The sequence below is a fragment of the Lissotriton vulgaris genome, chromosome 8 (genome assembly GCF_964263255.1).
Source record: "Lissotriton vulgaris chromosome 8, aLisVul1.2, whole genome shotgun sequence".
Taxonomy (NCBI): Eukaryota; Metazoa; Chordata; class Amphibia; order Caudata; family Salamandridae; genus Lissotriton; species Lissotriton vulgaris.
The window spans coordinates 97,842,710-98,131,067 of NC_141696.1; the positions used below are offsets into that span (position 1 = coordinate 97,842,710).

The 288,358-nt window shown below is 44.6% G+C and overlaps 1 protein-coding gene across 1 annotated transcript; it reads right to left on the reverse strand.

Annotated features, from left to right (window-relative positions):
• Positions 1-8,889: 8,889 nt before the first annotated feature.
• Positions 8,890-133,044, reverse strand: LOC147693517 (ecto-ADP-ribosyltransferase 5-like). Its single transcript, XM_086933745.1, has 5 exons — positions 132,899-133,044; positions 98,585-98,676; positions 32,055-32,778; positions 20,166-20,198; positions 8,890-11,051 (listed from the first exon to the last, which is right to left on the reverse strand). The coding sequence occupies exons 2-5, from the start codon at positions 98,645-98,647 to the stop codon at positions 10,954-10,956; spliced, it is 918 nt and encodes a 305-aa protein (XP_086789871.1). The 5' UTR covers positions 98,648-98,676; positions 132,899-133,044; the 3' UTR covers positions 8,890-10,953.
• Between the last annotated feature and the right edge of the window lie 155,314 nt (positions 133,045-288,358).

Sequence of the window (288,358 nt, forward strand, 5' to 3'; positions counted from 1 at the left end):
GTCCGGGGTAAGTGCATTGAGTTGGCCACTACATTAAGATCCCAGCAACACGAGGAACGTCTCCAGTTAGAACGAAACTTAGTGTCGGCAGAGCAGGCCCATAAAGCCAGCACCTCTGTTCAGACATTGCGGAAAGTCACGGCCCTGGAGGGGAAACTAAAAGCTATTTACTCTAATAGAGTGGAAAAAACCATCTTGCGCCTCCAAACCAGGGGATATGGAGTGGGAACTAAGTAGGGTCCTTGTTGGCCAGGAAAGAGTATAGCAAACTCATTTTAGATGAGGAGGGCGTTTCCCACAAGACAGAGGAGGGGAAGGTGCAGGCCTTTGAGACATTTTACAGAACTCTTTATACTTCAGAACTCCCAAGAGTGCAGGACCAAACATGATATTTGGATCCCCTGGACCTCCCTCAAGTTGAGGCAAGATCCAACGAAGAATTGGTGAAACCCATGACTGCTGAGGAAGTACAGAAGGAGATGGACTCCCTTAAACTCCAGAAAGCATCAGGGCGGATGGCTTCTCAGCCCATTTCTATTGTACCTTTTCACCGGAGCTCTTGCCCTTCTTAACTACTCTATTTAATGTCATAGCCCTACGCAACAAGTCACTCCCTCCATGGGTGAAGCGATAGCAGCAGTGATCCCTAAACCTGGTAAGGACCCCACAGCTTGATCTTCCTACCACCCGATACCACTGACCCTAGACGCAAAAATGTACTCTAAAATCCCGACCACTTGTCTCGAATCAGTACTTACCCGTCTTATAGATCCATACCATTTAATAAGGGATGACAGACCCATGATAATATGCTACGCATCACCCATACCATTGAAAAGGCCTGCAAGAAAAACATTCCAATGGCGCTTCTCTCGCTAGAAACTGAGAAAGCATTTGATTGCGTGGAATGGCGTTTTTTATTTGGAGTGCTCCTGCGCTTCTGCTTTAACTAGACCTTTATAGGGATGATTCGCTCCAATTATCACTCTTCCAGCTCTCGGGTCCTTTTTAATGGAGTTGCTGCTTCCCCCTTTGGCCTGGCTCGCGGGAGGAGACAGAGATGCCCTTTAACCCCCTCCTATTCGCCTTGATCATAGAACCCCTAGCCCATAGGATTAGAGGGAACCCAGAGATTCGGGGGATACGTTTTGGCACGGACGACCGTAAGATTTTGCTATTTGCCGATGACGTGCTTCTGCCAATCTCAGATCTTATTGTCTCTCTACCGGCTATCCACGACGAGCTGGTGAAGTTTGAACAGGTGGCGGGTTTTAAGATTCATTTGGCCAAATCCTTCTTACTGAATCTAACAGTATCAAAAGAAGAGGGGAGTCCGGTAGAAGGGGCGTCACCTTCTCGCTGCACTACTAAGGATATCACCTATTTAGGTGTTAAGCTCACCCCTCGTATACAAGATCTGCGACCCCCTTCTTCGCCAAATGAAGACTGAACTGGGTAAAAGGAGTGGCGTACATCACATGGCTGGACAGGATTAATGCCATCAAGATGAATGTTCTCCCTCGCTTGCTTTACCTCCCTCAAGGGTTGCCTAATCCGGTAGAGGGTGGAATTTTTAGGGAGGTTCGACATGCTTATCAAATGTATTTGGCAGGGACAGAGGGCTATAATTTGCTCACAGGACCTCACAAAGAGGGCTGCTTGGCGTTACCGGACTTTCAGTCCTATTATCGAGCAGCACAACTGCGGGTAATCACGGAATGGTCGATGCGGGCTTCGGAGAAGCATTGGCTTTTAACAGCTCGGCAGATAAGAGGGCGCATCATCTGGGATCTTTTATGGAAACCAAAGCAGGACAGACCACCTAACGCTAAAGCACGCCTACATCCACCACCCTAAAGGTCTGGGATATCCTCACTAAGACTGCATCCTATGACCTTCCCCTCTCCCTACACGACTATACATTTTAATGCTGTGTTCCCCCCTGCGCTACAAGAGGGTCCCTTTGAGGCCTGGAGGGAGGCGGTCACATGATCTCTCACCTGTTTGACAGGTGAATTTGTCACCTTTTAGGAATGCAAGAAACAATTCACATCGACTGTCAAGGAAGAATACCACTACTTGCAGTTGAAGCACTGGGTGCAGCAACCCCTGATGCCGCTGGCCGCTACCAGGCAGCTGCTTCCTATCGAAAAGTTTGCTCAATCGGGGTTCACCTCCGGAGGAAGTATTTCCTTTTTATATGCCCTTATACAAGTGGTGAGCCCTAGATCGAATCTGTTTCAAACGCTTTTGGGACAAGCTTTTGGTTACTCCCCCCCACCTAGAAGATAATCATTGGGAACATTTAGGAAGGGATATAGTGAAATTCAACCGCTCAATGTACCTCAGGGAGGCTCACTATAAAATTATGTACGATTGGTAACTATACCTCAGAAACTTCATACGATTTTTCCCAATTCGTCGGACAGGTGCTGGAGGGGATGTGGTATGTTCGGCAACTTCCGACATGTATGGTGGGACTGCCGCTCCATATAGCCTTTCTGGAAGGAGATTTTGTCCCACATCAAGCTTATCCTAGGCTATCCTATTTCAGCTCTTTGGAACATGTTTTGTTGGGGGGGGTAAGAGTCCCACACTTGAAACGCCAAACAATGTCAAATCTGTTTTGTGGCTTTGTCTGGGGGCAGCCAAGATGGCAGTTGCCGCTGCGTGGAAAAAACAAGAGGCTCCATCCTTAACCCAATGGCATGCAAGATTGTGGAGAGCTTTGGCGTTGGAGCTTTGGCTGATCTAGTAGATGACACCAGAAAAGGCTTCGACTATATTTGGTCTCCGCTGGTGGGCTATTTATCAGAGGGGCTCCCGTTGATGGCATACGTCCCAGGGCTTCGGGCACTCAACCTGCTCCATACCTCATCACTCTACAGCTACGTGGGCTCCCAGCAGAGTGATGGACACCTGAGCAGAGGCCCCAGTAACCAAATCCACACGATCACCTTATTTTAATTTGCACCATGACATCACAGTTCTGTTCGTTTTTAGGTATGTTTAAGTTTTCTTTCTATGTCACTCTTGGGAGGGTAGATTGATGCTCACAAGCATTGGTTTGAAAGCAACATTGTATGCATTCGCCACGGACCTGGTGGAAAAGCTGTAACCTTCATTTGCGAACTGTTACTCTGGGCTGAATTTTCTTATGACTAACTTTGCTTATGTAATGCTTTTTGTCTCAGAAAAATTTCAAGTAACAGATTTTGAAGAAAAAATGCTTTTCCCCTGGACCACTATAAATGATAGAGCAACTGAACCTCACCCGCCTTCTCATGTATTACTTCTAAAGGAGAAAAATTCATCTTTCATCTTGGTTGCTTTTCAATTTCTTCCCGACACTTGCTACCTTGGATTTCAGATTCTTCACCCATCACCCCTCCCTAGAACTCATGCATCCAAAAGTGACACCTCTTGAAATCTCTAGCCGAAAACCTCAGCTCCTCTCCCAGCCAGATAACATGCTATTTACCATTTAGTCTTCCACAGTAACAGGCACATCAACCTTTTCCCAAGCCCATTGGAACCATCTGTAGTTTTAATATCGCTATTTTTGGCTGTTTTCTTCCCATTATCACCTACACCATGTGCCACTTCTTCAGACCCTACACCCTTATTCACTGACCCCTGATTTCTACTGAGCCTGCTCCTTCATCTACACCCACAGACCATTCCTACTTTACCTTACCCCCAAATACAGGGCCCCCTGTCCCTCTGCAATGGGACCTGAGGAGCACCTATGGTGCCTCCCGTAACATCCCCGCACCGTGTGGCAGGCATCACATAGTGCCTGTCATTCGGTGCAGGGATGTTTGCAATCCTCCATTCCGCGGGGGGCCTATTCTGCCCGCTGAACAAGCTTCTATTGTAGAATGGATGTTTTGGACCGCCCTATAGGCTTTTGCATCCAAATCAGGCGGACGGAACTGCAGACCTAAGGTCAGGCGGTTCCAGCCCGATACGGTGCCACCTGCCATCATAATTAGGCCTTCAGTTGTGTTTTGCCACCTTCCATTTTTGCATCACACCCACATATATCAATTTCCTTCTTTTCTGGTTTCGGTTTTTGTGTTTTGCCACCTTCCATTTTTTGCATCACACCCACATATATCAATTTCCTTCTTTTCTGTTTTCGGTTTTCTCCACGTGACCGCCTACGTTTCGCCCACCTCCCCCTTCCTCCACATCCTCCTCAGATACCCCAGCTCTACCAGGCATCAATCACCAGTAATGTGTTCTTATACCCTTTGCTAGTTCCCAGCAACTCCCTATTGCCTACACAGACATCAGATAGAACCGTATGCCTAGTTATGATTGTAGTTGTCAGGAGGGTCGCCAGAGCTTCTCTTCAGGCTGAAGGTATACACCCACTCTGGACTCTACCCAGTAGCAGCTGGCAGGCAATAATGGTCTGAGGGTAGGGTGGGAGTGACGGGAGAGTGCGGCACAGTATAAAATAGGAAGAAATAAAACACTCCTCTCACAATCTGTGCTTCTCCTCTGCTTCTGTGAGTCCTGGATCCAGGAAGCACCCAGGCTTCCCACAGCCAATCACAGCGCTGCATTGCAGTGCTGTTATTGGCTCGCCTAAGCCGATCACAACGCTGCAATGCAGCGTTGGGATAGGTCTGAACACCGCAGATCGGTGCTCCAATAGGAACTGGGGGCCTTTGTATGTTCCCCACCAGGCTGTGCAATGCACCCTGGTGGGGAATATACAAAGTGCGCATGACTGTTTGGCCAGCCCAAGATGGCTGGCCAAACAGTTCTGCACACTTTGAGTGTGCAACCACTCCTCCCCCTGTGTCTTCAGCCCCGTACCGCCCTATTCCAGACCCAAACCTGAGGAAATGAAATAACTATGTTATCGTTTTATTTTTTTCGTGGGCAACGCTCCTTCGCCTTAGCGGAGGAGCCGCCACAGACTCTACCAGAGACTGGAATGTTTCATTGACCCCTTCTGCCAGCATTGTAGGCATCCTCACCTTCTGGCCACCTGAACATGTAGGTTGTTGAATTGCGATCTTTACTGGCTAGGTCATGATCTTCCTCCTGTACCCAAAACCCTTTCGCGCACCGATAACTCCGCAAGTGCACCTGCCTGCTTACCATTAGCCCCACACACCCAGCAGTTTGCACTGCCATGCTGTCCGTGGGGAAAAAAATATGTCTTCCCCATTAATCAACCCTTTGACAGCTCATCATGTGCTCTCCACATTTACAGTACATTCAACACCATCTCCATTTTTCCTTTGACAGCTTGTTCTCCTCCTGCCCCCTCCCTCTGAAGCTGCCCTTCTCTGATCTTGCTTTAGATTGCTCTCTGGTGCCCCCTTCTGGACCTGACAAGTCAGAGTCAGAAGCTGCTCTGGCCCCCCGGGACACTCCACAGCCCATCCTATGCCAGCCATGGCCATTGACAGCTCTCCACCCCCCATGCTGATCCTGTTCATGATTCTCAACTCTACCCTCCACGGGTTGTGTTTTCACCATGCAATCCTGCCTAAACTCCACTGCAGCCGTGTTCATCACCTCAACCCTCTCATGGTGGTCAGATGTGGGGCATCTTCTCCACTGCAGTGCCATCTTTTGTCATTACCACTGCTCCCTGTACCTTTGCACCAGTCACTGGTACTGAAACTGCCCCAATCCACCTGGTCCCAGCTTGCTTAAATCCCCCACATGTTTTTTGCATGACAGCAGCAGCCATTACTGCAATTAGCATCCCCTTCACTTAACACCCGATAGGCTAAGCCATATAATCTACCAATAGCACAAAGAGGTCCTCTCTCCTCACATCATGGAGCACCGAGCACTTTCAATGCTCCCCTAGTTTGCCTCTTAGCTATTGCAGCCAATAGTCACCGCTAAACCTCCTGTCACTACTCCCTGCCACCAACCACTGACCCTCCTTCAGTAACACCATTGTCACTTTACCTGGTCCTGCAAGGTCTGAACTGAAACTACTGTACAGCCTCAGGGGGCCCAGGAAGAAAACCAAGGTTCCACCTCTAACCTGAACCTAAACCTAAACTATATTTATCTCCCACATCAGGCAGGAGGCCCGCCTCAGAGACCTTGTCCCCCAACCTCGCACCCCTTTCCCACAAGGCATCATCGCGGTCAGCCTGTGACATGCACACTTTAATATCTACCTGAGCAAGATGGAAGACTGCAAAGCTTGATCACATAGGCAAAGTTACTACAAAAAGTTTCTATCATGCAAAGAATTTCAGAAAGGAATGGATGAAACACTTCCAGGTGCCCCCGAATTCATATGCATAATTACAACTAGCCACCGGCTTCAGCACATTTAATGTTATATCTGGAACCAAATGCAACGCCGAAAACTGATTGAAACTCACTTTGGGCTCGTCATTGGGATGTCAATAAATAGTGTTTTTACCCTCCGAGAGGGAGTGATTCAGTGCTTTTAATACTCTGTGCCAGTAATCCCCCACCCTATTCAATGTTTGCTGTCATGCCCCTTTCGATGCAAAAAAATGCCCCAGGAGCAGATATCAAATTGCAGGGCTTTATCTGCCCTGTTAAAATAAAAATAATTTCTATATCGTCTGGAATTTGACAGTAAATGTGTATCGCCTGCAGGTCGCTTTTATACCGTGCTTTAACCCGTGTTGTAAAGAGACCGAAGGTTCCTACTGAAGAACGTATTCTGATTGGCTGAGGACTAGGACCGGTCAGAGCAATAAAGCTCACATGAAGGGACATGTTGAAGTGGACCTCGATATTGAGCTCAGAGTTGCTTTTGATATTCTCTGTGCTAAAGGAGTGGCGTTTTGAACAGAGCTGGAATAAATTATTACCAACACTGGGGGTGTAATTTTCCTAGGGCAGAGGAGTAGTGATGTTAACCCTACATTGTAATAAGAACACTAGACATCGGTTTTAATTGGGAATCTCAGGATTCCCCTCTTTTACTGTAGAATTGCTCCTTCCTAGACTCCATCTCCTTTATAATAGGTGGTACATGGGCTAAAAATGAACATCAGCACCACAGAAGACTGGTGCAACACTATGTAAACTTGCAAACATTGCTCAACTGCCAGCTTTCTGCAGAGTTCAGGCTGTGCGCCAAAGTCTTTCTTCAGTGTCACCAGGATAGACATAGAAGTTTATTGGAGGACTGGGATACCCGCTTTGGCATCTCTTTCACTGTTGCATGCATTCTGCTATCATTTCAGAATCTTTAGCTCACAATGCGTGAAGACACTCATGGACATGGGGAATAGATTGAGGGGAGTCTTTATTAATTTCCAAAAGACAAGAAAGATATGGGAGCAGGAGACATAACAATGCTCAATGGCAAAAAGTTACACGTAGAGCTAAAGTTGGTCTTAAAATGCTTCTATCTAAAGCAAGGGAGCTGTGGCAAGTGGTCTGTGAGGACAACGAACAATGAATGGTCAGATGAAGATTTGTGTATGTTTGACTGTCAGAGTTGTGTAGCCCAAAACTGTTCAAAAGGTAGAGGGCAGGGTTGAAGGCAGAGATACAATCAGAGTGTAACTATGGTTGATGGGTTCTCATAGGAGAATTAGCATATGTGCTGTGTCTCAATGTAGTGCTCTTTTCCGCCCAGTTTGATATTCCTAGCTGCCCTCTCCTGCTCCGCACCTTGTCATTTGGTCCTGCATTCCACCAAGTGCAGTTATTGTCTTCCTGACCCTATGATGTTAATGACTGATGTGATGTTTTAATTACGCCTGTACTATTTGATTACCTTGTAACCTGATGTGCACGATTTTCAATAAAGTTCTTTGAAAAATCAAAAAAAAAAAAATTAAGTGCTCTTTAAAGAGGTGGGTGTCCAGTAATTGCAGTATTTTGCAGTTCTGGACTCGGTAAGGTAGAAAGAGAAATTGTTACTTTATTTACTTGACTAGATTTACAAGTTGCAGGTTACATATCTTACACTATACGATACTCCATATACCCCCTCTGCCAGCTCACACAATTCCTCATATACGAGTGTGTATCAGCCCCCGGAACATGTGCTTCCAGCTCCTGTGTGGAGGGTGCGCACAGCTGATGTCCATCAGGGTTTGCAGCCTCACCAGGATATTAGCATCAACCTCAGAAGCTTATGTTTGTGTTTTGTGGTGGAGAGGCAGAAGAGGATCACGTCTCCACCTGGTCACCATCAACCCGCGCTTGAGAATCCCTCTGTTTGCTGGTGAGAGTAATGCATGAGTCTGCTGCCTCCTCAGACCTCTACCCTCCCCTCATGTAATGATATTTTTTTCAAAGTTGGTAGGTTTGAGGCCCATGAGAAAAATATTTAACAGTTTCCAAATCACTTAAATTTGGTATTAGCAAGTTTTACATAAAATAAAGTATAAACAGCAATCCAAAACCAAATTCATAATGATGGATTCAGAAAAATCATAATTTGGAATCAATTGAAGTGGATGTGAAAAAGATGGGTCTTCCAAGAGAGATCATGTTGAATTTGCCATCAGACAATGTGCGATTTACCATTGTTGACTTAAGTCTGTTTCCAGGTGTAGTGAATTCTTACTACTGAGTTCTTGTTATCTGCCTAAGGTGCTTAGCAAGTTGGCTAGATAAAATGGTTTGATTGAAACGATAGATTTGTATGTGATGCAGCAGATTTTATCTTTGATATTTGGCTGAATGGGAAGCCACAGTAGCGCTCAGTTTTGTTTATGGAAAAAATTTTTGGGGAAATGAAGTGTATTACTGCTTTGAGTTATCACAGCTTTGTTACCAATGGACATCAACTTCCGGAGGCTGGACCTCAGAGCAAACACACAGTACACCTACACATAACATCAATCACATACCGAGAGGCCTCAATAGCCATAACTTTCACAAAATACATATCACACAAAGGAATCCTTCAAGGTGTTTTATTGCATAGAAGTTGAAGTGATATTTTATCAGCAAACACCTTTATATGTATCACAATCCTCAATAAATACATTGAATAGTAACAAAATGTAAAAAAATGAATGTTGATTCAGATTTTAAAAACTTATCAGCCTTTTTCTCAAAAGTAAGCAATCATAAGTCCAGCTCATGTGGTCCCTTTCTTGAGGGCTGCAATCATTGCAAAGTTCCTAAAGCATACGAGTCCATAAGTGTTTGTTATTTTAAAATGAGGGAATTTCAAACAATGGGAGTACCTTCCTCAAAGTAATATGTCCCCAACATGTTTCGACCTTTGCAGTAAGGGATGTGATTTCTCAGGGTGGTATCCAGCTTTCACACTTGGACACTAAATAAAAACAATGCAGTAATCAATACTGATAATCCATACCTTGGGTGTGATAAATAGGAATCAGGAGCCAGGACATCACCAGATTAAAGTTGAAAAAAAGTAAGAAGTAAATAGTCTAAAGATGTTGAACAATATTCCTTCATCACAAACACTAACCATCCTTCAATGGAAAAAGGAATTGAAGACCCATCTCTTGGGAGGGTACTACATCCCCACACAGTAGGAACTCAGATGTAACCTACTTTATGTAAGAAATCAGGAAATGTATGCTCGGGCTGCAACCCGATGTTCATTGATCCATTGCTCTCTTGCTAGTTTCATGCTATATTAGTAGCAAAATACACCCACATTGATACATATATAAACAATAACCATTCAGTGCATTTGCAGGAATCTGGGCAGTTGCTGATCACCCCTTCCTGTTCTTATGTATTCCTGTACATGGATCGGTTCTGTATTCAGAAGGGAATAAGTGATAAGGCGCACCGTGAAGCACTTCACCTCCATACTGACTTTGGAGTTTCAGGATACTTCTGGCTTACTCTGGGTAATTTTTAAAAAAAAGACCTTGTCCCTGTCGTTTCTTATTCTACAATCGATTGATCGCTTTAGAAAGCAAGGATAACCCGTTTTGTATTTCACCAGGTTAACTAGCATTTGGTCAGAAAAAGGCAGACAAAATTAAACATCAAAAACTTATGGTCACTATATATAGTACAATCACTTCAAGAGCTATATATAAAAACTTTGTTTTCATAAAAATCAATCTTTAACCTGGGGCCTCACTAATGGTTACAATCTAAATCACAATTGAAAATACTTGAGTACAGTTAATACAAAAAATCCTTTCGGTCATTTTAAAAACAGTCTGGTTAATGTCAGTGCTAGAGATCTCCAAGTTAGTAAAGTTCTGCACCTCCTTGAAAGGTGAGGTTCCCAGATTACTAAACCCCCAAAGCCATCCAACCATGCTCGTCTCTGACCCTAGGTGGGCATGGTACCTGGCTTGCCAATGCTGTGTGGCAAACACAAGACCTTGACCTTCACTTAGACCAACTAGGTGACGGCTCACAGTACCACAGTCCCCTACATCAGTGTCTGGCTACAAACAGCATCTAGACAACAGGTATGCGAGATGGGTTTATACTATGTGGCCAGCCATTTCAGACCACCACATGTGGGAAAATGGCACCCAAAAATATTAAAATATTAAAATTGTACCTCCGGGAGAGGAATAGCATAAGCTGCACCTCATTAGTGGCACCCCCAAGCAACTCCATTCTATTTAGGACTCCGTTTTGGTGCATATTTGAAGTATCGTCGCTTATAGCTAATTCCTATGCAGTATTAGTAATTTCTTGCTTAACACCATGTTTGTTTCAATTGATAAACCACATGAAACATTAACTAAAGAAAGAATCCTAAGTGGGTTCAGCAGATTCTCTACTGCTGGGATCAGGTGCATTAGAGATGAAGTGCATGTTGTCTAATTAAAAAAAAAAAGTGCATTAAATCCACCAGTACCAGTCTCCAGCTTTCTGAACCTTTGCACTAGAGTGGATGTTTCCCTGCCTGGCACAATCCTATGATTACAACATATGCATGATTTTAGATCTGTTTAGATCATTAATGCCCAGCCAATAATCATGGTCCACGCTAAAGAGTCATACTATCTACAGTCACAGGTTCACAAAGAACCGCAGAACAGCAGCGCTGATCACAAATTCTTGAAAGAGGTGAACATGTCGGGTGCTGGCGATCGCTGCAATGCTTGAAGCTGTGGGTACACAATAACAAACAAATGCTGTGAGTAGATGTACAACACAAAGTATGGAACATGCAGTCACATGCACAGCATATCTTTAAAACATAGCTCTCATTAATTGGTGAAACATATAGAAGATTGGCAGCTGTCAACAAGGGGAGTTTGAAGCGTGACAATAGAGAACAGGGACAGAGACTGAGTGGAGTATGATGTTATTCAAAATACTCCGGTGCAATTGAAGCTCCCGTGTAGACCGCTATCTATCAACAAATGTAGGATGTTCATGACTCCCATGCACTGTTATTATCAACTCATCTCACTATGTTGTCACTCAGCCTATTCATCAAATCTGTGCTATAGTATAGTATTTCTGGAATCTAAAGAAGAAAGTTGTTTGCACAGAGCTGCACTCTGAATTCCTATTAGAATATTGTAGGAAAGGTATCATCCCTATTGGCCTACAGGTGAAAAACGAGCCTGGCCTGTTTGTAACAGATGAAAAATTCATTGAACGTTGGACCCTAATAGCTAATAGGTGCAGTAGGGATTGGATGCTTTTAATTATCGAAACAGCACAAGAATTCATTTTAGTTGAAAGAAAAGATCTTGATAAAATGGAGATAGAGCTAAAAAATAGCTATAGTAATGCCCTTGATGAAGCTAAGAAAAAATTAAGCGAGATAGCAGAAGATGTTGATAGCTATAGGGACTATCTGATAGGAAAAAAAACCAATAAGTTACAAAAAGATCTAAATAGGTATAGTGTGGAATTAGTTTACCCCTATACCAAAAAAGATTATTACGACACACCAGCACAAGAAACCAATCAGAAAAAGACCTGGTACCCATACAGACCAAGGGGACAAAAGAAAAATGTGAGTTTCTCGGAATCCTCTTATACTAGTACTGAATCTGATGAGGATACTCGTAGTGACATACGAGGTAGAAAGGACACAAATCAAGGTCAGAACAGAGATCAAAGGCCTTTTTTAGGGCAACATCAACAGAGGAAATCATGCACCGAGAGGGAGAGGGAGGGGGAACTACCCTCGACAAGCACCACAATACAGACCTATGTATATGAAAACCCGCAGTCAAAAAGTGTGGGACTAGATGCTAAGGAAGCTGCCCCAATAATAAATCTATCTAAAAAAGTACTTAGTAGAGAGGAAGAGAAGGTGTTGAGTTTAGGCCTAGGATATGCCCCTATAGCTAAACCTAATAATTATGAGATCCAAAAAGATTTAAAAAGTCTATTTAGAAAAGTAAGGCTCAAACAATTTTTTCTTAATACTGAACCAACTGTAAAAGAAAACCTGTCAGACTTGAAGCCTATGTCAATTTGGACCCCATCCAGAGCTATGGTAAACAAGAATGTAGAACTTTGAGAGAGCAGTGGAAAAAGATATCGAGACCCTGCTTAAAAAAGAGACAAAAATATATAATAATAATTTGTCGAAAGATTGTAGGGATGCCCTTAACAACCTAGAGAAATGTGAGAATATAACGGTAAAACCCGGGGACAATGGCGGAAGTATTGTTATCCTAGAGACTGAGGACTATAGAGAGAGAATGCAGTCACTACTATCAGTGAAGGAACACTATAGACGATCAACACAGAGAGAGTGGGACAACTTACAGCTAAGCATAAAAAGAACACTGGACCTAGCAAGAGAAGATGAAATTATTTGTGCCGATGAATACGGTTTTTTATTAAATACAAATCCGGTTATTCCGGCGATTTATGGTTTACCAAAAGTGCACAAGAGCTTGGACAATCCCCCCATGAGACCTATTGTTTCTAGTTTAAACTCCATGACCGAACCACTGAGCATTTATGTGGACAGGTTTTTAAGGCCTTTGGTATCAAAACAAAGATCGTATATCAAAGATACCACTGAAATGATCAAAAAAGTAGAGGGTATTAGATTTGACAAAGAAAGACAATGGTTGGTATCGCTTGATATCGAATCATTGTATACCAACATACCCCAATCAGCCACAGTGGAAACTATAAGAGATCTACTCAGAGATGAGAATGGAGACTTATCAGAACACTCAGTCTTCTTAGTAGAACTGACAGAGATAATTCTCAAAAACAATATTTTTCTATTTGAAGAAGATTTGTACTGTCAGATCAAGGGTACCAGCATGGGGGCTACCTGTGCACCGAGTCTGGCTTGCCTCTATGTTGGTACCTTTGAGGACAGGCACATTTATAATGAAGCCTGTCCTTTCTATGAGAATATAGAGAACTATTCAAGGTTCATAGATGACATATTCTTCACTTGGAATGGAGAGAAGGGCGAACTGCTGGAATTTATTGAGTGGCTAAACTGTGGGGACCCCAACTTGAGGTTTACCTCAACCATGAGTCAGGAGGAATGTGCTTTTTTGGACATTATAATCAAGAGTAAAGAAGGTGTTCTTGTTGTGGATTTGTATGTGAAGCCCACAGACCGCAACACCATGCTCCACTATAATAGCGATCATCCGCGGTGTCAAAAGGACAATATTCCCTTCGGCCAGTTTCTGCGACTTCGCAGAAACTGTACGGATAGACAAGACTTTGAGACACACGCGGAGAAACTCAAGATCAAATTGCAGAATAGAGGCTACCCCAAGGGGATCATTAAAAAGGCTTACAAAAGAGCTAAATTTTATAATAGGGATGCACTTTTTGAAAACAATGATCGAAAGAAAGGAGAAATGGACAAGATAGTGTTTGTCTCAAATTATTCTGTGATTAGCAATAAAATCAAAAACATAATCAACAGGAACTGGAGCTACTTGCAGATCCCAGCACAGGAACTATAGAAAAACCTCTCTATTCATATAGGAGGAATAGAACAATTAGGAACATGTTGGTAAAAACATACAGAGAGAAACCAGAAAACAAGCAAGTGAGCATCACGACAGGAACCAAAATAATAGGAACCCACCCATGTAGCTCGTGTGTCAACTGTAAATTAATAATGTCAAGCCAGGAAATTATTTTGAATGAGGGAAAACATACCCCAAAAGAGATGTATAATTGCAAGAGCAAAAATGTAATTTATCTAATTACATGTCCGTGTGGCTTAGGCTACATCGGTGAAACCGGAAGGGAAGTAAGGGTCCGGTTGAATGAACATCGCTCAGCTATCAGGACCAATAATTGCAATGCTCCATTGACAGAGCATTGGTTGCAGAAAAAACATAAAGTAGAGGACCTAAGGTGGTGCGTGGTGGAAAAAATCACGATGTCCAGAAGAGGGGGTAACTGGGAGAAAAAACGAAAAATGAGAGAACAGTTTTTTATGTGCAAATTTAAAACACACATTGAGGGCCTGAATAACCGGGAGGAATGGGAAAGGCTGTATCGATAATCCATTCCCTATGAAAAAGCAGGGACATTCACTAACAAGACTGGGAAATATAAATAATGAACAAGGTGCTAATATCCACTATTTAACAGTGTTGGGTATACGTAACAGTTTTTCTAAAAAAAGAACTCATTAAGTAGGGTTATTACAAGTTTAAATAAATATTAATGTAAAGGAATCCAGATTGTGAACTAACATAATGAAATAACCTTACAAGAATCACGTTGAAAATAGAGTCTAACCCATGAGTTATACACTTTAGAAGCCACTCATAGATGGCGCTGATTTCCGAGCGCCACGATAACCTTGTCTATGTCTAATGTAGAGAGGGGTCACATGTGTAGAAATTGGGGAGGTGAGCTAATCTCAACTCGCTTTAAAAGAAGCCGGCAAGATCAGTGTGCTCTTCCGGTAATTAAGATTTGGATTCACATCGGTGGAGGCGTGAGATAACCAGCAACACGGTAAGAACATACTTCGGTAACGTTTGCCAAATGTCACTTAACGTTACTAGCTAAGCGCTAGGCAAAACCGTAAACGGACTCATAAACAGCTGACTCTAGCCCGTTATCCCACAGCAGAGTGCATGCATAGACTTAAATGGAAAAAGAAAACGTGGGAGAAATGCATTTTGGAAAAAAACGCCTGGTTAAGTGTTGAAGTTTTCAACGTGGGTGAAAACAATTTATCTATCGTGTTTCAATAATATAAAAAAACACCGAGTAGCGGTTATGTACAAAATCGTAAGGGAGAGGGTTAGTGAAATAAGGAGCGAGCCCTAAGTGCACGATTTTATAAATGAGGCACTATCAACGCACAAATGTGTAAGTAAACCCTCGAATCAGAATAGTGATAATAAGGAGGTCGAGCGGGGAGCATGTCATTTCATAAAGGAATACTAATCAAAATCATGCTAGCCGACCAAACAGGCTTTGTATTATCGGAGTAATAAGAGAACATTCATTAAAGTAGAAGACGCTTAAAACTGCAACAGTTTTCTTTAATAATAATCACTGTGAAAACACGCAGCGCTGGGAATAATCATTGCTTATAAGAATATCAGCCTGTAATATGCAGACCTAAGCGATGAAGGGTAAAGACATTTATACAGCCTACACGAATATAATGGCAAATAGGGAATTACTCACAGATAGTCTCTGTAATGTGTGGGGAAATAAATGTAGATAAATTTAGAAAAATGTCACCAAACCAGCAGCGCTGGGGAGAGTTATGGCCTATGTGATTACTTAGCTGTATATAAATTCATGCTCAAGCACTTTCAGATGAGAAGACAAACAAAGCGGGTGTAAAATAAACAGCATGTAAAAATATATCACAAAACTGTAACACAGAGTTCCCTATGTGGATAATAAGAAAAAATAAATGTATGCCCAAATACTGGTCAGGGAAACATAGAAACTAAAATATATCCCCAATTCTGTTATTATAAGGAGATGGGGGGAGTATATTTATATAACACAATGTAATCCATGGACAAATGAAAGGAAAAACACTGATTCATTTTGAATAAGGAATGCTGTACGTAACGCACATAGGGGGTAACATCACGATATTCTCTCATAGAACCCCTGCAAGAAGGACAAACGAAGGAAGTCCAACTTGAAGCAGAAACATCGTGGGTTTATCCACATCAGGATCTCAGACTTGACACTAAAAGGTGAGAGTCAGAACGAATATGGAAGTGTAAAAAAACTGTTAAAAAGTAGAAAGGGAAGTAACTAATGTATAATAATGCTTTCTCTAAAGTTGGAATCAACAACATTTTAAAACAAAAAACGGTTAACTGAGAAAACCAATTCCTGAAAGAACTCAAGAAAAAATAGGTGAGCGAGGTTTTTCTTGGGACTGGGGAGTTGCAAAAAAGGATGTAATCATGTAACTAAAAGGAATCATTCTAATTTTTCAGAATAAATAAATTCAAACTCATTGAGACAACTGAATAGAAGACTACACCGATGTAAACGTCTGATTACCCTAACTAAGGTGTGTAACATGATAGGACAACCCAGTCATTAGTTTCTTAATAACAATGTAGGGGGGAATTTAATGTGACTCACTACTTCCCTATAGGGCAGAATTGAACGTAACTGCCAGCAATGAAAAAGGATATACACCGGGAGCAAAATTAAGTACCTTGCCTAAAGAATAAAAGGTAGGAGTTTGAGGGATTTTAGTAAGCTCAACTTGATAGCTAGATCAATGATCCAGCTAATAATAATAAAAAATATTTCTCTTGTTGGTAGAGCGAGACTTCAATAAGCCGCCAAAGAAGCTTTACTTCTCATAGATGTCCTGAACAGAAAGGGATATTTTAAGAGGTATGCAATCTTATTGATTGCGGATGTTGTAGTCGAGGGAAATGAATGTATGCATGGTGATATGAGCCTATATGCCCAAGTCCATATTGATCCTTAAGGGGGTTGGTTCTATAGGGCCATTAAAGTGGTATAAGTGCATAGTGGGACCACAAAACAAAGATGTACAAGTACAAAAAAGAGTGATAAAGAAAAGATAAAGTTGGTTATTATATTATGAATGTACTCTTACATTGGTATTTTCTGTTCACAGATATAGGTGTACATCAGAATTGTCCTGAGGAAGGTGGGGCGTATTGCCATAACCACCGAAACGCGTCGACTACCCCGTTGGGGATGTATTAATTGTGTATATTTTATTATCATTTTTATTGCAATTGAGGTCTTGGAAAATGTGTTGATCTGTGTATCTTTTTGCCTATGAATTTGACCAAAAAAACACCGAAATCTAGGCATCACTGAAATAGACGGATTTTGTTTTTAACCTTTTGTTCTTAACCTATTTGTGATGAATCCATGTCTTATAATGTATCGAATAATTTTTTAAAACAACATTTTTTTTTATAATAAAGTTTCTGAAGTGTCTGTACACATAATTTATGTCCTTGTGGTTCTACTATAGCACAGATTTGATGAATAGGCTGAGTGACAACATAGTGAGATGAGTGAATGACGTGGTTCCCCATTTGAAGCAAAAACCCAGGGAACACTCTATTCCTTTTTTGCATTATTACCCTGTTCCTGCGGGTGTGACCATAAGGGTACTCTCTTTCTTTTTTAATCATCTGTTATTATCAACAACAGTTTGACTAATGTCAAGTGTCACATCTGTAATGGTGTTAACTTGTATAGGAGAGGTCTAGAAACCCAGAGTCTGCTGAAACAAATAACTGAGATAATTGTGATGTGTGCCTTCTCAGGGCTCATTCTCCTCTCCCCAATATACTCAAAATGTCTTAGCTCACCCCCTCAGCCAAACAGTACATTGTACAACTACGCAACAGGAAAGACTCTCGAATAAAGCCCCAGATAAAGAAGGGGAGACTCTGGTTGTTCTGCTAGATACAGAGAACTTAACATATTATAGAGCATGTATAGTATAGCCATCGGGAGAGCCATTTTAGGACCACAGAATTTACTTGCATCAAGTGCATCACTCCAACAATGTTCAAGTTGTGTTTTACTCGATTTACCCTTGAAGAGGGCACCTTGACTCCCCTTCTAAAACCTAAAGGCCTCTCTTGCACTCCCTACTGCCAGGCAAGTAAGTATATGAAGCATGATCAGCCTGTGGACCTGGCGACTAACTTTCCACCACTCTTCAACTGTAATATTCTCACCTTCGAAGGCTTCCTGTTGCATACTAAGGACAATGGTTCGCCCATTTAAAACTATACCCACTTGCTGTGTTATCGGGAGCCTACAGGGAAGGGACTTATTTGACCAGGTACTTCCAACAGCTTGGGCTTACTAGGTGTAGAGAAAGGTTATATGTGATTTCACAGAAAAACGATTTCATGGAATACCTTTACTAAGGAAATATTCAGAATGAAAGTCAATTACCTTTTGGTAGAAATTAATTCATAGTAGGTCTTTGTGGTCAAACTTTTTGAATGTATATTGTATAAGTGGAAATGCAAAGGTTACAGGTCTTACTTTCAGAAACAGTTTTGTAGGTGACATTTCTTTCATTACTTTAGGGACATAAATCCATATTTATATCTTTTATATTGTTAAACACTTTAAAATTCTATTATGGGTAGCGGCTGGGGTTGTAAAAACCCTCACCAGCCCTAAACCCCACCCATCTTACTTACGCCTACTACACCTTCTGGGGTACAGGCTATTAACCAGAACTGTCCAGGCATCTGTCCTGGAGCTTTCTTTCTGTCTGACTCCAGGTGTAACCCATTTACTTGCAGTCAGCCTTGAGGCCTTGACTCTAGGTGTTTTGTGGCCTTCCTCTTTTCTTTTTCCTTTCAGGGTTCAAGATGAGGACTGTCCTGGGGTAAACAGCGTTTACAACTAATCTTTTACCCTGCAGGGAATCCCAACACGGTTACAACGACTGCGTTGTGATTCCGTATACCATTACTTCACAAGTCGGAACAACGACTGGGGGGGGGGGGGGGGTGTTGGATTTAAAATGCAACACCTTCCCTAGTGTCCGCACAGACTGGAGTTGGAATAGTAAATTATACTATTCCAATTTCCAGCGCCCCCCCTCCGCAAGTCGCTGTTACGACTTGCGGAGAAATGGTATGCGGAATCACAACGCGGCCGTTGTATCGAACACGTTGTGATTCCCTGCGGGGTAAAAGAATTCAGGATTTAAAAGGTATATTCCTTTCCTGGTTGTGTTTGATACAGGTTTGCAGAGGGTGTGACATCCTTTACACTCCACCCATCCCTTAAACCTAAAAGCAACTCACACACCTAACACCACACATCCCGACCCATAATAAGCCCTTACCACCCCTACACTACCACATCGCTCGACCCTAAAAACACCTTTCTATTCCCAAACTCAAGGTATTCCTGACCCCTAGAAGCCCCTCATCACCCTAAACATTACCCATCCCTGAACCCTCCCAAAGTAGTCCTAACCCCCACCTAAGATTGATGTAATTTTGGATTTTTCTTAAAATGGTCTTGCCTTTAAAATGTTTCCTTAAATTCTCTTTTTTGTATTTCCTTAAAATTGCGTTTCCTTAAAATTGGGTTCCAATGTAGTTTCTCAGTTTCCGTTTTCCATTAATTCACAAACCTCAGTCAAGAAAGCCAAAGTGCCAGGGTTGTCCGAATAATCAGCCTACCAGAGACTTGAACTACAGGATGTTTAACCAACAACTCTATCTCTAGAATGTTCTAATGTCGGACAAGTCGGCACTCAAAATCTGGATCTGAATCTATCTTTGTGGGCAACCCATTCTAGCCCCACTGAAGGATTGCAAAAATACAGAGACATACACACCACACACAGAGGTCCTTACATGCACCATGTTTATTTTGAGTGTTATGAATTAGAGGTTTATTTTCCTCACAATTTTTCTATTTACAAAAACAAGTATGTTCATTTAAGTGTGTACTCTTTTGGTTGTAAGTCACTTGTGTTTCCTTGAAGCACAGGTTTGTGTAGGGGTTTTCATTGGGACTATTGTGACATCGAAGCAGTAACTACATTTTAAAAGTGCATTGTTGAGTGACCATGACTAAGGCAACACTTAACAGAATTAATCCAAAACAGATTGAAAGTTTTACATGACAACTACACTGCCTTAATAAACGCAATCTTGTGACAAATAAGTACATTTGCAAGTATATTTGTCACTGTCTTCTCCATTGCATGCAGTATCAAGTGACACTATGTGCTTCAACATCTCATGTCATGAACTAGAAGTAAACAAAAGTAAAGTCATTCTTACCAGAGCTGTAGATGCAAGTGTGGGATTTTTCCCCTAGAAAGAGAAGGATAGCATGTTTATTTGATAAATATGGTTCTTTTTTATTTGATTGGCATTTGAATTCTGAAAGAGTAGTTTGAACGCATTGGTATATTCATAGAACTGCAGCTCATTGGTGCTTTCCCTCAGTCTCATTTAGAGCTGGGAAAATATGTTCTGTATTCCACAGTAAAACCCAAAATGGAAAAAGCAAGCATATTTCACAGCAATACATGAACCACAGGATAACTATCAAGCCTCCTTTGAACTGCCTGTCATGGATTAGTCCATGATGTGGATCACATATATAGGACAATTGGTGAATGGGCTTCCATTAGCCAAGCAGAAAGGTCTAATCACAGACTCCTTTCTCTCAACCCTTCTTACCTGGGCCACGGCATTTGCGGTGGAATATCATAAGATAGGCCCCTGGTGGCTAAATCGGTCTTTCCTTTTCGTATCGTATTCTTGTTTTCCTTATTCCGTTCAGGTTCTTTTCTTCTCTATCACTGTTTCTATCATTGTTCCTCCCCATTCGTAAATGTATCTACTCTGTCTGTCCACCCCATTCTTCTCTTTTCCCATTTCCCCTCATCTCTCCCTTCCATTGCTCATATCTGTAGATTAGTCCATCTTTGCATCTTTCTACCTTTACCACCTTTCCCTTCCCCTAAGCTGGCCCTTGCCTTCATGGGAAAGTAGCCCCCTTCCAATTCCTAGCTCCAACTTTTCTCACTCCTTGTCCCTAAACATGATGTCCTTCCTATAGTGAGAGAAAACAATTGCATTAAAGACAGAATCACTGAGGTTCAGAGCTCCAAAATCAAAAGTTCTTGGATCATGCACCTCCGTGTTCCAAGGGAGTGCACATTTCTCCTGCTGGAGGGAGGAATACACTTATCAATCCCCCTCAATGGCTCTCGATCAACATCCAGCTTCACTGATACCTGAAAACACTCCTCACTTATTTCCTTCAAAGACGACCACAAAGCGAGTACAAACTCCTTCTCCACAATTAAGAATTTTAGGCCAGATGTACAAAACATTCGCTGTGACAAACCCTACGATTCGCTACATCTGTAGGTTTGCGATTGCCAAAATGTTTTTCCATGCATACTAAATCCATTTTAGGAGTCAGTAAAGTTTTACCGGCTCCTAAAATGGGTTTAGAAAAGCTTGACATTTTGCTATCGGGGAAAGGGTGTGTTGCAGGTATCTCTCCTAAACAACCAAAAAGACAAAAATCCAATTTGTGGAACTGAAGATATTGAATATCTAAGTTTTTAGGTAAAGTAGCCAAGAATCAAAAAGTCCTATTGTGGGATATCTGGTTGCGCTGGACTGGGACAAAGTCACAAATTCAAGCCGACCGTGACGCGACACAGTTGAGTCAGGCTGAACAATGTACCTTAAATTCTGTATGCTGAGCGTTGCGAGGATCCGCGTCCAAGATGCATCTCAGAGCAGAGGTGATGCAGCGGTTCCGAGATGGGGCGAGGCTGTAGTGCATGGTCTTGATGTGTCGACGTGGAGGATGCTGATGTGGCTTGCGATGCGAAATCCTTTCCTTTGTCAAGGATGCGAAGCACAGCACAGGCAATGCAACAATTCAGATTAGCGGTGAAGCTGCAATGCGGAATTTCGTCATTGCCATCAATGCTGCAGTCGACGAGGGATGAGAGTAGCTTGCGCCAGGAAAAGCAGGACGCAGTGGCAGTTCCGAAGGTGATGCATCAGTCCCAGATGCGGGAGGCTGTGGCAATGCGGGCATTTTTGGCAATGAGTCTAATCCAGGCAACAGTGGTGTTGCATCGGTTCGGCTTTGGAATGTGCCAATCCGCCGAAAGGGATGCGTTGGTTCTGCTCAGTGATTCATTGCTAAGCAGAGAAGATGCATGGGTTCTGCGGGCAAGCACCTTTGGCCCACTTCCAAGGGTTCAGGACTTGGGTAGCAGCACTTTGCAGGGTAGACTCACAGATGTCAGAGTCCAGGTGCAGGGATTGGAAGTCTTTTACGTCCCTGAGACTTCAGATCAGGTGGTCAACCGGCTAGCCCTTGGAGTCACTCTGGGTTCTCAGGTCAAGTGATGGAGGTCCAGTCCTTACCCAGACAGAGGGCAGCAGGGCACCACATCAAAGCATTAGTCCAGCAGAGTGGCAGGCCTTCAGCAGCACAGCAGTCCTTCATTGCAGAGTATCTATAGGTCCAGAAGAGTACTGACGTGTTGGGGTCTAAGATCCAGGACTTTTACCCAGTAGTGCCTTTGAAGCGGGGGAGACTTCAAAGACAGGCCTTTGAAGTGCACAGAGGCCCTCTCATTATGCCTTGGCTCCAGACTCACTATAGGGGCTTATGCAACAATTTGTGGGGACAGGATACAGCCTATTCAGGTGAAAATGAGGCTGGGTCCAACTTCTCCCTACCATTCTGCCAGGAAAGCCTATCAAGTCACACCTATGCTTCCACTGTGTGTTGCTGTCTATGGGAAATACACAAAGCCTATCTGTCCCCCACACCTGACATGTGATTAGAGACAAGCAGCAGGAACAAAGAGCCGAATGTACAACACATTTTAACATTTGCAAACGACCCATCTGGCCTCTATGACCAGTACATTGTATTATCCCAACCCTATTTTGCAAGTTGGTAACCTATTAACAATTCACTATTCGGAAGGGGCGTGTAAAGGGTATCCCTTTCTAATAGCGAGTCGCACTGGTATGAATAAATGTTTTGCAACAGACTGCGATAGCAAAACATTTGCAAATTACCACCAATATCAAATTGGTGGTAAGCCAATTGCAAACATGAAGTGGTCCCAAGGGACCACTTCCCTACGTGAATTGTGGCTTCAACATTTTTTCAGAGCAGGCAGTGGTCCCACGGACCACTCCCAACTCTATAGAAAAGAAAACTTCATTTTTATTTTTAAAATGCAGTCCATTTTCCTTAAGTGAAAACGGGCTGTATTTAATAAAAAATATAACTGCTTTATTTAACCCTTTGGGTGCTCATGACGGAACTATTCTGTCATGAGAACAGGCACTGAAAATCCCTCCGCTGCAGACAGCAGAGGGATTTCCTTTTTTTTGTCGTTCTCTGTAAGTGGGGAAGAGCTTCCCTAACCTCTTGAGGCAGATTTACATGGCGCGGATTACAGGCGGATCCACACGCAGGACGTACAGAAACAAGACACAGAAGGGCCTCCAGAGAGGGAATTTCCTCGGTAAACGCATATCAAGCGAGTAACCTGGGATTGATATCGTAACCCCTCTGTGCATGGCTACTAATTCTTGAAAACGTGGTTATATGAAGCGGAAATTGGAACGGTAACAATAACTACCGCGTGTGTATGAGGCAGCTGTGCTATCTATTTCTTCCAGATATCTAGCTGGATGTGTTTTCGATACTTCATGTAAATTATATAAGCGGTTTCTTTGAAACTTTTAAGTATTCTGAACACAAACGAAGGACTATTCGCTGGACGAAAAACCTCAACGTATAGATAAGGAGGCGGAATACCCCTTTTGACACATTGTTATATCCATCGTCTGTTTGAGAATTTGTTTGGGAAACATTATTTATACACTGTCCTGATGAAGGCGGATTTGATTGATTGCACCGCCGAAACGCGTCGACGCCCTAGGAGCTAATCAGGGATTATAAATCAAGGAGAAATTCAAAATTAAAGCTTGTGTTTAGGTTCTATCCTTTTCCCTGTGAACTCCTTTGTAATTGGAATGTTGTTTTTATTGTTTATTGTACCGTCCTATATATGTTTCCCAATTTTTAGTTTTTAATTGATGTAATGTTTGCTTAATAAATTGTTTTATACTTTATTTCTTTGCCAGAGTGTTTTCACAGACATTGTGATTTTCACGTGTCTACATTGCTTCCATGTGATATGTGAGATGTCAGCAGTTTAATGTATGTTTTGTGAGTATTTATGTACTTTTGCAAATTCGCCCAAAGGGAATTTCTTTTTGACTTAAGCCAATTGCAAACATGAAGTGGTCCCAAGGGACCACTTCCCTACGTGAATTGTGGCTTCAACATTTTTTCAGAGCAGGTAGTGGTCCCACGGACCACTCCCAACTCTATAAAAATGAAAAGAAAACTTCATTTTTATTTTTAAAATGCAGTCCATTTTCCTTAAGTGAAAACGGGCTGTATTTAATAAAAAATATAACTGCTTTATTTAACCCTTTGGGTGCTCATGACGGAACTATTCTGTCATGAGAACAGGCACTGAAAATCCCTCCGCTGCAGACAGCAGAGGGATTTCCTTTTTTTTGTCGTTCTCTGTAAGTGGGGAAGAGCTTCCCTAACCTCTTGAGGCAGATTTACATGGCGCGCTGACATCCTTGCATTGAAACTGAAACTTAGTTTAACACCATCACTGCTGATGGTATTCTCCCTCTAAGCGGACAATCATCGATTCCCATTGTTCATGACGAGCTCAGCTTGTCATGAGCACACGAGAGGTGTACCTCATGACGAGCTGAGCCCGTCATGAGCATCGAAGGGGTTAAGTTTCATTGTTTTGGTGCTCGAGGGGCTATATCAGCCCCCTGAACACCAAAACACTTGGGAGAGGTATCGTTGGAAAGGGAGGGTGAAGCGACCCCTTGGGCAAGGGCCTTCGCTCCCCTATTTAATTTTGCCACAGCTAGTCTTTCTGCCCCCAGGGGGGGCAGAAAGCAACCTAGACACCAGGGATTCTTTTTTTCTGGGACCAGGGGTGGGGGCTGCCCACAATGGGCATACCAATGCCCCCACCCTGCCTTCCCAAAAGAGGCAAAATACTTTCTGCCCACTCAGGAGGTAGATGGGGCAATAGCCCCTAGGTACCAGGGATTATTATACGTTGGGGTGGGGCTTCCCAGAATAGGCATGCCAATGCCCTCCACCCCAAATGAAATGCTACAGTCTCTCCCCTTCCTGTGGGGCAGATGGGGCAATGGCTCACTAGGCACCAGGGATTTCTTTTTAAACGATCGGGCACCAGGGATTATTAAAAAAAATTGCCAGTCTTTCTGCCCTCCCGGGAGGGAGATGTGGCAATAAACCCTTATCTGCACCGGGGGGGGGGGGGGCAGAAAGCGAACTACACACAAGGATTCGTTTTTTTTCCCCAACGTTCAGGTGTGGGCATGTCAACTAACTCCCTCACCCCCAAAAATTGCCACAGCCTTTCTGCCTGACCCCTAGGTGGCAGATGGAGGCAATAGCTTCTGATTCTCTCTTCCTTTCCCCCCCCACCCCCGGGGCAGAGAGCCCACTAGGTGCCAGGACTTACAATGGCATTTTTATACATAGAGGTGGGGGGCTTCCCCTAACCCCGCCCCCCCCCCTAAGAAATAGCCAGTCTTTTTGTCACACTAGGCACTGGCATTTTTCAGCAAGGTGCCTAGATGTGGATTTTTGGGTCCTAGCGTAGCCGGCACCTACGGGAAACCTAGTGAACCTTTTACATTTTTAACTAGACATGAAGGAGAATCCAGGATGGGGTGCCTTGTGTGCCTCTCACCAGGTTGTGTTACCCAGAATACCTCGCAAACTTCAAACTTAAAATTTAAAAAAAACTAATTGTCATCAAGTTTGTGATAGAGCGTTCTGGAATCTAAGGGGAGCAATAAACTTCCACTAGCCCAGCATTCTTCTAAGCCTCCTGATAAAAATGGTCCTTTACTTGTATGGGTAGGCCTAGTGCCAGTGACAGAAAACGTCCCAAAACGCAACATGGACACATCACATTTTTTCCAGTGAAAACTGACCCTTTCTTGGCAATGTGCCTAGCTGTGGATTTTGTACCCTAGCTCAGCCGGCACCTAAGGAAACCTAGCACACCTGTACATTTTTTTTAACTAAACACCCGGGGGAATTTGGGATATGGTGACTTGTGTGGTTCCCACCAGGTTCTGTTACCCAGAATCCCTTGCAAACCTCAAACTTTGTAAAAGGAAAACACATTTTCCTCAAATTTCTGTGATGAAAAGTTCTAAAATCTGCGTGGATCGACAAAATTCCACATAGCCAGCATTTCCCAAAGTCTCCCGATACAAATGGTACCTCACTTGTGTGAGTAGGCCTGGTACCTGAAGCAGGGAAGGGCACAAAACGTATGGCGCAGACATCAAAATGATCTAGCACAAAATGACCTGGCTTTGCAAGGGGCACCTGCGTTTTTTGCCCTGCTTCCGGCCATCTAGTGAAACCTATCAAACCCACACATTTCTGAAAACTAGGCACCCAGAGGAGTCCAGGGGAAGTATGGCTTGTGTAGATTCCCCCAACGCTTTCCTACCTAGAATCCCCTGAAAACATCAAATTTAGCTGAAAAAATAAAATATTTCTCCCGTTTGTGTGATAAAGTTGTGGGATCACCGGGCTGACACAACTTTCCTACTACCCAGTGTTCCCCCAGGTCTCCCGATAAAAATGGTACCTCACTTGTGTGGATGGGCCAAGCGCCCGCATCAGGCCAGGACCCAGAACATAATTTCAAGACATCAAAATACCGATCACAAAACAACCTGGTTTTTCAAGGGGGTCACCTGGGTTTTTGGTGCGTGCTCTGCGGCTATCTAGGAAAACCCACCAAACCCACACATTCCAAAAAATAGACACCCATTGAAGTCCAGAAGGGTATGGCTTACATGGATCCCCCATCGTTTTCCAACCCAACATGAGGTACCATTTTCCTTGGGAGAACAAGGGGAACGCTGGGTGGTAGGATATTTGTGCTGGCACAGAGATCCCACACAAAAGTGTGAAAAAGTGAATTTATTCAGCTAAATGTGAGGTTTTCAGGAGCTTCTGGGTAGGAAAACGTTGGGGCTCCCTGCAAGCCATACCTCCATGGACTCCCTAAGTCTCTAGTTTTAAGAAATGTGTGGGTTTGGTATGTTAGCCTAGACCTGGTTTTGCAAGGGGGGCACCTGCGTTTTTGGCCACAGGCTTGCGGCCATCTAGGGAAACCTATCAAACCCACACATTTGAAAGCTATACACCCGGAGGAGTCCAGAGAGGTATGGCTTGCGTAGATCTCCAAACGCTTTCTTCTGTCTGTTAACAGGCCAAGACACTGTTTGATATGCGTTCTGTCAAGGACTACTACTCCACCACCCTTGTCCGCTTGTTTAATTAGAATGTCTCTGCCCTTTCAGTTCTTCCAAGGCTAGTCTCGGTTCTGCTCATATTGCAGAAGGCTTTCTTTTCTTCCATTCTCTTAATGTTGTATATAGCCTGTTCAAATGTCACTTCCACTGGGATCCATCAATCAATCATTACATTTCTAAAGCGCGCTATATACCCGTTAGGGTCTCAAGGCGATTGCATGAGGTGGTGGTACAAATGTGGTTTCAGTACGTGAACCTGTCCCCTCTTGGGTGTGGAGTGTTTGGGTGTCCCCTTCCTTTTCAAAAAAATCCTTAAGCTTTGGTTTCCTAAAGATGCCTGCTAGTTCGCAATGGAGACAGAGGAAACTACTACCCCCTGAACTATGAACTGAAACAGGAAATAAAATCCCTGTTGGACACAGCTGAATCATGAAATCTTATTACCAAACATGAGGCAGTCTTTCTCACTACCAGTGAAGGAAAGGTTCCCTACTTCTATATACTGCCTAAAAAGCATAAAAACAAGACACCGCCACCGGGAAGGCCAATCGTTTCTAAAATTGGTTCCCTCGAGCCACTGTCGAAATACTGTGACTTCTTCCTCAAAACCATTGTGCAAAAACTGACACCTACTAACATGACATCAAAAGCCTACCGGTTCTTTTGAAAGATCCAGGTAGATGAGAGCACCATTCTGGTAAGCTTCAACATCGAAAGCCTCTACACTAGTCTCCCGCAAGACTAAACCCCGAAAGTTCTTAGTAGAGCTCTCAATGACACTGAATGGACACAAAACACCCCTAAACATTTCATCCTGGAATGTGCCACCCTAGCACTCAAAAGGAACTAGTTTGAGTGCCAGGGGTACCTTCACTCAGGCGGCACTTCCATGGGGAGCACTTTCACTCCAAGTTTGGCTGGCTGTACATCTTCGACTGAGAAGAAATTAATTCTGGGTGAAGGCAACCCATTCGCACCCTACATGGTATTTTGGAAGAGATACATTGACGACATCCTTGCCATCTGGTAGAGACCAGAAAATACGTTAATGGAATTTATAACCTGGATCAACACATGTGAAAACAATTTAAGGTTCACCCACTCAACGAGTAGTGAGACTGATATTTCTAGACATAGTCATCACTAAACAAGATGGGAGGTTTGGTGACCAGGACCCACCACAAGCCCACGGCTAAGAATAATCTGCTAAGATTTGAAAGCTTTCACCAGAGCCCTCAAAGAAAATCTACCATACGGACAGTTCCTTAGACTGAGGAGGAACTGCAGTAAACTACAAGACTATCGGGACCAGGCAGCTGACCTGACCAAAAAGCTTTCAAACAGGGGTTACCCTGACCATATATTATGTAAATGCCAGAAACCAACCACGAGAGGCCCTGCTGGAGGAACATGTCAAAGCTAAGAAGGAATCACCACTTAACTGTGTAACATAACACTACCTAATCAAGTGAGAAGATCTATTTACAAACATTGGAGTATCTTAGAGACTGGGCACTTAAAATGGGAAACCCCTTGTTTTCCTACAAAAGAGCCAGGAGTAATAAAGACACTAGTTAATACTAGCCCAAGACCAGAGGAACAAGAACAAAACAGTACTTAGCGCATGGGGCCTCCCCAGTGTCACTATCCATGTGGCAGCGGTAGCGTTTTCCATTGAACCACTGCTGCCAAAACACTCCATCTTAATTCAGGCAAAGTGTGGACACAAAGGGCTCACACAAACTGCAATAGCAGTAACGTTGTGTGTCTGATAACCTGCCCATGCGGCTTGCGTCATGTGGGTATGATGGGGAGAAAAGTGAAACAAAGGATCTGCGAACATCGCAGCACAATCAGGTGCAAAAAAATCACAACGAAACTGAGAACACTTCCTCCAAAACAACCACACCACTAATGACATGAGATGGACAGTGATAGTAGTGAAACCAGGCCAGGGAACGACAACGATTGTTTGAAAAGGAACAGCTTTGGGTTTATAGATTAGCCACCAACACCATTGGCTTGAATGATAATATTTCATGGAACACTTAAACATAGATGATCTAGATAACTCAACACCCAACTCTCCAGCTCTGTCCACTACCCCTGTGACTGATCAAGATGAACCTTAACAAGTATTGTCACATGGATACTGTGGTGGTGATTCATTAAAACTCAGAATCAATGTCTTTGACTATAGGCATTTCCAATAAAAACTATTACAGACATATGAGGGTGGTATCAACCAACATCTGACCCCCTTTTTTGTTAAAAAACTTCTATGCAATGGATTGAGTGATATCCCTCCTCTGTTTTAAGTCATAAGGATCATGTAACTACCTATGAGTGTATGCCTCGTAATATACTATCTGTCCTTCGTAAATAAACTTATTCATCAAATATAAGCCTTTTTAGTCCCACTCCCCAACTTACTTTTTGTGCCACTAGCACTTTATTGTAGACCCCTGACAACATTGCGGGATTCACTCCGTTGCCGCAAAATTCACTGCCCCCTTTCCTAACGCATGTGAGGTCACATGACTTGATCGCGGACCACGTGTGCAGATACAGTCAGGAAGTACATTTTGTATTTAAGACACCGGCAGCTAACTGCTCTCATCCCGGGATTCCGTGAGGCCGCATTATAGGTCTTCGGGCAGACACCAAGGTTGCAGGCTGTGAGTATTATCTTGTGCTGCAGTTGGGCACCGCTTTTCATGTTTTTTCCCCCCTGGTTACGACAGTACTCTGCTCTCAGCAAGGGCGTGAGGACTTCGTTCATTTCCTCATGTATTGATCGTATGGTGTAATGAATATATGTATATACCTTTAAGTCTTGCCTTTTTGTAAAGCCACAGAATACACCTACGCCATGGGGCGAAACCATAAATAGTTTCTAGTGAGTTTATTTTTAGTCCATTTTAAAACCTTGGTTCCTCTGACTGTGGCTTTGTATATTTTTTTATTTCACTGGCACTAATGGCTGAAGTATAGGCACACAGGTGATGGATGGTTAAAAAAAGACTCATTCAGTCACTATAGTACGCTCCTGAACTTAGGGAGCCGCATGACACCCACGTACAAACATGAATGATTGTGGGTAGGTTATGGCTGTTAGGAGTGCGCACAAGACTCCTAAGAAAACGCATCACGAATATAGTGCATGATAACTATGTCATAATAAAATGACATGCATAAATTGCTGCTCTTGAACAGTGGAGAGTTAAGATAAGGCGGATGGAGTAACACTCACAGTAGAATTGTGTACATATGTTTTGCTCCGTCTTTCAGAATTATTTTTTTCCCCTACACTGAAGGTGGAAAGATGGCCTAACCGTAAGTGCAGGGTCTGGGGAATTGCTGAACCAGGGAAGGGTGCATCTTAGCGTGCGCAGACCTCCCGGTTCACACATTTGGTCCTGACCAAAACCTGTAATATCATTTAAAGGTTGAAACATGTTGACCGACAACTTTTACTTGTTCACTGATACTTTTTGGTCATTAACGCCATTTTAAGTATCTCACTTGGTTTTTAACCTTTTCTTGTTGCTCCAAATATATTTTTTTTAAAGGAGTACAACAAAGATATTTTTAATCCACTCACCTACACCATTTTTTCACATTGTCAAAAACCCAGCTCCGCTGTAGTTCAGGCGTCGAAGCAGACCCAAGTGGCATTCGGTTACTTGGGTGGGCCCAAATGATGAAGCATGTCACCAACTAGGTTGGTGAGTGAGGGGTTTCTTAAATAAAGAAATATTGTTTCTTATCTATTACTCTCCATTTCTCCAAACCACTAGGACGCGGTGTCCCAGGAAGCTCCCTCTTCTTGTTTTTGATACAAAGGATTATATTGCCAGGTCAAAATGGCAGTTCCCATTGCACACACAGACTCCGCAATGGCGGGCCTGTGACATGTTTAAAGTCCTACTTAAGTGGGTGGCACAAACAGTGCTGCAGGCCCACTGGTAGCATTTAATTTAGAGCCTGGGCACATGTAGGGCAATTTCCTAGGGATTTAGATGTAAATTTAACAACTCTGTGCTTTATTTTTTTCAGACACAAGGAACAGAATCTTCTTTATTAATCTCTGCACAGGAGCATACAATAGTTATATTATTAGTTAAATGTACCATGAATGACATCTGCTATTGATTGTTTGGGAGTCATTTCATTTAGGCCAAGTAAATGCCTTTGGGATCCTATGCCCATTTCTTTAATAGTATGCCCTAAAAACCTGCAATTTCCTTTCAAATAGATTACCAGTCTCAAGGTTTAAAGTCGTCTTTTCACCATTTGCATGCTTAGTGCCATACCCTTTTATATTAACTTATTTCTAGAGGGAATGCAAGAATATAATCTTAATACTTAACAAAATTTCCCAAATCCTCAAAGACAAAACATTGCCTGGAGGAAAGCCAAAGCATCTGAAGAAATCATATTGACTGGTACAATCCTTCTATTCTAATGAAAGTCATGAGTACCCAATGCCGAAATCCATAGTTGGAAACATAGTTGCTCTACTCAAAATGCTCAAACAGAGCTTGTTGATATTAAGTAATTGATATGTAGCTATAAGAATATTTGCATTAAGTTGAAAATCAGATCACAGATTTAGACGTATGGATGTAGGCATGCATGGATGAAAAGACAGAAGTATTAACATGTACAGATGAACCCCCCCAAGTGCACCATCACACCTCCATTAAATCACTCAATTTACAAAGGCAAATAGAGCGTAATACCTACACTTGATGTATGCACAGTTGTGATAGTAACATCTCTTCGTTGTGCTTACTAGGACAAACCGGTGTCCCTCTTTTTTAAAATCTGTCACGTTGAATACTTCATTGGTTGGGATCAATACTTCTTTCTCACTGGGATCATACGAGAATTCTTCAATGTTCACTCCATAGCAAGTCCTTATTTTGAGGTAGGAATCTTGCCCGAAACGCCCTGCGGCTGCTGGGCTGACGGAGGAAGAGGTGAACTGCCCAAATCTCATGCCCTTATCAGATCCACTGGGAGGAACAAAGTTTACGCCCTTGATCCCCCTGTGCACATCTCTGCAGCTTGTCTTGAAGAGCCGTAATCCTGTTGTCAGATAGAAATGTAGAGACTTGAAATGAAAGTCTCTCATGTAACGGTCTTGCGAGGTGACAGACAATCTAACAGCCTCATTAAACCTGCTGGGAAGAGATTTACCTCTGGATAGGTAGTTTTTGTCGGTATAGACTAGGATAGCAATTGCATGGTTATCTTGGAAGTAACGGGGCAGAGATGGGAGATTTTTCTTTTTCTTCCTCTCGTTCCATTCTAGTGCAGCTTTATCCCATGCTCCTCCAAAGTCCTTATCCTTAGCTTTTTCTTCCTCTAGTAGTTTTGTAGAAATGATCTTTTCCATTTTTTCTTCACAGTTGATGTACTGATCATCGTAAGCCATTGGTGTCAGGTCTAACATCTGCGATGCTCCCTGAAAAGTAAGCATACAAGTCCTGTTAGTTTAAATAATGCTACAAATTAAGTCAATAAGGCCTCTTTGTTCATCACACTGATGGGTCCTCCTGAAGACAAACAAATGCCTCACAAGCATGTAAGGAGTTGATAAATTAAGCTCCAAATAAACTGATAAAGGTGGTAGGGTTTAATCTACTAAGGATAGATCTTGTTGACCATGATTTGTAAGGGCCTCAGATCAGCCCAGTTGTAGAGTAATTATCCACAGCAGTTGATGGAAATAAGTAAGTTTATTCGTATAAAGGAAGCACTCCCTGCATACAGCTTCAGTCTCCAAGCGTTCAGTGGTAACTGACTTACAATACAGTTTGTGGTACAGTAGGCGTTAATAACAAACTGTACATAGTCTCGAGTGATGCACAATTAAACCATAATAACACTCGAGACATGTACTGGAATAACAACACTGGCACGAGTCGGCACGAGTGCAAGTGGAAGAATGCACGAGGAAATACTCGCGCCGGGCATGCACTCGCGCTGACTCGTGCACGGAGTACACAACACACCTTCCCTCCTTATAAAAGAGAAAAAACAAAAAAAACAAGTAATAATGAAAAAAGAAAAAAAAAAAAAAAAAAATTACATTTTTCTTGTCACATAAGCAACAAAGTCAGACAACCATTTGGGTTTCTTAGACACTCTTTTGGATAAAGATACACCGCTTAGGACATCAACCTCCTGACTGGAGGTATTATTATTAGAGCAGGAAGGTACAATACATGTAGAATTCTGATTGGTATAACCAGTTCTAGAACAACAAGGCAAAGCATCTGAGTTAACACGAATTACACCTTCCCCGGAATCCTCATCCAAAAAAGAAAGATCAGGATGTACAGAAACAGGTTCTTTGCAATAAACATCCTTGTCAGCTTTTAGAATAGCAATCCTACTCAGGTTCCAAACTTTATTGTTGGACAATCTAACAGAGTTTTTTAATACTTCTAAAACCTCAAAAGGGCCCATAAATGAACTTTCACCCTTCTTGACCTTCCATGGTTTTTTAACTTTAACCAACATACCCACTTCCACTTTCGGATCCTTCTTTGAACCACACTTATCATCAAAGTACTTTTTGTTAGAGCAATGAGTGCGAATGAGGTTTTCCTTAACTATACACAGATCTACGCTTGTAGAAGTAGACTTGACTAACCACGAAGGATTCGCCTTAGTTCTAGGAATTCTTCCCCTCATCACCTCAAAAGGAGAATATCCAGTCATAGAATTCTTGGTTGTCCTGTACATCCATACTTTTTTAAAAATTTCAATTTCCCATTTTTTGTCATCATTACCATTAAACAGTATAGCACTCTTCAAAACCCTATTGAACCTTTCTATTACTCCATTCCCACTAGGATTATATAAGGAAGTAGTGGAATGAACAATGCCAAGTCTTGAAAAATAATCATGAGCCTTCTTTGAATTGAACTGCACCCCATTGTCTGAAATAATTCTCACAGGAAGACCTTCTTCAATAAAAACTTTATCTAAAAAACAAAGGACCGAATCTGTATCTATTTTCTGAACAATTTTGATAATAGGCCATTTAGAAAAAATGTCAATGGCTGCAATGACATACTTAGCTTCATGACCAATAGGACCCATGATGTCTATGGCAATGGTTTCCCAAGGATTGTCCGGAATGGTATGCGCACCCATATTGGGTTTTAAAGTAACCAGAGACTTATCTGAATTAGCACACACTACGCAATTCCTAACTAACCGTTCAATAAACATATCCATCCCTGGCCACCAAAATAAATGTTTAACTTGTTGCTTAGTCCTAACCATGCCACTATGACCTTCATGACCCTGTAACACTATAACCTTCCTCACACCCACGGGTGGAACAATACGCTCGCCTCTTTTGACTATGTTCTCACAACATGAGAGTTCAGACCTCACTTCCCAGAAACTTTTCAATTCAGAGTTCAAACACTTTTTGTCAGGCCAAGTACCAGTAATGTAACTAGCAACATCCTTTAAATTTTCATCAACTTCAAATTTCTCTCTCCACAGAGTTTGATCAATAGCAATAGGACCCTCATCATGAATCATGGCAATCTGAAAATCGTCCCATTCATTATGTAAATCTTCCTGAATAGGTAAAGGCATCCTAGACAAAAAATCAGCAGAAACATTCTCTTTGCCAGGTAAGTACTGTATATTATAAATAAAGTCTTGTAAACGCATGGACATGCGAGCAATACGGGCTGAAGCTCTCAACATGCCTTCCGTGGTGAGGAGACGTACAAGCGGTTTGTGATCACTCCTCAGAGTACATTCCTTTCCCCATACAAATACTCTAAAATGTTCTAAAGCCCAAATGCACGCTAATGTTTCTCTTTCTATTGTGGAGTACTTTTCCTCAGCAGGAGTAAGAGCTCTGGACGCATGTGCAATAATTACTTCTTTACCCTCCTTAGTTTTCTGGGTAAACACAGCACCCAAACCTTTAGCGCTAGCATCAGTAGTCAGAATATTCTGCAGAGAAGGATCAAAACAAGAAAGAGCACTAGCAGAACAAATAGCACTTTTAACATCACAAAATTCCTTCTCACATTCACTTGTCCACTCGAAGACAACTCTATTCTTGATCAACTGCCTAATATTATATGTTCTGCATGAGAAATCAGGCACATATCTAGCATAGAATTCAACTAAGCCCAAAAAGGATCTTACATCATCTTTAGATTGAGGATGAGGAGCAGACTTAATTGCTTCTAAAAGTGAAGGTTTTGGTTTGACACCATCTGCACACAGTTCATGACCTAAGTAATTTACAGAATGGACCCCAAATTTACATTTCTCATGCTTAATGGTAAGACCATGTGTGTTAAGAGCATTCAAAACTTCCTCTAAAGCTGCAATGTGTTTGTCTTTGTCATCATTGAATACCAAGATGTCATCTTGAAAGCAGATTGCACTTTTACAGTCTTTTAAAATGTCTTGCATAACTCTTTGAAAAATTGCTGCTGCAGACGCCAAACCAAAAGGCATCCTGTTGAATCTGAAACACCCAAAAGGTGTGATAAATGCAGTTAGGTCTTTACTCTTTTCATTCAACTCTATCTGATGGTAGGCAGCAGATAGGTCGATAGTTGAAAAAATATTTGACCCCCCAACAACAGACAACATTTCAGAAATACGAGGAAGAGGGAATTGGTCTACAACAATATTGTTGTTAAGGTGGCGAAGGTCAATGCATAGTCTCACCTTGCCATTAGCTCGTCTGGCAACCACTATGGGCGAAACCCACTCAGATGATTCAATTCTATCTATTATGCCACCTTCTACCAAACCATCTAATTCATTTTTAACTTCCTCTCTGACAGCAAATGGAATATTCCTGGCTTTATGTATTTTAGGACAAGCATTATCCTTTAGGCGAATCTCATGTTTAAAATTGGTTAATTTCCCAATACCTTTAGAGAAAACATTAGGGAATTTTTTTAACATTAATGAAGAAATACCATTTTGCTCATCAATTAACATCACTGGATTAGGACTATTCGGATCCAAAACTATGTCAAGTTTGCCAAAGTCAAACCAGCTGAGAACTGACGGACCCTTTTTTGAAACATATAATTTTGCTATGCATTTTCTGTTTTTAAACCTGAAAACTAAGGTCCTAAACCCTAAAATATCTATCCTTCCTCCTGAGTATCCCTCGGGATTGATATCACTGTCCTCTAAGTGACTGCCTAGTCTAGGTACAAATAATTTTTTCCAAACAGATTCACACACTATAGAGTAGGGTGAACCTGAATCTGCGTACATGTTGATTTTCACTCCTCCAATAACCATATCACATAAAGGTTTCTTCTTAATGGTTTTGTCATTCACATTCAAAATTACAGAATCTCTAATGTTCAAAACAAAGGAACCATTAATAGAGTCACTAGTGAAATCCTCATCATCACTGTTTTCGCTAAGTTCAATACACTTAACCTTTTGATTAACTTTACCTTTTCTACAAGCAGATGTAAAGTGGCCCTTTAAGCCACAAATGGAACATTTCTGTTTTAAACCTGGGCAAGATTTGTTATTTGCCAAATGAGACTTACTGTTACACCTAAAGCACTTTAGATTACTTCTTGAATCTTCAAGATTTTCTTTATGAGAAAATACTTGTTTCTTTTTAAAAGAATCCTTATTTCTACCATCATATTTGTGATTGATTTTAGCAACCACATCCTTACTAATGGAAGCCTCTTTACCTTTGACTTGCAAGGCACTCCTGCAAGAAAGTTCAGCTTTCCTTACAATAGCTACCACAAAGTCTAAGTTTTCATCACCATTTATCCAAAGTCTTTCCTGTATAGTTTCATTACTGGAATGCATAACTACTTGATCTCTGATGAGATCTTCTTGTAAATTACCAAATTTGCAATCAAGTGCTAACGTTTTAAGACAAGAAACAAAATTATCTACAGATTCTTCGCTTAACTGTTTTCTTTGAAAAAACTTAAATCTGGAAATTCCTATGCATACTTTAGGAGAACAGTATTTATCAAAGTCATAAATTGCTTTATCAAAAACATTCATGTCACCACTAGCTTGTGAAGCGGGGAGTTGATTGAAGGCTTTTAATCCTTCAGGTCCCAAGGAGTGTAAAAAAATACCTTTCTTTTCTGGTGCTTTCATTTTACCACTGGCATCTAATGTCTCAATATAGTTTAAGAAATAAGCTTTCCATTCGATCCAAGGCATACAAGGAGAGCTACCAGCTGACCAATAACTTTGAGGAGGAGCAAGAGTATAACCTTGAGCACACATAATGAAAAGAATTAATGAATAGATTTATCCCATCCTCGTCGCCAAATTGTAGAGTAATTATCCACAGCAGTTGATGGAAATAAGTAAGTTTATTCGTATAAAGGAAGCACTCCCTGCATACAGCTTCAGTCTCCAAGCGTTCAGTGGTAACTGACTTACAATACAGTTTGTGGTACAGTAGGCGTTAATAACAAACTGTACATAGTCTCGAGTGATGCACAATTAAACCATAATAACACTCGAGACATGTACTGGAATAACAACACTGGCACGAGTCGGCACGAGTGCAAGTGGAAGAATGCACGAGGAAATACTCGCGCCGGGCATGCACTCGCGCTGACTCGTGCACGGAGTACACAACACCAGTGTTTAAGGAAAGCCATGAAAACAGTGTGACGTTCATGCTAAAGGAAGTATCTGCATTGATACCCTGAGGCATCAGGGAGGGCAGAAATGAAAGTTCAAGTACAAATTATTTTTTAAATGAGCTGGTCCCTTGATGGGTAAGAGGTATTTTCGAGTGGTTTATGTTGTGCCTTATGTTATACCTTCAAGCAATACAGACCTAAAGAGAAGAATTCAATTAAGGTAAAGGACTTTTAAATTATTAATATTTTCTTCATGCTACCTGGCACTCCGAAACCCCACCAGTGACCCCGAAATCGGTCGCCCTAAACTCTCATATGTGCCAGATCTAGCTCAAGTACTGTACTGTTTACAAAATTCCTAACTAGTAAACTTTAAAAGATTATTGAAAGCCAAGTACTGTTATGACTCGCTTTCTGGCTACCAAGCAGAGGGGAAAACGTGTGCTGCAAAGGGAAAAGAAATACAAGTGAATTCCATCAAAATTCGGTTGCGTGGAAATACAGTGATTTGATACTGTGATCTACTGAGTCTGACAACCTTTCTTGCTACAAAAGAGAGAAGGAAAACAAGTTGCTTTCATTTAAAATTCTCTTGTATGGAAGTTTGAGAGCAAGGAATTTATATAAAACTGTCCTATGAGTACAATACTGTTTGCTGCATAGAGGGAAAAGGAGTCATTTCTATTTAAAAAACGAGTGATTTCCATTATAATTCTATCGTGTGAAAGTCTGAACTTCAGTAACAAGTGATGAGGCATCTTACGTTTTTCCAACTGCCAACTGCCTTTCACACGGAGAGCTCCTTCCTCGGTGAAGCCATCCTGCTTATGATGACGTTTGAGAATCTTTGCAGGAGTGCGTGTCACGTCATGACGATCTTTGCCAGCCATCTTCATTTTCGTTTCCGTGGTAACAGGAAACAATGCTACGCCACCCATCTTGCGGAGCGCATTTCTCTGACACTCTCCCAGCGCTGGTATTTCACACGTCGCAATTCTCTAGCGCGCTTCTCCTTGTTGCGTGTCAGCACGCGACGCCAAGCCATGAGGTATACTTTCCCATTTCATTGCAAGCTTGCTCTGAGACGGTGAGTTAAATTGGAGAGAACGACTTTACATTGCCGGTTTCAGTTACTTCGTGCACAGTGATTTCTTTGTACATGGATCTCTTCGGCCTTGAGAAGTCACAGGGAGGTGCAGACGTGGCAAATCCTTCCTTCATTTACAATGGAACAATAATATCAGAGAAATAGTTATTCTATGACTCCGCTAGAATGTATGTTCTTCGTGCTGTTTGATTAGTTGTGGGATGCCTTAGTTATGGTCTTACTGCCATCTGCTGGATTAAATCGGTACTTTACTTGTCATTCCTTCATGGAGCTCATATTTATACATGGGGGCTCATTTTCTGATACAGTTATATCACTAAGAATGCAATGTTTTATTATCCATACAGCAATTCATTTTGAGCTGCTTTTCTGTTAATAAGGTTGCAGTGATGTTCAAATAATTTATACAGCTATTTATGTAGGTGTTTTATTTAAAGTAATTCTTACAGCAATCTAGTAGGTCTGCTGTTCTGCATTTTTTTATTGTTGCAAGGTGTTTTTACAGCTATTCTTATAAGTCTGTGTTACTTCCTATGCTAATTCAGTAATTCAAATAGTCCGTATTACGTTCGATGCTTCATACAGTAATTCAGCTGTGTGTGTTACTTTCAATGCTTTTTACACTAATTCATATAAGTCTGTTATATGTTTATGCTTCATACAGCAATTCAAGTATGCCTATGTTTCCTTCAATGCTTTGTACAGTTATTCAAGCCGGTATTACTTTCAATGCTTGGTACAGCAATTCTGTATTACTTTCAATGCTTGATACAGCAGTTAGTCTGTATTACCTTTATGATGTAATTAATTGTTGTTATTTACATGGTACGAATTTAGTGGTGCAAATTTACCTTCATGATTGATGCTTCTTGTGACTGCTGGTACTGTAAGTTTAAGGTTATTTTTTTCGTAGGATTGTTCAGAGCTGGTCTCTATACATATTCAGTGTGGGTGTGCGCGCGCCCTTTCTACTGTTTTTACCCTACGTAATCTTTGTACCTTTCTTCTATTGTGCCTTCTTTGCAGTTATTCTATACATACATTGGTGTTATTGCATTTTTACAATTTCAATGTTCCCAAGGGAAGGGGATGCGTTTAGCTATATTTGCTTAGGATGTGCTTAGCTATATTTGCTTAGATTGTGTTTAGCTATATTTGCTTAGGTTGTGTTTAGCTATATTTGCTTAGTCTATTTTATTCTAGTCTTATTTTGTAAATACATATATATTGCTAGTTTTATCTTTTGCTTCCTCTCGTATTGCTATGTATTATATTATTGTGTTTAATTTCCGTTGAAGAAAAGGGGATATGTTGTGCCTTATGTTATCTCCTTGCTTGCTGCTCAGCCAGTATGTATGTGATGTCTGTGTGGAATGTTGAATGTTGGATGACAGAGTGAATAGAATGTTAGTGTGCTTGGTGTGGATGTGGAATGACAGTTGATGAGAGAGGGCTGAGCAGTGACCATCCTGCTCCTGGTGGGGTTTTCCTCCTGTACATCTTACTTCAAATAAAGAGCTTCAAGAAACTACCTGACCATTCATCATTTCATTCACTACAGTTTACATGTTAGTTAAACATACAGCAGGTGGCTACAGCACTAGATAATCCAGCAGAACTTTGATGAAACAGATAGGTTTACCAGCCTCAATGCCTACGAGAGAGCCGGGGCCACATACGTTCAGGGCGAGAGTGACCAGAACAAAGGAAGGGACTTACTCAAAGATTAATGTTAAGTCCCTCCGTGTCAGAAATATTGCATGGGTTAGCTGTAAGGTTCGGGATACTGAGTCCATTCATTCAAAAGGGAGTTGTAGTCCAACCCAAATAAAACACAAGACTGCTGCAGAGCAGAACATTTATTTAGTAGTTCAAATCTAGTAAATATTGGTACTCAAATAATAATTGGAGCACTCAATAAATCCATATTTGTATTACTTTCACTTAAATCCAAAGGAAAGTGCAGGAAGAAGAGCAAGGGGGCAGGGCATGTAGGGAGAAAACACCTTACCGCACACAATTAAACATAAAAAATAGGTCAATAAACACTTGCAAATAAGACAAAGGTATGACAAAAGCCCGCAAAGATCATATCTATCAAAAACCAATCATTCCATTTCACATTTGTGGGATTTTTAAATTTCCATATAGCATAAAGATAGTATCTGATTGTGTAGGATTATTGAGAAAGGTTCTTGTATTCCTATTTTACATTACCTAGTTAATTATCCCATCCTATCATTAATACCCAAGCAGAGGTAACACCTAGGTTGTTTCTTGCTTACTGGCAATGCTGCTGCGCCGGCCCTATAGATACAAGTATTAGGGAGCTACCTTTCAGACCACTCCCCTGTGTTATTGGAATGGGGGACAAGGAGCGGCCGGCCAAAGGTTCCTCTTTGGCGCCTGCAACCTGAGGCCCTGAAAGATGACATCTTTTGAGGAACTCAGAGGTGACTTGCGGCTCTTTTCGCACCAACTGGTTGTCCTCTGCTGCCAGGGGGACAAAGTGGAATGCGTTGAAGGTGGTGATGCGTGGTGAATGCATGTCAAAGGTGGGCGGCATGCAGAAACGGTTAGAGAGGGACCTTACCGAGGTGGAGAGCACATTGGCCAAGCTACAAAATAAAGGTCCTGTTGTCGAGCCAGGCAGTGAGGCTTTGCTGTGTGCCCAGCGTACAGAAGGATACATGTGTACTCACTTGGTAACAGTGTATAGAGAGGTCAAGATGGTTGACAGATTGGAAATAGGGTGATTCATTGACAATATAACAGGCGATGAGCTAGGGGGAGAGATTGCACTTTCTCCCAGAGGTCTTCAAGTCTAGAGTATGGCGTGCTGTAGGGCCCCAGGTCCAGATGGCCTCCCAGTGGAGTACTTTCAGATGTTTGAAGACATATTACTCCCTAGGTTGTTAGAGACCCTGTATGAGGCCAAGCGAGTAAGGATTCTCTTCTTCCATGCGGAAGGCCCGGATAGTCCTGCTCCCCAAACTAGGCAAGGATCCAACCCTGCCCGGCTCATACCGACCCCTGTCCATGTTAGGGGTAGATGCTAAAATGCTGGCTAAAGTAATAGCACTACCCCTAGGTAGGGTGGTTACGCAGATGTTGCACGAAGATTAATGTGGGTTTATGCCTGGCCGGGTGAACTCACCTTAATTTGCGCAGATTCTCTTATATATTGCACTCTATGGCCAACATGGATATGCAGGTAGCTGCAGTCACCTTGGATCTCGAGAAAGCCTACGATACCCTACAGGGGGACGCTCTGTTGAAGGTTTTGGCTAGAATGGGTCTCGGACCAGATTTTATCCCTTGGGTTCATCTACTACGCAGTGGCGGAGTGGTTTCTGCACGCATCACTATAGAGAGGGGTACAAGACAGGGATGCCCATTGTCTCCCCGCTCCTTTTCGCACTGGCTATGGAGCCGCTGGCGATCCAGCTGAGGCAGGACATAGGCCGTGGGGCGTAGTTGTAGTCGAGCGTACCCATGTCATATAATTATATGTGGATGATTAACTGCTTTGTATTAGTCACCCAACAGTAGCAGTGCCTGCTCTCCTAGCTGTATTGTCAGAGTTTGGGATAGTGTCAAGTTTGGTTACCAATAGCCCGAAATCAGTTCTGTTCCCCCTGTCGGCTCTAGTTGGGAGAGGAATCACGGATCCCCCTGCCTCAGCATTTACATGGGAATGTGATCATTTCTGTTATTTACGTATCCAAGTTGCTCATACAGCAGAAGCCCAATATGCCTTGAATGTGGGAGCAGTTCTCAGAGGCCTAGAGGCATCAATATATTTCTAGAATCACTTCCCACTGTCTATTATGGGGTGCGTGGCCCTGGCGAAAATGGTCTTACAGTTGCAATGCCTCAATGTGCTGCAGAACTCCTGCTGCCGAATCCCCAATGCCACATTTACCACCCTGACAGCCTTTTGGTTTCCCTAGTGCAGGCTAGGAAATGCAGTAGTTTGAAGCTGGAAATATTAAAGCTGGATATGGACCAAGGGGAAAAAAAAACAAAGTTAGGGTAGGGTCATAGGCAGAGTTTAAAGACTCAACAGGATATTTAGCCCCTTCAGAAACCATATAAACAATGTATATCCCGGGGTCTATCCAAACAGGACAACGATACTGTAGCCTTCCAAAACTCTAGAAAGAAATATACAAAAATTGTATGGATTCTCATCACTCACCATTCCAGGTGACATGCTTCATCATCTGGGTCTCCTTTAATAGGGCTTCAACTCCACCCTAATGATGGAAGAGCCCAAGGATGTTTTACAAAATTTATAAGACTTTACAGATGTAAGCTAACGTGTTATAGAGTGTATGGGAATAGTGTAGTGCAAAAAAGTGAATGTGAAAATAAAATTGAAGCGTGATTAGACCACACTTTATTTACTCGTGAGTCTTTACCGCCACTCATACCTGCAAAGATAGGAATGCTGACATTTTGGGATTTCTGACATACTGTTTACAAAAGGGCATTTCGGACGGCATTATTTATTGGTGCCTCCTTTTGTTACTTTTGAAATATGTTAAGCAGACATTGAGGAGGTCTCCCCGACGGCTTAGATGACCGTCCGAGGTACTGACACACCATTAATTCGACTTGGCAAATAGCGCTTTGAGTAATACATATTGGTTTGAGTTTTATAAAGTTTCATAAACTCTTTTTGCCATGAGGACTTAATATCAGTTTGACATAACCGCCCCACTTTTGGCTTTGAATGAATACCCTGAGTATCTGTTTACAGTTGAAATCTCAGTGTCATGAGATACTGTTTGCGAATGTATTTTCACATCTCAGCAATGGAGCTCTTGTTTTGTTGAACAAGAGTCACAAAAATATTACATGTTATATGTCTTTTGTTGAAAGTTTAGTCTGTGCTATGTGTGTTGGACAACTGTTTTTTAAGAAACGTTTGAGGGGGAACAGGGCACTATAATGACAGTTGGTGTATTCTGTTTTCCCCTTTTTTTAGAGCGGTGCCTCATTTGTCCTGAGCTGTTACCAGGTGGGGTGAGGTAATTTCTCCATACTCTTGAGGTAAGGCTTGATGGATTAGAGCCCACCATGAGGGCATACCGGATAACCAGTTACGGTTACATAGGTTAAACATTGACATACTTACTGTCCTCCAATACTGTTTGTTGCTCTCTCTGTACAATCACTTGTATTTATTTCTTATAGGTTTCCGAGAGATACAAGAATTGTGATTTTGGGAAACAAACAAGGTTGTATTGGTCTACATTGTATTTTCCATATAAGATTTTTCCCATAGTTCTTATTCACTTTTGCAGTAGCATGGATATTCGATAGGTCCTGATGAAAGCACTGGGTGTATGTTTACCCAATAGTGCTGAAACATGTTGACCAATTAATATTTTGAACAGCTATCTGTTGAAACTGTTCTTTTTGCACTGTTTTTAACGATTGATCGTGATAGACAAGAATAAATTGTGGTCTAATCATGCTTCATTTTTAACTTCACATTCACTATTTTGCACTGCACTATTCCCAAACACTAACACATTCGCGCACATCTGGAAAGTCTTATAAATTTTGTAAAACATCCTTGGGCTCCATCATTAGGGTGGAGTTGAAGCCCTATTAAAGGAGACCCAGATGATGAATGGTGAGTGATGGGAATCCGTATAATTTTTGTATATTTTTTCTAGAGAGAGTTTTGGAAGGCTACAGTATCGTTGTCCTGTTTGGATAGACCCCGGGATATACATTGTGTTTATATGGACCAAGGGGGCCCAGGCCTTCCAGACCATTGAACCGTGGTGTGCTGAGGGGCCAAATACAGAGAAGAAACTATTGGCGGGCTGGAGCACAAAAGCAGACCTTCCACGAGATCTTATGATCGGCTCGCAGAACCCCCAGAATTGTCCATTTGTGGTCCATCAAGTTGCCTCAGCATGGGAACGTGCAGTCAATCTTGTACTGCAAAGGGCCCCATATGCCCGGTCACTCCTCTCAAAATGAATTCACGGAGTCGGCCACATACAGCCGGTGCTGGATCTGACTAGATGGTTTGATGGCGGCTGTGTAACAGCAGGTGACCTATATTTTAATGGAACTTTTCTCTCCTTTACAGGCACGAGAGAACGTTATGTCCCGGAGGGTCACTTTCTTCAGTACGCTAAACTAACACGCACTGCGTGTGAAATATGGATCACATTCCCTGAGGAACTTGTGGAGTCCCACACCCTGATGATGATCATGGACCTGGGATCCTTCATGGGATTGATCTCTTGGCTGTATAAAGTCCTGAAGTCGGACTGCAGGGTAGTTTTATCGAGGGTCCAGAGTAGATGGTTGGAGGACTTACCAACACCTCTAACGGAGGGGGAGTGGAACAGGGCGGTCGAGCAGATACAGGAAGGGGCCAGCAACGCTCGTTTTAAACTCATCCAATTTTATTACCTGCACCGTACCTACCTACCCTCGTCCGATTATCGCGAGCATTGACATGTCCCCAATGCTGAGCAGAGCCAGCCTATTTCAAACATATGACTTAGGACTGTCCTCACCTTTGCCCTTACTGGACGGAGATCCTAGAATTGTTGCGAGACATGACAAGACTCCCCATTGAGATGTCCATCAAGCACTGCCTTTTAGGAGTTTTACCGCCCTCCAAATCAAAGACCCATATGCAGTGCAAATTTGCTATACTGGGATTGGTGTTGGTGAGGCGACATATTGCTATACACTGGAAACAGTCTGCAGCCCCACTTGTTTGGTTAAATGGAAGGCGGTCATGTGTTGGCGCCACCTGCTTTCTGTTCGCATAGAAGAAAATGCTGATCGAGACTTGGAGTATTATGCTAGAGAGATTACAGATGACTGATCAGCCCAGTGGAGACATAGTAGACCTGCAGCAGATAAGCGGATAGTGACCACTTCCCAGCAGGGGCCGTCATCGGAGACTCCTCCATTGTCTGATGAGGATCTTTGCTAATGGATGAGCCCCAGGAGTAAAGAGTCATTCTGGCTGCATTCCCATCTTGTGGGTTCGCGGTGGGACAAAGTTGGTGTACCCTTGGATTCCATACCTAATCAATTGGGTTGTATAAGATCCATGTTGCCTGATCATGGATTTTTTAATACAGACCCTTACGACATGCCCCCCTTACTCAGAAACTAGAGGGGCCACACCTATCTGGAAGCGGATAGGGGGAACAGATGTTACCAATTGCACAAGTCCGTCTAAATGTTGAAATACTATTGTATCTTACCACCAGTGGCGTAACAAAAGATGAGGGGGCCCCCCTGCAAGGGACAATGGAGGGGCCCCCTCTCCAGATTTAAACCGGAGCTCTCAGGCCTGAGTACTGTGCTGAGGAGGCCCCCTGCAGCTCGGGGGTCTCCTGCAGCTCGGGGGCCCGCACTGAGGGGGCTGCGGGGGCCTGTGTTACGCCACTAGGGTAAGCCTGTTTTTACTGCTTTTATCAACTTCTCAACAGCTTGTGGTCATGTCGACAAACCAACTCTTTTGGATAAACGATCTGCCCTCGAGATACCCTTCTAAAATTAATAACTGCTGTAGGCTCTTCCATGTGGTGTACAGTAGTTATGCGCGGAGGTAGTGGAATCTCTGTATACATAGAAACTCTGAATTGTCTAAGATAGAGATATCTATTAGCTCCCCTTCTATTTTCACTATACCTACATGATTTACCTGGAATATTTACTAATCTAATGGGATCTCATTCCACTCACCGTGATACATGCTGATTAGGTGATTTTGTTAGACCTTATTCCTCTTGGTCGGAGACATCATTTGTTAAAATGCACATATTGCAACTAAACATTTCCTTAAGATCAACAAGCAAAAAAAGAAGGTTGGGACAGTTAATGGCAGAAAGTAAAATAGCCCATATAATTGGGTGTTAAATGAGGACAAAAGCAACAGCCTCAATCTTTGTCCGGGCGAACCACAAAAGTCAATCAATTAACCTGTGCTTAATCCTCCGGTAGCTTGGAACAAAAGCAGTCAGGCTTAACGTAGAGGAAATGTGTAAAGTATTTATACAGCGCTTAAACAGTAAAGTGTGGACAGAACACAAGAAAAATACCTCACGCATTTAGAAAGTGATATATAGAAATGTAATATTATTTGACACCAAAATGACTAAAATCCGATCAGTAGAACGGACATGCAATATTGAATATTTAAGATTAAGCATTGAGCTTGAAAGCAAAAAGCAAAAAGCGACTCTTGCAGGTATCTGGTTGTGCAAGACTGGGTGAAAGTCCAAGTTCAGGCAGACCCTGCTGGGGCGCACACCGGATGCAGTGACCACGGTAGCCCCGTTGAAAAAGTTACCTTCTAAAGTCTAGCATAAATAGTCCAGTTTGCGGTGGAAGAGGTCGTGAGGAGTAAGGACAGTGTCTGGGATGGTCATCGCTGGAGTGCGAAGAGCAGGTCAGGCGTCGTAGTCAGTCATCACTGGCGCGAAGGTCCTGTGGGAGTCATGGACGGTCGTCACTCGCGCTTTGTTTTAGCTGCCACTGCGGGCTGTCGATACTGTTGCGCTAAGTACAGATCGCGCGTAGACAACTGTTGCTGTAGAGCGAAAACATCTGGTTCACCAGAGCTTCACTTTGGCAGTTGGCAAGGGCGTCAAGATCTTGGCACAAACTGACCCATTAACAGTCACAAAGAGCCCAAAACTTCAAGATTTCTCATTTTCTTCTAGGAATAGCTCAACTGATACCACGCCAAGGGTCGGGGAACTAGGTGTCAGGACCTCACTCCAGCAGAGACCAGGCAGGTCCACTTGCAGGTCCAGTGTAGCAGGTCAGCTAGTCCGTTGCAGTGAAGCCTTTGGAGCTTGTTGTATCCTGGTAGCTCAGAACAGGAGGGCAGTCAGCTGACCCTTGGAGTCACTTCAGCCTGGGATGAAGGGTACAGACCCAATTCTTCTTTCTCAGACAGCAGGACAGCCCTCAAGCAGCAGGGCAGTCCCATAGCAGGAGGGCAGTCCTTCTGTAGTATACACAGGTCCAGAGTGGTCCTTTTTATACCTGTGTCCACTTTGAAGTGAAAAAAAAACTTCTGGAGTCCTCCCTCCACAGAAATGTCTGGAATTTCCTGCCTTGGTTCTAGGCTGTCTGCAGGCAAAACTGGCTAGAGAAGAGTCCTTTGTGTGCGAGCTAAGGCAGTCTGTGAAGTGCAAGTATGACAGGTGACTGCTCTGCACCTCTCATCAAGTCAGGATGGCCCATCCTAACCAGACCCTCTATTCTGTGGATGTCTGGGAGGAATACACAAAAGCCAACTACACTAGTCATGAGACCGAGGAAACAGTCTGCAAGCACCAAATGGTTAGGAATAGAAAATGGCAACTTTCTAAAAGTGACATTTTCAGAATTGTGACTGAAATATGACTTTACTATTGAAGAGTTTTAAATTACAATTCCTCAGTCTCCAAACATAACATTCTTACCTGCTCTCAAACAAACGTTATCACTTATTAAATGTAATAAGGTATCCCAATGTAATCCTATGGGAAGGGTAGGCCTTGCAATAGAAAAAAACAAACTTGAGAGACATGTAAAAGTTCAAAGTACATATCCAACTTTTTAAATACAACGCACCCAGCCCTATGGGTTTATAGGGCTTACCCTATAAGGGGACTTATATGTAATAAAAAGGGAGGCTTTGGCAAAAGGTTTATATTGTCAGGCTGAAATGGGAGTTTACAACTGCACAAACTGGCTGCTATGGCGGACTGGAGATGGGGTTTAAAAAGGCTACTTGAGTGGGTTGCACAATAAGCGCCGCAGGCCCACTAGTAAGAATTTAATATACAGGCCCTGGCTACATGTAGTACCAATTTACTAGGACTTAAAAGTAAAGTAAATGTTGTATTGGGTGTAAGCCAATTTTACCATTCTTAGAGGAGAGAGCACAAACACTTTATCACAGTATGGCAGTGGTAAAAAGCGTCAGAGTCCTAAAAGGCAACAAAAATCTGGTTCAGATAACAGATGGGGTGAAGGCAAAAATATTGGGGGTGACCCTACACAAAGGGCTAAGTCCAACAATCCTGTACTCACTTTGCTCGGTGGGTATCTCTTTCCTAGTGCAATCTCTGCAGATCGATTTTGGTTAATCAGGCATCTACACCTAGCCCTGGCTGCGGTTATCCACTGCAGACACCTACAGAGCACTCAAAGGAGGGCTCGCTGAAGTTGGTTTTAAAACGAGACTTAACTTAAAATCATTTGTAACATTGTGCTTTTTCTAGGCATGAAGCACTACTGAGTTTAATTGCCTTGGAAGAATGTAACAGATAGTTCACCAGCCAATTAAAATTGTCCTTGAAAAGGGCCATCCCACAGGCTATTTACATTTTAGATAGTGAACACTGCATGAAATTTAGGTGAAAAAAGTTCTTAGCTTACTCAGCCTCGGTCAATATGCAGCAATCCTATGTAAATTTCTCTTGAACACAAGGGTAGAATGACATTTTGTTGAGAACAGATAGATTATCATTGCAAGCTTCAATAGTGGTCTGGTGGCCCAAACCCAAGACTAGCTGATTTGTCACCGCTGCAAGGCAGGTGTGTATAAACTTCGTGTATTATTTACCTGATATTAAAAACACAGCCATGTAGGTTTTTATATCCACAGTTTATGAAATGTGCAATAAAATCATCAAGTGATGTCTACACAGAAATATGGTCTCCTCTCAATCAACATATCTGTTACTAAATATTTACATTTTTATAAAGCTTCTTAAATATATATTAATGTATCGTATAACAATCTTTATTTCTCATGTTACTAATGTATTTTTAACGTCCTTGAAGGCTCTTATACATTTATAATTTTAACCTGAATATAATTTTCATAAAGTGCACTATTACCAAAACAAAGTGTAGGTCCTAGGTCTGGCCAAACACCAGCGTCACCAAAAAATACCCAAAGTGTCGGTCCTAGGTCTGGCCAAACACCAGCGTCACCAAAAATACCCAATGTGTTGGTCCTAGGTCTGGCCAAACACCAGCGTCACCAAAAATACGGAAATTGTCGGTCCTAGGTCTGGCCAAACACCAGCGTCACCAAAAAATACCCAATGTGTTGGTCCCCAGTTTAGACAAACTAAAACAAACACACAGCTCAAAAAGAGTCCAGCACTCCTTAAAAAGTCTAAAGAGATCTATAATTACTACAATGAATTACAATAGGTTGCATGTACATAGTCATTGTGTACTGCTGCCATTTGTGCATGCTGTAACTAACAGATATTATTTTTACCCAGTTTATAGCCCTCATTTTACCAAACTCGGGGGCATGGAAGTCTGAGCCTCCCTTACCAGAATCCGAACTTCAGACATTCAGGTCACTAAGCAGTGAACCTTCCTGTTCATGGAGGCCCATGGCGGCTTACCTGGTTGGAAAATATACCCATGATGAGATATTACACCGTCAAAAGTATTAACTCCGAACGCAGGGCTTTCAATACTGATCTTGTATTTGGACAGGTTCAATTAACTTTCATATTAAGTTAATTAATCATTTTCTAGAAATTACCAGATATTCAAGTTACGGGCCTGTGGCTAGTGCTGTGCATAGCTATGCTGTCAGATTGCCCTAAATGTTTTCACAACTCACCTCTCTTCACTGCATCATAGGGCCTAAATACCAGCGCTCAATGTGTTGCTTAAAATATTGATTTATTTAAAAAAAAATATTTAAGAATTTGTGCTTCAAGACTGTGGGTCTGGTTGTTCAGTGGATAATTGCATCCGCTAAAGTGAACTACGGTTGAGCCCATGTTTATAGGTTCAATCCCTGCTGGGTCCACACAGGCTTTCATCTTGGAGGATGATAAACTGAGTATCATTGGGCTGGGTAACAATAAACATCTGTTAACTGTCAATAGCGCCAAGAGTCCCTTCGGAGTGCTCTCCACAAATATGACAGTCATTAGGAGTGACCTGCTATGCTTATTGCCGCAGAACCTGAGCAACCACAACATTAGTGACTAACAAGTTTTTAAAAAAGCAAGTTACACACTTACACGTTCACAGACAACCACGTGTCTCTCCCTGGCTAGCTCCCTTGCACCAGGACGCAACTCAACAAATACCAAACAAAGCCTCATGGATGGATTAAAACAGGAAGAAACAAGGAAAAAAAGAACTTAGGAAGGTAAGGAAATGAACTACCGACTGCTTACCTTGCAGAGCTGTAATATATTGCAAGACAACAGTGTTTTGATTAATTTGTAAATATTTCACATCTGTGTAACATCAGGATTAGATTAGGAGGGCTGCTAATTTCAGATCATGATGGAAACTGCAGCGCTCAAAAAAATGCTAGTAGTGGAAAGTATTGGCGGCCTCAGTTCAACACTCAATAAATATTCAGCGCCGCCCATACGCTTTTGAGGCTCCCTCCAGAAAGATCTCGGCATGGTGGCAGTTACCGAGTGTGGTGAACTGATGTGACGGTTACTAGGGAAAAGCGGGATGGAATAACGAATGATGGGTTGCTTGACGTCATGAGGGCCACGTAGAATGGAAAGGGGCGACCACTCGGTCCCCCCGAACGTATGGCGGAGTGCCTCGATCCCCCCGGGAAGCCATTTTAGGGCGGGAGGCGCGTCTCGGCTGGTATGCCCGAAGCGGCGTAGCAGGGGCGCGCTTTTTCCCGCCCTAGAGTGGGCTGGCCTAGACACTGACGCAGCCAGCCACGCCCTCGGGGCAGGCAGGGGCGGGTTTACGCCCGCCCTGAAGACGGATAAAAAGGGACGCAAGACCAGAAGACATCCTCTTGTTCTTGTGCTCTGAAGCTGCACCTCCTCGCTGCACCTGAGCTCGAGACAGAACGAAGAGCCAATTTTGAGCGTTTTGATCTTTCTTTTTGTCTTCCAGATACTTTGCCGGAAAGATGCCCAAGAAAGGCGCGAAGAAAATGACGACTGACCAGATGGTTCGGGTCCTCATGAAGGAGATGTTCGAACTAAAGAAGCGGGTGGCGGAGCGAGACGGGGAGGGGGATCGGGGCGTCCATCGGCTGGAGCAGCTCCTGGAGGAAAAGCCAAGAGGCCAAGAAGGGGACCAGCCGGGGGAGACGTCCCGGTTCCCTATACCCCGCTCGAGGCGCCAACCCCGGTACCGGTGGAGGGAAATCCGATTCCCGTCGTGGTCACCCCGACATCCACTGAGGATATGCCCCCCGAGCTGGCGGCACAGCTAGCAGCGTGGTTGGGCGACAGTAGCGAGGGCGCCACGGCTGCCGAGGCACAGGCGCTGATGAAACAGTTGCGCGAGAAACGAGAGGCAGCCAAGGTGCCCGCGCCGGCTGCGGTGATAGACAAGCCGCAAGTGGCGGAAGCAGCGTCCGGTGCAGGTAAGCGGCCATTGCCGATCGCGAGGGATGAGTCAGCACCCTCTCGTAGAGAAAAATTGGGGCAACATGTTCCTTTGGCAATAAAGGAAAAGATTTGGGCGGGGGAGTATGTGAACATTTTCTCCTTGCTTGTCGATCATTATGAGGTGGAGCATGTTAAGGGTCAGAAGGATCTAATGCATCCGAGTGTTTGGCGCGCAAAAATGGCCGCCTTTAAAGTGAATGAGAATATTGGCAATTGGGGCAATGCATGGGGAATTTTTACGTCAATTTTGGGGGAACGTAGGCCTGAGTTGCTTCCTGAGTTTCCAATCTATCAGTCACGAATTATGGGGTACTCGACATCGCACCAAGGTAACCATTGGTTCTGTTATGATAACCTCTTCAGGAAGGCGAAGGAGCATAACAAAAGTTTAACCTGGGACTGTTATGATTCTTTGACATGGGATAAGATGAAAGAGTCAGGAATGTTGAAAATGCCGTTGGTGGGGAGCAATGTTGGCGAGTCCTCCCGCCAATATGCGGGGACGCCCTTTCGGTCAGGTACGGGTACCGACGATTACTCGAGACCTGCCGGCAATACAGGGAAAAGGGGTTTCTGCTTCAATTTCAACAAAGGTAAATGCACTAGGCCCCAGGGATCGTGTAAGTTCAAGCACGAATGTAGTGGTTGCGGGTCGCCCCATCCTGAGTCCTCGTGCAGAGCCAGAACGGGTGAGAATGGGGGTAGAGGAGGCGCCAAACAGGTCTAATGTAGTCCGAGGGGCGCCTTTACCAACCCCGATTGATACCTTGGTGATGATTCCCTGGCTCAGTGAATACCCAGATCGTACTTCTGCTGGGGTGCTGCGGAACGGTTTTTCATTTGGTTTCCGCATCCCGGTAGGGGACTTTCAGGGTGTCGGGACGTGCAAAAATCAACTTTCCGTCTTGCAGCATTCGACCGTAGTGCAGGATAAGATACGGAAAGAGGTTGTCCGAGGTCGGGTCGCCGGCCCGTTTAGTGTACCCCCAGTACAGAATTTTGTCTGTTCTCCTTTAGGGGTGGTCCCCAAGAAGGACCCAGGTGAGTTTCGATTGATTCATAATTTGTCAGCTCCACATGGTCTTTCTGTAAACGATGCAATTGATCCAGAGGTATGTTCGGTGCGGTACGCATCATTTGATGAAGCCGTAGCCATTTTGAATCGCCTGGGGCCCGGGACGCTGATGGCGAAATCAGATATCGAGTCAGCGTTCCGATTGCTCCCGGTACACCCAGACGACCAGCGTCTTCTGGGATTCATGTTTCAAGGTTCGTATTACATGGATAGGTGTATGCCGATGGGGTGCTCTATATCTTGTGCATATTTCGAGAAATTCAGTAGTTTTCTACAATGGGTCTTCACGAAGAAAACGGGTTTCCGAAATGTAATGCATTACCTTGATGACTTTCTGTTCCTTGGGGCCGCCGGGGATCACGAATGCGGCCGGGCCTTGGCTGAATTTTGTGTGTTAATGGGTCAATTTGGCGTGCCATTGGCACCAGGTAAAACTGCGGGTCCCACGACTTGCCTCGAGTTTCTGGGGATCGAGTTGGACTCTAGTGAGGGTTGTTTTCGTTTACCAGCTGCCAAAGTGTCGAAATTCAGGGCAGCCCTGCAAGTATGTATAAATGCATCTAAAGTTACGCTGCATCAATTGCAGCAATTGGTGGGGAAGTTGAATTTCGCCCTGAGGGTGATCCCAATGGCCCGCCCCTTTTCCCGTTCAATTGCCCAAGCGATGGTTGGCCTAAAGGAGGGTCATCATCGCACGAGACTATCGGCTGAGGTCCGCCAGGACATGCGTATTTGGTTGGCATTTTTGGCGGACTTCAATGGTCGAGTCGTCTGGAACAAACCAGCCGTGTCCTCTGAAGAGCTTGGTCTATGGACAGATTCAGCGGGAAGCATGGGCTTTGGCGTCATCTTCGGCACAAAATGGTCGGCACAAAGGTGGCCAACATGGTGGCATGAAGAGGGGCTGACGAGTAATATTGCTTTCCTGGAACTGTTTCCCATTTTGGTGGCCCTCAGAACCTGGCCCGAAGGGTTCAAAGATCATTCTGTCATATTTTGGTCTGACAATATGACCGTTGTAGAATGCATCAATAGTCAGGCAGCACGTTGTAAACTGATTTTAAGGCTGCTCAAAGAAATTGTCTTACTGTGTATGCAACTGAACGTGATATTCAGAGCAAAACATGTCCCAGGGGTGATGAATCAGGCGGCTGATGCACTGTCTCGTTTTCAAATGCAGGCTTTCTCGGGTTTCCTTCCCTCAGCGGACCCAGAGCCGGCACCCTTTCCCGAAGCTCTCTGGTCTCTCGGTGCCCCGAACTCCGTCACCTCGTGGGAGAGAGTCTAGCACCAAGGACGAGGAAGGCATATGAAGGGGCGTTTCGGGCCTATTTAGCCTTTTTGGGGACTGAGAGAGAGGGGCTTTGGGGCCATGAGGAATGGGTAGTACATTTTCTGATGTCCTTGCGTAGGGCTGGGAAGTCGGTGGCTACGGCCCAGAGGCATCGTGCTGCCATTTCCTTTGTTGCCAGGGCTCATAATATCCAGGACCCGACAGCGTCTTTCGTGGTACAGAAAGCGCTGCGTGGGTGGCAACGCCTTGAGGGTCGCAGAGTAGATGAGAGGCGCCCGATAGGTCTGGATAGGTTGTCCCAGTTGCTGGCCACACTCCCTGCCACATGCTCGTCTCAGTTCGAGACGTGTTTGTTCCGAGCTGCTTTTACGCTTGCATTTCACGGGGCGATGAGGATAAGTGAGCTGGTGGCAAGGAACAAACAGGATGTGGTGGGGGGTTTGTGCCAGGAACACGTTCAGATCAGGGGTGAGACGATGACTGTCTCCTTTGTCAGGTCCAAGACCGATCAAGATGGGATGGGTGACTGCATAATCATTCGCAGGATTCCCGGGTCCTCCATGTGTCCGGTAAAGTGTTTAGAAGATTACCTAGCCCGAAGGGTGGCATCATGGGGAGGGACATTGTTGAGACACGCGGACGCCACCCCACTGACGAAATTTCAGTTTCAGCGGGTGCTTGCGATGTCAATTGCCGCAGCGGGCTTGGACCCGGGCGAGTTTGGGACCCATTCCTTTCGGATAGGGGCTGCCACTGAAGCTACAGCCAGGGGTCTTAATGTTGAACAAGTAAAACGAGTGGGGCGTTGGTCCTCCAATTGTTATAAGAGATATGTGCGGTTGCACATGTTGTGAAGCTGTAATAATATACTCACGCTTCTTGTCTTTTGTTTGGTTTTCAGTTGCGCAAGCCTACGAGGCGGGGCGGACTACGCAGTCGACCCAACACCGGGCCAGCGGTCAGACATCACCGGCTGTGAGAAAAGAGGTGTGGGTCGTGGGCCACTCATACGTGAGGCGTGCCGCAGACGTATTCGAAGCAGGTGACATGATTCACGTAGCTGGGGAATACGGGTACAGGGTGTCCTTCTACGGAAGAGGCGGTCTCTGTATTGACCAGTTGCAAGCATTCTTTGAGGGTTTGTTAGGGCGGACGAGGTCACCGCCGTCTATAGTCATAGTACATTTAGGGGGCAATGATTTGGTCACCACCGGTAGACGACTTCTCCTAGAGGCAATGCTTTCCACTGTAAGTTGGTTGGCGAGGAAAGTTCCGGGGTGCATAATTGCGTGGTCTCATATGATCCCACGAAAAGTGTGGCGGGGGGCTATCTCGATTCCTGCTTTGAACCATTCTGTTAGAAAACTTAATAACAAAGTGAGTAGGTTGTTCCGTTCCAGGACATTGCATTCTATCTCGCATGGTTGTATCAATGATGACAGTATGTATTTGGGGGATGGTGTACATTTGTCTCGGGTGGGAAACGAGTTACTCATAGGAGACTTCTTAGCATGGTTAAAAACGTTGAAACATGACCTTTAGGTAGGAGTTTTGTGGGGGGTCCGGATAGCCGGTCAACTATCCGGCCTGTGGCGGTAAGGTCATGATCGGTGAGCACTAATTAGAAGATCCCTATGAGTGGGCGTCACCCAACACGGATGGGAGCGCTCGGGAGAGGTGGCCATTGGCCCCTCAATGGGGAGGCGGTCCCTTCTAAGGATGGGTCGCCGGAAGTAAAGGAAAGGCGGTCAAGGCCCCTTCCTTTGTAGGAGGGGTTACAGCCCCCTCCTGGGGAATTTCCCGGGGCCAGTGACATCTGCGACGGCAGATGCGGTAAGTTGTGTGGGGTTGGGGGGGAGGTCTACGATACCTTCTAGATACCTCACACGAGTCTTCGAACGACCTTTAACTGGCGTCGAGTTTTTAGGTGCCCCCGTCAAGTCAAGGGAAATTGGTAGTAGTTGCACTTGAGGTACGCCTCCGTGCTGTCGCCCCTCCCAAGTGGGAGGGGTAAGTCTGGTTAGGGATCTTGACACCGGTTATGACCTTGCCGTTGGCCCTTAAACGTTAGGATGTACAATTTCAATATTTCAAGAAAATGTTTTTGTAGGATGTTAGATCGGCTAGGAGAACCTCTGTATTAGAGAATCTGTTAAGGTTAGCCAAACATCGCAATGTGGTAATGAAATTGTACATAACATGAAACGTTTAATGTTTTTAATTTTGTTTTAATAAATACGGCCGGGAGGGTCACTCCCTCCCACTTCCAAAAACTTCAAGAACTGTTTCCGGTTTCCCTCCTTTTGGGGATTGTGTTGAGAGGGGGTGGCGGGTATCTCAGCCATATTGTCATGGTGGAAGAAAGACAGACAAACCTTTGGGCCTATATTACCTTTTACTTTTAATCGGGCCGCCCGCGCCACGATGCAGCTCATTCCACCCCGGGCCACCCTCTGACACGGACTGACGTGGACGGACAGACTCGCCTGCGGGTAGTAGAAGACAGGGCAACACTGCAGTGCAAAGCTAGCCAGGAGCTACAAATTATTAAATTATGGCCTGCGGCCTCACGGTCCCCCTCCGTCATCTTTGGCCTCTGTGACACCTTGCCTCACAAGCGCACTTTTAATTGCGCATGAAAATGGTCCCTGATCCCAGACCAGCCAAAGAAGAACGCGCAGCCTTTCTGCACACCTTGCACTAATATGCAGAGGCCACGGCGAGGTGCTGGTGCAATGAACGAAGGCAATGCTGTAACCATTTAATCACCAAATATACATGACGGATGTGTAGTCCTTGCTGGCTCGGCTGAGGGGCCCCTGGAGCGTGCCCCCCCCCCCCCCAATGCGTGGGCTGCGAGGGCCTGTGTTACGCCCCTGCTTACCTCTACCACCATGGTTGCCGAAGGTTCTGTATAATTCGGTTATTGTTAAAATAGTTAGTTGAGCCACGAGTCAATGCAATTTGTCTGAGAGAGTAATGTCTACTTTGATAGTGACCAAGGACATATTCTCGGTTGTTATGGGCTAGATCATTCATGTCAATATGCGATCTGTAATATGTATTATAAATGTAGCGATCTGACACACTTTAAATGAAACACCTATGTAAATGCGCAGGAAGCGATGGCATGTACCACAAATTTACTAATTTCCCCGGGCAAATGCCCAGTATACCTACTGTATATGTACTTGCGTAATTGTCCTTAGGATCAAATGTTAATAAAAACATGGTCACAAAATAAAATTGAAAGTGCTACTTCGCTGGGTAAATGTCTTGCAGCTGCATAAAGGACCACAGGGTAATGTCTCCAGTGACCTTGCGTTCATGTAATTTCGATAATGTGATTTTTCCTCAAGCGTCTTCATCCATAAATCTGTGATAACGTGAATCCTTGTTAAGATAAGACAAAGAGACTACAAAGAGGTGGATCTCCACCAAACAGATATACTTTCTCTTGACTAAATGAAGTAAGAGCTTCTTTATCTGGTGGAGATTTCCTCCTATTCCTCTGCATCAATAACACTTCAACACAATCAGCTGGAAACGCGCTATGGGGCCTTTTGGTAAGCTGTCCATCTACGTGGGAAAAGTCGGGCAGACCTTTGCATACTACTAAAGAAAACAGGGAGGCGGGGGTCAAGGGGCGACCTATCCTCCAGGGCCCAGCCACTAATCAATGGGGGGAGCCACACTGCCCCCCTCTCTGGGCCTATTTTGGCACTGGGGTGCCCTGGCCCCACCAGAGCACCCAGTGTGCATGTGGCTTGAGGCTCAAGGTCCCCATGGTCCCAGGCCAGCCGGCTCCCTGCATTACTCTTGCACACAGGGAGCAGCTGGAAAAGCAGCTACTTCACTCCGCTTCCAGGGAGTGGGAGTGGTTTGACAGCTCCAGATTGCTGGAAGTGGAGTGTTTGCTTTTGTTTGCTGGGAGCAGTCATTTTTTGCTTATAGCCTCAGGGAGGTGGTTGTCCCTGGGGCCTGGAGGGATCTGAGCGGCCCCCTGCTTAAGACTGCAATAGCCCTGGGGAGGTGGTGTTCCCCTGGGTATTATTAAGCCTTTGGAGGGGTGCCCCATGCACCCCCGTATTTTTTACAAACTCTGCATCCCCTTGGGATCTAGCCCACCGGGTGCTACAATTATGTCCTGGGAGACCACGCTTGCTTTTTTTTAAAAAGTCATGGCAATCTTAATTTTCACAAAGATTTGCAAATTTCACAGTGAAAAAATGTTTTGCCCAGAGAGTTATTTGTGTCAACCCAGGACCAAAGCTATGTGGTTAGTGTTATACCCTGTACCCTTTTCTTATTTGCATTTTGTTTTGGGACTTGGCTGAAAGCGAGTCCAAGAAGAATGCCAATGAATATGCCTTGTTACCTTGCATGCTTTCTTAACACAAGCAATTACAATACGGTCATTACAATGACCACGTTGTAACAACGCATGCCATTACTCCGCAAGTCGGAACAACGACTTGCTCTAGGGGAGTGTAGCGGCAGGATAATTTGTTCTATTTTAGACTGGTGGTGACTATGATCCACTGCCATCTTAGTTTTAGTCGCATTTGCGCTTGTTTGTAGGGTTTACCTATGTACTTTGACAGGGTTTAGTACCTTCTCTACCTCTTTTCGGGCCTAAAGGCCTAAAAGCTAGAGAGAAGCCATTTTTGATTCTGCCTAGTCTGTCTGAGGCGCTTGTAGGGTAGAGGTAATGTTTAGAGTTTAGCATGTTATTTGCTAGTAAGAAACCGGTCTTATCGAAGGAATGAGTTTGTCTCCCCGGCTCTAGACGCAATATGCAGGTGGCCACTGGATGCGCAGGGAGCCTGGGGACTGGTACAGAAATTCGGTGGGAGTCTGCCTGTTACTGGAAATTTCCATGAAGAGAGCTCTATATTATCAAGGAGCGAGAGGGCAGAAGGTGGAAAGAGAAGACGTGTGGAGTGGATAGAAGTTGTTGGTCAGAAGGCTGGTGCAGAGAGTGTGGTGTCATCAGCGAGTTAAAATCCTGAGATGAAGGAAAGTGATTGAAGGTCCTGTAGTGACATACAGGAGTTGTAGAGACTGAAACCAGAAAAGTTAGTGTTTTTTAACCTTGGCAGTCTAGACGAGGGAAAGCGGTGCAGACGTGCATTCGTGGGTGCAGAGCAGAGTCCCGAACAGATTGAAGACAGAGAGAGAGGGACCGACTCAACTGCCAAGAAGGAAAGACGCACGCCTAAGGTGAGGCGTTCTAAGCTAGTGTAGTATATAGAATATATATATATATATATATATATATATATATATATATATACATACTCATCTATTTGCTCCCCTTTTAGGTCATAGGTAGTGACTAAGTTAAATTATGTTTCTTTTGTTCATTCTGCTATGCTTAACTGTAGAATAAAGAGATCTTAGTAATGAATATCTTTGAATGTTTTTATGAATGAGATTAACCTTTCCTTTTAACCAGGTGCTGACGTACAGAAGGGTGGGATATTCCCTTCTGAGAAGGTAACTGATAATGGGGAGGGGGGGGGGGGGAAGAGTGTGGACTTCATTTATTTTTATTTATTTATTTATTTTTAACATTTCTAAAGCGCTGCTTATACCCGTGGGCGTCTTGGCGCTGTAAACCAATTATTTGTAAATGCCTCTGAGCTGATTGATTATTGAGTGAACAGCCAGGTTTTCAAAAGCTTACGGAATTGAAGGAGGGTGGGACTTCGCTTGATGTTGAGAGGCAGAGTATTCCAAAGCCTGGGGGCGGCCACCAGAAAGCGGCGATCGCCCCAGGTGACAGTTTTGGTACGGGGGGTAACTAATTGGTTTAGGGTGGCTGACCTTAAGGCTCTGGAAGGTTTGTGCAATTGAAGTTGGTCTCTTAAAAACTGGGGGCCTTGGTTGTTAAGTGCCTTGAACACAATGCATAAAGCTTTGAATTGGATTCTTTTCTGCACAGTGAGCCAGTGAAGGTCTTTAATGCTATTGGAGATGGATTCAAATTTGGTTTTGCAAGCAGGCGTGCTGCGGCGTTTTGAATGGTCTGCAATTTGGTAATGACTCTGGCTTGAGCATTTAGAAAGAGACCATTACAGTAGTCCAGGGAGGACAAAACAAGAGATGTGACCAGTGTCTTAATGGCTGATTCAGGTAGAAAAGGGTGTATTTTCCTGATCATCTTAAGCTTTAGATGTGCCGAAGACACCGTTTTATTGGCATGGTCCATAAAATTTAGGGCGTCATCGAAGATGATGCCAAGGTTCCTGACTTTGGTAACGGGGATAGGAGGCATACCAAAGGTGTCAGGCCACCAACTCGAAGGCCATGCTCGCAGAAGAGTTCCAAAAATAAGTACCTCTGTTTTGTCAGAGTTCAACTTTAAACAGTTGGTTGACATCCAATCTCCTATATCTAGGAGTCCTTTCTTGAATTGTTCGGCCACTTGATCTCCGTCCCCTTTGATTGCCAACACTAGTTGGGTATCGTCGGCGTAAGAGGTTAGGCTTATCCCATGTGCTTTGATGGTTTTAGCAAGGTCCGATACGTAGATATTAAATAGTGTCGGACTCAGGGATGAGCCTTGAGGGACACCGCATGGGGCTGAGAGTTGGGCCGATTGAAAGGGTCCTAGGATGACTGCCTGCGTTCTTTTGGCAAGAAAGGACGCAATTAGATTTTTGGCAGTGTGACAGATTCCAAAACCCTCGACCCGGTCGACCAAGATGGTGTGGTCGACCGTGTCGAAGGCTGCGGATAGGTCTAACAAGACCAGAATGGCTGTGCCCCCCTGGTCCCTGATTACCCTGATATCGTCGGCCGCTTTAATCAGGGCGGTCTCTGTCCCATGGAATTTCCTAAATCCGAACTGGGAATTTGAAGGATAACTTTTAAAGGTGAATCCTTATTAGTGTAGATACAGTAGTTAAGAGGCCAAGTACAGATCGTCGGGTGACGTTAAAGAATCGTCGGGTGACGTTAAAGAATTATTCAGTGAGGTGACTATAAGACGTAATATGGAATTCCTTAGATGTTAGTGGTATCTTTGACTATATAAGCTTGTAAATAGCTCTTTTCCCCATTCTCAGGTGGGTATTCTAGATATTATGTGTTATATGGCCTGAGAAGGGTGTGGTTGCGTGACGACTGGGTTAGCTACGATTGGTATGCTGCTTGGTCTTGTAGTGTAGTTCCTATTTTCCCTATAGGCCCTGCGCATTGAAATAACAAACAGCAGTTTAGACGTAGGACTGAGGTCTTCTAGGTCTCTACTGACTATGTTAGACTTAATTTAGGTTTGCGCCAGCTAGCTTAGAGGTCACTGGAAACTTTCTTGAATGAATAGGAAGTGATCAGCTTCCCTGGCTCAGACAAGCAGGGATTCAGCTTCCGACAACCGCATAAACATGACAACTTTGCTCCCTCAGAATAAGAGTCAATCTCTAGAGTCGTGTGAAACAATAGACAGCCATTTCACTCAGTCAGATGTGCATAGTTAATTTCACCAGGGTGCAGAGAATAGAGACGGACGTTTTCAATAAACGGTATTATTTGAGCAGTCTTCCTTCTCATGCAAGAGAAATGAATTGCCACAGTTGCAATACTTAATGTAAAGTAAAGTACGTACAGTAAAAGGAGTATTATGAAATACTGTAAAAGCATTGATATGGTTTCTTAGCCAAAGACACTTTAAAATGGATAAAATATATATACGTAGGCTAACATGCTCAACTAGTGCTTCTAAACTAAGCCTACCCCGGTGTACCTGACCTAAACCTAATACGTGGGAAGGAGTAAGTAGCAGTTTAAGTTAAGTAGGTTTGTTGCCAAGGATCTGTTCAAGAATTCTCTCTAAGGGTTTAGTCAGCACTGTACCTTGGGAATAGAATGTAGGAGGTCTGGTATCTCTCTCTCAGGACTAGATATCCCAGTCAACCGCAAGGGTAGGCTGGAAATGCCAGAGCTGGATTTTCTCGGCAGGAGAAAAGACAGCGTCTTTCCCAGCGCGTCAAAGAGGAGAGGCAGCGTCCGTGGGCTTCTCACTTCTGCTGGGCTCTCGGAAAGTAGATTAGCTCCTCTGCTCCAGAACCACCACAGTGTGTTTGCTTAAGGCAATGTTGGTATATATTTATACCTGAAAGGTGCAGAGTTTGACGTAAGGTTTGGACATAAGACGTCAATAAAGATGTCACTAAGAACTGGCCGTTCTTACAGTGCTCGCAGGAGTTCTATTACAAATCAAAACAAAGCAAGCGGGGCTTTCCCAGGTTGCTGGAGGTTTGGTGTGTCGAAAGAATTGTGTGCTCTCTAGGAATCCAAGGAATTAGCTTTTGCCGTGCCTTGGACTGCAAGGGCGATTTACTGAAATATGGATCTGATTGTTATGCCATTATAGGGATATTATTGATTATAGCCGTATAGGGGCATAAAGTCACAATATTGAATCGGGTTCCTAGATAAAACACATCACCCACTCCATGATTTTATGTCCATCAATTACTAAAAACTAAGCAATAAAGATGCATGTGTATTCCAACACACCCCAAAATACATTTTGCATTCGAAATGGTGCATGCGAAATACACGGAACGTTATAGGTACTGTATGTTTTTAAGCAGTGTAATCATTCAAAAAAATTATTATTTTTATACTTTTTTGTAAATATATAGATTGTGTAAATTAATCTTGATTTTATCCTGTATCAATTATGTATTTTAGATTGTGTGAATATTGTATAGTGCTATTGTCTTTTTATGATATTGATTTATCGAAATAAAGTATTTTGACTGACTGACATTCAAAAAAATAAAAATTGCATATATCTTTAGCTGAACGATTTGCGAAAATTACACATGAAATGTCTCCTAATTACAGAAAAGAAGGTCGAGACTATTTCATCACATATTAATGAAATTGCTTGTGAGTGTGCTAGAGGCTGCGGTAACATAGTCTCTAGATTTGCTAACAATAGAAGCTCTGTTCTTTATGAATAGTTCTACTTCAAGCAGAGTACGTTCCCAAAAAAAAAAAAAGGTAAATATTTTGGAATTTGGAAAAAATAATTTTGTTTTCAGGGGAAAAAATAGTTTCAAATGTTTTCAGTAGCTTTTGTTTTTCAAAGCCGAAGGCCAAATTCAGAGTTCATGGGAACGCTGTGTGCTGGTTTGCTTAAAAGTTATTCTTTTGGTTCAGGGGAGAACATGACTTCAGATAGATGCGCAAAAAAAACAGTCTACAGCTTCAGGTGAAAGTTAGACCATGGTTGAAAATGCTGTACATGGCAAGCGTGAGAATGATTGCTATCATCGATTTCAGGATCAGCAATGCTCACAGAAGGTCGTACCGGGGTGATGTTGCTCTCATTTCTTGCTTCACTGCCACCACCTAATTGTAGTGCAGAAGTCTCAACGAATGCCGTCATCAGGATTGGTAACCGCTGGGGACAACACGATGCATGAGCCGTTACAGGACTTAGCAAAGTATTGATATCCATTGGTACTGCTGATTGTAGCGTAAGACAGGTGTCTAACACGCATTCCTCCTCATAGCATACATCGATGCACAGGTAAGATGCAGTTCTGCCATATAGGTCTGAATGAAAGAAACCAGGTCACATTTCAGATCTCTTAGCCGGGCTAATCCAAGGACTTTAGTTATGCGGCCCCAGTAGCGTATTGCTAGGATCGTTTCTTCCATTGTTGCTGGAGTCATGTCTGCGTTTTGGTTTGCCATATAGGAGCAGAAGAGTCAAAAATAAGATTCCTGCTACGAGTCCCAAAAGTAGTGGTAGGCCACCAAAAACCGAATGGACAAAATTGGGAAAGATGCCCAGGACTGCTTCGAAGTGTGTTAACAGTCCCGAAAAAATTGTATTAAATACATTTGCGATACCACTGTCATCTGACATATTTAGGATTTGGCTTAGCATTTCTATGAAATGCACGGGGCAATTAGTTGATAAAAGTGTATGCATCTCTGCCGTTGTCCTTGCAACTTGAAGATCATACGTTTCTTTTGATGATGTGATGGGCACTGTTGTCTGTAAATGCACAGACTTCATTCTGCTTAAAGTATCAATTCGTATAGAAGAGATATTCAACGGAGGCCAAATCGTCGCCTCAGAGTCTCCAGGGCCGTTTGGATACAATGCTTGCATACAGCAAGTGACCATGGAACTAACGCTTATGAGATATGCTTTCCCTGGCACCATGCCACAACAGCTGTGGTCCGTTATTAGAATGTAACTCCTGTTAGAAAGTGGCCTAAAGAATGGCTCTACCTGTGTTGCAGGTGTGCCGTGCTGGTGGCATGAAAGGTTATTTGAAGTCCCCTCACAGGCCCCATGTAAATTAATACCTTGGCACAGAAGTATACCGCTTAGTGATTGTTTACAATTATTACCACTAAGAAATACATTCTGGTTTTTGTCACTATAACATGTGTGTGTATAAGGTAACTTCCATGATGACTTAATGTACCCTTTACCCAACCTTTCATACTGGCCTGCTGGTATATACTCTTGGCATTTTTTAAATTGGAATTGTGATTATTCCGTGTATTATCCATTCAATGACAGGTCTTTCTGACATGGTCAATGGTAATCTCTCAAGTTTTTCAATGCTCAGAATCGTATAGTCTGCTCCTCTCTGTGCCAAACTGATTTGTTTATCAGTAAGGTTAAAGATAGAGAACAATGACATTGTGTTGATTAAACGCCAAGGCACATAGCCTGAACGCAGGTTTTGCAACGTCCAGCCTAGCTGTACAATAGAACGTAATTGGGACTGACCATGTTGTAACATTAGCAAGTCCTGATCTATTATATCTATAGCAGATGATACAATACTGTCCAGTGAATATATTCTGGAGGACAGAGTCATTAACCCATTGTCCACAACAGAAAGTGATTTTTCCAAATTAATACGATCAATTTCTCGTATTTTCTCTGCTGTCTCAATTTGAGTCACTTTCCAAGCTTCGTTGTACGCAGCGTATATACTGGCCGCTATGAAACGTTTGAGGCCGTTTGCGTGGTCCCATTATGAAATCGCGCAAGTCAGCACCATCTTTAAGTAAAGACAAGTGTTGCTTAATTTCTGCCAGTGTGGATGTTTGTAGCCATTCAAGGCATAGTTTCCCTACACTGTATGTTGTTACTATCCCTGGATGTCGTCTCTGGGAGTATCTAGGGTCTGGTCTGGTCATTTTTAACCCCTGTGTTTTGTTCAGGAATCTATCTTGACATTTATTTGTGTCTGTTGGCCAGATTAACCACTTTTTCCAATCAGGATGTGTTCTATTTTGATGTAAAATTTGGGATACGTCTATCTCAATATCTGTGGTTGTGTTATCAGGTATTGGCTTTGGAATAGACTGTTTGTTTAAGTCTTTGAGTTTGGCTAGGCCAAAACAGGTAGTTTGTTGAATGGTGTCATTCAAGAACATTATTTGTTCTGGGATCATGCAGGCTCGAAATAATGCTTCTAGGTCTTGTACCTGCCATTCTTTTGTACCCCAGATGGTTTTTGTTTCAATGTTGTTTCCAGAAATCAAAACCAAATGTAATCATTTTTTCATAAAATGTTTCAGAATAAATCAGTTTGGTGTTTGCCAGCATGTTTTTAGTCCCTGTTTTATCTAACAGTTTTTAATAGAATGTTTCAGCATCACTTGTGTTAAACCCTGAGAAGTATGGACATTTCTCATAAAATGTTTTTGAACTGCTTCTAGGAGGAGTTGCACAATGTTCCCATTGATTATATTTAAAAAAAAATCTAGGTTGAGCAGATTTATGCACATAGTGGTCTGCATAGTGGGTATAGCAATACATCTGTTCATAATTCGATAAACCTTGTAAATAATCATGTTGTGTAAATTTTGCTGACAATACTAAATCTGACATATTATTTATGCTTTCAAAGTCCCAATCATCAGAGAATGTACTTAGTTTTACAAAGTCACTTAATGAAACCTTAAACTGATGAGGATATTTCAAGAGTTCGACCGGTCCATATATTTTGTAATCTGTTTTGTCCCAAACTACCCCGCCGGGTATTGGAATGGCTGTGACATTCACTGATGACAGTTCTCTTTTCTCGATGTGAGATGACTTGTGTGGCTTCAGAACTAAGTTGATGTTCTGACTTGCTGTGCCCATTGTACTGTAATAAATTTTCCTAAAATTAGAACTAAAATTAGGCAGAGTAGGAGTACGAGTACCCCTAATACAATCCAATATGCAATCAATGGTGCATTTAGATATGGTTCTTGGAGTTGATGAAAGAGTTCTGTTGCTTCGTCTTTAAAAGTCTTTGTTGCTGGCATTACTTCAGGCTCGCTTTGATCTTCAGAAAAGTTATCGAAATTGATGAAGTAGCCAGATGCAGTTCTGTCATTTGTTGGAATTGTTTTTTCAATTTGCCTTTCATTAGCACATTCTGATGCTACATCATTGTAGACTGGTGTTTGACGAACTGTTTCAATTTGGGTTTCAAGAGGCACAAGTTCCATGGCATTGTTGCATAGTCCTTTTTTATTCATCAAATGTGATTAGTCTCAGTTTGAACCTCTTGGATTGTAGCAAATTCTGGTATTCTGCCATTTCTTGGGAGTCCACTGGGCCTACTACTTATTATTGGCCACATGATTGTGGTTTTACCAGGTCGATGGATACAACTCGGTTCTCCTTTTTACCAGCAAGGGGCGGTAGTACAACTGATCTCGTTCCGTTGACTACTAAGACAGGTACTGCTTTTCTGTAAGAAGGCCCAAATTCCTTCTTCACCGCTATCTTCTCTGACCAGATCCCCAATCTTTGGAATCCAGACATGTCTTGCTGGGACAGGTGGTGTGTCTTCAGTGGTTGTTGGCTGCTGTTTTAGTTTTAAGTTGCTCAGGGCTTTTCTGGTTTCATTTAAGTCCTGTAAAACAGCCAAACTATCTTTGATGTCACTTGTTAAATGCTGGACCCACCCATCACCCGAACCTAATACCTTTGCCGTTATAGATAGCTTTATGTCTCGGTTTTTTCTTTCCACAATCCAGTTTCCCTCAGGATGGAAGGGACAAGAGTACCGCAATCCAATGCCCATGCTGGTCATGGCCTCCTTATAAGCTCGAGAGCTAAAAGCAGGACCCTGGTCAGAATGAAGCATGGCAATTGCGTATGTGCCGATACAGACTCGCAAATCTTTTATAACAGTTCTGGCATCAGCCGAGCGCTGGGGCCACAACCAAATGAATCTCGTACAGGAATCCACTGAGACCATGATATATATATATTTACCATCCCTTTGTAAGGGACCACAGTGGTCAAGGTAAGCACATGCCATTGGTTTATTTGAGATTAGAAGGGGTGTCTGCGCCGGTCGTTTCACTGTTGATACTTTCATTCTTTGACATGTTTCGCATTCTAGCACATATTTCTTAGTTTGTATTCTCATGCGCGGCCACCAATATCTCAGTTTTAATAATGATATTGTGGCTGAAACACCAGCATGTGCAGAAGCAAGCCCTTCGTGTGCCGCTGTAATTAGTCCTAACCTGTGTTCCATGTTTGGAATTACTTTATCCCCCACTACAGGGATTCGAGCAAAAGGAACATTATTCGTATCGGTTATGTATGTGTACTTTTCTGGAAAGCCTTTTGGGAGTGTTTTTCTATCATCTTTTACTGATGCACTGACAGCTTGTAGTATATCGCTGTCTATTTTTGTTTTTGACCTGGTGATAGCAGCTACGGAAGCCGTTTCCACAGCTGCCTTTGCGGCTTCATCAGCCAATGAATTCCCCGCAACGTGAACACCATCACGTTGATGACTCAGAGTGTGTGTGTATCACGTGAGTCTTTTGTAGTTCTTTCTGTAAAAGAACTACTTGCTCCCAAAGCATTTTATGCTTGATTGTGCCACCTTTTGCATCTTTGAACCCGTTTTCAACCCAATTCTGCAAGTATTCATTATAAAATTGAACGCAATAATATGAATCGCAAACTATAAGTATGGGGAATTCGCGATCGGTATTTTCAAGCGCCTTCTTAAAAGCTAGTAGTTCAGCTCGCTGAGCGGTACAATCTCCTAGAGATTGCGTTTTAGTGACCAGTGGTCTAAATTTTCCTTTGTGCCAACGACCTTTAACCTTTTAATTGCTGCCGTCGGCCAACGGTCGTCACAAGCGCTACCTCCCCAGTGCTGCGCACGACCGTTGGCCGTCCGGTCAGCATTCGTTCTCCGAACGTTCAGCACTGGGCGCTGAACGTTCGACGCTGGGAACGGGTTAACAATCGCGCACGCAGCACTGTAAGCTTGTTTACCCCCAACTGCGGGTTGTGTTGATTCGTCTGTATATATTAGAGGCAGGATTTCGGTGGGCAGGGGACATTCATATTGTACAAATTCTTGCGTTTTCAGATTAGGATCAAATTCATATAAGTCTGTTGCAGCAAGAGAATTAACCCATTGGAACCATCTCTGATGCAGAGCTTTAGCATTTGGAATGCTCGCTTTTGTTACCGCTTCTAGGGCTGGTATAGGTGGAACGATTATTATTTGTTTACCTTGTGCTAGGGCCCTTTCTTTTGCTACAGCAGTCTGAACCGCAGTCAGAATTTTTTCCGTTGAACTGAATTTTATTTCAGCTTTTGTGTACAAATGTGATTTGTATGCTATTGGTACCATTTCTCCCTCATTAGAGGTCAGGTACGTGAATCCGCATCTTCCTGGGATGACTCGGATTACAAGGTTGCGTGTATTATCACGTGTTTCTAATTTTGTTTTAGCTAACATGTCTGTTTGCAATGATCTCAAAATTTCTGTGCGTTTCTGAGTCCAGTTGATTGGTTTAAAATCAGGTTTTATTAATTCGTAGAGAGGTTTAACCCTCTCTGCATAATTTAGAATGCAAGTTCTTCCAAAATGCAGGAAGCCTAGAATCGATTGTAAGTTCTTTAGCATTTTTGGAGCTTGGAGTACAGCGCACTTTTCTAAGAAGTTGTCTGCTAGGCTTTTGCCTTCACTTGATAATTCGTATCCTAAAAACAGGACCGTTAGATGGGCAATTCGTGACTTTTTAAAGTTGAATTTGTAACCCTCTGCTGTGAACCCAAGTATTATGGTGTTCACTCTTTTCAAGTGAGTATCCAAGTCGTCGTCTGTGAGATAGAGGTCATTGACATAAGATAATGCCTCATCATCATACATTTGTAGTAACTGTTACTCTGGCTGGGAATAATCCTGGGCTATTCTTGAATACCTGTGGTAGTCTACAGAAATTTTTCTGTGACCCCATTGAGAAAGCGGTCAAGTACCTGCTTTCTGGTGCAATATTTTGACAAAAGAATCCATTAGAAATGTCTAATGTTGTTTTGTATTTTTTGCGAACTATGTTATTCATTAGTGCCGCACTGTGCGAATTTTGTACCGCAAATGTTTTGCAACATGAGTTAAGGTGTCTGTAGTCCAAGACTAGACGATATGAATCGTCTGGTTTGGAGACAGGAAACAAAGGATTGTTCATTTGAGAGGTGCATGTTTCAATCACCCCTTGGTATTCAAGTTGATCTAAAATCTCCCTGACCTGTTTTTTAGCTTCTTGCTAAATCGGGTACTGCCTTTGTGCAGTAGGTTGACATTTTAACTGGATTTTGTGAGGAGGAGAGTCCTCATCCCATCCTACATGATTCTTATATAATGCAGGTGCTGGAGCTACTGCCCACTTTCTTGCATATATATATTTTCGAATTGGAATACGATTTGAGAAGGCAGGCATAATCATTTCTTCAATAATTGGATTGGATAAATGCACAGCAACTTATTATAACTCAAAGTTCAACTGTTAGTCGTTTTTATGGTGCACCGTAAGGTGGCGTCGAGGGTCCTGCGACGTCAAGATACATAACACAAACGTGACACTAGAGGATCTCTAGTGTCATCCCTTCACGGGCACACAAATGTTTATCTTCCCACACAAAGAAGACTTTCAATCCAATAATTCAATTGTTCATAAGGTTTATTTTGTATTTTTAGGAAGGTTTATCATCATCATTTCATATTGTTCATTCAATATCACTCATGTGTTTGTTGATCAGACATTGTCATAATGAGGCATCCAATGCATTTCGGGCATTATATAGCATGCCCTTCATCAGGGAAATAGACACTGTAAAACAAGGGATAATAAAATCATATCATCAAAAATTGTATGAATCTTATTTACATCCATCATGAGATTAACTGTACAGAGTCTGCATGATATGTACATATAACCGTGTGTGAACTCAAGAGGTTCTGTGATTCGCATGCTGTGGTTAGTGGTAGTGAAAAAACAAACAAATTGCTCAAAGGAAAAAGCTATGTTTCACTTACATGGCTGGTTCTCTAACGGTACGTTGTATTCTGAAAATTTAAGATAAAGATAAAGCGGTGTTACATAAACGGCCTCAACTAGTGGGGCAATCCATGAGCGAGTGTTCCTTCTATCAAAACGACTGTTAGTCAAGCTGGTTCTCTCAAACTAACCTTACTCGGGAATAGGCGCGCGTATCAGTCCTTCTCTCCTCATCATTCGCGGCGGCACAATGAAATGCCGGTCGCGTTAAAATATTTAAACTGTGTTCCGGTCATGTGACTAATCACGTGACACTACCATAGAAAAAAGACTCGGTTGCGTAGGTGGCGAACATGTGTCTAATGTCTAGATAACGCCTCTGTCGATGAGTTTAGTCAGGGTCCTAAATTTCAGAATATATTAAATGGAAGAGCGGTTTCGGGAAATGTATGAAAATAATGATATAGGCTATACGTAGATAAATTAATTGAAAAAGTAAGTTGGTTGGAGAACAACAAAAAAAAGGTCGGGAATAGAACCTCTCACGGTTAGGTTGGTAGATGGGCTATTCAATGGTTTGAGCTATCGCCACCTACGCAACCGAGTCTTTTTTCTATGGTAGTGTCACGTGATTAGTCACATGACCGGAACACAGTTTAAATATTTTAACGCGACCGGCATTTCATTGTGCCGCCGCGAATGATGAGGAGAGAAGGACTGATACGCGCGCCTATTCCCGAGTAAGGTTAGTTTGAGAGAACCAGCTTGACTAACAGTCGTTTTGATAGAAGGAACACTCGCTCATGGATTGCCCCACTAGTTGAGGCCGTTTATGTAACACCGCTTTATCTTTATCTTAAATTTTCAGAATACAACGTACCGTTAGAGAACCAGCCATGTAAGTGAAACATAGCTTTTTCCTTTGAGCAATTTGTTTGTTTTTTCACTACCACTAACCACAGCATGCGAATCACAGAACCTCTTGAGTTCACACACGGTTATATGTACATATCATGCAGACTCTGTACAGTTAATCTCATGATGGATGTAAATAAGATTCATACAATTTTTGATGATATGATTTTATTATCCCTTGTTTTACAGTGTCTATTTCCCTGATGAAGGGCATGCTATATAATGCCCGAAATGCATTGGATGCCTCATTATGACAATGTCTGATCAACAAACACATGAGTGATATTGAATGAACAATATGAAATGATGATGATAAACCTTCCTAAAAATACAAAATAAACCTTATGAACAATTGAATTATTGGATTGAAAGTCTTCTTTGTGTGGGAAGATAAACATTTGTGTGCCCGTGAAGGGATGACACTAGAGATCCTCTAGTGCCACGTTTGTGTTATAATCATTTCTTCGCCATGAGGGCACTCCCTTACAAACTCTGATGGCCAGTCTTTCTGGGCTAACAGGATGTCATAGCCTTTTGAGAGGTTATCCCAAAATAGACCCCTTATTTTCCTAGTCTTATCTCCCTCTATACGCAATGTTATTTCGTATATTTTATGAGGTTCGCCAACTCTGGTATCTGCAGTTTCCACTTGAATGTATTCATTCGTGTCCACTGTCTCCAGATGATTCATCAGGATCTTGCGAGCTATGCTGATTTCTGCTGCGCTGTCTAGCATTGTCTGTGCCCACTCTGTTTTTCAGCTGTGTCCTCAGTATCCGCGGCATGTTTCATTACTTTAATACTGGCTACCTTCTTTCTTGGAAATTGTAATTTTTTACTTTGAGCAGGTTCCTGGTCTTTGGACTTGACGTGCTCTTCCCTCTGTTCGGACCGTCCTCTTATTTCAGATTTCAGCGAAAAAGATAGAGGGGGACGTGTATCAATATCTTGATATCTATCAGGCTTTTTCAAAATTATCCCCATTTCTAAGGTTATATCTTTTTTCAGAGGGCTCCCTTGGGTGAGACTGGTGTTTTCGGCTCGGAGCTCTTTCTCTCCGCTGAGGAGACCTTCCTCTGGACTGGAAACCTTTTTCTTTGGGAGTGGATTGTTTATTTCCATCCCAGCTCTTTTTAGGAGTATTTAGATAATTTTTAATAAATAATTTCAGGATTTTCAAGTAGTTGGGTTTTACTGGTTTACCACCCAAACTAGCTCTACCTAGTTCTTCATAGCATTTTTCAATGATTCTGGCAAGCTCAATTGGTTGATCTGTTACTTTCAATTTTTGTCGGATTGCCACAGATGCTGCTTCTACTTTTATGTTGGCTAATAATATAGCTGAGACCTGCTTGAAGTCTTTCAGTAATTTCATACCAAGAGTTAAAGCAGGTTCTGGACCGTATTCATTCTGAATTTGTTTTAGCACATCTGGTATTACCGCCAGAGACGAAACACCATGTGTTTTTGTGTAAATGGAAGCAAAGACTGTGCCCCAAGTGTCACAGTCCTCCACATGTGGTGCGACCCCCATTGGAAGGCAGATAGTCAGAATTCTGTGTTTCTCAATAGGGGTAGTATTCGGGAATAATGCCTCTATTGGAGTGATTTTCTGTGCTAGCCAGAATGGAATTTGTTCCTGTTTTGCGGGTGTTTTTTCTAGACATGATTGTATGTTCTCTGGTGTAATTTTATTTGTGTTCCCCTGATGAGGGGTCAGCTGTGGAATATTAACAGCTGGTTGGACTGTTGCAGTCCGCATTACATATTGGACTAACTGTCTGAGTTTTAATTAGTAATTTTAGCTGTGCTAAAAGTTCTTTGTCTGATATTTTTCGATGTCAGGATGTGGTGTGTAGCTGGCTAGAACCGGCCACGTTGCTCCTGGTCTACCTAGTGGACCGAGCCTGGTGATGTGATCATGATGTTTTAGGGCGCCTTTAGACCAGAGCAGGTGCTCTTGGTAATTTAGTGGTATTTCAATATCCTCGAAAGGTGTATATTCTTCCGGTGGTTCCTCTATTTTGTAATAGTGGAATTCGTGTGTTGTAGCGTTTGCCGCTGGAAAGTTTATCCATGAATAGAATACCTCTGTCTGCCGATATTCGTGTGCCTCCATCACGAAAATGACTGTACCACCTTGTGATGTCAGTCCATTTTCTATAAGTTTTAAAGTTATAGTTTCTTATGTTGACCGGAATGAGGATAGCATTCTGGTCATTCTGTAGGAGACTTGTGTCATCCTCTAGTAGTCGGGCTGCTAATCTAGCTGCTTCCCTTTCGTCTTCACTGTCTGGCATTTTACGGTCAGAAAGGTTTTTTGTTGCAGATCATGTTTCAAGGAGACAAAATATTAGGTGCACAATATTTTGGCACACCGTATCCTTCAACGTAGACTAAACCAAAAAACTCTACATAGGAATCTCTTCCTGCTAAGTTCCAGCGGATTTTAACTTTTCACCCACTCCAGACGTCTATTGGGGTATTCACGGGAGAAAGGGTCTGTGTGAAAAAGCACGACTGAGTTACTCTAACGTCTTGTGTTAGTTTTATCGCCTTACCAAACGTTGGGCGCCATGTAGTGTAGTTCTTATTTTCCCTATAGGCCCTGCGCATTGGAATAACAAACAGCAGTTTGGACGTAGGACTGAGGTCTTCTAGGTCTCTACTGACTATGTTCGACTTAATTTAGGTTTGTGCCAGCTAGCTCAGAGGTCACTGGAAACTTCCTTGAATGAAAAGGAAGTGATCAGCTTCCCTGGCTCAGACAAGAAGGGATTCAGCTTCCGACAACCGCATAAACATGACAACTTTGCTCCCTCAGAATAAGAGTCAATCTCTAGAGTCGTGTGAAACAATAGACAGCGATTTCACTCAGTCAGATGTGCATATTTAATTTCACCAGGGTGCAGACAATAGAGAGACGGGCGTTTTCAATAAAAGGTATTATTTATTGAGCAGTCTTCCTTCTCATGCAATAGAAATGAATTGTCACAATTGCAATACTTAATGTAAAGTAAAGTACGTACAGTAAAAGGAGTATTATGAAATAATACTGTAAAAGCATTGATATAGTTTCTTAGCCATAAGACACTTTAAAATGGATAAAATATATATACATGTGCTAACGTGCTCAACTGGTGCTTCTAAACTAAGCCTACCCCGGTGTACCTGACCTAAGCCTAACACGTGGGAAGGAGTAAGTAAGTAGCAGTTTAAGTTAAGTAGGTTTATTGCCAAGGATCTGTTCAAGAATTCTCTCTAAGGGTTTAGTCAGCACTGTACCTTGGGAATAGAATGTAGGAGGTCTGGTATCTCTCTCTCAGGACTCTATTTCCCAGTCACCCGCAAGGGTAGGCTGGAAACGCCGGAGCTGGATTTTCTCGGCAGGAGAAAACACAGCGTCTTTCTCAGCGCGTCAAAGAGGGGCAGCGTCCGTGGGCTTCTCGCTTCTGCTGGGCTCTCGGAAAGTAGATTAGCTGCTCTGCTCCAGAACCACCACTATGTGTTTGCTTAAGGTAACGTTGGTATATTTATACCTGAAAGGTGCAGAGTTTGACGTAAGGTTTGGACATAAGACGTCAATAAAGATGTCACTAAGAACTGGCCGTTCTTACAGTGCTCGCAGGAGTTCTATTACAAATCAAAACAAAGCAAGCGGGGCTTTCCCAGGTTGCTGGAGGTTTGGTGTGATGAAAGAACTCTGTGTGCTCTCTAGGAATCCAAGGAAGTAGCTTTTGCCGTGCCTTGGACTGCAAGGGCGATTTACTGAAATATGGATCTGATTATTATGCCATTATAGGGATATTATTGATTATAGCTGTATAGGGGCATAAAGTCACAATATTGAATCGGGTTCCTAGATAAAACACATCAGTCTGAGAATCCGGTCGTTAGATTTGGCGTCACGAACAGTTTGATTGTTGGTTGCGGGTGTGCCTTCGTGATTACGTGATACGTGGGTTCTAGTCGTGGATGGCATTGTATATATTTATGTGATTGTACGCTTTTTGATAATCGTTCATTTGTATCGGTTTGTTTATACGTCTGTAAAATGTTTGAGAAAATCGAAACGGAGGTTCCTGGGTGGGAAGCGACTGCTTATGAAGCGCTTGCTCATGAATGGGCTGATTCTACTGTTTTGAGTGAGAACTGGAATTCGTGTTTGGAGGATGCGGAGCCCGCTCAAGTGGTTACGAGCTTGCAGAAAGTGCCGGTTGTGAAAGGCGACGAGCTTCCCATATTGGGACGTAGGGGTTGGATTTTATTGAATGCGTATAGGCTTGTACATGAGAAATATGTTCGATTGAAACGTGAGTCTAAAGATTTGGAAGAGCAGTTAGTTAAAGTTCAAAATGATGTTACACTTTTGAGATGTCAGAATAAATTGCTGGCTGACAAGCTGGAAACCTACCAGACTGTTGCAGAGAGGGCTGCTGTACGTATTGCGAAATACAAGTATAATAATCAACAAAAGGGGGAGAGAGAGAACAAGGGGGTGGATTCCTTCTCCCAGGTAATATAAATAAACAAGAATCCCCCTAACTGGACTGAGTTCCCTACAGTGGTGGGGAGCACAGGATGTGGGGAGCACAAAAGTGCTTGTAAAATACCCCTCACACACCAAAAGGACCCTTGGTGTCATGCTTCATCATTGGGGTCTGTGCACCCCTCTACGGGATGCGGCGTGCTGCGACCTACGACTACGCGGGAGCACTATCTCGTGTAGACTATGTGTGGTGTGTGTGAGGGTTAGGTGAGAGTATGTGGTGAGGTAATATTAGTGAGTGAGTGATTTAAAAAAAAGGTACCTGGCTCGTAGGGTGAATCAGAACTAATTTAATGAGCCCCCGGGCTGGTACTGTTAAAAAGGGTGCAGGTTGAGGTAGCTATGTGATATTAAGCACATCACCTCTCGGGTGAGTCGACATGTTTCGGGGTAAGACCCCTTCAGGACAGGGTGCAGCACCCCCTACCTTACTAACGTTTTTCTAAGTGAAAATGATTTTTACACAAAAGTGAAAATGTAGTGCTGTAATATGCCTACACAGTTCATCAAGTTCTTTTGCTAATATGCAATAAACCTGTAAAGGAAATGGAGAGAAACCACAATGTAGTATGCCACTTGTTTTTTACATAGTGCAATGACCTGTAACAAATAAGTGGTAGGAGGTCACTAGACATAAAATTATGTCATGCTACTGGTGCAGTTGACCCTGTAAAAAAAGGGGGGGACAAATACATCACAGACACACATAACATAAAACACTCTAGAATTGTTCATTCCTTCTGCCCAGGGATAGAAACAAATCAGGCCAAAAGTCGTTATAGGAGGTGAAGGGAATGAGAAATGAAAAAGTCCTTCTTGGTGTTTAATAGTACAATGCCTCATGAGCCTCCGGACGTTGGGTAGAGTATGGGTCCACTGGCCCCTAGAAGTAGTAATAATGGAACGGCATTTATAGGTACTTACTTCACGCTAGTTTGAGTTTGTTTCGGTCTCAAACTCTGTTTTTACTCACGGGTTACTGCACTGGTAACGTCCTTCTACCCCCGAACGCGGCTCCGCTCAGAATGCAGTAACGCCCTGTCCGGGTAGTATTTATAGTTATCATTGTTCTCATTAGTCTTAGTTATTTGGTAATTAGTTAATCGGAAATACCTAATATGGGTTTTCCGCATCAATGAAAAAATGGCCCGTTCACCTGGCGCACTCACGGTTGTTGGTTCCTTGTGACTCTAGCTCCGTCTTAACTCACTAATCGTTAGCGCATGCGCGGTTGAGCAGGAACACCGCGCTTGTGCGAGCGGAAGACTGTACTCCTTAGTGTGAATTCAGCGTTTGCCTTGCGCTATGTTTGCCCCGTGTCATGGGATCAAGTAGAGCCTGTAAATATTTGTTTTGTTTGTTCATAACGCAGAACATTGTGAGTCATTATTTACAAGTGGGTTGATTAAATTCTGCATTTCTGGTGAGTTCTATATAAACATTCAAATTATAGGGAATGTCTGCGTACTTCCTTGTATACTTGGTTAGATCAGGCCGCTTATGAAGACTGGCACATCTTGTGTAACACCAATGTCAATCTCAGTGCATGATTGGGAGGACAGAAAAATGGGAAAGAAACATTCCCTTGTTTTTATTGGGCAGCTTTGACTTAAATCATGATAGTCATTCAGGTGATTTGACCCCAAGGTATCTCATTGTTGAGGCAGTCAATATGTGTCTCTATTTCAAACAACAAGAGAGTGTTAAATATAAACATTCAACATAATAGGCTGATAAACAAACAATACTATGCCCAGCACTAGTAAACAATTTAAAGAAGAATGTTAATAAAGAAAGAAGACAGAGTGCACGTGCTCAAAGTACTGGCTAAAAAGAACCCTCAGGCCCCAGTGAGCCACTGGTAGCCGGTTATCTTCATTGGGTTCTTATGATTAGCTAGACAGGGTGAAAGTGAATTAAAAAGAGTGTGGACTACTCCTCGAAGTAATTTTAATAAGAGGGTAGCTCTAACTCTGTTAAAACCAGAAAATAGAAAATATGATAATTTTCGGACTATTGCGAGGTTATGTGAATTTGAACCAAACAGTCCCTTAGTAAGGTGAAAAAGACAGAATTAAGAGAATGGTCAACATGTTTCTGCTATGTGAGCCCTACTCCGCTCAGCATTCATCAGGACCAGAATATGATACCACTCACTGGTCCGGGCACTCTAAAGTGCTCTGACCCAGTGGTGGAAACTGGGAAACATACGACCTGAAAGTGTCGAAGCTCCTGTGGGAAGTTTTCCCCAGAACGGATTCAATCCTTGTTGCAGTTGAATCTGTACAAGTGAAAAAAAGAACATCCAAAATATGGACCTTTGTAAATATGCATTGCATTGGTGGGCTGTTCAGCCTGTGCACTCGACTATGTTGAACAATTATTCTGTGTAAAACATAAACAATTATATATCCCTTCTAGATGCTAAATTCAGAGGAAGGGTATTTTAATCTGAGATACCAGTGTAGTTATACACTATAACACACATAGTTATGTTTGTGTGTGGTGCTTCATATATTTTTATCAGCGGTGAAAACTTGCTTAAAAACAGTGCTCGGACAACCAAACGATTAAGTGGGAACAGGGTATGTTCATTCCTAAAAAAACCTCTACAAGAAGCATAACAGGCATAGTCGACCTCCAGGAAGGGAGAGTCAGCTCAACTTACTTAATAACATGAGGTCAAGTGCCCCATGGGCAAGACGGCAGGAGGAAATCTTCACGTTTGGGTTCTCTAAACGTTTGAAAAGAAGAACAGGCGGCGTTTCAATAAATAATTCGCCGTGTCGTTATGAAAGTGTAGTAACGATACAGAAAAGGTAAGGTTGGACTTACATTGCTCCAAACGACTCCCTGCTCGGTAACCTACAAGCAGCCACGTCCGCCGCCCGTAGTAAACGAAGCGGAGACGAGCCGCGGATGAAATACAACGGCAGGACGTGCCTGACGCTGCGTGCGGTCACATGGCTGAGGTGCTCTAAATCTTAAAGGGGCTCGTCTATTTACTGACGTTGTAGTGTACTGAGAAAACGTGTGGCTGAAAAAAACGTACTCAGTATAAAAGACGGGTCAAGTGTAAGTGTACACCGTGGTCAAGAGGCCATCTAGAGGGCGGAAATGTGTGCCACGTACAACCTCTAAAAAGGGGACACATCGAATGTGAATACACTCGGCTTTGCAGACACGCACAAGGATAGGGTATGTGAGAGGAAAATGATCCCTATAGAGGACAGTGTATCAGAACGAAGATCATGTTGCTGTCAGTTGTGACCCTTAGTATGGGGAGTCAAATTACATTCCTTGCCTTGCTGCTCTTAAGATAAATGATCTAAGGTGTTTGCATACTAAATGATAGGCATGGATGGTTAACTATTTATCTACGCATGACTGATCCCATGGGGCACTTGACCTCATGTTATTAAGTAAGTTGAGCTGACTCTCCCTTCCTGGAGGTCGACTATGCCTGTTATGCTTCTTGTAGAGGTTTTTTTAGGAATGAACATACCCTGTTCCCACTTAATCGTTTGGTTGTCCGAGCACTGTTTTTAAGCAAGTTTTCACCGCTGATAAAAATATATGAAGCACCACACACAAACATAACTATGTGTGTTATAGTGTATAACTACACTGGTATCTCAGATTAAAATACCCTTCCTCTGAATTTAGCATCTAGAAGGGATATATAATTGTTTATGTTTTACACAGAATAATTGTTCAACATAGTCGAGTGCACAGGCTGAACAGCCCACCAATGCAATGCATATTTACAAAGGTCCATATTTTGGATGTTCTTTTTTTCACTTGTACAGATTCAACTGCAACAAGGATTGAATCCGTTCTGGGGAAAACTTCCCACAGGAGCTTCGACACTTTCAGGTCGTATGTTTCCCAGTTTCCACCACTGGGTCAGAGCACTTTAGAGTGCCCGGACCAGTGAGTGGTATCATATTCTGGTCCTGATGAATGCTGAGCGGAGTAGGGCTCACATAGCAGAAACATGTTGACCATTCTCTTAATTCTGTCTTTTTCACCTTACTAAGGGACTGTTTGGTTCAAATTCACATAACCTCGCAATAGTCCGAAAATTATCATATTTTCTATTTTCTGGTTTTAACAGAGTTAGAGCTACCCTCTTATTAAAATTACTTCGAGGAGTAGTCCACACTCTTTTTAATTCACTTTCACCCTGTCTAGCTAATCATAAGAACCCAATGAAGACAACCGGCTACCAGTGGCTCACTGGGGCCTGAGGGTTCTTTTTAGCCAGTACTTTGAGCACGTGCACTCTGTCTTCTTTCTTTATTAACATTCTTCTTTAAATTGTTTACTAGTGCTGGGCATAGTATTGTTTGTTTATCAGCCTATTATGTTGAATGTTTATATTTAACACTCTCTTGTTGTTTGAAATATTGGTTTGATGAGGGGCATGGGAGTGTCTATTTAGACCCTTACTCTCCTGTTGTTTTGTATTATTCTAAGCAGCGTGCAGCTGCGAGAGTATAAAGATATTTTTAAACATTATCAGGAGTGTTTTGCATTTAAACAGTGCATCGTGATATACCTTTACAATGGAGGCATCAGGCTTGTCATACTCTAGGGAGGAGGCGGATGCCATTCTCAGTGATACTTCTCTTTTTGCGGACCCACTAGTTGCACAAGCCATATCCCAAACTACTGATTGGGACAAACTTGGTGAACAGAAGAAAAACAGAATGAGAGCAATTTTGCACGGTACAATGATGAAGGAATATATTAATAATAAAATGGCCCCTAAGGGACTTTTGGTCACTAACGCCCCACGAATTTTTTTAGAGGACAGTGTATTCAGAAAAGAATGGGCACAAATAGCCTGGCATTGTACGCACGACTGGGCTATTCTTATTATCAAGACAGCTATGCGTCTCTCTGAGGCCTTATTAATAGAGATCCAAGCCACAGAAGCCCATATAAAAGCAACCGTCACAGGTTATAAAAAGAAGCTTGACGAGTTTAATAAAGAACTTAACGAATACAAAGATAACCTTGCACTGTCTAAAGTGGCCAAATTTCAAAAAGATTTAAAAAGGTGGTCATACGACAAAACGTATCCCTATGCCAACCAAGATTATGTTCCCCCAACTCGTAACAACGAGGACCCAGATACTACAGCTGATTCGGACTCTAGTAATTCGAGCACTGAAAGCAGAGGGAACAAACAACGAGGCAGAGGCAGGGGAAAACAAAACTATAATCAATACAACCAACAATGGTTCCCCTACCCACACCAAGGACCCGGAGCTTTCCATCCCAATCCCTTTAATCAACCACCATTTCCACCACAATTTGGTTGGAACCCACACTTTGCTCCGCCCCCACAACAATTCCAGCAAAACATGTATCCACAGCCTTTTTTAGGGTTTGGACGGAGAGGCAGGGGGAAGAGAAGAACTGGCAATCAGGTACACTGGGGTCCCACAGAAGCAGTAGGGGACAACACTTGGAGCAAGGCTCAAGACCAGAGAGCCGGACCGAGCAACCAATAAGCCTGATAACCAACCTAAGCAAAGTGATCCTAACTACAGACGAAATCTCTGTGTTAGAGAAGGGACTCGGTTTTATACCCACTCCTCGCCTAGATCGCTTTAAATTGAAATGCGAATTGGGAGAGTTTTTTCGGAAACTCCGACTAAAATCTTTTTTTGAAAACCAAGATGCACAATTTCCTGCCACATCGGGTGACACACCATTCAAAAAGAAATCGAATTTCACCCCTCCAACACATCTGATACCAGCCGACATCATAACCTTTGAACAGGCGGTATCCCGGGAAGTGGAATCCCTGATTGAACCCACCTCATTCAAAAATTTGACAGCAGGAGAATTTAAGGCTATAAAATCACTGCAAGAAAACCAAGACATTGTAATTAAAAATGCTGACAAGGGGGGTGGTATAGTGATCCAGGATGCCACAGCTTATGACGCTGAATGTAAACGGCTCCTAGGGGACACCACCAGCTATACCATACTCCAACAGGATCCCTCACCTTTTTTGAAAGATGAGATTCTGGAACTAGTTTCTACTGCAGAAAGAGATGGTTATATCACCAAGCAAGAAGCAGATTTTCTCACTACCTCTGAAGAGAAAGTCCCTTACTTTTACACCCTTCCCAAAACCCATAAAAATCGGTTACCACCACCGGGAAGACCGATAGTGTCAGGGATTGGGTCCCAGTTGGAACCACTCTCTAAGTATTGTGACTTTTTCTTCAAACCCTTAATTCAGTCAACTAGTACCTACATTAAAGATACAAAAAGTCTACTTTCAATGTTACTAAATGTACAACTTCCTGAGGAACCATGTTACCTAGTGTCCTTAGACATTGAAAGCTTATACACTTGTATCCCGCAAGACGCCACTCTAAAAGTTTTAGCGGACATTCTCGACCAAACTACATGGTCGCACAATACTTCTAGGACCTTTGTGATGGACTGTGCCACTTTGGCACTAAAACGGAATTTCTTCCAATACCAAGACACCTTCTTCCTACAGAAGACAGGCACTTCGATGGGCAGCACTTTTGCCCCCAGTATAGCGGGGTTGTATGTCTACAACTTTGAAAAAACCCATATTCTTGCCAATTCCAACCCCTATACTCTCAATGTAATCCTGTGGCAGAGGTACATTGATGATGTGCTTTTAATATGGAAAGGGTCGGAGGAAAGTCTCCTTGCCTTTTTTGATTGGATCAATACTTGTGACCCCCACCTCAGGTTCACACACCACTATGATTCCAACTCGATTGTCTTCCTAGACGTTACGCTTACAAAAAGTGGCAATCGACTCACGAGCAAAACCTACTACAAACCCACCAGTAGGAATAACCTCCTTCATTTCTCTAGTTTTCATCCGCGTTCATTACGCGAAAATCTCCCATTCGGCCAATATCTACGAGTTCGTAGAAATTGTAGTAACACCCAGGATTTTAACACACAAGCGGATGACCTCACAAATAAATTAGAACATAGAGGGTACCCTAGAAAAATCCTACAAAAAAGCCGTAAGAGAGCGAGAAATAACAATAGGGAAGCTTTGCTGGAAGATAATGAAAAAGAAAGTGAACCTGAGGTCCCTTTGACCTGTGTCACGACTTATAACAACATCTCAAATTTGGTAAGTCGTTGCATTGGTAAACACTGGCAAATCTTGACCAGTAATGGAAGGAACTGGCAAAAACCACTCTTTTCATATAAAAGAGACAGGAGCCTCCATGATGCTTTGGTACACACACGTCCTAGAACTAACCAACCCAGACAGGACCCTTCAGTTCTGAATGCTTGGGGTTTGCCTGCAGTGACAGGTCATTTCCCTTGTGGAGGATGTAGTGTATGCCATCTTACATCTACCACTAAAACTCTACAACTGGAAGAAGGCAAAACTTGGCACCTACGAGGCCACACGAACTGTAATTCGAGTAACGTCATCTACTTGATTACATGTCCGTGTGGCCTCAGATACGTAGGGATGACCACCAGAAAAATCAAGACAAGGATTGGAGAACACCGAAGTAACATTAGATGTGGCAGGAACACCACCAAACTAACTTCCCACTTCCTGGACCGGGGTCATTGTGCCAACGATGTTATTTGGGTCATAATTGAACAACTAAGTACTAAAAATGAGGGTACTCTATACGAAAAGGAGCAGCGATGGGTATACCGCCTTTCTACCCACCAAAATGGCCTAAATGACGACATCCCTTGGGGATCAGTCATGCGTAGATAAATAGTTAACCATCCATGCCTATCATTTAGTATGCGAACACCTTAGATCATTTATCTTAAGAGCAGCAAGGCAAGGAATGTAATTTGACTCCCCATACTAAGGGTCACAACTGACAGCAACATGATCTTCGTTCTGATACACTGTCCTCTATAGGGATCATTTTCCTCTCACATACCCTATCCTTGTGCGTGTCTGCAAAGCCGAGTGTATTCACATTCGATGTGTCCCCTTTTTAGAGGTTGTACGTGGCACACATTTCCGCCCTCTAGATGGCCTCTTGACCACGGTGTACACTTACACTTGACCCGTCTTTTATACTGAGTACGTTTTTTTTTTTCAGCCACACGTTTTCTCAGTACACTACAACGTCGGTAAATAGACGAGCCCCTTTAAGATTTAGAGCACCTCAGCCATGTGACCGCACGCAGCGTCAGGCACGTCCTGCCGTTGTATTTCATCCGCGGCTCGTCTCCGCTTCGTTTACTACGGGCGGCGGACGTGGCTGCTTGTAGGTTACCGAGCAGGGAGTCGTTTGGAGCAATGTAAGTCCAACCTTACCTTTTCTGTATCGTTACTACACTTTCATAACGACACGGCGAATTATTTATTGAAACGCCGCCTGTTCTTCTTTTCAAACGTTTAGAGAACCCAAACGTGAAGATTTCCTCCTGCCGTCTTGCCCATGGGGCACTTGACCTCATGTTATTAAGTAAGTTGAGCTGACTCTCCCTTCCTGGAGGTCGACTATGCCTGTTATGCTTCTTGTAGAGGTTTTTTTAGGAATGAACATACCCTGTTCCCACTTAATCGTTTGGTTGTCCGAGCACTGTTTTTAAGCAAGTTTTCACCGCTGATAAAAATATATGAAGCACCACACACAAACATAACTATGTGTGTTATAGTGTATAACTACACTGGTATCTCAGATTAAAATACCCTTCCTCTGAATTTAGCATCTAGAAGGGATATATAATTGTTTATGTTTTACACAGAATAATTGTTCAACATAGTCGAGTGCACAGGCTGAACAGCCCACCAATGCAATGCATATTTACAAAGGTCCATATTTTGGATGTTCTTTTTTTCACTTGTACAGATTCAACTGCAACAAGGATTGAATCCGTTCTGGGGAAAACTTCCCACAGGAGCTTCGACACTTTCAGGTCGTATGTTTCCCAGTTTCCACCACTGGGTCAGAGCACTTTAGAGTGCCCGGACCAGTGAGTGGTATCATATTCTGGTCCTGATGAATGCTGAGCGGAGTAGGGCTCACATAGCAGAAACATGTTGACCATTCTCTTAATTCTGTCTTTTTCACCTTACTAAGGGACTGTTTGGTTCAAATTCACATAACCTCGCAATAGTCCGAAAATTATCATATTTTCTATTTTCTGGTTTTAACAGAGTTAGAGCTACCCTCTTATTAAAATTACTTCGAGGAGTAGTCCACACTCTTTTTAATTCACTTTCACCCTGTCTAGCTAATCATAAGAACCCAATGAAGACAACCGGCTACCAGTGGCTCACTGGGGCCTGAGGGTTCTTTTTAGCCAGTACTTTGAGCACGTGCACTCTGTCTTCTTTCTTTATTAACATGCTTCTTTAAATTGTTTACTAGTGCTGGGCATAGTATTGTTTGTTTATCAGCCTATTATGTTGAATGTTTATATTTAACACTCTCTTGTTGTCTGAAATATTGGTTTGATGAGGGGCATGGGAGTGTCTATTTAGACCCTTACTCTCCTGTTGTTTTGTATTAGTCAATATGTGTCCCCAGGCTGAAAACCCAACGTTGTTCCTTCTGGAACAAACCGTTTTCCGTGGGTAATTGTTCAATTATTGTCCATTTGATATCATGGACAGTGCTCAGCCTCCAGAAAATGTGTAGCCATCTTAGTGGTGCTTTTTTTGCACCAGACGTTGCTCTTATGCTCATTCATATGTATTTTTACTGCTCTTGTTGTCATCCCTATGTATTCCAATGAACAGGGGCACGTAATCATATAGACTACGTTTTTGCTGTTGCAGGTTGTAAGACTTTTGTTCCCAGGTGGTGCCATTTCTAAAGGTTAGTGGTTTACTCTTTGAGGTCAGGTGACAACTACAGTTTCCGCATGAGAAATGTCCCTTTATTCCATGCATAGATGGTGTGTGTTGTTGGCTCTTTTGGGCGAGTATGGACCAACATGTCTTTTAGATTTCTCCCCCGTTTATGTGCAAACATTGGTTTTTCAAATGCCAATTCGCCACAGGTCAGGATTCGCCAGTTTTTAATAATGATTTTAGCGACCTCATTTGAGTGTGTGTTGTATGTTACACATACTTGTCTTCTCTGGTTATTTTCTGTTTCTGTTCTGTCTTCCAAAAGGGCGTCTCAGTAATTGTTCCTTGCCAGTTTCATTGCCGCATCAATAATGCGGTCTGGGTACTATCTGTTGCAGCTTGGCTTTGAGATCCTTTGCTTGTGTTTTAAACTGAGTGATATCGGTGCAATTCCGCCTTAGGCGGAGGAATTGACCGTAAGGTAAGTTGGTTTGTACGTGCCGGGGGATGGACACTGTCAAATCTTAGTAAGCAGTTTCTGGCAGTTGGTTTGAAGTGGGTGTTTGTCTTAAGTGTTCCTCCTTCCGGGTAGATGTTTAGATCAAGGAAAACCAGGGACTCATTGGAGACAGAGCTAGTGAATTTAAGAAAGGCATTTTGCATGTTCAACCAGTTCATGAAGTCAGTTACTGATTGTGAATCTCCTTCCCAAATTACAAGCACATCGTCTATATATCTCCTCCAGATGAGGATCTTATCTCTGAAGGGATTGGATGGATTGAGGGTCTTGGAGGTCTCCAAATAGTTGACGTAGAGTCCCGTGATACTAGGGGCAAAAGTACTGCCCATGCTGGTACCATGGCTTTGAAGATACAAGGTTTGATTGTATCTGAAGAAGTTCTTAGTCAGTGCAAGTGAAATACATTCCAGGACTACCCCACATGGGGTCTGGTACTTCCAAGGGTTACTAAAAAGTACCTCCTCAATGATGCATAGTGTCATCATGTGGCAAGATGGTGTACAGGCTCGACGTCTAGGCTTAGCAATAATTGGGTTTCTGGGTCGAAAGGTATGTCCAACAATTGTAGGACTGCTTTTGTATCTTTCAGATACGTGTCGGTGGCCTATAAATGCCATTCCATTATTACTACTTCTATGGGCCAGTGGACCCATACTCTCCCCAACGTCCGGAGGCTCATGAGGCATTGTACTATTAAACACCAAGTATGTCTTTTTCATTTCTCATTCCCTTCACCTCATATATCGACTTTTGACCGGATTTTTTCTATCACTGGGCAGAAGGAATGAACAATTCTAGAGTGTGTTTTATGTTATATGTGTGTGTGATGTATTTGTCAACCCCTTTTTTTACAGGGTCACCTGCACCAGTAGCATGACATAATTTATGTCTAGTGACCTCCTACCACTTATTTGTTACAGGTCATTGCACTATGTAAAAAACAAGTGGCATACTACATTGTGGTTTCTCTCCATTTCCTTTACAGGTTTATTGCATATTAGCAAAAGAACTTGATGAACTGTGTAGGCATATTACAGCACTACATTTTCACTTTTGTAAAAATCATTTTCACTTAGAAAAACGTGAGTAAGGTGGGGTGTGGTGCACCCGGTCCTGAAGGGGTCTTACCCCGAAACATGTCGACGCACCAGAGAGGTGATGTGCTTAATATCACATAGCTACCTCAACCTGCACCCTTTTTAACAGTACCAGCCCGGGGGCTCATTAAATTAGTCCTGATTCACACTACGAGCCAGGTACCTTTTTAAATCACACTCACTAATATTACCTCACCACATACTCACACCTAACACACATCACACATAGTCTACACGAGATAGTGCTCCTGCGTAGTCGTAGGTCGCAGCACGCCGCATCCCCTAGAGGGGTGCGAAGACCCCAATGATGAAGCATGACACCAAGTGTCCTTTTGGTGTGTGAGGGGTATTTTACAAGCACTTTTGTGCTCCCCACATCCTGTGCTCCCCACCACTGTAGGGAACAATGTCCAGTAAGGTGGATTCTTGTTGTTTATTTGAAATACAAGTATAGACACAGACGAGGGAGAGTGAACAGAAAAGTGAGTATGGTTGTTGCAAAGGCAGGGCTCGATTGGAACCCTGATGAGGGGGATGGTGATATCTGGAATTCGTCTTGATTAGTTTTCTTCGGCTGAAGAGAATGTTACACGAGAATCTTCTTGCATTGAACGCGACTAACTCTAGAGACCGCACTGAGATTCGTGCTCAACCTATATATCAACGTAAACTGCAGGGTAATCCTGCTAATCCCAATGGGATTCCGCTTGACAGCTTGGAAGACTTTTCGCAACAAGAAATAAATGACATTTTGGACAGGTTTCGACAAAGGTTGGGTGAGTCCCTACTTACGTGGATGGTAAGTATTTTTGACTTGGGTGCTGCAGGAATCATGTTAGACCCGGGTGATGCTGTAAAATTGTGTACATTATGCTCTGATCTGAAAATGTTTTTGTACAGTAGGAATTATGCCAACGCTGCTCAAACTAGTTTGTTGCAGCTGGCGGTGGACGGCTGTAATCACAAATATCCTACGGAGTCTGATTGGCCTCTTAATGAGAAGCCGTGGTATACCTTGAGAGATGCTTCACAGAGACTGAAAGAAGGTTATGAAAACTGCTATCTTTTTAGGTACAGCGGATAGGTTGATGGATGGTTTGCTTAATGCGTCTGAGAAACAGAATTCGTACTTCTCCTGCTGCTTACAAACAGGTGATGATGACTTTGCTGATTAATCAGACTGGTAATGCTTTGTCTGAAGTGATTGAGGCTGTGCGTGAGCTCTGAGTTGGGTTAATGGATTAAACCTGAACGACAGTCTAGACCAGAGGGTCGCACTAATGATTACAGATTCACTAGGCGTGATCTGTTTTTGGCTTTAATAAAGGATGGTGTGAAACAAGAAGACATTCATGACATGCCCAATAATGTGTTGTGGGCTATGTTTCGTAAGCGTGGTTTAGACAGGAAGGAAGGGGCTAGAAAGGTCCGTAAGCAAGACTTATCTTAATCCCTCTGAGGGCAGTGATGACAACGTGCCACGTAGAGCGAGAGAGAGAGTGGGAGAATGAGAGAGTGGTATAGGACACGAGAGGAATCTTCTCATTCTAGAAGAGAGAGAGAGACAGAGGAGAAAAGAGAACACAGTGAACATAGAGACAGAGGTGAGAGATCAATCCCCGGAGGTGAGGTTGAGAGATAGACGACCACGATCCCCTGATAGGAGATCACAATATTTTTCAAATGACAAAAATCCTTCTCATGAAGAGAGGGTATGAACGAGTGGTGACCGTACCTAAAAGATATGAGAGTCTTTATCCTGATTCCGGATTGGTCTTGGGCAAAAGAACACAATAAACGTGACTAGGAAATAGGTCAAGCTCCAGTACATAATTGGGCTCAAAGATTATAGGCCTTATGTAGATATTGAGATTTTTTGGAGACATCGAAATATACAAAGGGCCCGAGCACTAGTGGATACTGGACCGGAGGCCACTGATATCTGGGAATCCCAAAAAGTTTAAAGGACAAGGCTATACCATTACAGGTTTAGGTGGTAAAGAAACCCCCGCAGTGCAAGCTAAACTTGAATTGAGAATAGGTAGGAACCCCCGAAAAGAATATTCTGTATTAGTGGTACCCCTTGATGAATATATAATTGGTATTGATATTTTAAAAAGGTATGACATTGTATCTGGATGATGGATGTTACAAATTTGGACATGAGTATTATATATCATCAAAATCTGAGAGAGTTGGACGTTTAATAATACCTCCGATTAAAATTCCTCAAGCTACAAAAGTGAGTTCAATGAAACAGTATCGTATTCCAGGTGGACACTGAGATCAGTGCCACCATTCAAGATTTAATGGATGCTGGAGTTGTGACCCCAGTTACTTCGGCCTGGAACAATCCTGTGTGGCTGGTGCGTAAGAGTGATAACTCTTGGCGCAGGACGGTTGATTATCGAGAATTAAATAAACATACATCTTCTCTGACTGTTGCAGTTCCTGATATTACTCTAATTGAAAGAATTCAGAAACATTCAGGAACATGGTATGCATCCATTGATATTGCTAATGCTTTCTTTTCCATTCCAATTGCTCCTGAATGTCAAGAACAATTTAGTTTTACATGGAATGGCCGTCAAATGATGTTTAGAAGTCTTCCTCAGGGCTATGTACATAGTCCAACCATCTGTCATCGGCTGGTGGCAGAACATTTGGACGAGGTAATTGTAAATCCAAAAATTCAGGTGTGTCATTATATAGATGATATACTAATTCAAGGTGAAACGCAGGTGGATACCGAGCAATTCACATTAGGACATGATGGGATTTTAAGACCTGAAATTCATATTATGCAGTGGGTTTTGAGTTCGCCGAAAACTCATAGAATTGGTCACGCTCAAGAAGTGATCATCATTAAATGGAAGTGGTATATACAAGACCGGGCTCGTGTGGGTCCAAAAGGAGTTGCAATGTTACATGAACAAGTGGCGCCGGCGCCAACGGAAGAGGAAGAGAAAGAGTTCTCCGTACCTATAGTGCAGGAATCTCCTGTTAAGTGGGGTATGCCGTTCGATGATGTGTCCGCGGAGGATAGAAAACATGTATGGTTTACGGATGGTTCAGCAAGGTATATAGGAGAAAAGAGACACTGGAAAGCGGTTTCGTATAATCCCATTACACAGAAATTGTTGAGTACTATTGGAGAGGGGAAAAGTAGTCCATTTGCAGAATTGTATGCTGTGTATCAAGTTTTGAAACAAGAATTACCAGGAATGTGTCACATATTCACGGTCAACTGCTAATGGATTGGTAGTCTGGTTGCCTACGTGGCAGTCCCATAATTGAAAGTTCATCCAAAAGAGATTTGGGGTAAATAATTATGGCAGGAATTTGGGAATTACTTCCTCAAAGTAATGTGACAGTTTTTCATGTTGATGCTCATATGCCTATTGATTCTATTGACAAGTTATTTAATAATATTGCAGATGAGAAATTAAAATTTCTGAGGCAGTGGTGGAGCAAAAAATTCTGATTTGGCAGGATTGGCGAAATGGGCCCATCAAAAAGCAGGACATTTTGGAGAGAAAACCCTAGCAGGTGGGCTACTGATCGAGGCATTTATATTCCCCTTGATTTGATTAAAACAGCTATACTTCATTGCCCAATATGTCACTCGACAGAGAGAGGTGCCCCGAACAGTGAAAGGTCAGTTGCATCGAGGTTAATCTCCTGCACAAATTTGGCAAATCGATTACATTGGTCCTCTGCCTACGAGTAAGAACTGTCAATATGTTTGTACAGTTGTGGATACATACAGCGGTTTTTTAGTCGCATTCCCTTGTAAGAGCTACTCAAGTTAATACAATGAAAAAAATGGATTTGATAACGTTATATTATGGTACTCCACTTCAGGTGGTCTGACAACGCACCACATTTCAAAGGAAGATTGATACAAGAATATTGTGCAGAAAACAACATTGATTGGGTGTTTCATATACCTTATTACCCACAGGCTGTGGGTCTGATCGAAAGGATGAATGGTCTGTTAAAAGACCAATTGTGCAAGTTGTCGGATGGTACCTTAAAGAATTGGAGAGATCATTTATCGGATGCTTTATTGAGTTTGAATAACAGACCCTATCTGTATACTAATTCCCCATTAATGCGTTTATTCCCTCCTGTTGGGGATACAAAACCTAATTCGATTAAAAGCAGTGTCATACTGGGAAATCACCCCCAGAGCTTTGGCTCCATGCAGAGCTACCCCAGGATCTGCAGGGTTGGACCTGCATTCTTTAAAAACAATTATTTTGAAAATGAACAATATTGTCATAGTGGAGACAGGAATTGGGGTTCAAATACCTGCATAACATTTCGCATTGATTGCCCCAAGATCTGGTTTGGCTTTAAAAGGCATCCAGGTGCTTGGTGGTGTAATTGATAGCGATAATCAAGGAGAAATAAAAGTTATCCTGTTGAATAGTGGCGATTCGGACATAACGATCCAAGAAGCGGATCGAATCGCTCAATTGATAATCATGCCGGACTTCAGTGGTGCGATTCAAAAGGGCACTGCCCGACTCGGTTGACAATGCGTGGAACTGGAGGTTTAGGTTCAACTGATAATCTTGGAGCCAGAGTAGGGGTACAGTCTCCTAATAATCCCTCTGAACAGGCCGAAATTATAGCAACAGGATCTGATAATACAATTTTAGTGATGAGGCCAGGGCAGGATAGTTGGGATGTAGTCCCAGCTGACAAATGCTATTTGCGAGAATGAGTAATGCCTGTTTTTGAATTGCAGATCATTGTATGGATTGCTGTTGCCGGATGTGCCGTCGCTGGACTCCCTTTGGCCTGCTGCGTCGAGAGTCAAGAGAGCCCAGGACCGAACTGATTATTTGGACAGAACGTCGATCCATTGCATCGTGAGACATCACTACCAATTTTTGGACACATTTAGCACAGTCCGTTATGAACTCTACCCATATTTGCATAGCATCTATGAGATCTGTCAGTGATCTCCTTACAACGTGCCTTGTAGCTGTACCGATTGAGACAGCATCTTTGCTACATTTTTTCAATGTATCTGAAGTTCATCCTGAATTTATTCGGATTTCTCAGCATATGATTACTGTATTTCATGTATTGTTTTAGGTGAATCAGAACTTCGACTGACTTTCAAAATTTCAACATACTTTCAAAATTTCAACATACAATATCAGAGAAAGTGAAATCTGTTACAATAAGACATGTGATCCTAGATATATAGGTAAATGTGCTCAACTCCGGTTAGATAATCTTAGTTCATTTTCTGCTCACGAAAAACTTGTGTGTGTTACCAGGACTCCTATTGCTTGTGTTTCAGTTCAAAATAACATGAGTTGCAAACGTCTTATAATGACTGCAAGCCATCATCATGTGTTGCTGCCATCTGGATGGCTCTTTTCTTGTGGCAACGTGCCCTGGTCCTATATTCCAGCAAATATTTCCGGAGGCCCATGTGCCTTAACACGACTGAGCCTGTTAATGTTTTCCTCTAAAGAAGATGCACCATCTCGCCAAGTGCGCGATGCCCCATTAATTGCAAAGAATTGTGACTCCTCATTGCATCCGTTTTCTAAATCTGAATATCTTAGTTTAGCTGCTTCTATTATTGGTTTTCCTGCACCATCTGTTTATAATGCTAAAACTATAGGTAAACTTGCTTGCTGGATGGTGAAATCGCTTAATAGCACTTCTGCTATTCTATCTGATCTATTATTAGATGCTCAAGGTGAGACCCGTGCTATTTTACAGAATAGAGCTGCAATAGATTTGTTACTAAAACAGGACCATGGTTGCTCAGATTTTGAGGGCCTTTGTTGTTTCAATTTGTCAGATCATTCTAAATCCATTAGGTCCCACCTTAATAAATTACATGAGTTGACACAAGAAGTGAGGGAACATTTAGATGAGGGGTGGTTTGATTGGTTCTTTAAATGGTTACCAGATTTACATTCATTACGCCAGGTGTTAGGTGGGGTTTTCTTAGCAGTTAGTTTTTTTAATTGCTATTTGTTGTTGCATTCAGTGTATACCATCCTTTTTCCGTATGTTCCGTCCACGAATTAGGTCCAGATCTTTTAGTTCTGTCTCCTATTATTCTTCTACTGATTTATGTCCTGTTTAAGTTCCCCCTTTGTTTTTTTTTACTTTCGATGTTAGTGAACATAGTCAGGAATGGAGTGTAGCGACAGGATAATTTGTTCTATTTTAGACTGGTGGTGACTATGATCCACTGCCATCTTAGTTTTAGTCGCATTTGCGCTTGTTTGTAGGGTTTACCTATGTACTTTGACAGGGTTTAGTGCCTTCTCTACCTCTTTTCGGACCTAAAGGCCTGAGGCGCTTGTAGGGTAGAGGTAATGTTTAGAGTTTAGCCTGTTATTCGCTAGTAAGAAACCGGTCAAGACTGGCCCTTATCGAAGGAATGTGTTTGTCTCCCCGGCTCTAGACGCAATACGCAGGTGGCCACTGGATGCGCAGGGAGCCTGGGGACTGGTACAGGAATTTGGTGAGATTCGGCCCGTTACTGGAAATTCCATGAAGAGAGAGAGCTCTATATTATCAAGGAGCGAGAGGGCAGAAGGTGGAAATAAAAGACGTGCGGCGTGGATAGAAGAAGTTGCTGGTGCAGAGTGTGGTGTCATCAGCGAGTTAAAATCCTGAGATGAAGAAACGTGATTGAAGGTCCTGTAGTGACATTGTACAGGAGTTGTAGAGACTGAAACCAGAAGAGGGTTAGAGAGTTTTTGAACTATAGCTGTCTAGACGAGGCATAGCGGTGCAGACGTGCATTCGTGGGTGCAGAGTCCCGAACAGATTGAAGACAGAGCGAGAGAGGGACCGACTCAACTGCCAAGATGGAAAGACGCACGCCTAAGGTGAGGCGTTCTAAGCTAGTGTAGTGTAGATATATATAATCATCTATTTGCTCCCCTTTTAGGTCATAGGTAGTGACTAAGTTAAATTATGTTTCTTTTGTTCATTCTGCTGTGCTTCACTGTAGAATAAAGAGATCTTAGTAATGAATATCTTTGAATGTTGTTTTTATGAATGAAATTAACTTTTCCTTTTAACCAGGTGCTGACGTACAGAAGGATGGGATATTCCCTTCTGAGAAGGTAACTGATAATGGGGGAGGGGGGGGGATAGTGTGGACTTCATTTGAGGGATAACTTTTAAAGGTGAATCCTTATTAGTGTCGATACAGTAGTTAGGAGGCTAAGTACAGATAGTCGGGTGACGTTAAAGAATCGTTGGGTGATGTTAAAGAGTAAGTTATTCAGTGAGGTGACTATAGGACGTAATCTGGAATTCCTTAGATGTTAGTGGTATCTTTGACTATATAGGCTTGTAAATAGCTCTTTTTCCCCATTCTCAGGTGGGTATTCTAGATATTATGTGTTATATGGCCTGAGAAGGGTGTGGTTGCGTGACGACTGGGTTAGCTACGATTGGTATGCTGCTTGGTCTGAGAATCCGGTCGTTACAGGGAGGCACTGGATGTTTGAATAGCATAATTTACTATTCCAACTTCAGTCCATGCAACAGTAGGGAAGGTGTTGGATTTTAAATCCGTCCCCTAGAGCAAGTTGTTGTTCCCACTTGCGGAGTAATGGCATGCGTTGTAACAGCACGGTCGTTGGAACGACCACGTTTTAATGGCCTGCGGTGTTCTGGATTCGCAGTAAATGATGCTTACGCTGCCAACACTTCCTGATTGAAGTGTTGGCAGCCAGTCAGAGCTCGGCAGATCTCTGCCTGAGCCCATCATTATTTGAGAAGGTTTCTCGATCGTAGACATACAAATTTGGATTGAGTGGAAACATTAGTGCTACCACTGCTCTACTCCTAAGGGTTATTGGCAATGTATTGTTGCCTCATTGATGACTAGGTTTAGAATATTGCCATAAAACAGAGCAGGGGACATACATGCTTTGTAAAAATTTAAATGACTGAGGGCCATTGGATGTGCCACTCCACACTTGTCAGTAGGGATGGGATACAGCATAAAAGTTAATCATGCTTTACACAACACATTAATCAATCTTGACAACGAAAACACAATTGTGTGCTTTGCACACATCTAGAAAAACTACACTAAAACTGAGAAATGTGTAACAGCACCGTCAAAGTGTGCTTGAATAGGTAGAAACAGTAGGATTAAGAAAATAATTAATTTAAGGTGTTTGATTAACCGATTACCTTATATCTTAACAAAATCGTCATGAAAAACTAATGATGAAACTTAGCATTTCTATTAACTTCATTGTAAAGTGCCATAACAAAATAGACAATGGTGCAGTTCACGTACGCAACGTTATATGACTGAAACTTTCAGTACAAGTGTTTAACATTATAAAGATCATATTACCAAACAATTTTATTTTAATGATTTTTAGAAATAGTGTACATGTGGCTACCTTTTGAAATCGTGGTAGTGGGCCTTAATAGAAGATGATTTTTTTATGTAATGATCACTGACATATATGCTCATATATTATATTTTGGATTTATTTAGTTACGCTTAAACTTAATTGGGAGTTTATTTTACATAAGAAATGCATTTGAATGACTTTTCCTTAGGCTTCATTATTTCATAGTCTGATGTAATGGACCTTTGATACGCTGCCTCAAATGATGCTTTATTTGTTCTGTACATGCAACATTCTTTAAGCGACTTTCAGTATTTCTCTGTGTATGTGAATTGATGGGAACCTGATCTTTGGATTATATTCATGAAGAGTAACAAAGTAAATAGGCTCTTTGTCAACAAACCCGTGCGAACAGAATGGACAGTCGTTTCTCATGATGAGCTAGGCAAAGTATGCTGGAGTATCAATTTGTACCTGAACAAAGGAAGAATGGTCACATGATCAGACCATCGTATGATAACTACTGATGTCATAATAAACAATATGGAGTATAAACAATGACTTTCCTTTCCTTGCCTCGAGCTTGCCTGCCGGACTTTCTCTTCCATGCCTCTTGATTTTTCCCATTGCTGATGAACTTGCCTAATGGATGATTTGTAGCTATCTGGTGAGAGACCAGACTTGAACTCACCTGATTTATGCTCCAATCCCTAGCGGACTTGAACTTGATCCCTTGTGAACCATCCTCCTGCCTTTGTTGGTGGCAGGATTTAATAATTCGAAACCATCCTCTTTATGTATTCTTTTATTTAGAAATAGACTTACTGTGACAAAATGTGTGGTTTTATACTATGAGCTGTTAGATTTATGAGTGAGCTTCCTAAAATATTACTTATTAGCATTGATTTTGGATCTTTAATACAATAACAAAATTATTTCGATTTGTCTGAGTCTTTTGTGACGTAATGTTCTTTTTACAGAAATTTCGCTTACAATGATCTGATTTCTAAATACATGATTGAGAAAGTCAAAGATTATTTTCAGAAAATCATATTCTTTCGTTCTTGTTGTGTAGCCACAGCAGAGCTCTTGGTTTGTATGAGTCTTGTCAGACTGAACTTATTTAGGAGGGTGGGCCCTCCAGTTGCAATGCTCCATTTTTATAGCATGGTTTTGAGTAATATATTTGAACCTGATCTCCAATTTGTGAGTTGGCTGCCAATTATTGGTACTCACTGGGTTGCTGACAGTGGGACACCCTAATTTCTCATCCCTCACTATGACGAAGAAAGATCCATTGGAGGACCATCACCTCTGTGGGTGAAGTTTAGAATCGGAGTGTAACAGCTACTCGTATGGGCCCACTGCTAGAAGAGAAAAACCCTGTTTATTGGTTCTGCTGCAACAGATGTTCCAGTTGACATTAAAAGGCTCCTTAGTACATATTTTGGAAATATGACAACTGTTCTGCTAGGTATCCAGTAAGCTCTGATGAAGGCTCTGATTATCGTATATGGTATTAAAATGAATTACATCATCATAGATGTGTTACCGAGTAAACAGCAGAGATTTAAAGAAAGTGTACTTGCGGTGGTTCACCTTTTAGCCAATTTGTTTTTTTTCTGGTGAATTAAGGCCACCCCATCCCCAGTGGATTTTTCCATGAGCTCTGGTGATCATGCTAACTGACGGGATTAGTAAGTCAACACCAGCTTGGGACTGTGAACTAAGTCAGAAGTAAATAAAGCAAAGAATTTTAAGTAAAAGTCCATGATGGCATCTGCACTACATGTGTTTGGCTGATCAACAATTAACAGGCCAGTACGTACTTAAGTGAGCCTGATGGATGTGGACTGCTGAGGACCTATTGTGAGTTTTTGAGGAGGATCTTCAAACTTGAATGGTTCCTCTGTCCATGAGGTAGGCATGAGGGGCAGCATTATAGAGCATGCACTTTGCTTATTTTTTTGTAACACTGAGGAAGGGGAGATCAAGGAGGACCTGGGATTGAGAATGGACACTTGGAAGCGAGAGAAGTTCACCAGGACTGCCTTGTGGACAATGTGGTGAATGATTGTGGCCAGATTTACATTTTGAATGATTAGTTTATTCACAAATAATCACTGTGTGAAGGAATAAAATGAAAGAACAACAACACCTTACCAGAGGATTTCTTAGATTGCTGAAAACATACAGGTAAGTGCAGGTGAGGATTAGAGGTCTCATCTTCAGTGTAAGTCCAGAACCAGCTTGCACTAAAAAGATAACAGAACTTCTTTAGGAAGACAGATCGTAATACCCAGGTTTTAGTCTTATGCTTTTGATGGATAATTGTATAGCTTATACAGGAAAACCTGCAATCCCTGTACAAAAACGTGTGTCTAATTATCTTGTTGCTGTGTATGGCGTCAGTCCGATGCAAATATCCAGAACACCTTACTTGAAACCTGACTTTTCACTGAACTGATGACAAAACATTAAAGCCCGCTCTGATGGGAATGAAGTGAAAACCTGGATTATAAAGCTGGTGCTGAGGTAGGAGCTAGTGGTTGGAAGATAAGGGTGGTATTTGTACTGTGCAAATTAGGCATATTCTCTGGTCTGTGCTACACTTACTTGGATGGACCTTGGTCTTGAACTGATGTTTACAATCATCAATTTCAACATTTAAATCACGGTGAAGCAGGTCTTGCCCCACAGCAAAGACAGAAGAGAATATTTGGGTACCATTAAGGTTTATTACAAATTAGTAAAGGCACAATCTGAAATCAGTAAATTCAATCAATTATCACCTGATTACAGAACAGAAGTAAATCAACAAGGCAAGAAAGCAAAACAATGTTCAGTATTTAAAGTAGAAGTTAAATACATGAAGATGCTGTTCCTCTTATGGAAAATATTGTATGATAATTTACAGTTGCAATTAAAGATGGGGTATTCATAAGCAATAGGCGTTAGAAGGCATAGAATCCGAAATAGAACCAAATGAGGGTTCCAATCAAAAAAGGCGAAATGCACTTGCTCTAGAAAGTAAATCTCTGGGCAGAGATATATGGAGCATTGGTCTCAAGAGAAGGAAAAGACGTCTACTTGCAAAGGTGGATGGGGCAAGTGTTCTGACTAACAAAGTTTGCATAGTTAAAACTTCAAACTAAGCCAAACAGATACAGTCTACAGGTTCCCACAGAGTAAGAACTAATCAAAATCAGTGTTCTCGCTGTACTCAGTCTCCTTTCCATGGAGAACACAATGCCAGCTACTTCCATCAGTGTGGCCTTTGTGATATCTCACAGAGTATCTACCTCCTCTGCCTTTCATACTGTGCTGGTGCTGAGAATCATCTAAACTAGTTCATTCCTACCCTACAATGTTCAAGATGTATGCTAACAAAGAATAAAACAATTTAACAGGAATACAGTGATTCTGGTGCTACAAGCAGAAAGAAACTTATGTACAGCAAGCAAAACTACGATGTTTATTTAACCCCTTCTGTGCTGCACGGATTTTCCCCCGGTGCTGAACGTTCCATTGGGCCTATGGAACCATGACGGAACGGTTCCGTCATAAGCACAGGCCACCTTATGCTCATGACGGAACCGTTCCGTTATGAGCATGGAAGGGGTTAAAAAAAAGACTAAGGCACCTAGGCCTACTAGTATGACTTAAGACGCACATATTCTAACTAGAATTGATCAAAAATGTGGTTCATTCAGTTTACTGAATCTAAAATAGCATGTCAGCTAATAAGAGAAATATTGTGAGTAATAATGTGTAAAATAACATATGCACACATGTAAGCAATAGTCATGCGGATTACAGATTAAGATATCATTAAGTGCAAATAAATGATGGTGACTGCGTCACCACAGGTTTTGTTCCCATTAGTAGGGATGCTAGGCACTTTGAGAAATGGTGAATGCCCTACCATCACCTGGAGCAAATATTGTATGGAATGGTGTGGGAAGGTGCTTCCGGGAGTGATGAAAGATAGAGACAAGAAGCCAAGTATCTTTTAAGTCTGGCATTAGCCAAGACCTTATGATTTTACTAACATTATATGTAAAATATACATACAGGGGCTTTCTCTCTTCATCCATTGAGTTGTGTTGTGTCATCCACATTTTGCTACCACCCATACAGCATATATTTTGGGGCAGTTGGTCCACCAACCTCAGCCCCTGACTATGTTCATTTTGAGTGACTGCATTTAGCCCTTTCACAAGGAGAACATCCACATACAAGGTATTTCCCTTCAGTACCACGGTTTGTTTTTTCTTTATTACGTTAGAGTTGCTTTTGTTTGTAGAGTCTGATGGGAAAGCAGGACATTCCTTAGCAGATGTGAACACATGGCACTTTCCAGATTTCAGTTCCTGTCTCCTGCCAATGCTGTTGAACATTTGTTTTGGAGTGGTAGTTTTCTTGACTACTACTTTCACACCATACCAGTGTGTGTCCATTTGAAAGTGTTCACTATTAAGCTATGCAACCATTGTCCTTCTGGTGTATTCTAGTATATGGTCTGCGTTCTGTGTATCATAATGTTGTAAAAGGGGTCGTAGACAACCAGTGACCAAAGACCCTTTTGTGTTGCCCGGCGGTGTCGCCTCTATGACCCACCAATATTTAATCAATGAAGAAGCAGGCGCTGGAGACTGAAAGGCAGGAAACGAGGGTTTATTCTCTCCGGAGGAGAACACATCAATTCAGACAGCAAGTATCGTCACGAGGTGCTCTAGTCGCATCTCTGAGGCCTGGCCTCTTATACTCAGGTTTATGATCTTTATTGCACGTAACACATTCTTGCAACACTTTGATATGTGAAAGAACATCCTCAGAATCTCCCCTTCAGGCCCGTTCCCACATACATTTATAGTTGAATTCCCCACCCCGGTCACAACAGGTGATGATTATCGCGCAGCAGGACATTCCGCCGATTCACGGAATGTGTGAAGTTTGATCGGATCTCGTAGGGTGGGGGCTTTGATCGGCTCGAGGGTCTTTTGATGGGGAGGGGAGGCTTCCTACTGTACGGGGTAATAAACAGTATCCGCAGGGCCAGGTGATGGCTTGGGAACAAGGAAGACAGACGGGCACACAGGAAAAAGGGGAGTTTGCATCAAAGGGCCTAAGACTATGAAAGGAATGAAGGGAGGTGTCGCGCTGGGAACAGGATGGGATTCTGAGGCAGATCTGCGCTGAAGAGGGGTTTATGACCCAAGGAGAGCGAGGGGGTTGCCAGCGTGCGGGGGATGCCTGCGAGGTTGAGAGAGAGAGAGAGAGAGAGAGAGAGAGAGAGAGAGAGAGAGAGAGAGAGAGACGCTGGCTATCAGCGAGGGGCAGAGGGGCCATGGTGCTCAAAATGACTGCCGCTTACGCGCAAGGCATGTGAAAGCGGGAGTGATCAGTGCGTGGGGGTGCTTGTGTAGGTGGAGAGCCGTGCTGGGGGTCAGGGGTGTGCAGAGGGTGGTTCTGGTCAAGGCAGCTAATGCGGTGGGCGTGTGCGACGAAGAGTGTGGCATCGGGGCAAAAAGGGAAGATGGCGCAGATAATGTTCACCAAACCGTATTGAGTTTCCACAGTGTATCTGAAATAAACAGCCCATATGAAAATTGACACTGCAATAACAGTAAACCAACTCTGGGACTAGTCTGAAAAAGTTGTGGAGAACCGACCTTTTTCAAAGACAATAATAATAAAAACAGCAACTCACACTAACTCAGAATATAAGTGCATGAGCGTTCTTTATCGTTACAACCCTGTCTTTCCTTTTCTTTCCCTTCCTGGTTTACTTTTTAATTTTTCTTTCCTTTTTAGGTCTAGGCTATTTTATCCCGTAAGGGATAAATAAACTAGTATAGAGGGCAAATCAAGCTCTGAAACCATTGCTGATTGCGGCCAGTTCATGTGGTGCACTTGTGCGGAACGCACGTCCACATCAAACACACCAGCCTCCCTCCCACAGGCTTCTGGAGCTTCCCCAGCGTACGCTCGGACTCGGGCATTCAAGCGTGAAGCTTCCCAAGCACGCGCTCAGCCTCACTTCTCCTCCCCCTAATTCACCCCTGCTGGTGTTGCCCACGGCATTTGATGCATTTCTGCTTCCTCAGAAGATTGACGTCTCTGCCTTTTCGACCCCTTACTTGCTGTTCGTGTTAAATTTCATTTCGCAAGCAGTTCCCCCTCCTCCCTCTCCTGACTTGCTCCTGCCTCTCACCAATCCCACGTCGCGGCTGCTTCCACTCTCCCGCTTGCATTTTTTATTTAGATGGTTGGCGGTTCTAATCTGTAATAAGAAGTGACTCCGTGCTTGATTTGAGTGAAAGGCAGAATGGAGGCTGTACCAAGCTTGGAGTGATGTACTTTTCTATCTTTTTCGTGTGTAGGAGTATTGATATAAAAAATGTTACAGTGGCTATAGCCACTGTTGTGTTTTTTTAGTGATTTCATATAGCACAAACTAAACCAGAAGGCATTAGAGCGCTTTACCTGAGCACCAGTTTCATTACATTAGGATACTTTCATTTTTAGGTCTAGTCTATCCGACAACACCACTCAACGCCAAAGAATCACTCAGGGCCACCACAGCATCGCTCAGGGCCACCACAGCATCACTGAACGCCACAGCATCATTCCTCGCGGCAGCATCACTCCTCGCCGCCACAGCATCCCTAGTCGCCACACCATCAATCTGTGCAACCATTCAACTGGTTCTAATATGTTCTCTCAATGTTTCAAGCTTTATTACAAATGTCACAAAAAGATGTTAATATTTCACTTATGTTCTTGGATTTTCGTCACAATAAAATACACTGAACATAATCTTCACAAAAGTTATTTACAAAAGTTTAAGCTATTGCCATTATAAATTACAATCACTTTTAATTAAGTATTAATTATTTAAAAAAATTAAAAGCCATTGTTATTTGTAATATCAATACATCTAAGTCAGGTAAATAAAAAACATGTTGCATTACAAATGCTATAGGTGTCACATTTGCGACAGTTATAACTATTGGCATTGTAAATGACAAAGCTATTAATTTAGCTATTTTCAAAACCAACACAAATAAAAAAAATTGTCATTTACAAAACCAATAGCTCAAACTTTCCTAATACGAGACCTATTGCATTGCAAATGCTTGTTCTTTTTCCTTCTTTACTCTTGTTTTTTGTTTTCTTGCCTTCCTCTTTCTCTTCCTTCTTGCCTTTTATGAGACCAAAACAATTTTGGCTTAAGCCATGTTTTTCTTTAGAGGGATGAGGGCCCGGCAGCTTGCACAGTATAATTTTTTTTAAAACATGAAACAGAACAAGAAGAATTGCCATAAGGCTATCAGTCAACGTAGGACCTATTGACTTTGCTAATGTTTGTTTGCAATTAGATGAGTAAGAAGTGGGTAATGCCGAGCCAAAAAAGGAGTTTATGGTGGAATGCTTATTTATTGGACTGTTGGTGTTCACTAAATAACGTAGGAATCTATTTACAGGTTACCAGACATTGACAGCATCCGGTTTTGGGAGTCAATTACTGCAAACTGGCCTTCCTATTTTCACTATACAGATTCTGTGCTGACTTCACACATCTCCAACCAGAAGGTGCCTTTAATATTAAGAAAACTATCAAAACTTTAAAACACATATTAGGGGGGGTGGTGATTGTGTGATTGTGTTTTCAACATTTCATAAGATACGCTTTACACACGAAAAAGAACCTTGCAAGTCATTTTATAAAGAATCAGTCTTTAGCCTCTTTCTACTGCATAGTGAAGAAACTTCGCAGTGTTTTGCAATATCCTTATAATTTATGGAAGTGATACCCAATTATATATATCTTGTTTAATCTATCACAACGATCAGTAGACTGTTACATTTTGTTCATGCCAAGAACAATTATGCAAGTACAATGTATAACGTTTTGAATATATTTATTGATGTGTTAATTTATCAGATTTATAAAATGTTAGGCGCCATGGGGTATGAGAGTACTTTACATGCAACATTAATGACTTGGTGATCTTACAAGTAACACAACCTGGAGCAAAATGTCAAACAGATAGAATAATAGGAGAAACATAGTCAATCTCAGCAGAAGAGAGAGAATCAAAGAGAATAAGTCATGGAGTAGGAGGAGTTGGGGAGAAGGTAGGAGGGGAATATAGACATAGGGAAAGAAGAAGAAACAAAAAGATAGGTTGAGGAAGGAGGGGCAACAAGTGGGAGAGGGACAAAAAGGGCAGAAGACCATGCAAAGAGTAGATTGCAGAAATTGCATGGGCAGAGAGATTAGAGGTGGAGGAGGAAGAAGGATGAGAAATGGGAAGAGGACGATGAGTACAAGAGTAAGGCAGGGGAAAGAAAGTAGACCATGCAAAAAGATTAGCAAGAATAGAGATGGCAGGAGAGAAGGGAAGGTTGAGGGAGTTGCCGGGTAGGAGAATTTGAGAAAGAGGTAGGGGAGGGGAAGCAGATCTGAGGGGAAAGAGGACAGGAGTAGAACACAAATATTGTTGAAGAGCAACGGGGGGAGATGTACAACATTCCACAAACCAAAATGTGGCTGCATTTATGGTGTCCTTTATTGCAAGGAGCGTACAAATTAGATCCGAAAATGTGGGGCTCAAGTTTGAGAAACTTAAATGCTTAAACCATCTTATTTCTAAGATTTCTTCTCTTTTTAAGTTGAATAAAGGCTTCTCTGTTGCTTGTTGATTGTGTTATGTATGTGGCAATTTTGTTTAATGATTTCCTTGATCTTGTCTGACTGAGGGACAAACAGGATCAGGCCATTGGGCACATCTATCCATTGAAATGTATTGTCTAGATACACCATGGACATTTTCATTTCTTTTTTTGGGGGTCTTTAACACCATTTGACTTGCCACATAAGTTGCCAGATGGGTAAAGTAGTTAACAGTTTCTACAAATTCCTCGGAATTATCCAAAAGAGTGTTTCTTGTTGGTTCCGGTGTAGGAAAACTCCTGTGGTGGAGTAATCTATTGGGATCCATCTCATTAGCGTTCGGTTATTTATGTCCATCACTTGTTCTGTATGACCAATAAATCCAATAACTGATTCGTTTTAAAGCTGTCCCCTGAAGGTTTTGTCCTTGCTGTGGGTATTGAACCAGTCCCTAAATTGTACCTGGGTCTCTTGTGAGCCATTCCAAATACAAAAAGCGGTCAATATTCTCGGCCCATAATTAGATGTGGTATCAAATTATGTTACGCATTGATCCATTTGTGGTTACTTAGTTATTAAGGGGTTTCATAAAGTGCCACTTGTCACCTTACAAGATACTTATACCATTTGATAGAAATAAAAATAGCTTACTGACGGGCAGAGCAGGGAAGGATTGAAACCCATCGACATAGTGAAAACTATATCTGATAATCTTCAAACGTGACGTCCTTCTCTATAGGGACTTAAAAGGAAGTTTGAATAGCTTTGATTTCAAAAGTTACCTGAACCTTTTGTGGTTGTGCTCAGATATCAAGTTATAGGCTATATTTGCCTCCATGTTCTATTCTTTTGCACAAAGGTTGCATGATCAGGTTGAAAATTGTTTAGCAGCGGGCTCAGATTGGGATGATTTGCAGAAGAAACTCATCAAGTTTGCGAAGTTTGGGGCAAAATGCAGCCCCTGCCATTTACCTTGGTCTTCAGATAAAATGGTTTCTAGGATAGAAAGAAATTGTGGTTCAGTGATATTAGTCAAAGTTGTAATTCTAGCTAATCAGGACTATAGTGGTCATATGGCATTAGTCAAGAAACATCGCAATCTCCTCCAGTGCCAGGTCCTGTGGAACTATGTATATTCAGTGATGCTACATTGAAGACTGCCTTAATTAGAAAGAAAGGCCGCATCTTCTAAAATCTGCATTTTGTGTTTGGAGTTCCTGATATCAATCAGTGCACAAATGTTTGGGAGAAAATATCAACAAACACACTAACATTCTATCATTGAACCTTCCCCTAAAATTACAGGCCGAACAGGTGGATAAAACAGGTGTGTGTACTTTGACGATGGAGGGATGAAGGCCAGAGGGATGAAGGCCAGGGTTCATGGAGTAGACTGCTCACAATTAATAATTCATGCTCTTTTAAACAGATCCACCCCTATCAATTCCTTACCTGTGAGATTTGTAATCATCCATTGTAATTCCATTGTGGATGTAAATCCCTTTTTTTCTGTGGTGTGTTCGGTTCTTAAATTGTCTCTAGGCCCATGTGTCCTATTCCTTCACCCTTTTTTCAGTAGGGTCTATGATCAGTGTATTCTGGGACAGAAGATTCTGCACTGTGAAAGTTTAAAATGGACACCTTTCTAGGGTTTGTTTGCTTTCAATTTGTAAACATTGAGCCTTCATTGAAACTCTCCAGGTTCAGGTAACATTTCAGTTGTAGAGATACCTGCACAAGATAAGTGGATTTCTAAAGAAAAACAAAAAGTCCTCAGATAAATAAGTCCTCCATGTTTTAACCTCGTATAACACAGATCGACCGTAGAAGAAACCTTGGAACTAAGTGTGAAATTAGTACCCACACCAAGGAATGACTGTGTGCAATAAAAATTGGAAATTCAGTATTCCTAAGGAAATGGAGGCTTAGGAATATATCGCTTCACAGGGCTTAGAAATCCATCTCGGTTCACTAAACCTGGCTCTGCTTCACCTGTTCAAGTAGTGTAACAATTTAGAATAGCTGGCCTTGAGCTGAATTCTTCAAGATAGCAGGTAAACTTAACCTTTCATCGCCTGAATTTGTAGCCATAAACATTATTGCATTCAATATACTGAGCATAAAGCCGGCTGTTAAACTACATCAGAGTGAATATTTTGAAGCAGGCACATATGCCTCCCATTTAAACAGGCCTTCATAGAGAAAGCAATTTCTGAACTTTTTGGTGTATGTGCTAAAACACAAATAAATGGCCCTTCCCTGATGCTGCTTGGCAGCCAGGAGTGGTAGTGGAGCTTTAACAATAATCTTTAATAATGGGTCTTGCTGTAAAGAGAAACATTGAGGGTTGAGAATCTTCACATGCTACCCTGCCACATTATTATCACCCCCTGCTCACGTGTCTAGGTAGTGCTAACCTGCACAGGGGTAGGCAACCATTTTTGTCCTTATCTAAAGTTTACTATAGGGCCTATGTTTTTACAAATAGTCTTTAGTGCTTCCATTGTGGTTTGCAGGTCTAAAAATATCCTCCTTCATGCTTTAAGGAACCCTCACACAAGCTGACGGAGTGACATACTCAGGACTGTAGGAAAGGCTAGACTATTTGAGTGGTCTGTATACAGCATTGTTCCTTACTTGCAACACAACTAGGGAGAAAGATGGCAGAGGATGTGCTAGGAACACTAGGACTCTAGCCCCTATACTCTATAATGCAAGTCCTAGAACACTGGGGAGTTAAGGTAGAATTTGGCAGGAGAGTGGCACAGGGGTCAGATAACAGACTTAAACTGCAATGTTCAAGTGAGAACTACAGGAGCTATTTATTTCCTGGGGGACGGATTATTCTCCCTTGACCTGGTGGGCGGCATTACATACATCAGGCAGAGACTACTCTGCCAACCCGATTTATAAATTACCTCTTAGTTGGTGGATATTTACAAAGGAATTAGCAGGAATTGCCGTCATGGCAGGTCCCGTCAATGCATTTTACTGTTTGAAGAAATCAGCCCTGTAGCAAACAGTATTATTTTTTCTTTTCAAAACGAACATCCTGAAACTGGATGTTCTTTTCAAAAAGAAAAAAGGTCATTCTCCCCTCGCCATGGGAGGCTTCTCACATGGTGGGGAAGCATTATAATGATTTTACTGTTCTTTACCATCAGGTAAGGAACAGTAAACATTACTACATGTTTGCCCATCTAAATTGGGCATGTGGACATGTAGCTCTTCCTCCAACTGCCCTGACTCCTCAGAGCTCACAGCTGAGACAAAGTAGTCTCCAGAGTGATTTGCCCTAAGGTCCACCCGCATGTAATTGTGGCAGGTGTAGGAAGGTGGAATCTGAGTATATGGTTACCCCAATTTTTTCCAGGTGTTTTGCTGGTTTTCGACTTAGTTGGCCTGGGACCCTGCCATTCAGGCCCCCAGACTATCTGCTTGCTCTATAAAATTGACTCCATGTACTCGAGGTACATACCAGATTGGTTACTGGGTTACCCTTGTGAGCCCCTGTATAGTGTACCATAGGTACCCAAGACATAGGTGCACCCTAGGCCTACCAGGGCTGCAGCATGTATTGTGCCACCCCTGGTTTGCCTTCCAAACTGACACCACAGGTCTGTTCACACATCCTGGGTAAGGTGGTGTAATAACCCCCTACTTAGATATAGTATACCTATATCTACCTTTACATAGACATACACCTATAAGCCACTCCTATGGTAGGCCTCAACAATCCTGGAGGCAGAGTGCTTGGTTTTATGTGAGAGGGTGCCCTATCATGAGCTGAGCCCCTCTGCAGCTTTCTGAAACATCTCCTTATAGCTGTTCTAGGATATATCCATACCATATACTCTGAAGTGCATTATAATCCTCATGGTTAATGCTAACTTTGGTTTGGCTTTATCAAAACATGTCGTGTAAGGTGTCAAACACTTTGGAATACTACCTCCCCGCCAATTCTGGCGGCGGGGGTAGCATTCCACCCTTCTAGAAGGAAAAGACATGTAGGTTACTGCTTTACCCGGTTAAAGTTAAACAGAGCCTCAGCATCACAAAAAGGATGCTGCTGCCACAGACAAATCTGACCTGTTGCTGGACGAAACTCGGCAGGGGAGGCCTGGACAATAGGTTTCCTATCCAGGGAGGTGCTGGCACCTCCCCAGACAGGAGTTTTGTGTATTGGGGCAGGGAGGGCTGCATTCAGTGAATGCATCTAGACACTGCCTGGGGCACACAAGGTGTTCCATGCATAGCCCGGTTCAAACCAGTTGTTGGGGCACTCCAGCCCCAGCTCTGGCGTGAAACTGGAAAAAAGGGAAAGGTGTAACCACCCCCCTTCTCAGGTCCACCCATAGGAGGGACCTAGTCAGGTAATCCAGACCCCTTTCTTAGTACAAGTATAGGAGCTGTGTCCCCAGGACTTTAGATTATCCTGGACGAATCTTTGAAAGGCATATCTTGGACCATCAACATTCCATTCTGACTGGAAGACAGAAAACATCTTCCTTGTGGTCAAGGAGTGACCACCCTGTACAAACAGGCACCAACAGCAACTTCGCCGGTCTGCAGTTTCAAGGCTCCCGTCGGAACGCGAAGACTCTGCGACTCAAGAACTGGACTTCCAGACTTCTGACCCCGACCCACATCCACAGTAAAGCTGACACACGTGGCGGACACGAGAGACGTGGGACTGGACATCTTGGACATCCTGCATTTTGCTACCTGCACTCCTTTACTGAAGCCTCAGTAAGTTGTGCATTGGGTACGAGAAGCCCCAGCCAGAGCACCATTTGCACCGAAGCTCAGGCCCCCACACTCCACGAGTGTCCTGTGGGCCCCGCCTTTGCATTTGAGCTCTATGCGTCTTCCTGGTTCCTTGCCCATTGGCTAGTGAGCCCCCTGAAGACACCATTTTGAAACTAACTCACTTTCCTGGTTGCTCCAGGCTTGCTCCAGCTTCCCTGAAAAGAACCGCCACAGACCTTGCTGGTCTGCAACAGAGCCAATCTCGACATCCTGCGTGGGTTGCGGTTGCCAAAGATTGTTGGGTCCAATCAGGATACCGACACCGCAGTCATCTAGATCCTTCGTGGGACAGCTGGATCCAGCACCTGGTAATAGTCGATGCCTCCTGGACCTCGTGGCTGAAGAGACAAACTCACCTTCTTCACCTTAAAGCACCAGACATCGCCTGGTTCCTTCCTGGTACCTACCTGGTCACTGGCTAGTGACCCAGACTGTCTCCTCTGCTTTCAGGTTCTTCACATCTCCGATCCACCCAGACACTTTTCCTCTGGTCACCTGCAGCTTTTCTTTGCAGCTCTCCATCGAAAACGACGACAAAACCAGACACAAAAAGACACCTATGCACCCGTCTTTCTGGGTGAGGTAACACGAGTACTCCGGTGCTCCCGTGGGTCTAGACTCTCTAAGTGTCCTAGTTTAAAAGGGTTCCATCTTAGTCCATCCGGAAATGTCCTTAAATTGTAACTTTGTAACTTTTACGATCTCCATGAAAAGTCAATAAGAACCCACGCCTGTGTTTAGACTCTGCACGAGTCTCCCGTGGCCTCCTACTTCCTAACCTTTGGTTGTTTAGTGTAGCCCCAACGATCCCACAGGCCCCAGGCCTGCTTTCTAATTCTCGTGGTTCGTATACCACTTTCTTAGTATATGGTTTGTGAGACCCCTAGGGCATAACGTATACTGTGCAACTCCTCGTATATTAACTGACTTGTATTGTATTTTTACCTCTGACCTCAAAGAGTGCAGAGGGGTTGTGTTTAGATTAAATACATATATATTTGATATATACCTTGTGTGGTGTCCTTTCATTTGGTATTCAAGGGATTATACATGGTAAAAAAACTTGCCTAACTCGCCTACTGAAGTCTTAGCCTGAAGACTGCTGGTTCATGCTACCACTAGGATAGCTTTCTATAAGGTTGACTTTACAACCACCATCAATAAGGGTGGATTAGACTGGTGCAAGGTGCCCACTAGAACTAGTGGACATCATATGCCAGGCTAACTTCTCACGTCGGGTCAAACATTCTCGGCAGCACGGATACTACATCACTGTTGCGATGGAATATGCTTACTGCCAAGAAATACATCGGACCCTAAGTGTTGATTAATTCCAATACGGATAACTCCAACCTGATCTCTTAAGTGCAGCTCTGATTAGGGAGAAAATGGCAAAGAAACATCCACCTTTATTTTCAGGTTTGATGAGCACAGTGCACTGAGCGGTCAGTGTCAAGATAAAGTAAATCTTTCCAAAAAACGTCTTCTGGCTCGACAAACAGCTGATCCAGGCTGTTATCAATGGAAAACTAAGACCCTTTATCATACATGGGAAAAAGCAACACTTCACCTGAATTTTCACTCCCTAATGCTGCCGTCCATCCTCCTCAATCTGACTGAGTAGATATTTAAGTGGACAAGTCCATAGCCTACATGGCAAGAGGACTATTTTGTGAAAGTTTCTTACTGCCAGAGGGGGGGAGGGAGGGGAAAGAGCTTAGTCGCTCTGATGTTGTGGAGGCCATTCCTAGACTATCGTGTATGAAGTGTTGGTTCTCTGAGGCCTCATGTTAGGTCTGAGGTTTTGGTGCTTATGCAGCTCATGAAGAGTAAAATAATGTGTGGTCCGTCCACATAAGACCCTTTTCTTCTAACTGTGCACACATAGCCTCCGATTACTCTGCTTCAGTTTTTCCTACTTGCACAAGTCTCCAGGTGCCTGTTGGTGTGGAGGTCCTACCTATGAAAAAGGGCCTCATGCCTAAGGGTTGTCCAACCTTCTTTAAAAAATAACTAAAACACCATGTGCTCCTTCCACGCTCTACTAATTCCTACCGCACTTCAAATAGTAAAGCAATTCACCCAGCTCCTCCACTAATGTACCCTGTAATGTGGATTTTATTGTTTAATAAAAAGTTATAAAAATAAAAAGGCACATTTTCATGTCATTATAAGTTTCCCTGTTTTCATAACATTTCTTGATCTTCCTGAGCTGGTGGGGTCCAGATTTCACATCTATATACATTCCAATCATTCCATATGACACCACTTTTTCGGGCTTCCCCTTGCTACATATACAGTTTTTTCCCGGAACATGCACCAGTCCATATCTCTCTTCCAAGCTGACAGTCGGGCCAGAGTAGCTCCCCACATTTGGGCAATATTGCGTTTTGCCACCATTAGTCCCAGTGTGACCCACGTTATTCTTTTGTGGTTAAATCTGTAGGTTCCCACACATTAAGACGACATTGTTTGGCCTCCAAGGGGATAGTCTGTTCAAGTACCTCACCCATTACCTTGTGTATATTTTTCCAGTATCTCTGTATATGTGTACACTTTCAGAGTATATGCAGGAATGTTCCCTCACCTCCACAGGTCCTCCTGCAGGTGCCATCCTCCACCCTCCCCATTCATACCAGGTATGGCCCTGTTATGTAGATGTGGTGCAGTATTTTGAGTTGTACCAGTCTCAGCCTAGCCAAGATTGCTAGTTCTTGTGGGGAGGTAACCACTATTGCCCAATCTTCGTCATCAATGATAACACAATCCCTTTCCCATTTTTCTTTTAGCTATTGGAGAGGTACACCGGAGTTGTTTAATAACTTTTTATATGCGAGGGAGATGGCTTTTGTTGGCAAGTACCCATCCAAAAGTCTGTCCTCGAAAGGGGAGGATTTCGGAGGGGCATCGCCCTTCTGGAGGCATGTCTAATGTATGTCGCACCTGCATATATCTGAAGTGTTCAGTGTTAGGCAATTTGTGATCCTGTTTTAAGGAGAAAAATGATCTAACTTCTCCCTCAACCCAAAGGACACCTATCTTGGATATCCCGATGAGGTCCCATTTGTCTAACCCTCTTGATTTCCACAGGTTGCCCAGGAAGTCGGAGTCCCAAGGTGGGGGGGGCTAGTGTTACTCTACGTTCCCATCCCAAGCTTCTGGTGGCTGCTTGCCAAACCTGTAGAGAGCGTTTAGTTGGTCCGGTCAGATATCGTATCCCTGCTTTTGTGTAGAGGGTCCTGTTATAGTTCCCTCCTGAGAGTAGCCATCTGTCCATTGTGTAGCTCGGGTCATTGGCTAATGTGCCTTTTGTGCTGCACAATTTCCTCAACCCAGTCACATAATTGTTTCCTTCATGGATTCATAATAACAATGACATGTCAATTGTCAAGCACTAACATAATATTGGTGTTGGTAGAGGCATTGGTGCTATTTCTCCTGGAATTGGTGGTGGTGGTGGTGGTGGTGGTATTGACGGTGGATGTATTGGTGGCGATATTGGGGGTGGTGGAGGTGGCATTAGTGGTAGTGGCGATATTGGTGGTGCTGGTGGTAGTGGAATTGGTTTTGAGGGTAGTGGTATTGGCACTGATGGTGGTATTGGTGGAGGTGGTGATATTGTTGGTGATGGTGGTATTTGTGGTGGTGATATTGGTGTTCATGGTGGTGGTGGTGGTATTAGTATTGGTGGTAGTATTGTTGGTGGGGGTATTTGTCGAGGTGGTGGTAGTGGCATTGGTGGTGGTATTTGTGTTGGTGGTGGTATTGGTGTTGGTAGGGGCATTGGTGGTATTTGTGGTGGCATTGGTGATGGTTGTGGTATTGGTGGCATTAGTGGTGGTGGTATTGGTGGTGACATTGGTGGTGGAGGTGGCATTAGTGGTGGTGGTGATATTGGTGGTATTGATGGTGGTGGAATTGCATTGGTAGTGGTGGTGGCATTGGTTTTGAGTGTAGTGGTATTGGTGATGGTACTGGCAGTGGTGGTGGTATTGGTGGAGGTGGTATTTGTGGTGGCGTTGGTGGTAATGTTGGTGTTGGAGGTTGTATTGGTGGTGCTGGTATTGGTATTTGTGGTGGTGGTGGTATTGGTATTGGTGGTGATGGTGGTAGTGGTTTTGCTGGTGGTAGTGATATTGCTGGTGGTAGTGGTGGTGGTGGTTTTGGTGGAGGTGGTTGTGGTGGTAGTGGTATTGGGTGGTAGTATTGGTAGTGGTATTGGTGCTGGTGGTATTGGTGTTGATGGAGGTATTGGTGCTGGTATTAGTGGTGGTATTGGCAGGGGTGGTGGAATTAGCTGTGGTGGTATTGGTGGTACTGGTGGAGGTCATGGTATTGAGGGTGGTATTCGTGGTGGTGGTATTGGTGGTGGTGGTGGTGAAGGTAGTGGTGAAGGTAGTGGTAGTGGTAGTATTGCTGGTGGTATTGGTTGTGGTGGCATTGGTGATGGTAGTGTTGGTGGTATTGTTGGTGGCATTGGGGGTGGTATTGGTGGTGGTATCACTGGTATTGGTGTTGATGGTGGTGGTATTGGTGGTGTTATTGGTGGTGGTAGTGGTATTGCTGGTGGTGGTGGCATTGGTGATTGTACTGTTGGTGGTATTGGTGGTGGTGGTATTGGTGGAATTAGCTGTGGTGGTGGAATTAGCTGTGGTGGTGGTATTGGTGGCGGTGGTGGTCTTGATGGTGGTATTGGTGGTGGTGGTGGGGGAGGTATTGGGGGTGGTGGTGGTATTGGTGGTGGTAGTATTGATGGTGGAATTAGCTGTGGTGGTATTGGTGAAGGTCATGGTATTGATGGTGGTGGCGGTCTTTATGGTGGTGGTGGTTGTGTTGGTATTGGTTGCGATGGTGGTGGTACTGATGGTGGTATTAGTGGAGGTGGTGGTGGCATGGATGCTTGTGGTGGTAGTAGTATTGGTGGTGGTGGTATTTGTGGTGGTATTGGTGGTATTAGTGGTGGTGGTATTGGTGATTGTATTGGGGTGGTGGTATTGCTGGAGGTGGTGGTATTGGTTGCGATGGTGGTGGCATTTGCGGTGGTGGTGGTATTAGTGGGGTGGCATTGGTAGTGGTATTGGTGTTGGTGTTATTGATGGTGATTGTATTGGTGGTGGTGGTGGCAGTTATGTTAATAAAACAGGCTTTTGGAAATAACCCGTCAGGTGGCTTTAGTGCAGATGACATGTAACACAGATTTACTGTTGTCAGCTTCAGCCCATTAGCACAGGATTATGCACTACCTGGAATTCACATTACTTAATTTGCGAATCCTTTCTAAATCCATTTTACTTGGGGGTTGAGACAGACATGAGATAATGCCAGGTTAAAGTGATTGAAAGCAGGCATCCATGTTACGGGGCGGCCATGCTGCTTAAAAAAACCCAAGCGGTTTCAGCTGAAGCAGCACATGTCCAGCCTGCAGTGAGAGAAACTCAAAGTAAATAGAGCTTACAGACTAAATATCAGGTCCCTTGTAACAACTAATGTAAAAGGGTACAGATTAAAACAAGGCCGTACTAAGGAGGGACTAACCAGCTCATTACCGAATCCGAAGGCAGTATTTACGAAAGACAATAACGCAAGCCAATGAAAATATTGTAGGTGCGAGCGTGGCTACTCTTCCATACTGTACTACAGCAGTCTCCCAGAGCGAGCAGCGCATGCGCGCTGCCGCTAGGCTCGACCTAAAAACTAAATATGATGAATATAGTAAATATATTTAAAGGCAAAATGTGAAACTAACCATTTTAAAATACTCTGTAAATATGAAGGAATTTCAAATTGGAGGCTAAACTTTAAGGGGCGGATTTACGATTACTTCACACAATGCAGGACAGCGAGGGAACTTGCTGTACCGCGTCTCGTGAGTGGGCGAGAGCAGAAATCCTTTATATTTACAAACATATTGAGCATTTCTTCACTCGCCTTGCGCTGGTGCACCATGTGCAAGAACACAGAGGCCCAGATTCTCAAAGATGTCATGGAACGCAGCACAGCAGCCACACATGCTGCACTGTGTTGCATAACAGGTAGAGAGCAGGAGAGAACCATATTCAGAGAGATCTGGCACTCCTCCCTCGCCCTAGCGCTGGCTCTGATTTCAGTTGCCATGTCCCATGCACACAAAATAACGCCATAGCACTAGGGTGCACTCCTGAGTCCATCATTGATTTTGTACAGGAAGAGTATGCTACCTGTATAAAATACTACGGCTAGACAAGTGCAAAACCTTTTCCTGCTTTGCATGCATGCTGCACAGTGGAGGACACATGCAAATTCGGAAAAGCAAGGAGAAATTTAAACATTCCTCGTTTAAACGCCCGCTTTCCAGCGGTGTTAATTTTCTTATGCCAAACCGGTCTACTATTATTAGTAAATATGGTTTAGCATCAAAAAGCATGGGTGGTTGCGTGGGAACATTCAAGTACCACCCATGTAATGCCCCCTTGAGGCAAAGTAATACAAAGCAGCGTTTGATGCTGTTTGGCATTAATTTCGGGAACTTTCCAGCACAAACCAAGTTTTGCACTGGAAAGTGAATCAGGAAAATAAAATAACATTTTGTGCTGGTTAGCATTACTTTTGTGGGGGCTTGACTTGAGCAGCTGATAAAAAGTAACTGATGGAGGATCAAATGGAGGGTTTTAGTTGAAGATTTGGCCAACGGAACCTCCACTGTGTCCACAGGTGTCTTCAATGTGCTGCCGTAAGCCTGCATTCGTGTGAAACTTTATCTGGATATGCGGCACGCTTTGTGAGCAGCCGGCGACTGCCATCTTGTGCTTGTCGTAACATATCACCCCACATAGAGGTCAACACTTCAGAGAAAAGCAGCGTTTTTCAAAATACTTCAGTTTAATTTTATTTGTTTTTAAATAGAGCCACCTTTATTATTTCTTGGCCCTAAAAAACATATTCCTTCTATTTTCTGCTTTCCTAGGTGGTTTAATCAAGCAATTGATGGTGACAGCTATTTTTCAGTTAACTTGTATAACAGCTCCTCTCCTCTCCATATTGTGGTATTTAAGAAAGGAATGTCTACTACACTGAACGAAACCTTCTGTTTTGCTTCAAGTATTCACTTCAGCTTTTAGAAAGTTGTTCTGGCATGTTAGTGAATCTTTGACTGGTTTGGGACTGCCATCTCGTGGTTTTTTCAAGCATTTACCTACTGCTTCAATTTCTCTCCATATAAATGACATTTTTTCTTGGAAATATTTTATTTTTCCTATCTTGGCAGAGTGACTAAAATCTTGTGATTCTTTCTAGCATTTACACGCTGTTGTAATTTCTCTTCTCACGATTACAATTTTTCAGGGAAATGCCTTATTTTTTAATAATTTGTAAGAAGATTTATTTTTCTATTTGATGTTTATTTCATAACCAAATCACTTTTGCGTTATTCCTCTCATCTTGTTATCTACAATAACTTTTTTCACATTTGCTGGAAGATATTTTATAATTTGGCTACAAAATTTTATACAGTGTTCCTATTTCTGCTTAAGTCATTCTGGAATATCTGCGCTTTCCATTAGAAACTTTCTACATTTTCCTCTGCAAACACTTGCCTGCCTTTTTCTTTCATGTCTATGGGGTGAACAAGAGGGGGATGAGGCAACATTTCATCCAGTTTGTCTACCTCCAGTTCAAAAGGTACTACGCTGCCTCTCCAACCCATTTTCTGTCCTACAAGAAGACATAGAAGATCACACACAAACAAATGCCTCATCTTTCCGAAGCTTTGTCTACCATGTCCTCCTCCTATACCTGTTTCCGGACCTCCTCCTACACAAGTCAGTAAAACTACACCTAAAGCAAATGCTTCATTGTCATTATCCTCCATTAAAAGAGTGAAAAAGGATCCTCCTACACCTATCTCGCCTCCACCTCTGTCAATAGAACTGCTTCAAGATGAAATATGCCCTCTTGAGCCATATACAGAAGAAACAAATACTAGTCTACAAAATTTGGAGAATAATTGGTTCTCACTTCAAAATAAGCTTACTTCTGTGGAAGGTCAAATAGAGTCGTTGAAGGTCTCTTCACAACAAATCTTCAACTTCAGAAGCAAGTTGAAAACCTTGAAAATCGAAGTAGACCTAATAATCCACATATTCATGGCCTATCCAAAGGGTTGGAGGGACCCAACCCTATAGCCTTCTTCCAATCTTTCATTCCACAGTTGCTTGATATTCCAGGTTCTCCCCTTTTGAACATACAAAGAGCTCACAGATTGGGTCGTCCTCCCTCCACTTCTTCAGCTCAACTTAAACCAAGAGGTGTCACTCTTTATTTCTTGGAATATACGGACTTGTTGAAAGTTTTGCAGGCTGTCAAAGTCAAGCGTCGCATCTCCTGGCAAGGTTCACAATTATTTTTCTCACAGGATTACGCCAAAACTACTGCAAATAAAAGGAAAAGCTTTCTTGTGATGCGATAAGGACTATGAGATTTAAATGCCAGATTTGGTTTGATACACCCTTGCCTTTTCAAAGTAACTTATAAAAATAAAAAAACACATGAAGATCCAGCTTTACTTCAACGTTTTCTTGATAACTGCAGAGAAGAATCTATGAATTTTGCAGGAACATCTTACTCTTGAGAACTTTATTTTTTCGATGTCAAGTTGTAGCCATGTATTTTTCTTATGCCTTCCTTGTCCACAACATTTGAATTAAGTTTCGCCTTTTTTCATGTCTTCCATTTCAGGTGTTGTTTTTCCCTCCTGTTTTTTACCCATTGTTCTTTAGCATCTAAACTATTTTATGTTTTTTTTCCTGAGTTAGTTTCTTATAATTTTGAGGTTATGCTTGTAGTTAGGTATTTATTTCGTGTTTTCCCTATTCACGACAAATTAGCTAATGTTCTTTTTCCCTTAGCCTTCCTCTTAGATGTTATTTCCTTCCGGTTGTTATCCTCCATTGTCTAATATTGTCTAGAATATTTCCTTCCTCGTGGTCTCCCCCGGGGTGTTAAGATGGCTCGTCTTCCTGTCGCCTCAACACCCTCCATCCATGTTGGAGTCTCTTGTATGTTTTGATGTTCTTACCTTTTCCTATATTTTCCTCTTCTTTCCTTCTTTTTCTTTCTTTCTTACTTAGTCCCCTTTTCTTTTTTCTTCATCTGATTATAACTCATCACTCTTTCTTCTTTTATATCCTAATTCAATCTTTATCTCTTTGTATTCCAACTCAAAAACTGATTACTCTTCTTTTCTCTTTAATTATTACAGTTTGTTTATTGTATTTATGCTGTAATATTGTAAATGTTCTCTTTTACGGTTGATTAATGACTTTAAGTGTTATCTTTTGGAACGTTAAAGGCTTGCGTATACCTATTAAAAGGGAAAGGGTACTCTCCCATTTATCTAATCATAAATCAGATATTGTTTTTCCACAAGAATCACATTTAATAGTTTTAGAAGTTCTTAAGCTTAAGAGACAATGGGTTCTTATTAATAAAAAGCATAAAGTTTCTTTTCTTTCTCAAGACATGATGATAGATGGCTACTTATTCACCTCAAAATTAATGATGTACCTATTACTTTATTTAACATACGCACCTACCAAGCCAGACAACACTTTCTGGCCACACATTTCCTCTCTTTTGATGTCCATTGATACTCCATATATTATTTTCGGTGGAGATTGTAATCAAATTGTTGACCTCTACGTTGACCACACATCTCAAACACCTTTTGTTTCTTCACCAGCAATTCACCTATCTCATTGACCACAGATCACTCGTTGACTCTTGGAGACTTTGCCATCTACAACTCCATGAATATATTTTTTTCTCCCCCACTCACCTTTCACAATCAAGAATAGATTATCTATTCATCTATCTCAAAAGCACTAACTCAATCTATTTTACTTGCAGACATTGGATCATTTTGATCTCTGATCACGATCCTGTAATTTTAGACCTAGAACTACTCCCAATCACTGCTTCTAGGAAGAGGCGGCGTTTTAATACTTAATTATAAGCTGATCAATCTTTTACTTCCTCCTTTGAAGATTTCATTAGTGATTTTTTTTAACATAATCTACTTTGTTTCATCCTTTTCTATTGTTTGGGACTCTTAAAGCTTCTGCCAGGGACTTTATTTGTTATATTGCTAAAAAGAAAAGTCAAAACTCATAAAGGGAATGGAATTCTTAAATCCATTAAATTACTTGAATCCCTTATACATTACCTAATTCTATAGCCGATTTTAATAATCTAATCAAAGAAAAATTCAAATATAATAAAATATCCACAGAAAATGCTTCTGCCTATCTTTTTAGGGGTAGTGGGTGTTACTATGGTGGTAAAAACAAGGAGGGGCAAGCTTCTTTCCTCATACCTCAAACTTAAAAAGGACCACTTCAATATTGACTATGTATTAAACTCTGCCTCAGTCACTAAACATCTTGAAATTTTTGATAAGAAAAAATATTATACTTTTCTGTATACTCCTGAATCTCCTCAGGATTCCTTAGATATAAAAAACTATCTTGCTTCCATACAAAAATAATTTTCCACAGATTAATTTTTCTTCACTGGAACAAGATAACTCCATAGAAGATATTCCTCAAGTCCTAGAACTTCTAAATAAAGGAAAAGCACAGAGCCAGATTGATTCCCTGTGGAATTCTATTCCCATTTTTCTAAAGCCGTTCTTCCCTATCTCCTCTCTGTTTTGTTTTCATACTTTATCTCCTCCAATGCCTCCTCCGGCACTTTTCAAGATGCTCTTATTTGCCTAATTCCTAAGGTTGGGAAAGACCCTCATCTGTAAAAATTATAGACCAATATCTTTAGTTAACTGATTAAAAAAAATTGCAAAAATTCTTGCTCTCGGTTAGAGCCTGTATTACAATCTATTATTTGTAAAGTACAATCTGTCTTTATTAAAGGACGAAATATCTCGGACAATACCCGGACCTTCTTTAATATATTACATAAAGCTAACAAATATCCCCACCTCTTGCAGCCATCTCACCGAATGGATAGGTCCTTTATTTCATGCATTATCCTGGTTCGGTTTGGGCCCCAAATTCATTTCTTATATTTCTTTATTTGCACTTCTCCCAAAGCTACCATTTTTACTAATGGTTCGCTTTCTGGCTTCTTTCTGTTGCAAAGAGGTGTTCGCCAAGGCTGTCCCCTTTCCCCTCGCCTTTTCATTTTAGCTTTAGAACCATTTCTAGCAAAAATAAAACAAAACTCTGAAATACATGGTTTCCAGCATGATAAACTACATGTTAAAATGAGTGTCTATGCAGATGACATTCTCTTGTTTTTATCTAAGCCGCAACTTTCTGTTCCAGCCTTTGTAGCGTAAGTCAAGACTTTCTTTACTTTGTGGTTACAAACTAAACCACGATAAATGTGAAATTCTACCCTTGAATATCTTTTGTTTTAAACAAGATTTTCTCTCTACTCATTTTCCATGGAATCCTCAACATGTTAAATATTTAGGTCTTAGGTTTGCTCCCTCTATTAAGAACACACTTTCCCTAAATAGGACTCTTCTCTACTCTTTCTCCTTCAACTTCTAAATGGCATCCTTTATACTAATTCTGGTGGGGTAGACTGGATATTAAAATGCTGGCTCCCATTTTTTTTTACATGATCTCAGCTATCCCTCTCCATCTTCCCGCATACTTTAAAAAAAAATTAATTCTATTCCATCAATACTTGTATGGAACAAAAAAAAACACGCATGTCTTTAAACTAAAACGTCCTAAATCTCAAGGTGGGTTAATTTTCCAGAATTTCAACTTTACCATAATGCTGTCCTTCTTAAGCAACTCTCTAGGTCATTAAAGGATTATACTCCTAATCCCTCTCCCTTATGGAAGGACTTGGAACATTCCTTTCTATCCCCTTTTTCCCCTTGATGAATCCCTCACTTTTAATCAAATCTCATATTCTATCTTCACCTATACATAATACTAACCACAAACTTTTTCATTCCTTAATGCTATCACACCTCTTGACGGAGCGAGGTGGCAGACACAAAATTTTGTATACCTCTCTTGAAGTCAATGTCCCATAACAATAATATTGACTAATTGCACGTTTTGTGAAAATAATCAACCATAGAGTAAGATGCACACATTATACATGGGAATACTAATTTTGTTTGCATGTTGCAATGAAACTAGCTAATATGTAATGTTAGTGTTGTGAACTAATGTGCGGTTTAGTTATAAACAAAATGCTATTTAAATGTGCTTTTGTTTTTTGTGAAAGGAGAGGGTCGATTATGTAAGTATAAAACGCATTTGTGTGGCTTATTTGCTAGGTAACATCTAATGGGAAACATTAGTATGGAGGGAGGTAAACAGAATGGGTTTTAATTCAATAATTAACATGAATTTGTGTTTGTTTCTGTGATAGTTCCAAAAAGTGCCCTCTGAGGTCCAAACAAAATGGAGGTGAGCAAGAGCTGAACAGTGCATGTGCACAAAAATCTGCAAGTCAGTTAACTGCTTGTGTTCAAGAAGGTTCAAGGCTACCGTGGCCCGGAACCTAGGATGGGTGCCAAGCATGGACGATGTAATGCTCAGAGCCTGGGAAAGATGGTCATTGTATCTACTCGAGGAAGCGCCTAGGCCACAAACTGATTTAGACAAAGACCCTTTATAAATTTGCTGAGATGACATGAAAATTATGTTTTAATGGTGAGAAGATGCTCACCCACCCCGAAACTGTCCAATGAGAAATTGAGTAAGGATTGACAAGTTACTTTCAGATAGATTAAGTTAGGAGAATTAGGGTATAAAACCCCTGGATTTGACTGGAAGGGGTCGCTTTTTCAATTTCTATCAAAGATGCTGCCCGTTTGCTGAACGATTCCTGGATGTAAGATTAACTATTTTTACCTTGTTTGCTTTGCAGGACTAAAGGATAAGATGAGGGTGCTAGACAGGGATGTTAGGAGAGAATGAAGTTGGAACTATCTGTTCTTTGCTAAACTGAAATCTAAACTAAAGCGATTTTTCTTGAGCTCTAAATAAAATGATCATTTCTGAAATAAAGTTTAAGATTTTACTGAATAAAGATTTGACTAATGCAAAAATGCTTGACAAAGTTTTGCTTTTAATAAAATTCGGTAATGGAATTTTAAAAGCTGGTCTTGTGATTTTCCTACGCCTACTTTTCTTTCTAGCAGATCCATTGTCGTTATGGTGGTGTGTCTAAATAATCAAATGTTCAAATAAAACTATGGTAAATTGTTTAAAAATTGCAGGTGTAAATAGTTAAATAGGTTTGACCGCTCCACCAAATGTTACAGCATTTCTCCATTGCGATTCACCAAAAGCCTTGAAGCCAAATTTAAGTGATTAGAGTAAATGCAGAGTGTTATGCACCCCACTGGTGCATGTTGTGTGTTTAAAGGTTTCAGGGAAATGACGAGTGATAATTAGGAAAAGGACCAATTTCTTAATTCATCTATTTGGCATAATAATTTCTTTAAATTAACAATCAATCCATTTTTTGGAAGACTTGGCGAGACAGAGGTTTACTTTGGATACATCAGTTATACTCAACAGCTCTTTTCTTACTTTCTACGATGCACAATCACATTATCAATTACCAAAATCCTCCTCTGTCAAATTGTATCTGTTAATCAAACATTTAACAGATTCTACGTCTCTTCTATCATCTATACCACATCCTTTATTACCACAACGTAACATTCTTTCCATGTTAAGTGGCCAAGCTACTGCATCATCCATTTACAAATTCCTTACTACACTGATCTCAGACCCACACGGAGCTCCAATGGGAATCTGATTTTCATTCCTTTTGGCCTACTATTTTTTGAGACAAATTATGGTTTAAACTATGCACGACCGCAAGATTAGCCAGCACTACCCAAACACTTTTTTCCATATATAATTGTCTTCTGTTTACACCACTATCATCACATAAATTTCAACCCAAACTCTCCAGATTGCTGGTCTTGTAATGCTTCTCACACAGATTTATTTCATATGCTTTTTTCATGTCCCTATACTCAATTTTGGTTGAAAGTATGGTCTCAAATTAATACCATTTGCCTTACCAGTTCCCTTTCTCCCCTGAAGCTGTATTTCTAGGCTCATTGTCTGATAATTGGCTAACCCTTTCTCATAACATGGACATTGTGGATTTATTGATTGATTTTGCTTTCCAGCAAAAAACTGGAAACAATCTACACAACTTTCATTTCAATCTTGGTGGAACAGTGTATGTTCAAACCATCGACTAGATCGTGCCCAAGTTTATCCTTTGTCCTTACTCCTGAAAAGTGAATGCATGTGGTCTCCTGTGTCTATTTTCTTAGACGTTTCTGCACAAAGATTTACCCATCACCCTTCATCTGAAGAAGTTCCCAAACCACCATGAATTGTTAATAATCATATACTGTTTTATATCTGTAATTATATATTTTCTCTTTCTCTTTAAATTGATATATTTCTGATTTTCAGAAACCTCCTGCTTTTCCTGTTTGATGCCTTTTTAAAGTGCATTAAGCTTTGTTACTTTCATATGTATCTATTGAATTATAATAGTAGTGTTTCCTTTACCCTGGTTTCTCCTTTCCCCCCTCTCCCCACCTTTCCCTTTTCTCTTTCTCTCGTACATTTTATAACAATAGTTCTGAATGCAACTATTTTTGATTCATTTATGCTTGTTTCCGCATTGCGTAAGTTCTCATTCAGTTAATGTTTTTAATTGTCAATCGATATCTATTTGATTGCTTATACATGGTTTCATTTTTCCCCCAAAAAAATTTCTGTTTAACCCGTTCCGTGCTAGCACTAACTGGCTGGTGCTGAGAATGGCCGTTGGCCGACGCAGCCCCACCCTTTTTTCGAACGTTCCACACTGGCGCAGAACGTTCGAAGCAGCCAAGGTGTTAAAACTTTAAAAGTATTACTTTTGTGACGCTAAACCAGAGCAAAAGGTTTGTGACTCTACCCAAAGTCTTCCTAAATCTGGGCCAACATTTAGCATCCTTAGCATGTTTCAAAGCAGCACTCGAAGCACAGCAATCTGAATCTATTCAGGATGATTGGTGACCCCCCAGCCCCACTGAAGCACTGGTATGCGCTTTCAAATTGAGAGCATGCTGTAGGGGCAAACATGACTAATATGCTATGATCTAGTGTACTTCCTTTTTTAGAAATAAAAGTACATTTTTTGCCGCTTCAAACCCCCCATTAAAATTTCATTTTTTTTTTTTAGGGGCAGTTGGTGAATTAAATACATTCTTTAATAATCTTTATATTTGTTTGAGCATAAGTGGTTCTGTGTTTTGAATATTGTTATGAAGTTCAAATTATAGAAACTGCTGAAGCCAGGATGCCCAGCTACTAGTAATTCGGTGGGGATCTCTATCGAAACCATCGGGAACTGACCTTTGACTCCCTGCGTGCAGCACCAGGCTACCTGCCGCTGCCCCCGGTCTCACCCCGCCGCAACCTCCTGACATCTCGGCACGGCCGCAGGGAGGGGGGACCACATTGCCCAGAGACCTTAGCGGCTGGAAGGAAGCCGCACACGCAAACTCCGCGCCCGGAGGTGCTTAAAAACAGACGGAGTCCCAGTGGAGTGGGGGCTCTATCTAAACCATCGGGAACTGACCTTTGACTCCCTGCTCCTCGCGTGCAGCACCAGGCTACCTGCCCCTGCCCCCGGTCTCCCCCCGCCGCAACCTCCTGACATCTCAGCGCAGCCGCAGGGAGGGGGGGACCACATTTAGAGGCAGGAAGGAGGCAAACTCCGCGCCCGGAGGCGCTTAAAACAGACAGGAGCCCCAGTTGAGCGGGAGCTCTATCTAAACCATCGGGAACAGACCTTTGACTCTGTGCTCCTCGCGTGCAGCACCAGGCTACCTGCCCCTGGTCTCCCCCCACCGCAGCCTCCTGACATCTCGGTGCAGCCGCAGGGAGGGGGGACCAGATTGCCCAGAGACCTTAGCGGCAGGCAGGAAGCCGCACACGCAAACTACGTGCCCGGAGGCCATTAAAAAACTGCAGTAGCTCCTGCGTCGCGGGGCGTGCACGTGCACGTGCAGCGCCGGGCAGGGCCAAGGCAAATGGCGGGCCGTCTGAGGCAGACTGAGGCAGGGCTGGGCCGGGCCATGTTATTAGTAAAATTGGTTCCATTGTAAAAACATTGGACTCTTAGAAACTTTGTGAGCACTGTAACGCTTATTGGACAGCTTAAATGGCAATTGATTACGGTTATTTTAGCACACTCGCTTGTACTGCAGTAATTTAGCGTTTTTTTTTCTTTCAATAAGCTTCTGATACCAGGTCGAGTATTAGGCACACAGGATTGTTTGTAATATAAGGAGTTTTTAAGTGCTTTTTATGCCTGTTAAAATTTAAGTCACCTGAGATCGCCAATTTAATAATAATTTAAGGGTTTTCACTATATACACCCAACAATGTCTAGACGTAAATGTACCAAAAATAAATCCGCTCCTGTGGGCTCCACCATACACTGATGCCTAAGGTAGGCAGTTAGCGCCCTTAATTATGAAATCGATAGGGTAGAGTGTCGAATTTCTCTGGGCACTAGCAGCTTACCCTGCCCACTCATTTTCACTCAACCCCCTGTAGAACTGAGTGACGCTGTTTGTATACCCATTAGTGACACTGTAGAACATGCAGACTTGGATTCAGAAATTAAAAGCCCAGAATCCACTGTCACCCAGAACTCGATTGCCACTAATAACTTGCCATCACCACAGAAAAGACAGGGGTGTAGGAAACTACAGCCCAGTCAGGGGGCTACAAGAAAAGGCAGGAAGGCTATCACCCCCAATATTCCCCTGGGTACACAAACAGCCAGTTTGGGGACTCCAAATGACATGCTGGTAACCCAGATTATTAAAGCATTAACAGGGAAGATTGAAGTAGGTCTTAAACCCCTATATGATAAAAGATTTAATTAATGAAGAAATAACTAGGATGAGGGGAGATTTGACCACACAGAATGAGAGGCTTAAAGTAATTCAAGCTGCTTCTTTCGAACGTAGTGTGAGCTCCAGCTCCGGAAGTGAACCAGGAAAACCTAAGTCTAGGACTACGCCCTTAGACTCTACAATCAAGGCTGCGAGCTAGAGAGAAGCTGATGTTCTCCCTGCTATTACTAAGCCCCTAGTTGGAGGCATGCAGAACCAGAACCTGGGTAATATTAGCCGAGGAGGTATTAAAGACACCACTGAGGACAAAATTAGAGCCGAGGAAGGGGTCACAGCGGGTGGGCGGTGCCATTCTGTTAATTTGCCTCCATATTGCACCCCTTATGTAGCAGTTTTAGTGAATGTACCCCCCCCCCCCCCCTTAGTCTGTCACATGCAGAATCTCACACCTCACTTAAAACAACTGACTGGCTGATCCGAAATTGTAATTTCTCAATAAAGTATGCAGACCAGATCCTTACCACAAGAGCTAAGTGGATAGGCCCCATGAAAAAGGCAATAAAGTTAGACTGATTACTAATTAAAAAACAAGATTCACACTGGATAGAGTGATGCAGGGTCAAGAGCTGAATCAAGGCATTTCCCCATTACCCCTGGCCTTTTTCTATAACCATCTTAGGCAAGACTTAGAGGGCCAAATCAGGAATTCTACCCAACCAGTGATATGATATCACCACAGTTGTACTGTCATAATAATCAAAATAACTTTACTTTCTAATTGTTTCCAGCCTCTCAGTAATCTAGAGGAGAATGACTGTCCTTGGATAGTCCAAGCATAGAAAGTATAGATAAGGGAGTTAGTGGGAACCCGGAAAGGAATCACCCTGTGGAGTTGGTTACTGCGGAAATGGCTAGTGTTAATGACAAGGTGTATACACCTGATGTACAGCTGGATGGCCGTGACAAATCCCTGAACAGTGTCGGTTCTGCGGACACAGGTGCAGGTATTGGAAGAGTGAAACAAGATAGAGGAGTCTTAATAGCCACCTGGAATATTGCCGGACTGACCAAAAAGAGGAAACTGCTAGGTTGGACAGACTCAAATCACACGATATCATCTGTTTACAGGAGACATGGAGTACAGGAACTGTTAGTTTTGAGGGGGTTGTTTCTTATGAACTGCCGGCCCTAAAGTCAGGGGCAGGTAGAGCTAAGGGGGGGGCTTCTTACTTTGATGTCAATTAATTTGAGTATGATAGTAAAAAAGCATATTAATATTGGCAGTCACTCTCAGGTACTATGGCTGCACCAAAAGCATGTTCAAGACGTTCTTTTAATTAATTTTTATAATAATCGGTTTGATAATTCCCGGTTTAAGGTTGTCCTGGAACTAGAAAATGCAATTGCTAATTTTAATATGGTCAAGTTGGCTGCGTATGATATAATTTGGGTGGGAGACTTTACCATCGCCACCTGCCCACTTTCTAATACCAGGGTATGTGGGGTAAGAAATGATTTAGGAGTTGATGGAATTCATTTTCCCCACAATATTTATGGGGAATCACTTAATACTTTCATGGCAAATTATGACTTAGAAAGTATACTATGTGCAAGGGATGGAATGGGTAATGTGGTTCCCACTTTCACTGGAAGGAATACCAATACTACTATCGACCATGTATTGATGTGGGTTAACATGACCCCCAAGTGTTCTACCCCCTGGATAGAAGAATATATGATTAGCGACCATAACTGCTTTATAATGCGAGTAGATATCTGGGAAACCAAGACCGATAAAAATCTGGTAATTGTTGATCATATTGTAACTATTCGACCGAATAGGGTAAGAATTAAATGGAAAGGAGTTAACCCGGAAAAAAATGATGGGTAATATTAGAGGCAGTTACCCAGAGATAATTGAGAACTTGGATGATAATAGCTCTCATTGATTTTAATCAATTTTAATAAAATTAATTGGAATATTAACTCTATTCTAACCATAGCCTCAAATAAGGAATTTACAGCGAACATGGGCTGGTTTAATCATGCCTGCACACATTCACTTACCCTGTAAAAACAGGCACTGGCATGTAAGCCCAGTGACACGATGCTGGTTAAGAAGTTAAGGTTAGAATATAAAGATGTTCTTAAAATAAGGAAGAGAGAACTACAACAGGAGGCCTGGGATAAGCTACACCAGGCCGCGGATACCTCCGACTGCCAATTATTCTGGGCTACAGTGAACTCCCTTTTTTTTTTAAATGAAGCTATGCCTGAACTGTCTTTTTATTTCAGTAATTGTTAATTGAAAAATAATATTTACATGGTGGTGCAGAGGGAACACATGGGAGATGAGAAAAGACCGGGAAAAGACGCCCCGGGGGGGTGGGGGGGGCAAGCATTGTCTCGATTGGCTCGCGGCTATTTGTCCATGTTCCCATGCTTGCTTCTTCTCGTCAATCCTTTCGGCTTCCCCCATACCTCTTACAGACTGTCCGCATTGTCTTTTCGCTCCCCTGGTGGCGTGGAGAGAGAGGTGTGGAGATAGAGAGTAAAGAGAGAGAGGAGGCACATTGTGTCACAGAGTAGGTGATGCATGTGGTCTATGTAGTGCTGCCTAGTCTGGCCTCTGGGCTACCTTCCCAGTTGTCCCCTTGACGTTCGGGGTGGCTTGTGTGAGGACAGGTAGTTGTCCAGCGATAGCTACATCTCGCTTTTCTTCCCTTAGTTCGGTAGGCTGTTGGTTGTTATGGTGTCGGCTCCTCGCAGGAATATGACCCAGTTGAACCAGGCTTTAAAAGTGGCCTTCGCTGTGTCTTTCCAGTTGTTCAATACCGTCTTGACCGCCGCTGTGAGCAGGAGGTCAATCAGGTCCCTGTAATTTTCGGATGTTATGGAGGGGTCGGTGTACCCCAGTGCCAGATAGTGAAAGTCAAGTGTTAGTGTGGCGCCTGTTACGTCGTTGATTAGATTGTTTATTGAGTCCCAGAATTTCCTGATCTTGGTGCAGTGGAAGAGGAGGTGTGCTAGATCCCCTTTCTGCTTATTGCAGTTCCAGTAGGAATCGTTTTCTCTGATACCCATGGAGGCTAGGCGGGCTGACCTGGCAGAGGAAAGCCATCAAATACCTAGGCCTCCTTTTTGAAAGAGACCTGCGCACCACACTAGACCAGAACGAACAAGCAATCTTAAACAAATTCAAGGAGAAGTTTGAGGGATGGTCACCCAAATTCACTACATGGTGGGGGAGGGTAGAGACTATCAAAATGATGGTCACCCCAATAGTTAACTACATGCTACCACTAACTAACACATCAGACTTTCACAAAAAGTTGGACAAATTACTGAACACATTCCTAGGGAGAGGAAAGAAACCCAGAATCAGCCTTCAGAAACTCAGACTCCCCAAGGCACTAGGAGGTCTTAACATAACAAATTTCAAAACTTTTCAAACAGCCTGCATGGCAAAACAAGGCTTGTACTGGCCTGAACTGTCTTCTAATGTGAATAGTGAGACATGGGTTGCCCATTTTTCAAGTTTCTTTAAAACGGATACTCCCTGTAATACCACTGAATGAGCCACCTGGCCAAGTATACCCCTAAATATTACCTTGGAGGAAGTGGTAGAAGGTATCAGGAGCAGCAAGGGAGGTAAGGCCCCGGGCCCAGATGGGGTCCCTGTTGACGTATGTAAAGCATTACCAGCCCTGTGGGGCCCTTTCCTGAACAAGGTATTTTATATAGCTGTCCTGGAAGGTCCACCCGCTACTTTGGGAGAATCAACAATAATTCCAATTAATAAAAAGGGTCAAATCAGATCTAAAAAATTCCCGACCTTTTTCGCTATTAGATTCCTCCATAAAGATAATAAGTAGTATTCTACTGGTAAGATTAGAAGAATGGGCAGATGATAATCCGATTTTAGCTGAATCACAATACGGTTTTAGAAAAGGGAGAGGTACTCTTGAACAATGTATTAACTTACTCATAGGAAAATATACCCGCCCTAAGCAAGGGTCACTTTACCTGTGCTTTGGTGACCTCAGCAGCGCCTTCGATTTAGACGACCATTCCATCTTATGGCCAACCTTATTAGAACTTGGAGCCCCGGAGCCTATAATTTTCTTCCAGGCCAGCTTTTATGAAAGACTTAACATCTGTTCGGTTTGGCCAGGGAGGAGAATGTACTCCCAAATTTAGGGTAAGATGTCGTATCCGGCAGGGATGTATCTTGGCCCCATTATTATTTACACTGTTTATAAATGGGGTAGACTCAATCCTAAAACAGGTTAAGTCGGATGCACCCCAGGCGAATGGACTAGATGTCCCAGTGCTGCTATATGCGGATGACGCCGTTCTCTTATCTAGAACCCCATTAGGGCTGCAGCGTCTCCTAGATGTATTTGTCGATTTCATGACTGGAAGAAAAATGGTGATTAATAAGAGCAAAACCTACGCTATGGTACGTGGCCAAAATAAGAAAACAAGTAAACCCTTTTTTACAGAAGGTCAGAAGATTGAGACAGTTGAAAAATTCTGTTATCTAGGGATGGTTCATGGACACAAGAAAAGTTAAACGTTCAAGCTAAAATGTCTAAAAGCTCACATGGTGAGTTTAGATTTACAGCAAAATTGGGTGATCGACGAATAAAGGACATGTTACACATCTATTTGTCCAGAAGCACATCCATTGCACTATATGGTGCGGGGGTATGGGGTCACAGCTGCAATAAACCACTACAAATAGTGGAAAACATTTTTTTAAATCTACTTATCTTACCAACCTCAGCATCAACCAAACTTATCCACAGGGAAGTAGGCATTAGCTACCTGTCGGATAAAATAGCGCTTGAGCCTCTACTGACCTGGAGACTAATATGGTGTAAGGAGGAGACAGCATTTAATAGATTAATTATTTAAGACTGTCTCCGTTTGGATAACTGGTTTTAGATCTCCTGGCTAAAATATTCTCTACAGAGTTTTAATGATATTTTTAATTTAAATATCAAGGATGACCCTGCTGCAATACTAGAATTGACGAAATTAGAAATTAAGAACTTGTTCGTATCCAATAGAAATAGGGGGAACAATAGTACCATCGAACATCTAACTACCTGTCACTTCTATTCTCGATACTCAGATGCAGTAGGTTTTCAAACGTATCTGAGCCTGGTAACCAGAGCGTCCCATAGGTAGGTCCTTACTAGGTTGAGATTCGGGCTCGTGCGCCATCTGGTAGCCTTTCCACGGTTAAAGAATACCCAGCCTCCCATGTCCATGTGATGGTCACACCAAACAAAGTACTTTGCACTTCCTCCTAGTCTGAATTGTTCAGGAATCTCAGAGTAGCTTTTCTAAAACCTTTATTTTTAAAATACCGTACTTTTACAATCGCTGCTGCTATGAGGTTAATTGTCTCAATGAAGGAAATGGATGTATTTTTTTTACAGCAACGTTTCTCCTTAAATCCGTTGGAGCAAGGAAAAGCATGATGTTTTAATTGTACCCCGTTTTTATTGATTTATTTTTCTATAACCGAATAATGCCTGGAATTAATTTTATCCGATTATGTATTTGTATCTGCTTTTATGGTTATTTTTAATGACCCGAATAAAGCTTATTGAAATTGAAAATATCTGTTTGAGCATAAGTGGTTCTGTGTTTTGAATATTGTTTTGAAGTTCAAATTACGGAAACTGCTGAAGCCAGGATGCCCAGCTACTAGTTGTAATTCAGTGGGGGTCTGCTAAAAATCAAAAAGTTAAGAACGATTTTTGTTACCATTTCAGACTAAGAACGGAAACAAAAAAAACGTTTAGGGCAGGTGTTGACGGACCTCGCTGACAGATGCAGGCCAACTTCATTCATCATGGGATTCAAAAAACAGTGCTTGCTTTTAGGAACGAGGCAGGGAATCACGTGACTGACCAGGGGTAGACGTGAAGTGAATGGGCGCGCTGAGGTCCGGGAGTAAACGTGAGGGGAAGCGCTCTTAGGTAAGGGGGTAAACGTGAGGCGAGCGGGCGTCAGGTGAATGCCCTGCTCGAGACGGGACTTGGCTCTTTCTCACCGTGCTGGTGTGACGCGTGGTGGCCGGGGGTCGTCTGCGGGCTCTCACGCAGCTCTCCTTTCGTGCTACGCCCCCAGGCTCGGATGCAGCCGGGTGTTCACAGCCCGGGTTGCTCTTCGTCGGCTGCTCTCGCTTGCAGTGGAAGCAGAAGCCTCGCGGTCACTGGTTGTTTATACCCCTCCCGCGCCGCGGGGCATGGCGGGCGGGCCGCGCCCTCTTCTGGGTATCAAGGGCACGTTAGCGGGAGGTCTCTGGGAAGGGGACTGTTCCGCTACTTTGTTAATTAAGAAGCAATATTTAAAGAGGGGACATCCTGTTCTTTTGATATATTCGAGAATGTTTACATGCCACTGAAGTCGACTCACTTCACTCCGGCCTTAGTACAGACACCCAACACCGCTATTATTAGAAACCTGACGTTGGTGGTGGGGATTTAACTTGCCTTGTGGGGACTGACACCAAAAGCAGGGCTTTAAGTGGGATAAACAAACTGGGGGGTCTCTCAAAGGGGCGTGGCAGTGTAATTAGGGGCGTGGCTTTAAAACACTTTATGAAAAAAATCTGTGTTTAGCATGGTGTGCCAACCCGACTTGTATTTTGCTGTTTCTGCCATTGCATCCAGGTATGTGATACAGCAAGTAACATGTACCTACAACAAGCAAGGACTATTGGCTTTGTCAATTGTTATTAGTTACATAAGATAAATAAGCTGCAACTATGGATTGTTACATTTAATATTGAAAACGCTTCCAATTAAAGCCCAGGTGAACCTACCACAATGTTGCTGCTCTTGCGTTTCAGAAAGAGAAGGGATATCCCGAAAGAAAATGACTCTTTAAAAGGATTTCCCTTCCCCCACAACCCGCACCTGGCATGACGTCATGCCGTAACTTCTCTGCTAGTGAGAAGTGAGCAGTGTGAGCAGCGCACATCGATGTGCCTGCTCTCTCGTAACGGGTCTCTATCGGGCTGTTTTGCGCCCTGGCTCTTTTTTCCAGACTGGAGTGACAGCAAACTGCTCAATCAATCATAACACTTGTATAGCGCGCTACTCACCCGGCAGGGTCTCAAGGCGCTTGGGGGAAGCGTTCTGCTATTGCTCGAACAGCCAGGTCTTGAGTTGTCTCCTGAAGGAGAGATGGTCCTGGATCAGCCGAAGATGGATGGGGAGGGAGTTCCATGTCTTGGCCGCCAGGTAGGAGAAGGATCTGCCACCAGCGGTGGCTCTTCGGATGAGTGGTACGGTGGCGAGGGCGAGGCTTGTCGAACGTAGCTGGCGGGTGGGCGTGTAGAAGGTCAGACGGTCGTTGAGGTACTTGGGGCCCAGGTCGTGGAGAGATTTGTGTGCGTGGGTGAGGAGCCTGAAAGTGATTCTCTTGCTGACGGGGAGCCAGTGCAGGTCCTTCAGGTGGCCGGAGATGTGGCTGCGTCGGGGGATGATCAGGATGAGTCGGGCGGAGGCGTTCTGGATGCGTTGGAGTCTTTTCTGTAGCTTGGCTGTGGTTCCGGCGTAGAGGGCGTTTCCGTAATCCAGTCGGCTGGTGACGAGTGCTTGGGTGACCCTCTTCCTGGTTTCGGTCGGGATCCATCGGAAGATCTTGCGGAGCATGCGTAGGGTTTTGAAGCATGATGAGGAGACGGCGTTGACTTGTCTGGTCATCGAGAGGGAGGAGTCCAGGATGAAGCTCAGGTTGCGTGTGTGGTCTGTTAGCTTGGGGGTGGTGCCCAGGGCAGAGGGCCACCAGGAGTCGTCCCAGGCGGAGGGCGATGGACCCAGGATGAGGACTTCCGTCTTGTCTGAGATCAGTTTCAGGCGGCTGTTCTTCATCCATTCGGCGACGTCTTTCATCCCTTCGTGTAGGTTCGTTCTGGCAGTGGCGGGGTCTATGGTGAGGGAGAGGATCAGTTGGGTGTCGTCGGCGTAGGAGATGATGTTGATGTTGTGCTGGCGTGCGATGGCTGCAAGAGGTCTTATGTAGATGTTGAAGAGGGTGGGGCTGAGTGATGATCCTTGCGGGACGCAGCAGATGACTTCGGTGGCCTCGGATCGAAACGGGGGGAGGCGGACTCTCTGTGTTCTTCCGGTGAGGAATGAGATGATCCACTCCAGTGCCTTCTCTTGGATACCGATGTTGCTGAGGCGTTGAACTAGGGTGCGGTGGCAGACGGTGTCGAACGCTGCAGAGATGTCCAGGAGGATGAGGGCCGCTGTTTCCCCGTTGTCGAGCAGGGTTCTGATGTCGTCGGTGGCTGCGATGAGGGCGCTCTCGGTGCTGTGGTTGGCTCGAAAGCCAGACTGCGAGGGGTCGATGGATCCGTTCGTCTCGAGGAAGGCGGCAACCTATCTGTTGACGGTCTTCTCGATGACTTTGGCAGGGAAGAAGAGGAGCGAGATGGGGCGAAAGTTCTTGAGGTCGGTGGGGTCCGCTGTTGGTTTCTTCAGAAGGGCGCTGATATCGGTGTGCTTCCAGCTCTCTGGGAAGGTGTCGGTGTTGAAGGAGGCGTTGATGATGTCCCGCAGTTGGGGTGCGATGATGGAGTCTGCCTTGTTGAAGACGTGGTGGGGGCAGGGGTCGGTAGGAGATCCGGAGTGGATGGTGTTCATCATGCGGGCTGTGTCTTCGGTGGTCACCGTGGTCCAGGAGCAGAGGGTGGTGGTGGAGGTCGTTGGTTCGGTGGTTGGGTGCTTCGATGGTGCGCCAAAGCTGTTGTGGATGTCGGCAATCTTGCGGTGGAAGAACGAGGCGAGAGAGTCGCAGTGGTCTTGTGAGGGAGTGATGTCGTTGTTGCCGGTGCTGGGGTTGGAGAACTCCTTGACGATGCTGAAGAGTTCCTTGCTGTCGTGGGCATTGTTGTCCAGTCGTTCCTTCAGTGATTTCTTCTTGGTAGTGCGGATAAGCTGTTGGTGCTTGCGGGTGGCGTGTTTGAGGTCGGTCATGTTGTCTGTGGTCTGGTCGAGGAGCCAGGCTTTCTCGAGGGTGCGGCAGTTTTTCTTGGAGTCCTTGAGTTTTTCGGTGAACCAGGAGGCTTTCTTGCTTCTGGGTCTGTTGGTAGGGTTCTTTAATGGCGCGAGGTCGTCGGCGCAGTCGGTCAGCCACTTCGTGAGGTTGCGTGCTGCTTCGATGGGGTCCGTTGTGCTGGCGGGTGGGTTCTGACTGAGGGAGGTGGTGAGCTGTTCGGCGGTGATCTTGCTCCAGCTCCTGTTGCGGGTGGTGGTGGGTCATGGTTCTTTTGAAGCTGAAGTGGACGCAGCTGTGGTCGGTCCAGTGAAGTCCTGTGGAGTGGCTGATGGTGATGTGCTTGCTGGATGAGAAGACTGGATCAAGCGTGTGGCCAGGGTAGTGGGTGAGGGTGTTGACCAGTTGCTTGAGTCCGAGGTTGGCAAGGTTGTCCAGCAGGGTGGTGGTGTTGCGGTCGTTGTTGTTCTCCAGGTGGAAGTTGAGGTCCCCGAGGAGGATGTAGTCGGCGGAAGGGAGGGCGTGCGGGCTGATGAAGTCGGCGATGTCTTTGCTGAATTGTGTGCGGGTCCTGGGGTCTGTAGATGAGGGTGCCTCTGAGGGTGGTCTTGGGGTCGGTGTGGATCTGGAAGTGAAGATGTTCGGCCGCCGTGAGGGTGTCGTCGGAGTTGGTCGTGATGCGGATGGTGTTCTTGTGGACGATGGCGATGCCTCCTCCAGTCTGGTTGACGCGGTCCTTCCGGGTGATCTTGTATCCGTCCGGAATGGCGATGGCGATGTCGGGCGCTGAGGAGGCGTTCATCCAGGTTTCTGTCAGGAAGGCGACGTCTGGAGATGTGGTGTCGAGGAGGTTCCAGAGTTCCACGGCGTGTCTGTGGACGGAGCGGGTGTTGAGCAGGATGCACTTCAGGTGGTTACTGCTGGTGATGGTCTTGGCGGGTGCGGTGCAGGTCCGGATGCAGAAGAAGTTGCAGGATCGCCAGCAGAAGGGTCCGTGGCTGCTGTCACTGCAGTCCGGAAAAAAACGGACCGTCTGTGCCAGCGCACAAAAAAGAGCCCGATAGAGACCCGTTTCGAGGCCCCTTTTAAAAAAACGCCGGTGCTCAGACCCCTGGAGACCCGGCCCACATAAAGCCCTGTCCAAAAGTCAACAAGCAAAAGCCTCACTCGAACTGACCTTGAAATGTCTGGACCCTGCACCCCTTCATTCTTTTATTTTCTAACACATATTATGGATGTTTCCCATTATAAATTTACAGCATATTCTTCTAAGATCACTCATGGGCAGGTCTTTGGCTTGGAGTAGCCGTTGTCTGTCCACCCCTGCTCATGTGCCCGGTACAAAGCTTGCTTCATGGTGGCCAGTTCTATCGGTCTGTAGTGGTATATGTCTTCCGCACTGCAGGTTCCTGCCCCTCAAGGAACTTAACAAGTGGGCTTTGTGAGGGCAAAAGTCCTTGAAAGGCTTTGAAAGGGGACCTTCATAACCCAGTCTGAATCTTTCCAGGCCACCCCCTTTCATTAGTTTCCTGGAGCGGGCAATCTGCCACTAGGCATGAGGTTCACTCTAAGTCTGCCCCCAGCCACCTCACCAGATCGACCACATTTTGAGTCGTTTTGGTTCCTATAATTGAACAGAAGAAAGAAGAGAGAAGCGGATGCTCAGAACGCTAGCGTAGCATCCATCCACCCAACCCTAGGAAAACGTCTAAATCAGCGATACCGGGAAAGCTGGATATGGTGGGTTGCCTTTGGTTCTCCTATCAACGGCCCACTTCTCTGGCAGCACTGAGAGGGAAATGTGCCGCTAGCAGAGAACTGGTGATTTACAGGAAGTGGATACTGCCAATGAACCCACCAGCTAGCGGAGACACCAAGATAACCACACTCGGAAAGACTGGTTCGGCAGTGGAGTGGCCGAAGTTGGACAAGTGTTGTGGAGCAGCAGAGGACCCAGTAGCGGGCCGGAGGGATCTGTGAAGCTGTCTGACTAATACTGGGGTGAAAGGAACAGTTCAGTACCAACCAAAGGAAACATGGTGATCCCCACACCATCTGTGTCGCTTGGACTTGGTGAATGTCTGTGCTCCAGGCACAGTGACATGGGGGCTCCCAGGTGCTATCCAAGCTGTGATCAGGAAACAAAGGGACCCAGAGGCATCGCCCAAGTGGGTACGTGAACAGTAGGTGAGACACTTTGTGAAGGGTCGACCCTTACCGCGAGGGGACAACAGAGCGATATGGACTCTCATGCCTCCGGAACTACTCCTCTCTCTGTCTTCCCACAGGCACCATCGGTAACCCCGGTACATGGCGGACCGGAAGCAACCTTTCGTGACCCCGGAAGCGGGGACGGTAATGAAGGACCGGAAGTGGCCAACCCTAACCCCGGAAGTCGTTCTACCGGAAACCGGCTGGAAGGTAGAAAAGCTGGCGACTCGGACGACTCGGGGTTCCCAACAGCGGACTCGTGGCAGGAGTTAGTAGAACGCGGAGAACCAGCAGCGGAAAGCAGTGAAGAACCGAAGAACCGGAAAGAAGAAGCAGACGAAGAAGACGTTTGGTGTGAGGACTGGTGGCGTCCTCAGGAGGTGGCTGGAGAGCGGCCGTAACTCGGAGGAGAGTTACGGCGGGGCACGTGAGTACCTTGTTACCCTTCTCCGTGTTTTCCCCTTGTAGCAGTGTACATAGTATAAATAGCCCTCCGAACCACTCTCACTGTAAAAACGTGCACCGACACTGTATAGAATTGCGCACTCCTTTTCCTCCCAAGCACTCTCTTCCCGCTACCCGTCTTCCCTCCTCTCTACCTACAAACCCCACCCCCTTCACGTCCGTTTCAACCCCTCTCACTCCCAGGTGCTGGTGTCAGTGTTACAACATTTTGTTATCCTTGAACTAATCGCCCTGTTTCGTTCTCTTTTCCCTCCGAGGGGCTCACCGTACCTACACCACGGAAAGACGACCGCAGCCCAGCAGCGGACACCCCGACGGCATCTTCCCGGAACCTCGTCCCTACAACCCCACCTGGATTTCCACCCGGACCGCCTTACCTTCTGAACTGAGTTTTCTTTTGTATGAACAATAAAGTTCTCGCTAATCATAGCGCACTTCATACGGCCTCCACGCCTGTTATTCCGGCCCGCCCTAACCCCCGTTCCACAGTTGGTGTCAGAAGTGGGATTGTCCGGAAGCATGGAGGCCGCGGTCAAACAACTCGCAGAAGGCCAGGAACACCTCGGAAAATTAATGGAACAGTTCCTTAAAACGGCAGAAGATGACAGGGGACAACTGTATGACGTCCTAAAGGGTCAGGGCACCGCCCAGGATAAAACTCTTGAGAAACTTGCAACAGTCATGGGGCAACAGAAACCGATGGCCTCTCTTCCCTCTGTAGTACTGCAGAAATATGTAGCTGGTGAGGATCCCGATTTTTTTCTTCACAAACTTTGAGCACCTGGCTCAGGCCGCAGCATGGCCAGCCGATCGTTGGGGTCACTACCTCGGTCCCCTGTTAACAGGGGAACTACAAGCGGCTTACCAACAGGCGAACATACAGGGACAGACCCCATACGAGGATATCAAGACTTGTATTTTGGAACGTCTCGGGATCGACGACGAAACGTACAGGGTTCGCCTTCGTCAGGCTAAGGAAGGTCCCCAAGAGAACCCCAGAGCGTTGTCTTTTCGGATAAAAGACCTGGCCAACCGCTGGCTAAAACCGGCAACCTCCAGCAAAGAGGAGATTTTAGCCAAGATCTACTTAGAACAGTTCCTAACCTATCTGCACCCTGCCACACAGAAGTGGGTGCGTCAACACGCCCGACTTACTCTCGATAGTGCGGTAGAAATCGCTAGCGCCTATAACCGAGCACAAGAGTCCCAACGTGGGAAAGAAGAACACTCCACACGCTCACCCCATGGCAGTCATGTGCGGCCACCAAGACCTCCTCCAGTGCTCCGCAAACCGGAGACGCTACCCTTAATGCCGTATCCAGTCATGCCTAGACCGCCACAACCCGGTCCACAGTGTTATCATTGTGGGGGATATGGACACATAGCACGCATTTGCCCCCAGAAGGAAGAGCCAATGGACATAGGTGTGGCTAAAAACTATGTGTGTCTCACTGCCGAGTCAACCCCTCCACCCTTCCGCTGTCCAGTACAGATCGATGGACACCAAATGATGGCTCTTGCCGACACAGGTTGCCGACATAGCGTATTACGTCCACAAGATTTGCCTCACTCTTTGGAACCTGTAACAGGAACAGTGGCCATCAAGTGTGTCCACGGGGATACGAAATGTTATCTGACTGCCAGAGTATATGTCCAACACCCCAGCAATTACGGGAGTTCCCTAACAGTCGGACTGGTTCCCAATCTGCCCGAACAGGCTATTCTGGGTAGCGATTATAGCGGTCTTCCCCACCTCCTACAGGACACTACTGACTCACTGAAGAAATGGTGGGCTGAAGCACCTTTTGCAAGTGACTCCCCTGCTTCAGAGACTTCGCCCAAACCCTTGAAGTCTAAAACTCAAAAGAAAAAGGACAAGAGGGACTTCTCACTGGCATGCCCTGCACAGATAGCCACACACCCATGGGAAACAGACCGAGAGTTTCGAGCCGCTCAGCAAGAAGACCCGGTTCTCCAAGACGCATGGGGGCGTGCTCTTCCCAATGAGGACCCATTTCAAGTAGGTCCTTATTTCTTCATAAAGAACGGACTCCTATATAGGAAAGGGGGACCCCAGACAAATGCCCAGTTAGTTATTCCTGGACTATTTCGAGAGAAGGTACTCTTTCTGGCCCACAGTCACCTACTGGGTGGACATTTCAGCGACGAGAAGACTGGTGATGCAATATTAGAGAAGTTTTACTGGCCAGGAGTGTACGCAGAGATTAAACGTTACTGCCGGGAGTGCCCGGTGTGCCAGAAAAACAGTCGATATAGGCCTCCAAGGGTTCCCCTCCAGCCTCTCCCTCTCATAGACATCCCCTTTTCTAGAGTAGGAATGGACCTTATAGGTCCTCTCTTACCGTCCAAGAGTGGATGTAGATATGCCTTAGTGTTAGTGGACTATGCCACCCGCTTCCCTGAAGCAGTTCCTCTCCGTCAACCCACGACACAGAACATAGCCAAAGCCCTCATTTCCATCTTTTCTAGAGTAGGTTTTCCCAGGGAGATATTAACTGATCAGGGTACTCCCTTTGTCTCCTCTCTCATGCGTCAAGTTTGTTCTACTCTGGGGATCAAGCAAATAAGAACCTCCGCTTACCACCCCCAAACAGACGGTTTAGTAGAACGCTATAACGCAACCCTGAAAACTACTCTAAAAAAACTGTTGGGACTGGAGAGTAAACATTGGGAGGAAATGCTTCCACTCGCCCTTTTTGCCATCCGCTGCAAGGTACAAAGCAGTACAGGATACTCACCATATGAACTATTGTATGGCCGAGCACCCAGGACCCTGTTGGACATGGCTCGCGAGGCTTGGGAAGCAGAGCCTGACCGAACCCGTCCTCTTCCCGAATACATAGATAATCTCAAGACTCACTTAGGAGAAATCAGAGAGATCGTGAAGCAGAATCTCGTGGCAGCCCAGTCTACCCAGAAAACCCAATATGATAAAGGAACCAAAGCGAGGTCCTTTGCCCCAGGAGACCAGGTACTACTGCTCATCCCATCTTCGGACCATAAGCTGCTAGGACAATGGCAGGGTCCATTTACTGTTGTAAGGCAAGTGACTCCGGTCACATACGAAATTGAAACGGATGCCAACAGGGGAAGTAATCAAATTTATCACATCAACCTCCTCAAGAAATGGGAGGGTCCGCGTCCGGTTCTATCCGGTAGCAAACCCTTCTTGTTTGAGGGATGTTTTGATACGGATCTGCCAGAGTGCAAGAGAAAGGATCTCTGCCGCTCTTTGTCATCCCTACAAGCCGTATTCTCCTCGTTACCGGGACATACCACTGTGGTGGAACATGCCATTCACACTGAACCCGGAAAGACGGTAAGGCAACACCCGTACCGCATCCCTGAAGCCCGTAGAGCTGTCATCAAAGAAGAAACGAACCAGATGTTAAAAATGGGCATCATAGAACCCTCCAGCAGTAGCTGGAATTCGCCCATTGTTTTAGTCCCTAAGCCCGATGGTTCTACCAGGTTTTGCATTGATTTTAGAGAGGTGAACAAGATCTCAGCCTTTGATTCATATCCCCTACCTCGTGTAGACGAGATGGTAGAGCGTATAGGCAAGGCCCGGTACATCAGCACCCTTGATCTGTGCAAGGGCTATTGGCAGATCCCTTTGAAAGCCGAAGACAAACATAAGACCGCCTTCTCCACCCACGAAGGCTTGTTCCAATTTAAAGTGATGCCCTTCGGACTACATGGGGCTCCTGCAACCTTTCAGAGGGCCATGAACCAGGTTCTACGACCTCATGCACAGTACTTAGGCGCTTATCTTGATGACATAGTCATATACAGTGACACCTGGGAACAACACCTTTCCCATTTGCGGTCTGTGGTCTCCTCCCTGGGCAAATACGGTTTTACCATAAACCCGTCCAAGACCACTTTAGCGGCTCAGAGCGTAAAATATCTCGGCTACTTGTTGGGTGAGGGACACATTCGTCCTCAAGAGAGCAAGGTAAAGACAATACAGGCAATACCCTTCCCCCAAACACAAAAAGATCTCCGTGCCTTTCTGGGTATGTTGGGTTATTACAGGAGGTTCATCCCCAATTTTTCACATGTTGCAGCTCCCCTAACTGACCTCCTAAAGAAGACAGCAAAAACCGAGGAGATCCTCAAACAACCGTCTCCTACACTCCTGCATGCCTTTAACCTCCTCAAAAACGCCCTGACTTCTAAACCTGTATTAATGAGTCCTGATTATACCCAGCCTTTCATTCTACAAACCGACGCGTCGGATCAAGGCTTGGGGGCAGTTCTGTCTCAAAAAGATTCAGAAGGAGCAGAAAAGCCCATTCTGTACCTTAGCAGAAAACTTTTTCCCAGAAAGACCAACTATTCTGTTGTGGAAAAGGAAGCACTCGCTATCAAGTGGGCGGTGGAAAGTCTTCGTTACTACCTTGAGGGTCGGGAATTCCTTTTGTATAGCGATCACGCTCCACTTGAATGGATGGCTCGCAACAGAGGACACAATGATCGGGTGCTCCGATGGTTCCTTTCCCTCCAACCCTTTCGCTTCCGAACATTACATCGAAAAGGACTAGAACAGAGCAATGCGGATTACCTCTCCCGGTATCCGCCACCCACAAACCCTACAAGAAACACTCCTAGGGAAAGGGAATGTGAAGGGTCGACCCTTACCGCGAGGGGACAACAGAGCGATATGGACTCTCATGCCTCCGGAACTACTCCTCTCTCTGTCTTCCCACAGGCACCATCGGTAACCCCGGTACATGGCGGACCGGAAGCAACCTTTCGTGGCCCCGGAAGCGGGGACAGTAATGAAGGACCGGAAGTGACCAACCCTAACCCCGGAAGTCGTTCTACCGGAAACCGGCTGGAAGGTAGAAAAGCTGGCGACTCGGACGACTCGGGGTTCCCAACAGTGGACTCGTGGCAGGAGTTAGTAGAACGCGGAGAACCAGCAGCGGAAAGCAGTGAAGAACCGGAAAGAAGAAGCAGACGAAGAAGACGTTTGGTGTGAGGACTGGTGGCGTCCTCAGGAGGTGGCTGGAGAGCGGCCGTAACTCAGAGGACAGTTACGGCGAGGCACGTGAGTACCTTGTTACCCTTCTCCGTATTTTCCCCTTGTAGCAGTGTACATAGTATAAATAGCCCTCCGAACCACTCTCACTGTAAAAACGTGCACCGACACTGTATAGAATTGCGCACTCCTTTTCCTCCCAAGCACTCTCTTCCCGCTACCCGTCTTCCCTCCTCTCTACCTACAAACCCCACCCCCTTCACGTCCGTTTCAACCCCTCTCACTCCCAGGTGCTGGTGTCAGTGTTACAACATTTTGTTATCCTTGAACTAATCGCCCTGTTTCGTTCTCTTTTCCCTCCGAGGGGCTCACCGTACCTACACCACGGAAAGACGACCGCAGCCCAGCAGCGGACACCCCGACGGCATCTTCCCGGAACCTCGTCCCTACAACCCCACCTGGATTTCCACCCGGACCGCCTTACCTTCTGAACTGAGTTTTCTTTTGTATGAACAATAAAGTTCTCGCTAATCATAGGGCACTTCATACGGCCTCCACGCCTGTTATTCCGGCCCGCCCTAACCCCCGTTCCGCACACTTGGAGCCAGATTTACTAAGCCCTTGTGGTTTCCTTGCATCATGCATGGGCTTAAGTTAGATTTGCTAAGCCCTTGTCGTTTCCTTGCATCATGCATGGGCTTAAGTTAGATTTGCTAAGCCCTTGTGGTTTCCTTGCATCATGTATAGGATTAAGTTAGATTTGCTAAGCCATGCAAAGTCACCTTGCGTAGAACTGTGTGGTTTAGGAAATCAGGAGTGTCGCAAGGCAGCACCAGTCACTGCCTTGCATTTCTTTGCGTTGGGAAGGCGTTCCATCGATTGAGCATGAGTGTTCTCATGCATCAACCCATGGTTTTTGGCGCTGAAAGAAATTGGGTTGTTAGTTGACTGGGGTGTGAGCCCTGGTCAAGCAACCACAATAATTGTCAGCGTGAGGCACAAGCCAACCCTAAACTAACCTGTGTCCGACCCTCTGGTAGCTTGGCAGAGAGCAGTCAGGCTTAACTTAGAGGGTATGTGTGAAGTATTTGTGCAACACTTAAAACAGTAATAAAGTGGAAAACATAACACCGAGTTAGAATAATAGAGTGATTATTAATAAATAAAACCAGACCACAATGACAAAATTCCAAATAATAGAACCAGAGATTTTTTGTGAAAATAGCATCAAAAAGCACAAAGCACCAACTGTGGATATTTGGTCGCACCGAACTGGGACAAAGTTACAAGTTCAGGATGGCTGTGAAGGTTTGCGGCCTGGCTACAGGGACCCAGGTAAGCCCGCTGAACAAAATACCTTAAATCTGATTTGTAGAGGGTTGCTAGGATCTGCTTCTAAAATGTGTTGTGCAGCCAAAGCAATCAATCAATCATCATTTTTATAGCACAGCTCGGTCACCCCCAAGGTTCTGGGCGCTAATGGTGCCAGGTCTTAGTCAAAAAGCCAGGTCTTTACTTTCATTCAGAAGTCAACTAGGGAGGGTTCTGTTCGGAGGTGGATGGCAGGTCGATCCAGGTTTTTGGCAGCGATGTAGAGGAAGGAGCAGCCCCTGCTGCGGGTGTGATGGATGCAGGGGTGTGCATAAGGGCAAGAGAGGAGGAGTGCAAGTGCTTTGAGGGTTGATGGAAGTTCAGTCGATCATTGATTCAGGGTGGTGTAGAGGTTTGTAGACTTGCATGAGGATCTTGAACTGGCATCTCTTCTGGATGGGGAGCTAGTGAAAGTTTCTGAGGTGGGGGATGATGTGCGTCTGTTTGCGGAGGTCCAGGATGAGTTGAGCTGCATTCTATATGGTCTGGAGTCTTTTGAGGAGCTGCGAGGAGATGCCTGAGTAGAGAGTGTTGCCTTAGTCGAGGCAGCTGGTGACGAGGTCCTGGGTGATGGATTTTCTGGTGTTGACTGGGATCCATATGAAGATTCTGCAGAGCAAGTGAAGGGTGTGGAAGCAGGAGGAGGTGACTGCGTTGACTTGTCATTTCACGGTCAGTTTGCCGTCAAGGATGATGCCTAGGTTGCGTGTATGGTCTATAGGTGTGGGTGCTGGTCCAAGTTCTACTGCCACCAGCTATGGTCCCAAACAGGGGTGCTCTTCTCAAAGATCAGTACTTTTATCTTGTCGGAGTTGAGTTTGAAGCAGTTGTCTTTTATCCAGTTGTCTACATTGGTCATGGCGTGGCAGAAGTTGGTTTTGGCATTAAGGGGTCCTCTGAGAGAGAGAGAGTTTAGTTGAAAGTCGTCAGCATAGGAGGCTATGTTGAGTCCATGTGATCTGCCAACACCTGAGTGGGGAGGGTCAATCTGGTGTTGAACAGGGTGGGGCTGAAGAAAGATCCTTGGGATATGCTGCATAAGATGTCCTTGGGTTCGGAGGTGAAGGGAGGTAGCCGGATGTGACCTGTAAGGAAAGAAGAGATCCACTTGAAGGCGTTTCGCTGGATGCCGATGCTGTACAGTCTGTCGATGAGGGTTTGGTGGGAGATGGTGTTGAACGCAGCAAAGAGATTGAGGAGGCTCAGGGCCACCATTTCACTGTGGTCGAGGAGAGATCTGATGTCATCCGTGGCAGCGATCAGTGCGGTCTCAGTGCGATGGTTGGCACAGAATCCTGATTGTGGGGCGTCAAGTAGGTTGTTTTGTTCGAGGTGTTTGGTGAGTTGTTGATTGATGTCTTTCTCGAGTACCTAGGCCAGGTAGGGGAGTAGGGAAATAGGTTGATAATTTTTGAGATCGCTGGGGCTGGCGGAAGATTTCCTTTGGAGGGGTCTGACCTCTGCGTGTTTCCAATAGTCCAGGAAGGCTGCAGTAGAGATGGAGGTGTTGGTGTGCGGGTGAGTCATTGCTAATTGGGATGGTTCCGAGGTTGAAGAGTCGGTGGGACAGGGGTTGGTGGGCGCCCCGGGTGCGGCTGGAAGACATGATGGCCGTGGTAGTATGAGTGGTGAGCAGAGACCAGGTGGTGATAATTCAGCTAGTGTCCATTGGTTGGTTGAGGTTGTTGAGGATGAGAGCCATGGTCTGGGAGTCCAAATAGTTGTAGATGGAGGCAATCTTGGTGTGGCAGTATTTGAAAAAGGAGCCGCAGAGTCCTTCGGAGGGTGGATAGTGTTCTCTGTGGCTATCCAGTTGGAGAATTCCTTGACCATTTTGAAGAGATCCTTTATGTGGTTGGTCGATGTGTTGATGCGTGTTGTGATGGTTGCTTTCTTGATACATAGGTGGTAGTTGCTGAGGGCAACTTTATAAATGACTCTGTCAGAGGGGTTCCTAGTTGTGCGCCATTGTTTCTCGAGTTGGTAACAGTTGCGCTTGATGGTTCCTAGCTCTGGTGCATTGTTTCCTAGTTGCGGTGAGGCTGCTGTGTGAGGTCCTGCATCGTTATCGAGGATCCCATTGATGAGGAGTTGCAATGCAAAGTCTGGCGTCGAGGATGCATCTCACAGTCAAGTTGATTCATTGTTCAAAGGAGCTGTGAGGCTGTGATGCGAAGTCTGGCCTCGTCGTCAAGGCTGCCGCCGCCGAGAGATGCGAGGGCCTCTGCCGAAGATGCGTCATGCAGCAGCGGGTTCCGGAGAGGCGCAGAGGCGATGTAGGTCTTTGTGGCGATGTGTCAGTTCTGGTCGAGGTAGCACCAAGCAGCAGAGGAGATGCATTAGTTCTGCTTGATCCACAGAAGCTGGCAGAGCACTTTAGGCCCACTTCCAAGGGGCCTAAAGTGATCAGGAGCACATCTTCCTGTTGTGCTCCTGAAGCTTCAGATCAGGGGGCCAGCCAACTAGCCCTTGGAGGCACTCTGGAGTTCTGGGTTCAAGAGATGCAGGTCATGTCCTTCTCACCCAGGAAAGAGGGCAGCAGGTAGTAGATCATCATAGTGAGAAGCAGTCCTTCAGAGCAGTGGTCCAATACAGTGTCAGTCATTTAAGCAGCACATCAGTTCTTCCTGGCAGAGTATCCAAAGGTCCAGACGTGCATGGAAGAGTTGGTATCAGTAGTCCAATATCGATGCCCAGTTGTGCCTTTGAAGTTGGGAGAAGCTTCTAGAGGCACGTCTCTGAAGTGCACAAGTGCTCAGCCTTCCTGCCCCTGGCTCTAGACTAACTACAGGGGGTATACAGCTGTTTCTGCGGAGGCAGGACACAGCCTAGTCAAGTGTTACTGGGTCTGGGACCAGATACTCCCTCCCTTCCTGCCAGTGATGACCCTGTAGTGTAGTTCCTATTTTCCCAATAGGCTCTGCGCATTGGAATAACATAAACGATAGTTTAGACGTAGGACTGAGGTCGACTAGGTCTCTATTGAATGTGTTAGACTTAATTTAGGTTTGCCAGCTAGCTCAGAGGTCACTAGAAACTTTCTCGAATGAACAGGGAGGAATGAACTTCCCTGATTAGACAAGAAGGGATTCAGCTTCTGACAACTGCATAAACATGACAACTTTGCTCCCCCAGAATAAGGAGTATATCTCCAGAGTCGTGTGAAAACAATAGATAGCTATTTCACTCAGTCAATCGTGCATACTTAGTTTCACCAGAGTGCAGAGAAATAGAGAGACGGGCGTTTTCAATAAAAGGTGTTATTTATTGAGCAGTCTTCTTTCTCATGCAAGAGAAATGAATTGCCACAATTGCAATACTTGTTATAAAGTAAAGGGCGTACAGTAAAAGGAGTATTATGAAATAATACTATAAAAGCATTGATATGGTTTCTGAGCCATATGATACTTAAAAGGTATAAAATATATACAGTTACATACAATGATAATAGTTTGACTAAACGTACTCAACTGGTGCTTCTAAATACGCCTACCCCGATGTACCTAACCTAAGCCTAGTATGTGGGAAGGAGTAAATGAGTTTCAGTTTAAGTTAAGTTAGTTTTGCCAAGATTCTGACTCAAGAATTCTCTAGAGATCTAATCAGCTCCGTACCTTGGTTTTAGAATGGAGGAGGTCTTGTATCTCGCTCTCAGGACTCAATCTCCCAGCAACCCGCAAGGGTGACTGGAAACACTGGGGCTGGATTTTCTCGGCAGGAGAAAAAGACAGCGTCTTTCTCAGTGCGTCAAATGGGAGGGACGGCTTCCTTCGGCACTCGCATCAGCTGGGCTTCGGATAAGTAGATAGCCGCTCTGCTCCACACCACCGTGTGTTGCTTAAGGCAAACGCTGGTATATTTATACCTGGAAGGTGCCGTGTTTGACGTAAGGTTGGACATAAGACGTCAATAAAAAGATGTCACTAAGAACGGGTCGTTCCTTCAGTGCTCGCAGGAATTCTAGGACAAATCAAAACAAAAGCACAGGGAACCCAGGTTGCTGGAGGTTTGGTATGTTGTAAGAACTCGTTGTGCTTTCTAGGAGTCTAAGGAAGTAGCCTTGCCGCATTTGGTTTGCATTGGCTATTATGAAATATTTAATTAGGGTCCTAGATAAAACCACAACACCCACTCCACGTATAATGTCCATCATTACTAAATACTAAGCAATATATAAACATATAGGTATGCATGTGTTTCTTCATCCCACCCCAAAATACATTAAATGCATTTGAAACGGTATAGCTACACGAAAATGAGTATAATACTGTACGCATTAAAGCAGTGGTATCATTCAGAAAATGCAAATGTAACTGACAGCTGTATGAATTACATAAATCACATTTACGAAATGGCTCTTAATACAGAAGAGAAGGTCGAGACATTTCGTCACATATTTATACAAGATTGTAAGTGTGCTAGAGGTTGATTCATAATATTGTCTCTAGACTCTCTAAAAATAGAAGTTCTGTTCTTTAAGAATAGTTCTACTTTAAGCAGAGTACCATGTGCCAAAAAAAGTGAATATTTTGGAAGTTGGGAAAAATAATTTTGCTTTGAAGGAAAAAGGAAAAAATATAGTTCCAATTGAATTTAGCAGTTTTGTTTATAAAAATCGAAGGCCGATTTCAGAGTTCAGGGAACGCTGTGTGCTCGCTATTTCAATTGGTATTCTCGTTGTTAGGAGAGAACATTACCTCAGCCAAACCAGCAAATAATTAGTCTACAACAGTATGTGGAAGTTGGGCCAACGCTGAAAAATCAGAAATAGTGAATATATGCGATGCATTGCCATCATCGGTGTTTATATCAGCAATGTTCACAGAGGGTTGTACCTGTGTGCTGCCGCTTTCATCTCGTACTCCACCGCCACCTACTCGTAATGGTGAAGTCTCAACGAATGCCGTCATCAGAATCGGTAGCCGCTGGGGACAACACGTTGCATGAGTTGTTACCGGACAAAGCAAAGCATCGACATCCATCGGTACTGTTGATGGTAGTGTAAGACATACGTACAACACGCATTCTTCTACGCATAGCAGACATCGAAGCACAGGTAAGATGCAATTTTGCCAGATCAGTCTGAACGAAAGAAACCAGGTTGTATTCAGATCTCTTAGCCGGGCCAATCCGAGGACCTTAGTGATACGGTCTCGGTATCGTATTGCTAGGAACGTTTCTTCCATTGAAGCCTGAGTTTTGTCTGCGGCTTGACTTGCCATATCGGAGCAGTAGGAACAAAAATAAAATTCCTGCTACGCGTCCCAAAATAAGAGGCAGGCCACCAAAAAGAGAGTGCACAAAATTCGGGAAGATGCCCAGGACTTTCTCAAAGGGTGCTAACAGTCCCGAAAAAATTGTCTTAAATACATGTGTGATGCCACTGGTATCTGACATGTTTACAATTTTGCTTAACATTTCTACGAAATGCACGGGGCAATTTGTCGATAAAAGTGTATGTATCTCTGCCGCTGTCCTTGCAGCTTGCAGGTCATATGTCTCTTTGGACGAGGTTAAAGGCACAGTTGTCTCTAAAAGAATAGACTTCATTCTGCTTAAAGTATCAATTCGAATAGAAGCGATATTCACAGAAGGCCATAATGCTGCCTCCATGTCTGGATTGCTGTTTGGATACTATACTTGCATACAGCAAATGACCCTGGACGTTACAGTTATGAGATAGGGTTTTCCTGGCACCATTCCACAACAGCTGTGGTCACTTAATATAACGTAGCTACCGTTGGAAAGTTGTCTGAAAAAGGGCTCTATCTGTGTAGCTGGAGTGCCGTGCAGATGACATGAAAGGTTGTTTGATGAACCCTTGCAAGATCCATGCAAGTTTATACCTTCGCATAGGAGTGTACCGCTCAGTGATGTTTTACAATTAGTACCACTAAGAAATACCTCTTTCTTGCCCCCACTCCAACATCTATGAGTAAAAGGTAAATTCCAGGTTAATTTGATGTATCCTTTACCCAACCTTTCATACAGGCCTGCTGGTATATACTTCTGGCAGTATTGAAACTGGAAAGTCGTTATCGGGATTGTAATGGTGCCATGTATTATCCATTCAATGACAGGTCTTTCTGACATTGTCAATGGTAATCTCTCAAGTTTTTCAATGCTTAGCACCGTATAGTCTGCTCCTTTCTGTGCCAACGAGATTTGTCTATCAGTAAGGTTAAAAATAGAAAATAATGACGTTGTGTTGATTAGACGCCATGGCACGTGACCTGAACGCAGATTTTGTAACGTCCAGCCTAGCTGTACAATAGAACGCAATTGGGACTGACCATGTTGTAACATTATCATGTCCTGTTCTATTATATCAATTGCAGATGATACAATGCTGTCCAGTGAATAGATCCTGGAGGACAGAGTCGTTAACCCATTGTCCACTACAGAAAATGTTTTTTCCAAATGAATACGATCCATTTCTCGTATTTTTTCAGCAGTTTCAATTTGATTTAATTTCCAAGCTTCATTGTATGCTGTGTATATACCGGTGTATATGAAACGTTTTTGACGCTGTTTGCGAGGTCTCACTATGAAATCTCGCAAGTCAGCACCTTCTTTAAGTAAAGTTAAGTGTTGCTTAATTTCGGGAAGTGTAGATCTCTGTAGCCACTTGAGGCATAATTTTCCTACACTGTATGTTGTAACTATCCCTGGATGTTGTCTTTGGGAATATCTCGGGTCTGGTCTGTTCTGTTTGAACCCCTGTATTTTGTTCAGGAAACTATCATGACAGTTATTAGTGTCTTTGGGCCAGATCAACCATTTTTTCCAGTCAGGAAGTGTTCTGTTTTGTTTTAAAATATAGGCCACATCTAACCCCTCATCTGTAGTGGTGTTTCTATCAGGTATTGGCTGTGGTATAGACGGGTTGTTTAGATCTTTTATCTTGGCTAGACCAAGACAGGTTGTCTGCTGAATTGTGTCATTCAGAAACATTATTTGTTCTGGGATCATGCAGGCTCTGAACAATGCTTCTAAACCTTGTACCTGCCATTCTTTTGTTCCCCATATGGTTTTTGTCTCAATGTTGGTTTTCCAAAATTCAAAACCAAAGGTAGACATTTTTTCATAAAAATGTTCAGAATAAATAAGTTTAGTATTTGTCAACATGTTTTTCACCCCTGTCTTGTTTGATATTTTAAAATAGAATGTTTCAGGATCAGTGACATTAAAACCTGAGAAATATGTGAATTTCTCAAAAAAGGTCTTTAAGCTGCCTTTTGGCGGGGTTGGACAATGTTCCCATTGATTATAACTGAAAGTATTTCTAGGATTTGCAGATTTATGCAGATAATGATGCCCAAAGTGGTTAAAACAGTACATTTCCTCATAAGTCGACGAACCCTGTAAATAATCATGTGCAGTAAATTTTGCTGACATTTCTAAATCTGACATCATATTATTAATATTTTCAAAGTCCCAATCATCAGAGAAACTACTAGGTGATACAAAGTCACTTAATGAAATTTTAAATTGGTGTGGAAATTTCAAGAGCTCAACCGGGCCATAAATTTCATAGTCAGTTTTGTCCCATGCTATACCACCAGGTATAGGGATGGCTGTGATGTTCACTGATGACAGTTCTCATTTTTCAATGTGTGATGATCTGTGTGGTTTCAGGACCAAGTTGATGTTCTGACTTGCTGTGTCCATTGTACTATATTTTCCATCAATAAACCTACCCAAACTTAAAACCAAGATGAGCCATAGAAGGAGGAAAAGTACACCTAACACAATCCATAGTTTAATCCATTGAGAAGTTAGATATGTTTCTTTGAGCTGAAAAAAGAGTTCTTTGACTTTTTCTTTGAATGTTTTTGTTTCTGGCTTGTCTCCATGTTCACTTGGATCATCGGAAAAATCATCAAAGTTGATAAAGTAGCCAGATGCAGTGCTGTCAATTGGTGGGATTGCTTCCGGATTTCCATTGATCTTTGCATTCTCTTTTGTTACTTTTGTGTAGTTTGAGGCTACATCGTCGTAGACTGGTGTTTCTTGTTGGATTGTTGCAATTTGGGTTTCAAGAGGCACAAGTTCCATGGCTTTGTTACATAGTCCTTTTTTAATTACTGCAGGTTTGTCAAATGTGATTAGTCTCTCAGTTTGAACCTCTTGGATTGTAGCATGATTTGGTCTTCTACTACTTCTTGGGAGTCCACTGGGCCTACTACTTATTATTGGCGACATGGTTGTGGTTTCACCAGGCCGATTGATACAACTCGGTTCTCCTTTTTTCCAGCAAGGAGCGGTAGTACAACTGATCTTGTTCCGCTGATAGCTAAAACAGGTACTGCTTTTCTGTAAGAAGGCCCAAATTCCTTCTTTACCGCAATCTTTTCTCTGACCAGATCCCCAATCTTTGGAATCCAGACAGGTCTTGCTGGGACAGGTGGGTTTTCTTCAGTGGTAGTTGGCTTTAACTTTTCGTTACTCAGACTTTTCCTTGTTTCCTTTAAGTCCTGTAAAACAGCCAAACGATCTTTGATATCAAAAGCTTTTTGTTGCACCACTGAAGTTTGACAATCTAAATCCTGAATAATCATTCTAGTACCAAATAAAAGTTCATACGGGCTGATACCTCCTAGAGAATTTCTTGGCATATTATTAAGACTACGTTGGACACTTATTAGATTTTGACCCACCCATCACCTGAACCTAATACCCTCGCAGTTATAGATTGCTTTATGTCCCGGTTTTTTCTCTCCACTACCGCATTTCCCTCTGGATGGAATGGACCACAATACCGCAATGTAATGCCCATGCTGCCCATGGCCTCCTTGTAAGCCCGAGAGCTAAACTCAGGACCCTTGTCAGAATGTAGCATGCCAATTGCGTATGTGCCGATAAAGACTCGCAAATCTTTTATAACAGTTCTGGCGTCAGCCGAGCGCTGGGGCCACATCCAAATGAATCTCGTCTTAATATTTATGGGACCGCATTTTTTCGTCTGGATGTCTGCGCATAGATAGCCTGATGCTGTCTAATAGTGGTGTCTGGGCTGGTGTCTGGTCCGGTTTACAACTGCGATCTCTGTTGCAGTCCTCACAATTTATTGCAAATTTATAAAGTTCTACGCTCATCCCCGGCCACCAGTATTGAGATTGTAATTCTATTAGAGATTTCAGGATCTCTTGGTGCCTCAGACCCAATCCCATGTGTGCTTCTTGTATCAAGAAGATCCTCCGGTTCGTGTTTGGAATTACTCAATCCCCCACTCCAGGGATTTGAGCAAACGGAACGGAGTTCGCATCAATTATGTATGTATTATCGAGTGGGTAGTTTAGAGGTAACGCCGCATAATTGCCTTCCATTGAGGTTTTAACTGCAAGCAGCGTTTCGCCATCTATTTGTTTTTTAGTACGCTTTTTTGTAGCTGCGAAATCCGAGAGATCAGCAGCCGATGTGGCTTTATTAGCCAATGAATTCCCTGCAACGTGAACTCCATCACGTTGAAGACTCTGCGTATGTATCACGTGAGTCTTTTGTAGTTCTTTGTGCAAAAGAACTACCTGTTCCCATAGTTTTTTATGCTTTATTGTGGCACCTGTCTCATCTTTGTTACCGTTTTTTATCCAGGTCTGCATGGAATTATTGTAAGAACGGACGCAGTAAGGCGAATCGCACACTATTAGTGTCGGGAATTCACGATCGGCATTTTCAAGCGCCATCTTTAGAGATCTTATTTCAGCTCGCTGAGTTGTACAATTTCTGAGTGATTCTGTTTTAGTGACCATCGGTCTGAATTTGCCTAAGCGCCAGCGACCTTTAACAATCGCACACGCAGCATTGCAAATCTGTTTTTCCACAACGTAGTGTTGTGCAAATCTATCCGTGTAGATTACACAGGTGTACTGTTCGAGAGGCAGAATTTCGATCGGCAGAGGACATTCATTTTCATATTCCAGGTTTTCTAGTTTTTTCATTTTCGGATCAAATGCGTGTGTCACGTCTTCTGTTGCAAGAGAAGTTTCCCATTTTATCCATTTTGGATCTAGAGCTTTAGCATTAGGATTGCCTGGTATTGTTACCGCCTCAAGGGCTGATACTGCTGTTAAAACAGATATCCTTTTTCCTTGGGCTAGGGCTCTTTCTTTTGCTACAGCAGTTTGAACCGCAGTTAGAATTTTTTCAGTTGAACTGAATTTCATTTCAGCTTGTGTGTACAAATATGATTTGTAAGCTATTGGTACCGTTTCTCCCTCATTAGAGGTCAGGTATGTGAATCCGCATCTTCCTGGGATGACTCAGATTACAAGGTTGCGTTCATTTGCGCGTGTTTGCAGTTTTGTTTTAGTTAACATATCTGTCTGTAATGATCTTAAGATCTCTGTGTGTTTTTGAGTCCAATTAATTGGTTTAAAATCAGGTTTTATTAGTTTGTAGAGAGGTTTAACCCTTTCTGCATAATTTAGAATGTATGTTCTTCCGAAATTCAGGAAACCCAGTATTGATTGTAAGTTCTTCAGCGTTTTTGGAGCCTGGAGTACAGCACATTTCTCTAAGAAGTTGTCTGCTAGGCTTTTGCCTTCACTCGATAATTCATATCCTAAAAATAGGACAGTTAGATGGGCAATTCGTGATTTTCTAAAGTTAAATTTGTACCCTTCAGCTGCAAACCCAAGTATTATGGTGTTCACTCTTTTCAAGTGAGTCTCCAGGTCATCGTCTGTAAGATAGATGTCATCGACATAGGATAATGCCTCATCATCATATATTTGTAGTAATTCTGTTACCCTGGCTGAAAATAATCCTGGGCTGTTCTTGAATCCCTGTGGGAGACAACAAAATTGTTTTTGGGTCCCCATGCTAGAAAAAGCGGTCAAATATCTGCTTTCAGGTGCTATGTTTTGACAGAAGAAACCATTTGAAATATCTAATGTCGTTTTATATTTTTTGCGCACAATGTTATTCATTAGTGCTGCACTGTGTGAATTTTGTACTGCAAAAGTTTTACAGCAGGAGTTTAGATGTCTGTAGTCCAAAACTAGACAATATGAATCGTCTGGTTTGGAGACAGGAAACAAAGGATTGTTCATTTGTGAGGTGCAGGTTTCAATCACCCCTTGATATTCAAGTTGATCTAAAATTTCTTTTACTTGTTTTTTAGCTTCTTGCTTAACCGGATAGTGCCTCTGTGCAGTAGGTTGATTTTTTAACTGGATTTTATGGTGAGGAGAATCCTCATCCCATCCTACATGATTTTTATATAATGCAGGGGCTTGGGCCACTGCCCATTTTCTAGCAAGCGTGTATTTTTTATGTATTGGAATGTGATTTGAGAAGGCAGGCATAATCATTTCTTCGCCATGTGGGCACTCCCTGACAAACTCTGGTGGCCAGTCCTTTTCTGCTAGAAGGATATTGTAGCCTTTAGATAGGTTCTCCCAAAAGAGACCTTTTATTTTCCTAGTTTTATCTCCCTCTATACGTAATGTTATTTCATATAGTTTATGGGGCACGCTAACTCGCGTGTCTGCAGTTTCCACTTGAATGTATTCATTCGTGTCCACTGTCTCCAGAAGATTCATCAGGATCTTGCGAGCTATGCTCACTTCTGCTGCGCTGTCTAGCATTGTCTGGGCCCACTCTCCGTTTTTCAGTTGTGTCCTCAGGATTCTCGGCATGTTTTATTTTAATACTCGCTACCTTCTTCCTTGGAAATTGTTGTTTTTTACTTTGATGAGCAGGTTCCTTGTCTTTGGACTTGACGTGCTCTTCTTTATGTTCTGACCGTCCTCTTCTTTCCCATTTCTTTGAAGAAGTCTTAAAAGATCGAGAGGAGCTTGTATCAATATCTTGATATCTGTCAGGTTTCCTCAAATTGTCCCTATTTCTAAGGTTGTATCTTTTTTCAGAGGGTTCCCTTTGGGGAGACTTGTCCCCCCTTCTGGAGATCTATTTCTCCGTGGGGGCGACCTTCCTCTGGACTGAAATTGTTTTTCTCTGGGAGTGTTTTGTTTGTTACCCTCCCATTTTTTCTTTTGAGAATTGCGATTATTTTTAATAAAAAGTTTTTTCAGGATTTTCAATTAGTTGGGGTTTAACTGGTTTACCACCCAAACTATCTCTGCCTAATTCCTCATAGGATTTTTCAATTATTTTAGCAAGCTCAAAAGGTTGGTCTGTTATATCTGTCTCCTTCAATTTTTGGCAGATTGCCATACATGCTGCTTCTCCTTTTATGTTGGCTAATAATATAGCCGAGACCCGCTTAAAGTCTTTTAGTAATTTCATACCCAGAGTTAAAGCAGGCTCTGGACCGTATTCATTTTGAATCTGTCTTAGTACATCTGGTGTAACCGCCATTGACGGAACACCATGTGTTTTTGTGTAGATCGAAGCGTCACAGTCCTCCACATGTGGTGCGATCCCCATTGGGAGACAGATAGTCAGAATTCTGTGTTTTTCGTGTGGGGTAGTATCAGGAAATACTGCCTCTATCTGAGTGATTTTTGAGCTAACCAGAATGGAATTTGTTCCCGTTTTGCGGGTGTTTTACCAAGACATGATTGTATATTCTGTGGTGTAATTTTATTTGTGTTCCCATGGTGAGGGGTGTTTTGTGGAATTTTAACTGCAGGTTGGACTGTTGAAGTCTGCATGACATATTGGACCAATTGTCTATGTATTTTAATTAGTCGTTTTAGCTGAACTAAAAGTTCTCTCTCTGACATTGTTTCAATGTCGGGATGTGGTGTGTAGCTGGCTAGAACCGGCCATGTGGCTCCTGGTCTACCTAGTGGACCGAGCCTGGTAATGTGATTTTGATGTTTAAGGGCGCCATTAAACAAGAGCAGGTGCTCTTGATACGTTAGTGGAATTTCAACTTCCTCGAAAGGAAAGTATTCCTCTGGAGCTTCCACTATTTTGTAGTAGTCGAACTCATGTGTTACAGCATGTGCTACTGGAAAATTTATCCAGGAATAGAATAATTCTGTCTGCCGAAATTCATGTGCCTCTACCACACATATGACTGTACCACCTCTTGATGATACTCCACTTTCTATAAGTTTTATAGTTATGGTTTTTCTTATATTGACCGGGATGAGTATTGCATCCGGGTCGTTATCTCGGACAAGTGTGTCGTCCGCTACGAGTTGAGTTGCTAGTCTAGCTCTCTCCCTTTCCTTGTCACTTTCTGACATTTTTACTGGCAGAAAGTTTGCAGAGCAAGTTTCAAGAAAACAAAGATTAAGTGCACAATATTTTGGAACACTGTATCCTTCAACGTTGACTATACCGTAAACTAATACATAGGATGCTCATCCTACTAAGTTCCGGTGGATATTAACCTTTCACCCACTCCAGACGTCTATTGGAGTTTTTATGGGAAAAAGGGGTCTGTGTGAAAAAGTACGACTGAGTTACTCTAGTATCTTGCGTTACATTATCGCCTTACCAAACGTTGGGCGCCATGTAGTGTAGTTCCTATTTTCCCAATAGGCTCTGCGCATTGGAATAACATAAACGATAGTTTAGACGTAGGACTGAGGTCGACTAGGTCTCTATTGAATATGTTAGACTTAATTTAGGTTTGCCAGCCAGCTCAGAGGTCACTAGAAACTTTCTCGAATGAACTGGGAGGAATGAACTTCCCTTATTAGACAAGAAGGGATTCAGCTTCTGACAACCGCATAAACATGACAACTTTGCTCCCCCAGAATAAGGAGTATATCTCCAGAGTCGTGTGAAAACAATAGACAGCTATTTCACTCAGTCAATCATGCATACTTAGTTTCACCAGAGTGCAGAGAAATAGAGAGACGGGCGTTTTCAATAAAAGGTGTTATTTATTGAGCAGTCTTCTTTCTCATGCAAGAGAAATGAATTGCCACAATTGCAATACTTGTTATAAAGTAAAGTGCGTACAGTAAAAGGAGTATTATGAAATAATACTGTAAAAGCATTGATATGGTTTCTGAGCCATATGATACTTAAAAGGTATAAAATATATACAGTTACATAAAACGAGAATAGTTTGACTAAACGTACTCAACTGGTGCTTCTAAATACGCCTACCCCGATGTACCTAACCTAAGCCTAGTACGTGGGAAGGAGTAAATGAGTTGCAGTTTAAGTTAAGTTAGTTTTGCCAAGATTCTGACTCAAGAATTCTCTAGGGATCTAATCAGCTCCGTACCTTGGTTTTAGAATGGAGGAGGTCTTGTATCTCGCTCTCAGGACTCGATCTCCCAGCAACCCGCAAGGGTGACTGGAAACACTGGGGCTGGATTTTCTCGGCAGGAGAAAAAGACAGCGTCTTTCTCAGTGCGTCAAATGGGAGGGACGGCTTCCTTCGGCACTCGCATCAGCTGGGCTTCGGATAAGTAGATAGCCGCTCTGCTCCACACCACAGTGTGTTGCTTAAGGCAAACGCTGGTATATTTATCCCTGGAAGGTGCTGTGTTTGACGTAAGGTTGGACATAAGACGTCAATAAAAAGATGTCACTAAGAACGGGTCGTTCCTTCAGTGCTCGCAGGAGTTCTAGGACAAATCAAAACAAAAGCACCGGGAATTCCTAGGTTGCTGGAGGTTTGGTATGTTGTAAGAACTCGTTGTGCTTTCTAGGAGTCTAAGGAAGTAGCCTTGCCGCATTTGGTTTGCATTGGCTATTATGAAATATTTAATTAGGGTAGATAAAACCACAACAACCCTTGCAGGCCCACCTACGCTCCCTATTATGTGTGAGTGACTAGGAGAAATACAGAAAGCCCAACTGTCAACTACACCCAGTCATGTGACCCAGAGACAGGCTGCAGGCATCAAATGATTAAGGCAAGAAAAACTTTCTAAAAGTGGCATTTTCAAAATTGTAATTTAAAATCCGACTTCACCATAAGTTAGAGATTTTCATTGCATTTCTAAAGACACAAAAGGTGAACTGGTTACATATTCCAGTGTGGAAATTATAGCTTAATGAATGTAATAAGAAAACTCCAATGATATCCTATGTAGGGCTGGGCAATAAATTCCGCTCTGCCAGTGAAATTTGCAGAGTTCCGGCTAAAATCTGCCATATGGCTGAGTTATTCTCGCACGCGGCTCGCCAAAGGTAAGTTGGCGAGCCGATTGAGAATTGGAGTCCCCTAGCATCATTTCACTACCAGGTCATGTACAACTTAAAAGTACATGTCCACTTTCTAGATACACTGCACCCTGCCCTCTAAGCTATCCAGGGCCTAACCTATGGGTTACATATATATTACAAAGGAAGGTTTGGGCCTTTCAAAAGGTTTACTTTGTCAGCTGTTTAAAATTGCACCTTGGCAGGTCTGAAACATGTTTACACTGTAGCTTAAATGGGTGGCACAATCAGTGCTGCAGGCCAACTACTAGCAGTTAATTTACAGGCCCTGGGCACAGTTAGTGCCACTTTACAAGGGACTTACAAGTAAATTAAATATGACAACTGGTTATAAGTCAATCTTTCCATGCTTTAAGGAGGGAGCGGATTGCCCAAATGGACTATAAATAGCGGCAGCATAAAACATAAAACAAGTGAGAACGATGGGGGAATTTGCTGGCAAACCAGTGGCTTTGTAACTCAAGCAGGAGGTGAGCGCTGGGAGAGCGGCGAAGTTTATTCAATTGACTGGAACAAGCCTCTGTCAGAGACTGATTAGAAATTGACTATAGACTTGTGCTGATGGTGCTGAATTGTTAAAGATTGGTGTGGCACGTATTTTGTACTAAAGACGTATTAAGGAAAAAGTTAAAAAAAACTCTTTGGAAATATATTGGAGGAGCTGTGAGGCTGGGAGGCTGCAAAAGGAGCTAATTCTACACTGTGTTGGGAAGCAGCAGGAGGAGGAGGGTGGTTAAGCAGGATCAGAATCCTCTGCGAGAAGAAATTAGAAATTGGATTATAGAGCTCAACCTAACAAGTTACACAATGAGGAAACAGCTCAAGCTGGCGGCTGCAGCAGCGAAAGTGGACGCGATCAGCGAAAGCCAAACTGAACCAGTCCAAAGGAGGAAATAAATTACATCATGCTGAGTCCTCCTTTAGCTCTCAAAGCTCAGAAATTGACGATCCCCCTTTAAAAGAGATAAGATCTATGGAGCCTCCAGAAGTTGCTCCCAGGGATCAAAACTTGACTATTCAGCCAGGGATTACTGATGCTCAGCCAAATCAGGAGCAGAAAAATGCTAGAGATTTTCCTCTCTTTGTAAGAAGGTGTTACTTCCCGATCAGCACCCGGTGGCAGAGGGCTGACGCTAGTTGTGCGTGTAGCTGTTTTTACATTGCTTTACAATCTGGTGTGTGAGCATTCCGCATTTTTAATAATTTTGTTCTTTGCACTTACTTGCTTTTAATCCCCTAGCCCGGCCTGACGGCAGTGTGCCGTTTGATCGGAGGACTTCCGGGGAGGCTATACTCACTTCCAGGTAGGTTGGCAGGTCGGCGCTCTAGCCTTTGCGCGTCGTGACCTACTTAATTCCCAGCTCATGCGCACGCAAGCCCGTCTGCGCCCGTCCGCGCCAGGGAGCCGCCAGGAGCCAGGAACCCTGGTCTTTTCTCCTCAGACCAAGGCCCTCTCAAGAGGCGGACATACTCATCCGAGGAAATAGTAAGGATGAGGTTTCCCCTTTGTTCCGTTGGTGGGGTAGGCGCATGGCCTGTGTGTGAGGGTCCCTTCTCTTGTAGGGTGTGTGGCTTTCAGGCCAGCACTGATTGTAAAACTTCTGCTATCACTGATAGGATTAACCGACCACCACACGCAGCTAATCTTTCTCAATACCATCCCTCCCAATCCACAACTGGGGTGGAGAGGTTTATTGTTCAATGTGCGATCCCTCCCTAAGCATTCCACTGAAATTTGGGATCTCCTCTCTTCGGTACAACCCGACTTTGGGTTTTTAACGGAAACTTGGTTGAAACCTCATTCGGTCCCCTCTATAGCTCTTGCTGTGCCAGAGGGATATAGATTTGTCCGTATGGACAGACAAAACAAAACAGGGGGTGTAGTTGCCATTGTACACAGGGACAATACGATAATTACTATACTAGAATAGCATAGCGATTCAGCTATGGAAGTGTTGGTCTTTCGTTTGGACCTTTTAGCCAGTGTAAGTTTAAAAGGAGCCCTGTATTATCGTCCCCCAGGCCCGACAAATAACTTCCCTGCCCATCTTGTAGAGCTCCTCACCCCGCATGTAATCACGGGTAGTAACTTTTTGTTACTCTGCGATTTTAACATACATAGTGAATGCAGCTCCAATGCGGAAGCAGTGACACTTATAACTGAGTTAGCCACCCTTGGGTTAACTAAGCTTAATGAGGGCCCCACTCATATAGCAGGTCATACCTTGGATATTGCTTTTTCTAATTGCCCTAATGTTTTTTGTAATCCCCCCCGTTCCTTCCTTGGTCTGATCATGCGTCTATTGGGTTCTGCATTCAAGCACCCAGAAAGAAGAATCAAGTCATTAAGGACTCTCCTGCTTTCTTTAGACAATGGAAGAAAGTCACCCCAGATGGCTTTAAAGCCATCTTTATGGAGCCACAGATATAAGAGTCGGATGGCACTGAGGAGGCGCTAGTTAAGTATAATCTAGCTGTCTCGAGTGCAGTGGACCAACTAGCCCCCCTGAAACTCCTTCGGAATACATCCAGACCCGTGCAGAATGCCTGGTATTCCCCCCTACTTCGTAAGCAAAAATGTATTTGCAGGAAGTATGAAAAGCGGTGGCGCCTTACTCATGAGGAGGAGGATAACGCTCGATTCCATGTGGCCCTATCTGAGTACCATGGAAAAATCAGGGCTGCACGTAAAGATTATATAGCTCTTCAATTAGCCTCGGCCAACAATGACCCTAAGATGTTATATCGCATATTAAAATATTTCACAGACCCTAGGGTGTGTGAGAACCCAACGGTTCCTTCACAAAAACTATGCAATGGCATTGGCACTTTTTTCTCTGAAAAAATAGAATCTATATATGACAAGATTGTTCAATTAGGAGAATACTCAGTCACCGCTATGACCCCTGTTGAATCTGGTCAGGTAACTACACAACTGTTAGGGAGTTTCCCCTCGGTGTCGCAAGAGGAGACGGAGTCACTGATCCGCTCTGTAAAATCTGGTTGGCCTCGGGATTTCCTACCGGCAAAAATCACTATTTCTCTGCCAGTCACTTATCCCCCTCCATTACGCATCTCCTTAATCTTTCTCTGCGAGAAGGCTTGGTCCCACTAGAATGGAAGGCAGCACAGGTTATGCCCATTCGGGAGAATTCCAAGGTCCCGCTAACTGAGTTCTCCAACCTACGTCCCATCTCTCTTCTTCCTTACCTGGGCAAGCTTTTGGAGAAGCATATTAACACCCATCTCTCCAACTTTGTCGAGCGGACGGGCAGTCTTGATCCATCTCAATCAGGCTTTCGCCCAAAATACAGCACAGAATCAGCCCTACTAGAGGTAAACGATAACATCAGGATGACCCTAGATAGTGGCGATTCCACGATTCTAGTGCTGTTGGATCTATCCGCCACGTTTGACATGGTTTCCCATGGTATTCTGCTCAAGAGATTGGTAGAGGTTGGACTCAGAGACTCGGCCCTTCAGTGGCTGATGAGGTTTCTATCTTCCCCCTCTCAGGCGGTTAACCTCGGACCTTATCGTTCTGCCGCAACAGAGTTGTCCAAAGGAGTCCTACAGGGCTCTTGTTTGAGCCCTACTTTGTTTAATATCTACGTGGCACCCTTGGCCAATCTGTTGAGGAAGAGTGGGTTTATCCCTGTTTCCTATGCAAAAGATACCCAACTGCTCTTCCTTTTTTCTAAGTTTACCTCTTCAGTACAGGCCACCTTCTCTAAGGGGATGAGAAACATCTCTCAATGGATGAGGACTAATTTTCTACAGTGCAATGTGGCGAAAACCGAAATAATGCTTTTCGGGGAAGCCCGATTATTGTGGACCCCTGATTGGTGGCCTTCAGATTTCGGTTCTCCTCCGGCACCAAAAACCTGTGTAAAAAATCTAGGTGTCCGCCTTGAACAGACCCTCACTATGAAAGAACATGCCACCCATACAGCTGGCTCATGTTACCACGTGTTATGCCTATTGCGCCGTATACTCCCCTTGCTTCCGGACTCCTCTAGAAAGATGCTAACCCAGGCACTTATATTAAGTCACCTGGATTACTGCAACAGCCTTCTGCTGTCTGCCAATGAGGCTGCATTGGATAGATTACAGGTCGTCCAGAATACGGCTGCTCGTTTGATTCTAAACGTGCCCCCAAGGACGGCCTCTCAGCCTTTGTTTGCCTCACTCCACTGGCTTCCGATTCGGAAGCGGGTACAGTTCAAGGTGTGCTGCATTATTCATAAGGCCCTTTTCAACCCAGGCCCGAGTTATTTGGTCGATAAATTCACTCCTCATGTCCCTCAACGGTCCCTCCGCTCAGCAGAGAAACATCTTCTTACAGTGCCTAGAATTAAACGAGCCAGGCAAGGTGGGAAGGCCCTATCCTACTTGGGTCCTTGCCACTGGAATAAGCTTCATGCTCAATTAAAACAATGCACGGATCACCTTCCTTTCAGGAAACAGCTCAAGACCTATCTGTTCTCCCTCGCCTTTTAGATGATTGGCTCTCTCCCACTGTGACCTTCATAGCACAGAGATACCCCTTCGGGGGTCGATTCTGGCGCTCTATAAATAAATAAATAAATAAATAAATTACTTTGACTGGTAAACCGAGAAGTTACTCTTTCGAACAGGATAATTTGGGGGTGACAGGGGATTCAACAACGGGAGCCATATCAGTTGAATTAGTACCTTCTTCGGAGACACTCTTCTCTTCATCTCCAGGGATGCCTTTCCTAGGACACCCCCCACAGGTACAGGTACCAGCTCCAGGCCCCTTGACCTTGTTCCTACTTAATGCTTCGACCGTGGCGATGGCTATCCCGACTCCACTACCTCAGTCTCCGCCCACTCTTCTCCATACCAGTTTAAATGACTTTCAAACGCAATCAAATGGCACCATCTTGGCCCAGGCTCAGGGCCAGCCAGATAAACAAGATAAGCATGCTCCATTAGAACAACAAATGGTCTCACCTTTCCCAGGATCTAGACCCTTGCTGGAAAGCAGTTCTATTTTATTAGATTCTGGGACCAAAGAATTTGACTTTGTATTCCAGGATAAGAAGGCTGCCTCATGTCAGATGGATATTAAAACTATGTTAACCATGATTCTTGAGGAGATCCGGGACATGAAGAAAACACAGCATTTAGAAATTCTATCGATTCAGCAGCGATTAGGAAAGATAGAGGAAGTAGTTGCTAGTTTTCCGGGTCGTGTCCTTGAGGCTGAATCAAGGATTTCCTCCTTAGAGGATCAAATGAATAGTGTTCTTCAGCAAATGGATTCAGTCTCTCGTGAAAAAGCAATTATTCAGAACAAGATTGAGGAACTTGAGAATTTCTCACGCCGTTCTAATTTTCGGATAGTTGGTGTTCCGGAACGGCTTGAAGGGGGTGATACTCTCAAGTGGGTTGGAACGTTTATGAAGAAGGCTGTGATACCTGAATTTTCCGTGGACTTAACATTAACAAGGGCTCATCGGGTCCCCGCTCATCTTTCCCCTAACAAGAAGTTCACTCGCACGATACTGGTCAACTTCGCGGATTATCGCGTAAAGGAAAAAGTTCTGACTAAGGCAATTCAGATGAGACATTTTGAAACTGAAAATGGAGTAAAATGCTGAAGTTTATCCGACATGTCAGCAGCGGCAGCTAGAAGACGCAAAGAGTTTGTTAAGTTTTTGTACTTGTTTAAAGCTCAAGGGGCACAAGTTTCGATTGCACAACAATCTAAACTCAAAGTTCTTGTTCACTGAAAGTTTCACTTGTTTACTCGGTTAAAAGAAGCACAGGAGCTGCTCAAGGCAATTTCAGTCGGAAAATAACTGGCTTTTTGTTTTCTTGGCTGTTTCTGTTTTTCTTAAGAATACCCTTTTGAATATTGGACTAGTTGATTCAAGGACTTGCAGAGTCTTGATCTTGAAGAATCGCTTTTTTTGTGTGGGGGGGTCACTCTTTGGTGCAATATCAGGGTACCAGTACGTGCATTGGGGGGTGGAGTGTGTGGATAGCGGGATTAGCCACATTTCCCAAGGGGAGGAGGGTTTTTGCTGAGGGAGGGTTAGGGTGGTTGGGGTTAATATGAAAAATGAGCAGGTGCTATCAGGAAGGCGCTAAATGGTGCAGGAATCAATTTAGAATAGAATTGCAGTATATTGTGTTTCCTATATTCTTTTTTCTCTCCTTGTTTATCTGGTAGAATGAGTCTATCCAGTTAATGCCAAATTCTATCAGTCAACGTTAATGGAATACTGAATAGACGTAAATATGGTGGTTTGATTAGGTGGCTTGTTACTTTAAAACCTCAAATTCTTTTTTTTCAGGAAACTCATCTGAAAACTAATACCCCAAAATGTCATATTCCAGGAATGTTTTCAAAGTTTTTTTTGTTTCAGCGGGTGTTGCAATGCGGGGGGTTGCTGTTTATTTTTCTCGGGAATTTGATTGGGTGTTTCTCAGGAACAAAGGGATCCCCAGGGGAGGTGGATCTGGGTAAAGGTTTCGTTAAATGGCCAGCTTCTGAATTTTGTTAGTTATTATGGTCCAATAACTGATGATGAATTTGCAATACGTACACTTTACAAACTTCTTATTGGGGTCTCGGGGCAAATTGTGTTTGGGGGTGATTTTAATTATATTCAGGATCTGAAAATGGATACTTCAAATAGAGGGAAAAACAACTGAAACCTAAAACAAAGAAGCTTTTTGAGGCTTTGGTAGAAGATCTTCAGCTAATTGATGCATGGCATTTTCTTAATCAAACTGCTCATCAATATACTTGCTCTTAGCGCCTACATCAAACTGAATCTCAAATCGATTTTTTTTATTGTTGTCACGTTCATTAATTTTTAGAAATGCAGATATTGGTATTATTGCCCTTTCTGATCATTCTTATGTTCAAGTTTGTATAGAAATGGGTTTTTCTGAAAAGCAAAGGTCCAAGTGGCAGATGGACCACCTTCTCCTTCAAGATCCAGTATGGCTTGAGGAGTTTAGATGCTGGATAAAAGATTATTTTACTATTAATGAAGGGACTGCTGATATGTTTTCTGTCTGGAGGGGGCGGGGGTTTAAGGCCGCAGCCCGCGGGCAGATGATTGCCACTTACTCCAAGAAAACCAGGGAACGTTCAGGTCAAATTGCACAGCTCCAGCAGTCGTTGCGTTGGTCCATGCTTCTAAACTAGTGGGTTCCTCAAATTGGACTCAGTTGGAACAGGACAGAAAGGCATTAAGAGATTTTTTTGTCTTAGACATATTTTCAGAAGGTCTACGAAGAAAGCCAAATGGTGGGAAAGATGCTAGCTTGGTCAACCAGGGTTCGACAAGAATCCGCCTGCATCGTAGAAATAATAGATCCCCAAACAAATATATTAGTTACTGACAGAGCTGATATTCCTTGAATTTTTGTCAATCATTTTCAACAAATATATACCACCAAATATTCGGTTAATTTGGAGATGATTCAGGAGTGTTTCGCTTCACTTCAAGTACCTACAATATCTCAGAATCTAGTTACGATGTTGCAGATGAGAATTCCAGAAGCCGAGATATCAGCAGTTATTAAGTCTTTGGCCGGAGTTAAAGCCTGAGGCGAGGATGGAATCCCGATCGAATTTTATAAATGTTTTGTGAAGGAGTTGACCCCTTTTTTGGAAAAGTTATTTGATCATATCAAAACTGGTGGGTCGGTATCTTCTGAATTTAAAAAAGCAATAGTAATCAGCTTTGTAAAAAAGGGCAAACCGTCTAATAATCTGAATTCTTATTGACCCATCAGTCTACTAAACACCGACTATAACATTTTTATGAAGATCTGGGCACAGCGAATCACTTCTGTAGCTAAGGAAGAGATCCAACGGGATCAAACGGGGTTTATAGCGGGTCGCATGATGACGACCAATACCCACTTTTTGATTCAAGCCCTAGATTATATTAATATCAATAAGACACCTGCCTGCATCATGATGGTAGATGCAGAAAAGGCCTTTGATTTAGTTAATTGGAATTCATTATTTTATGCACTTTTTAGGTTTGGATTCCCGTCCTCAGTAATAACTATGAATACAAATATTTACCTGGGGGCACAGATAATAGTTAATGGGGCCCAAGTAGGGTTTATAGATATAAATCGTGGGACCAGGCAAGGCTACCCCTTATCACCCATTTTGTTCACTTTTTTTATTGAACCTCCTGCTATTAAATTACGAGCTAATAGGAATATTAGAGCCCCAATCGATGGAATGGCGAAATTGAAACTTTTTGCTGACGACGCTATTTTATATTTAGATCCAGAAAAATTAAATCTGCAGTCAACAATGGCAGAATTTAGGAAATTTGAACAAATAGGGGGCTATAAAAATGAATCCCTTCAAAACTGAAATTTTAATGTTAAATTCTGGGCCGGCATGCCTCCGAGAAGAATTAAAACAACAGGCAAGAAAAACCAATCCCATACGGTATTCAGGAATTTACGTTACAGGTCATTATGGGGAATTGGTTAAGAATAATTATGAAGTCGCCAGTATCAAGATCCAGAAACTGTTGGATAAATGGATAAATCTTCATTTAACTTTAATAGGACGAGTGGCACTGATTAAGATGTCTATTTTACCTCTTTTGATATTTATGTTTACTAACATTCCGGTAAAGGTTAACATTAGTTTTTTCAAAGGGATCGATTCTATGATTAGGTCATTTGTGTGGAATAAAAAGACAGTTAGAGTTAAGCTGCCAATTTCGCAATTAGATACTCAGCTGGGTGGGTTGGTACTTCCAAATATTCGTTCAAATTAAGATTCATCAATTTTTGATTATGTAGCATGTTTATTGTCTAAACCGCATCGGGTTGACAACTTTTTTATCAACAAAATGATCCAAGAGGCCGGAACTCAACTTCCTACTTTTTTAAAGACATCGAAACTCCCAAAGAGAACAAGATATAAAACGGTAACAGATTTTTCAAATAGACTTTGCACTATTTTTAAACAAAAAGATCTCTCTGGGTTTTTTCATTAAAATTAAACAAGTGTCGATATTTAGGTTTATATATTCATTCTACTCAATTGAAAAAATTGAATGATTCTGGCTTGGGGGTCGTGAATCAATTGGGTATTCAGGGCAGGTTGATTACTTGGGAAGAAATACAGGCCAGAAGTCTGGGTCCCAATAAACCTTCTTTTTTTGAATTCATTCAAATTATTAATTTTTTGAAAAAATATCATTTTATATTTTATATCCCCCCCAGGTAGAATTGCTTCTGCACTATATGTCTTGAGACTATCTGGAGTGGGCAATTGGTACAGCTTAATAAACTCTCAAGATGAATCTCCTTTGGTGTTAAAGATGCTGGCGAAAGTTGAAGCTCATACACAATGTGTTTTTTTTTCTTATCAAGAATGTCAAAAAATGTCAACCTCCAGTAATAAGGCTTTGAGAGCTGCTAACTATAAATGAATGGCATTTCTTGCCCACTGGATGGTACACAAAACTCCAGAAGCATTAAATAAAATATATCCAGAGGTGGCAAATAGTTGTTTTCGTTGTGGTACTTTAGCAGAAGGGGGGTGGCAACATACTTTTTTTTCCTGCCCCAAGCTAAACATTTTTTGGGAAAAAATATTTGCATATTTTAGTAGGGCGATTAAGAAAATGTATAAACCCTCAGCAGAAGCTGCTTTGATCAGGATAAGTACTAGGGAGGTTATATTTTCGAAAACTGATGGGCTTTTTCTTTCTATAGCTATGTTGGTTGCCCGTTCATTGATTTTACAAAACTGGAGATCATCGGAAATACCTTTGTTTGAGAAATGGTTGAAAAAGATAAAATGGATAAAGTGCTTCGAAGAAGCCTATGCCAAACGGGTGGGGGCAACTAAGAAATTCTCGTTGGTTTGGGACTATTTTGTTGATTATTAATGTGATGACGGTCTTTTCTTTCTTTTTTTCTTTTTGGCTGCTATCAGCAATTATTAATTAATGAACATGTATTTATTTTGTTTACAGTTTAAAGTTTGTGTTACATGCAAATAATGGCTGCTTCTTGTTGGCTCTGCTCAAAAAAAAAAGTGTGCTCTTTTGCATGAGTGAGGGCCCTTTTATCACTGTCCTCTGGAGGCAAATCCATGCCAGATTACTCTCTCATTCCATACACTGTGTTTTTCTAACTAGAACTTTACTGAGTTCTTTAATTGATTCTGTACTTTAGCTGGACCTTCCACTCTGAATCATTGATTGATTTTAACTATATTACTCAATTTCTGTATGACTAAATACTGAAAATAAACCTTTAAAGTGGAATTGCTATTTGACATGCCTTAGTTGAGAAACAGGTTCAGCCCAAGGCATTAAAATCTGCTAAAGAATTAACACCGCTCCCGGACTCCCAGCCGCATGAAGGCAAGAGGTGGAACGTGAAGTCAGAAGATACGCCCTAAACTAGCCCTTTCCAAATTTATGCACTTCTAAGTTCAATTTGCGATTTGCTAACCTGTTACTGATTAGCAAAAAGGGGTTAATACATTTAAAAAAGTGGTCACAAACCCTGTGATGTAGTTAATTGCAGGCTTTCAAACCTACTCTATTGCTTCGGTAGAGGAAGGAGGTCAGAGCCCTACCACTGTCAACAGTGTCAGCGGGTTGAAGCCCTTGACTTAGAAGGAATAGACCACAGGACAAAAACCATGTCACTATAACTAAGTATCCAATGCACCATATGCAGGCACAAGCCTTACTACAATTAAAAGGTATGTTTGCAGTGAATCAGGGGCTGGATGCACTAAGAGATAGGTCACAAAAAGTGGTTGCAAATTGCGCATCTGGTTTTTACAAACTGTCCCTGATTTTATAATGTGACCAATATATTAAAATGTCACATCACAAAATCTCCAGTTGAAAGGGGACGCAAAACCACTACCGGATGAATATTAATTATCCAGGTAGCTATTTGCGACCACTGGGATTGAGTGCCAGGAACAGCCAACCACCATTCCTGTGTTTGCATTTCCCAGTGGAAAGTTATTTATTTTTTTCAAAGCAACCTGTGCCACATTAGGGAACAAATGCTGTTGTAAAAAAAAATTCTGTTTGGGAATAATACAGTTGTGCCTAATACTATTTTCTTTTGGGGCACATTTAATTTACAAACAGCGTAAATAGTATGTATACCTATGTGCGATGTATAATGTGCTACTAAATGCCATTGTTGAGTGACAGTAAGGGTCCTAGTTCACAAGAGGCAAAGCCGCCTGTGGGTCAGACGCCCCTCCTTGACTTTCCATCTGAGCATTAGCATGTATGATGTACTGTGCTTTTTTTCATATGCAGAATGTATACACATGGAATTTAACATATACACAAGGGGACTCTGAAGGTGAAGAAGAGAAAAAAATGGAACAGCAAATATGCTCAGATACATATTTAGCATATGCAAGAGTTGTCTCTATATGGATAACAGCGGGTATGCCCTTTGAGATTAAATTGTATTTATTTATTTATTTATTTATTTATACAGGATTTATAATGCGCATGGCTGCCTCAGCGACGAGGCGTCCCAGTGCAGAAATGCACCCGAGTAGATGTGGAGAGGAGATATAAACTCCAAGGTGGCCTATTGGAGGGCAAGGAGTTGTGTCTTATTAATGTATATGCTCCTAATACTAATGACGAAGATTTCTTTATTTATTTCAAAAGTTTTTATTGAGTATATTAGATCAGAGATTGCAACAGTACATGATAGAGCATTCATAGGTCCATAAAGAATGTGACACAATTCAGCACAGTAACGAATAAACGATGTGACTGCTTGCCCAGAAAATTTCAAAACAATAGTAACTGCAATATGAGCTACCTTAAGCCCAAGCAAATGTGGGAAGTAATATCTAGTCAGATCCAAAGGGTTCAATAAACCTTATGCATGTCAATTTCAATGGTTAGAGGATTTAAAAACATGTGCTATATGATCGACAATCTAGTTGCTAAAAGAGAAGAGAGAAATAGAAAGAAGAGAAGAAAAGAAATGGTAAGAAAATCGCGAACTCTGAATGCTGGTGTCATTCTCAAGTGTATCTTGGAAGGTAAGGTCCTAGCGGAGGGTGATCTACCGATAGGGCATTTTGGAGTGACACATCTGGGAGCACTATTGTGGTTTATTTTTCTGGAGGCAAACCTTCAAGCACCTCTGCAGTTTTTTGGAGAGGGAGGGACAGCGATCTTTCTTAAAACATGTCATCAGTCCCACTAACAAAAAATATACATGCCTATCATGTATGACAAGAAATATTTGTGGAGCTCTTCCATTCAGACAGTATCAACCTAATACTTATAGCTAACTTAAGGTCGATCAGTTGGAGATCTATGGGTGACAAATCTGTGAATATTAGGGGCAGTGTAGATACCTAAAATGGCTATGGTGGGGTCAATACATAAGGATGATCTAAAGATCTTCTGAATGACATTCTTAATGTGGCACCACAGAGGGTTAGCATATTTGCAGTGAAACTTCATAAGGATAATGTCACCAATGTCAAGTCTACAGTTCCAGCAAAGATTTGAATCAGAAAACCCAAATATGTGGAGTTTTAATGGGATCCATTAGGCATTATTTAGAATCAATAACCTCAATTGTGACAGTGCTCTGGTGATTTTACGTTTAAAAGGACAATTCCAGATATTTGGTCATGCAGTAGTAAATATATCCAACTCAAAGTGAGTTCTGCTGATAGACCTCCAATTATCGGTATTTTTCTCTATCAAACGTGAGTTCGGAGTTAATAAGAAATTATGGGCTAGATGTATCAAGCGTTTTTTTTGCCGCAAACGCTGCGAATCGCAAAATAGCAGCGTTTGCGTAAAAAAAAACGGGAAATGCGATGTATGAAAAAATCGCATCGCAAATTTAAGGAATCGCAACATTTGCGATTCCTTAACTTTGCGTCAGCATTTAAGGAATCACAAATTGCGATTCCTTAAATGCTATGTATGTAGCATTTAAGCTTTGCGAATTTAGGCTAAGAAATCGCAAATTACCACCAACTTGTAGTTGGTGGTAATTTGCGAATTCTTTTAAAAAAGCACTTTTTGAAATTTCTAAAGGTGCCATGTGATGCTCATACATGCATGTATGTGCACCATATGCGCCCACATGTCAATTTCAGGGGGTGCAGCAGGGTGTCCTTAAGACATCCTTGCACCCTTGAAATTATTCTCAATTTGCGATTAGCAAATTGCGAATCGCAAATTGAGAATAACTGTCCATTCATTCCTATGGGCCTCCTGGCCCATAGAAATGAATGGGAAATTATTCCTTAATTGCGATTAGCAATTTGCTAATCGCAATTAAGGAATTTTAAGAAATCGCTAAAATATAGTGAATTTCTAGATACATACCATTTAGCAATTCTCAAATAGCGATTCCTTAAAAATCGCTATTTGAGAATCGCTAAAGGGTATCTTGATACATCTAGGCCTATATATTCTAGATTTAGCAGGTCCTCATTTTTTTTTATTCCCTTAATAGTGATGGGTGGTCATTTGTATGTATGACGCCTAACTTCCTGATCACAGTTTTTAGGTTCAGAAATGTATAAAAATCCATATTGGATAGATTGTAGTTATGTCGTAGCTCGGCAAAGGAAAGGGGGTTGACCACATACCTTCATCGCTAATTAGATTGATACCTTTTTCTGCCCAGCTATCCCAGTAGATCGCTTCACTGTCTAATTGAATGTGTTTGTTATACGAAATGGAGGCATATTCCGGTTTGGGTATTTTCTGCATCAATTTTTTGTCTATCATACATAAGGAGTCAGTAGTATGAAACATAATATTAAGTGAGTGTTCCATGTGAAGGTGATTAATGATTTGTTTCATAACTAATGTGATTAAGTGAAGATGTTGTGCTTGGGATTCCTCTATAGGAAGCCATGAAATTGTCATGAGAGAGTCTGAAAAAAACCACCAAGTTTCTTGTCTGAACATAAAGGCTGTTTGATATCTACGATAATCAGGAAATGTGACACCACCTTCTTTCTTCTCCAGCCTAGGCTTTTTCAGGGAGATCATAGCTTTTTTATTTTTTCAAAGGAAGTCCATGAGCATTGCATCAATCGTGGTAAAAAATGTATGTGATGGTTTAAACTGTAGCATGTCAAGATGGGAGCTGATTACAGGAGTCACCATCATCTTGACAGTTTCAAATCTTCCACACCATCTCATAAATTTTGAGGACCAGTGCAACAGTAGTTCTTTAACTTTAGAGATAGTTTTGTTCTAATTTATAGTCAAAGTTTCTTTACTATTATTTCCAAACCAAATCCCCAAATATTTAAGTGACTCATTTTGCCATTTTGTGCCTGTGTTCTGGAAAGTTAAAGGGAGTATATGTATGATTAGGTGGAATACCTTAATTTGCTCTTTATCAAGATAATACCCAAATATGTTTGTGTAGTTTTTTATTTCCTCCAACACTGATAAGATTGCACTGTCAGTCTTTTCTGTAAAGATGAGCACATCATCAGCATAAGCTGCTTTTTTGGTACCCCAGATTTGATGGGACTCCCTTTAATATCATCATTTGACTATAACCCTTGTTGGATTGGTTCAAAAGCTAGTAAAAACATTAGTGATGAAAGGGGGAAGCCCTGTCTAGTGCTGTTGTTTAAAAGCATTTGACACATTGAATTGATCCTACTTGATGGCAGTATTGAGCTGCATGGGGTTTGGTTTGCAGATGATTGGCTGGATCCACTCTCTTTACGCCAGATCAATAGATAGTGTCAAGTCAGCCAGAGCATTTCTGAGAAATGAAAGGTGGAAAGAGACACCGGACATGGATGTCCACTCTTGCCATTACTCTTTGCCCTTGCTGTGGAACCCCAAGAGACATAACTTAAAAACATGTTACTTACATGGGGAAGTACAGTAGAGGACACAATACATATAATCTCCCCATACACATGTTACACTCTATACACTGAGAAGGCCTAGAGTCTCAGCCTGAAAGCTACTAAGTGAGCTAGATAATGTTGGCGATGTATCTGGCCTAAAAATCGACCGAGTTAAGCCTGTAATTAATGCCTTGTCTGTAATGAATGCGGAAAACCTCCACGACTTAGATTTCAATTGGGAGAAGGAGAATTTCCAGTATCTGGGGATGATGGTAGCCCACCCCCAGGAAATACAATACAAGTAATGACGACTGGACTGACGGCCTCATTGCGGCTTTGGAATACCCTCCTGCTATCTATAATGGGCAGGGTTACCATAGCAAAAATGTTAGTATTGCTTCACTGCCTATATGTGCTGAAGAACTCCAGGTACCCAATGCTAAGGACCACTCTCAAGATGCTACACAGCCTAATAATATCCCTTATGTGGGCTGGGAAGAGAATTAGGGTGCTGTTGGGCACACTAAAACTGGGCTAGAAGGAAGTAGTTCTAGGTCTGCCAGATACTGAGTTTTATTATATTGCTGTTCACCCACAGGATGCAGCCAAGGGGTTTACTGAGTTAGACAACTGGGAAAAAAGGCTACTGAGGGGAAAGCATGGTGAGGACATCCTCAGGTAATTACCTCCATGTTATTAGGCAGGCAGTGAGAGAGATGATAATACAAAGAATTATTGGATAATCGCCATTTTCAAGTGACATAGAAATATGGAACCTACAGCCAGGTAAAAATATAATACTAGACATATTCATGATGCGCTGGAGAGAGTGAGGTTGTAACACGCTTGGAGACCTCTATCTAGGAGAGCTAGTTGCTATATTTCAAGAGACGCTGGAGACTTTTGGTGTTGGCCCCAATCAATTTCTATAATACGTTAAACTAGCAAGAACAGCTAAGGAAGTCTGAATAGACTTTCTAGACCCACACAAATGCTAGAGGACCTGGTACAGGGGCCCAGATTGATCTACTTATTATGCAAAGATGTTATGGTCAACCGGAAAAAAGTGGCCTTACCAACCAGACAGTTGTGGGAGGATGACATACAAAAACATCTGTCTGAAGGAAAGTGGAAGCAATCATGTGCCCAGGTGAAAAGGGTACCTAGAAATGCTAGACTTATCTGTTTCACTTTACTATTTGCATCATACATTTATGACCATGAATAAAAAGGGAAAAGATTTATCCTGCAGATCCTCAAATTACCTAAAAATGACAGATTGTGGATGCTACGTCTTGCTTGGCACCGTGTAGTAGTAAGGAGGATTTGGGAAGTGGGGTTGACAAAGCTGATCAGGGTCACTGGCCTCAAGATAGAGGCTTCACCTAATTGTAGATATTGTAAAAAAAACAAAAAAAGAAAGGGAAAGTTTGACATACATTTGCAATGCTGGAACTAGCCTTAGAGGAGAGACACACAGCCATTGGCTGACTCCACCAGGAGGGCCTAAGGAGAGTGATTTGTAAAGGGATGTTGTAGATTGGGCATTAGCTGAAGAACCACATCTAAACGTGGTGTGGCATGATGATAGAGAGGGAATAAACCTTGCAGTGCGGGTGGTATCCTGTTAGAAATGTCAAGGGAAAATGAGAGTGGCTCACAAAACAGATCTCCCTCAGTACAGATCATTATGTAGATCGAGAGACAAGTAATTAAAGACAAAGCATATGGGAATACCAGTGCTCACACAGATAGACTATAAATAACAACCCACCACAACAAATTGATGGTGCATATAGGAAATGACCATCTTTTGTCTGAAGTATCCCCCAGAATTTTGCACTATCTGTTTTTTCTGGCTTTAGAGGTCTGTGCATTTTACCCCTGATAGCTAGTAATAAAGTGTCTGTTCTCCCTTTTTAAACATGGTTGCATTGGTATACTCCTAATTCATATTTTAGCTTACCTATCAGTCCCTAGTATATGGTACAGAGGGTACCCAGGGCATATAAGTTGAATGCCTTTGGTGGACTGCAGCACCTATTGTACCATCCCCTACAGTGACAGTGCAAACCTGGCTTCAGGCCTACCATTGTAGCCTTACTGTAGTAGTTCAAAAATTGCAGTTCCAGCTGTCAAAATGAACCCATTTGACAGGTAAAAACCTCCTTTTTAAATATTAGTAAGTTTGCACTGTGTAGGCATTATACCCACTAAGGCAGCTTGCATGGTATGTAAAACTAAGACATGTAGAAAATAAATGTTAACATGTCTTTGCAGTGACTAGCCCCCAAATGCTATTTTTATCGTAGGAAGGCTGGCTGGTCACTACAGAAACACTGGGAAGCAATCTAAAAATATGAATTCTGCTGTCTCATGGGAGGGACCAGCTGGAAGCATAATAACATCTTTAGTTTAATTTTCATGAAAAGCTTTATTCAATGGTGAATTCTGATTTTTAATAAATATTAAAGAAAAAGGTATTATTGGAAAGTTACCTTTTCCCTGCCTCGAGCCTCTGGAGACTACGTTGCATTAGCCACTAGCCACATCCCTCTTAGTGCCCAAAACCTGATCGAGGTGTTAAAACTGTTTATAGAACAGAGAGAAAGGCCTCAGTGTGGGGAGGTGTTCTTGTTCCTCTTGCAGGATAATCATTTGGGTTGTGCCCAGTAGCTTCGTTTACCTCAAAGGGGCCGCCTCTGTCACAGGCAGATGTCAAATGACACCTGGACAGCCTTTTAGTTCTATAGGGTGAATACAATGGACAATCATCAGGACAAGGGCTAAATATTAAAGAAATCTCACTACAACCTAACGGAGAACAATATATATGAACAAAGTCTGTCTCAACCCTAGGATTTCTGCTGTTGGACAGCAAGTTCAAACCCAACTTCTCCCTTTGTGGGTTAGTTCACTTACTGCATTTAACTCAGTAAAAGTGGAGCAATCCTATTTGAAAGAAAAAAGGGGTATGAAAGCGAGAGAGAGGCAGAGAGAGAAAAAAGGACACTCATTCCAGCAGACTGAGTGAAGAAGACCTCTTCCGGACTCCCTTTTTATGGAATGGCATAGTGTCACATAGGCAAGGTATGGAGCACAATGGTACACAGTCAAAATATCGAGTTTTAAATTTCGAACTACCAAAATATCGTGTTTGAAATTTCGAAGGTGCAGAATATCGATGTCAAGAATATCGTTGGACAGAATATCGACCCTAAGGTAAGTAATATCGAAATTCTTTATATCGATGTCAGTAATATCGAAGTTAGTAATATCGATAGCATATATATCGATGTAACTAATTTCGATGACACTAATATCGATATTTGTAATATTTCTTTGTTTTTTATTATGTATGTGTTATATGTTTTAGTTAAGTATTAAAAAAAATTATATTATATGTGTATTAATTTTATATATTAATACATTTATTTATAAGTAAATTATATGTTTTAGTACTGGAGCGGGTTGTGGGTTTATAGGGGAATAGGGTGGGAAGTAATTTAATTGTAATTATTAAAATATTTATTTATGTATAATTTATTTTTTAATTAATCATTAATTGGCAATTAATTATTTTAATTGATAAATTAATTATATAATTGGTAATTAATGTTAATTTTAATTAAATGTTATGTTTTAGTAACGGAGCGGGTTGTGGGTTTATAGGGGAATAGGGTGGGAAGTAATATAATTGTAATTAATAAAATATTTATTTATGTATAATTTATTTTGTAATTAATTATTAATTGGCAATTAATTATTTTAATTGATAAATTCATTATTTAATTGGTAATTAATGTTAATTTTAATTAAATGTAATGTTTTAGTACCGGAGCGGGTTGTGGGTTTATAGGGGAATAGGGTGGGAAGTAATTTAATTGTCATTAATAAAATATTTTTTTATGTATAATTTATTTTGTAATCAATTATTAATTGGCAAATAATTATTTTAATTGATAAAATATTTATTTAAGTGGTAATTAATGTTAATTTTAAATAAATGTTATGTTTTAGTACCTGAGCGTGTTGTGGGTTTATAGGGGTATTGGGTGGAAAGAAACTTTATTGTAAATATTTAATTATTTATACATTTTGAGTTATGGATAATTAATGTATTAAATAATTATTAATTGGTAATTAATTATTTTAGTAGTTAATTATTTTTTAAATTGTCAGTTAATATTTGTAATTTGTAAATATTTTTTTATAACTAGAAAAATAAATTTAATAATTGTTAAAAAAAATCGAAAAAATATTAATTTGTATAATGTATTTTAATTTTTAATATTGATTTAAATTTAAATAATATATTATTGTTATGATAAATAATTTATTTTTTATTATTTATTATTTGGTGAGTAATATTTATTAATTTTTTTTATTGGTGTTTGTTGTTAATTTACTGTCAATTAATTATTCAAATGTAATGGGTTTTATTAATTATTAATTGTTTTTTATTGATGTTGATGTATTTGAAACATGAATTATACATTATTTCAAATATAAACATTATTTAGAAGTATGTTAAAATAAAAATCTATTTTATTAAACGCTTTCCCTACTGTTGCACCCTTTGGAGTTTGAATAGTAATTTTTCCCCCTACGCTATCCAAAGCTTTCCCTACTGTTGCACCCTTTGGAGTTGGAATAGTAATTATTCCCCCTACGCTATCCAAAGCTTTCCCTACTGTTCCACTCGCTGGAGTGGGAATAGTAATTTTACCCTCTACACTATCCAACGTATTCCTATCTGTTGCACTCATTGGAGTGGGAATAGTCATTTTTACCTACCCGCTATCCAACGCTTTCCCTACTGTTGCACCCACTGGAGTGGGAATAGTAATTTTTACCCGTACGCTATCCAACGCTTTCCCTGCTGTTGCACTCACTGGAGTGGGAATAGTAATTTTTCCCCCTACGCTATCCAATGCTTTCCCTACTGTTGCACTCATTGGAGTGGGAATAGTAATGTTTACCTACCCGCTATCCATCGCTTTCCCTACTGTTGCACCCACTGGAGTGGGAATAGTAATTTTACCCCCTACACTATCCAACGCATTCCCTACTGTTGCACTCACTGGAGGGGGAATAGTAATTTTTCCCCCTACGCTATCCAAAGCTTTCCCTACTGTTGCACTCTCTGGAGTGGGAATAGTAATTTTACCCCCTACACTATCCAACGCATTCCCTACTGTTGCACTCATTGGAGTGGGAATAGTCATTTTTACCTGCCCGCTATCCAACGCTTTCCCTACTGTTGCACCCACTGGAGTGGGAATAGTAATTTTAACCCGTACGCTATCCAACGCTTTCCCTACTGTTACACTCACTGGAGTGGGAATAGTAATTTTTACCCACCTGCTGTCCAACGCTTTCCCTACTGTTGCACTCTCTGGAGTGGGAATAGTAATTTTAACCCCTACACTATCCAACGCTTTCCCTACTGTTGCACTCACTGGAGTTGGAATAGTATTTTATACTCTTACGCTATCCAACACTTTCCCTACTGTTGCACCCACTGGAGTGGGAATAGTAATTTTTACCCGTACGCTATCCAACGCTTTCCCTACTGTTGCACTCACTGGAGTGGGAATAGTAATTTTTACCCACCTGCTATCCAACGCTTTCCCTACTGTTGCACTCTCTGGAGTGGGAATAGTAATTTTACCCCCTACACTATCCAATGCTTTCCCTACTGTTGCACCCTTTGGAGTTGGAATAGTAATTTTTACCCTTACGCTATCCAATGCTTTCCCTAATGTTGCACTCATTGGAGTGGAAATAGTAATTTTTACCTATCCGCTATCCAACACTTTCCCTACTGTTGTACCCTATGGAGTTTCAATAGTAATTTTTAGCCTTACGCTATCCAATATAATTTATATTTATTTATGTATTTTATAATATTTTTATTATGTTATATAATGTTGTGTTTAATTAATTATTTAAATATTGAAAGTATATTTCATTGTTTTTATGTATTAAATATAAATATTTATTATTATTTATTTTATTATTTTATGAGTGTTGATGTATTTGTAATTTATAGTATTTGTTAATATTTTTAAATTAATAAAAAAATATATATATTATAATTAATTAAATATATATTACAAATTGTATGTTTAATTGTAATTAAATGTTTAACATTAAATATGTATTATTTATTCATTTTAAACATTCTACAATATTTTTACATAAGTTTAAATTATATAAAAGTATTATTTACTTTATATTTCTTATTTTAATAACAAAAAAACCCAATATATTTAATTACGATATTTTTACCATCGATATTTAAGTTTCGATATTTTTGTACTTACCATGTTGTAGATAGGGTGTCGATATACTTGCCTTCGATATTCCAGCGTCGATATTTTGTCTGTCGATATCCAGTCTCTGGATATTCTGTCAGAGATTCGAGCACAATGTATCTATTGAGGTAGAAAAACAGCATTCAGTAAGTACTTGATAACAAAACAAGACAGAGGTTGGCAATAAACACAGCAAATGCATAACTGGTGAGGTGCTTCACTATAGATTATCCCTAGGAAAACCTGGGGCATTTCCTGACAACTAAAGAAGGGAATTGTTCCACAGCATCGGGAAGGAGAGGTGTGCTACCACACACAGAAAGGAGTCCAAAGCAAAATGTATACACAGGTTATTTACTAGGGAAACAGAAAACAAAATAAGGGAAAGCAAACACAGGAAACCAGGGGACCAACAAGGGCAAAAACAACGAAGGAGAGTGAGCGAATATGGGTGTGAACTGGTACAAAAAGTAAGAGAGTTTATACAACCGATGGTGCCAGACAAGAGGTAATGTATCATATGAACCTTTCTAAGGCCTCATCTGACCTGGAGTAAAACATTAGCCCTGTAGCATTAATTAGACCTAACACAAGAAGTATCTGGCACCATGGTTTTAGTTTCAATTGCACCTTCCTTCTCTTTCTCTACGTGTAATGTTTTCTAACTATCTTGTGAGATACTTTTCTCAGAGACTTCACAATAACACCCCTACTTTTGGGCTTCAGTCTGTTAGGAAGCGTCTTGTGGAATGCTCTAACTAGTACTGCGGCATGGACAAACACTGCTGGCTCCAGGAATTGTCAGATATGTCACAGGCTTTACATGCTATCAGATACTGCAATTGTCATCTATTATATTGTGAATCTAATATTTCTTATACTTCATTCTCAGGTATTCCATCAACTAAAGGATGGGTAGGAACAACTGAATTAGATGAGACAGCCTTCTTGGCTTCTGAAATATGAAACAAAGGATGGATTTTCCAGTGACATGATAATATCACATCTTGTATAGATTGACCTACCAGTCTACCAGTAGAGTTGACGGCGAGTTTAGCTGCAGTTCAGCTGGAACAACTTGTCCCCTCCCCATCTCATGTCAAGGGACATCTTTTAGATCCCGTTTTCAGCAACTGCGAATATCTCAAAGTGGGCACCATCACTCGTCTTCCCTGGACTGATCATTTTCTGATTCCTATCACCTGGACCACTCACAACTTTCCCTCCAGTACCCCTACCACGCGAAGAATGAGAAACTGGCACAGACTACGTCTGGACCAGTGGACTAGCAGTCTTACAATCTCTAGACCTTCACTTACCGGTGATCCCCCCACCGACAACAAGAAATATGATAATTAGATTAAGAAATCACTTGTCATTGCACTCCCCTTTTGTACCACCAGCCCAAAAAGACACCGTAAAACAGCGCCTTGGTATTCGGAAAAATTAAGAGATAACAAGCGCCTATGTAAGAGGCTGGAAAGGAAGTGGCGTCTGGGCTATGACACCACGGACAAAGCCACCTACAGAGAGGCTATCAGAGCCTATAAATCCGAAATAAAATCAGCACAATCGGCCTTCTACAAGGAGAAAATTATGCTGGCCAGGTCCAAACCTAAAGAGATGTATCAAATAGTTAAAACTCTCACCACGCTTCCACCCCCCCCCCAGCTGTTAACTCTAATCCACTCTCCAGGTGCAACGATCTGGCAGATTTCTTTTTTCATAAGGTGAATAAAATGTACTCATCTTTTCCAGACACGGACCCAGACCCCCTTCCCTAGGACCACAACTCGCTACAGATGCTGAGGACTCCCATCAAAACATCCTGGATCATTTTCCCCAGTTGGACTCAGAAATACTCGAGCCTTTGATGCATCAAATAAAGTCCTGCTCCCCATGCGACCCTGCCCCCCCAAATACGTTGGTTTCAGCTACTCAATTCATTCTGCCCACACTCTTGGAGCTACTGAATTCCTCCATAGCGACTGGTATAGTACCACCCACCTGGAAACACGCTATGGTACGAGCACTCCTGAAGAAACCCTCCCTCGACCCCACCAACCTCAATAGTTACCGCCTGATTTCTTTGCTCCCCTGGGTAAGCAAAATCCTCGAGAAACATATTAACACCTATCTCACTAGTTTTCTCGAGAGTAACCATCTGCTTGACATTACTCAGATGGGCTTCCGCCCCAAACATGGGACTGAGACTGCTTTGATGGCAGTCACAGAGGCAGCCAGGCGGATCTTGGATCAGGGGGGATCAGTGGCAGTGATCCTCCTTGATCTGAGCGCAGCGTTTGATACGGTGAACCACAAAATCCTTCTAAGCCGTCTCCACAATGTGGGAATATCAGGAGGAGCCTTGTCCTGGCTCAAGTCCTTTCTCAGTGACAGAACCTTCCAAGTTTTGAAGGAGCCTCTGTCTCTGCAAGCTGGCCGCTGGGCTGTGGGGTCCCGCAGGGCTCATCTTTGAGCCCTACGCTATTTAATGCGTACATTAGACCGTTGGCTGAGATCGTCCGTCCCTATGGTATTAAGATCATCTTTTACGCAGACGATGCTCAGCTAGTGGTCTCTCTTGTGCAAAAGAACTGCCAAGAGCCACAAGCCAGCTTGACAACCTGCCTAGAACAGATCAAGCACTGGATGACGCAGTCGTGCCTCAAACTTAACGGTGATAAGACCGAGCTGATGCTTATGGGTCCATCAGCTCCCTCCACTTTGGAGCTGTTATGGCCCGTTAGTTTGGGCACGCCCCCCACACCCAGAGACAATATAAAAAGTCTTGGGGTGTGGCTGGACAAAACCCTGACCTTTAACATCCAAGCAACTAAATTGTCTGCAACTTGCTTTGGTCTCATCAGGATGGTGAAAAAAATCCTCCCGCTCCTTCCCTTTGAGGCCAGGCAGGTAGTTATGCAGGGTCTCATCCAGTCTCGTCTGGACTTCAGTAATGCCTTGTATCTAGGGGCGCCTGATTACTGCCTGCAAAAACTCCAGCGGATCCAGAACTGTGCAGCACGCACATTGCTTGGCCTGCCACGTAGAACATCGGTGAAGCCTGGACTGAGAACCCTGCGTTGGCTCCCTGTTAGGGAGAGAATTGAGTTTAAATCTATGTGCATCTCCCATCAAGCATATTGGAAATCTGGCCCAGTAATTAACCACACGCTGATCATCCCTTATCGACCCAAAAAACAGCCCCGTTCTCTCCACGCCTTTCTGGCGGTAGTCCCTCGGATTCGGAGATCCAGAGCTGGAGGCCGGTCATTTTCTTACAATGCAGCCAAGTTATGGAACTCACTCCCCCTTCATCTAAGATCCAATCCAAATTTGACGACCTTCCGCAAACAGCTTAAAACTTTTCTTTTTAATAAATCAGGTTAACCCCCTGCTTGTTCTTTACTGGAGGGTATTGACTCAGTCTGTTAGCGCCTGGACGCCTCAGGGCAGCAGCCGCGCTTAATAAAACTCTTTTTCATTTCATTTCATTTCAGTCTTACTATGGGTAAAGGATTCACATATGTTCGGGAGAACTTAGGATGCGACCCCATAATTGATAGGTAATGAGGTCATAGTGAGATAGTCAATAACTACTAACAACACAGGCTTTCCTTCTGCAGAAAGCAAATTCATAAAATATGGGACTAGGGCTGATTAGGTGTAGGCAATGGCTGTAATAATCCAACAGGTGACATATTAATGGGCAACTTTTTCAATTTCTCTTCTTATTTCAAGTTACCAGAATTGACAAGGAGATTCATGCTCCATATTTCAGGATTAGTCTTTGCAATGTTGGGTCTTGGACAAATATTTTCTGATTGTGCCATAAGAGATACTTTTTACCTTCCTTTGTGTAGGATCTTGGACAATCCACTCTGGCATGCTGATGGTCTAATATCTTTCTCTTAAAGCGTGTAGAATGGTCTCTACAACATCACTATTTCTACCTGTAATCACAATATTAGGTAGAGGACCTACTGTAGGTTTTTGTTTATCTCCTTGCTGACATTAGGGCATCTGCCTTCCCATGCCTCTTTCCTGGTCTATAGATAATTTCATAATTGAATGTGGTAAAGAACAGTCACTGCTTGCTGGTCTTGGAATCATGGACTTCAGGATATATTTACTTATATATGTTTACCTTCACAATATGTTAATTGTCAATATTGTCTCTGATATATTTAAGCAAGATGACATCTTTATCCTGGTTGTATGACACAACCACGCAATAATTTTCTACGAGTTCCTTAACAGCTTGAGCAGAACAACAAATTAGTCTGAACCACGGATTCCATTTACAACGCAAGTTGTTACAACGACTTGCCTTAGGGGGGTGCAGGACTTTGGAATAGTATAATATACTATTCCAACTCCAGTCACCATAACAGTAGGGAAATCGTTGGACTTTAAAGTCCAATTCCACTTAACCTAACACATTTTCTTGTAACGACGTGCGTTGTAAATGTAAGGCGTGGTTAAGACGCCTTCGTTATTTTCCAATGTGTTGTTCAGCGGTCGTTGTATTTTCCGTTTCCCCTTTGTCCCTTTTGTTCTGACATAGGTTCTTGAGTTAATATACAGTTTCCACACTGATAAGGCATTGGCACCCTAAACTGTAAAACTATATCAATCAATCAATAAAGGAATCCACACAGTCAGAGAGACCCAAGATATAGTATGATAATACAGTTTCAAGCACCTGCCTGAGGGCAAATTCAACAAAAGTGGGATCTGGATGCTAAATTCAGACATTGCAATTGATGGAATAAGGGTTTATCGTCAGTGAAAAGGAAGTGAGTGGAAATAAGTGAAAGGCCGGACAAGCAGGCTCCATCATATGTTTCAGCCTCACCATGTGAAGCACCAATGTAATCGGACAGATGGAAGAAGCACTTGACAGCAATAAGTGAGCCCTATGAAATTGCTGAGCACAGAAAAGCATTGACCTTTCTGGTCTCGGTTGGACAAGGTGTTTTTGATAATTTAGTCGATGAGTTTAAGCAGACTCTGAAAAGGGTAGGCAAACACCACCTGCTATTGGTGAATATAGTAGTGAAAAGGCATAATTTGGGTAGGAGAGTTCAGTTAGAAGGGGATTTACATAATTGCATTTCACTATGAGCTTTCCTCAGCATGGTGCAAACTGTTAGTGTTTGCACCTGCACTGAGGACAGCACCTTTTTTATATAATAGGTGGACTGTCGGGTTCTGTAATAGATGCATGTAGTTAAGGGCTCATTTCATTGCACACAGGGCAATACACCTGATTTGTAGTTCAGGCCCAAGACTACAAGACTGGCTAAGACAAGCAAATCCTGAACAAGTCAGCAGTGTTGTAGTGAAAGACATTTGAGGGTTTTGAGTGATGTATGGAAACAAAGTAATCTAGAGGACTTGTGAAAATTGTGGTCAGATTCCTAGATGATGTAAGAATTGTGCCAAAGAAGGCAAAGAAGAATATGAACGCCAAATATGTTGAATATTTCTTGGTGAGAAAGAAACTTTATTTTTTTCATTTCAGAAGATCGTTATAATATGCTCTTAAAGGCTAGAGTATACTTGTGAGTTGCTATTCTGACACCAAGTTTGTGGTGAGCATCCCCTTGCTATTTGTTATATTTTGAGAGCTAATATTCAAACATATGAAGACCTTAGTGAGAGTGCATGTAATGAAGAAGCATGTTGAGGTGTTGTGATTTCTCCAAATTTGTCACCCAAGACTTAGAGTGCTTGAACGGATTTGTGAATAAAAATAGAGTTAAAGAATTGCAGATTTTCGTAGCCAGTTGTGAAGGAGAGTCCTGATTTTATTAAAAACAGATGCAAATATTATGCATTTTCTCTTATCACAGAAATTCAACAAAACTACAACTCTCGCAATCCTGTAGTTTTTCAAAATGAAGTGACATAATTTGAATCCATAGTATAAATGGAACCACTTAAATCATAGCACTCTCCTTTCTAGTTGTGTCCAGAGGAAGTCTCTCGCTGTCCATGTGCAAAACTGAAAAACAGAAAAAAACTAAATGAAGCACAGCAACAACTACATTACAACCTCCTGTCCCTTGCAGATGTTGCCCTGAACCCAGAAATTCACATCCTTATAATTGAGAGAATTGGACCTGGGGCCACTGTCAGATTGCTCTCTGGTTTGTCGGTCCAGCTTCTACAGGAAAACACAGAACACAGACCATTAGCGGGTGAGTAGAAAGTGGATGAATAATATTTGCCTTAGTTGTTTTTACTAAAATCAAAATTCTCCTTTGCAACTGGGTAGGATAATCTGAAAATGTATCACAAAACACAAATACTCTATTATGTACATTCATAGTGCATTACAGACAGTGCCACATGATGACTAGGTTTCCAATGAAAAGTCCTAAAAGTTGAAACCCTTGACCAATCTTCAGCCCTTAACATATTCTCCAATCTTATCCCTATCCAGAATCTTTGAAAGGCATGGCCCCCTTCACTGAATGAGCCCCAAAAGATGATGCATCCACCCTAGAATTAGCCATCTCTGACTTTACTGTTTACTCAAAGTTGTGGACATTACTGGATGATATGGTTTCCTCAAAGCAATGAGGACCTGAAATGTAGAAATCCTCTTCCTTTATGTTATTTGAATATACTGATGAAGGCACCATACCACACAATGTTTGGGGTATCAAAAAAGTCTTTAAACTCCATGAAAGAGGATGCATTCTTGGTCCTCCTAGAACTGTGAAAATGAACCCTTGAAGGCGCAAACTGAAAACCAGTGATGTCTAGGGCCCTAACGTCTGAGTCTCTTTCGAAAAGAGACTAAGCACAACAGTGTCACCAGGAAACGACCATTCAGCTGACAAAGAGTTATTATGGCCACAAGATTCAAATAACTGCAAATTCAGATTTGCATCCCACCTAAGTGCATACCTTGGTTTAGGAGGGTTCATATACCTAATACCTTTCATCAACTTACAGATCAAAGGATGCTCTTATATTGGTTTCCCATCAACCTTCGGGTGAGCTACTGAAATGACAAATCTATAACCATTAATGGTTATAGGATTACTGTCTGGCTGCTTGGGACTCCCAGAAATGTGACACCCCCATGACATACGTTGAAACTATATTGGAAACCCCTTTCCAAACACCAGCCAATCCAGAGCTCCAATCCTGATCTGTAAGCTTTATTCGTACCTGTGACCTATGAATCCTCGATGTAACCAAAAGACTCACCGAAAAGTCCTGGCACATCTGCAATCATCCAGGAAGGTTCCATGCTACCAAGACTAGTATGTTTTGACATGCTATTGTGTGAGGCTGGCTGTACGGACTCAACACCAAAGGGAATAGTAGCAACTGTACAGGGCAATCTACAGAGAATAAAGGGAATCCACCCACACTTTGCTCGCCTGTTGCATGCAAAATTGGGTCAGCGTTCTCCCTATCATGACAAAAAGAGGGAAGACACAATGTATCCTTTGACGTGGTCTCTAACTGAAGAACCTGTCCAACTGAGCTGTAAGTCTCAATTGCGAACAGATGTATACAAATGGTTCTCAAATAACTTCCTACGCCTTAAACAAAATGGAATCGTACATTTCACCCTGCCTTTTACCAGGCTTTGAATAGCAAAGGAGCCTGCCAGAAGCTCTACATAATATATATGTCATGATGGCTACTTCCTGGACCATTTTCTTCCAGTCAAGAAAGCCGCACATTGTGCTCCATCCCCATAGACTTGCACCTGACTCTGGCATCATTTCTGGAGAAAAGGGAAAAATTGCTCTGCCTTTCCAAGCATCCATTTGAGCGATCCACCAAGATACTTCTTCCTATGACACATTGTCTATTGGAACCATCTGAGAATATTGTAGGCCCCTTTGAAGATGCCTTATTTTTAACCTTGGAAGGGCACTGTAGTAAAAGGATCCCAAATAGCATGCCCCTTAATTGGGTGACGTCCCCTAGTCACAGCGTAGTCCCTTAATTGGGTTAATTCTATTTTCAACAAATCATTTCCAAGATAACGATATCTTTTCTGTATTTCCGATATCTTTAATGTTTATTCCATAAGGTATAGAACTGTATTCATAGTTCATAATTCTTCAAAAAAGCAAGCGAATAAATCCATCATTATCCCCAGGGCCTTAACCAATGCATTTCGGCTACTCAATAGCCTTTATCAGGGTGATGAAGGCTATTGAGTAGCCGAAATGCATTGGTTAATGCCCTGGGAATAATGATAGATTTATTCGCTTGCTTTTTTGAAGAATTATGAACTATGAATACAGTTCTATACCCTATGGAATAAACATTAAAGATATCTGAAATACAGAAAAGATATCATTATCTTGGAAATTATTTGTTAAAAATAGAATTAACCCAATTAAGGCACTACGCTGTGACTAGGGGACGTCACCCAATTAAGGGGCACGCTATTTGGTTTATATTTTCCTGCACTTAACAACGGAGAATGCGCCCTAGAGCACGCAACAACTTCTGACATTGATTGAACATTGAGTGCAAGTGTGATAACTAAAGTAAAAGAATCCCAGACATATTGCTTGAATTAACAATGGCATCAATCCCACTATCCTTGCTAGATGTCTCAGAGTAATGTGAGTCTAATCTAGCATTGATCTTAGCTCCTTCCTCGTCTGTAGCTTCTGGCCTGCTAACATCAGGACAGCCTTTTATGAATCTCCCCGAAACCCCAAAATATCCATCCACTGTGAAGGAATGAGATCTGACTTTTCCACATTCACAATGGATGCCGGTCTCTGAACAAGATCCAAAGCCATTTGTATCTGCTTTCCCAAGAGACTCTTCTCCTGACTGAAGAAAATTATAGCATGCAGGTACACAATAATCTTCAGAGCCTGTGATCTGAGAAATGCTGACACCAGTTTCAGCAGCTTGCTGAAACACTAAAGGCTGAAGACAAGCCAAAGAGAAGGGATCTGAACTTGTAAAGACCCCTGCCAAAAGAACTACAGATACTTTCTCTGACCTTGTGTTGGAAAGTGGGTTATTAGTAGCTGAAAATATGCTTTTACCACTGGCAATAAGGCCACTAACACAATCTAGGGCTCAGTACAGCTGCGGTTGAAGGTGGCTGGCTTGGCTCTCGCAGTTGAGTCGGTCACCTTATGGAGCTTTTTTTCAAAGGTACACCAAATTTATCCAAACGTCTGGAACTTCTTCGTTAAGTTACTCTTGAGGGGCCAAAGTGTCTAAAACACAATCCAAGGGTCTGGAAGCTCCAGGATGGTCCTTGAAAGTGTGGGACCACAATGCACCTGGACAAAACCTTTAAAAGTGCACTGGACCCATCCTGGTATTGGACTGATGGTGGTGATTATGCAGGTGAACTCTGTTAACCTGTAGCTTGAAGGAAGTCCACTCTTAATTCTTTCAGAAGCAAGGTACATCCACAGGGCTGTTGTTCCTGATAATCAGGCGCAGTCAGTCAGAATGCAGGGTCTGATGGCACAAATCAAGGTTCCAGCATGGCAATCCTTCATGTTCTCTGAATTTCAAGCAGCAGATCTGAGAGGTTTGGCACCTCTTACATATTTATTCAGATTGACCTTAACTTTCCGCTTGCCCATCTTCCAAGCACAGTGTTCTCATAGATGACATCATCTGAGATATCATAAGTCTTGTTATGAATGCTATACTTGAACATGCTATAAGTGATGTAATATGAAAGGGTATAAGCAGGGCATGGGAAAGGTGCAAATTATAGTTAATGTAGTGTGGCTAACGAGTTGATAATACTGTACAGTGGTGCACAAGTTATATACGTTTTGGGCGGGGCAAATTGTAACTTTAATTTATAGCTATTAATTTGAGTTATAGCTATGACTTTAGAATTTCTAAGGTTTGTGTAGTTGAAGTTGGATTTTATTACAGATAATTAAGATTTCCAAACCATAACTATCCTCAACCTATGTTGTTTTGTTGAATTTCATTTTTTTTACATACAAATGTGTTTGAAATCATATACTTTTGTTTAATATGGAATTCATTGTTTTTATTTGTTTTTTTAAAGTACCTGGGAACTTTCACGCAAGTTCAAAGTTCATTGTGAGTAGTTGTGAACGTACAAGTTAGGTACTGTCAATTGCAGACCATAAAAACAGTCAGTCATGAAGACAGTTTGTTTCAAGTTTGAAGCTGGAAAGATGTGAAGCAAGAAGCTTCATACCACAACTCTGCCGGATGCAACTAGCATAGAGATATTTATACAAAACTTTCTATTGTGGTCCATGGTGCAGGTGAAATCGTCAGTGCATGCAAACAGTTAACAGATAACAGTTTTCGTGGTTGACACCTATGCCCAGAAGCTAGAAAAGAAAAACATGCACTTTCAGTAACCTTTGTACTTGTGTTCAGGAAACCTGTAATGATTGTTCCTATCTTATGAGCAGATCTCCTCTCATTTCACACAATCAACAAGCAAAAAACGTATATTCAAGCAAAAGGGAACAAACAAACATTAAGAAATGGCAAAACAAATACTAAAAGAAAGAAAAACTGTTCAACCTAATTATGCAGCACACATACACTCTCCCAGAGTATTGTGGCAATGAGTGGAGTGGCGTAGAGTGTTGTAGAGTGGAGTGGCACAGAGTAGAATAGAGTGTAGTTGAGAGTCGTAGAGTGGAGTGTCAATGAGTAGAGTGTCATACACTGTTGTAGAGTAGCGAGGAGTAGCATAGAGAGGAACACAGTGTTTTGTAGAGTGGAGTGGTGTGGAATGGAGTACAGTGTCATTGAGTGTGATTGAGTGAAGTTGCCTAGAGTGTGGGAAAGTGGAGTGGCACAGAGTGTCGTATAGTGGAGTGGCATAGAGTGGAGAGGTACCTAGTGGAATAGAGTGTTGTAGAGTGGAGCGGTATAGAGTAGAGTTGAGTGTCGTAGAGTGAGTGGAGTGCTGTAGAGGGAAGTGTTATAGTGTTAGAGAGTAGAGTGTCATACACTGTTATAAAGTAGAGTGGAGTGGCATAGAGTGGAGTGGCGTTGAATAGAGTACAGAGTTGTTGAGTGTGGTAGAGTGGAGTTCAGCGGCAGTTTGTCCTCAAGAGCAAATGGGCAGAGCCCTGCCACCTGCGAGGACCTACACACCCCAGACACTCAGAGTGAAATAAGACAACTGCGCCTTACTGGCACTGTACATGAAAACACGTCAATGTGAACATGATCGTGTATTTATGCATTCTACTGGAGTGTGTAGCAGCCTCTCTAGCACATTGCAGGAATAGGAGGAGGGAGTGAGTGGGGCCGAAGCATTCATCTTCAGATTGCCGCGTATGTTTATTGCTATCTGGAAATGCATGCCTGGATTGCGCATGTGTGAGGGTGCAATTCAGGGATGTCCACTCACAAGTTGTACTATGCATGTCTTAATCAGCACAGTACACCTGTTAAAATTAGGGGTGTTAGGGTTCTAATTAGTGCATCCCGGTATCCAATTGGAAGACAGACATGACAGCAGGGGCTAGATTCTCATCCCTGTCCCAACTTCTGATAGGGCAGAAATTTCCGGGTCCTATTAGAAGCTGGGAGAGGACTTGGGGTGGCCCTTCTTGTCTTGGTCCCGCATCTGCTGTTCTATTCTGGCTTTCTATTTGCTGGATGAAGGGTTGGGTTCCATCATTTAAGTCTGCGATGGGGATGGAGTGAAGGCATTTCTGGCTGAAGAAAGAAAAAATAAGGTAAGTGGAAAAAGAAATCCTATATTGGTGGGTACATGCATTACTGCGTTATTGCGTGAACATTTCTGTGTGCCGGTGTTTATCCCATGATATGTAGTTAGAATTGTAGTGATGTACAGATACCATCTAGGGCTAACACAACAGACATGAGCAGCAAGTTCAAGTACAAAGAAGACTGCACGTTTATTATTATTATTATTTTTTTTAAAGAAAAGAAGAGAGTTTCAAATCCAAAATGAAGGAGAATAAAACAAGGAGATTCTTTTTTATCAATGTGAATTCACTGTGTGACACTAAGGTGTGAGTTTAGAATTTGCATAGGGAGAGTTTTAATGTGTCTCTAAAACTCTGCATTCAAGGAAATTTGAGGTGTTTGCATTATGTCCCAGCAGTGACAGGCAGATGGTTCTCATGATTAGGGTCATGAAGTGTGCCCGCGCGTGCCCAGGTGAGTGTGACTGCCCCATTTATACATTTAAAACGGCTGTTTGTTCAGGGCAACAGATGTGCTTCAGTATCAGCCTTCTAGAATACTCTCCTCAGTATTTTATTTAGACTTATTTCCAAAGTGCAATACTGTTTCCCTGTTTCACATAGCGGTGATCTGCCCATAGCAGTTGGAAAACGCATAACAAGGTAAAGTGAATGAATTTGCTATCTTTGACCCTTGACCCTGTTCTCAGGCAGGTCGCTTACCATGCCGTGCAGCTCCAACTGTCTGTGCCGTGTCTCCCGCCCCACTGCTGCTGGGAGTTTGCGCCGCCAGGACTCTCCCTGGACATCTCCTCAGCCATCCTTAATTATCGCACTGCCATTCTCATCTGCCATTGTCTTTATTTATTTCTCTGCTATTCTCATCTGTTCTACTGTTCTCTGCTGTCCTCTTTATTTATTTCTCTGCCTTTTTCTGCTGTTTTTCTGTCCTTCTCCCAAGCTCATCTTCCTTGTTCCTTAGCTCATTCCTGCCCTCTTTCCTTCCAGCCGCCCCGGCCCCTGCGGCCCTGCCCCCCTCTCTCGCCCATTCACCCACGCATCCACCTCCCAGCTGCTCCTTCCCCCCACCTCCCCTTTTTAATGGCGGCCGCTGTGCACCCATCCGCTCCTGGACGGCGCTCAGCGCTAGACCCCCTGGCTCCTGCGAGAGCCACAACACCCGACGACGCTACGACGCCAACCTCCTCCACGCACTCAACCCCGGCTGACCAACCACCTGCTTCCAGGCCACCCCGAAGCTCACCCACGGACCTTTCACCTGCCGAAACTGCAGCTTCATCAGCCAGCAAAGACCTGCACATCTGGCCCCTCCCACCAGGGCAGGCCACAACCACCTCAGATGCATATTACTCAAAACCCGCTCAGTCCACAAACACGCCGTCGAACTCTGGGACCTTCTCGACTCATCCTCACCAGACGTCGCCTTCCTGACGGAGACCTGGCTGACTACAAGATCTTCACCACCCCCTCCCCCAATACACAGTGATACATTGTAGGACAGGATACCAGTGTGTAGAGAGACATTTATGTTTTCTCAACAATGGATGTGCATTTTGTGGAAATTGAGAAATTAGCTTATGTAAGCTGTGGTAATATGTCATAAGATGGATTTGGAGCAAAATTTTAATTACAATGGTAATAACTGATTGTAATTATCAAAAAACGTGTAACATTGTGGTTGAATATATAATTTATATATGATGAGTTAAGACGCCATATGAAGAGTGTATGTATATAAGACATTACAAAATGGCGCTCATCTTGGCGCATCCGCTTTTGTCCCTTTTCAATTATATGTGTATATATATATATATATGTATTCCAAGATGCTCTGCACTTAAAGAAGCACTCCACAACAGCAGGTATGCACGCAACCTTTATTGCTTTCTTGAAGGTGGCATTTCATCCGTCATTAAAAACCTTCCACCAACGCGTTTCAGAGCTGTCTGCTCCTTCTTCTTGGGTGTTGTGGCTGATTGCGGTTTATTTCGGCTTGCCTCACAGTCTCCTGCTCACGTGTCTTAAGTTGTCACGATCCGCTTGGTAGCGCTTATGCATTATGGGACTTGTGTTTTTATAATTGCCAGTATTTACCCACAGTGGGTGCTGCATACTCGCCATCATTTTTGAAAAGGTCCACAGTGATTAGTGAGTTCATTGTGGCTTTAAGGCACTCCAGTGTGCCCCGGAACAAACTGCTTCCCTTCATAGTTTGAAGCGCTGCTGCGCCGTCTTTTCAACAGGGACGGTTCCTGCTGAGACAGTCCCACTCCTCCGCAGCTCCTTCCTAATTAGCTGGGCGGTGCTCCTTTTGCGACCGAAGCCGTCGCATTATTTTTGTATTCCAAGATGCTCTGCACTTAAAGAAGCACTCCACAACAGCAGGTATGCACGCAACCTTTATTGCTTTCTTGAAGGTGGCATTTCATCCGTCATTAAAAACCTTCCACCAACGCGTTTCAGAGCTGTCTGCTCCTTCTTCTTGGGTGTTGTGGCTGATTGCGGTTTATTTCGGCTTGCCTCACAGTCTCCTGCTCACGTGTCTTAAGTAGTCACGATCCGCTTGGTAGCGCTTATGCATTATGGGACTTGTGGTTTTATAATTGCCAGTATTTACCCACAGTGGGTGCCGCACACTCGCCATCATTTTTGAAAAGGTCCACAGTGATTAGTGAGTTCATTGTGGCTTTAAGGCACTCCAGTGTGCCCCGGAACGATCTGCTTCCCTTCATAGTTTGAAGCGCTGCTGCGCTGTCTTTTCAACAGGGACATATATATTGCCACACTTCCAATCCTTCGATTAGAGAAAAGATAAGAATGCACACATTCGAGTGTTATTCAAGTTATCAGCGACTTTTATTTAGACACTTGTCTCCGCCCAACGCGTTTCACCTCCTCAAGAGGCTTGTTCACGGGATTATGAGCTTCAACAAAGAGGCTTCTTTTATTTTCATCATGCAGTCACTTCCTGATTTTAAACACAAGTGCATTGTGGTAATTGTGGTATGTGACGATAATAAACATTATAGTTTATACATAATATTATTTCGTATGTATGTTTTTTCAATGCTATGTGCTTAATGTGATTAAGTGTGAAAGGTGTGTAAACAATTTTAATAAAAATTGTTAACATTTTTTTAAAATTATTATGCGATCTGTTTGTAATTAGTTCACACAAACATACTGTTCTTGGGGGGCGCTAGGTGGCGCACTTGTGGAATGGCCGCAGTACTGTAAGGCTCCCGCAGTCCGGAATAATATCCTACAATTATCCTGTGTACTTAGCTTTCTAAATTGCATTTCGCCCATCGCCGCTGATGGTGTGCTGAGGAAAACGGTGTACCGAGCGTCTCCCTCCTGTGTCCGCCGGACCTGATCGGGCTGCCGCTCTACATCGGCGGTGTGAACCATCTTCCGACATGGTGCCTGGGAGCAGCTGCGAGCCCCACGAGAGCCCCGGAGATCTCACATAGTCGCAAGGCCGTGCTCCTGTCTCCGCCAGCGTCACCGGAACCTTGCGCTCCTCTATCCTGCGAGGCTCCGAGTGACACATCAGGGGAAACAGACCATACACACGTCCCCACAATCCGTAGAAAAATTTCTAAAGACACAACGGCGACGAAATATGCAGAATGAGGGCCAAGAAGAAGAGGATGCAGCGCCGCTCTCCGATGTCGAATGATCCACTATGACATGGCGATTTCTGAAGGTTTGAGTGAGGGGTCTTAATTGTCTAGGGGAGACCTAGCTGTCTCCTGATCTTTATTTGCATATAAATGTGGGTGCCTCTACCAAGGTACTTCTGGACTGATTTATAGACTGCAGATTCCCCTCTGCTTATCTGCTATAAGACTTTGAGTTACACATATTTGTACTTTTCCGGACACCCCTGTCCCTTGCTGGAGGCTGACTGCATAATTGGTCTCCAACTCGAGGATAGGGTTTCAGTGTGCCACCTGGGAAGCTGTGTCCCCATGGGTATACCCTTATTGCGATTTGTATTGTTGGTTTGTTGGCAGGGAGTGGGGTGGGGGGGTATAATACTGGCATGTTTGGGATGCTTCAGTGAGAGGGGGTGCAAAATTCATACGAATGAATGCTGAGCACGAGTGCAGACATGTTGGAAACAGTGAACACTGATTATAGTACTATCACAAAAGGACAAGGTTTTTTCTATAAGTGACCATGGCAGACACGAGATCTGAGTCGAAGCTCCGAATTCTATCCTGGAATGTTAGAGGCCTCCGAGATGCTAGAGAGTGCAGACCGATAATGGCATATGTAGATACCTTCCTGACTTCTCAGAAGCGGTCGCTCCTCACGCTGCTCCATGCCCTGGTATCGTAGCGCTTATTGCCAGACTGCCAGACTGATCATTGCATTAGAGTCCAAGTGCGCACTGCTTGCTGCATTTAATTGTGCCTGACTGTATTAATTGTGCCTGATTGTATCGTTTCATAGCGCTTAACTGCTGGACTGCTGCTTTTTTGTTAATCATCTGTGCGCTGCTCGCTTTGCCTAATTTAATTTTGTGTGCCTGATTGTGCCGGTGCCACTGCCCGTTTAAATCGCGATTTTCAGGTTGTGCCCCAATCTCGTCCTGGTTCGCTTTTGGCTTGCTGCCATTTTGTTGATTGTTGTTGTGCCTCCCAGCCCGGCTCTCCACCCGGCTCCCGCCTCCCAGCTGCTCCTCCCTCGCTCCGCCCCCCTCCACTATCCACTTATGACAGATGCTTTTGCGCGGATGCGCCCCATGCGCGCCGAAGGTGCGCCAAAGGTAAGCCCGTCTACGCCCGTCCGCGCCTGGACCGCGCCCAGCGCCATACCCCCTGGCCCCCACAAAATCCACTCCGCCCGCATAACGTACGAGGCTGTCACCCTCTCAATACTCAACCCTGGCCACCTGCCAGACTGCTACCAAGCCGCCCCAGGACACACCCATGGACCCTTCACCTGCCACTCCTGCAAGTTCAACTGCATCAGGACCCACACCAAATCCACAAACTCCAAACAGAGCTCCGACACTAACCACCTGAAATGCATCCTGCTCAACACCCGCTCGGTCCACAGACACGCCATTGACCTTTGGAACCTACTCGACACTACATCGCCGGACGTCGCCTTCCTTACAGAAACCTGGATGAACGCCTCCTCAGCTCCCGACATCGCCATAGCCACCCCGGACGGCTACAAGATCATCCGAAAGGACCGCACCAACCAAACAGGAGGAGGCATCGCCATCATCCATAAGAACACCATCCGCATCACGACCAGTTCAGACGATAACCTCACTACCGCCGAATACCTTCACTTCCATATCCACACCAACCCCAAGACCACACTCAGAGGCACCCTCATCTACAGGCCACCAGGACCCCACACACAATTCAGCGAAGACATCACTGACTTCATCAGCCCACACACCCTCTCCTCCGAGGACTACATTCTACTGGGAGACCTCAACTTCCACCTGGAAAAGAAAAACGACAGCAACACCACCACCCTTCTGGACAACCTGGACAACCTCGGACTCGAACAACTTGTTGATACCCCCACCCACTATGCCGGGCACACGCTCAACCCAATATTCACCTCCAGCAAACACATCTCCTTCAACCACACCACAGCTCTCCATTGGACGGACCACAGCTGCGTTCACTTCAACTACAAAAAGACCACGACCCACAACCACCCACAACCAATTCCCCGAAGAAACTGGAACAAAATTACCATCGACCAGCTCTTCACATCGCTTCACCAAAACCCTCCTGCCAAATCATCGGACCCAAACCAAGCAGCCACCAACCTCACACAATGGATCACCCAGAGCGCCGACGAACTAGCACCCTTGAAAAACCATCAAATCATGCAAGGTAGCAAAAATGCCCCCTGGTTCAACGATGACCTTAAGAAATCCAAGAAGTTCTGTCGCACTCTCGAGAAAGCCTGGAGAAAAAACCCAACCACTGACAACCTGGCCACCTTCAAGACCGCCACCCGCAAACACCACCAACTAATCCGATCCACCAAGAAATCAGCATTCAAGGATCGACTTGACAACAACGCCCACAACAGCAAGGAACTATTCAACATCGTCAAAGAATTTACCAACCCTACCGCCGGCTTCAACGACATCACTCCCTCCCAAGACCTCTGCGACTCCCTAGCCTCATTCTTCCACAACAAAATCGCCGACATACATAACAGCTTTGAAAACCAGTCCGGAGACCAGTCCACTCTACCCACCTCCGAACCAAAACCCCCCTCTAACAACCTTTGCGCCTGGAACCCAATCACCACTGAAGACACCATCCGCCTGATGAACTCCATCCACTCAGGATCGCCAACCGACCCATGTCCCCACCACATTTTCAACAAAGCAGACTCCATTATCGCACCCCATCTCCGAGACGTCATCAACTGCTCCCTCAACTCCGCTACCTTCCTGGAAAGCTGGAAACATGCCAAACTCAGCGCCCTTCTGAAGAAACCCACAGCAGACCCCACTGAACTTAAGAACTACCGCCCCATCTCGCTCCTCCCATTCCCTGCCAAAGTCATTGAGAAAGCCGTCAACAGTCAGCTCACCACCTTCCTCGAATCCAACAAATCCCTTGACCCCTCACAGTCCGGCTTCCGAGCCAAACACAGCACAGAAACCGCCCTAATCGCAGCAACTGACGACATTCGAACACTACTGGACAACGGAGAAACAGTCGCCCTCATCCTACTTGACCTCTCCACAGCCTTCGACACAGTCTGTCATAGCACCCTCATACAACGCCTTAGCAACATCGGAATACAAGGAAAAGCATTGGACTGGATCATCTCGTTCCTCACTGGAAGAACCCAGAGAGTCCGCCTCCCCCCTTTTAGATCAGAGGCCTCCGAAGTCATCTGCGGCGTACCACAAGGATCATCACTCAGTCCCACCCTCTTCAACGTATTCATGAGTCCCCTCGCATCCATCGCGCGCCAACACAACCTCAGCATTATCTCCTACGCAGACGACACCCAGCTGATCCTCTCCCTCACCCAAGACCCAAACACCGCCAAAACCAACTTACACGAAGGAATGAAAGAAGTAGCCGAGTGGATGAAGAACAGCCGTTTAAAACTGAACTCGGACAAAACGGAAGTCCTCATCTTAGGTTCATCCCCCTCTGCTTGGGACGACTCATGGTGGCCACCGGCCCTGGGAACCGCACCCATACCTACGGACCACGCACGTAACCTGGGCTTCATCCTAGACTCCTCCCTCTCGATGACCAGACAAGTCAACACCGTCTCATCATCATGCTTCAACATCCTACGCATGCTCAAAAAAATCTTCCGTTGGATCCCCACCGAAACAAGAAAAACGGTCACCCACGCACTGGTCACAAGCCGACTGGATTACGGAACCACAGCCAAACTACAGAAAAAACTCCAATGCATCCAAAACGCCTCAGCCAGACTCATACTAGACATCCCCCGCCAAGCTCACATTTCCGGTCACCTGAAAGACCTCCACTGGCTCCCCGTCAACAAGAGAATAACGTTCCGTCTCCTCACCCACGCACACAAAGCCCTCTACGACCTAGGACCCGAATGCCTCAACACGCGCCTGTCCTTTTACACCCCCACCCGCCAACTACGATCGTCCAATCAAGCCCTCGCCGCAATTCCGCGCATCCATAGATCCACCATGGGGGGAAGATCCTTCTCCTACTTAGCGGCCAAAACCTGGAATTCTCTCCCCACCCACCTCCGCCTTACACAGAACCACCTCTCCTTCATAAAGCAACTAAAAACTTGGATATTCGATAAGTAAAGCACCCCCCCTCCCTCAAGCGCCACCCTCTGGTTTGCCACTGCCACCCTCTGGATCATCACTGCCACCCTCTGGTTCATCCCTGCCACCTTCTGGTTCATCACTGCCACCCTCTGGTTCATCACTGCCACCCTCTGGTTCATCACTGCCACCCTCTGGTTTGCCACTGCCACCCTCTGGATCATCACTGTCCCCCTATGGTTTATCACAGCACCCTCTGGTTCATCACTGCCACCCTCTGGTTGATCACTGCCATCCTCTGGTTCATCCCTGCCACCCTCTGGTTCATAACTGCCACCCTCTGGTTTGCCACTGCCACCCTCTGGATCATCACTGTCCCTCTATGGTTTATCACAGCACCCTCTGGTTCATCACTGCCACCCTCTGGTTGATCACTGCCATATTCTGGTTCATCCCTGCCACCCTCTGGTTGATCACTGCCATCCTCTGGTTCATCACAGTGTAGGAAGGTGGATACCTGACTATGGTTACCCCAGATTTGTTTGCCTAGTGTTTAGCTGGTTTTCGACTTAGTTGGCCTGGGATCCTGCTAATCAGGGCCCCAGGCCATCTGCTCTCTCTGTAAAATTCATATCCATGTACTTTAGGTACATTACCAATTGGGATTGGATCACCTTATCAGCCCCTGTACAGAGTAACAGAGTACTATAGGTACCCAGGGCATAGGTGCATCCAAGGCCTACCAGGGGCTGCAGCATATCTTGTGCCACCCCTGGCTGGCTATCCAAAATGACACAACTGGCTGATCACTCAGCTGGGGCAAGATGGTGTAATCACCCCTTGCTTAGATATAGTATACCTATATCTAAAGCTATATCTGGACACATATGCACCTATAAGTCACTCCTATGGCAGGCCTTAACAATCCTGGAGGCAGAGTGCTTGGTTTTATGTGAGATGGTGCTCTAGCATGAGCTGAGCCTGTCTGCAGCTTTCGGAACCATGTCCTTTAGCTGTTCTGGGATATTGCCATACCATATACTCTTAAGTGCATTATAATCCTCGCGGTTACTTGCTAACTTTGGTTTGGCTTTATCGAAACATGTCGTTTAAGGTGTCATACGCTTTGGAATACTACCCCCTTGCCAGTTCTGGCAACAGGGGTAGCATTCCACCCTTCTAGAGGGAGAAGACATGTTAGTTTGCTTAAACGCGGTTAAATCTAACCAGAGCCTCAGCATCACAAAATGGATGCTGCTGCCACAGACACAAGTCTGGCCTCCTGCTGCTTACCGAAACTCCGGCAGGGGAGGCCTGGACAATAGGTTTCCTGTCGCAGGGAGGTGTTACACCTCCCCAGACAGGAGATAGTGGATTGGGGCAGGGAGGGCTGAATGAAACTAGACACTGCCTGGGGCACACAAGGTGTCCCATGCAAAGTCCAGTTCAAACCGGTGCTGGGGCTCTCCAGCCCCAGCTCTGGCGTGAAACTGGACAAAGGGAAATGGCTGTAACCACCCCCTTCCAGGGTCCCACCCATAGGAGGGACCTAGCAGGAGATCCAGCCCCTAGATTTGGAATAAAGGTAGGAGCCGTGCCAATGCAAACCAGATCATCCTGACTGAAACTTTGAAATGAAACTCTGGACCCTTCGACATCCCACTCGACGTGGAAGACTGAAGAATCTCCTTTGTGGTCAAGGAGTGGCCCCCCTGTGCAAGCAGGCACCATCAGCGCATCAAGACTTTCTTTGCTGTTGCTCCTGCCGGAGCTCGAACAACAGAGATCGACAAGACCCAGACTCTCAGACATCCAACAGTCCGATCCACATTCCTGGCAAAGCTGAGACCCGTGGAGGCGACGAGAGACGTGGGACCGGCTATCTTGAAAAGTCAATTAAGTGCTTCCTGTGCAGCTGCCGAGGCACCCTCGACGCTGTGCTTTGGGGTTTGAGAAGCCCCAGCCCGGAGCAGCCTGTGCTCCAAGGATCACCCCTCCACACTCACTGAGTGCTGCGTGGAGCCCTTTTGCACTTTTCCTGCTTGATGCATTGTCCGGTCGCTTGCCCGTTGGCTAGAGGCCTCTGTGACAACGATCCATCAAAACTACACTGCTGGTCTGGTTGCTCTAGACTGGCCCTAGCTGCCCTGAAAAGGAGCCATCGATCTGACCTTCCCGGTCCGATCCAGAAGACATCTTCGAGTCCTGCTTGGATTGCATTTGCCAAGGTTTGGTGACTCCAATTCGAGAACCGACACCGCCGACAGCAAGAGCCTTTGTGGGACAGCTCTTGGCCACCAGCTGGTCATCTTCAATCCTTCCTGGTCCACCTGGCAGCGGAGACAAACTACTCGACAGCACCTGATCGCAACCCAACACTGCCTGGTTCCGTCCTGGTTCCATCCTGGTCACTGGCTAGTGACCTAGACTCTGTCCCCTCTACTTTCAGGTACTCTACATCTTCGATCCACCCTTGGATCCAACCGGACTCTTCTCTCCTGGCCACCTGCAGCATCTTTACCTCCAGGCTCCATAGAACTCCACGAAGAAACCCCGACGCACTTTGGCACCTATGCACCCGCTTCCTGTGGGTGAGGTAACGAGATTACACCAGTGCTCCTATAGTAGTTTACACCTCTAGTGTCCTAGTTTTTAGTGGCTAAGTTCTAGTCCAGTCGGAAGACTCCTAAACCTATATCTTTCTAATTTTTACGCACCATTGACTTGTATGGTAAAGGCGGTTGCCTATAGACACTGCATCCGCATCCTGTGGGCCTCCTATGTCCTAACCTTCATTAGTCCAGTGTAGGCCCAGCGATTCCCTAGGCCCTAGGCCTGTTCATTGTGCGTGACGTGGTACTTATACCACTTTCTTAATATATGGTTTGAGTGGCCACCCAGCCTATCCATAATTGTGCATCTTATTGTATGTTATACTGTGTTCTTTGTTTAACGCTTGTGCTCCTGTGCTCATAAAGAGTCAAGGGGATTATTCTAGAAATAAATACATATATTTTATAATATATAACTTGTGTGGTGTCCTTTCATTTGGTATTTAAAGGATTGCATATGGTAAAACAGCTGGCTTCACATGCCCTCTTGAGTTTAGCCTAAGACTGCTTTTGTCCATGCTACCACTAGGATAGCTGGTCTATAAGGTTGACTTACAACCAATCACCATAAGGGCCGTTTGGACTGGTGCAAGGTGCTCACTAGAATAGTGATCATCATATACCAGGCCAACTTCTCACACACAGCTCCCTCTGGTTCGCCACTGCCACCCTCTGGATCATCACTGCCACCCTCTGGTTCATCACTGCCACCTTCTGGTTTGCCACTGCCAGTGCCACCCTCTGGATCATCACTGTCCCCCTCTGGTTTATCACTGCCACCCTCTAGTTGATCACTGCCATCCTCTGGTTCATCCCTCGCACCCTCTGGTTCATCACTGCCACCCTCTGGTTTGCCACTGCCACCCTCTGGATCATCACTGCCACCCTCTGCTTCACCAGTGCCACCCTCTGGTTCATCACTGCCACCCTCTGGTTGATCACTGCCACCCTCTGGTTCAAGGCTGCCACCCTCTGGTTGATCACTGCCATCCTCTAGTACATCCCTGCCACCCTCTGGTTCCTCACTGCCACCCTCTGGTTGATCACTGCCATCCTCTGGTTCATCCCTGCCACCCTCTGGTTCATCACTGCCACCCTCTGGTTTGCCACAGCCACCCTCTGGATCCTCACTGTCCCCCTCTGGTTTATCACAGCACCCTCTGGTTCACCACTACCACCCTCTTGTTCACCACTGTAGATTATGGGGGGAAAGCAAAGCACACATTCCCAGCCTCAACTGAGATGAATTCATTTGGGGCTGGTTAATGTGTCACTGAATTTGAGCTTCAAGTCTGGCACCTGCTTCCTTAGCTGTAAGTGCTTCCTGTTGCAGTTTAATGTTTTTTTACAGGAGCATTGTGCCATACTTGTAACTGTTCTCTGACCCTGCTTTGAGCAGGGTCAGAGAATAGTTGCAAGTAGGCAACTGAACTTTGGAGGGGCCCCTCAGGAAGCACTACAGGGAATGGTTACAAATTAGCTTGAACTTTTGCACCTGCTAAGTGCTTTCAGTTTTGCAAAATGTGTTTTTCTGCAATTTCGCGAGATTCGCGGGGCACGAATTCGCGCTAAATCGAACTCGCAATCCGTGAATTTGTGCAAAATAGCGAATTTTTTTTTGCGTGTTCGTAGGGTTTTTTGCGTCTTCGCAAGCCGCTTGCAGCGCACCGACCGCAAAGTTACCCATGCGGTCGGACATGGGTGCGGCCATCTTGTGCGCGTTGCGTATTTCCGGTTCCGGGCGCTATTGGCAATCTTGCGTTGTGTGCGGCGCGCTATTACGAGTTCGCCTGTGTTTTTGCGTGCTTGCTGGGAAAATATTGCGCAAACTTACCCACGCGGTCCTCTATGGGCGCGGCCATCTTGTTTTTCATTCATTGCTATGGTTTTTGGGCATGCTACCTTTCTATCCATCTTACATTTTTGTAATCCTCTGTTTTTCTGAACTTTTTTTTTGTTTTTTTTTGCTTATTATCTATCTCTACAATTTCCTACATCTATATTTTGTGTTTTTTTTTACTTTTTGTTACTTTATTACCTACTTTATTTCTTTCGCTCTCTCTCCTATTTTTTTTCACACCTATTCTTCTTTCCTTTTTCTTGTGCCCAGGACCATGGCAAAGGGAGCCGACAAGGGCAAGGGGAAGGGCCCAGTAACCCGTACCCGGCTCCCTTGCGGGCGTTTGAGGGGGGAGCTAGTCCAGGCCAGGGAGATCTTCTCTGCGGTGGAGGTGGCCGCCTTGCTGGGTTTTGTACAAGTCCACCTCCCTAAGACCGTGGCAGCAGGTGGGCGGATTGCTTCCGGTTACGGCCTCCGGGAGCGTCGCCAGCTGTGGGAGAAGGTGTGCCGGCGCATGCGGAAGGAGTCTGGGGTCCGGCGCACCTACCAGCAAGCGACACACCGGTGGAGTGACATCCTGGACCGGGAGCATGACATGCTCGACCTGCTAGGATTGGAGATCCCTGGCCTTGGTAAGTAGCTATTTAATAACTACTTTTTTTTCTTTTGCTCTGTTATATTGCTAATCTATTTCTTTCCTGAAGAGTACGAATGCTGCTGTTTCGATTATATTGCAGGTAAATTAATCTTTAAATAGCTTCTATCATTGCAGGTGCTCGCCTGGTTATTGGCGTTGCTACTATGCTTACTTGTTTGCAACTTTTTACTCATTTGAGAGCATTACTGCGTAATGGTATAGACAGTAGACTCAAGTCTAGTCCTTCTTTGTACTCCTGCTGCTGCCACTTTGAAGAGATAGTGGTGGATTGATACATTGAGTATATTATTTATTACTAAGTTGTTATAGGACAATTGTTAGTGGTCTGCAATCATGATGATGGACTGTGTCTGTCACACGACGTCCCGTGCTGCTGAGTGATGGCAGTTGTACTAGAACCTTTTTGTTGTTGGTGTAGTTAGTGAATTACATAACTTTCCTATTAGACGCTCTGCGAATCCTGCAATACTGTACTACTATCCTCCTAGTTGACCAGATCAGATGCAATTGTTGTTAATTTGTTTCCCTGACATACTTTTAGATTGTGTTCAAAGAAATCAAATATTTCCAAAAAAACAATCATCCATGTTGTGTTTCTTTATTTCATGTTCACCAGAAGCTCCCTGGGGCAAGGCAGCGACGGCGACTGAGACTCCGGTGGAAGAAGGTGGACAGGATCTGTCCCTTGCAGGCTCTTCTGCTGGCCCCAGTAAGTTGTTCTATTGTTATATTAATACTTATACTTCCCTAACGTTTACAGCTTCTATTCATTACAAACTGTTTCCTAATAATTCTATGTTTTACAAAATAGTCTTTGATCTTCTTCTAATGTAGACTACTTTCTACATTCTTATCCTGCCTCTACCATCACTCTCTGTGCTACTACTATTTACGATTATGAGTCGGTCTGTGTAGGTAGCTAAGCTTGCCCAGTCGGCAAACGGTGTGAAACAAAACTCTGATCCAGCAATAGCTCTAGGCACTGAGTGCAGTCCTCTGGGTTGCCCTTGCTGTCTATTCCAGTCTTCTTAATGTAATTGTTTTGACAATTCCCAACAACAAAATGTCATTGTTTACACCAAGTAAAAGGTAGTAGTTGCCTTTTTGATTTGAGAGGAGCACATCCCATACCGCTAGTGTTTCAGGGACTATTCTGCACACAAAGAAGTATGGACAAAAGAAATAGGACATTGTTGATGATAGGTGCAGTTCGACTTTCGACATAGCTCAGTCCGAACAGATGTTGAACCCCCAATCCCCTGACCGACTATCTAGTGTGTCTGACCAATGATTTTACGACCCAGAAGAACAGAAGAAGACTACCGCCGAGTCCCGGCCTATCTGAGTCACTGAAACATGACTGCCAAGTGCAGTAGTTCAAACCCTTCCGCTCATTCACTCGTGAACAAAAACCACACAGTGTTTGTTAGTTTTAAAGTTTTATTTTCAATTAAGAAATGAAAACATTATTTCTTTATTTTTAATAGCGTAGTATTCGGAGCGAGCAATGGTGATGGATGAAGACGACGTTAAAGTTTAAACAACATTACCATGAATTAAATTACTATGACTCAAACTTAATAATAGTTAACAGACACATGAAATTATTAGAATAACTGTGCGGGAGCCCCCACCTTCTTTAAAGTACTTAAAGTACTGCTGGTGATGACGTACTAGTAGTTGGTGAATCGCCTGGCAGAAGGGCTATGGAATCTTCTTTCTGTATTGAGAAAAATGGTGCACGTTAAGCAAGCATTCATCAGTTGTCATAAGAAGAAGTGTAGCATTTAATGGAATAAGCATATAAAAGGTTAACACTTCCTCCCCCAAACCGTTACTTTTTTTTAATCCCAGTAATAAAAAATGTGTTATGTAACATTTTCTTCCATTACGAGATAAAATAGGGGTTGTGTATGGCATCTGAAAATATGACATGTTTTTCCTAGACGTCACAACATCTCAGCCGTCCGTGTGATGGTTAATACCAAAGATGCGACACACCATAGGAGTATCCGTGTGCGCGGCAGGTTAAGCCGTACTGCTTTCCAGCATCTCCGCGTGTAAATGCGGAAGTCATTTACACGCGGAGACGCTGGAAAGCTAAGACGGCTGAGACGAATCAGCGAGAACCTCCACAGTACCCGGTAGCCGGGTCGGAATTAGAACCGGCTGAGAGCACATAGCCATTGTGGCAATAGCTTTGGAACCGCTGCCCGCGGGAGCCCTGATGAAGTCGTGGGCTACTAGCCCTGACAAAACATTGTTTGGCTGGGCGTGGTGAATAAAATCCGAATTGAAGAAAAACTTCCATCAAGACTACTTCCACATTGTTTGTCTATTGGTTGTGTTGTTTGATTACCTACAGCATTTACTCCGTAAAAGGTGACGTGTGCACAGATACCTGTTCTATCAATTATGTTTGGATCTTGGTCCTAATTGGAGGTTTAGGTTCTTCCTCCTATCTGGGGCACCCTCAAAATAGTGGTTAGAAATTATAAATAACGTTACACACGGGAGGCACCAGTTGTGGATCGACAATCAAAAAAAACCTGGTCCGTTATCTTCAAAATGTTATACTGTGTTTGCTACTTCCTGGTGTTACTGATGCTGGTGTTACTGAGTGTCAACTTTCCGTTGAATTATTTTGACTTTATGTTAAAGACTATTGGCTACAGTATTTTTCTTTCTTTCTTCATAGATGCTACTCCAAAAAAGCTCACCCGTAAGAAGATGGCTGTCCGGGCCAGGGCCGTAAGCTGGAGGCTATTTGTGCCGAGTATCGCCGGTTGTGGGCTCGGGAGCATGAGGACACTACAACAACCAGTACATCCTCCTCCAGTGCCCCCGGGTCCACCAGCCACAAGCCTCCAGCCAAACGGAGCCGTGGCCCGACAGCCTCCCGCCGCCGCCGCCGCACAGCAGCAAAAACAACAGCTGCCCCCCCCAGAGCCTGGATGGCACGTGTGCGCCGCCTCCGAAAGCGAGTGGACTACCTGGAGCGGTTGGGCGAAAAACATCAGCGCCAGCTCCGGGACCTCCGCAAAGAGCTGCGGGACGTGCAGCACCAGCTGTCCACACTACGCCACCGGAGGAAGTGACTGTCCCTTGCCCCTTTTTTAAAGACTGTTGGAGGGGTGGGAATTGGGTTTTTGGGAAAGGGGACTTTTTGATTTTTGGACATTGGTTTAGTTAGGGAGGGGGGGTGAGTTGGGGTAATTTATTTTATTTTTGTGACAACAACATCCATAATTTATATTTCTTAATAATTATATTTTTCATTCTAAAACACAGTATACGCGCTCATATTATTTTGTGTGGGGGTTGGCAGTGGTTACTGGACGTTTGGTTTTTCAAACTTACCAGCATGAATGAAACATCTTGTCCTGAAATGTACCAAAATGCAAGTAACCGAGTTAGTCAATTCAGTAGCCCTACTACTGTACTTTACTAGTAGTACTGTCAGTCTCTGCTCTCCTCCCAACTTAGTCCTAGCCCATTATTCTACTACCTCTCCAATATGCTTATCTTATTTGTGATTTGTGAATCACGGTTGGTGAATAAGGTTGGTTGTTGACTTGAATCCTCGACGGATGCAATATCATTGTTGTGCTGGTAGCAGTAGTGGTACACACTGGCAGTATCACAATATGAAAAAAAAGGAAATGAAACATTGAGTGGGCTGAGCGTAGCATTAGAAACAGTACATTAGATAGTACGGTAGAGAACAGTGCCCTAAATTGTAGCCTAAGCAGTGTTGAATTAATGTAAATATAAGAAGTAGTTGCGTGGAGTTGGACTGCTATAAGAAATTAAGGCAAAGGACACGTCATCAACGTAACGTAAGCATTAAGCATTTGATTGTTCACGTCGTGTAGGAGGAGGATGTTCTTATCAATCCACGATGGCGCACATGAACTTCTGATTGTAATGATTTTGGCTGCTTTGACCTTATCCTCCCCAGCAAGTGTGTGGAATTTATTGTTGTTGTCAGTCACACCACAATGAAATACCACACAGCCCGGGGGAAGAGGGTTAGGGTTTGAAAATTGGATGGGAATGGGGTTTTTTGGGAATGTTTGGTAGAGAGGAAAAAACACAGCATGGACAGTCAAACAACAAATGAAGAGAAACAAATTTTTGGATTTGAACTACGAAGAAACAAGTTGAGAGTACAGGGCTGCAGTCATTACGCAATTTCACTTGCCTCTCTGCCCTCAGAGAGAATAAACACTTAGAACATTAAATTACTGTTAAACATAGCAAAAACATAGCAAATTTAGAAGCAGAGAGAAAAGAAATGCAGATTCACACTCATAGAAGTTCACAGCAATAACATTACTTAAAAGATAAGTAGAAATGAATGGATACTGCTACTGTATGTTGTTGTAATTGTCCTGTTGAATTTGGGAAGTTGCATGCATCAAGCCATTCCAAGTAATTTGCGGTACTCCTCCGTTCCATCTGACGCTCCGTCGATCAATGTTGGTGACCAGAAGACACCCTGTCCACTGCCTGCCTGGCGGATGCTGAATTGCGTGTCGCTAATGTGAAGCTTGACTTCATCCTTTTTTCCATTGCACAGGGTGAAAGCCGCCCTGTAAATGTTGATGCAAAAACAGGAAGTGATATTAAAACACCACTGAGAAAAAAATATAAGGTACGTACGCTGTGTAGGGCAAAAAGTCACACTTTCAGTTTCAGAATCGACAGTACAATAGTTTCGAAGGGGCGTACTCTGAGTCTCCTTTTGAAGGATAAATAAGTATGGGCGAATTTTGCGGATCTTTTCCCTCAAGCTAGGTGTAGTGTAAACTACGATTTTAGAACAAAATTAGACCTTCCCAGCAGTGCTCCCAGGCCCTTAAACACCGACGCTAAAATGTAGAATACCCCCAATCAGACCACAAAAAACGTGCGATACTGCTACCTGTCTGAGGCCTAGTGGAAAATGGTGACAAAACGTACTTCGAAAGTAAAGTAGGCCCAAATCCCCCCTTTCCCACCATGGATTTTCTTCAAACCACTTGCAACCAAAATTAGACATTTCTCGACAAGTGCTCAAAGAGTAGACCCCAGAACCCAGTTGCCAAAATCTCGAACTCCCCCAAACACATGCAATACTGCTAACCCTAACGAGCCCTAAGTTAAAAATAATGTCAAAGGCTTTCTTCTACTAGGCCCTAACTCCACTTTGCCACCATGGATTTTCTTCAGACCTCTTGCAATCAAATGTATCTATACCCAGCGTTGGTCCAAGAACCCAAAACCCATCCACAAACACCAGGAACCCCCCCAAACAGCCCCCCGAAAACGCTAAAGTGAGCGAAATTCCTGAAAATGGAAAAACTTTTTCACCTCCGATTTTCTCCAAACCACTTTTATCCGGTATTAGACCTTGACAGCAATGCCCCCAGACCCGTCAACCCAGGCGAAAACAAGTTTACCCCCCCAAACAGCCAGAAAGCAAAAATGGAAAAATGGGCACGTTGACATATTTCTGCATGTTTCCCAGATCACTCCGTGCGCGCTCTGCAGCTAGGCCCTAACTCCCCTTTGCCACCATGGATTTCCGTCAAACCTCTTGCAATCAAAAGTATCCATACCCAGCGTTGCTCCCAGACCCCAAAACCCACCTACAAAAACCTAGAAGCCCCCCAAACAGCACCCCAAAGACAGGCAAGTGAGCAAAAACGCAAAAACTTTTTCACCTCCAATTTTCTCCAAACCACTTGATTCCGATATTAGACCTTCCGAGCTATGCCCCCAGACCCCTGCAGCCACCCGCAAAAAAGCAGAACACCCCCAAACAGGCAAAAAGCAAAAATGGGCCTACCTTCAATTCGATCCAAATACGCTCTGCAGCTAGGCCCTAACTCCCCTTTTCCACCATGGATTTCCTGAAAAACAAATGCAATCAACATTAGACTGTGCCAGCAGTGCTCCCAGACCCCAAAACCCACCCACAAAAACCTAGAAGCCCCCCAAACAGCACCCCAAAGACAGGTAAGTGAGCAAAAACGCAAAATCTTTTTCACCTCCAATTTTCTCCAAACCACTTGATTCCGATATTAGACCTTCCAAGCTATGTCCCCAGACCCCTGCAGCCACCCGCCAAAAGGCAGAACACCCCCAAACAGGCAAAAAGCAAAAATGGGCCTACTACCTTCAATTCAGTCCAAATACGCTGTGCAGCTAGGCCATAACTCCCCTTTTCCACCATGGATTTCCTGAAAAACAAATGCAATCAACATTAGACTGTGCCAGCAGTGCTCCCAGGCCCCAAAACCCAACCACAAAAACCTGAAAGCCCCCCAAACAGCACCCCAAAGACAGGCAAGTGAGCAAAAACGCAAAAACTTTTTCACCTCCAATTTTCTCCAAACCACTTGATTCCGATATTAGACCTTCCGAGCTATGCCCCCAGACCCCTGCAGCCACCCGCAAAAAAGCAGAACACCCCCAAACAGGCAAAAAGCAAAAATGGGCCTACCTTCAATTCGATCCAAATACGCTCTGCAGCTAGGCCCTAACTCCCCTTTTCCACCATGGATTTCCTGAAAAACAAATGCAATCAACATTAGACTGTGCCAGCAGTGCTCCCAGACCCCAAAACCCACCCACAAAAACCTAGAAGCCCCCCAAACAGCACCCCAAAGACAGGTAAGTGAGCAAAAACGCAAAATCTTTTTCACCTCCAATTTTCTCCAAACCACTTGATTCCGATATTAGACCTTCCAAGCTATGTCCCCAGACCCCTGCAGCCACCCGCCAAAAAGCAGAACACCCCCAAACAGGCAAAAAGCAAAAATGGGCCTACTACCTTCAATTCAGTCCAAATACGCTGTGCAGCTAGGCCATAACTCCCCTTTTCCACCATGGATTTCCTGAAAAACAAATGCAATCAACATTAGACTGTGCCAGCAGTGATCCCAGACCCCAAAACCAAACCCACAAAAACCTGGAAGTCCCCCAAACAGCACCCCAAAGACAGGCAAGTGAGCAAAAACGCAAAAACTTTTTCACCTCCAATTTTCTCCAAACCACTTGATTCCAATATTAGACCTTCCGAGCTATGCCCCACACCCCTGCAGCCACCCGCCAAAAAGCAGAACACCCCCAAACAGGCAAAAAGCAAAAATGGGCCTACCTTCAATTCAGTCCAAATACGCTCTGCAGCTAGGCCCTAACTCCCTTTTCCACCATGGATTTCCTGAAAAACAAATGCAATCAACATTAGACTGTGCCAGCAGTGCTCCCAGACCCCAAAAACCACCCACAAAAACCTAGAAGTCCCCCCAAACCGCACCCCAAAGACAGGCAAGTGAGCAAAAACGCAAAAACTTTTTCACCTCCGATTTGGTCCAAAACACTTGATTCCGATATTAGACCTTCCGAGCTATGCCCCAGACCCCTGCAGCCACCCGCAAAAAAGCAGAACACCCTAAACAGGCAAAAAGCAAAAATGCAAAAACTCATACTTAGAAAATTTTCAGCCAACCAGTCAACATCGGTCCAAACGCGCTCTGCAGCTAGGCCCTAACTCCTCTTTCCCACCATGGATTTTCTTCAAATCACTTCCAATAAAAATTATGCTATCCCAGCAGTGCTCCCAGACCCCCACACCCTCCCCCACAAATCTAGAACACCCCCAAACAGCCCCCCAAAAACATGCAATACTGGTATATTCAAAACATGGCAAATTGCGCTGTTCACAAAACATTGCTGTTTTCAGCTTTTCCACTACTTCTATCCTCTTGAAACTCACCTGGACAGTCACTTGTTCCAGTGATTCACAAGAATCTCAGCAAGGCAGAACAAAATCGAACCACTGCGCTCTTTGAAGAAGAAGAAGGTCTACGACTAGTTTTCACTTAGTTTTCACCCAAACACACGCGCCCGCAAAACACCCAAAAAGGCCAAAATTCTGCCAATTCTGGACCAAAGAACACCAAACCCCTCTAAAACATTGCCAACATCATTATGAATGAGCCTGCATTGGGCCCGAGCCCTAGAATCAGCGTGCAACTCAAACCCAAAAACCCTAGTAAATCGCACTGAACCCTAAACCGTAGATATGCTTTGTCTGTCCGTGTCAAAGAGCCTAGCTATGCTACATCAGGAGGATGCTTCACTCAGTGGTGCCTGCCTTGACCGTCTGCATGGCCCTGCCGCAAGCATGGACCAAAAATCCGTTCCGCTCAAGAATTTGCGATTTTTCTGTTCTTTCGCGAGATTTGCGAAATACCGAAAAAACGCAAATTTTGCAAACATAACGGATGTTTGGCCCAAGCTTGAGGCAGTGCCATGCAGAGGGTCAAGGCAGGCACCACTGAGTGAAGCAACCTGATGTAGCATACCTAGGCTCTTTGTCAGACAGACAAAGCATATCTAATTGTATGCAGCAAGCCACATAGCCCCAATTTTACATGAACTGCTGTCTGGAGTGGACTCTGCCTGGCATAACAACAACAGTACACTGCCTCGCCCTCGACCAATACATACCACGAATAGACAGACATGTAATCCTGCTGTAGTAGTTGTTGTAGACTGGTTTACCTGTTTGCCACTCACGAATTGGCCATAGTTCTTCCGTAAATCGACGCTGATGATCCATCCATCCAAGTGAGTGACTGTAAAGAAAAAAGATATAATATTTAATCAATCATCATGGTATATTGGCAAGTGAGTCCGCTCCAAGGACATTTTGCATATTTTGTGAAATGCAATATAGTGGCCCCTGAATTTGAAGTACAATTTTAATTAAACAAGGTAAAAAAAAAAGAGTTGTTGATTGACATGAGTTACAATTACTGTGTGAAAGATTAGATAATAACTAAGACTAGACATATGAATCATCATTTCATGCACAAAAAACAAACAGCAATTGGTTTCATCAGAGCCAGACAGCCATTGCTGTCCAGTGCATGCCATCTTCTCAATTATTCATTACCTGTTCTACTTTTTGTCCGCATCTTCTTCGGAAAGTTGACGTAAATAATTAATTTACTCTCTTAATTTCTATGCAGGTAAGTACTTAATCAATAATAACTCAATCAGAAGGAAAGAAAACAGAGTCCGTGGTGTTAGAGTTTCTAAGGGTTTTATTCCTCATAAAGGAATCAGAATATCATGTTCTGACCACCACAGGGGTGTCAGAAGGGATAGATGAGCGCGCTCTCGTTTATTGACAATACATAGCTTATATACTTGATTTACACCATAAGGTTCAATGTAAGAGGCGTAACAGCTGAGAGAAGACAAGATAACAGTATACACGTGATACCAATACATCATCAAGAGGCGTAAACTAGGCGTGAACTAGAGGTGTGTGCTAGAAACGTCACTGATAGGTGACGCAAGTGGGTGGCACCAAGGGGTGGTGCTAACAGAATGTTGCAATGTCAGCAGAAATCAGAAGCTTGGATGCGCGCGCAGCTGCATGACGTGTGATTGGCGGGGTGCAGGGGTCTTGACATTTACACTGACGGAAAGAGACAGAAGTCTGGCATGTCAGATCAACTTGTACTTCTATCATATCTGATATCTGATGTTTAGGAACTATACTATCTGGGCGGAAAGGTCTCTAGGGCAGAAGCTACTCTATGCTAACTGTGGATGCGTGTATGAGCGCCTAAGTGTCTACATGTGAAGCGTGGGGGCACGGGGCCTTCCATGGAAGCATGGCAACGGAGGCTATGAATTACTTGCATTAAGACAGATCGGCCTTTTGGCTCTGCAGCTGGAGAGGATGTTTACAGGATCTAGTAGGCAGGAATGTATTCTCGGGGAGCGGAACAGATAACTCGAAGGTTATAGTCAGTCTTGGCAGAAAGCAGGCTTGAGCTGAGCGCGAGGGGCCGCGCTGAATGTAGGACAGAGTTCACGAGTACAGAGGTAGCCTGGGCAGAGTCAGGAGCCACAAAAGAGGTTTAGATGGCAGGAATTCAGGGCCTACTCTTGCTAGAGCAGGAATACATGAAAAGTGTACTACAAAAAGACGGTGGCATAGCATACTTAGGAACGGACTACATAATCCATTCATGGTGGATCTGAAAGAGGACAAGTTAACGGTGGACGCAAATGTATTTGCGTCTTCATAGTTGGCACAGGAGGGAAGTTACATGCACTTTAAGCTGGTACATGGAGTCGGTGGGGTACACGCTAGGGAACACAATATGGCCAAAATTTAATTTTCCTCATTCCCTCCTTGTTCCCTACGGACCCTTCATGAAATATCGATCCTCATGAATCGATCAGTCTGTTCTTGTAACATCATTTGTTCTTCTTTCTTTCGGTTACGTTTTGAGTGAAAACTGGAATGTTCAATACAAGAGGTGGCACACAGTCCACAAATCGCTGGCCCACACTGCAGGCACAGGCAGCAACTGAATACTAGGACTAGGCCAATGCCTAGGAAGGATAGGATCTTCCATCCCCAAGCTGTTAACGTTGTCCAGAACCAACCGGACCAAGTCCAGGTGCCTGGATTCTGATGTATCTGATTTGCAATTTTATGAAGACGGGTGATAGCTTGATATACAGATGGGGCATTTTGTGGAATGAAAACACAGCAGCTTGACCCGATGACCTTACAGGCTCCACCTCTATCTGCCAAGATGACGTCAATTACAAGACGATTCTGAAGGACAACAACCCGCATAGCGGACTGCTCTTCTGTTAAGTTACCTAAGGCGGAGGTAGTTTCATTTACTACGGCTTCAAGTGTTCTAGTTAATCTGCGTATTAATTTACTATTCTGGACAGGGCCTAGAAAGAAAAAGAATCCTTTATTAAAGTCAGTGTACTGTTCCCATGCCGTTTCTGTGTAGTCGACAAGTGGGGCATCTCTTCTGGGTCTATTCTTTACTAGATTGCTATTTCTATGGTAATCAGGAGGAGCTAGAAAAACAGGTGGCAGAAGGAATGCAATGTAACAGGTACCATCCCAGTCTGGAGGTAGACGTATGTATGCGGTATGACCACAAACAAAGTAGGAATGACTGATAGCTTTGAAAGATGATTTTCCATCATCACTGAATTCGACCACAGTAGAGCATTTACTATGACCTAAGTGTACTGAACCTTTCTTCTTGATACATAATTCACCAGTGACTGGCAGCACTGACATAGCGGGGAGAACTGGTGTGTCTTCGGATTCGACAGTAAGAATCATAAGGCTAATTGTATAATTACCTAATCCATATACTTCATTTTCTAGATCAGTTCCTATTCTAGTGGGGAGTCCCTCCTTATCCGGGTAACAGACGTCTAGTAGGACCAAGTTCAGGTTTCCCCAAACCCAACCCCCATCGAAAACAGCAATATCGGGATCTAAAGAATTAATTATTTTGAACCATGCTCCGCAGGAGCCATTGTGAGAAAACGGATACGGAAAGAGAGGCAGTGCTCCCTTGTAATTCTGGTAGGGAGGGAGTCGGCCACATATCCAGCAATTTGTAGCATTGTTAATTTGATGAGAATGATGTAACATACTAATGAATGTATTGTTGCGCAGCGCGAGTCTGTAGGAAAGCTCATGAGGAGGTAACTCACTAAAAGTGTGTTCAGCAGAGACATTGTAAGCAGATTGTTCACGCTTGAAAATAGGATAGTAGATAGGTAATAAGATGCTAGCAATAATGATTAAAATACTGAGAATAAACATAATTATTAGTGTCACTATGCAGTGACTACGAAGTGATTTGCAATATGTTCTTTTCTTTTCTTCTCTCTCTCTAACTCGATCTAGGGGATACATGTCAGAAACTATTTAACCGATTCACCTAGGGGAGGACTTAAACAATTAAACTGTCTGACTTGCTAGATCGTAATTTCATGCGGTATTGTTCTTGAGGAGTCTTTTCACGTTTGGCTTCGGTAAAGTCTTTGTTATCACAGTCTTTGGTGGGGGTGGGTGTGTCTTGTTCCGGTTTCAGTCCTGGGAATGTTTTGATATGGCTTAGGTGAACCCACCCCTTTCTGCCTTCCAATTTGACTGCGGTCCTTGTAGTAAAAAGAACGGTCTTCGGAGACTTCCAGCGGGGCTCCAACGGACTTTTCCTGTCGAAGTTGCGAACTAGGACAACATCTCCGGGGCGGACATCATGCTCCTTCACATCAGTGTTGTCAGGGAAGGCTGCGGCAACCTGTGAACGACATGATTGGAGTGCAGACATCAAGGAGGCAAGGTAATCTGTCAACATATTAGAATCAACATCAGTAATTCTTTTAGGAATGGGCGTCCCCCACATATTCGGTGGTCTGCCAAAGACCACTTCGTACGGAGATAGCCCTGATCTCGAATGGGCGACCATTCTCATATAGAATAGTGCCACTGGCAGGGCGACTATCCAGTCGACCCCTTTTTCCTGACATATTTTGGCAAGGCGAATCTTTAATGTCTGATTATGCCTTTCTACAAGGCCTGCTGCTTCTGGATGTCGGACACAATGGAACTTCCACTGGTATCCCAGTAACAAGGAAACTTGCTTCATCAATTCGGATGAGAATGGCTGACCGTTATCTGAGTACACGACACGAGGCAGGCCGTATCGTGGGAAAAATTCACGAACCAACTGTTTGGCAGTGGTCGGAGCAGTGTAATCTGGGACTGGGTATGCTTCGGTCCAGCGGGACAGAGCACAGACAACTACGAGAACATATTTAAATCCTCGACAACGGTCCATCTGGATATAATCCATCTGGAGGACTTCAAAAGGGTGATCGGGAGGATGAAATCCACCTTGCTCTACAGGGACGCTTTTACCTGGATTGAACTGACAACAGATCATGCAAGTACGCACTTTCTGTTTCGCTGCTGCTCGTAAGTGTTTATTGTTCCAGAGATTTTGCAAACTGTCTAGCATTGCTTTCTCTCCTAGGTGGGCAGGACTATGTGCTGTATTTATCATGACTTGAACCATAGAGTCAGGGAGAAACCATGTAGATTTTCCCTTCGTCATCCACCCTTGATCTGTCTGGATCCCTCCTAGTTCGATCCATTTCTTTATTTCGTCTGCAGTAGCATGTGTCTGAATGTCAATAACATCTAGTGTGGGATCTCTGACTGTCATACAGTTTGTCGGATCTGTTGTCTTTGTCGTGTCAGTTGTCTGAGTGTGAGTCAGTGCGGTATGTTTTGCTGTCTGATCTGCCAGGTCGTTACCCTGGGAAACAGAATCTGTGGCTTTAGTATGTGCTTTACACTTCATGACTGATATAGCAGAAGGCAGATGTATTGCTTCTAGCAGTGCTTGAATGAGTGGACCATGCTGTATCTTTGTACCATGAGAGGTCAGAAACCCTCTTTCTTGCCAGAGCATGCCGAAGTCGTGTACGACTCCGAACGCATAACGGGAATCTGTGTATATGTTAACATTTCTGTTCTTCGCTAGAATACAGGCTTGGGTCAGAGCGATGAGCTCTGCTGCTTGAGCAGACAGTGTATCAATACGATGTGTTTCTTTAACTTCAGTTTCAGTGGTCACGGCATACGCGGCCACTAACTCTCCTGTACTTGTTCTCATGCATGAACTATCCACATAAAGTGTCAGGTCTGGATTTGTCAATGGAACATCTGTTAAATCTCGTCTGGGCTTTGTTACTGCATTAATAATCTCTATACAATCATGTGGAGCTGGATCTGTCATAACTGTAGGTAACAATGTTGCTGGGTTCAAGATACTGCAGCGTCTGATTTCTATGTGTGGCTGGAATAATGTCAATTCGTAACCTGTCAGTCGTGCTATAGTCAAGTGTTGAGTCTGGGTTCTGTTTAACAGAACCTCTACAGAATGTGGAACTTGTACTGTTAACTGATGACCTAGAACAATTGAGTCGCTTTGTCTGATTGCTAACGCTGTTGCTGCTACTGATTTTAAACATGCAGGGAGTGCCTGTGCTACTGAATCCAATGTGCTTGAAAAATAAGCGCAAGGCTTATGTGAACCTGCTTGATCTTGAGTGAGGACAGACAATGCTGTACCGTCACGTTCTGTAACAAAAAGTGTAAACGGTTTGCTGTAACATGGTGTCGCTAAAACTGGTGCTTGGCATAAAGCTTTCTTTAATTCCTCAAAGGCTTGTGTGTGTTCCTGAGTCCAAGGGAGGACAGTCGAAGTCGCTGCCTCCTGTGTCGTTAACTGGATGAGTGGTTTAGCTAGAAATGCATATTGAGGAATCCATTGTCTACAGTACGAGGTGAGGCCTATGAAGGCCCGCACTTCCTTTTGCGTCTGGGGTCGTGGCATGTTTACAATTAACTGAATGCGATCGGGAGTGAGCTGTCTCCCCACTTTGGACAGCAAGTGACCCAAGTACACAACTTGCTGAACACAGAATTGTAGCTTTGAAGGGGACACCTTGTGTCCCTTGTCGGCCAGGAAATGCAAAACTATTAGTGATGCTTGTTCACATTCGAGTTCACTTCGTGCGGTGATCAGTAGATCATCGACGTATTGTAGTAGGGCGGTATTAACTGGCATTTGAATAGGGCAGCCTCTCCTGTCAATATCAAAAGCAACTCTGTCAGCAATCAGCAAGCATGTAGTCAGTCAGTAATTTCAGTCCCACTTGAGGGGACTCGTCGTAATCCATCCATCTGCCTTGAGGGCAATGGATAGGGGGAGTCTGGAGGAGGAGTATAAAGGAGCATGATTGAGTTGTGAACTTGTGAACCTCAGGAATGCAGACTGCGGCACCTTCAAATCAACAAGGATTATAAGATGAAGACAGTGCTGCTGATGAACTTGTTGTGATTATGTGATTAGAGTTTTGTTGTGGTAAAAGTTGTGAAACAAAGAAAGACACACAGGAATAAAAGTGAATAAGGACGAAAAAAAGAAAGTCATTTTCAGGGCTTAGTGTCAGGGAAGTAGAGCTCGTCCTCCAACTCCATGATTTGAGACGGGAGTAGGTCAGGTAACCGAGAAGAACTTCCGTCACCTAAGTCGGTGTCCTCTTCTTCCTGCGTGCATTCACATACTTTGTAATCTGGTGGTATCAAGTGCTGATTCATCTTGATCAGTGTTAACCTCTCTACATTTTTGGCCGAGAGCTGGGACCTTTTTGAAGTTACAATGGCACCAGCAGCACTGAAAACACGTTCAGAAGACACACTTGCGAGTGGGCAAGACAAATAATTTAGAGCCAGGTTGGCGATCAGTGGCCATAGAGACATTTTCCTGTACCAATACAGCAATGGGTTCGTATGAACAAAGACCTGTGTTGGCTCATCCAGATAGGCCTGCACCATCAACTCAAGGTTCTACACGGTTGCTCCACTTTGCGTACCATCTGTGGCCTTCTCAGCACTGGAACGAACAAACCCTTGATGAGTTAGCCAATCCGCTTCCGACAATATTATGTCTGGGCCTGGTGCAGGTGAGGATGATGATAGGGTTGCTGCTGGTGTCGTTAACGACTTTGAGGGAAAGTGACTCCCTTCGGCCACAGATTCAGAAGTGGAACTTGACGCTGGATCGCCTGCTGATTCAGTTGGACTTCTGACGGCTCCTTGAATTCTCTGCCGATCTTTTTCGAACCGTCTGGCTGACACAGCTATCCAATGTTTGTACTTGGAAACATCTGCCTTATCAAAAGGAATGAATGCTTTGCTGGCCACTGCCTTTTTGTACCGTGGATCCAGAATAGTGGCACAGATGTAATGTTGATCTGTATGTGTCTTTTGAAACCTTTCATTGGCAACTAGGCGGCTTAATAAGTTCTCCGCCAACAGATATGCAGCTTGCTTTCCACCATCATCTCTCAACGTTGAAGACACCGCCTTCAGTTGGTGCTCTAGCATGCACAACAATGGGATAGCTTTGCTCAAAGAACAGTCCTCCCTGTTGACTTCACGCGTGAAGACCTCAAAAGGACGAAGCATGTCTGTCAGGCTTTTAACTAGCTGCCATTCCTCCGACTTTAGCCTTAAGTCATTAATAGTAGAACCTACTGTAAAGATATAATCATTGATTACCATGCACTGCTCAAACAGACGCTCAAGCATGTAAAAGGTTGAGTTCCAACGTGTTGCCACCTCCTGGATGAGTCCTTTGACTGGCACTTTACGTACATGTTGATGCTCCTCAGCTCCTTCCGGGCCTTAAAAGAATGGCTGAAATGTGTGCAGATTCTTCGGCAGGTGGTCAGTAACTTCTTGACTTGGTTTTCATTTTTAAAGAAATCTTGAACAACCAGGTTTATACAGTGCGCCAAACACGGCACTCTGAAATATTCACCGTCCTGCATGGCCTTAACTATATTACTGCCATTATCCGTGGAAACATAATCAACTATGCGATTCTTGGTTGCAGCCATTCAGAGACCTTACTGTTAAACTCATCCAAAATGTTTTTTGCAAGTATGACTTTTCTCCATGGCAAACATGGCTAATGTTCCATGTTTCCGAGAAGCTTGAAAAACTGTGTCCAGGTCAACCACTACACTTGACTTGTCTCTAACCCCTGCAAACGACCCTGCAAAAGAGACCCAGTGTGCAGTGATGCACATGTAATCAAGGGCTTGGAAACTGGTCCACATGTCTGTTGTCAAGTGGATAGTGTGAACAGCACTCTTCTGCAAAGCTGCCCCAATCACCTCCAGCACATCTTGATGTAATGCTGGAACCGCAACTCTGGCAAAAAAGGGCCGGCTAGGAACCTTCCATTTAGGGCAGACTGTTGCCACTAATTCTAGAAACCCCACCCCTTCCACGAAAGAAAAAGGGAGAATTTCCAGCGCTAGCATTTTAGCCAGCTTTGCGTTATACAGACGTACCGTTGGGTGGTTGCGTTCAAATGGCGCCTCCGACCAGAACATTCCGCTAATGGTGGGCTGGATAATTTTACGTGATGAGGATGATGATGACCTCTTCAAACCAGTTAGGCCCATTGATGTAGTTTTTCGCTTTGGTGTCTCTCCAACACTCTTAGTGTGCCTCATAGATGTTGCAAGGGTAGAGGGTGTGGGTGATACCACTGCAGTGCTGCTGCCAGGGGTACTGGGTGTACCAGAAAAAATGTCTGTCGCTTTTTCACTTCCCCCCTGCACAATCAGATTCTCGTCATCATCAGATTCAGTATCAATGGATACATTTGGATTTGTTTTTCTTTTGGCTTCCTTGATCTTCCTCATGTGTGCTTCCCACTGGATAGGGTGGTGTTGTTTGAGATGACCTCTCTGGCCTCCGGTACCATAGTTGGTACCAAGCTTACCCCGACCAACTAATACTTTACAAATCGAACAAACGACCATGTTTTCCGCCTTTGCGCTAACAGTAAAGAAGTCCCAAACTGGGGACGGGTGATGTCTGCTGGGGGTGGAGGTGCTACTTTGACTTTCAATGCCAGATGAAGTGGAGGATGGGCGTGGCTGAATTCATTTCTGTTGTTCACTTACTGCACCACTACTTGAGGTCGAGCTGGATGGAGGTCCATGCTGGCCCTTCTGACTAAAAAAGATGGAAGCTGTAGGTCGTGTTGGTGTTGTAGTTAACGCTGGTGGTCCCAGTGCCACGCCGCCCATATCTCGCTCAGCAGCCATTCGGGCTAGGGTTAAAATGTCTGTCTGCTGCCTGCCTGCTGGGGCTGGAGTGACGACTGTGATGACTGGGTCATCGTCAGACTGTTCATCAGCAGCAGAAGATACCACTTCTTGTTCGTCGTCATCACCCATGAGTGGAAGCTTTGCGGGAGCCTTCCTTTTGGGCTTAGCTACCTTTGTCGGCTCATCATGGGGTGACTCACTCTCAGACTGCATTGGTGGGTTCCAATCAACATCAACATCATCAGAAGGAAGGGGGCTTGTAGAAGAACTTGTAGTATCCCTCCTTGACCTTTTTCTTGCTGGGGATCTGGAAGACAATGGATAATCATCATCAGGAGGAGTGGCTTCCTCGGATACCTCCTCTTGAATAGCAATTTCCTGATGTGCCCCTACTTCTGGAGGAACAAGCGTTGTAGGCAGTTGTGCCGCTCCATGAACCTCTAGTTGCACCTGTCCATGCGCCTCTCCTTGCGGCTCTACTTGCGCCTCTCCTTGCGCCTCTCCATGCGCCTCTCCATGCGCCTCTCCTTGCGCCTGTCCTTGCCTATGTACTTGCGCTTGTACTAGTTGCACCTGTGTTTGTGGCTGTGGTTGTTGAACACTCGTCAGCTGAGTTACACCCGGCGTTGATTGGATGGTACTTTCTTGTGATGAGCCAAGATCACTTGTCGATGGTGATTCAACAACCAAAGTGGCTGCCGCAGCAGCACTCATGGTGGTCTTGGACCTAACTTGGCGTGGTGGAACTGAGCCCAATGAAGCGGAGGTGCTGCTTCCAGCTTGGTCCCCGGCGGACACCGCTGCTGCTGCAGGTGTAGTTTTTATTTCCCAAAAAAGGTGTCGGTGGGCACACCAGTCTCCTTGGTAGGTGGTGCCACTTGCTTCTTCTGCTCCTTCATACTGGCAGTGGCACTGGCGACTTTTTTCGCTGAGGCGCTACGGCCAACTTTCTTTGGGGCCATCTTCTTGAGATGTCAGAACAGCAGGCCGCAGTTGCACGAGTTGCAGAGTTGTCTTGTCTGTGGCCACACGTGATGTCACGTGGCGTTGTGCTGCACACACCGCTGCAAGACTTCCTCCTGGCACTGGTGGTTCTCTTGTGCACCTAAAAGCAATGGAAGCCACAGGAACATCAGGTATACACCCCAAAAAGTCTAAAAGCACTCAAAAATCCCCACAATCCCATGCCATCCATGCCCTCAATGATGTTTAAATTTAAGACACCCCAGAGAAAGACTAGGCCCATGCACCACTAAGTACCCCTGGGCATAATGGTTGAAAGCAAGGCAAAGTGGTTGCAGGCCTGAGCACACTGCCTGGCTTCAAAATAGCCCCTTGACCCCCACCACATGGCCAGGCCCTGCCTGTACCAGGCCTCAAAATGGCCCCCACCCACATGGCCAGGCCCCAACATCACCCCAAAAAAGCGAAAAACACTCACAAATCACCACAATCCCATGCCATCCATGCCCTCAATGATGTTTAAATTCAAGACACCCCAGAAAAAGACTAGGCCCTAGCACCACTGAGTACCCCTGGGCATAATGGTTGAAAGCAAGGCAAAGTGGGTGCAGGCCTCAGCACACTGCCTGGCTTCAAAATGGCCCCTTGACCCCCACCACATGGCCAGTGCCCTGCCTGTACCAGGCTTTAAAATGGCCCCCACCCACATGGCCAGGCCCCAACACCACCCCAAAAAGTAAAAAAACACTCAAAAATCACCACAATCCCATGCCATCCATGCCCTCAATGATGTTTAAATTCAAGACACCCCAGAGAAAGACTAGGCCCATGCACCACTGAGTACCCCTGGGCATAATGGTTGAAAGCAAGGCAAAGTGGGTGCAGGCCAGAGCACACTGCCTGGCTTCAAAATGGCCCCTTGACCCCTACCACATGGCCAGGCCCTGCTTGTCCCAGGCCTCAAAATGGCCCCCACCCACATGGCCAGGCCCCAACACCACCCCAAAAAGTCGAGAAACACTCAAAAATCACCACAATCCCATGCCATTCATGCCCTCAATGATGTTTAAATTCAAGACACCCCAGAGAAAGACTAGGCCCATGCACAACTGAGTACCCCTGGGCATAATGGTTGAAAGCAAGGCAAAGTGGGTGCAGGCCTGAGCACACTGCCTGGCTTCAAAATGGGCCCTTGACCCCCACCACATGGCCAGGCTCTGCCTGTACCAGGCCTCAAAATGGCCCCCGCCCACATGGCCAGGCCCCAACAACACCCCAAAAAGTCAAACAAAACACTCAAAAATCACCACAATCCCATGCCATCCATGCCCTCAATGATGTTTAAATTCAAGACACCCCAGAGAAAGACTAGGCCCATGCACCACTGAGTACCCCTGGGCATAATGGTTGAAAGCAAGGCAAAGTGGGTGCAAGCCTGAGCACACTGCCTGGCTTCAAAATGGCCCCTTGACCCCCACCACATGACCAGGCCCTGCCTGTACCAGGCCTCAAAATGGCCCCCACCCACATGGCCAGCCCCAACACCACCCCAAAAAGTCGAAAACCACTCAAGAATCACCGCAATCCTATGCCATCCATGCCCTCAATGATGTTTAAATTCAAGACACCCCAGAGAAAGACTGGGCCCATGCACCACTGAGTACCCCTGGGCATAAAGGTCGAAAGCAAGGCAAAGTGGGTGCAGGCCTGAGCACACTGCCTGCCTTTAAAATGGCCCCTTGACCCCCACCACATGACCAGGCCCTGCCTGTACCAGGCCTCAAAATGTCTCCCACCCACATGGCCAGGCCCCAACAACACCCCAAAAAGTAAAAAAAACACTAAAAAAATCACCACAATACCATGCCATCCATGCCCTCAATGATGTTTAAATTCAAGACACCCCAGAGAAAGACTAGGCCCATGCACCACTAAGTACCCCTGGGCATAATGGTTGAAAGCAAGGCAAAGTGGGTGCAGGCCTGAGCACACTGCCTGGCTTCAAAATGGCCTCTTGACCCCCACCACATGGCCAGGCCCTGCCTGTACCAGGCCTCAAAATGGCCCCCACCCACATGGCCAGGCCCCAACACCACCCCAAAAAGTCGAAAAACACTCAGAAATCACCACAATTCTTATGCCATCCATGCCCTCAATGATGCTTAAATTCAAGACATCCCAGAGAAAGACTAGGCCCATGCACCACTGGGCATAATGGTTGAAAGCAAGGCAAAGTGGGTGCAGGCCTGAGCACACTGCCTGGCTTCAAAATGGCCCCTTGACCCCCACCACATGGCCAGTGCCCTGCCTGTACCAGGCCTCAAAATGTCTCCCACCCACATGGCCAGGCCCCAACAACACTCCAAAAAGTCGAAAAAACACTACAAAAATCACCACAATCCCATGCCATTAATGCCCTCAATGATGTTTAAATTCAAGACACCCCAGAGAAAGACTAGGCCCATGCACCACTGAGTACCCCTGGGGATATTGGTTGAAAGCAAGGCAAAGTGGGTGTAGGCCTCAGCACACTGCCTGCTTCAAAATGGCCACTTGACCCCCACCACATGGCCAGGCCCTGCCTGTACCAGGCCTCAAAATGGCCCCCACCCACATGGCCAGGCCCCAACACCACCCCAAAAAGTCAAACAAAACACTCAAAAATCACCACAATCCCATGCCATCCATGCCCTCAATGATGTTTAAATTCAAGACACCCCAGAGAAAGACTAGGCCCATGCACCACTGAGTACCCCTGGGCATAATGGTTGAAAGCAAGGCAAAGTGGGTGCAAGCCTGAGCACACTGCCTGGCTTCAAAATGGCCCCTTGACCCCCACCACATGGCCAGGCCCTGCCTGTACCAGGCCTCAAAATGGCCCCCACCCACATGGCCAGGCCCCAACACCACCCCAAAAAGTCAAACAAAACACTCAAAAATCACCACAATCCCATGCCATCCATGCCCTCAATGATGTTTAAATTCAAGACACCCCAGAGAAAGACTAGGCCCATGCACCACTGAGTACCCCTGGGCATAATGGTTGAAAGCAAGGAAAAGTGGGTGCAGGCCTAAGCACACTGCCTGGCTTCAAAATGGCCCCTTGACCCCCACCACATGGCCAGTGCCCTGCCTGTACCAGGACTCAAAATGGCCCCCACCCACATGGCCAGGCCCCAACACCACCCCAAAAAGTCGAAAAACACTCACAAATCACCACAATCCCATGCCATCCATGCCCTCAATGATGTTTTTATTCAAGACACCCCAGAGAAAGACTAGGCCCATGCACCACTGAGTACCCCTGGGCATAATGGTTGAAAGCAACGCAAAGTGGGTGCTGGCCAGAGCACACTGCCTGGCTTCAAAATGGCCCCTTGACCCCCACCACATGGCCAGGCCCTGCCTGTCCCAGGCCTCAAAATGGCCCCCACCCACATGGCCAGGCCCCAACACCACCCCGAAAAGTCGAGAAACACTCAAAAATCACCACAATCCCATGCCATTCATGCCCTCAATGATGTTTAAATTCAAGACACCCCAGAGAAAGACTAGGCCCATGCACCACTGAGTACCCCTGGGCATAATGGTTGAAAGCAATGCAAAGTGGGTGCAGGCCTGAGCACACTGCCTGGCTTCAAAATGGCCCCTTGACCCCCACCACATGGCCAGGCCCTGCCTGTACCAGGCCTCAAAATGGCCCCCACCACATGTCCAGGCCCCAACAACACTCCAAAAAGTCGAACAAACACTACAAAAATCACCACAATCCCATGCCATCCATGCCCTCAATGATGTTTAAATTCAAGACACCCCAGAGAAAGACTAGGCCCATGCACCACTGAGTACCCCTGGGCATAATGGTTGAAAGCAAGGCAAAGTGGGTGCAGGCCTCAGCACACTGCCTGCTTCAAAATGGCCCCTTGACCCCCACCACATGGCCAGGCCCTGCCTGTACCAGGCCTCAAAATTGCCCCCACCCACATGGCCAGGCCCCAACACCACCCCAAAAAGTCGAAAAACACTCAAAAATCACCGCAATCCCATGCCATCCATGCCCTCAATGATGTTTAAATTCAAGACACCCCAGAGAAAGACTAGGCCCATGCACCACTCACTACACCTGGGCATAATGGTTGAAAGCAAGGCAAACTGGGTGCAGGCCTGAGCACACTGCCTGGCTTCAAAATGGCCCCTTGACCCCCACCACATGGCCAGGCCCTGCCTGTACCAGGCCTCAAAATGGCCCCCACCCACATGGCCAGGCCCCAACAACACCCCAAAAAGTCGAAAAACACTAAATAATCACCACAATCCCATGCCATCCATGCCCTCAATGATGTTTAAATTCAAGACACCCCAGAGAAAGACTAGGCCCATGCACCACTGAGTACCCCTGGGCATAATGGTTGAAAGCAAGGCAAAGTGGGTGCAGGCCTGAGCACACTGCCTGGCTTAAAAATGGCCCCTTGACCCCCACCACATGGCCAGGCCCTGCCTGTACCAGGCCTCCAAATGTCCCCCACCCACATGGCCAGGCCCCAACACCACCCCAAAAAGTCAAAAAACACTCAGAAATGACCACAATCCCATGCCATCCATGCCCTCAATGATGTTTAAATTCAAGACTCCCCACAGAAAGACTAGGCCCATGCACCACTCACTACACCTGGGCCTACTGGCTAGTGAGGCTTTACAGGCACCCCAAAATTTTTTAAAAAATCAACATATAACAGTGAGCTAAAATTCCATGACATAAATGAGAATTAAGTTAAAAAACAAATCACAGAAACAGTTGTATCATGCACCCATGACTAACCCTGGGCCTACTGGATACTGTGGCTACCCACCAGAATATATATTTTGTTAAAGTTGTGAAAAAAGTTTTAGAACTGTAGTTGCCTCAACTGCAATGCCCCAAACAAACAACACCAACTGACTTGTAAAATCTCAAGTCCAAAAGTGATCCAAACTCCAAAGTCCAAAAAGTCCTCAAATACAAATCCAGCAGCAGTCACAGAAAGTAATCCTTCCAGCTCAACAGCCAAATGAAAAGTGACCAGTACATGCACAAAGCACTGGGAGGAGCCTGCTGGACAGGAACAGGAAGTTGGAGACTCTGAGGCACTTCCTTCCTCCCACCCCACCCCAAAAAATGGACTCCTGCACCAAAAAGTGCAGTCAAATGTCAATCTGAGGAGTTATTCTGATCAAAATCATCATTGTCACAAGGTTCATGCTTCCTGCGGTGGATTTCTTGTGCAGAATTGCAATTTTTGCAATTTCGGGAATGCAAGCTGTTCGAATCTCCCGCCGGAAGTCAGCTGCGCGCCGTCGCGGGCTTTTATGACGTACTCGCGTTGTCATACTCTTGTCGTGCAAGATGGCAAGCCGCGATAACGTAATTGCGTTCGAAAAACTCTCGCGTGATCACGCAGCAAGATCGAAAATGGCGCCGCACACGCAAAACCTGAAGAAAAACAACTCGGCGGACTCAGAATCACGGTAAGACAAAGCCGCGCGCGCGATATTGTATTTTTCAAGGGCGACCAAGCAAAATAATTCGTAGCTTGCGAATTTGCGGATTATTGGGTAAATTCGCGCGATTCGCGGATCGAGAAATCGTCAAAAATCCGCAAATTCGCCCGCGAAATGGATTTTACGCCCACGCTTAATTAACAGCTCCTTCGCATTCGCCACCTTCCCATCGAGCTGGAAACATGCGGAGCTCAGCGCCCTCCTGAAGAAACCCACCATGGACCCCACGGACCTCAAGAACTTCCGCCCCATCTCCCTCCTCCCTTTTCCTGCCAAAGTCATCGAGAAGACAGTCAATAAACAACTATCCGCCTTCCTCGAGGCAAACGGATCCCTCGACCCCTCGCAGTCTGGTTTCCGAGCAAACCACGGACATTACAATCGGAGCTGATCCGGTTGGTCTGGGGTGGGAGACAGCCACGATTGAAATGGGAGGTCATGGCGCAACCTTACGACAAGGGAGGGTTTGACATTCCAGATTTTGAGGTTTACTATGTGAGCGCACAGGCGCACTACGCCTATCACTGGATGGCACCTACGCCGTTCATGCCCCAACTAGCTGTAGAGGATTAGATTGCTCGGCCCTACCCCCTGAACGGCATGCTGCAAGGCTCTGCAAAACTGCTAGAAAAGCCTCCCACCATAGTATCGTGTACAAATTGATGCCTGGCGACGCATTGCTCACATCTTGCGAGCCCCGATGATATATGCGCCGCGCATGCCACTTACATATCATCCGAGTCTAGAGCTCCTACAGGAAACAGGGTTTCAGAATATGTGCAAGCGGTTACAGATTAACAACTGGGGGGATTTGTTCCTGGACGGAGAGTTTCGCTCTAAAGAACTGTTCTTGAAGGCTCCCAACAACACACCACTAGAGGTTTTCTATTATGTAAGACTGCGCCAAGGTATGCGTGCCATCCTGCCGGACTTCCCACAAGAGCCTGAAAGCCTGGCTCCGCTAAACGCACTTTTGCATTCCACGGAAGGCACACATTTAGTATCGACTTTATACAACAGAATTAGGGCCCAACGTCAAGGGGTTGACAGCTTGGTCAGAATACATTGGGGTGCAGACATAGGAGAGGCCATCACGGACGAACAATGGCAATACTGTTGTGAATTAACGCACAACGTCTCGTCCAGTTGCAGATTTAGGGTTATTCATTAAAAGTTTTTGCAGAGGGTCTACTATACTCCTGAAAGGAAGTTCAGGTTTCAGCTCACTGACAATGACAGATGTGAGAGATGCCGATGTCCTGGGGCGATATTTTACCATCTGGCCTGGGAATGTTCTGCGGTGGAACAATATTTGTTGCAAATTCATTCAGCCCTGGTAGATATGTTAGGCTTTCCATTTGATAAAACACCGCTGATCATGCTACTAGGTTATACTGTGGTTATCCCTAGGGGCTCTTGGAAATTCTTTAACATAGCCTTGCTACTGGCAAAAAGACGGCTTGCCTGTCGTTGGGGGAGAGGGAGAGCCCCTAAATTTAAAGAGTGGTTGCTCGACATCACTTATTGTCAAGAACAGAACGCCATATATGCAGAGACACAGCCAGTCAAATCTGCGGACTTTTGGGGGCCCCTACAGACTTATCTCTTGGGCACAACAGAGGATAGCTCAGAGCCGAAAGAACCGACCACCACCCCAGATGTACTCGTTGTGACAGAGCTTTTCTAATTCAGCTGGGAGAATGACTCCAACATAGCTTAGCATTATGCGGGAGGACGCGTACTTGGCCTGTATTATATAGCAAATAGTGGAGAGATGACGTTATATATTGAGTGCCTAAGTCTACTGTACATACGTCAGGAATACATCATATGTCTCTAGCTAATCTGCCAAGGATTCTTGAACCGATACTGTGTTGGTGTAATTGATACTACATGTTACCACTTTGATCAGTGTTGATTAAGACCTATCTACTGTAATGCTCATGCGCATGTATGTTGTGTTTGAAAGCAACTGAGAGAGCGCAATTTGAATATAAAATAGATAGTAGCCATATTTAGACGAATATGTTATAAACGTAGGAATGAAACACATATCGTAATGTAAAGTTGACGATAATAGCATAAAGGCCAACTAACGTGATGACATGGTATAGGAAATGTAAATGTATTCACATGTTAAACATGCATTAGATTTAGAAGGCCTGTATATATATGATGGGTAGACGTAGAAATGTGTAGAAATGCTTATGAAATTTAGAACGTGCAAAGTAGAATACATGTACGTGTATAACTTTAAATTGGAGTAAACATGAGAGAAAAACGTAGGGAAATGTAACGTGGAGAAATGTGCAGAGAATTTATATAACGATGTAACCAGTGAGAATATAAAAGTTATACTCTACGTAGTTTATATTCTAGGTAAAATGTATTCAAGCATGACTAAGACTTTGCTAAAAAAAGTACGAATATATAAATGTATGTTAAAGGTTACACTGTGTAGAGGGTTTTGTAGGAATGCTAGAAGAGTTTAGGTCATTTGTGATTATAACCCGACTGACCAAGAGTTCGCAGGAGCTTAGTCAAATGTATGTAATTTAATGGGCTTGTAAAAGTCGTAAATAGCTTGATGTGGACGTGAGAGCCAAGAAGTCTAGCACTTGTTAGATTTAAGGTGACAATGCCGGACGGAGCTTATTGCTCGTACGTGAGGAGAGACACTTAGAATCTTGAACTGTGTTTTGACAAGACCATTCACAGGACCTAGAAGGGTCAAGTTAAGCGAAATGGAGTTAAAGTCTTGTCTAAGGTCATTTGACTTTTTGCGCTAAAAGTGTCAATGAAGGTAGCCAGCGAGATGATGAAGATGACATCTAAGGAGAAGGGTCAACTTAACGAACGACGCAAGGAGTGGACCAATGGAAGAAGCAAGAAGCTGACATCATCGGGGAAAGTCCGTGGTGGGCGTCAAGGGGCGTTTCACCCACACGATGATTGTGTATTTTAGGGACAGCACCCCGGGGATAAGATAGCAATTGGAGATTAGGAACAGAAAGGGAATTGCTCAAGAGAGGAGGCAAGGGTAGATGCCTTGAGCAGATGCGCTGAGAGATCAGAGCGCAAGGGAGCAGTAGGCCGAGGACCCTTAGAGAGCGGATGGGTAGGCAGAGAGGGTACTGCTTCTAATATTTAAGAATTCCTTTAGAGGCTAAGAGAGTTTGAACTTCTTTGGGAGTCAAACTGCTGACACCTTTTTAGGGAAGAAACTTGCGAAGTAGGGATGTCACATAGCATAGAATAGGGACAGTTTTAACTTGATTATTTTATCTTACTGCAGATGACGCAGAAGGAACCACTTCACGCTGAAGCTTTGATTGCGGATCTAGAGATTGATTTTGTATTTTGTATACTTTGAGATTTATTTTGTAAGGATTGTATTGCATTCAAATTAACTTCATATAAAACTTTTAAACTTTATCAGTTGTAAGTGGTTCTTCAGAGTGGCGTCAGTTAATGGGGTTTGTCTAACCTATGCGGGGGTTGTCTTTTACTCAATGACAGATAAAACTCGATCCGAAATTGACGAATGAGATAAGTTATTAAATTGATCATAATCATAAATTGATATCAAAATCTCATTCCCCGCAGTTGGTAGCAGAGTATGATGGTTATCTTCTTGAGGAAGACGACCTAGGTCAGGTTAGTTTACCCCAAGGTCCCTAGTCATCGTCGACCAGAAGAATTGCAGCCGAAGACGGTGCTGACGGTGCGTCAAGAGAAAAGCAGCAGAGTCGGTCGAGAGTGAGTATAAGGGTCATGCGTTGTAAGATTGCGGTGTTTTATGTTGTTCCTGTGTTGTAATGTCAAGCGGAGTTGAATGCCTGTAGTGTGATTGAGGGAAGGTTGTGAGCGCGCGCAACCGGATGAAATCTTATGTCCAGAGGACTTAAGTGGTTCGGGTGTATCGAACACCCAGAGTAATTTGTCTACCATTGAAAGGGGGTCATGAGGTACCATTGATTTCCCGACAGACCGATGATAGGGGGAGCGTATGAGTGAGTGAATGAGTAACGGACGCTGGTCGTACGTTTACTGTGTGTAAGTAACCTATCAGTTGAGGCAAGTGTCCGACCGTAAGAGGAAAGACGCTGTGCCAGTTGAGGTGACAATTACAGTTAGACTGTGGCCGTACAGTCAGAGAAAAGTGATCGCTTGGACGGAAGTAGTCATTTTTCAGTGCATGAATGAAAACGCATGTGAAATCGTGAGACGAGTTGAGAAAGAAGGAGAATTGCTGCAAGAGGGAACGAGTGACGTCAGTATAGAACCGCGCTGAGATTGGGTAGTTTGTCAGACGTCAGCGAAGAGTCGCGCTGAGATTGGTCGGTCAGCGTAGAGTCGCGCTGAGATAGGCCGATTAGCGAGAGCCGCGTAGGGATTGGTTGGTTGGTTGTCATCGGGACGTAAACAAGGAAGAGTAAGAGGAAAATTGTAGATTATCGAAAATGAAATGTTTTAAGAGTTTAAGAGCACTCTTTAGGAGAAATAGAAGAAACTTGTATGCCGGAGAGGAAGCTCCACCAGAAGGCACACCAGCTTATTATATGGCAGTAAATGTAGGCTTACATTCGATACTGTGGATTTCCGAGTGGCACAGGCTAACTGAAGGGCATAAAGAACTGGCGTTTCCGAGATTCGGAACGTTTAAACTAGATGTGTTGAACCAGCTGAAAGCGACAATGCTTTCAACAAGACCTCTACCGAGGCCAACACAATTTGAAGCACTTGGTGTGTGGTTTAGAACAGCACACGAAAAGAGCGTAAAAAGGCGCCAAGAAAGAGTGAGAAGATCGGTAAAGGCAGTGCAGGATGCTAAATGGGACGAGGAAGCTAAGAAATGGAGGGTTCGGAAGATAGAAGCAGAGAAACTGTACCCGATGCTAGAAGTTACGGGAGAAAGGAAACCTATAGAACAGGAAGATGAGGAAAGCGAGTCGGATGAGGATCTGATAGAGAGGCTATTAACAGATAAACCACCTCCATACAGCGGTGAACTTGCGAGTCCCATATTACCACAAACGGACGGAGCTAGGTGGGGGGAATATAAATCGATCCCAGTAACGGAGTGGGACGCTAACAAGACTGAGGAAATACCCCAAACTAGTTCTGAACAGAGAGTAGTGGGAAGATTTGTGGTCCAAAAGGTTCCTGAGACGCAATGCGCAAGGTCGTACCAAATGCCAGACGCTTTACAAGTTCCTGTTACCATAGGCCCTATTGTGTCAATCTACAACCCAGAAGGGGTCCAGCAGGAGGAACAGGCACGATGGGACAGTGAAAGAGCAGAAGTGGAGAATAGGAATGCCACAATGAATCCCCAAAGGCAAATACTAGCACCGATGAGTCGGAGTACCCCATTAGATTCCGCAACGGGTCCCAGGATAGAACAGGGAGGTCAAAGAGGGCCAATGGATTTGAGGGGTCCTAAACCGAAGTCTTTTAAGGAGTTAAGAGAATATTTGAAAGAATGGGAAACTGTCGAAGAGGCTCGGGGTAGGAGTTTAGAAAGGGGACCTGAGTGGAGAGAAGAGGACAACAGGATTCTCTCTCATTGTGGAGCTGGCGAAAGCAGCCCCGAGTGGGAGAGAGGAAGTCAGGAAAGCAGAGGAGATACTTGTCCTACCATTAGCGGCAATAGACAAAGGTGCGATGACAGGAGCGCAGGGTGTGGCGAAGTGCCTCGCGTCACCTTCAGTGAAGGGGAACGTAGGACACAGGAGTACCGGAATACCTTTAGGTGCACACACCATGCCCCAGGTGAGGATGTGAGACACTGGAATCACGGAAACATGGAGAGTCGCGAAGCGTCTCGACATGCATCCGGCGATAGTGGACGGTGTCAGGAGAACATAGGGAGTCGCGAAACGTCTCGCCATTTATCCGGTGATCACGAAAGAGATCACGGGAACATGGAGGGCCGTGAAGGACCTTATCGTTTATTAAGCGACACCAGACAACAAGCGTGTTACAGTGGGTTAGAACAGAACGGTGGATCCTATCTCGTATCTGGAGAAACCGAGCCGAAAAGACGGAATGTAGGGTTGGGGGACGGAGCATTATTCCACCATACCCCACGCGAAGACGGAAAGGCTTGGGATCTAGAGAGGTGGGAACAGAGAAATGGAAGCAAGACTCCTCATAACTCACCTGTGCTCAGGCGTAGGGCGCATAGTGGAGGTGAGAGGGATATGAGAGAACAACACAGAACAGAAATGCTGAAAGCTGAAATAAAAGCAAACCGGCTTGACGTAATGAGTTTGAAGTCAGACTTGGATGAAATGATTGATGGCACAGTGGCACTAGAGAGATTAGACTTGTATACACCAGACGAAATATTGTTCTTATCCAAGGATATTACTCGGAGGGCGAGGTCAGCTCATGAGAACCTATCTAATTTGGCAAACAGGTACATGGTAGACCTGTCGCGAACTAAGGCCTTACAGAGTAACCATAGGCTAACTTGCACAGATCGGGATCTGGATGAGCGTAGAACGATCGCGCTGAAGGTACACATAAGGGAATTGATCCTAAGTATCAGAATATGGAAAGATCTGGATAGATGGGAGGAAAGATGGTCCAAGAAGGGCTCTGTCAGACGGAGTACACTTGGGAAGCCCCAGGACGCAGATTTGATGCGAATGGAAGCTTTCCCTTTGCGAGAAATCGCGAATGGAAGCTACGTTCACGTGCCCTGGAGTAGGGGGGATTTGGCGGCATTTACCAATTCCTTCCCAAAGCTTAGGGATAATCCCGTCGAGTGGTACAAACAGGTAGAAAGATTCGTGAAGATCTCGAAGGTACTATGGATCGATTTGAACACACTGTTCGATATCGTAGTACCCGGAGATTTGTGGACGGCGTGCAAGCTTAGTGTCGAATGGCCTAATTGTGAGCCTCCGAGAGATACCCGGACGAATGGTCCATCAGTTAGAGTCATGGAAAAATACGAGAGAGTAATAACATGGCTAAAAGAGAAAGTGCCGGTGCAAGACATAGACTGGGTTAAGATAGATCGAACTACTCAGGAACCGAAAGAGACAGTTCATGAGTTCTATGAGAGATTATTGAAAGCATTCAAGCAGTACAGCGGGTTAGATGTAATGGATCCTAAGGACATTGGACAGTTTGTTTCAAAGTTTGTCCTCGGATTGAGACCGGAAATATGCCTAATGATCCAACAGCATCTGATCTGTTGGCAGAACAAACCTTTAGATGAAATTCTGAGGTATGCAAGGTACTGTAGTGACGAGATAGACTCTAAGGCAAAGAAGCTTAAGGAAAAGCTAATGCTAGTGCAAATGCAAGCTGCTGGAAAGGATAAACCACGGCAGCAGGGAACAGGAACGCAGGCAAAGAAACAGAATAATCAGAGCAGAGATGAGGAAGAAAGACCGAGACCAAGAATGGATATCGCGACACTGAAAAAGACGACGAGATGCCATCAGTGTAACGAGGTGGGACACTGGCGACGCGAGTGCCCTTACAATGTTGAGTCAGGGGAATTAGAGCTGGAGGAGGAAGAGGTTCAGAACAACATGGTTAAGGGAGCCACAGTCCCGAAGGGCAAGTTTGTCAAAGGGGGGACTCAGACTCCTCGAGCCCCGTTTCCTCAACCACCTCGCATCTCAAACGGAGGGAAAACCTACAGACAGATGCCATTGTTTGTAGGAGGAGAGGAATGCTACTACGTTGATCCACTTACAGGGCAGCGGGCGAACAGGGAGGAAGATTGTACTCTAGGAGCCGCCCTGGAAGTAGATCAGAGAGGACCATACGTAGAGGCTGAAGTAGCGGGATGTCCTACAACCTTTTTGGTGGATACGGGGGCCACTCGATCCACGTTGAGATCCGCGGTAGTCCCAGGTCTGCCAATATCAGGAGAAATGGTTCAGGTGGTAGGAGTTGCGAACAAAAGGATGACGAATCCTCTGACCGAACCAGTGTCAGTAAGGATAGGGAATTACAGTGACGAACATCAGTTTGTGATCTGCGATTCTAGTCCTGTGTGCTTACTAGGGAGAGATTTGCTGTGTAAACTGAATTGCACGATACATTGCACACCAGAAGGAGTAGAAGTGCAGACCAATGACGAGGATGCTGATTTCAAAGTCGTAAACTCACAAGAGTGTGTGGAACTATATCCTACCTTAACAGTGGAAGAGCTTCCACAGGACTTGAGGGAGAAAGTCTCAGCTGAGGTATGGGATTTTACTGGGGAAGAAATAGGATTGATCAAGGGAGTAGAACCAGTAAAGATCTTGGTAAGACCCCACGCTGAGTATCCAAGAACACCACAGTATAAGCTAACGCCAGAAACGATTGCAGGAATAAAGCCTGTGATCGAATCCATGATCAAACAAGGAATACCGAAGGAGATCGTGGGTAGTCCATGTAACTCCCCGATTATGGGTTTGCAGAAGCCTAGTGGAAAATACAGAATAGTGCAGGATCTTCGGAAGATTAATAACATTGTTGTTTCATGTTGTCCAGTGGTACCGAATCCATCAGTGATATTATTTCAGATACCGTTCCGAGCTGAATGGTTTACAGTGATAGATTTGTGCCAGGCTTTCTTTTCGATACCTTTAGATGAAGAGAGCCAGTATCTTTTCGCTTTTAAGCTGGAAGATCGTGTTTTAACATGGTGTCGTATCCCCCAGGGGTATACAGAAAGCCCATCGATTTTTAACCAGCTATTGAAGAAAAATCTTGAAAGTCTAGTACTGCCCAAGAATTCAGTTCTGGTCCAGTACATAGACGACCTCCTAGTTGCGTCAGAAACTGAGGAAGCTTGCAGAGAAGACACCATAACCTTGCTAAATCACTTGGCCGAGAACGGACACAAGGTGTCTCCAAGTAAGTTGCAATATTGTAAAACTGAAGTGCAATACTTGGGCCATAGGATTGAAAAGGGAAAGCGGAAGGTGTCTCCAGACAGAATAGAGGCGATTATGAAAATGAATGCGCCTACAACGCAAAGAGAAGTCAGGATGTTTCTGGGCATGGTCGGTTATTGTCGACAGTGGATAGTAAACTTTTCACTGAAGGCTAAACCGTTATTACAACTGACGCACAAAGGAGTAAGTGATCCGGTACCATGGGACAAAGATTGTTTGATGGCATTTTTGCAGCTGAGGGAGGACTTATGTCGCGCCCCGGCTTTGGGAATGCCAGATTACGCTAAACCTTTTTTGCTTTACTGCTGCGAGAGAGAGGGATGCGCTTTAGCGGTTTTAGCTCAGATCCACGGAGATGCGCGCAGGCCAGTGGCGTATTTTTCGGCTACATTAGATCCAGTAGCCGCAGCGTTGCCCGGATGTCTCAAATCCGTAGCTGCAACGGGTGTCAGCATTGAGAGATCAGAGAGCGTGGTGATGGGACACCAGTTAGTGGTGTATGTGCCGCATTCTGTGGAACTGTTAATGACCAGGACGAAGACTCAGCATCTGACGAATAGCAGGCTCACACGCTACGAGCAAGTCATACTGGCTGCCGAGAATGTGACCCTAAAAAGATGCTCTGTCTTGAATCCTGCAACCTTGATGCCACTTCCGAATGAAGTGGATGATGAAAATTGTACAGATCATGACTGCCTCGATGTGACTGAACTATGTACCAAACCGAGACCTGATATCGTAGATGAGCCATTGACAGACCCAGACGAAATTTTCTTCGTTGATGGTTCATGCGTAAGAAACGATGTCGGTCAGCTGAGAGCAGCTTATGCAGTATGCACGATTACCAGAGTTATAGAAGCCGCTTGCCTGGAAGGAGTACACTCCGCACAGGTAGCTGAAATTGTTGCTTTGACTCGTGCTTGCTTAGCAGGCGACAAACTTCGAGTCACCATATACACCGATAGCCAGTATGGTTTCGGGGTAGTTCACGATTACGGGCAGTTATGGTCTCAAAGAGGTTACATGACCTCCTCGGGTTCTCCCATTAGGAACGGAGAATTCGTGAGACTTCTGTTAGAGGCTTTGCAAAAACCTATGGCCATAGCAGTGGTCAAATGTGTGGCACATACAAAGAATCTTGATTTTGTGTCACAAGGAAACCGCTATGCGGATGAAGTAGCGCGCTATTGCGCGGAGCAGGGATATTCTCACACTGATGTCAAGGTGGGGGGAGTCCAGGAAAGAACTGAATTGACCATGTTGCTAGATACTGTAGATACGTGGGATGAATTAAGAGCTGTACAGGAAAATGCACCAGAAGATGAGAAAAGGAGCTGGGAAACAGCAGGGTGTGTAAAAAGCGAGATGAATTTTTGGGTTTCTGCCGACGGAAGGGCAGTTTTACCAAATGAACTTGTTAGTCCAATGGCAAGGAAATTGCATGGATCAGCACACATAGGTAGAGATGCTATGGTGAGAGTATTCAGACAAACGTGGTTCAATCCTAAGTTTAGAGTAGCGGCAGAAGCAGTGTGTCAGCGATGTGCGATCTGTCAACAACTAAACGTGGGTAAGAGAACACCAGTTACATTGAGTCACATTGGGAGGTCTGGGGGTCCTTTCAATAGGATGCAGCTTGATTTTATAGAAATGCCTCCATGTAACAGACTGAGATACGTTTTAGTGATTGTCTGCATATTTTCTAGATGGGTTGAGGCTTACCCTACACGTAAGTGCGATACACTTACAGTAGCAAAATTGTTGCTTAGAGAGTTGATACCGAGGTTTGGGGTGCCATCCTCTTTGGAATCGGACAGAGGAACTCATTTTAATAGCGAAGTGGTGAAGATGCTATGTTCAGCTTTGAATATTGATCAGAAGTTACACTGCAGCTATCGACCAGAAGCTTCAGGGATTGTAGAACAAATTAACAGTACCATCAAGTCCAGACTGGCTAAAGTTTGTTCATCGACATCCCTGAGTTGGCCAGACGCACTTCCAGTGGTTCTTATGAGCATTCGTAGCACACCTGATAGAAGAACAGGTCTCTCTCCACACGAAGTGCTAATGGGGAGAGCTATGAGATTGCCATCGGTTCCGACTGCAGCGCTAGTGAACATCATAGACAATTTGATCTTGGACTACTGCAAGGGACTATCTGATGCCGTTAACTCTGTGTCCCTCCAGGTCCAGGCTGCAGAGGTTCCATCAGCACAAGACTTGTGCCATGACCTAAGTCCGGGAGACTGGGTCCTGGTGAAGAAGCATGTCAGGAAGAACTGCTTAGACGTGCGCTGGAGAGGACCGTTTCAAGTCATACTTGTAACTAACACTGCGGTGAAGTGTGGAGGTCTGCCAAACTGGATACATGCCTCACACACCCGAAGGGTGCCAACACCTCCAGAAGAAACAGCTCCTCTCTCGGATGAAAATCCGACGGGAAGCGGAGAAGCCATAGAGGGGGAAAACCAAGCTGTGGAGGTGATCGAAGAAACTGAAACTGTGTTGGAACAGGACGACGAAGGTCAGGACACTAGTGGGACCGAAGTCGCCTCAGAAGAAGAAAGTAATTGGGAGTCCGACACAGATATCGAGCAGACTGAGAGTGACCAAGAGACAGGTCCTAGAACAAGGAGCGGAAAGACAAGGAGTGACGAAGCCAGTTGGCCGGAGAGAAAGAAAAGGCCAAGTTCGGAAGAAAAGAAAGAAAGAACACTTGTCCCGATCGCTGAAGAATCGGATCAGGAGGAAGAAACGACAGACTCAGGAACTGAGAGTCCACGAAGATCGAGAAGGGTACGTGTGCCCTGCAGAAGGTACGCCACCCCAGAGTGGACTTATCTAGCAGATGTCTTGGGGACAGAAATCTGGGAGAGTGAAGAGCGTGAAAGTAATCGATCTCGATCCATTTGTGGCAGTGGAGATATGGATGTTGACGCCTGGACTCGAGACTGAGGGGTTACTGACTTTCACACTTCCCATACCCCCATACTTGAGTCGGATTACAGATTTAGTGTTGAACAGATTACAATTTCCAACATTTGGTCATCAAATATCAGAGGAAGAAGATAAAGTCATTCGGTTTGAATTGTTGGAACTTGTTGCAAGAGCTGCAGGTACGAGAATAATTGTTGATACTTAAAGACTTTGTATATAAGTTGTAAAGAAGAAGATAACCTAGCGCCGAGTGGAAAGAAGAATAAAATTAGGGATTACATTTAGAGGACGGAGGAGGGCTAGGGTTGTCTACTGCTAAAAAGGGAAATGACATTTTTGTGAGAAGGAGAGACTTTGTTGATAAAAAGCACTTTAAGGACTGAGAAAACAAACAAGCAACCAAAGACTGGAAAAGAGAAGTTTCGCTAGAGAACGAGGTACGCTGTTTGATAACATGGAGAACGGAAACCCAAACCGAAAAGCTAGATGTATAGTAGGTACACTTATAGCAGTAGTGATATTTCTCATAATTACAGTAGTGACAATATCTTACATAATAGGACATGAGAACGATAAAGAAATAGCAAATGTAAAAACTGTAACGACTTTGAAACCTGTTCTTGTGGGGAAGAACAAGGGGAGCAATGTTATACGTGAAAAGGCGTTACTTACAGATGAAGCTCGTAGATTACACGTAGACGAGTCACAGGGAAATTTTAGGTCAAACGCATACGCTAAACTGTTATATGAATATATCGATGCCATGGAGGCCAAAGATTGCTACGTTTGTATGCAATTGCCGGCTTCTGTAGACGAAGGCATTAGATATCATCATCTCCCATTGACTTATGGGATAACATGTAGTTTACTGCTTAGCATATTTTATGGTAGAGAAGGATTTGAGTACTACTTTTCAAATTATGATTCGGTACTGCCTGAAGTTCCGAATTATAAGCAAATGAATAAGTGGGACTATTACAAAAAGGAGGATAGACTGGCTAAATTCTTTCTTCCTTGGGATACATTAGATACATCATATGCACGTAGAAATAATCTGACTTGCAAAGTGTCAGAGGTAGAGAAAAGGTTTATTGCACAAGTCGATGACCAATACAGAAGGCAGAAGATTCTAAAAATGTCAGGACAATGGAAAACAGATTGGACAGAAGAAGAGAAGGCACATAAAAAGAAAGGTAGCAATGGTCCAATAGCATTGGATAGAACGCAGAGAGGAAAGTTATGTTTAACTCGAAGCAAGACATATTATGAGAGTGAATTTGTAGGTGAAGTTAGTTGCGAGCACTCTTTTAAATTGGAGTACTACACGAAAGATTTTATGAAAGGGATGCAAGCTATTCCGAATGTGTATTTTGTATGTGGGAGAAATGCCTATGTAAAACTACCAGACAATTGGTATGGTTCGTGTTACTTGGCAATTGTCTTCCCCAAAATATATCATGCAAAGGATTTAGCGATCATAGAAGGAAAGGCTTCGACGAGAACGAGAAGGGAAGTAGGAGAAGCAGAGGTAGTAGGAGATGTATTTGGAGCGATGTTTCCATTGTTAGGCTTGATCCTCAACGGTGTTAAGATTAGGAGGTTAGCGACAGTAGTGGATAGATTGTCTGCCAGTACTGCAAGGTCATTAATGCTAGTAGAAGGTGAGATGCAGTCGATCAGAGCAATGGTTCTTCAGAACAGACTTGCTCTAGATGTAATACTAGCAAAAGAAGGCGGAGTTTGTAAAGCTTTGAAGGTTCAGGAATGTTGTACTTATATTCCTGATAATTCAAAACCACTTGAGAAAGTCATACGGAACATTACACAGATCCATCAAGAAATCGAAGATTTATCAAAAATAAATGTTTGGGAAAAAGTTGGAAATGGAGTGGGAAAGGTTGGAAGTTGGTTTGCTAATCTTGGCAAAAGTATAATATGGTACATATTAAAACCTGTATTAATAGTATTAATTTGCATAATTACATTATTAGGATTAGTAAAATTATATAAATGGTATAGGTCGAACCAGTTACAAAGATCGATGAGAGATCAAGAAAGGAGATTGGCTATGTTACAAGATCAACAGTATAAAAGTCTGAGAGCACTCGAATCGATAAAAAGAGGAAATGAGGTAACTAGTTCTGTATAAAAGGGTTGTATTCAAATTGCTTTTAGTGATGACTCCTAAAAGTCATCAAAGGGGGGAACTGAGAGAGCGCAATTTGAATATAAAATATATAGTAGCCATATTTAGACGAATATGTTATAAACGTAGGAATGAAACACATATCGTAATGTAAAGTTGACGATAATAGCATAAAGGCCAACTAACGTGATGACATGGTATAGGAAATGTAAATGTATTCACATGTTAAACATGCATTAGATTTAGAAGGCCTGTATATATATGATGGGTAGACGTAGAAATGTGTAGAAATGCTTATGAAATTTAGAACGTGCAAAGTAGAATACATGTACGTGTATAACTTTAAATTGGAGTAAACATGAGAGAAAAACGTAGGGAAATGTAACGTGGAGAAATGTGCAGAGAATTTATATAACGATGTAACCAGTGAGAATATAAAAGTTATACTCTACGTAGTTTATATTCTAGGTAAAATGTATTCAAGCATGACTAAGACTTTGCTAAAAAAAGTACGAATATATAAATGTATGTTAAAGGTTACACTGTGTAGAGGGTTTTGTAGGAATGCTAGAAGAGTTTAGGTCATTTGTGATTATAACCCGACTGACCAAGAGTTCGCAGGAGCTTAGTCAAATGTATGTAATTTAATGGGCTTGTAAAAGTCGTAAATAGCTTGATGTGGACGTGAGAGCCAAGAAGTCTAGCACTTGTTAGATTTAAGGTGACAATGCCGGACGGAGCTTATTGCTCGTACGTGAGGAGAGACACTTAGAATCTTGAACTGTGTTTTGACAAGACCATTCACAGGACCTAGAAGGGTCAAGTTATGCGAAATGGAGTTAAAGTCTTGTCTAAGGTCATTTGACTTTTTGCGCTAAAAGTGTCAATGAAGGTAGCCAGCGAGATGATGAAGATGACATCTAAGGAGAAGGGTCAACTTAACGAACGACGCAAGGAGTGGACCAATGGAAGAAGCAAGAAGCTGACATCATCGGGGAAAGTCCGTGGTGGGCGTCAAGGGGCGTTTCACCCACACGATGATTGTGTATTTTAGGGACAGCACCCCGGGGATAAGATAGCAATTGGAGATTAGGAACAGAAAGGGAATTGCTCAAGAGAGGAGGCAAGGGTAGATGCCTTGAGCAGATGCGCTGAGAGATCAGAGCGCAAGGGAGCAGTAGGCCGAGGACCCTTAGAGAGCGGATGGGTAGGCAGAGAGGGTACTGCTTCTAATATTTAAGAATTCCTTTAGAGGCTAAGAGAGTTTGAACTTCTTTGGGAGTCAAACTGCTGACACCTTTTTAGGGAAGAAACTTGCGAAGTAGGGATGTCACATAGCATAGAGTAGGGACAGTTTTAACTTGATTATTTTATCTTACTGCAGATGACGCAGAAGGAACCACTTCACGCTGAAGCTTTGATTGCGGATCTAGAGATTGATTTTGTATTTTGTATACTTTGAGATTTATTTTGTAAGGATTGTATTGCATTCAAATTAACTTCATATAAAACTTTTAAACTTTATCAGTTGTAAGTGGTTCTTCAGAGTGGCGTCAGTTAATGGGGTTTGTCTAACCTATGCGGGGGTTGTCTTTTACTCAATGACAGATAAAACTCGATCCGAAATTGACGAATGAGATAAGTTATTAAATTGATCATAATCATAAATTGATATCAAAATCTCATTCCCCGCAGTTGGTAGCAGAGTATGATGGTTATCTTCTTGAGGAAGACGACCTAGGTCAGGTTAGTTTACCCCAAGGTCCCTAGTCATCGTCGACCAGAAGAAGAATTGCAGCCGAAGACGGTGCTGACGGTGCGTCAAGAGAAAAGCAGCAGAGTCGGTCGAGAGTGAGTATAAGGGTCATGCGTTGTAAGATTGCGGTGTTTTATGTTGTTCCTGTGTTGTAATGTCAAGCGGAGTTGAATGCCTGTAGTGTGATTGAGGGAAGGTTGTGAGCGCGCGCAACCGGATGAAATCTTATGTCCAGAGGACTTAAGTGGTTCGGGTGTATCGAACACCCAGAGTAATTTGTCTACCATTGAAAGGGGGTCATGAGGTACCATTGATTTCCCGACAGACCGATGATAGGGGGAGCGTATGAGTGAGTGAATGAGTAACGGACGCTGGTCGTACGTTTACTGTGTGTAAGTAACCTATCAGTTGAGGCAAGTGTCCGACCGTAAGAGGAAAGACGCTGTGCCAGTTGAGGTGACAATTACAGTTAGACTGTGGCCGTACAGTCAGAGAAAAGTGATCGCTTGGACGGAAGTAGTCATTTTTCTGGTTCGGGCTATATAAAACTTTAAAAAATAAAATAGAAATAAAAAAACACCTTAATGTACGAGCCACAACTCATACAGCTGAGAGGCTTGGGGAGTGGATTCAGGCTGGAAAAGGCCTTGGAGGTCATTTGGGGGTCACCAGGGGTAGCAGATGCTACCCCTTGCTTATCCTTTGCTACCCCTGTTACTGACCTTGTAGTAAAGAGGGACAGTCTGTCACAAACAGGACGAAAAGGACATGGCAGCAAATTATCTGTGAACTGGAGGCATTAACCGCTGCATTGCTGCATGTCCCTAGGTCAGACCCCGCCTCTGGGGTTATCTCCACGATTCAATATGCTTTTTTTGATTACATATCTCCTGAAGTTGAAATCTTGCGCAGAGAGTAAACATTTTAATACTATATGACATTATTTTTTTTCTTGCCCTGGGGCTGCAATTGCAATGAAACTCATGGTCTTTCTGCCAAAGGAAGCAGATTAATAGATGTTTTTCTCACACCCACTCTTATGTGGCTCTCACTTCCTGATGCAAGAAACACAACAGCAAATGTTGTCAGAGCCGGGCAGTCAGCTACACATGTACAGTAAACAGACTTTTTACTTTTACATATCGAATTTGAAAAGCAACTCTCTTCCCCACAGTTACAAAATAATGTAGGAAGAAGCAGCAGGAGAGAGCTTGGTCCGGACAGTTTCCTGCTTCGAGCTTAGGTTTCTCTTTCCTTATAATTCCCATCTTACCCTTTCAGGGGTAGCACAAGAGCATCGCCCCAAAAAAAATTAATGGTAATAACCCAGCATTTATTATTCTTTTATGTTGTTTACAGGCGTGTCGAGGGCAGGGCCAGTGGATAACAGACACCCACGAAGACTGATATGCACTGCTATCAATGAGCTTGAGAGTTTGGCTGGCAGTCTCAGGCCGGACAAAGCGTTGTGCGCATTAATACGCTCTCAAACCCAGCTGCTTTGCTGGGTTGGAGACAGCAAGGCACAGGCTCTCAGTCTCCTAGGAGCGCAAATCATCGGCGCTCAGGCCAATCCTGAAGCTGCTGTTATGCGTGAACAGCAAAACACACAAGATGATGGACGGAATGTTGCACAATGGCAAGCAACACATTCACCCCCAGTCACAGATCTGGGTTTAATCCATCGTTATTTTGCTCACCAAACCATCCCAGGTCAGACATGGCCATATGCAAATCAGTCTTGACCCCGTGCCTCATGGGAACAGTCCAGACCGAACTGCCAAGCCATGTCTTCCCTGGACCGGAATCAAGCATCCTAGGACCGGTTTCTGACTATCAGCCATCATCAGCCAGGATAGCCTGACTCCAGTGGTGTAGTGAGCATGGGACCCACATCTAGTCATACCCATCCCACATAGGGCGCACCACAAAACACACAAGATGATGGACGGAATGTTGCACAATAGCAACACATTCACCCCCAGTCACAGATCTGGGTTTAATCCATCGTTATTTTGCTCACCAAACCATCCCAGGTCAGACATGGCCATATGCAAATCAGTCTTGACCCTGTGCCTCATGGGAACAGTCCAGACCGAACTGCCAAGCCATGTCTTCCCTGGACCAGAATCAAGCATCCTCGGACCGGTTTCTGGCTATCAGCCTTCTTCAGCCAGGATAGCTTCTGGCTATCAGCCTTCATCAGCCAGGATAGCTTGACTCCAGTGGCGCAGTGAGCACGGGACCCACGTCTGGGCATACCCTTCCCACATAGGGTGAACAGCAAAACACACAAGATGATGGACGGAATGTTGCACAATGGCAAAACATTCACCCCAATCACAGATCTGGGTTTAATCGATCGTTATTTTGCTCACCAAGCCATTCCAGTTCAGACATGGACATATGCAAATCAGTCTTGACCCTGTGCCTCATGGGAACAGTCCAGACCGAACTGCCATTGTGCAACATTCCGTCCATCATCTTGTGTGTCATGCGTGAGAGCAGCTTCAGGATTGGCCACAGGGGAGTCTCTGCCTGCAGAGAAGCCATGAGAGGAGCAGAAGACGGTGATGCAATGCAGTGGGCTGCAGGTGGCAGGTAAGTTCTTTTTTTTAATACTTTTTTTGGCTGTTCGTCGTCTTCCCCCGCTTCTCCTCTCTCCTCCAACATCAGCTGCTAATACCCTTGCTTCTGCTACTACATCACATGGTGACGGTGCATAGGTTACATAGTTGTAATAACTTAAGAAGGTGCTGCTTTGGTGCCTTGATGGTAGCCTTTCCTCACACACTCAGGCCAGAAGACAGGAGGAAAGACACAGCTCATGGACTGAGAGAGGCACTGAGGAGTGACGAGCCCCTGAAGATGCTGATGCTAATGGGCTCTGGCCCCCGCACCTCAAAGCAGGGCTGGACTGGGAACCAAAAGCAGCCTGGGCAAATTTTGTCAGGCCAGCCCCCATAATGCATGCAGCGAGCTGTTACAAAGGAGCAAGCTTGACCACTGAAAGGGAGTTTAAGAGGGGTCTCCCCCCAAGAAATGTTTGAAAAAAATGCAAACATGGTGTGTTTTACTGCACATATTTAGGTAGAGCACCTCGTCCAATTATTGAATGGATGGATGGAGATTGGAGACAGGGCTGCATGGCTCAATGAATGAATAGTTTGCTGGTGAGGAGTGGATGGATGAATTCATTCAGAAACAGATGAGAACGAATAAAGACTTTTAGTTACGTGGAGCAAATGATCTCAACTAATTCCCCTCTAACCCTTTATGGGTTCCCCAGTAGCGTGCTACTCGCCAAAAAAGCACCGTAACACCCCATATGGGGTAACAAGCACTATATAAATGCAAACCTTTTTACCTCTTCTATCCCTCCCCTATCCTTGTGAATCCAAATAACTGACTAACTTATTCACCACTCAAATTACTTTCATATTTCGCTATACTAATTCAACACTAATCTTTTATGGATTCTGGAGTAGCGTGCTACTCACCAAAAAAGTGCTTCAACACCCATCAGGGGTAACAATGCTATATAAATGCAAACTTTTTCCCCTCTTCTATCCCTCTGCTATCCTTCTGAATCCAAATAACTGACTAATATCCACCACTCAAATTAATTTCATATTTCACTGTACTAATTCAACACTAATCCTTTATGGGTTCCGGAGTAGCGTGCTACTCGCTGAAAAAGCGAATCGACGCCTCATCTGGGGTAGTAAGTGCTATATAAATGCAATTACAATACAATACAATGCCACACTGACTTTTGCCCTGTGGAGGAAGGAAGGAGTTTGACATCGTCGAGGGAAGGACTGACCAGCAACTTGCGGAACCCGCTGCGCGGGTCCCGCTGCGTCGAGGCTGCACATCCGTTTGTTGGCCCCTGCTGGGTGAGAGAGTGAGAGACAGGGCTGCGAGCGCTGGGTCCGGGACTCGCTTTCCCAGGAGTCCCGGCTTCCCAGAGGCCAAGTCACCTGGCCCGCTCTCCCTGACCGCCCCGCCCAGCAGAACAGCTGAAAAGGATTCTGCCTGTTTAGGATCCCGGGAACGCCACACTGACTTTTGCCCTGTGGAGGAAGGAAGGAGTTTGACATCGTCGAGGGAAGGACTGACCAGCAGCTTGCGGAACCCGCTGCGCGGGTCCCGCTGCGTCGAGGCTGCACATCCGTTTGTTGGCCCCTGCTGGGTGAGAGAGTGAGAGACAGGGCTGCGAGCGCTGGGTCCGGGACTCGCTTTCCCAGGAGTCCCGGCTTCCCAGAGGCCAAGTCACCTGGCCCGCTCTCCCTGACCGCCCCGCCCAGCAGAACAGCTGAAAAGGATTCTGCCTGTTTAGGATCCCGGGAACGCCACACTGACTTTTGCCCTGTGGAGGAAGGAAGGAGTTTGACATCGTCGAGGGAAGGACTGACCAGCAGCTTGCGGAACCCGCTGCGCGGGTCCCGCTGCGTCGAGGCTGCACATCTGTTTGTTGGCCCCTGCTGGGAGAGAGAGTGAGAGACAGGGCTGCGAGCGCTGGGTCCGGGACTCGCTTTCCCAGGAGTCCCGGCTTCCCAGAGGCCAAGTCACCTGGCCCGCTCTCCCTGACCGCCCCGCCCAGCAGAACAGCTGAAAAGGATTCTGCCTGTTTAGGATCCCGGGAACGCCACACTGACTTTTGCCCTGTGGAGGAAGGAAGGAGTTTGACATCGTCGAGGGAAGGACTGACCAGCAGCTTGCGGAACCCGCTGCGCGGGTCCCGCTGCGTCGAGGCTGCACATCCGTTTGTTGGCCCCTGCTGGGAGAGAGAGTGAGAGACAGGGCTGCGAGCGCTGGGTCCGGGACTCGCTTTCCCAGGAGTCCCGGCTTCCCAGAGGCCAAGTCACCTGGCCCGCTCTCCCTGACCGCCCCGCAAACCCCCCTCCCCTATCCACGCCCATAAGTAGTGACGAACCCCGCTGCGCGGGAGCGCCCGGGGCTAAGCCCGGGCAAAGGGCGGGCCCTCTGTGGCCCTCAGAGGCCAGAGGAGGCCGGGCTGGGCCACTGACCCTGGTCGTTTGTAACTATCTTGCTCGCACTTTGTACCCCTAGGGCATACGGGTTATGTCCACACGGAAAACTAGAAGTATGGCAGTTGCTAGTGCTAAAAAACTTACTGGGACACTGGATGACTTTATTACCCGCACACACGCATTAATTGACGAAGGAATCGTATTAATGGACAGGAGAGTATCACAAGACCTGGCCATGGCCAAACGTTCATCATTGGGCCTGATTGCGATGGCCCAAACCCCTATCACTGTTTGCCGTCCAGAAACCCAGGCTCTAATACATAGCCACGGAGATATTGGGGCTATGGATGGCTCTAATAGTAACACTGATACCGTTCAGGACTTGGAGGCTTCACCTAACCTTAATATTCTAACTCTGAGCGGAACACAACCGCAAGAGTCACACACCTGTGATACCACCGATGTTAACACTAGAAGTGAGAGGGGTAGGATTGAAGGGGCTATTCCTAAACAGAAACAGAAGGGTAATAAACAAACTACTTCTAAACGAAAGAAGGGCCAGACACACCCCAACCCCAATCCCCCTAACTGCGAGAAGCTGTCTGAGGTTCAAACTAGCTCAACAGGGGGGACACTCCCAAACAAGGTCGGTTTACCCCTAAATCTACCAGACGACACCTTAATTGATCAAAGTCTGGAGGAAATTTTACAGTTTAGTGTAGACACTGGTAATCCTCCTCCTATAGTGCCATCACAGGAGGAGGATGGTTTAACTATCAACAACTCTGTGATTTTCAATATGTTGAAATCATTGCTAGAACCCATAGAGGTAAGACTACATTGTCTTGAAACTGTCCTTAAAAACATACACAAGGACATAAGTGCTCCTAGTTTCTCCTTAAATAATAAAACTGTCCAGATTTCTAATCAGCCTAAACCACTAAAACCCCAGGTGATTACTAAAAAAACATTGGAGTCCGCCAAAGGGGTGCCTAAGAATCATAGTAATACTCCAATTTAGACTATTTCTAACAATAAGCCCCCTCCAGCAGAGGGAACTAAGAAAACTGACTCCGGCCATACACCCTCCATAAACAACTCAAATTTAACTCCTCAGGCATCTTCTAGGGATGGTCTATCCAAACCGACAATCCCTGAAGTACTTGACAATGTTAAATGTAAGGTCCGGAAAAATATCCATCTGCCTCCAGATGCCTGTCCCTATGTTGTTATACTTACTGGGGTCACTGAAATACCCGCAACTGAACAAGAGTCATATCAGACCCTAAAAAATAAAGTATGCCACTGGTTAGCCAATAATTATCCTCTCCCTCCAAATATTCCCTGTAATATCTTGATGATAGAGAGAGCTCCATGGGTAGGACATAATAGGAAAAATCTTCCAGGGGATTGTGTAGTGATTACTTTCGAGAATACTGAGGTCGTAGAATTTATTTGTAGCAGAAGGGCCCCGAGATACCAGGCGAGCACAGTAACCGCTAGACCTCTCTCCTATTTTTATCTCCCACACAATCAAGCCGACAATCGATGGAGTTGGCTTAAGGGTCCTCACGATCGTAAACCCAGACAGAGATCCAATCTTCCCTGGATGCCACAAACCCCTGGATGGGAGGAGGAATGGGGTGGGGGTTGGAACCTGGTTGGGAACAGAGGAGGCAGACCACCTCAAGGTGGCCCTTTCTTTGGTCCGCATGCTTCTCAACTACATCATTTCCCCCAACAGCGAAATGGACCTCCCAATGCTCTGTACTTCCCAATGGCGAATCGTTTTGAATGCCTCTCAAATACAGACTGGGTGGACTGACATATGCGGGGCTCTCCAAAGGGAAGGGGACCTCAGACCAATTTAATTCCTCCTCATAAGGAAGTGGCAACATCGGTCTTGATTACGGACAAACCCTCTTTTACTCCCTCTGATAGTTTGTTGGAGGCGCAGGAACGGGGCACACCATCTTTTCTCCCAGCCACACCTCCCCCACTTTGTAAATTCCTTACTTGGAATGTGGCGGGTCTAAATGCAAAGGCGCTGGACCCCATATGGCAAGAGTTTGTAAAACAATTCGACATAGTGGGTTTGCAAGAAACCTGGGACACCACAACTAATTTTGCACTAGATGGCTTTCGTAGCTTTTTTACCCCTGCAGCCTCTAGTGCAAGAGGTAGGGCAAAAGGTGGCTTACTTACACTGTGTTCCCTGGAGCTGGTAGGGGCATTCAAACAATTGGAATCTGCACCTGCAAACACGCTAGTCGTGGAGTGGACCTTACCTGGCTTCCAACCTTTTCTAGTGGTTAATTTTTATAATTCCAGGGAGTCTTTATTTGTGAATGAACATTTGACTTCCTTACTACAATTTTTGTCAGCCTATAGAAGCGACTGCACCTCTTCCCTAGAGATGATCATCTTGGGTGATTTTAATATTCATCCCTGTGAGGGTGAATGCCTTAATGATAGTTATGGGGGTTTACCGACGGAGGCCACCCCCCATTTTGTGCATACAATTGAGGGTGAGTGTCTTGAGTCTTTCCTGGCGACTTTAAATCTATTTGAATTTGCCCAAAGCAGGAACGATCCCAGAGCCCCAACCTTCGTGGGGAAAGACGCTAATACTATTATAGACTTCATTTTTGTTTCATCTGGGGTACTAGCTAAGGCACGCGAGTACATGGTGGTCACTGCTAGTTTCAGCGATCACAATCCTGTCCTCCTGATGCTGGACCTAGACTGTTTCCGGACCCATAATCCAACAGATGTGGCAGCCCCAAGGGACTTGATAACTAAAGACCAGGGAAGGCGCCTAAAATGGGAACAAATAGTACCTGAACACTTCTTCCATTCACTTGCCCAAGAGTCAGAGGCAGATATGGCAGTATGTCTGGACCCAACTGCTCGAGGCCCGGATGTAGTAGTCGCATACGAGGAGATATGCGGAAGGATTGCTAAGAATCTGGAGCTAAGGTCTACCGGGCAAAGGATTAAGAAACCCCAGAAATGGTTCAATAAAGAATGTTCCCAGAAACATAGTGCTCTGATGAAAGCTCTAAAACAAAAACCTAGGGACAGGACGTTGGTGGCCAATTTAAGGAAGGATTACAAAACTGCAGTTCTTAAACGCAAATCTGGAATCAAGGAAGAAGCCTGGGAGAGCCTTTTATCTACGGATGTATTGAAAGACAGCAAAAAGTTTTGGGCCATTGTGAACCAGCCCTTCTTCTCCAATGAAGGGAAGACCGACATGGACTGTGTGATAGAAGATGATAGATGGGTAGCCCACTTTGAAAAGATCTACGAATCCACAGCATCTGGTCTAACCGATAATGTCCATAAATCCCCTAACATGGTTATGGAATTTAGTAGTTCGGAGGTTGAAAGGGCGATTAGAGACACAAGTAAACACAAAGCCCCGGGACCTGACGGGGTTCCTGCAGACCTCTACATCCAATACCCCCAATTTTGGTCGAAGATATTAATGAACGTTTTTAACGCAATACCCTCAGCTGGTTTTCCTTCCTCTTGGTCCACCTCTATCATTGTGCCCATATTCAAGAAAGGGAACAGGGGGGACCCGGCTTGCTACAGGCCAATCTCCTTGCTGGACTCTGCCGTTAAGATCTTGGGCAGGGTCATTTTGCAGAGGCTTGAGGACTGGCTTGGAGAGAGCAGGATCCTCTCGGAGTTACAGTATGGCTTCAGAGCACACAGAGGGACCATGGACCAATGTCTCAACCTCCACCTAATTATCAGCAAGTACACAGTGGCGAAGGGGGGACTCCTTTATTTGGGTTTTATGGACTTATCATCCGCTTTTGATTTGGTCAATCGTTCTAAACTGTGGACTATTTTGGGCAATATGGGTTTGGACACAACTTTGGTTAATTTTCTGCACGATCTTCATTTAAATTTATTTGCATCTGTTAGGGTGAACAGGGATGGAAGGTGCACAGCAAAGTTCAAGTCTGGAAGAGGTGTCAGACAAGGCTGCATTCTGGCACCTCTCCTTTTCACACTGTACATCAACTCCCTGGGTAATTCACTGAACTCAGTCACCCCAGACATTCCGCGTATGGGGGGGGTACCTATTCCGGTCCTCCTATACGCGGACGACGCCGTCCTCTTAGCTCGGACTGGCACAGGCCTCCAAAAACTCTTAGATCACTTTGGCCTCTTTATGGAAGCTCTCGATCTTAAAATTAACTCGACCAAATCCCATGTTATGGTTACAGGTTCACGGAAAAAACACACGAAGATCAGATCTTTTAGCTGTAATAGTTCACCAATTTCCAGGGTCCCTTTCTTTTGCTATCTGGGCGTCACCTTCGATGAGAAAGGAACATGGGGCACACAAATGAGATTAAAACAGAATGGAGTTACTAGATCCACTACAGCCCTTCTGCATTTCTCTAAAAAACTGGGATCAAAACCTATGGAAGCCATGACCCGTATCTATAAAGCTAAATGTTTGGCAATTGCCTCTTATGGGGCTGCCATATGGGGCTATGTCTCATGCCCAGGCATTCAGATTGCAGAAAATAATTTTTTACGAGCCTTACTATCACTACCTAAATCTTCCCCAATACACACAATTCATAATGAATTAGGCTTGGGTCACGTTACTGACCTCTTAAAAATGGCCCCAGTGATATATTGGGTTAAAACGTGGACAAACGAGGAAATCAGTTTAAATAATTGTATCCTCAAAGATTGTTTGTCTCTGGATAAAGCCAACAACATCCCGTGGCTGGCGTATGTTAGAGCGGCATGCGCGAGACTAGGGCGTCCAGAAATGTACTCTTTACCACACAAATTAAAAAAAGAGGATGTAAAGTGGGTCAAGCTGCATTTCCAAAACTTGTTGGAGTCTGAAAGGGAAACGGTTGAATTAGGTAAACCAATGGTACGATCACTTTTTCAACTCTCCTCAACTTTAGCCATGGAACCTTATTTGAAATATGTTACCAAGCCTTACCATCCCTTTCTACTCATAAGGTTCAGGTTTAATTTAATACACCTAGTGCTTGGCTCACAATCAAAGTGGGGCTTACCAGAGAACTTACCCCCTGTACCTGCGACTGTTTTTCCATACAGGACACCCTCCACTTAGTTATGCTTTGTGAGCATTATTTGGTGGCTCGCAAAAAATTTCTGGTACCTATTCTGAAAAAATTGAATTTTGTCCAGGTACGGCCAGCATTATTACATCTACAGATGCTGAACTCAGTACAGACAACATATGGGGTAGCCTGTTTTCTGGCAGCAGCTGCCAGACAAAATAAACTAAGAATGGCTGCTACTTCTAACAACCAAAATTTGACACTTGTATAACTTTTGTTGGACACCATGTAAACTTGCTCTTACAGTCACTTATTTTTAACAAAATTCGGTTCTTTGTACTTTTTATGAAGGTGTAGTAATGTCTTTTCATATATGTTTAATTGAATTTTAAACTTGTTTTGTATACCATGTCTTGCTTTTATGGTTTTAAATAACCGAATAAAGTTTCTTTGACTGACTGACAATACAATGCACTGACCGAGGGTGCGTGCTCTGGTTTTCATTTCAAGTTTTTTATTAAAACATCACCCTCCCCAACCACTACCGATTCTTATGAAACATGCTTGGCCTGGGTGTGTTTAACTCCGGGCACTAGTTTAGCACCTCAAAGAAACACAAAGCATTAAACATATTCTAACACTGGAATGAGAATGAGGTAACCAGGTAGTTGCTGAATTACACAAAGTGAAACTGGGAAACCAGGCATCAATGCCGGCTCCCACTTGACTACATTGTGTGATTCCAGGCAATTACTTTATTCCTGTGCCTCCTTTTCCTATAACATCATATGACCTTGAAATGCATCAGTTGGGGACGTGTGCTGCTAGGCCATGCATAGAGGTGGTGTTGAGGAGTGAATGTTTCTAAGTTCATGACTTGGATCTTGAAGAGTCTTTAAAATATAGAAACAGAGCTCTCAGAAGTGAGCAACAGAGAGGAACCCTCCTCCTTAAGCCCTGAAGGTCTGCTGTGCTTGCAGCAACCCTGCAACAGACATTAACCACCAAAAGACATAAACAAATGGTTTTGAAGCGAAAGTGTTCTGCCTGGGCACACTTTAAATCCATTTATTTTGCATTGTTGATTTTTACCAGCAGAAACACTGCAGGCAGGAAACGCGGTTGGCCCATCCCCAGCAACAAAACAACCCCAACCAGAAGTGAAACCAGCCCCCACCCTGCTAGCCCACCAACAAAACCCCAGGTTCCTGGTAGCGCCAGCCCAGGCGTGCCCCAGGGTGAGTCTCTGGGCGCTACCTTTTCAAAGAGATTACTGAAACTGAAGGTGAATTCACACACAGCACTACTATCACATCTCTTTAATCTAGATCTGATGGGGTTTTTTATTACATCTTGTAGTTGGTAGGTTTCTGGAAAAGCCTAAGGCTATTATATATGTACTAAGGATATTTACAAACTAGTTTTAGGGTACAAACAAAGTGTATGGAAAGAAAGTGAAGGAATTATTAAAGGATTTACTGTGTGGTGATTTCGCATTATGATTTGTAGTGCCACATGATGCTTGGGTTCATCATAATGCAAAGGGGGTTTGGATTTGCGGCTCTGACAGTGAGAATGCAAAGTCCATGCGTGTTCTGCACGAGCACCCGAGATGCACACTACCTGCCTGAACTCTTAAATTGAAAGAAAATAGAGCCTGATTTAGACTTTTGAGGATGACATGTACTCTGTCAGGGCAACGGAGTAAAATACTCCAGCACCCTGATGTCGTTCCCATCCCCCGAATTTCGAGTTATCTGCTAGCTCAGCGGCCAACCCTGTCATTGACAGGAATCGCCATCACGGCGGTTCCTGTCAATGAGTTAAATGTTTGATTGACCACTCCAGAAAACATGATGAACGCCCATCAAACTTTAAATAAGTTTTTGTTTCTTCAAAAACAAAATCCCAAAGCTGGCTTTTGTTTTAAAAACAAACAAACATTGATAACTCCTTACCATGGGAGGCTTCTCCCATGGTGTGGGGGTCATTTTAACATGTTTACTGTCTCTTACCGCCACGTTTTTCACAGTAGTAAGGTACAATAAAAACTAGTCATTCGATTGTCCACTCTAAATCTGGCAGGCAGGCGGATGGCCAAACCTCCAATGGACCGCACTGCATCGGGCTGTCCGAGGAGCATGTCAGTGTTGGATCTGGAGTAGCCTCTGTTGCTGCAATAGAAACTACTCCGTCCTCATCGCTGACATACTCTAGGTCAGCCCGCCTGTCTGTAACTCATGTGGGGGGACGATCAGTTTGGTGCAGAGGGTACTCTGTCACTATTGCGATAGAGTACCCTCTCTGCCACACTCTAAATCAGCCCCTTAGTTTCTAAAATTGGTAATAGAATCTCGACACAGTCCACCTGCAGCGTCCTCCAAGAACGGCTTTAGAATCACACAAAGTAGAGTGACTTAGGTTATTATCCTTTCATCCATATTGGATCTCCCAACCTTCCCCTCCTCAATACTTCGACAGTTCACACATTTATTAATTTTAAGAAATGCCTGATCCACACAATATTGTCTCCTTTCTGTCTCCTTATCACATTAATTTTATTTCTCATCTCTTACTTTTACCTTCCTCTTCTCTCCCATCTCTGGAGTAAGTACCTCAGTGGACTTTCTGAAGCTGCTATTGGGTAATGAGAACAATAACACGAGAGAGGATAGCACTCGGTCAATAATGGTATACAAATCAATGTGGCTTGCAAGAGCTCTTTGAATGTGTCTCTGCTGGGACACCAAGGCATCCTGCAAGTCATGCAGTCCAGGCTGGAGGTACTCTGCTGGGACAACAAGGCATCCTGCAAGTCACGCAGTTCAGGCTGGAGGTACTCTGCTGGGACACCAAGGCATCCTGCAAGTCATGCAAGTCAGGCTGGAGGTACTCTGCTTTGACACCAAGGCATCCTGTAGGTCAGGCTGGAGGTACTCTACTGGGACACCAAGGCATCCTGCAAGACATGCAAGTCAGGCTGGAGGTACTCTGCTTTGACACCAAGGCATCCTGCAAGTCATGCAGTCCAGGCTGGAGGTACTCTGCTGGGACAACAAGGCATCCTGCAAGTCATGCAGTCCAGGCTGGAGGTACTCTGCTGGGACACCAAGGCATCCTGCAAGTCATGCAGTCCAGGCTGGAGGTACTCTGCTGGGACACCAAGGCATCCTGCAAGTCATGCAGTCCAGGCTGGAGGTACTCTGCTGGGACACCAAGGCATCCTGCGAGTCATGGAGTCCAGGCTGGAGGTACTCTGCTGGGACACCAAGGCATCCTGCGAGTCATGGAGTTCAGGCTGGAGGTACTCTGCTGGGACACCAAGGCATCCTGCAAGTCATGCAGTCCAGGCTGGAGGTACTCTGCTGGGACACCAAGGCATCCTGCAAGTCATGCAGTCCAGGCTGGAGGTACTCTGCTGGGACAACAAGGCATCCTGCAAGTGATGCAGTCCAGGCTGGAGGTACTCTGCTGGGACACCAAGGCATCCAGCAAGTCATGCAGTCCAGGCTGGAGGTACTCTGCTGGGACACCAAGGCATCCTGCAAGTCATGCAGTCCAGGCTGGAGGTACTCTGCTGGGACACCAAGGCATCCTGCAAGCCATGCAGTCCAGGCTGGAGGTACTCTGCTGGGACAACAAGGCATCCTGCAAGTCATGCAGTTCAGGCTGGAGGTACTCTGCTGGGACACCAAGGCATCCTGCAAGTCATGCAGTCAAGGCTGGAGGTACTCTGCTGGGACACCAAGGCATCCTGCAAGTCATGCAGTCCAGGCTGGAGGTACTCTGCTGGGACAACAAGGCATCCTGCAAGTCATGCCGTCCAGGCTGGAGGTACTCTGCTGGGACACCAAGGCGTCCTGCAAGTTATGCAAGTCAGGCTGGAGGTACTCTGCTTTGACACCAAGGCATACTGTATGTCAGGCTGGAGGTACTCTGCCTTGACACCAAGGCATCCTATAAGTCAGGCTGGAGGTACTCTGCTTTGACACCAAGACATCCTGTAAGTCAGGGTGGAGGTACTCTACTGGGACACCAAGGCATCCTGCAAGTCATGCAAGTCAGGCTGGAGGTACTCTGCTTTGACACCAAGGCATCCTGTAGGTCAGGCTGGAGGTACTCTGCCTTGACACCAAGGCATCCTATAAGTCAGGCTAGAGGTACTCTGCTTTGACACCAAGACATCCTGCAAGTCATGCAAGTCAGGCTGGAGGTACTCTGCTGAGACACCAAGGCATCCTGTAGGTCAGGCTGGAGGTACTCTACTGGGACACCAAGGCATCCTGCAAGTCATGCAAGTCAGGCTGGAGGTACTCTGCTGAGACACCAAGGCATCCTGTAGGTCAGACTGGAGGTACTCTACTGGGACACCAAGGCATCCTGCAAGTCATGCAAGTCAGGCTTGAGGTACTCTGCTGGGACACCAAGGCATCCTGCAAGTCATGCAAGTCAGGCTGGAGGTACTCTGCTTGGACACCAAGGCATCCTATAAGTCAGGCTGGAGGTACTCTGCTTTGACACCAAGACATCCTGTAAGTCAGGGTGGAGGTAGTCTACTGGGACACCAAGGCATCCTGCAAGTCATGCAAGTCAGGCTGGAGGTACTGTGCTGAGACACCAAGGCATCCTGTAGGTCAGGCTGGGGGTACTCTACTGGGACACCAAGGCATCCTGCAAGTCATGCAAGTCAGGCTTGAGGTACTCTGCTGGGACACCAAGGCATCCTGCAAGTCAGGCTGGAGGTACTCTGCTTTGACACCAAGGCATCCTGTAAGTCAGGCTTGAGGTACTCTGCTGAGACACCAAGGCATCCTGCAAGTCATGCAAGTCAGGCTGGAGGTGCTCTGCTTTGACACCAAGGCATCCTGTAAGTCAGGCTGGAGGTACTCTACTGGGTCACCAAGGCATCCTGCAAGTCATGCAAGTCAGGCTTGAGGTACTCTGCTGAGACACCAAGTCATCCTTCAAGTCAGGCTGGAAGCCATTATTCAAGATAAAATGCATGTTTCAGTACTGCAAAATAACATGCATTATAAATCATTGTAGACTCAAGCATTCATTCCATCAGCTGAGTAGATGCCACCATACTGATATACCAGTGCATGTGCAATTCAGGGTAGAGATGCCTTGGAAGAGCTAACTGGATTGCTCATTCCTGTGATACCAAAATGTGCTGCACATCAAGACATAGAAGTGCACGGTGACAGCTCTATGAAGATCTCTGTACTGGTGTACAGTGAATCGTCTGGAGCAGGACAAGGATGCTGTGTAAGAAACCTTTGCATTTTTCAGTATTTGGATACCAATGCATGATGCAAATCAAGGTTGTGCATTTCTAGAAACCAGTTATTAGCATAGTAGTGTCATTCTAACTCTTGATGCATGTCACTGTTGAGGTACACTATGTGAGCTCATTGACATGTGGGTGTTGGGATAGCATATAATGTTGCATATCAAAATAGGTGTGACTATTATATTGTATAATTCATATAGAGCTTCATGCTCCTTATGAGGCCACAATGCACTCCAATTCATAATGGGTTCCAGCTCACGGTTCTAGAGGACATATTTGATAGAGTGTTGGTTGTAGTTTGACACGTGTGGAGGTGTTTGGTGATATTTGTGAGGTGCAGAGGTCCCCTGAACGTGGTGGATGAACCGGTAGCTGCATATAAGCTTGGAGGTGTTATACAAAAGTGTGAGATTTTACACAGTTCCAGATACCTACCATTTTTGGATGTGTTTGTGCCACAGAAGTATATAAGTAAGCAAAACCTTTTTTTTAAGCTTTAATATGAGATCCCGAGGATGCCTCACTATTGGGCTATCAGTGCAAGTCAACATGTGATGGTTGTTCTTTGCATTCAACGCTGACTCTGCCATGTACATGTTCAGTGGGCATTTTTGGAGTATAATGTGGCTTTAAAAGACAGTGACTACACATCAGGAGAATGAAATTGGGACTTTGAGAATGTGCGTGGCCAGCTAAGGAAGTACCTATGTATGTGATACGTATGGTCTGAAGTCTGGGCATTTCAGGCTCAAGCTGAGCATTTGAAGATCTACTTTATCATATACTTAATATTTGCATATGATAACTGTACTTCTTTGACATTATCAGGGACAGAGGTCATGTGTTGTTATAATTTCATGTGATGTCTTCTGGGTCAAAGGTCATCCAATCTTGTGATGTTATTGGGCAGGGTCAAAGGGTGTTTGATATCACTGTTGCTAACCCTGGCAGTTTGCTGAATTGACATCCATGACAGTTATGCTGAGACGCATGGGGTGATGACTCAGTTCACACATGTTTGCGGCTTACTCTCTGGTCTCCCTTTGGACTTGGAGCAGAGACTTAGTTTGCATGGATTACGACTTACTCACGGTTCTCCCGCTGACCTGTCGCCAGGCCGTCCTTGTTTCACCTCAGTGGCTTCTTTGTGTGGATAGATGTCTTCCATCTGTGGCTCAACTCCTCTCAAGTTCATCTTCCAGGCTTGGCCACTCTTGATCTTCCCTCCCTCTGGGCTTGGTCGGTCGTCAGGATTCCCATAGGGAACTGGCAGGTCTCACTTCCTTCTCCTCTTTCTTCTTGGTGCTTCGGCAGGCACTTTCTTTCTTGCAGTTGAGATGTTGAGACTTATCGTTGGGAGTCTTTTCTTCTAGGTGCAGTGGCATGCACCCTCTTCAGATGTCATCCAACAAGGCCTCTCAATGGTCGACTGTTGCTCTAGTCTGGCCACAGGCCTCAGGTGTTGGGCTCCGGCTTGGTGATGATCAGGGCAGTTTCTGATCCAATTCTCTTCATCTCCATTGATGCTGTGGTGCATCTGGCCACGTGTTGCATGTTCCCTCTTCTGGGACCTTCTTGGAGCTGCCAGTTAGAGGGTAGATATTTGTGGCGGGTCCTCTGTCTCGAGAGTCTTCCAGCTGTCTGACACTCTTCTTCTCTGTGTCGGTGTGGCTTCATGCCACACGTCACACATACCCTCCTCAGGGAACTTCCTGGAGCTCCTGCTCCATTGTATTACATCTTCCTGGACCTTCTTGGAATCCCGTTCCTGTAGAGAGTGGGGAGTCTTGCTTCTACCTACTCTTCTCTGGGTGGATCAGTGTTTGCGCCATGAGGCATCGCTGCCATTAGGGATGGCTGATGGAGTGTGATATGTTATGCCTTGAGGGTGCGGGCCGATGTTCTTCTAGTGTCTGGACCACAGTGGCATTGTGGTATGCTTCTGTTCACCTTTTGGTCTGGAATTGATATCTTTGGACATTCTCTCTGGGGCTGCGTCCATCTGGCATGCTTAGATGACCAGTGTGGTGTCTCTGGGGTTCTCAGTACCTTTAATGGGTGACACTGGGTTGTTTGCACCTCGTGCTCTGGGTGTTCTCTTGTGGGCCTCGACTCCTTTGACGTGCGGAAGTCAAAGTTGGCACGCTCTACTTCCTTTCACTGCTCAGCTCATCTACTCCTCTCCTTGACTCATTGGGGAGACAGGTTCCTGTAAAATTCCTCTCTTGAGTCAACTGTCTGGCTGTGCCGCAATTCAGTACCAACCTCTCCTTAGGGCTTGTGACAAGCCTGGGTGTCTCTGATGCCAGCCGCTGTGGATGGCTCTTCTCCTGGGTGGTGTTGTATGCTTTGCAACCTTGCTCTAAGCACCTTGCTGTCTCTCTTTGGCAGGGACTCTATGCACTGGTGCCTCTCAAGTCCTTAATTGTCTTCCTTCTGTCCCCTATGTTGTGGTTGTTCACCTTTTGTTCTTATTATAGGTTTTCTGGTGCTAGGCTGTAGGGAGGCACACAGCGGGGCTTCAGCTCTCCCTTTCCCTGTAGTGTAGGGCGATGAATGTGTACATTGGCGAAAGGATGGAGTACAGATTGCTCTTCTCATCTCTCTTGCATCTAGCTGCCCTCAAACATTTTCCACCTCATTCAGTGGGGGTAGCCCTCTCCCAATAGGGCCGATCTCTCCTGCTGAAGCCTCTCCTCTCAGTCTGTGCCGGATGCACTCCTCCCGGCCTTGAACTGTGCTGGCACCCTTGTCCTGGACTGTCACATCGGGCAGGCTGGCTCTGGTGAGGAAACATTTGGTTGCTGATACCCCAGCCGCTCTGGCTTCACTTACCTTCTTTTTGCGGGTAGAGAGCTGGCATGGCATTAGGAACTAACGCAGCTCTTCTGACCCGCAGTGTCAGCAGATGTCTTCTTCTCTTGCCCCCAAATTATGGCAAATTTTGGCTGGTATTGCAGTGCTGTTGCATTAATGATATTGCTAAAGACAGTGGTCCCTAGACAGTGTAAATTAAACGTGAAAATAAATATAGATTAAATTATTTCTATATTCTTTGTGCAGCCGGACAGAATTTAATATACAATATATTGGTTAGTAGTCAGTTATCTTTATAGATTCAAGTGGGACACAGCCTGTGTCCTACTACTGCATATAGAAAAGTTTGACATACAAAAAGGAGTATCAGGCAAGGAGAAGGGGTCTACGTACAATAGCATGCAGACTGATAAAACACAAATAGCGGTTCTTACATTTAATAATGACCTCATGACTGCCATTGAGAAAGTTGCCCCCTTACAGACCCTCACCTCCCGCAGACAAAAACCATCAGCCCCCTGGTTTACCCTGGAACTAAGGGAAAATAGAAGCAGATGTAAAAAGATGGAGCGACAATGGCGTCGAACATATGACCCTGCAGCTAAGTCACTCTACAGACAGGCTCTTAAAGAGTTTCATAAACTCAAACGTAACTCTATGAGTGTCTATTTTGCAGAAACTATTGCCAATGCAAAAAACTCTACCAAAGCCCTCTTTAACATCGTTAAAGAGTTTACTAATCCCACTGCTCTGTCCTCCCCAGTTTACCCTTCCCAAGCATTTAGTGAAGATCTATCATATTTTTTTGCTAAAAAAATTGCCAATATTACGGCAGCTATTCTTCAGAACGGTACAGAGATTACTGAAGTCCCCATCACCATCTGCACGACTGCATTCACTACTTTTAAACCACTCACCAAGGAGCATGCCCTGAACCTATTTTTGAAATGCAAATCAGGCTCACCATTAGATCCAGCCCCGGCCCTGATTATGAACGAAATCGCCCCGCTAGTGATTAACCCCCTACTTGAAATCTGGAACTCCTCCTTATATTCAGATGTTGTCCCTTCCGCTTGGAAACACGCAATGCTAATTCCCATTAAAAAAAGAGCAGGTATTGATCCCACCTGCCTGAGCAATTACCGTCCGATCTCACTCCTACCCAAGCCAGCCAAAGTGCTCAAGAAGGCGGTCCAAGAGCAGCTGTCTAACTACCTTGAGTCAAACTCGCTGTTTCATGACTCTCAATCAGGATTTAGACCGGACTTCAGCACCGAGTCAGCTCTACTTTAGGTGTCTGAGTCGATTAGGGAGTGCACGGATAGGGGAGAGGAGGCCATGCTGGTCCTCCTCGACCTATCCGCAGCATTTGACACTGTCTCCCATGACATACTACTCACTCGCCTGCAAGAGGTAGGTGTCGGCGGAACTCCCCTTACCTGGGTTAAATCTTTCCTCACTGACAGATTTCAACAGGTGATGCTGGGCTCATTCCGTTCTACCAAGAAACCATTGATTTGGGGAGTTCCACAAGTTTCTGCCCTCAGCCCGCTCCTATTCAATGCGTATCTAAAACCACTGGCAAAAGTGGTAGAATCCTGGGGCGTCAGAGTAACCTTTTACGCTGACGACACTCAGCTGGTGTTCTCCTTCAAGGATCACTCTGAAAATTCCTTTCACAACTTCCGTCACTGCATGGTCAATATTGCCGCCTGGATGTCCTCTAACAATTTAAAACTTAATACAGATAAGACGGAAGTCCTATTTTTTAATCAGAAATCTCCCATTTCTCCCAGTCTTTGGTGGCCGACTGAACTAAATCCTCCTCCGGTTCCAGTCCAGGCTGCCCGCAACTTGGGCTTCCAATTTGATACTGCCCTCTCCTGCAAGACCCAAATTAACAAAGTCACTACGTCTTGCTTTGGAAAACTCTGTATGATAAAAAAAATCACCCCTTATCTGCCAGTAGACTCACGCAAGACAGTAGTCCATGCCCTCATCACCGCTCATTTGGATTACGCAACTAGTCTGTATGTTGGAGCCCCGGCGTATCTCGTAAATCAACTACAGACAGTTCAGAACTCAGCTGCCAGGCTGATTTGCAACATCCCCTACTGTCACTCCATCTCACCTCATCTGATCAAACTTCATTGGCTCCCTGTGAGATTTTGCATCCATTTGAAATCTTTAACCCTGGCCTTTAGAGCTCTTAATGATCGAGGTCCCATCTACCTGAGACGTAGAATGAAGTTCTCACAAGCACCCCGTAACCTCAGATCTAACCACCTCCGCCTTATGACCTGCCCCCGTTTTCGCCTGGTACGAACGGGAGGAAGGGCCTTTGCAGTAGCCACCTCCAGACTATGGAATCACCTTCCTATAGAACTGAGATTCCTGACTTCAGAGCCTCTGTTTCGGAAAAAACTCAAGACCTGGCTCTTTTCCCTAATCTAATTTACCCACCCCTTCCTGCATCCCTCTGAACCTTTTGAGATACTGTCTTCAGCGCCGGGACACCTCCGTTGGAGGTATCTGTGTGCTCTACAAACTAAAAAATAAATAAATAAATACATAAAATACACTATTGCGACATGTTATATAGTACAATCATAGGCATATACAGGCACATGCATCAATCTCGGCATTTGCGATTCCTTAATTGCGATTTTTAAGGAATCGCAATTAAGGAATCGCAAATGCCTATGCATCAAGAAATCGCTAAATAAATTGCGATTCCTTAGAATTCCTTATTTGCGATTAGCATTTTGCGAATCGCAATTAAGGAATCCCTTCCCATTCATTCCTATGGGCCTAGAGGCCCATAGGAATGAATGGGAAGACAATCTCAATTTGCGATTCGCAATTAGCTAATCGCAAATTGAGATTGCGATTTCAAGGGTGCAGGGGTGTCCAAAGGACACCCTGTTGCACCCCTGATATCAAACAATGCACATATGTTGTGTACACACATGCCCTAAGGGCATGTGTGTGCACAACATGAAAGTTAGAAATATGAACAAAATTGCATATTTCTAACTTTTCGCAAAATTACCATGAGGTCCAACCTCATGGTAATTTTTTCTCTCTAATAGCGAAATCGCAATTTTTTTAAGTTTCATGCATTGCTTTTAAGGAATCGCAAAATTGCGATTCCTTAAAAGCAATCGCACTTTAAAAAATCGCTAAAATAGCGATTTCTTCACTTTTAGGTTGATGCATCCCAAATAGTGATTTGGGAATCGCAAACGGCCGAATTTTGCGATTCGCACCGTTTGCGATTCCTAAATCGCTTGATGCATGTGCCTGTTAGTGTATACACTGTTTAGGGATCACTGTCTTTAGAAATACTATAAGCACCCAAGGTTCCTGACCAATCGCTCAATTGGGTTTCCCTTGTGTATTTGAAACAAGTTGCATTAATGATGCCCAGTCAGCCTCTCCTCATTGCCACCAGCGCTTTCCTTTCGGGCAGTCCCAACAGCTCTAGCCAGGCAGCCGGGCAGTCTTGAAGCAGGTATGGTATTACGGGTGCCCTTCTGCTAGCATAGTGGGAGTGGGTGGAGAGGCGAGGTCGGGGTACAGGTTTCAACAATCCTTAGCCCATGTGATGTTGTATGCTCTGTGCCCACATGAATAATGAATAACAACACCACATGGCTTATGTGGTAACTGAAACTGGCCTCGAACACGTTCATCCGGGCCTTTTTATTAGCAGAGTCACCTGACTGGTGATGCCTGTGTTGGATAGGTACGGGATGGGTGCTAGCATGCCCCCTAAGGATGGGCTGCTGCATGACATGTCTTGCAAGACGCTATATTGTGTTAAACACTATCAGGCACATGCATCCAGCGATTTAGGAATCGCAAACGGTGCGAATCGCAAAATTCGGCCGTTTGCGATTCCCAAATCACTATTTGGGATGCATTAAACAAAAAGTGAAGAAATCGCTATTTTTGCGATTTTTTAAAGTGCGATTGCTTTTAAGGAATCGCAATTTTGCGATTCCTTAAAAGCAATGCATGAAACTGAAAGAAATTGCGATTTCGCAATTAGAGAGAGAAAATTACCATGAGGTTGGACCTCATGGTAATTTTGCGAAATGTTAGAAAAATGCAATTTTTTGCATATTTGTAACTTTCATGTTGTGCACACACATGCCCTTAGGGCATGTGTGTACACAACATATGTGCATTGTTTGATTTCAGGGGTGCAACAGGGTGTCCTTTGGACACCCCTGCACCCTTGAATTCGCAATCTCAATTTGCGATTAGCTAATTGCGAATCGCAAATTGAGATTGACTTCCCATTCATTCCTATGGGCCTCTAGGCCCATAGGAATGAATGGGAAGGGATTCCTTAATTGCGATTCGCAAAATGCTAATCGCAATTAAGGAATTCTAAGAAATCGCAATTTATTTAGCGATTTCTTAATGCATAGGCATTTGCGATTCCTTAATTGCGATTCCTTAAAAATCGCAATTAAGGAATCGCAAATGCCGAGTTTGATGCATGTACCTTAAAGAAACTGCATTTTGTAACACAAATGTCCTTTGCCCCGGAGTTCAGTTTTTCTGTTTTCCAGAGGCACATGTGTCTCACTACTCAAAGCATCAATCTTAACAGAAGGGCCTCAATTGCTTGCAATTGCTAAAATGAAAAAGAAATGTTCAATAAAGCCATCCCCTTTTCTGTGAAAATTATGGAATAACTCTGTCACTCGATTAGTCCTCCCTTCCATGATGGCCAGCCTCATCGGGTATCAGTATTGATCTGGAAGTGCGGCCTTTCCAATTCAATATCAACTCCATTAGTCTGGACGACAAAAACGGTGACCAGTGCTTCAGATAATGAGAATGCAATGCCTAACAGAGTGCCTTTAAAGGAACGATTCCAGCACCTGGGAATGAACAGGTAAAGGATTTACAGTGACATGCATCAATAAATCCTTTTGCGATTCCTTAATAGCGATTTTTAAGGAATCGCAAATAAGGAATCGCAAAACGGAATGCAACAAAAAAATAGCGATATTATAAGGAATCGCAAAAAATCGCAAAAAAAATGCGATTTCGCAATTTGCGATATCGCAAATTGCGAAATCGCTATTTGCGAATTCGCAAATTGCGAGGTCGCACGTTGATGCATATTGATGATGTCAGAACCAGGAAATGTGCCCTCCAAGCCTCATTCTGATACAGGAAGTGTGCTCTGAGAGCCTCATTTTCAATCCTGGATCACAGAGAGAGGAAGGAGCTGGTACTGGGAGCAGGAGAGGAGTGTGTCAGATCATTAAAACAAAATGGAGCCTGCAGAAACAGTTGAGGACTCACAAAGTGGCAGAAAAAGAAAACTGAAGTTTTCTGAAACTGAAATTGAAGCCCTGATTGAGGGAGTTGTACATAACAATGAGAAGCTGTTTGGGAAGGCTTCTCTCAAGGTGCCTGAGCAGGAGAAAAGGCGAATATGGCTCATGATCCAAAGCAGAGTCAACGCAATCGGGGTCACTCATCGTACCACCGACGAACTGAAAAAAAGGTGGTATGATTTGCGCAGTAGGGCCAAGGCGACCATCGCAGACCGCATAAAGGCTGCACTAGGAACTGGAGGAGGGACACCACCACACACCAGCAACACTCCCATGGATGATTTAATTGAGAGCACAATCCAGAAAGAAGCAGTGGTTGGTGTGACGAATCTGGATACCTCCAGAGCTGCACACACGTCCCAAGGTAAGAGGAATGCATGTGTACCTTGCCCCTATCACAGCAGTGTGAATGTGAGCTCTGCATAGCGCGCACGCAAGCAGTGAAACCTCAACATCAGTGTCAATGGTATAGCAAGTGCATCATGGGAGATGTAGTTTGGTCAAGCAGTTACAGTCACAGACACACATATAATTAACACCAATTCCAAAAGTGTAGTAAGTGTGCCAAAGTATAAATGTTTATTCATGTCACAACAGTCACATAACCTAATAAGCATACATTAATTCAGTTGTGCACTGTTTAAACTCACAGATGCAGAACATGGTGAGGCCGGGGACAAAGAGAACCAGGACATCCAGCTGAGCAGCGCCTCTGAAGCAGAAAACGCAACACCTTCAAATAGCATCCAATCACGAGTGCCACAATCACGTAGGACACCCGTCCCACCTTTGGTCCCCTATCAGACGGATGATGAGGCTGAAGCACCACCTCATGCCAGCAACCCAAGTACTTCTGCAACAAGTAGTTCATCCTTCCACCGTAGAGCCAATGCAAGGTTGACACGGAGACAACGCAGAGCACGAAGGCCACAGCAGGTGGAACACTCGAATGATGTTTGGGGTGGCTTGGAGGCACAGATGCTCCGGTCACATCGCCTGCAGGCAAAAAACACAAGACTAATCAAGGGCGAAATAGCCACAATGTCTGGAAACCTAGCTCTGCTTGCCACTAGTATCCAGGAAATGACAAGAGTTTGGAGGGACAAAAAGCACACAATGCACAGCATCAACAACTCATGGAGCAACTACAAATGCAAGTGGAGTCCAACAACACACTGGCCACAGCAACAGCAATGTTGTCACGCAGAATGTCAATGATGCAGACCACAATCGCCAATGATAACACTGAAGTTGCTACAGGTTCACAGCAAGTAACTAACGCTGTTGAGATGGTGACTGCACCCACAAGTGATGTAAACATCCCAGCCCCAAATGAAGTCACTGAGGGTGCCTCAGGCATGATGGATACACCAATGCCAATTGTGAATGAGGCTAGACGGTCAAAACGCGTTGCCATCACTACCACTCACAGCCTAGGGCAGGAAGATGCTGCTGCCGAGAGGCGTCTCGGAGTTCGGGGCAAGAAACGCTGAGCTTACATGCACAAATCATGTTGAGATGGTGAATGAACCTTTCTCACAATGTGACCTCATGACTGACTGACAAGTTTTTTTATTTTTTTAGTGATAGAAAATGTTGTTGGCAACAAAACTGTGCCCAAAGTCACTTTTATAGTGCGCCTCTGTTTCCAGGTCACATAATGTTATCATAAAAATTACTTTGCAAACCATACTGTCTTTGTGTCATCATTACTCACCTTAAAAGTAATTTTGTGTGATCTCAATTCTGCGTCTGCGTCCTTCTGCTGCCTCAGATCCTTGTTGGGCACGTTGGCGAGGGAGTGGCTGGTTTTCATCCTCAGAGTCACTGTCAGAAAGGTCAATTTCAAGGCCTCCCTTCATCGCTATGTTGTGCAGCATGGCACATGCTGCCACAATTTTGCAGCATTGCTCCGGGTTGTACTTCATAGCTCCTCCTGTCTTTTGTAGGCGCCTGTATGCTGCTCTTTAGTAGGCCAAATGTTCTCTCGATGACATTCCGTGTTGAGATGTGCGCAGCATTGTATCTTCTTTGGGCGGCTGTTGCAGGATTGAGATACGGTGTCATGAGGTAATTGCGCAAGGCGTATGCGCTGTCGCCTACATGTGAAAAAAGGAGATATGTCAACTAAATGTTTCAGATATGCATTTGTGACAAGTTTGTAATGCTGTGTAGCACATATTTACCTAGCAAATGTCCCTCTCCAAACTCTCCCCTTGCAAGTCGGGTGTGCATGCCACTTTGCCGGAAGATAAAAGAATCTTGTGCACTGCCAGGAAATTGAGCGACAATGTCTGTAATGATGGTTTTGGCATTACACACCACCTGAATGTTGAGGGAATGGTAGCATTTCCTATTTCGATACAAATATTCCTGTGTAGCCGGGGGACATATTGCGACATGGGTGCAATCTATGCAACCTTTTACTTGTGGGAAGCCAGCAATTTGGTAGAATTCCAGCTTGGTCTTAGCTAGGTCATGGGCTGAGGTAGGAAAACTGATATGTGCATGTATCTGGGTGATCATGGCATCAAGGAACGCTTTCAGGATTCTTGATAATGCACTTTGTGAGACCCCTCCGGCTACTGCAATGACTCCCTGGAAACTGCCTGATGCCAGTAGGTGTAGGCAACATAATATTTGTACGTGCGTTGGGATGGCTTGGGTCCTATGTGTCTGACGTTGGAGAATGGGGTCCAATTCATTGATAAGATCAATTATCATTTGTCCATTCAGCCTATACTTATCGTATATTTCGTCGTCCTGCTGGCCAAGCAAAGTTACGCGCACTCTGAATATGCGTTCATTGATTTGCCTCCTTCTCTGTCGAGCACGTAGCAGCCGCATCCTCCTCGCCATCAGGTACAGACCAGCCATTTTGTGCTCTGGGGCCTTGTGTGGGTGTGTTTTATGCATTTTCAGTTGGTTAGCAGGTGTTTCAGCTTACATTTTCATTTTTACCACCTGGTAGTGGCCCTTCTTAATTTGCTAGTGCAAAAATGCGATTTTTGTGAAAATCGCAAATTGCGATTTTTTATGCATATCATTTGCGATTCCTTAATTGCGATTCAGTAATTGCGAATCGCAACTAAGGAATCGCAATTCTATTCTCAGATATTTTTTGCGATTTTTCTTTATTTGCGAATATTTAGCGATTTTCGCTAAAATTTGGTTGATGCATTTCTACAATGCCAATTGCGCTCGCAATTGCTGTGTAATAGCGATTCGCATCATTTGCGAATTCGCAAACGCTTGATGCATGTCACCGTATGTGAATTTATATGTGCATGTATTCAACTGAATACATGTACCAACAATGCTATGGTCATCATGCCAACCAAAGACCCTCTCCTCCACAAAACGCACGTTATTTGTAAGTCAGAAAGTTCAGTTTTTTAATGCCTCGACTCTGTGCATTCTGGGATTTGCAATTTTAATTTTTCCTCTATAATGAAGGGTTTAAAAAATCCCAGCAGGCAAAGTGCTGTTGACAAAGGCTGCAATAGCATGGCTGTAGCAACACTGTTTTTGGATCTCGCCTGCATAAGCTCATGTGCACTAACACACTTGCTCTTGCTTGCAAGACACATTGTGTTGAACAAGACGCTTGGAGCCCCAGTTTAGACTGGAGAAAGAAAAGGCGACTAGAATTCGTGTGCACACCACACCACACAATACAATAAAATTCCACACTACTCCATCCCATGCCACACAATTCCAATCAACACAATGCCACACAATTTCACTACACTCCACTCTACACAATTCCACTCCTCTCCATGTAACTCCACACAATGACACACTATGCCACTCCACTCCTCTCCATGTCACACAATTCCACTCCACTCCAGTCTACTCCACACAGCAACACACAATTCCAGTCCTCTCCACTCCATGCCACACAAGTCCATTCCAACTCCACACAGTTCCCTTCCACACAATTCCATTTCACTCTACACAATACTACACAATTCCACACCACACCACACAATACCACCCCACACAATGCGGCAAAATTTCACTCCACTCCATGCCTACAATGCCCCATCCGTGTTGCTTTTTACCCTTTCACCCCCATTTAGGTTGCTTTTTACCCTCCTAGCCCCCTTCCATGTTGCTTCTTACCTACCCATCTATGTTGCTTCTTATCTTCCCAGCCCCCCTTTTATTTTACTTCTTCTATTGCCCCGTCCCTGTTTCTTCTTACCTCCCTCCCACCCCATCCCTGTTTCTTCTTCTCCTCCCATCAGACCCCAATTCCTGTTTCTCCCCACCCTCAAACGACAGAAGGATAAAGAGCGCTAGGATGTGGCCAGGGCCGGCTACTTCATCACTTTTTAGGTTTCGGCTACAGAAATGCGCGAAGCACGTTCTCGCCAGAGAACTATAGCGATCGTTTCACCCTAGAAAATCCGACAAAACGAGACAAGAGCTGTGCACGCGCGCAGCATTGTGAATGGGAGAGGGAGCGACAAGAGCTGGCCACGCGCAGATTTGGTAGCGCGCACGCTCACGGCGCCAGCGTCTCCGCCGCGCGCCGATAACTGCTCTCTTCCTGGCCGGCTTTACGGAAGGCAGCATGGCGTGCGGTGCCACTCTGAAGCGGCCCATGGAGTTCGAGGCCCTGCTTATCAATCAATCAATCAATCAAAGCATTTATAAAGCGCACTACTCACCCAGAGGGTCTCAAGGCGCTAGGGGAGGGGGGTCCGCTACTGCTCGAACAGCCAGGTCTTGAGCTGCTTCCTGAAGGCGAGGTGGTCCTGGGTCAGGCGGAGGTGGGTCGGGAGGGAGTTCCATGTCTTGGCGGCGAGGTAGGAGAAGGACCGTCCCCCTGTGGTGGCTCTTCGGATGCGGGGGACGGCGGCGAGGGCGTGGCCGGTCGATCGAAGCTGGCGTTTGGGAGCGTAGAAGTTGAGGCGGTTGTTGAGGTATCCTGGGCCTTGGTTGTGTAGGGCTTTGTGTGCGTGGGTGAGGAGTCGGAAGGTGATTCTTTTGTTGACCGGGAGCCAGTGCAGGTCTCTCAGGTGTCCGGAGATGTGGCTGCGACGGGGGATGTCCAGGATGAGTCGTGCTGAGGCGTTCTGGATCCGCTGGAGTCTCTTCTGGAGTTTGGCGGTGGTTCCGGCGTAGAGGGAGTTGCCGTAGTCCAGACGGCTGGTGACGAGAGCCTGGGTGACCGTCTTCCTGGTGTCGGTGGGGATCCACCGGAAGATCTTACGTAGCATGCGCAGGATGTTGAAGCACGACGAGGAGACAGCGTTGACTTGTCTGGTCATGGAGAGGGAGGAGTCCAGGATGAAGCCCAGGTTGCGTGCATGGTCTGTTGGTTTGGGTGCGCTGCCTAGGGCAGGGGGCCACCAGGAGTCGTCCCAGGCGGAGGGTGAGGATCCCAGGATGAGGACTTCCGTCTTGTCCGAGTTCAGTTTCAGGCGACTGTTCTTCATCCATTCGGCTACCTCTTTCATCCCTTCGTGAAGGTTGGCTCTGGCGGTGGCGGGGTCCTTGATGAGGGAGAGGATCAGCTGGGTGTCGTTGGCGTAGGAGATGATGTTGAGGTTGTGCTGGCGTGCGATGTCTGTGAGGGGGCTCATGTAGACGTTGAAGAGGGTTGGACTGAGCGAGGAGCCTTGAGGAAAGACGCAGATGACTTCGGTGGCTTCAGATCTGAACGGAGGGAGGCGGACTCTCTGTGTCCTTCCGGCGAGGAAGGAGATGATCCACTTCAGTGCCTTCTCCTGGACTCCGACGTTGCTGAGGCGTTGTACTAGGGTACGGTGGCAGACAGTGTCGAAGGCCGCGGAGAGGTCTAGGAGGATGAGGGCCGCTGTTTCTCCGTTGTCGAGCAAGGCTCGGATGTCATCGGTGGCCGCGATCAGGGCGGTCTCGGTGCTGTGGTTGGCCCGGAAGCCAGACTGCGAGGGGTCGAGGGATCCGTTCGTCTCGAGGAAGGTGGCCAGCTGCTTGTTGACGGTCTGCTCGATGACTTTTGCAGGAAACGGGAGCAGCGAGATGGGGCGGTAGTTCTTGAGGTCGGTGGGGTCGGCTGATGGCTTCTTGAGTAGGGCGCTGAGTTCGGCGTGTTTCCAGCTCTCCGGGAAGGTAGCGGTGTCGAAGGAGGTGTTGATGATGTCCCGCAGGTGGGGTGCGATGACAGCGTCGGCCTTGTTGAAGATGTGGTGGGGGCAGGGGTCGGTCAGCGATCCGGAGTGGATGGAGTTCATCGTGCGGACGGTGTCTTCGGTGCTGATCGGAGTCCAGGCGCGGAGGGTGGTGGTGGGGGGCGGTGGTTCGGTCGTGGCGTGCGTCGGTTGGGTGATGAAGCTGTTGTGTATGTCCGCGATCTTGTTGTGGAAGTAGGAGGCGAGGGAGTTGCAGAGGTCTTGCGAAGGGGTGATGTAGTTGTTTCCGGCGTTGGGGTTGGAGAGCTCTTTGACGATGTTGAAGAGTTCCTTGCTGTTGTGTGCGTTATTGTCCAGTCGTTCCTTGAATGCGGTTTCTTGGTGGCGTGGATGAGTTGGTGGTGCTTTCGGGTGGCGAGCTTGAGGGCAGCCATGTTGTCCGGAGTTGGGTCTCTGCGCCAGGTTCTCTCGAGGGCTCGGCAGTTCTTCTTGGAGCTCTTGAGTTCGTCGGTGAACCATGGGACTTTCTTGCTGCTGGGTCTGCTAGGCGGGGTCCTCAGTGGGGCGAGGTCGTCTGCGCAGTCGCTGATCCACTTCGTGAGGTTTGTGGCCGCCTGGCTTGGGTTCGTTGTGCTGGTGGGAGGGTTCATGCTCAGGGAGGTCGCGAGCTGGTCGGCTGTGATCTTGTTCCAGCTTCTGCGTGTAACCTGTTGCTGGTGGTGGTGGATCGTGGTCCTTCTGAAGCTGAAGTGGACGCAGCTGTGGTCCGTCCAGTGGAGTCCGGTGGCGTGGCTGAAGGCGATGTCCATACTGGATGAGAAGACGGGGTCGAGTGTGTGTCCGGCGTAGTGGGTGGGGGTGGTGACCAGCTGCTTGAGTCCCAGGTTAGCGAGGTTGTCCAGCAGGGTGGCGGTGTTGCGGTCGTTGTTGTTCTCCAGGTGGAAGTTGAGGTCCCCGAGGAGGATGTAGTCAGCGGAGGGGAGGGCGTGCGGGCTGATGAAGTCGGCGATGTCTTCGCTGAATTGTGTGCGTGGTCCCGGGGGTCTGTAGATGAGGGTGCCTCTGAGGGTGGTCTTGGGGTTGATGTGGACCTGGAAGTGCAGGTGCTCAGCGGGTGCGAGGGTGTCATCGGTGTTGGTCGTGATGCGGATGGTGTTCCTGTGGATGATGGCGATGCCTCCTCCGGTGTGGTTGATGCGGTCTCTTCGTATGATCTAGTAGCCGTCTGGGATGGCGATGGCGATGTCGGGCGCTGAAGAGGCGTTCATCCAGGTTTCCGTGAGGAAGGCGACGTCTGGGGCTGTGGTGTCGAGCAGGTTCCAGATCTCGATGGCGTGCCTGTGGACGGAGCGGGTGTTGAGCAGGATGCATTTCAGGTGGCTGCTGCTGTTGCTCGTCTTGGTCTTGGTTGGTGCTGGAGTGGTGCAGGTCCGGATGCAGGTGAACTTGCAGGAGTTGCAGCAGAAGGGTCCGTGGGTGCGTCTCGGGGTGGCTCGGTAGCAGCCCGGGAAACGGCCGGCGTTGAGTGCGTTGAGGGTGGCGGCGTCGTACGTCCGGCGGGTGGACTGGGGTTTGCGGGGGCCAGGGGTCCTGGCGCTGGGCGCGGTCCTGGCGCTGGGCGCGGTCCAGGCGCGGACGGGCGCAGACGGGCTTACCTTTGGCGCACCTTCGGCGCTCAATCAGTGCTCCCGCTGCGCGCGTCCGCTGCGCGGTCGCTGAGGGGGCGTCATAAGAAGGGAGCCGGGAGGGCGGGGTCAGCTGGGAGGCGGGATCGTCTTGACCAAGCGTCTGGCGTGGGGGCGGGGCCGCAGGCAGGAGGCGTCGGGAAACGGGAGCAGGCAGAGCGGGCGGCCCAGCGGCGGCTGGGGCGCCGCTATCGGCGTCGGTGCAGGCTCTCAGCGGCGAAGATTCTCAGGCAGCAGGAGGCTCTGGGGCAGGAGGTGAGGAGCGAGGGGGCGACCAGGCCAGAGGCGCAGTGGTCGCTCCCCAGTGGCAGTCAGGGTTCCCTTAAAAAGGGAGCCGGGAGGGCGGGTCAGCTGGGAGGCGGGATCGTCTTGACCAAGCGTCTGGCGTGGGGGCGGGGCCGCAGGCAGGAGGCGGGGGGAAAGGGGAGCAGGCAGAGCGGGCGGCCCAGCGGCGGCTGGGGCGCCGCTATCGGCATCGGTGCAGGCTCTCAGCGGCGAAGATTCTCAGGCAGCAGGAGGCTCTGGGGCAGGAGGTGAGGAGCGAGGGGGCGACCAGGCCAGAGGCGCAGTGGTCGCCCCCAGTCCCAGTCCCTTAAGCGCAGGAGGTGCACCCTGCTGCCTGGGTCCCCTGGGGGACATTCCCCGCAGCGGTGCGGTCTGATGTCCCACGGCGAGGAACAGCCTCATGGAACACCACCGCCTCTGCTTTTCGTTGGGGAGAGACGCCTCACCCCAGGTAACTGCAGAGGAGGCTCAGGCCGGGTAGCACAGGGAAAGCGACAACATGGGGGTTATCCGGGGACAGTGATCTGATGATGCACCTCGGGCACTGGGCTGACGCAGTTATTCACACAGCTCTGATGATGCACCTCACGCACGGGGCTGACACAGTTATTATTCACACAGCTCTGATGATGCACCTCAGGCACGGAGCTGACGCAGTTATTCACACAGCTCTGATGATGCACCTCAGGCACGGGGCTGACGCAGTTATTCACACAGCTCTGATGATGCACCTCGGGCACGGGACTGACGCAGTTATTCACACAGCTCTTATGATGCACCTCGGGCACGGGGCTGACACAGTTATTCACACAGCTCTGATGTTGCACCTCGGGCACGGGGCTGACGCAGTTATTCACACAGCTCTGATTATGCACCTCAGGCACGGGGCTGACGCAGTTATTCACACAGCTCTGATGATGCACCTCGGGCACAGGGCTGACGCAGTTATTCACACAGCTCTGATGATGCACCTTGGGCACGGAAATGACGCAGTTATTCACACAGCTCTGATGATGCACCTCGGGCACGGGAATGACGCAGTTATTCACACAGCTCTGATGATGCACCTCGGGCACGGGGCCGACGCAGTTATTCACACAGCTCTGATAATGCACCTCAGGCACGGGGCCGACGCAGTTATTCACACAACTCTGATGATGCACCTCGGGCGCGGGGCCGACGCAGGTATTCACACAGCTCTGATGATGCACCTCAGGCACGGGGCCGACGCAGTTATTATTCAGACAGCTCTGATGATGCACCTCAGGCACGGGGTTGACGCAGTTATTCACACAGCTCTGATGATGCACCTCGGGCACGGGGCTGACGCAGTTATTCACACAGCTTTGATAATGCACCTCGGGCACGTTGCTGACGCAGTTATTCACACAGCTCTGATGATGCACCTCGAGCACGGGGCTGACGCAGTTATTCACACAGCTCTGATGATGCACCTCGGGCACGGGGCCGACGCAGTTTTTCACACATCTCTGAAAATGCACCTCGGGAACGGGGCCGACGCAGTTATTCACACAGCTCTTATGATGCACCTCAGGCACGGGGCTGATGCAGTTATTCACATAGCTCTGATGATGTACCTCGGGCACGGGGCTGACGCAGTTATTCACACAGCTTTGATAATGCACCGCAGGCACGGGGCTGACGCAGTTATTCACACAGCTCTGATGATGCACCTCAGGCACGGGGCCGACGCAGTTATTCACACAGCTCTGATGATGCACCTCGGGCACGGGGCCGACGCAGTTATTCACACAGCTCTGATGATGCACCTCGGGCACAGGGCCGACGCAGTTATTCACACAGCTCTGATGATGCACCTCAGGCACGGGGCTGACGCAGTTATTCACACAGCTCTGATGATGCACCTCGGGCACGGGGCTAACGCAGTTATTCACACAGCTTTGATAATGCACCGCAGGCACGGGGCCGACGCAGTTATTCACACAACTCTGATGATGCACCTCAGGCACGGGCCGACGCACTTATTCACACAGCTCTGATGATGCACCTCGGGCACGGGGCCGACGCAGTTATTCACAAAGCTCCGATGATGCACCTCGGGCACCGTGCCGACGCAGTTATTCACACAGCTCTGATGATGCACCTCAGGCACGGGGCTGACGCAGTTATTCACACAGCTCTGATGATGCACCTCAGGCACGGGGCTTACGCAGTTATTCACACAGCTCTGATGATGCACCTCGGGCACGGGGCTGACGCAGTTATTCACACAGCTTTGATAATGCACCGCAGGCACGGGGCCGACGCAGTTATTCACACAGCTCTGATGATGCACCTCGGGCACGGGACTGACGCAGTTATTCACACAGCTCTGATGATGCACCTCGGGCACGGGACTGACGCAGTTATTCACACAGCTCTGATGATGCACCTCGGGCACGGGGCTGACGCAGTTATTCACACAGCTCTGATGATGCACCTCAGGCACGTTATTCACACAGCTCTGATAATGCACCTCGGGCACGGGGCTGACGCAGTTATTCACACAGCTCTGATGATGCACCTTGGGCACGGAAATGATGCAGTTATTCACACAGCTCTGATGATGCACCTCGGGCACAGGACTGACGCAGTTATTCACACAGCTCTGATGATGCACCTCGGGCAAGGGACTGACGCAGTTATTCACACAGCTCTGATGATGCACCTCGGGCACGGGGCTGACACAGTTATTCACACAGCTCTGATGATGCACCTCGGGCACGGGGCTAACGCAGTTATTCACACAGCTTTGATAATGCACCGCAGGCACGGGGCCGACGCAGTTATTCACACAACTCTGATGATGCACCTCAGGCACGGGGCCGACGCACTTATTCACACAGCTCTGATGATGCACCTCGGGCACGGGGCCGACGCAGTTATTCACAAAGCTCCGATGATGCACCTCGGGCACCGTGCCGACGCAGTTATTCACACAGCTCTGATGATGCACCTCAGGCACGGGGCTGACGCAGTTATTCACACAGCTCTGATGATGCACCTCAGGCACGGGGCTTACGCAGTTATTCACACAGCTCTGATGATGCACCTCGGGCACGGGGCTGACGCAGTTATTCACACAGCTTTGATAATGCACCGCAGGCACGGGGCCGACGCAGTTATTCACACAGCTCTGATGATGCACCTCGGGCACGGGGCTGACACAGTTATTCACACAGCTCTGATGATGCACCTCGCGCACGGGGCTGACGCAGTTATTCACATAGCTCTGATGATGCACCTCGGGCACGGGGCCGACGCAGTTATTCACACAGCTCTGATGATGCACCTCAGGCACAGGGCCGACGCAGTTATTCACACAGCTCTGATGATGCACCTCGGGCACGGGGCCAACGCAGTTATTCACACAGCTCTGATGATGCACCTCAGGCACGGGCCGACGCAGTTATTATTCACACAGCTCTGATGATGCACCTCGGGCACGGGGCTGACGCAGTTATTCACACAGCTTTGATAATGCACCGCAGGCACGGGGCCGACGCAGTTATTCACACAGCTCTGATGATGCACCTCGGGCACGGGACTGACGCAGTTATTCACACAGCTCTGATGATGCACCTCGGGCACGGGACTGACGCAGTTATTCACACAGCTCTGATGATGCACCTCGGGCACGGGGCTGACGCAGTTATTCACACAGCTCTGATGATGCACCTCAGGCACGTTATTCACACAGCTCTGATAATGCACCTCGGGCACGGGGCTGACGCAGTTATTCACACAGCTCTGATGATGCACCTTGGGCACGGAAATGATGCAGTTATTCACACAGCTCTGATGATGCACCTCGGGCACGGGACTGACGCAGTTATTCACACAGCTCTGATGATGCACCTCGGGCACGGGACTGACGCAGTTATTCACACAGCTCTGATGATGCACCTCGGGCACGGGGCTGACACAGTTATTCACACAGCTCTGATGATGCACCTCGCGCACGGGGCTGACGCAGTTATTCACACAGCTCTGATGATGCACCTCTGGCACGGGGCCGACGCAGTTATTCACACAGCTCTGATGATGCACCTCAGGCACAGGGCCGACGCAGTTATTCACACAGCTCTGATGATGCACCTCGGGCACGGGGCCAACGCAGTTATTCACACAGCTCTGATGATGCACCTCAGGCACGGGCCGACGCAGTTATTATTCACACAGCTCTGATGATGCACCTCGGGCACGGGGCTGACGCAGTTATTCACACAGCTCTGATGATGCACCTCAGGCACGGGGCTGACGCAGTTATTCACACAGCTCTGATGATGCACCTCGGGCACAGGGCTGACGCAGTTATTCACACAGCTCTGATGATGCACCTCGGGCACGGGGCTGATGCAGTTATTCACACAGCTCTGATGATGCACCTCGGGCACGGGGCTGACGCAGTTATTCACACAGCTTTGATAATGCACCTCAGGCACGGGGCTGACACAGTTATTCACACAGCTCTGATGATGCACCTCGGGCACGGGGCCGACGCAGTTTTTCACACAGCTCTGAAAATGCACCTCGGGCATGGGGCCGACGCAGTTATTCACACAGCTCTGATGATGCACCGCAGGCACGGGGCTGACGCAGTTATTCACACAGCTCTGATGATGCACCTCGGGCACGGGGCTGACGCAGTTATCCACACAGCTTTGATAATGCACCGCAGGCACGGGGCCGACGCAGTTATTCACACAGCTCTGATGATGCACCTCAGGCACGGGGCCGACGCAGTTATTCACACAGCTCTGATGATGCACCTCGGGCACGGGGCCGACGCAGTTATTCACACAGCTCTGATGATGCACCTCGGGCACAGGGCCGACGCAGTTATTCACACAGCTCTGATGATGCACCTCAGGCACGGGGCTGATGCAGTTATTCACACAGCTCTGATGATGCACCTCGGGCACGGGGCTGACGCAGTTATTCACACAGCTTTGATAATGCACCGCAGGCACGGGGCCGACGCAGTTATTCACACAACTCTGATGATGCACCTCAGGCACGGGGCCGACGCACTTATTCACACAGCTCTGATGATGCACCTCGGGCACGGGGCCGACGCAGTTATTCACAAAGCTCCGATGATGCACCTCGGGCACCGTGCCGACGCAGTTATTCACACAGCTCTGATGATGCACCTCAGGCACGGGGCTGACGCAGTTATTCACACAGCTCTGATGATGCACCTCAGGCACGGGGCTTACGCAGTTATTCACACAGCTCTGATGATGCACCTCGGGCATGGGGCTGACGCAGTTATTCACACAGCTTTGATAATGCACCGCAGGCACGGGGCCAACGCAGTTATTCACACAGCTCTGATAATGCACCTCGGGCACGGGACTGACGCAGTTATTCACACAGCTCTGATGATGCACCTCGGGCACGGGACTGATGCAGTTATTCACACAGCTCTGATGATGCACCTCGGGCACGGGGCTGACGCAGTTATTCACACAGCTCTGATGATGCACCTCAGGCACGTTATTCACACAGCTCTGATAATGCACCTCGGGCACGGGGCTGACGCAGTTATTCACACAGCTCTGATGATGCACCTTGGGCACGGAAATGATGCAGTTATTCACACAGCTCTGATGATGCACCTCGGGCACAGGACTGACGCAGTTATTCACACAGCTCTGATGATGCACCTCGGGCACGGGACTGACGCAGTTATTCACACAGCTCTGATGATGCACCTCGGGCACGGGGCTGACACAGTTATTCACACAGCTCTGATGATGCACCTCGCGCACGGGGCTGACGCAGTTATTCACATAGCTCTGATGATGCACCTCGGGCACGGGGCCGACGCAGTTATTCACACAGCTCTGATGATGCACCTCAGGCACAGGGCCGACGCAGTTATTCACACAGCTCTGATGATGCACCTCGGGCACGGGGCCAACGCAGTTATTCACACAGCTCTGATGATGCACCTCAGGCACGGGCCGACGCAGTTATTATTCACACAGCTCTGATGATGCACCTCGGGCACGGGGCTGACGCAGTTATTCACACAGCTTTGATAATGCACCGCAGGCACGGGGCCGACGCAGTTATTCACACAGCTCTGATGATGCACCTCGGGCACGGGACTGACGCAGTTATTCACACAGCTCTGATGATGCACCTCGGGCACGGGACTGACGCAGTTATTCACACAGCTCTGATGATGCACCTCGGGCACGGGGCTGACGCAGTTATTCACACAGCTCTGATGATGCACCTCAGGCACGTTATTCACACAGCTCTGATAATGCACCTCGGGCACGGGGCTGACGCAGTTATTCACACAGCTCTGATGATGCACCTTGGGCACGGAAATGATGCAGTTATTCACACAGCTCTGATGATGCACCTCGGGCACGGGACTGACGCAGTTATTCACACAGCTCTGATGATGCACCTCGGGCACGGGACTGACGCAGTTATTCACACAGCTCTGATGATGCACCTCGGGCACGGGGCTGACACAGTTATTCACACAGCTCTGATGATGCACCTCGGGCACGGGGCTGACGCAGTTATTCACACAGCTCTGATGATGCACCTCGGGCACGGGGCCGACGCAGTTATTCACACAGCTCTGATGATGCACCTCAGGCACAGGGCCGACGCAGTTATTCACACAGCTCTGATGATGCACCTCGGGCACGGGGCCAACGCAGTTATTCACACAGCTCTGATGATGCACCTCAGGCACGGGCCGACGCAGTTATTATTCACACAGCTCTGATGATGCACCTCGGGCACGGGGCTGACGCAGTTATTCACACAGCTCTGATGATGCACCTCAGGCACGGGGCTGACGCAGTTATTCACACAGCTCTGATGATGCACCTCGGGCACAGGGCTGACGCAGTTATTCACACAGCTCTGATGATGCACCTCGGGCACGGGGCTGACGCAGTTATTCACACAGCTCTGATGATGCACCTCGGGCACGGGGCTGACGCAGTTATTCACACAGCTTTGATAATGCACCTCAGGCACGGGGCTGACACAGTTATTCACACAGCTCTGATGATGCACCTCGGGCACGGGGCCGACGCAGTTTTTCACACAGCTCTGAAAATGCACCTCGGGCATGGGGCCGATGCAGTTATTCACACAGCTCTGATGATGCATCGCAGGCACGGGGCTGACGCAGTTATTCACACAGCTCTGATGATGCACCTCGGGCACGGGGCTGACGCAGTTATCCACACAGCTTTGATAATGCACCGCAGGCACGGGGCCGACGCAGTTATTCACACAGCTCTGATGATGCACCTCAGGCACGGGGCCGACGCAGTTATTCACACAGCTCTGATGATGCACCTCGGGCACAGGGCCGTCGCAGTTATTCACACAGCTCTGATGATGCACCTCGGGCAGGGGGCCGAAGCAGTTATTCACACATCTCTGATGATGCACCTCAGGCACGGGGCTGACACAGTTATTCACACAGCTCTGATGATGCACCTCGGGCACAGGGCTGACGCAGTTATTCACACAGCTTTGATAATGCACCGCAGGTACAGGGCCGACGCAGTTATTCACACAGCTCTGATGATGCACCTCAGGCACGGGGCCGACGCAGTTATTCACACAGCTCTGATGATGCACCTCGGGCACGGGGCCGACGCAGTTATTCACACAGCTCTGATGATGCACCTCGGGCACGGGGCCGACGCAGTTATTCACACAGCTCTGATGATGCTTCTCGGGCATGGGGCTGACGCAGCTATTCATACAGCTCTGATGATGCACCTCGGGCACGGGGCTGACGCAGCTATTCATACAGCTCTGATGATGCACCTCGGGCACGGGGCTGACGCAGTTATTCACACAGCTCTGATGATGCACCTCGGGCACGGGGCTGACGCAGTTATTCACACAGCTCTGATGATGCACCGCAGTTATTCACACAGCTCTGATAATGCACCTCAGGCAGGTGCTCACAGCTGTTATTATTCACACAACTCTGATAATGCACCTCAGGCACGGGGCTGACGCAGTTAATATTCACACAGCTCTGATGATGCAACTCAGGCAGGTGCTCACAGCTGTTATTATTCACACAGCTCTGATGATGCACCTCAGGCACAGGCTCACAGCTGTTATTATTCACACAGCTCTCTTGCGCTCTCTAATACTCTTTACTAATAACTCTCTCCTACTCACTATCGACTTCTCACTCTACTACTTACTGTATGTGTGGGTGCTAATGCAATAGGTCTCGCATATGTACGTGATGAAGCTATTGGCAATGTAAATGACAATGCCATTTATTTATGATTTAAAAAAATAAATAAATGAGCAATGCCAATAGCTCTACCTTTAATGCTGCTGAGACCATTGCATTATAAATGCTTGTTTTACCATGCTGTTCTCCACCCTCGCCCGCCCTCACGCTCACCAACCCCACCCGATTTGCAAAGCCAATAGCTCACCTATGGCCAGACCTATTGGCTTTGCCAATGTTTCTTCAAGTGACTACAACAGTACCTCAGCAAATTCAAATATTTTTTCTTAAGAAGATACAATGTCCATTTTTTAAAAAAATTATTGAACATTCTTTTTAAAATGGATCTCCTGAAAGAAAATGTTAAGAAACAGAATAAAACGCCATTAGGGGAACAAAAATTCATTATTTTCAAAAAAATCTTACCTCACAACTCACGCCGTAAAATGGTGGCCCATCCTGTCATTGGCAACTAGAAACAGCTAATGAAACAGAGTAAAATGACATGCTCATTTAAATATCGTTTGTGAGAAGTTGGCCTGGTATATGATGTTCACTATTCTAGTGAGCACCTTGCACCAGTCCAAACAACCCTTATGGTGATGGTTGTAAAGTCAACCTTATAGACCAGCTATGCTAGGGGTAGCATGGACAAAGCAGTCTTAGGCTAAACTCAAGAGGGCATGTGAAGCCAGCTGTTTTACCATATGCAATCCGTTTAATACCAAATGAAAGGACACCACACAGAATATATATTCAAAATATATATGTATTTATTTCTAAACAAATCCCCTGAACTCTTTATGAGCACAGAAGCACAAGCGCAAAACAAGTAACTTAATAGAATAGACAAAGGTTGCACAATTATGGATAGGGCCGGGTGGCCCGTTAAACCATATATTAAAAAAGTGGTATAAGTACCACGTCACGAACAATGGTAAGGCCTAGGGCCTTGGGAATCGCTGGGGCTACACTGGACTAACAATGGTTAGGGAGCAGGAGGCCCACGGGATGCGTGTGCAGAGTCTAAAGGCACACGAGTGCACACATAGAAGTCAATGGGTGCGTAAAAATGGAAAGTTAAAGGTTTGGGAGTCTTCCGACTGGACTAGAACTTAACCACTTGAAACTAGGACACTAGGAGTGTAAACCTTTACAGGAGCACCATAGTACTCGCGTTACCTAACCCACAGGAAGCGGGTGCATAGGTCCCAAAGTGTGTCGGATTTCGTCGTGGAGATCTATGGAGCCTTGGAGAAAAGAAACTGCAGGCGGCCAGAAGAGAAGAGTCGGGGTGGATCCAAGGGTGGATCGAAGATGTAGAGGACCTGGAAGCCGAGGGGACAGAGTCTGGGTCACTAGCCAGTGACCAGGATGGAACCAGGATGGAACCAGGTGATGTCGCGTTGCAATCAGGTACTGATGGGAAGCTTGTCTCTGCAGCCACGTGGACCAGGAGGCATCAACGACAACCAGGAGGCAGGCACGGACTGTCCCACGAAGGCTCTCGCTGTCAAGATTGGAGTCAACAACCTTGGCAAAGGCAACCCACGCAGGAATCGATGTAGGCTTTTTACTCAGACCAGCAAGGTCTGAGGGGCTGCTTCTTTTAAGGGAAGCCAGGGCCAGTCTGAAGCAACCAGACCAGTGGTGTAGTTTCACAGAATCGTCGCCAAGATGGCCACTAGCCAATGGGCAAGTGGCCGGGCAGACGCGTCGAGCAGGAAAATGCAAAAGGGCCCCACGCAGAACTCGTGGAGTGTGCAGGGCTGATCTTTGGTGCAGATGCTGCTCGGGGCTGGGGCTTCTCAATCCCCAATGCACAACTTCGAGGAGGCCTCGGGGCTGCACAGTTAGCAGGTCGCAGACTTTTCAAGATGGCCGGTCCCACGTCTCTCGTCGCCTCCACGGGTCTCAACTTTGCAGGGACTGTGGATCGGGCTGTTGGATGTCTGGGAATCTGGTTCTTGTCAGGCTCTGGGCTCGGGCTCCGGCGGGAGGCGGTGGTAAAGAAAGTCGTCGATCGCTGGATGGTGCCTGCCTGTGCAGGGTGGTCACTCCTTGACCACAAGGGAGATTCTTCAGTCGTCTTCTTCCAAAGTAGAGTGATGAAGGTCCAGAGTTTCGTTTCAAAGTTTCAGTCAGGATAATCTAAAATCCTGTGACTCAGCTCCTACCTATATACCAATCTTAGGGGCTGGATTACCTGCTAGGTCCCTCCTATGGGTGGGACCAGGGAAGGGGGTGGTTACACCCCTTTCCCTTTGTCCAGTTTCGCGCCAGAGCTGGGGCTGGAGTGCCCCAGCACCGGTTTGAACTGGCCTATCCATGGGACACCTTGTGTGCCCCAGGCAGTGTCTCAATCCTTTCAGCCCTCCCTGTCCCAATACACAAAGGGGCACATGCATCAAAGGAAATTGCATTCGCAAATGGTGCGAATCGCAAAATTCGGCCGTTTGCGAATGCAATTCCCATTTTTGGGATGCATTAACATTTTTGTAATTTTCGCAATTTAATAAATCGCAAAATTGCGATTTCTTAAATTGCGATTGCATTTAAGGAACCTCAAATTGAGATTCCTTAAATGTGATGCATCAAACTCTCAAAATTAGCGAATTCGCAAATAAGGGGAGCAAATTACTATGAAGGTGACCTTCATGGTAATTTGCGAAAACTTTGAAAAATGCACTAAAGTGCATTTTTCAAAGTTCCATTTCACACACACACATGCCCTTCGGGCATGTGAGTGTGCAAAATGTACTTCTAATCAGATTTCAGGGGTGCAACAGGGTGTCCTTTGGACACCCCTGCACCCATGAAATTACATTCTTAA

Bases quoted from the DNA above. Each gene is read 5' to 3' on its own strand.
- LOC147693517 (XM_086933745.1), bottom strand. From the start codon at position 98,647: ATGAGACCTCTAATCCTCACCTGCACTTACCTGTATGTTTTCAGCAAT. The intron at 32,779-98,584 runs GTAAGGTGTTGT...CTTACTTTTCAG, and splicing joins GCAATCTAAGAAATCCTCTG to GGAGCATCGCAGATGTTAGA. The intron at 11,052-20,165 runs GTAAGAATGACT...GTGTACCCACAG, and splicing joins CACTTGCATCTACAGCTCTG to CTTCAAGCATTGCAGCGATC.